This window comes from Maniola jurtina, chromosome 22, assembly GCF_905333055.1.
Source record: "Maniola jurtina chromosome 22, ilManJurt1.1, whole genome shotgun sequence".
NCBI lineage: Eukaryota > Metazoa > Arthropoda > Insecta > Lepidoptera > Nymphalidae > Maniola > Maniola jurtina.
The window spans coordinates 1918557-2206914 of record NC_060050.1 but is presented as its reverse complement, the minus strand read 5'-3'; the positions used below and the strand labels follow the sequence as shown (position 1 = coordinate 2206914).

General features: G+C 36.2%; 4 protein-coding genes, 1 long non-coding RNA gene and 2 other non-coding genes across 8 annotated transcripts; 4 read left to right on the top strand and 3 right to left on the bottom strand.

The window, feature by feature from the left end:
• Positions 1-82828: 82828 nt before the first annotated feature.
• Positions 82829-84866, bottom strand: LOC123876920. Of its 2 annotated transcripts, none has more exons than XM_045923339.1 (2): positions 84629-84866; positions 82829-84328 (listed from the first exon to the last, which is right to left on the bottom strand). In XM_045923339.1, the coding sequence occupies exon 2, from the start codon at positions 84320-84322 to the stop codon at positions 83024-83026; it is 1299 nt and encodes a 432-aa protein (XP_045779295.1). In that variant the 5' UTR covers positions 84323-84328; positions 84629-84866; the 3' UTR covers positions 82829-83023. The 2 variants fall into 2 exon arrangements, with proteins under 2 accessions (XP_045779295.1, XP_045779294.1); XM_045923338.1 differs by having other exon boundaries at positions 84643-84866.
• A 12142-nt stretch (positions 84867-97008) lies between these two features.
• On the top strand, positions 97009-101676 carry LOC123876923. Its single transcript, XM_045923349.1, has 2 exons — positions 97009-97912; positions 101505-101676. Exon 1 carries the CDS (start codon positions 97050-97052, stop codon positions 97848-97850), a length of 801 nt encoding a protein of 266 aa, XP_045779305.1. The 5' UTR covers positions 97009-97049; the 3' UTR covers positions 97851-97912; positions 101505-101676.
• LOC123876925 lies at positions 98283-99736 on the bottom strand. The gene has a single exon (XM_045923350.1). The coding sequence runs from the start codon at positions 99693-99695 to the stop codon at positions 98895-98897; it is 801 nt and encodes a 266-aa protein (XP_045779306.1). The 5' UTR covers positions 99696-99736; the 3' UTR covers positions 98283-98894.
• A 34413-nt stretch (positions 101677-136089) lies between the features above and the next one.
• LOC123877133 lies at positions 136090-136208 on the top strand. The gene has a single exon (XR_006798503.1). It is a non-coding gene; the product is annotated as a 5S ribosomal RNA (ribosomal RNA).
• Positions 136209-139791: 3583 nt separating this feature from the next.
• On the bottom strand, positions 139792-139953 carry LOC123877134. The gene has a single exon (XR_006798504.1). It is a non-coding gene; the product is annotated as a U1 spliceosomal RNA (small nuclear RNA).
• Positions 139954-143828: 3875 nt separating this feature from the next.
• On the top strand, positions 143829-287944 carry LOC123876927. Its single transcript, XM_045923352.1, has 3 exons — positions 143829-144754; positions 258608-258924; positions 285638-287944. Exons 1-3 carry the CDS (start codon positions 144604-144606, stop codon positions 285788-285790), a joined length of 621 nt encoding a protein of 206 aa, XP_045779308.1. The 5' UTR covers positions 143829-144603; the 3' UTR covers positions 285791-287944.
• LOC123876929 lies at positions 215455-220403 on the top strand. Its single transcript, XR_006798459.1, has 3 exons — positions 215455-215466; positions 216527-216540; positions 220353-220403. It is a non-coding gene; the product is annotated as an uncharacterized LOC123876929 (long non-coding RNA).
• Positions 287945-288358: the final 414 nt, after the last annotated feature.

Genomic DNA, 288358 nt, shown 5'->3' with positions numbered 1-288358 from the left:
AGGTTTCCTCACGATGTTTTCCTTCACCGTTAAAGCAGGTGATATTTAATTGCTTAAAACGCACATAACTGAAAAGTTAGTGGTGCGTGCCCGGGATCGAACCCCCGACCTCCGATTAAGAGGCGGACGTTCTAACCACTAGGCTATCACCGCAATAAATATTATATTTCTTTAATATGTAATATGTATTATGATGATCTAAATATATAAAAGGAAAAGGTAACTGACTAACTGATCTATCGACCCACAGCTCAAACTACTGTGTAAGTTCAGCCCGATCTGTAGATCTATTATGACTCGGCATCCGCTGATATAATTTTTGAAAATTCAACCCCTAAAGGGGTAAAATAAGAACTTATTTGAAATAGTCCACTCGGACAAGTTGCGGGCATAAGCAAGTTCTAATAAGACTGTACTAACAATAAAAAAACGTTCAAAAGTACCCACTACAGAATTTTAAATAAGTCCATCCTACTCAAAATTTTCAATCAGAATTTCTGATGACAGGCTTTTGTGAAACAGAAAATGTCCTCCCGGTAAAATTACGGCAAAATTAAACTCCAGTCTAGATCTGACGATTCATCAGGGAGACAATAACGCATTTCAGATTTTACAGCGGAAATTTGCATGAAATTCATCTGGGGAGGGTTTACGAGGGGGTGTAATTTGAGCTCCTCTCTGCATATGCATACATCAGTAGCTGCATGAGTGGGTATGAAAAGTGTAGTAAGTTCAACATCGTTCAAGAAGGCTTAGTAGGACACGACTTGCTGACCTATTTCCTTTTTCAGACTTAATAACGTACGTTCCTTATTTTTTAGGGTTCCGTACCTCAAAAGGAAAAACGGAACCCTTATAGGAGCACTTTATTGTCTGTCTGTCCGTCTGTCTGTATGTCTGTTCTGACAAGAAACCTATAGAGTACTTCCCGTTGACCTAGAATCATTAAATTTGGCAGGTAGGTAGGTAATATAGCACAAGTAGTAGCAGAATAAGTATGAAAACCGTGAATTCGTGGTTACATCATTAAAAAAAATTAAAATGTGTTTCAATTTTCAAAGTAAGATAACTATACCAAGTGGCGACAACATTTACTAATGACACCATGAACAAAGTAAACAATTCATAAAAGCTAATTCTTCGAAAGATTTACCTACGATAAATTGTGAACTTTCTTCCATAGTTTATTAGTTACATCAGCCTATCGAAAACTGAACCCAAAAATTATACTCATAAAGTTGAATTTCATCTAAACGCTGTAAATATAAGTAAAGAGGGTACACAGTGTGTCAAGATTGAAGGATTAAGGGAACAAAATGCATTAGGTAGTAACTTTTACGAGTATGCAAATATAGGAGCAAATTGGACGGTAAAATCATGCTTTGACGAGTTACAGACATGTTGTAAAATTAAGCTTCGGTGTCAACAGTTCTGGTTATAAAATGTGAACGTTTTATGGTAGGTTAATCTTTTGACTGCTGATATGATTTTTTGCGTACGTGTTTATGTATTCAGGAGCTTTAAGGGAGATGTGATTCAAAATGATAATTTATTCTACTTCCTTTATTATTCCTACTTTATTCTCTTATTTTATACTAACTTACTCTTTCCAATTTTGTTCAGATGGTAGGTATAACCAAAGACCCTTTTGTATTAGGTGTTTACGCTTTAGAGAATATCTTCATGCAAAATCTGAATTTTCTAATTGAGCCGTGTATCTGTGTGTGTAACTCTCATAATATAACTTAAAATTAAAAAAAAACCGCGACACAAAACCTCTATAAGAAAATTAGAAAAGAGCTGATAACTTTCAAACGGCTGACCCAATTTTCTTCTATTATAGCTAAGAACACTCTCGATCAAGCCACCTTTCAAACAAAGAAACTAAATTAAAATCGGTCCATTCGTTTAGGAGCTACGATGCCACAGACAGATACACAGATACACACGTCAAACTTATAACACCCCTCTTTTTGGGTCGGGGGTTAAAAAAATAGGCATGAACCTTTTATTTTTCTCATAGATAAGTAATTTATCATAGATAAGTAAGTATAGATAGCAACAATAGATCTGCAGCCTGCACGTGTATCCTATGTACCTACAAATTAGTCCAGTCAATAGTGACCAAACTGCCAATTACACGACCATAGGAAATCAAATAACCACTCTCCTAACACCGGGTGTAAAATCAATTGCGCATTCAAACAGACAATTAGGCTTCATGGGGTTTAAAATTACACACAAAACGGATACCACTGTCAACGGTTAATTAAAATGAATTAAAACCAAAAACGTATCATCAACAAAAACAAACCCAATGTCATAGTAACTCCTGTAACCTTATTTCTAAAAGACATAGGGTTCAAATTAAGTGATTTGAAGTTGTAAAAAAATTGTTCATTCAAATCAGAATATTCCGTCGATTACTTCGTCGTTAGTTTTTTACCTGACTGCGGCATAGCCAAAAGGAAGGGTTATGATTTTAGCAGTCTATGTATGTATGTATGTTTGTATCCAGATTTTGTGTGTTCCACCGTAGCGCCTAAACTACTGGGCCGATTTTGATTACTGAGGTGTCAATTGATTCGTTGTAAAGCTCCGGGTGACATAGGCTTCACTTTATACAAAAAAATTGACCTAACGAAATCGAAGGTATCATTACATCATTACACAATTTTTTCAACAGTAGATAATAATTAATTTGTATTACTGTATTTACACGTTATTAAACTAAACTGTTTTCTTCGGCACTGATAACCACCAACTTCACAAGAAATTGATATGGATAATAAATAATTTACCTACATTATTCGCTGAAAATAATAATCGATATTTTGAGATTCGTTATATAGGTACTGTACTAATGATAAATACCTACCTATTGTTAATAGACGGAGTGTTAGTTGTTACCTATCAAACAAAATTTACTAAACAAAACAAAAACCAGTTAAAAATTATACCTTCTAAAATATAATTGTACAAATATAAACCAATAAGGCTCTCAATAAATTGGATACAAACAACAAAAGTTTTAAAAGCTCAGGTGCGTAACAAACTAATTAATTTGAATGCCCGCATTTGATTACACGAATCAAATGGTCGCATTATAGTCGCATAGTGGGGTGAAAATGAGAAATCGCTAAGAAATTTCGTTTGTCACGTTTCGGCCATGTTTCCGGTGCCTTTTTTGTCCGTGATGGCTCATTATTGAACTGTGGGCGTGAGGCTAGGAAGTTTTAGACATGTTTTTTTTCAAACAGGTTTTTTTGTCAGAAGTGTGTGGATGATGTCAACATCCATATTCCATACCAACAAAAGACGTGGTTTTTATTATAAGGTTTCGTTTTTCCTAATAAAACTTATCTTTTTACATTTTCGTAACTTATCCCACGTTATACTAAGCTTCTTGAATTCGGGAAGACTTTCTTATCATCCGCTATAAGAAAGGCTCTAGCTGATATTTCGTGTCATTACTGAGTAGTCAATAATTGGCTTTCAGTGGGAACTGCCGACAGAAGGATAAACTTAAAACTATGAAATAGTTTTTGTAGGATTTTCAAATTATTAATTACTAGAGGATGCCCGCGGCTTCATCCGCGTAGATTTCGGTTTTTTTTACGTAGGAACTCTTCAATTTTCCGGGATTAGAAGTAGCCTATGTCCTTCCCCGTGATTTATCCCAAGTTTGTACCTTCATTACATAAAGTTTATTAAGTGGTTGGGCAACGAAAACGTAGCAGACAGACAGACAGACACACTTTCGCATTTATAATATTAAAGTATGGATGGAAAGTCAAAAAATTAAAATTTTATAATTTGTAAATTGAAACCTCTTACTTATCAACATTAGTTAATTTTTAGGCACTCCGAGCACTATTGGTGACGCGAAGTTTTTACCCATCCTGAAATCGCCCAATGCGCCTACAAAAGTTTTCCCTTCAAAATTACTCTGTTACTTACACAGCTCTATGGCGATTTCCACGATCCCCATCGACACAGTTGTCGTCGCTTCACACGCGTATCGCCGCCTTTATGACGTCTCGTTTATTATTTTTGTCCAGTAATTATTATTGTGCCCACTGGGCGGTTATGGTCATGACTGTAGATTGTGGATATTGCGCAGCTCTATAAACAAAATAAGGAAAGAAGTTTAGATGACATACAAAAATTCCACCGAAAAATCCCTGGTCAGTAGTAGCTGTGGCTTTATCCGTGGGAAGTTCTGGGTTTGATTCCTGGCTGGGGCAATTTGGAAATTTTAATTTCTAAACTGTCTCTGATTAGGTCTGGTGGATGGCTTGGCCGTAGCCTTGCTACCAGCAAAGCTTGCCGCCAAACGATTTATTGTTTCGGTACGATGCCGTGTAAAGCATGATATAAGTTAGCCCGCATCCATCTTAGACTGCATCATCGCTCACCACAGGTTTCTTGACAGACAAAACAGACGGACCAAACGGACAGACGGACAGACAGATAGACAACAAAGTGATCCTATAAGGATTTCATTTTTCCCTTTGAGGTACGGAACCCTAAAAATTGATCAATTTTCCACTGTTGACAGTTGAAAGTTGTAAAGTTCTTGGTTAATGTGACTAATATCATAGTAATTCAAGCATTTCGAGGGGTTACGAATGCTACGATCAAGTGCATGTTCCCATTTTATTACCGATAGTGAATCATCATTTTGCTATTTTATATCAATTATAATAAACATGTGAATTCATTGGTAATTGGGTGAAAAATGGTTTGCGGTTATTTTGTTATGGTGTTTTGTTATAGTTTTATCATCCTAAAAAAGGGAGTGACCACATGTGGTAAAGATCGTCTAATTTTTAAAGCGTGCAATTTAATCGTTACTTAAAATTACTATAATTACAAAAGTACTATGGGAAAAATTTGGGTTTTCACACCTGTCGTGAGATAAATAACATACATGTGGTAATGTGCAGTTGTTTTAAAATGCATCAGCAACCCAAGCACTATCAGCGCGACAATGGTTTCTTGCGATTTTTTCATTGACAAAGCTTTGCACAAGCCACGAGAGAAATGAATATGTCACAGTGGTTGCACTTGGACTGTTTAGATTTCCACAAAATAGCAGATACAAATGACATCAAGTAAATATGACAAAATGCCGTACATTTCTCGTACCAATTAAAATTTTCACAACATTAGGCAATGGCTCCGTGTAACCTGCTACACAAAATAAATGATTACATCAAAACCGGCCGCCCCATAGCGATACGGTTTAATTAAATTAATTGTAAGCAGTTGCGATATAAATGACGAGCTATGAAATGGAAAAAAAGTAGATTTCCAAAGATAAAAGCAATAATAAAACACTTCCCCCCTAAACAGGGGACGGCTTGTTGGGACGATTTTGGGCGAATGAATGTAACTTTTTGGGGTATATGTACATTATTTTATTAGTAAAGTGGTCACAACCTAGATGGGACAGTGCTAAGTCGAAGACTGTTTTACATTTTATTTTTATTTTACTCTGATTTTTTTTTTGGATCTATTAATCACTATGCGATTATGCCAGATCCATTTAATAGACTAATTAAACTTAATTTAGTTTTGTAAGTTTAGTTTGGTAGCCTAAAAAATAACACACATTCTCCACGCATCGTTATCTTTCCTTCTAAGTATAAAAGCATCCTAGGTTTCTTAAGATAATTATCTGGTGGAACCCAGATCCTTATGCAATCAACTTGATTATCTGGTGGAATCAATTATCTGGTGGAACCCAGATCCTTATGCAATCAACTTGAGTAAGCATAGTATTTTTAACCCCCGACCCAAAAAGAGGGGTGTTATAAGTTTGACGTGTGTATCTGTGTATCTGTCTGTGGCATTGTAGCACCTAAACGAATGAACCGATTTTAATATAGTTTTTTTTGTTTGAAAGGTGGCTTGATCGAGAGTGTTCTTAGCTATAATCTAAAAAAATCGGTTCAGCCGTTTAAGAGTTATCAGCTCTTTTCTAGTTTTCTTGTAGAAAAGAAGGTTAGATAACCGTTAGGTTCATAATATTATGTCAATAGACAAATGTCAAGCTGTCAAGATGGACGGCCTAAATACATAATTATTTATTTGAAAATGATGTTTTGGAAAACTCAAATACTTTGGATCGTCGGGGGTGTTATAAAATTTTAATTTACACTTGTGACTCTTTATTTGCTAGGTGACGTGCAAGAGCGCCGCAGGGGTTTAGTGGGTATTTCGGTTGCCTCTCGGCCGGCGAGTCCCACATACCCTCCCTGTACGGCTGGCAGGCTGGCTGGCTGGCTAGCTCGCTTTCGCAGGGGATACGTAAATGCATTCCCCAGTGATAAAAAGTCAACTATCAACCCGAATCTAGTTATGATAACCAAACCCGAATTTGGACTCTTTTCTTGTTTTGACCGAAAACTAAATTTCTTTTCAACTTTCAACCTGCTAATGCCTGCTATCCATCTGCTATCTTTCCTTTTTTAATGCTTAATAGTGCCTCTAGAATAAAATCGCCCCAGCAAGCCCGCACGCTACCCGCATAGACGTCGATCACTACCGGACAATGCACGTGTAGATGCCAATCATGGCTTCCCCATCATTCTTATGGGAAGGTTTAAATTAGCCGATGTTTTTACTACCGCAAACGATAGGTATTACACGGGGTTTTGATTAAGGTTTGTTTTTAGGGTTCCTTATTCGAAGGAGCCTATAACCTGTGCTATTACTAAGCCTCCGCTGAATGAAACAGTGCCGCACGTGCTCCTGGAGTGCACGGGCGTGGTAGAACAACGAGAACGCCATCTGGGATCCCCAACCTCACTTCATGAAGCCCTCGGCAACCTGGGCGGTCTACTCGGCTTTGGAGCGAGCTTGGATGGCTGGAGTGAAGCCTTCGGCGGGGAGGGGCAACGCACGCACAACAGACGAGAACATTTAAGTGCGGAAACCAGCCCAGAGAGAAGAAAGAAAAAGAAAGCAGCCTCCGCTGTTCGATATTTTCACGGTTTAAAACGCACAACTCCGCCTGCCAGAAAGTTTGAATTGCCTGAAGTACTATACCTACCTACTACTTTAATATTGTAAAGCCGAAAGTGTGTCTGTCTGTTAACAAAATACCTACCTAACTAAATTAATAGACATAACATTAAACATTAGGCAAGAAAAATATCAAAGTACCCACCCTCTGAATAAATAAAACGTCTTCTGTCAATTGAAGCACGTTAGCATTTTATATTTTGACAAACTTATTTTAATGTTACGATAAAAATATATTAACGTCTTATTTAGCTCTGAATAAGGTTGATAGTTGAATACTTTCTTGTTTTAAATTAGAAAATGAGTTTGTATTTGACAAACTTAACTATGCCTTCGCTTATAATAAACATAGGTGCTTATTTACTGGGTGATAAGGTGGAGAGCTGAACAATTTTTGGTTTTATAAGTGTAAATAGAGCTTGGTTGTCTCATACCGCGTGTGAGTAGGTGTCATTTGCATCAATCTACGTCGAATTAACGAATACTCGGCGTCTGTTGTTTCCATTATTAAACAAGGGTTAGAAAAATTGTAAGTAAAGTGATAAATATTGTTCTGAAAATAGATTCAGAATTTAAGGAGCTATGTCTTCATGCAGGAAGTCGATATAGACGTCTAGAAGAAGCAGCCCTGCAGAGTCTGAGGGTGAGACGGGGAGGAAATAATATTTATGTAAAAAATTTGTTAAGTTATAATAATAATATACGATACGAGTATAAAGAAACAAAACCAGGCGCTATAGGATTATCAACTTACCACTAAATATGTTACTAAATACTATTGAAGTATTATGTACTAAATACACAATCTTTACAAATGAGTCACCATTAAACAACAATAATCAACTCTATGACGTTACAATAAGGACTAATAAAGCTAATGATTTAATGATAAATGCATGCAATTTCTATTTCTGCGTATCACACGGCTGGGTGCCCATAAAGGTCATGTCGGGACAAAGGATGACACATTACTGCAAGTAATGCAAAATAAACGCGTTATTAACTTGTATATTTGTTCTGTCACAGGTATTTAATAATAAAGAAATAAGAAAGTAAAAAAAAAAATCCGTGCCCTACTTTTAATATTGGTAGCGCAGATTATGAGCACAACGACATTTTAGAACGTTCACATTTCTTACTATTGTAATATGAAAAGGACAGACGCAGTTTGACAGTTTTAAATTTAATTTAGAGCTGTCAAACCTTATGACTTTGTCTGCCAGTCGTGAGCCTAATGTGTAGCGTGCATTAAAATTTAGAGACTTTAAAAACGTAAAAATCATGTTCCGTCCCTTTTTATCAATATTAAAAAGAAAAAGATGCAAATACTCTAAATTTAGTTTAAAGAAAGACTACAGAATCGGTGCCAATTGTTTGCTTGATATTTAATTTAAAAAATTCAAAAATGAACACAATTTAAATTTAAACCCAGAAACTTTGCTTCCATCCCCGAAAAGGATTTAGGGGTTTTATTCCGGAAAATTATTTAATTCCACGGATTTAGTTTTCACGGGATGTAAAAAACACAATTACTTAAATAATTAAAATAACACACAAGTAATTATTGTCTGGGCAGTGGACACTTATTATACCTAAATTAAATCAAATAAATTATTAATAAATAATAAATGCGCTTTGTTTGTATTTAATTTTTATTAATGACAGAACAGCGAACACGCCTCTCGCCATATGGCGCTTACGCACTAATGACTTATTATTTATCAAATTCACTCCAAATCTTAACACTTATTAGGGTAAAGTACATCGTTCTGTTGACAGCCATCATTTGTTTAATGATTAGGGAATTTGTGTTCTATTTTTATTTTGGTTAAATTTAGAAATCAAAATTACTAGCTGTGATATTTTTTTTTCACGAAAATTATCTACTGAAAGACAAATAATATTGATGAAGAGATATCTGTCTATCTGTTAAAATACTTTTTTTAAGCTAAACCGCTAAACAGATTTGAAGAAATCTGACATAGAGAAAAAATTCTAGGCCCAGTGCAGTATGTAAGAATTCACACACTTTTAAAAACATTAAGGAGAACTCTCCGGCATGTAGGTTTCCTCACGATGTTACCCCTTCATCGTTAAAGCAAGTGATACCTATTAAATTGCTTAAAAAGTTAAAACGCACAAGCCTACCTAAAGTCGAAAAGCCAGCCTGTTTGCGAACCCATATGCTAAAGTAACCCATATCACCCATACTTACATACAATAATGTGAAAGTGTGTCTGTTTATCAGCAATTTGCACATGCTTCCGAACAGTTCGAGGTGCAGGCCGGGGATTGAACCCTGACCTCTCGAATAGGACGCCGACGTAACAAGACTATGCTTTAATTGCTCTTATAAGAGTTAATTCATTTTTTCGAAAACCAAAATCGCTGCCTGTGAGTCAAAGCACAAGTTTTATAAGCAGGTGTGGAAATAATAGGAGGGCCTCAATAACCACAAGTGTGTTTTGTGGAAAAAGAGCACTTGTTTTGCCTGTACGGATTTGCATAATGTTGAATTTATTGTATCACATTCACGTATTGGACACACGTGTTAACTCACACGACTATTGCAAACATAAGGGCGGGTATACACAGGCATTTTATGGAATTACTTTCGCGGACTGCTCAAGCAGTCATCAAATATCAATGCAAAAACCTGAGAGTTCTGCATAATGTTCTTAAAGTTGTATGAAGTCTGCCAATTCTCACTTGGATTTGGCCATAGTCTTAGAGGACTATGGCCAAATCCTTCTCATTCTGAGAAAAGACCCGTGCTCAGTAGTGAATCAGTGATTGGTTGTTGATGATACCGCCTCGCTTGAAGCGATCAGTCATAATTTTTTTAACTGCTCATATTGTGTGGCCGGTCTAACCCTTATCCTGCAACAGTGAACAAATTAGGAATATAAAAAAAAGTTTGTTCGAAAAGTCCATTAATTATTATAATTTTATGCACCTTCTGAACGTAAATTATGTATCTGTTCCATGCATCGCACACTTGTTCAAAAAGTAACAAATGTTAGGTTTCCTACCATTTAGACGAAAAAAAATCATCCGTTTACGATCAATTTGTAATTTTATGATCGCTATAAAATCGAGTGTTAGAGTTTTCACGAGGTTTAATTAAACTCAAAGTTTTATATTGTTTCAAATTTATGTTTCCTTCTTACACAATTTATATATAAAAATGTAATAAAATTACAGACATTTTACTTCATTAGAAACTACTAAATATACCATTTAAAATTGGGTTCGTTTTAATGAATAGCTACATAAATACATCCAGAATCCAATCCAGGGTGCTTGGAGGCTGGTGCCCATCACTAGCGTGGTAGACTATGGGCAATAGATACCCTTCACTAAGATGAGCAGCATACTTAGTAGAGAGCTTTTTTAATAAAAACATGTTTAAAATACTCCCAACCCTTTTTGAGAGTGATCCTTAATCAATTAATTAAACTGTCTAATTTACAATTTGAATCCAATATATACAAAAAAAAGATGTCGGTTTTTTTTAGATTTTCACCCTGTCGAAATGTAATAAAGAACGCGCTTTGCAACATTGTTGTTCAAGCTCAGTCAATATTAAAATTTACAACGCTTTTTGTTATATTTTACAACTTTATTGGTCTCATTGACCGCCAATTTTATTGCATAAATAACGTCAGTCTTTCTGACCAATTATGGCCATTGTTGACCGCTTTGACAAGTACCGATTTTTGCGTAAATTTTGTTCGGGCCGTAAATACCAATAAGGCTTGTGTGGTCGAAAAAAAGAAGCCGTAGCTAATCAAGGGTTGGACAAAATAGAGGTGTTTTAATTTCTTGCAATTTTTTTCTACGTTTTTGGGTGGTCTCCTTTGTACTTATTAAGACTGCGAAAAATCGGAAAAGACATCATGTTCACAAAATTTTGGTATTCAAAAGTCCACTCATTCAAAGCCCACAATTCAAGTATTTTGAAATTTTGTATGTTGTCTCAAATTTAAAATCATTTTTATTAGCTCTTTTGAATAAATCATTTGCTTAATAATAAACTTGGGACTAGAAGTTGCGGGTGCGATTTTTTTTATAATATTAATAGGTAAGTATAAGTACATATCTACCTCATAAGTTTTACAAATCCTAGGTTTGATAAATCATTAAGTAACTTTATATTATTCTTCAGCATTTACTTACCTTTAATTGCATCATCAATTTATCACTGACATCATAAGTCGACATTCGGCAAATCTTAGTCAAAGCTGTCGAACAAGAAAATAACATAAAAAATAAACAAAACGAGGAGTCCAGATAAATACAATCTTGTTATTTCACTTTGATCTGCCATATTTATTTAACAACCCTAAAATGGTCACGTAACACAAGTGCTAATCTTACAATAATCCGCGTAAAAAATAACAAGAATCATACAATACGTGTGCTCCATTTTACTCGCCACTTAACCCTCCCCAAAATCACAATAGGAGTTTAAAAGGAAATTTTTAAATCCGCAAATATCGGCTCAAATGACCCCCCATATTTCACCCTTCAGCGGTTTAGTGTTGAGTCGTCTGATAAAATGTTTGAACTTTCAAAATGTAGATTTATCATAATAGGAGCTAGTAAACCATGTGATGTATCAAGATCTGTTGTTTTTTTAAATTCTGTTATTTGTTTTTACCCGACTGCGGCCAATTCAAAGGGAGAAGTTATGATTTTAGCAGTCTATGTAGGTATGTATATAGGTTTGTATCCAGATTCGGTGTGTTCCACCGTAGCGCCTAAACTACTAGGCTGATTTTGATGAATGAGGTGTCAATTGATTTTTTGTGAAGGTCGTAGGCACGTCACCCGGACCATATTTTATACGAAAAAAATTAACCCAACGGATGTTAAAGGGAAAACGCGAAAAATAAACGCGTGGAACAATAAAGCATACACACACATAAATACATTATAATAAAACTTTGCTGTTTATTCAGATAGGTAGCATTTTTAGCGCTTAGTGTACCATCAAGTTAATGTATCCTCAAATCCTGGTATCTTAATGCCGATGGATGGATACCAAATGTTATGTGTGGCGTCATGGTGACTACTGATCTTCGCTAGGCTGCGGCTGGGGAAGACGCGAAAAATGAATGTAATGCACTTATGGACTTTCCTACTCATGTCGTTACGCATATTATGACGTCAAGGTAGATAAGTAGTAGATATTTATGGATGTGGTAAGCTAAATTTTTGCTTTTAGATTATAAGTTTGACGTGTGTATCTGTGTATCTGTCTGTGGCATCGTAGCTCCTAAACTAATGAACCGATTTTAATTTAGTTTTTTTTGTTTTAAAGGTAGCTTGATCGAGAGTGTTCTTAGCTATAATCCAAGAAAATCGGTTCAGCCGTTTGAAAGTTATCAGCTCTTTTCTAATTACTGTAACCTTCACTTGTCGGGGGTGTTCTAAATTTTTAATTTACACTTGTTAGATCAAAGGTTGCACGAAACGTTTTGCGTCATCATTCCTCATACGCACGGCTAAGATTTGGATTACTCTTCCGCGATCTGTTTCCTACAAATTACAATCTTGGTATCTTTAAAACAAGAGTGAATAGGCATCTTCTAGGTAAACGCGTCCCATATTAAGCCACAATATCATCACTTTGCATCAGGTTTTTTTTTAATTTATAGACGAGCGCTTTGCTGCAATCAGACCTGCTAGCAAGAAATGATCCATCCTAAGATGGAGCGCGCTTGTCTAAAAGTTGCATCACTCTTGACTTGAATGTACCCATATTAAAAGTGAAAGGGATAACTGATGCCGGAAGGTGTGATTTTGGCTTATCGTGATACTAGCGATCCGCCCCGGCTTCGCACGGGTGGACATTTATTTTTTTATTTTCCGGGATAAAATATAGCCTATACGAATTCGGAAGAATCCCTCTAAGTAATGGTAAAAGAAATTTTGAAATCGGTCCAGTAGTTTTTGAGCCTATTCAATACAAACATACAAAAATACAAAGGTTTCCTCTTTATAATATTAGTATAGATAAAAAATAACTAATATATTACAATGTCAATCAAAAATTACTGCGAGCTGCAACAGAAGTGTGTGAAACTGGTAAGCGTCGCAAGTATATGAACTTTCTTACCAAGAGTTAAATATGTGTATGTTCCATTTACCGAGGAGACTGATTTTTACAAAACCTGTCACCAGGGTTAGCTTTATGTGGTGACAGATGGGCGATCTCATCTTTTGCGCAAAGGATCAGCCTGGCTGTTCAGCATGGAATTGCAGCCAGTAATCTTGGCTATTGTCATGTTCATTTCTTCCAGAAAGAATTAGCCTTAAGTTGATCTGACATCTATTATTATCTAGGTTTAACAATAAAATCATATTGCATAACACCAAGCCATCCGTAATAAATGGGATAATTTCATTCCGTACGCAGAAATGACCGAATGAGTCATGAACGGGTGAACGATAACGAGTGAACTGATCGTAATCTCTCTCCCGACAGATGGCGTTGTATTGCAAATAAGCGTGAGTAATTCTTAATAGGCTCAACTGTTAGATTTTGATTTGACTTTGAGTAATATATCGTTGGTATCCGAGGGTTGTGTTACCAGAGCTTGGCCTAGTCGGTAAACGGTTGGGTAACCTGAATAATTAGTAGTATATAAGTATTTAATCATCACCAACCCCTCGCTAGCCTACTATTGAGCCCGGATCTCCTCTCAGAATGAGAAGGATTGGCCAAAGTACAACACGTTGGCCAAGTGCCGATTGGCAGTTTTTGCACATCTTTGAGAACGTTATGGGGAGCTCTTAGGCATGCAGGCTTTCTCACGAAGTTTTCCTTCACCGTTGAAGTTACAGATAGATAGATAGATAGAGAGATGAAATCTTTATTGCATACAATAACATGAAAAAGAACACAACACAAAAGGAAGAAAACAGAAAAACAATTGTGTGCAAAGGCGGCCTTATTGCTTAGAGCAATAAGATGTTGTACGAGTCCGGGATTGAATCCTAGACCCTCTAAATATGAGGCCAACTGTTAGACAAATGACGTTTTATAAAAGGATTTTGTTTGAGATAACCAAGAAATAGCTCTTATAGGTTCAATGCCTATAGCACCAAACAGCAAACTATCCCTATAAAAACTCACGCCTACAAAATACCCCACATCATCCAATTCATCAAAGGAAGATTTTTCTGATACTTTAATTTCCTCTCATTCGATTATGCCACTAGGCATTACTTTATCGCAAAGTCAGCGTACCAACCATTTTTCTTCCTGTTATGCGGACCCCGAAATTCACTTTCGCAGAATTAGTCTTCATAAGTCGTGGTTAATTCATCATGGGTTATTTATAGGGAGAAATGAGTTGGAAAAAAAATATTAATAAGATTTAGGTAGTTATTTATTTATTTTACTGTAGTTCAAGATGAGTCCATCTATTCCATGATTTGATCATTATCATTATCAACCAATAAACATCTGGACTTAAGTCTTTTATAGCGACTTCCACACGCCAAAGTCCATCCAAGTGGATCTCCTCATTTCTTATTAAATCAGGTTGAACTTAAAAAAGGTAGATGTGTCAAATAATGGCAGATTGTTTTACACAAGTCTAACACCCATATTCCTAGGTACTCTGTTTCTATCAGAACGATAAATTGCTTGACGACAGAGCTTCATCGATTAACTCAGAAAATGATTGAGTTGAAAATCAAATCCAGGATCTTCTACTTATAACGCCACAATATAAAACCGTGTCAGGGACGTGAAAAGGTACCAGATTGCCAATTAATACGGTCTTTAACAAGTAGTAGAGTGTTGGGAAATTTTGAAAAATTACCTAAGTTTCAAATTGATTCATCTAGGAACCAATCCCAGGACCTCTTCTATATTATGCAACAACGCACCCCTACGCTAAAACTTCTGTTCTCCAAAATAAGTACATCAAAAATCCTTACTAAACACAATCATTACAATTTCCAAACCCTATCATTTTGACACCGTGCCTTCTTTTGCCACCGACACACACTTCCGTGAAAATCACATTAAAAATAGAAAAAAGAACAAACAGAAAATTACAAACCATTTGACATCTGACACCGCGAATATTCAAATTAATGCATTACCAATATGAGCAAAGGTGCACTTGACTGGAACAAGGGAAATTTTATGACACCCAAGCACTGTACACATCTAGCCTACACTTACCCATAGCCTAAAAAAGTACATACAAAATTTCTACAAAACTATCAGTATGACCAAAGTCTGTTGGTTGTATATTTATGCTGTGGTCTTTTAAAGGGGAGGTGCGGGTAATCTGTACGCATAGGTTATGACACGTAATGTACGCGTAAATCAAATTTGACCGGTGGGTGTGTATGGTTGTCTCGCACATATGGCAACGTTTCTATACGAAAAGCGATGATTGTTCGAACTGTGAGTGCTTTCGTGTGTCCTTTGACGCTCCAGTGTTCGTGATGAATAGAAATAAAGCTTGTGTTTTAGGGCCGGCCACTTAGAGGCACGCATTCAAAACGTTTTGTTGGTTCTAGCGTGAATTTCGTCTTTAAATAACAAGTAATGGGATATGGTATCAAATGTGAAGTAATTTTTTCGAGGAGAAATTAAAATGACCTATGATGAGCATGCAATGGAGTTGCTGTTCTAAATATTAACAAGTGTAAATTAAAAATTTATAACACCCCCGACAAGTGAAGGTTACAGTAACTAGAAAAAAGCTGATAACTTTCAAACGGCTGAACCGATTTTTTTGGATGATAGCTAAGAACACTCTCGATCAAGCCACCTTTCAAACAAAAAAAGCTAAATTAAAATCGGTTCATTCGTTTAGGCGCTACGATGCCACAGACAGATACACAGATACACACGTCAAACTTATAACATCCCACTTTTTGGGTCGGGGGTTAAAAATACCTAGTAAGTATCAGAAATTAAGAGTGACTGTTATCCATACTAATATTATAAATGCGAAGTGTTCTGTCTATCTCTCTGTCTACTACCTTTTCACGGCCCAACAGTGTAACCGATTCTGACGTTTGGTACAGGGTTAACTTATATCCCGGGGACGGACATAGGCTACTTTTTATCCCGGAAAATCAAAGAGTTCCCGTGGGATTCCTAAAGACCCATCCACTTAACCGATATGTATGAAATTTGGTACCAAAGTAGCTTGCGTCCCTGTAATCGGCGCGTCTTGCCGCGCAAAAATATGCAACTTTTTATCCCGGAAAATCAAACAGTTTCCACGGGATCTATAAAAATCTAAATCCACGCGGACGAAGTCGCGGGCATCCTCTAGTAGTCCATATTTGAAATATTACTATCGGCGGAATCCCTTTCTATTTCTATAGTCTGCAACCACTATGGTAACTATGAAGTATCAGGATTGCAGACTTTTCAAAAATTTAGGAAATGGAAAGGACGAAAGGAAGCCCAAGATTACGGGCCATGGATCTTCAGCAGTTGTTCGTGACCTTATACCCGTATAGCCTTATGAACTCTAATATAATGACGCGCTGCAATAGCGTACAGCGCCATCTGTCGACGAATTTATACTTGCCACTTAGGCGATAAAAGGCGATTTAAACTACACAATAATCTCTCCACGAAAAGAAGTTAGTATATATTATGTAATCCGATACAAATGACAGAGCCAAAAATCTCATTAGGCGTTAACCAACCAATCGCAAAATAAAATAACGTTTTCGAATAGAATTTCGTGAATTTCGCATGGCTTTGAAAACGTTTTCGAATTGAATTTCGAATGTTTTTTGTGAAAACAAGTTTGTGATAGAGAAGCTAAGATAGACTAGATGTTGACCGTGACTTCGTCCGCGTGGATTTAGACTGTTAGAACACTCTAAATCCACCTGACCACCAAAGCTGATGGGATTTAGAAACTGTCGGTTACAAATTGATATTGTAGGTATCTAGACCAAGTAAACGCTTCGTCTTTGACCTCGAGGACCCAACTCCTCAATCCTGGATGCTGCAAGGAGTTGCATTCCTAAATCCTAGTGATCCCACGGGATTTTCAATGGATCATCCGTTTAAATGTTTTTACATGGTACAGAAACAAGTTGCATCCCGGGGACGGGCTATTACGGAGAGGCTACTTTTGTCCTGGGAAATCAAAAGTTCCACCCGGAATTTTAAAAACCTGAATCCACGCGGGCGAAGTCGCGGGCATCAGCTAGTTATTGATAAAGTATTAGGTAACTGTTCCACTGGCTTATTTTTAACCCCCGACCCAAAAAGAGGGGTGATAAGTTTGACGTGTGTATCTGTGTCTCTGTGTATCTGTGTCATCGTAGCGCCTAAATGAATGAACCGATTTTAATTTAGTTTTTTTTGTTTGAAAGATAGCTTGATCGAGAGTGTTCTTAGCTATAATCCAAGAAAATCGGTTCAGCCGTTTGAAAGTTATCAGCTCTTTTCTAGTTACAGTAACCTTCACTTGTCGGGGGTGTTATAAATTTTTAATTTACACTTGTAGCTATTGAAACCCGATTTTCTGATTCATGGATTTTATGTCACTTTTAACAAACATATTATGATGAAAAGACTCTTTTATTTAATATTTCGAGCCATTTACAAATTAACTTGGTAAAGAGTGTTAACAACTAACCTTAACCATCGAATCCTTTGCTTTATATTAAAACCACCTGAGCTAACCTCTATATTTTGTATAACATATTTAATGTTTATACATATATCTACTAAATCGCAAAACGATTATTATAAATTACGCAAATCTCCAACCATATGGCCTAATACCCAAATCCGAGTTAAACTGAACTCAACAATAATAATATAAACTAAACAGTCACTTATTAGCGTCAGTTCTTATTTTACGCCATCCACAAAAACTATAAGCCACCCCACCGTTAACTCGAACTGTGCTTTGAACACCTGTGCCGTTCACATTATACTTGTTTAATACGATGGGTTTGCCACTTGTTTTAAAATACGCTCGCTAGAATACGATGCATCTAAAAATAATATGAAAATTGAAACTAGCTGATTCCCTCGACGAGCGCGTTGATTTGGAGTTTTTTAAGGAATGATATTGATAAGTTTAAAAAACTAAGCAGAGAATAAGACCCTCTTGCACAAGAACTTTAGTTAATTTTTTTAATGCTATGACTTTTTGACAACTGCATTATGCTCTTTCTAAAAAGTGACAGCAAATTACAAAAAAACTAAATAATTTGTACTGTCGTTGTGGAAGTGGGCACAAGTAAGTATCCTTTGTATACCATGGGCTTTAAGTTTCTTCAAAATCGGTTTATTATACTCGTAAATAAAATATCACTTTCTTCTATATCGTATTCTTCATTGCTGAGGGTTGTAAGTTGTAACACCTTTCCAATAATAATTATAATGAAAATTCCCAAGTTGTCTTCAGATGATAATGCGTTGAACTTCCAAATCTAGACTGAGAGAATGATATTTCGACTCGCTTTTACGGTATTTATCAGAAGAGAATGAGATTTTCACTCATTTTTACGGTAATTATCAGAAAATGTCAGTGATAATAACCGCGACTCACTAAGCGTACTCTCCGAGACACGGAGGACAGGAAGAACCAGTCACTCATCCATTCACTAACCTGGGTCACCGTTGCGCGTTGTCAACCAGCGTGATCAACTGATATACGCTGTCACAACTAAGCTGCACATCCCTCAAAGTAACAAGCCTTTTAGGTAGAGATATCGCACTGTATTTGGTCGTATGGGGAACACACACCCCCTGTGGTTATAGTAACGAAGAATTATTGTTTTTAAACGTCACTCCAGTGTTTTGTGTGAGGATCTGCATAAGTCTCTGTATCCTTAACTAAACACGTTTGAACTTTTCCTCTGTTTTTGTAAAATATTGTGTAAATTTTTAGGGTCCCGTACCTCAAAAGGAAAAACGGAACCCTTATAGGATCACTTTGTTGTCTATCTGTCCGTCTGTCGTCATGGGGTATCATATAAAAGGGCGTTACTGTAGAATGTACATTCTAAAACAGATTTTTATTTATTTTTATGCATAACAGTTTTTGATTTATCGTGCAAAATGTCGGAAAAAATACCGAGTCCGGAGTTCCGTACTCTGTCTGATTCCCACTTGGCCGATTTTTTACACTAAGATTTTAAACAAAGAGCATAGTAATGTGACAATCTTTTTATTTCATCTCAAATCTCAATAAATCAAAGTACCTACTAAATCCAGCCAAGAACGAAATACAAGCCGATTTTTGGACCGCTACGATATGGAACTTTCTTCCGGCATCTTGTAGGCAATCTCTATCTTAGACTGCATTATCATTTGCCAACAGTTCTAATTGCAGCCAAGCCATAATTTTTTTTAAAATAGCGAGATTCTGAGGTTTTGGTGTAGTTTTTGAGTTAAAAAGAGTAACAAATCAGAATAGTAGAATAGTAGTAAGTTGTCTTTATGCAAGTCTTTTCAATGTTAAGTTTTAGTTTTAAGTTTTGATACAAAATAAATAATGAATAAAAAGTCGGTAGATGGTTATTTTGTATGGGAAAATTGACAACAAAAAGATGATAATATTATAGAAACTATCGAATCATTGAAAGGTTATCCGTGTAGAGTCATCCTCACAAAGGGGAGGCAGGGGCAAAATATGTTGAAGCGAAACCGTATTAAGCAATGATTTATTTGTCAGCCCACTTTACGAGGGGCAAGTATTCACTAGTCATTGAAGATAATGTTCGGACACCAGTACTTTTACTGTTTATAAGTATGGGTCTTAAACAATTTCGTTGTCATATACTTCCGCGTCAGTTATACAAGGTGTGATCGGAACGCTACCTTAAACGCTAAAAACTTAGCGTTATTACTGTACTACCTAAACACAATCCAATGCCGATTTGCCTTATTTTGTAGTTTTAGTGATTTAGTATTTTCCAAATCCGCAATGCATAGCGTGCAAATCGCAGCACCGACCTCGACTGGCTTATTTACGCAACGTTTGTTGAACTCTAGCGTCAGTCAGATGTTTTATTTCCAATAATATTGTAAATTTTTAAAAAAATACTGGATGTTTTAATTTTTTTTGCGTTTACGCAAGGAACCAAAAGCTTCTCGACGTAAATTTTGAATCTTGTGGTACTTAGTCATGCTTACCCACTACATGTACTTTAAGTCCTAAGTAAGACCCATCAGAAATACGGTTGGAGGCAAACATGGACGGAGCCTCAATCGACCGTACTGTACGATCATAAGTGCCTTGCCTATGCGGTACAGATATGCAAAAAAGTTTTATTCGAAGATGTATGAATTATTCTGTAAAAGAGTATTAGTTCCTGTTTTTATCTGACAGCCTAAAAAGAGACTGTATGTTTCAGGATTCGTATGTGTATGTATGTGACTTTTTATTCCACCATAACTTCTATTCCTGAACAGATTTAGAACAATAGTGCGGCTGTGTGGCGCTATTTTGAAATGTGGTTTTATTTACTTTTTAGTTCGTTTTTTGAGCCCCGACCCAAAAAGAGGGGTGTTATAAGTTTGACGTATGTATCTGTGTATCTGTCTGTGCCATAGTAGCTCCTAAACGAATGAACCGATTTTAATTTAATTTTTTTTGTTTGAAAGGTGGCTTGATCGAGTGTGTTCTTTGGTATAATTGAAAAAAATCGGTTCAGCCGTTTTCTCATAGAGGTTTTTGTATCGGGGGTTTTTTAAATTTAAAGTTATGTTATTGGCAGAGCAGTCATGTTGTTTTTTTTAATAAAGCGTGCATTATGCACAGATGCTGGCCGTAGCTTCTTAATCTAAAACATGTAAGACAATTTGGACGACTTTTTCCCCTTGATTGTACTGTAAGCCTGCTTAATATCCGTTTGCTTACTTTGATATTTGTACGGAAGCTTAGCATACGTGCCGTATTTGCGTGTTGGCGTTACGGCTTCTGCAGTCAAAGGGTTGATTCGAGGCGAGCGGATCAACCGGTCAATTAAGGGTTATTGTATTGACTGTACTGTATAATTGGTCCATGGTAATCCTTCGCAGTTATTGATGCCATCCGTTACAGATTCTACCTACCTTTGGGTTAAGTATCATCCAAACCCGGAGCGGGAACGTCAGCCGCGCAACGGTCACTTCCTACGATATTTATTGACGTTATGACACCATACATACCTATGGACGATACATCTGCAACTCGTTTGATGTCGACTTTTTTTATTCAGATTAGCCTTACTGCCTTAGCAAGTTAGCCCTTGACTGCAATCTCACCTGGTGGTAAGTGATGAATCAGTCTAAGATGGAAGCGGGCTAATTTAAAAGGAATATGGCAGCTTTCATTAAACCCATACTCCTTTGGTTTCTACGCGGGATCGTGCCGGAACTTTAAATCGCTTGGCGGTACGGTTTTGCCGGTAGGGTGGTAACTAGCCACGGCCGAAGCCACCAGGCACACATCTATCTCTCCTGGAAGGGTCTTCGCCTATTAGGTTGCTTTACTTTTACCACAACCATAGATATTATCATACCTAGATCACAGCCTGCCTAGATCTAAGCTTAAACCTTTGTTTACAGAGCCTGCGGCTAGATGGCGTGCATTAGTTGAATCAACAAGGACCGAGAAATTAATCCCCTCACGCCCCCATGCTTATGAAAATAAACAATTATATCGTGGCTATACGATTTGATGCTAACGTGGATCCTGACAGGTGGTCTCCTTTACAAATTCAAATTCGCTCATCCATACTAATATTATAAATGCGAAAGTGTGTCTGTCTGTCGAAATTTGGTACAGGGTTAGCTTATATCCCGGGAACGGACATAGGCTACTTTTTATCCCGGAAAATCAAAGAATTCCGACGGGATTCCTAAAATCCCATCCGCTTAACCGATATTTGTATCAAAGATACCGAGGTAGCTTGCGTCTCTGTAATTGACATAGGCAACTTTTTATCCCGGAAAATCAAACGGATCAGCCTGGCTGTCCAGCGCGGAAATGCAGCCAGTATTCTTGGCACCCTATTCGAAGGCTGTTGTTCATCTCGTGAACACCGGCCCAACACGTCTCCAACGACAGAGTTCATATTATTATAGCAAGGTGAAGAAGCATTGGACACGTCACGTCAGTTGCAGAATTATTGGCAAGTTGGAGCTGAAATTTTTTGGAATTTTGAGGAAATATTATTGATACATTAATACCAATGTTGTTCTGGAATTCAATGTTCTGAAGTGTAATTTAGAATATCGGGTACCAGCAAACGCAATGTGAGACCACGTCCAGTCCGCTATAAAATATTAAAATTCAAACTCACAATAATATGATATTAAACTCACCGTTTATTTATTTGTTCATGCGATATAGCAATCGATTTTTCTAAATTGGTTCATGGATTGGACTGGTTATGCAAAGCTTGTTGGATTTTACCACATTACCAGCAAAGGTATTCTGTTATTGCTAACGTTTTATCATAATCAGCATAGCCTGAGAGGATTTTAAAGCTATAATTTTGAAATCCGCATAGTAAATGATTGATTAATGTAAACAAGCCCATTAAAGCACCATTACAAGTGAGTGCATCGACCTCTATAGGTAATTGTATAAACGTTGCAGTTTTATTATGAAGAGACTGAGCAACTCATAAAGGTACAAAGGCAGTGTCTGTGACGAACTCTTAGGAATGCAGGTTTCCTCAATTATATTTCGTCACTTGTGCAAGTAAGCAAGTGATCTTTAATTGCTGTGAGGCTCATCGCAGTAAGAGGCTAGTAGTCATTGAAAAAAAAAAACCGATCAATTGCGAGTCAGATTCACATACAAAGGGTTCCGTACCATTTTACAAGAAACAACACTTTTTTGTGCTGTAACCAAAAATTCACGGTTTTCGGATTTTTCCTTTAAGTACGTAGGTACTGCAAGACATTGTTACCTGCCAAATTACATGATTCTAGGTCAACGGAAAGTACCCTATACAGACAGACAGGCAGAAAGACAACAAAGTGATCCTATAATGGTCCCATTTTTTCTCTGGAGATAGAAACCCTAAAATAGTTATCTATCTATCTTTTTATCTGTCTCTCTCCATCATTACACGCGAGTGCATTGACCCCTATAGGTAATTGTTTCAGTTAATGCGTGGCATAATCGATGCAGTTGTATTATGAAGAGACGTAATCTGTTGGCCGGTCGCGAAGTCACGCCTATTTTAAATACAGGGTGATTATTTTTTACTAACTCATAAAATCGACTCACAAACATCGACTAAATACGTGAGTATAGCTAGTACATCGTATAGTATAGGTTTTAAGTATAGGACCTATACTTAAAACTCATAAAAATCGATGCGACTATTTTTTTGTGTATGGGTATAATTTTCTGTCACAGTCACCTGATAAGCAAGATGTACTGGGATTGATTCAGTCTTGGAAATTCTCTAAAATTTCCGGCATAGTCTGTTTCTAGAAGACCAAAGTTCTAGAATAATGCAGGTGCCGGCCAATTATGGGTATTTAAAAACTAGCAAACATCATATTATTATTATAATGCTTCGTCATTTATAACATTAGCGTCCATTTAAAAAAAGAACTTCTTAAACCAGCGCATAGTTGTTAAGGTGAAGGAAGTAAATGAACCAATGTATGTACAGTAATTTATATTAAATATTATATAGTGGATATAGGTTTTTTAGAAATTCCGCGGAAACTCTGATTTTCCGGAACAAAATGTGGCCTATATGTTAATTCGTTAATTTAAGAGTATTTCGCGTAGATATTATGAGAATACAGAATGCTATAAGAGTATTGTCTAAAATATTACGCTAGTTGAAAGGAAAACATCCTGTACATAGCAGTAGAATCAAGAGCGTAGGACCGTCATTTATCATCACACAGATTAACTGCGCATGTGTGCACTTGTTCTATTTAAAGCTCACTTCACTTTACTTCCACATTCGCTTTGTTCACTTTTACAAGTCCTATGCTTTTTTTGAGAACTGAACTTTTGTTGATAGGTAAAAAGCAAAAAATACAATGATATCTGTCTGAGAGATTTTGGTGAAGAAATAAATAATACTAAATGCTTACTGAATGTTTATTAAATTACATCTTCGTAAAAGCTTTAAAATGCAGAAAACTGTGAGTAGTGTTTTATAATTTTAAACTTTAGGCATACCTACTATTCGTGGATTTTTTAATTAGGTATAGGCATGTATAAAGGGATATTTTTCAGACCTACAGGCATTCTCCAAGTCTATGACTTCATCCATACAAAAAATCACGGTGACCATTGCTATGCCGTGGTGTGATTGAAGGACAAACATACTTTCACATTATATGGGTAGTGATTTCTACTAAATATATGACTGGTTATGGAATAATATATAAACCACTAAGAACGTTGTAATGGTCATCTATTGAAGTTTCATTATAAACAACTATAATTTACTAAACAATAGTAAGTACCTGTCCAAATATTGTTTAATAGGTAAAAGTCATTTCCTTCTAAAACTCACAATGGATTTTGTGTAATAAACGAGACATGGTCCAATGCTTCCACGTATGAGTAACCATAGGGTTTGAGTACAACGGAAGGACATACTTGCTTGTTTTTATTGATTACTGGTCTGTGTTTAACCAGGATGCCACCTGAAGGAGAGTGACGACGCAGAGTTTTCTAGACAAGAAGGTAGTGAAAATTTTGTTGTAAATATCAAAGACAACATTATAATTTTTATGAAACTTGTAAAAATCGTGCTTCGTAGATAGTAGATATCTATACTAATAAATAAATTGAAGTGTCTGTCTGAAATTACAAAATAACTACCTCATATTAAGCTTAACAATAATATACTTATTTTGAACTGTACCATAACTGAATCACACGTTTTTATCTGTCTGTCTGTCTGTCGTGTCTGTGAAGAAAACCTATAGGGTACTACCCGTTGACCTAGAATCATGAAATTTGTACAGAACCCTAAAAAAAGAAAAAAAAATCAGTTACTGCACACCTGGATATCAAATTCCCCAGAGTAAAGGATTGTCTAAAACATCTTTTACCGTTTACTTTATAATAAACCATAAAACCGTGTAGTAAAAAAGTAAATGTCATCATTATATTCAAAAAATATTAAAAAAAAAATCATATTTCTCACGCCATCTAGTCGTCATTCCAATCAATAAAAGCATAAAATACTTTGACATGTAATGACAAACTTTACCCCTGATAGAACTTTACCCTATATTATTAAAAAATATAAAAGGGCAAACCCATATTTACGGATGTGACCCTATGCAAAAAATACGCGCTTTTAGGGGAAATGAGAAAAAAATGTGGCAACCGCGAAATTGATAATAATTGGGACTTTATTTTTTGATCCGCAATTAATTAATTAATAGCTTTCGGAAACTGGAACTTCTACTTGCCTTCTAGAGCGATCTTGGATGACTGGAGTGACGACTCCAGCAGGGAAGGGCACTGCACGCATTATAGACGGAATTGTTAGTATGGAAACCTGCCCAGAAAGAAGAAATAAGACTCCTAATCGAGTCGTATTTAATATTCGTATAATCTTTCCGTATTTATATAAATAAATAGACACCAAACATAACAGCTGTTTTCTGACTGCCATCTTTGGTCGAGGTGTTTTTAAGCACCAAGTATCTACATAAGTAAGACAACAAAGCATCAAAGTGTAGGGTTACGTTCCCAAAGGTTACCAACGAGATCGCAATACTAAGCCTCCGCTGCCCGTCCGCCCGTATGTTTGTCATTCAGCAGGCTGTATCTCATGAACCATAACAGATAGGTAGAGTGTTGAAATTTTTGTGTTTTTTTTTTAAATTAAGTAATGTTTAATTACCCAAAATGCACGTAACCCCGAAAAGTTATTCTGAATTCTTGACCTCCCGAATATAAAGCACATGCCTTACAGGCTATCGTAGCTCTATATTTTATATAAAAGTTTATTTTTTTTATTTTTTTTAAAGAATATTAGCCATGCTAATCATGACTAATACTCCCTTTCCCCTCCAATTAAGCGTGAAGCTTGTGCCAGGAGTGGGTACGACAATAGTGCAACGGCTGGGGTTTGAACCGCCGACCTTTCGGAATTCAGTCCATTCCTATAACCGTTGAGCTATTGAGGCTATAATATGTATTAAAGGACTATTGAAACTACATTTTCTATGGCTATTTCTAGTTACAATTGCGCGATTCACCTAAGGATGCGTACAGATAATGACGGGCAATTATATATGCTATCTAATGCCTGCACAAAGGAGCACAATATGCCTAATGGCAGTAGACGACGCGAACAATTACCGACTTAATAGAATAAATAGAGTAATCAGGCCACTTCAGGGCGGGAGTGAGTGGGTTACTACAACTTGCATGACGCATTATGGTGCATGCTCAGTAAATTACTTATGTTACACGTGTTACACACCTGTGTATCAAGAAATAACGGGAAGAATTGCTTAATTTATGAAAATTGAGAAAGACCACGTTTGATGATTCATTAAACGATCTAGCTACCTATACTGGCACTACAACCTGCCAATATGCAAGTTAAAAAATATAGGTGGTGCTATTCCACGATTTCGATAGATGGACGTTTCAATGCATTTGGATTATATTTTTAACCCCCGACCCAAAAAGAAGGGTGTAATAAGTTTGACATGTGTGTCTGTATATCTATGTATCTGTCTGTGGCATCGTAGCTCCTAAACTTATGAACCGATTTTAATTTTGTTTGTTTTTGTTTGAAAGGTGGCTTAATCGAGAATGTTCTTAGCTATAATCCAAGAAAATCGGTTCAGCCGTTTAAAAGTTATCAGCTCTTTTCTAGTTACTGTAACCTTCACTTGTCGGGGGTGTTATAAATTTTTAATTTACACTTGTTGCGATATGGCATATTATTGGCTCTTTGATAACTGAAAGCTATTTTGATTTTGTTATATTTTATATTATTTGTTTATTGTGTGTATTATTTGGTGTTTTAGAATCTGGAAAGACCTCAAATAGGCTGTATGAAATACCCTTAAAGTACGTAACCTATTTTATCTTAGTTTTATGTAGTCCTGCTCCTTTGCATGCACCGTATTTCTGCGAACGTATAACCCTCTCAACACACAAACATACATGCAGGGGTACAACATACACCTTTTGTTGCTGTTATTTGGATGCTAATGTGTTAATTACCGGTTTTGCATCCCAATCAGCGCTGATACAAGTGTTATGAATATTGGATTGGAGTTTAAATGGGGTTTGATTGAACTTTGTTCACCGTGGTTGTTGTGTTAGCATCGATTTGTTGTGCTAAGTGTTTGTTAATTGATTAGGTTATGGAGTTCGGCCCTGTCTATTATATTTTTGAATACATTACCAACCAATGCAGTTCAATCATCACTAAATTTTTTTTTTGGATAATTAGATTGTACCTACCTACCTAAACTTAATTTCGATTAATATCACTGGACCCGCATTGTCTACGAAAAATAAATTTGAACTTAACACGCGAAATGCAGTTTCGTCAAAATCATTTTTTTATAAAAGACCCATTTTGTTTCGAGTTACTGTGAGATTTCAATGTCTATGAATCTATGGGTAATTTGTTTACCCTTCCACTCTTAAAATTAGCATACTTCCTAGACTTCTTATTTATTTTTTCTGCAATTAACAAGCATTTTGGAATCAGTTTTTTTGTTATTTTTTAATTCCAAGGTAGGCTTGCGCTTGACGATAATCATGCCTAATGATATTGGAGCGTGGTTGCTTAGAAGATACCTATAAAAAAATAAAATAATCCATATAACACATCTGTCCATTTATTCTACACAGCTTTGCCCGCGTGGATTGATTAGATCCCCTGCAGCATCAGGATTGAGGAGTTGGACTCCAAATTTTTTATGAAACAATGTCGCAAAGTTCCTCTATCGATTAAAAAAGAAATGACGCAAATCGGTTCAGAAATCTCGGAGATTTCGGTGTACATAGGTAGAAAAACACAACTCCCTTTTTGAAAGTCGGTTAAAAAGTAGCGAGAGAGAATTTATCAGGGAGTAACACTCCCTGATAAATTCTCTACTTGTCTGTGGAAATCCCGTCAAAATCGGTTCAGCCGTTCCCAAGATTAGCCTTTTCAAACAGACAGACAGACAGACAGACAGACAGACAGACAAAAATTTTAAAAACGTGTGGTTCGGTGTTGGTATCGTTCAAATAACCATATGAGCTTAATATGAGGTAGTTATTTCGAAATTACAGACAGACACTCCAATTTTATTTATTAGTATAGATGTCATTCGAATGAATTAGTTGTTGTACTTATTTTTTTTGGATTTCAATTGTTTTTTTTTTAATTTGTGCCTTCAAAAATAATGTACAATAACCGCTCACTTCACATTAGTGACGCTTAGCATTATGACCTCAATGCACTTAGGTACAATGTAAAATTAAAAAGCCAAATCAAACAGCCACCCGTCAAAGTATGAACTTGCAAAAAATGCACCAAACATCAAGGGGTTAAAAGTGAAAAAGGGGGCCAAGTTCAAATATAGAATGACAAACTATTATTTAGCACCCCATACGTCAACCATAGATAATAAAAAAAGAAAGAACTGAATAGGCTGAAAGGTCTTCGGTCTTCGCCTATCCCGAAGAGAATTACAAAATAACAATAAAAATATATATAACAATAGCCCGTTTACAAATTTTTACGCGCCGCATTAAAATCTTTATTATTTAATACACTTGGAAGTGCATTCTTTAAACGGGGCTTTTTTCGAATTCATTAGGGGCAATAAAAAAGTAATGTCGTATTGTAATCGATTGATGAATCTTTAAGATGATTTTGCGATTTTACGATCGATTCTCGAGAGTTTTACGATTATTTTTTAGCGGTTTTCGGCGTGAGAAATACGTTATAACTTATAACCAGGTGGTTCCTGGTATGATCGTAATGTCTGCTTAATAATTTCATTGGGAATGTCTGTTTGTCTGTAACCGCCACAGCTTGCCTGGATGAGTAACCTTAAGAGCATTTACTACCAAAAAAAGTTAGGTACACAAGCTGGAAGTTGAAGAAAAAATGTTCTGAATTAAAATTGACTTTAAAGTCTATATAATAGTACCTACCTACCTACATAAAGCATCGATTAGTTACGCAATAACTAATAGAAAGCTAATAGCCAATACTACGCTCTTACTATCCAGGTGAGGCAATCCAGTAAGGGTTGGGCATTAAGGATAGTCTGCCCTGGGACTTGGGTCTAGTGGGGCCTCCAAAACTTGAGGTACCCTCAGTAGTCAATACACAATAATAAAATTAAAAAAAAAAATTTTTTTTTTCTCTTTCGTCTGGCTTTACAAAGATTAGCCAATGTCAAGTTTGTAGTTATTTGTAACAAGTTAGTTAAACTATACAAGTATGGACCCCGTCTGTGCCGGCGCCCCTTTGGAGCGCTTTCCAGTCAGTTTTAACAGAAAAAACACTGCAAAAAGGCAGAGCACACCCGCCAGCTAACACCAACACAGACGAAGTAAAAAAAAAAGATATACGATACTAAAGAATTAAAAAAAAACTCTCTGTCTATGAAACCTTCGCGTTACTTACTTCAAACAAATCTATACGTATCACTTGAACCCGCAGCCAAAAACAATTTAGGCTAATAACGAACATTATGATATGTATCTATCTTCCATAGAATCTCCATACCGGCCCGTAACCGCGCATCAAAACATTAACTTTATGTTCTACATCCCCGATTTGTTTTTTAACTAATTTATGGCGTTTAGGCACGGAAAGGAACGCCCTGTATGTCTTTTGATAGTTTACTGGATATGCCTTGTGATTAAATTCATTACGAATAGGCGCACATGTCTTTAAATGTTTTTTTTAGAGTTCTGTACCTCAAAAAAGGAACCCCTATAGGATCACTTTGTTTTCTGTCTGTCCGTCCGTCTGTCGTTGTCTGTCGAGAAAATCTATGAGGTACTTCCCGTTGACCTAGAATCATGAAATTTGACAGGTAGGTAGGTCTTATAGCAGAAATAAAGGAAAAAATCCGAAAATCATGACTTTGTGGTAACATCACAAAAAAGGGATTCACAAAAAAATATTCATTTACTAAATCACATATAGTGACACAGTCCGTCATTAATTACCTACTTGCAGTATTCTACATAGGAGTGTGAGATGTATCTTGTACGATGCTACGGAACCCATCGTGTACGAGTCCGACTCGCACTTGACTGGTTTTTCATTGAAATTACACTGCCTTTGGTGATAAGCTCAGGTGCTATAGTGTACAATGATTGTAAGACTGTATGAATCTATGTTCTGGAGTTCTGAATGTTTCTCGGCCAAAATAGTAATAAACAGCCTCGTTTAGCTGAAAACGATTTGGCTAGCGCCTCGTCCTCTTAAAATCACTTTAGAAGCACTCGGCTTCGCCTCATACTTTCAATATTACTCGGCCGTAAGTTTCTTTATTCCCGGCCTGGGCAGTAATCTATACATATAATAAAATTGTAGAAAAGTGGTGTCTGTACAATGGAAAGATATAAAAAAAAGTAGCAGGGGTTGTTATTATATCGATGCCGAACCCGAAACTGTAATTAATTTTTTTTTGTCTGTTTGTCTGTTTGTCTGTGTGTTTGTGCACGCTAATATCAGAAACGGCTTATTCGATTTAGATACGGTTTTCACTAATATATTGTAGTAAACTTCACTTAACATTTAGTGTTTATTTCATGTCAATCGGTTCATAAATAAAAAAGTTATGTCAATTTAAAGAATCACGGCGAACATTTTTAACGTACATGCTGCCCGAAAAGTCACTATTCCACGCGAACGAAGTTGCGGGCACAGCTAGTATACAATAACGTCACATCCAGTATAGCTAAGTCATGCTCACAGTAAAGGGGGTCACTTACACAACGGGCGCAAGAAATGAGATTTTAACTATGGTTATTACGAGTAAATTAATTAATAACACTCTGTTACATCGTAAAGTGTGTTTAACACAAGTTTAACTGCACATTATTGCTAGTTGATGTTGCGATGCTGGTGGAAATGGTTTTTCAGATTGAAATCAATTATCTGATAATAATAGGATCGTCCTACGTCCTAACCATAAGATTTTGGAGCCGGAAAGTGCTAGATAATGACCTTTTCCACAAAGGCCTAAGAACTCTTTGATTTTCCGGGACAAAAAGTAGCCTAAGTCCGTCCCTGGTATACAAGTTGTCTCTGTACCAAATTTCGCCCATTATCTTCAGGTTAAATTGTGTCAAAGACCTAAAAGACCTATAAGAATTATACCTAGATCTAAAATTATCTATCTAGATCTATACGAGATCTAAAATTACAGCAGAAGTAAATAAGTTGGTAGGTTGTGAGATATTTTCATAATTCGACTTTTCCTGTTCTATCTGTCTACCCAAGATCTTAAAAAATTGCACTTGGTGTTATTTATTTGTATTTTTTAGCTAAATGATGAAAAATAGACTAGCTTTTAATTATGGTCGTTACACGGTAATTGCGATCCAGTTAAGGGGAAGCCATGTCATACTACTAATAACACTTTCAACACGAATGTTTATATGTTTGTAACTCTATTACGACCTAAATGGGTAGGTATATTACGCAAAATGATTGCCCACAATAATATAAAAAAATATCTGAGTATACTTTAGAATTTTTTTATTATTTCGAAATATTATTGCTATTGAACAGATTATAAAAACGTTTTTTATATGACTGCCCAAAAAATTAGTGTAATGTTTCAGGATTCATGTGTGTATGTATGTGAGTTTCTTCATTCCACCATAGCTTCTAAATGCCTGAATAGATTTGGATGCATGCAGTATCGTCTATAGTTATAATAATAAATTATTCTTAAATATCATCCCGGGTGACACAGGCTATAAATTTTTTGAAAAAAAGAAAATTACTATGAAAATTACTATTACTTTCCGACACTATTTGCACAGTATTTTTTTAACTTTTTAGTTCATTTTTTGGCAGGGCAGTCATGTTTCCCAATTTTTCAAAATTACTCTTAATAACTAATTTTGAATTTTAACTTAAAAAAAAAAAATTTGATAGACTTTAGTAAGAACATCGTGGCTATTTAGTATCAAATGGCAATTATTTCATTAAAACATTTTGTAACTTGTTCTTATATTTATGTAATTTTCATTTTGAAGTTATGTTAGACTATATGAGCTATGTCGGACAAATATATAAAAATACCCACCCAGATCTACACAAAATGGCCTTAATAAAACTGACTATCGTCCGCTTGGTTATAGCTTCCTCTTAACAGAAATGCAATGCTTTTCATCGTGCCGTCTCATTGCGGGGTATCTTTTGTATTTTGAGGTATAATGACAGAAAATTGTTTGTAGAACGAATACTCTTTGTAGAACGAACTATTCCAATCAGTGGCACTATTACAGACCGTGATTATAATAACTTAAAGCGTTTTACCTAATTTATTTTATTAGAGTTTAGCTAATTTATTTTATTACCCGACTGCGGCAAAGCTAAAAGGAAGGGTTATGATTTTAGCAGTCTATGTATGTATGTATGTGTGTGTGTATCCAGATTCTGTGTGTTCCACCGTAGTGCCTAAAGTGCTGGGCAGATTTTGATGAATAAAGTGACAATTGATTCGTTGTAATGGTTCGGGTGACATAGGCTATATTTTATACGAAATAATTGGCCCAACGTATGTTACATCAAAAAAGTGGAGGTCTCCGTCTTTTGCTATTGTATCGAGTGGGATGTCAAATGAAAGAGGAGAAAATTCTAAGCTCATAAAAATAAATGTACAACAACATTAACATATGCCAAGCGACAGGAAATAGTATATTTCATTACAAGTGCGGAAAGGCTGTCATTGCAAAGAGTTCCGACAAATGTCTACCCGAGCCGAGGCGTAGCTGAAGGCGAGGGTTGACAGTCGGAACGAGTTGCAATGACGGTTCCGCACGTGTACTGAACGACTATTTTTAATACAGTTGCGAAAAAATGAAGCAATTTAATAAAATAATAAAAACACAATAAACTCAACTAACTTAATTTAATTTAATTTAAAAAAACTTTATTGTTAATAGATATAAAAAACTAGGGTCGAAATTACTCATTTTAGGCAACCAACAACTAAACTCGCAAAGAAAATTTCTGAAAAATGGCGCCAACCGTAGAATATAAGCAGAGTTTTTTTTTTCTTCACCCATTCTGGTAGGCAAAGGGAACTATGCCCATACAGCCAAGTCTTCAGTAGAAGTTTTTTATTGATATGAAATAAAAATGAAATTTAATGAGATGAAATGAAATGAAGCCTAACCAAACTCATTCAATCAAATCATTAAATCTGATATTGAAACAAATTAGTAGCTTCTTATTAGAAATACGTATTTGCATGAATCATAAAAACTTCTATGATTGTTTTTAGTAAAAACTTCATGGTTGGTTTTTCTTTTTAATATTTTGACAGTTGGGAAAGAAAAAGCACGAGTGCGGGAAAGGTAAAGAAAAAGCACGAGTATGTAATAGCCCACATCCCGAACGCTATACGTCCCTGCAATACGCCACTTTTTGAGCAACTGTATTAAAAACAATTTTACTTTAATATTTCAGCGTTTATTAAGACGATCACAGTCGGGTTTAAGTTTTCGACTTTATCTTGTACAAAGAATCAATCGCTGAAAATGCAAAGTATGTTACTTAATCAATTATTATAAATATAATGTTTATAATAACTGACACATTTTAGTGATATCAATCAAAATACATTGCTCTTCATTAGAAGCATTATTACAGTCCTGAACTCACAATGTAAAAATTAATAGCAATGTGCTTTTAGCAATACCAATAGCAATCACAGTCGCAATGCAATTCCGTAATAGCGCCAACAAACCCCCGATCTTATGGGAATTAAAAAGGGAAAAATATTGCATTTTTATTTCTTAGAATATACTGATAAAAGACACTAATTGCACCCTGCAGCGGTATTTATTGGCCGTAGAATTAGTAGAAACGAGTATTTCTTTCATTTAAACTACAATTGATATCAATACCAAAGATGGTGGTTGTGGTTTGCAACTTTGACCACACAATAGACAGTATTGTTTTTGTTACTTCTACGTTTAAATAGCTTTCTAAACGGACTTGTTTAGCTATATCATTTAAAGGTATATCGAGCATCAGCTAGTCTTCTATACTAATATTATAAAGAGGAAACCTTTGTATTTTTGTATGTTTGTATTGAATAGGCTCAAAAACTACTGGACCGATTTCAAAATTTCTTTTACCATTACTTAGAGGGATTCTTCCGAATCCGTATAGGCTATATTTTATCCCGGAAAATAGAAAAAATAAATGTCCACCCGTGCGAAGCCGGGGCGGGTCGCTAGTAATGTATAAAAGGAAAAGCTGACTGACTGACTGACTATAATCTATCAACGCATAGCTCAAACCACTGTACGGACCTAAGGCCTAAGTCTACTTCCACAGGCTGATGATGATAATGATGATGATAGTATAACTTATTAAACACGCTAGGTATATAACTGACTGACTGACATATCAATATCACCGTACAGCTAAAACAGCTAGATTTAACAACCTGAAATTTTGGACCTCGTCGTAGACCTTCCACTAAGAAAGGATACCCATAATTCTACCCGACTGAAGACTCGTTAAGAATTTGTAAATTGAGTAATGAGTATTCAATGAAAGTGTATGAATTTGTTAGTGATTCTCTTTGTTATAGTTTTAGATTTAACCGTAGTTTGTTTTTAGTTTAGTTAGTAATCGTTACTGGCATATTAGGTAACCTAGAAAAGCCCAATAAAAAATCGGTTACTAAAAAAACCTGTAGATTCACAACTTACAAAATCCAAAAAAAAAAAAAATATTTTTATTCAATTAGACTTTTATAAGTTCTTTTGAATTGTCAAAAGCATCTACCACTGGTTCGGAATGCCTTTCCTACCGAGAAGAACCAGCAAGAAACTCGATACTCGAAACTCGTACGAGTCAATTGGGTCTGTCTAGTTGAAAACCGTCTTCTCATGTCTTTCCGTTTCCTAATGACTTTGAGAAATAATATGAATCCTTTATCCACACAAGAAGCTAATAATGTAAATGCACCATCGCACGAATATGGCCATAACCACTGTCGGTTTATTGTTTAATTTCCTGAAAGCGCACATTTCATTTGTCAGACACATAGTTGGCAAGCGGTTATTGCTTATGGGAGTACCTTGAGTACGTAAGGAAATAGGTCTGTGTTGGCGTTTGCTGGCGCGCGTGCTCTGCCTTTTTAACCTCCGACCCAAAAAGAGGGGTGTTATAAGTTTGATGTGTGTGTATCTGTGTATCTGTCTGTGGTATCGTAGCTCCTAAACTAATGAATCGATTTTAATTTAGTTTTTATCGTTTGAAAAGTGGCTTGATCGAGAGTTTTCCTAGCTATAATCCAAGAAAATCGGTTCAGCCGTTTGAAAGTTATCAGTTCTTTTCTAGTTACTGTAACCTTCACTTGTCGGGGGTGTTATAAATTTTTAATTTACACTTGTTTATAATAATTGATACCGGAACGGGTATCAATTCCACAAATTCAGGCACTGATTAAATCGTTATTGTTTAATATTCATACAGAAAAACATATACAAAATAAAAAAAAATATAGGCGTACAATTTGGCGGCCTTATCGCCACCTAGCGATACCTTCCAGGCAATAGGTACATACCTACTGTTCATATTATAGTGATAAACTGGTGTATGCTACTTTTCCCATGTACCAGTTTTAATATGTAAGTAAAACTCATAAACTTAACACCATAACTCTTGATATATTTCGTGATATTTCCCGTACATTAGACTGCTTCGTCGCTAATAACTTTTCCGACTTCATTAATTTCCCCACACATTAAGTGCGCCATTTAAATAATGAAGAAGATTGTGTGCGGCCACAAGACACAAGTTAGGTTGATGGGTACCGTTGGTGTATTGACGTATGAAGCGTATTTATATGTCCACTAGAGGATGCCCGCGGCTTCGCCCGCCTGGATTTCGGTTTTTTAAATCCCGCAGGAACTCTTTGATTTTCCGGGATAAAAAGTAGCCTATGTCCTTCCCCGGGATGTAGCCCATGTCTGAACCAAATTTCATCAAAATCGGTTCAGCGGTTGAGCCGTGAAACGTAGCAGACAGACCGACACACTTTCGCATTTATAATATTAGTATGGATATCTGTGTATCGAAACACAAGGAAAGCGTCATCATTGAATAACTAATTAAAGATATTGGCAATAATTGTCACAGTTCACACAATACCTGAAAAGGGTATTAGAAAACTTGTAAGAAAACATCGAGGCTTCGACGTCACTGGCAGGCATCAAATGTTCCTACATTCGACGCTAGGTAGCTTACGAATCGCCTATTTTCTTCCATAGCCGTCGATTCAGGATCAAACCGAGAGTTCCCTCACCTCATTCTAGTTCACTCTGATAGCGCGAAGTGAAGTTTCCCTTATTGTTTAATTTAACAGCTCGAAAATTCGCTTATTTTATGGCCACACTCCATTGCAAGGATTAAGATAAGCAGCTTGATGGCCATTTTCATCAAACGTCCACATTTCAGACGGGGCGTGTTTTACAGAATAATATTATGTACATAGCTTTATATACGAGCCTATGTGAAAATGGTGTGTATGGAATATATTAGGAATTCAAGGCAAGAGTGAATAGGTATCTTCTAGGTAAGCGCGCTCCAACCTAGGAACCTAGACCTCATCATCCTTTTTAAGAGGGCTCTCTCCGTCACTTACTCCATACAATCGTAGCTCCAGTTTCATTTGAATATTAAGCAACCAAAGCCCATGAAATTTTGCAGATATATTCTAGAAACTAATATCTGTGTCTGTGGTGTTTTAGATTTTTCTAAAAATATGTAGCTTTAAAATTACAGGGGTTCAAAGATTTGTATGAAATTTTTTAAGACCACGTAACTTTGAAACCGAATATTTTAACAGAAATCTGGAAAACCATAGACATAGATATTAGTTCCTAGAATATGTCTGCAAAATTTCATGGACTTTGGTTGCTTAATATTCAAATGAAATTGGAACTACGTTTGTATGGAGCGAGTGACGGAGAGACCCCTCTATGCAAAAAATATACTATTATTACGTATCGTAAACGAACGACACATGTCGGCAAAAATAGTACACAAGGCATTAATTGTTTTGACAATAGAATAAAAATATTTATACTCAACTAAACTTTTACAAGTAATTACTTATGAAACTTAAAATGCATCTACCACATTGGTTTAGAATGCCATTCCTACTAAGAAAAACCAGCAAGAAACTCGGCTGCTGCTCTTACAACAATATTATGCAATAATATCTAATATTGTGTAGTAAGTAAAGCTTTTAAGGGTCATGAGCCCGGCCTGCCCGCGAAATTTAAATTTAATGTGGTTTTAAAAGGTCCAGTTTAAGAAATAAACTTTATTTCTTAAACTGGATCTTTTCAAGTAAAGATTTTTATATAAACCTGTGAGGATGATATTGCCATTGTCGCAAATAAAATAACCATAAGCCTACGTTGTCGTATTAGTTTACAAATTGCGAAAAACCAAATTAAATTTGAATTTCGCGGGCAGGCCGGGCTCATGACCCCATACTTTTTAAGATCCGTCTCTATGGCTGTGCTAGTGGCTCTTTGCTATTTTTTCTTAAAAATAAAACAGTTGTTCGAACAATTTTGTTGTACTACGGAACTGAAACTGAAAGATTATTCCTCCTTCATCAAAAATGCATTTTTATAATAGTTTGAACCATGACATTACAAGTATATTGAACAATTTCCTTTAAAGCCAGACTCTATATTGTGTGATATTTTGCGAGATTTTTACGTCACGACTACGACTATTATGCTAGTATAGAAATAGGAATAGAAAGATTTTTATTCAAAACTTTTAAATCGTCAAACGAATTTGCCACTGGTTTGGGATGCTATTCCTCGAAGAAACTTCCCCCAAAAACTCGGCGGTTGCTCTTCAAAGGTTCAATAATATATGTATTGTTGTTCTATAAGAAGTCTTATGTTGTTAATAATGCCAATTGTCTTAAAAATACCTTATATTCTATTAATACGAGCAGTTTTTACAATGAATTTCTTCTCGGGTTGGTCATCAGTTCAGTTCATCATTATTGCAGGCAAATCAAATAAGGCCAATCAGACGAAAATCCCGAGTGATATTTTTCTAATGTAATTTTTTTACCTTACTTATATTTTAGTGAGTAAATTTTTGGCAGATAAGTAATTTTTTGTTAGGACTTGTGTTCTATCGTATTGATATCGATATCGATAGAGTCATATGATAAAAAAAGCTTTTTTCAGGTATTGTTTGAATACATTGACCGTTGATAAATATGCCCACATATTTTACTCACTAATTGATGTATTATCGTGTCGATATCGTATCGTAGTAGTGTGAGGAAAAATGCCTTTTTCAGGTATTGTGTTGATACATTGACCGTTGCAACTATGAGTCAGCGTGCCCGCATTTTTTGCTCGTGTAACATGAACATCACGGTTGGCTGGCTAGTGGCTCTGTATGGCTGTGTGACGTAAAGAAATGCAATTTTCACTTTTTTTTTTATTAAATGCCGTTAGGTTCTTTACTTTGTTTATAATTTACACTCTTTGACTTGAAACATTATTTTTTACTAAGATACAAGTTAGTTCTTGACTGCAATCTCACCTGGTGGTAAGTGATGATGCAGTCCAAGATGGAAATGGGCTAATCTAGACGGGGTATAGCAGTTGTTAATAAGCCCATAACCCTCTTGTTTTACACGGCATCGTACCGGAACGCTAAAATGCTTAGCGGCACGGCTTTGACAGTAGGGTGGTAACTAGCCACGACCGAAGCCTCCCACCAGACCAGACCAGAAATTTAGAAACTATAAAGTTTCGACTCCTGCCGGGAATCGGACCCGGGACCTCCCATTAATAAGACCGTAGTGCTTACCACTGCCCCAGGGTGGTCGTTATTATATTTCCGCTCAATGTAGATTGGTAAGAAAATAAAACTTAAACCTAAAGATCATTGATTTGATGTTCAGTATAACAGTTTAGATTATATTGGTTTCAACTACTCCTTACTGGGATGAAAAAGGTTCTTTATCTGTTTCCAGAACGCAAACTATCTCTGTGCCAAATGCCAAGATCTTAGAGGTTTACAAACAAATAAACAGATCTACACTTTTGCTTCTATTTTGTGGTGTCGGAAAAGCAAGCAATATATTACATACCATAGCGGTGATGAATATATTGCTTGCTTTTCCTGCAAGCACACAAAGTAATGCCTTTTCCTTAATAATAAATAAATTGGAACATTCGCGAATAAAACGGTGTAAGTAATTACACATTTAAACAGAATAGGTAGGTACTTTTTTCTTTGATCCTGATAGTTTTGACCCATTGAATACAAATCAAAAATGGTAGTCCAAGAAGATCCAAAGGTCCAAAACTTTACAGCTAGGCTAGCTACTGAAACTAAGTCCACGGTTCACGATTTTGAATACCTACTGAAAAATTGCGTCCTTTCGTAATATTGACCAAAACGATACAAATACAGTAAAGTATCAACAGCTTTCATTGTGTTTTTTTGCTCCTCCAGAAAATTATTTCGTGTAAATACACCGTTTTTCTCGCCAGCTCCTCTAGTATGAAATAAGTCAGTAAAAATACAACTTTGCCACCTCTTTGCATTACTTACAAGAACAATAATTGCAGCGTTGCCAGAATGTTACTTTTGTAACATTTTACGTTACTTTTGACCCCCTCATGTTTCCTCCATGTTACACGACTCAAAATGTTACTTTACGTTACTTTTAGGACTTCATAAAAATATTAAAAAATTTCCCAGCAAACCAAAATTAATCGTGAAACGGAACGCATCCAAAACAGTTTTCGTTTGTCGTAATTGGCCAGTTTATTTTACTTTCTCTAAGTTATTGGTCTAAGTTCACTTTGTTTTGTAATTACTCTGTGATTAAAAAAGTATTTTGTTTGTTTTTCTCTGTGACTCAACTTTGTTTTGGATAATAAAGTTATTCGTTGCGGGCTAGTAATATTGTAGGTATCTAAGTACAAAAAAAAAATTGTATCTTTATTTCGTCAAAATTCGAAAGTGATTGGTTTGTTCGTTATCCTTATCGACTGTGTATATGTGTTGCTAACACTACTTGCTTGGTAAGTAAATGTTGTATACAATGTAGTTTTAAGTAAATAAGTAAGTAGTTAACTAATTAGGGAATCAGTAATGCAAAAACAAAGTCATAGTATTTGCAACTGAAAGCAGTTCGTTTTTGTATTGACTGTCATCTTATTATTAAGTCACATTAGTTTCCAGAAGTTCATTTAGCTATTTACTACTTAGTTATTGTTGTAGGTAACTTCGGTTTTCTTTACAGGAATGAGAGCGAGCTGAGTAGATACCGGCCGGCGTAACCTAAAATTTGAGTTTTGCTATCGAATCTATCGATCTTTTTGCTGAGACCAAGGTAAGTAGTTAGGTACCTACCTAGTATTGTTCAGTTAACAAAACGAATTTGAAATTCCCGCGTAATTTTCTTCACTGCGTACCTACCTAGTGCGTTTTTTTTTATTCTCTCGTCTGGCTTTACAAAGATTAGCCAATGTCAAGTTTGTAGACATTTTCAAGTTAGGGAAACTATATAGTTAAGTAAGGACTTCGTCTGTGCCGGCGCTCGCCGACATACGCACGGCGCCCCTTTAGAGCGCTTCCCAGTCAGTTCCAGCATGGTTCTAGCACCAAAAACGCCAGTGAAACACAAAAACCAGCCACTTTTAACAAAAAAAAAAAAAAACGCTCCAAAAAGGCACCACACGCGCGCCATCAAACACTACACAGACAAAGTCCACCTAGTGAGTAGACTCTCAAACTCAAACAGTCCTGTGTTGCCAGATCGCCCGATATAAGACGATTTTAATCTTTTTAATCCCCGATCCAAAAAGAGGGGTGTTATAAGTTTGACGTGTGTATCTGTGTATCTGTCTATGGCATCGTAGCTCTCAAACTAATGAACCAATTTTAATTTAGTTTTTTTGTTTGAAAAGTGGCTTGATGGAGAGTGTTCTTGGCTATAATCAAAAAAAATCGGTTCAGCCGTTTGAAAGTTATCCGCTCTTTTCTAGTTAATGTAACCTTCACTTGTTGGGGTGATATAAATTTTTAATTTACACTTGTATTATAAATTGATTAACAAAATAAGTTATAGCTATTCAAAGACATTTCTAAATCCGTTGGTAACTATATTATTATTTTACATATTGATTTGTTTTTCTTTTTCAGGATCAGCAGTCAATTTATTCAATCAACAATTATTATTACGATTCTTTTTAAGCTTAATTAATGGGACAAGAAAACGTTTAAATTTTTGTATAATAAAGTGCCATATTAACCTGTGTACCTTATTACTTTTATTTTCCACGAAAAATAAGGAAATGTTACTTTTCTCGTGAAAATGTTACATTTTGAGATGTCTCGTGTTACAATTGACTATCTGCCACTGGCAACACTGAATAATTGTATTAACATCTCTTATTTAACTTCCAGAGCACCTGCAGCGCAGACGTCTGCAAAAACACTTCCAGTCTATGTTCGCCTGGTAATTTGTTATTTTGAACTCGAACAATATTTCCGTTCTATGTAAAGTCAACTGTATGAATTAACCAAATAACTGCCATACCCCTTCCAGGTTAGCCCACTTCCATCTTACACTGCATCATTACTTACCACCAGGTGAGATTGCAGTCAAGGGCTACGTTGTATCTGAATAAAATAAAATTTAAAAAACACTAATTTTTTTTAGATAACCTCAATCAAAATAAACCGCATACCAAAGCGATCTAATTTTTCAGTTCTGGAATTTCATGAGGATGGTGTTTCAACTTACAACCTCATTTTATTGACCTGTTCCACCGATCTCTACCAAGGTATCCCCCTGGTGGGTGAGAGACTTGGCCGCTGGGGCAGACGTGTTCTGGAGTGGAGACCGCGTATCAGCAAGCGCAGTGTGGGACGACCTCCGACCCGTTAAACTGATGACCTTAAGAAGATAGCGGGAAGTGGGTGGATGAGGAAAGCAGAGGATCTTTCTGGTAGTACGCTCTTGGGAAGGAATGTCCAGCTGTGGACGCAAACAAGCTGATTGATTGATTGATTGATTGAACTTAAAAAGTTACAGTTGTCTCGAAATTCAAATTTTTGAATTCCATCGAATTTCGCGATGATAGTGTATTTTTAACCACCGACCAAAAAAGAGTGGTGTTATAAACTTGACGTGTGTATCTGTGTATCTGTCTGTGGCATCGTAGCTCCTAAACTAATGAATCGATTTTGATTTAGTTTTTTTCGCTTGAAAGGTGGCTTGATCGAGAGTAAATCGGTTCAGCCGTTTGAAAGTTATCAGCTCTTTTCTAGTTACTGTAACCTTCACTTGTCGGGGGTGTTATTTTACACTTGTTATAAGTTTAGTATGGTTAAAAGGAGAGGTAAATGATTGTTGTCTAAAGCATTTGGCCTCCAACTTACGGAGTCCGAGGTTTAGCCCCGAGTCAATCTCTTCTCATTCTGAAAGGAGACCCGTGCTCAGTAGTGAGCCGGCGATGGGTTGAACATGATGATACAGATATCCGCCCTGCCCTATACCACATTAACAAATAAGAGGTAATGTATTTATTAGTTGGTTCGAGGAAGTGCCGTAAACCTCAATTAGCGTAAGAGCCAAAACACAGCGACTCGCAGACGCCTCGTAATTGTTTATGTTTATTGCATGCTCATTGTTTGCTAGTACCAAATTGTTAGGATATGTTAGGGTTGCCACCTGCCACTTCTTGATTTACCGTGTTACCAGCATCAAAAATACGGGTTTTAGATTTTAATATGAGAGACAGTGTTTTACATAGATATGTTTTTAAAATAGTTATTGTTTGAAGAAACAGCTTTTAAACGCTCTTCATTTTCTGAAACAAATGGTTTAAAACTGTTGCATGTTTACTTAAAATTACATTCAACTTCTAATTCCGCCTTCAGAAGTTCATAGTATCAATATCGAGTAAAATGAGTCGGTTTCGGCTACGCGTGTACTGGTCCACGCATTGCCGTACAAAGATAACGTTCTTTCTACTGGACAAAGGGTTTAAGTTCGCCAGCCAGCTCTGGCTGAATTTGTGAAAAATACGGGTTCTTTATTTACCCCGTATTTTATTTTCACAATTACGGGTTTCTGTATTAACATACCCTGAACTACGGGGTAATCCGTAAAATATGAGGCGTCTGGTAATCCTAGGATAATTAATATTTCTAATTTTAAGATACTTTAACGGTTTTTTAATTCGAGTGTAATTTTTTTTCTCATTTTTCACAGCCCTAGAAAATTGCGGCGGGTAATTTGCTGTGAACAGTCTGATAATACTGCTGTAAGGTAGAAAGTTGTAACATAAGAGACAGTTTGATTAAATTGACATCCATTAGAAGGAGTTAAATATTTTAACAGTACCTAAACCTAAGGCTTTAATTCAATCCAAGTAATCAAGTTTTTAATATCGCAAAGCTTTACCTATTGACTTATCTTCTAATTATTTATTTTTATTCCGCAAAAATACGTTTTGTTGTTTAAGTATATAAAAAATTAATTTAAGTACCTATCACACTTCACACTAATATTATAAAGCCGAAAATTTGTATGTGTGTGTGTGTGTATGTTTGTTACTCCTTCACGCAAAAACTACCAGACGGATTTGGCTAAAATTTAGAATGGAGATAGATAATTTCCTGGATTAGCACATAGGCTACTTTTTATCCCGGAAAATCAAAGAGTTCCCACGGGATTTCGAAAAACCTAAATCCACGCGGGCGAAGCCGCGGGCATCGGCTAGTTATTACATAATTTGATAGTCAGTAAGTTCGTATGTACCTTCTTTTAGGTATATATATATATATATATATATATATATATATATATATATATATATATATATATATACATATATATATATATTTATTTTCATGTACCAAAATTGTAGTTACAAAGTTAAGATAAATTAAGCTATGTACAAAGGAAATGCTTATCTCTAAACAGAGATTTCTTCCAGCTTCCCCGTGCAGGTTGTGAGTAAGGTGCATAAATACGTGGAATAGGATATAGGTATGATAGGTACTATAATATTATTAGAATATTAGGACAGCTATCATACCTAAAAGTACTTTGGTTAACCCATTTTTTTTAAACTGTTGCAGGGCAACTAAACTAAAAAAATTAAAAAAATCATCTTCCAAAAATATATGACTTCAATTTTCTTGTTCGACTGACACCATTATTGTTTACTGATTTTTTTATTAAAACATCTAATTGGTACCGCAAACTTGATACCTGACCTGGAACACGTAGTATCAGTTTAATTACGGTGTTTAGTCGAGAACCGCAAACGATTCCGAGTATCGTTTGCTAAGGATCGATATTGAAAAACAATCGTTCGGATGACGAATCGACTCGCCACAGAGCAACAACGACACAGAGACAGTAAAACAAAATACTTGATGAATTTTTTTTGAAAATTACAACTTGAGCTATGGAATATATGAAAAAGTGTCCGGAAAAATATCAGCTCGCATACTATTGGGAATTGTATTAATAATTGTCATTTACACGACTTATACTTATCGAAAAACATTAAAAAAAAATTTTGCTATTGTATCGAGAGGGATGTCAAATGAAAGAGAAGAAAATTCTGATTTTATGGATAGAAATTTACTACGACATTTAAATATACCAAGTGACAGAAAAACAATTTTACTATAATATTTCAGCGTTTATAAAGACGATCCTAGTCGGCTTTTAGTTTTCAACTTTTTACACGCCATGCATTAGATAAAAAGCTCTGTCTACATTTTGCAAGTTAGTCTGTACAACTTGTATTTCGTACAGACCAGACGTTATTATTTTCAAATTAAGGTCGTACTGTCTGTATGTAAAACTCGATTACGGGAAACGATTAAAATGATATAAAACATGTCTCATGCGCTAAGCTTATGATTTGTATGCAATCGTGGATGCCGAAGGCTTTTCGGGTTACTCTGTCTGTACCTATTTTTTTTCAATATAGACTGTCGCTTGGCTATAATCAAACCTGCTGGCAAGATTACCTGTGAGAAACCTGCAGCATATAAGATTAAGCGCGCTTGCCTAAAAAATGCCTAAGTTCATTCAGAAGAAACTGTTGTCTTGATCTGTACCTAAAGTTTTATTGATGTTCCATAGTTCTAGTGATTTGAATTAGAAACAAGGAAGCAAATCGCTTCGCAAGTGTCCGTAGACTTTCGACTACACCCGGGTGCAGACCTTGACGATGCCTTGCAGTACGACAGTAGAAAATAAATGTGAAGCAAGGACCCCTGTCAAAAGTTCTTTAGAAATCCACACACATTGGTAAAAAACAAGTTCTGTTTCGTTTTTGACTATTGACTTATGAAACAAATGAAATAATACCATACCTCTCAAGAAGAGACATTAAATACGATCCCTAGTAGAATCAATTTAGTTAGGTACTTTAATAAAGTACCTTCAAGTTTCGAGTGAATGCTGCATCATCAATTGCTAGCAGGTCTGATTGCAGCAAAGCGCTCGTCTATAAAATAAAAAAAAAAAATAACGTAAATATGGTATAGTAGTATGGTAGCTCAACGGTTAAGGAGCGGACTGAATTCCGAAAGGTCGCTGGTTCAAACCCCACCCGTTGCACTATTATCGTACCCACTCCTGGCACAAGCTTTACGCTTAATTGGAGGGGAAAGGGGAGTGTTAGTCATGATTAGTCACGAGTGATGACTGATGACATACCATATACACTACCTCTACTGAGCACCTAACTCGTCATAATCATTCTCATTTCTACATGGCTGATGGGCGAAGATATGTATAATTATAGCATACACTACCCATAGGAACACCTAACTACTATTTCCATCTATACACCATTGATTGATGACAGTGACTCTCACATTTGCCCGGCTATCGGACGCGAGCCAACTTTTTGCCTTCACTATACGTTTTAGGATTCCGTCCCTCAAAAGGAAAAAAGAAACCCCAGCTCGATCACTTTGTTGTCTGTGTGTCTGCCCGTCTCTCTGTCATGTCAAGAAACCTATAGGGTACATCATATTTGGCTGGTAGGAAGGTCTTATGGCACAAGTAAAGGAAAAATCTGAAATCCATGAATTTGTAGTCACAAAATATGTGTTCACGAAAAAATTCATTTATTAAAACAATATATGGCGCAGTCTACATAACTTGCAGTTTTCTAAATGAAAGGTTTATGTATATCTTGTACGATGGTTCGGAACCCTTTATGTGTGTTAGAAGATTTTTGTCGGAAGATTTTTAATGATTTTAATGATTAAAGACAAAGTCAAATATCATTAAAAATCTTCCGACTTCACATATCACTTATAAGACTGATTCTCTGGCTTATTCCAGAGTAGCCACACATTTAGACGCATTCAAAAGTGTGTTATCGAAAAAGGCAAATTACTTGTGGAATCTCAATGTTGGGAATCAGTAATGAAGTATGTATTCCTAGCTTGGCTCTATGTTCGGGGAATGTATAGGATAACCAAGTTCATAACGCTCAGCGAAAACTGTGCTTCAAAGCGCTGACTTATTTTTGTATGACAGCCCTAAAAGAGGGAGAATTCACTAAAGATTTCTACATTGAGATACAAGAAAAGCTCCAGAAATTGTTTGGCATTTGAAGCAGAAAAAGCAACCAAAACATAACCCACAACACAAAATATTACACAAAATAATTTTCTAGAACACGTCCAACGTATGCCACCGACACCGGAGCATCTCCAGAAGTTGTAGGCTCCACAATGCACAACTGCAAAAGCATGCGGTTCCTTCTACCTCAGACATTTTTTTAAATTAAGATACTCTACAGAACCCAAACAATTTAAAACCGCGGTGTATCATTAAATTGCTCCGTGGACACCCCATGTTTTATTTTTTCCTCAAATCGCTATACACCGAGACGGGTATCAAACCTAAACCCTTTTGTTTGGAAGACACCTGCACCATTGAGCTTTGGGTGCTCTTAACTGGCGGACAGACTTCTAAACGTCATATATCACACTTTAACCCCAACGAAAATTGGACCATACTGAACATATATTTAAAGTTTTAATTAGTTTATTGCAAAGAGGTTTTTTTTATTGCTAGCCGTGGGTTACGCAAATTTTTTTATTTGTTAATGTAATAAGGAGCGTTTTAAATACTGGTTCGTGACTCACCATTTTGATTATTATTTATTAGTTAACTTTTCGTTTTTCAACTTTTTACTTGAGTTACGTGAGATCTATATAACTTAAGGAGTATATTATGTATCCAATATATTATGTATAAGTGTGTAATTCTGTGGGCAGTTCTTACTAACAGGTAAAATAAAATAAAACTACTTACCTTCAGAACGCACTTAGGTATTTATTATTTATGATTTTGTGGTACTTGGGCATTTTTATTGATATTTAAAAAGTTACAGAAATGAACCTGAGAACCGAAAACATAAGCGGATTCTAGTCTAGCACGGAAATTGTGATTAGGTATCATTTACAATTTCAATTGTTATGATTTCCTGAATTTAGGGTTTATTCGTTATTACAGTACCTTTTAGCTGACGGGAGAATATCCACCAATCAAGGCAATTGCGATCGTCTCATTAAACTACGATGCAAGCATCATCAGAGATTATAACTATAAAAGAACTTTTTCACTTTATATATTATGCTAGATCATCAAACTGTTTTTTGTTGGAAGAATTAACTCAAATATTTGAAAAAAAGGTTAAACGCCTCAAACTTTTTCTTCAATATTTAAAATAAAAGTAATTATTATTATCGATGGATGATACAGAAATAACCGATTTTCTTCTTGGACACAAAGTCATGTACTTATGTCAGGAATTATTTTTATTTTTTGTGAATAATGGAACCCTAAAAAGGACCTGAACTGACCCAGAACATTTTGTGCCACAAAAAGAGTTAATAAAGTCAGCGTTTTGTTTGAACCGGTTTCGCAGACGAGGATAATTTGATATGCCCCGTAATGATGTGATGATAGGCATTAAAACCAAATAAAAGATATTTAAGTAATAAAGTTATCAATATCAGACCAGACTGTTGATAATGAAAATAATAAACGCGAAAGTCTTTAAGAGGAATTCAGTTGTTAGTTTGAGTGGTGATAGAAAACATCGTGGGGAAACCTTTGTCATGTGAAGTCTGCTAGTCAGAACCTTTCTCATTCTGAGAAGAGACCTGTCCTCAATAATGGGATAGGTTGAGATGATGATGATGGTGATAAATGAAAATAATAAAAACAAAAGTCTTTATAACTCAGTAATAAGGTTGAATGGTGAAGGAACACATCTAAGCAAACCTGCATGCCTGAGAGAATTATAATTTCAAAAAATCTCAATTTGAATATTAAAAACATAAATTCAGCGAATAATGTTGAAAGAATGCGCGCCACTTCCGTTTTAACGTTGAAATGTCGATCGTGCGTTGTTTTGAGGTAACTCGTTTATTTTGCTAAAAGTTTAAAATACATCCATCATGTCTTTTTTGTTTTAAAAATAGTGTTGACGTATGAAATCGCGAGAGCTTTTGATATCAAAAATTGTGTCCAGATTTAGATCCGTCGATTACATAACTTTTGACTGATGTATTTTCACAGTCATTACTTATCAGCATTTTGATTGGAATTTGATGTTTACAGAATGTTACCTTGTTCGATTGTTTTGCTTTAACTTTCTACTGAAAAATGACGGATTTCATACAAACTTTCATTCTCTATCCACCTTTGGGTAGGAATTTCCAGAAATCTTTTTTTAGAGATTCTTATGCCATCAATATTTCAAGCTTCTTACTCGGGGTTAACGGCAAGGCTGCGCGTTGATAGACCAGTCAGTTAGTCAGTCAGTCAATTGTCAGGACCAGTATTTTCATAAGATTAAGGAACACACTTAAATAAGGGAAATAAAACTGTATTTCACTGTTTTTTTTTTTTTTCAAAGATAGTCTTCTCATTCTTGTCTTGTCAATGATATCAGCAAGATTCTTAGGGCTACGAGAAATATAAATTGTAAGTTCATATCTTAGGGCAAACTTATCTTACACGGGGTCTGTACCTTCACTGCACAAAACAGTTTTTTTTTTCAACACAAACGTAAACACACTTAAGAAAAGGACTTGTTTATAATATTCCATCTGTTTAACTTTCTCATTATTTGCATACATCAATCGTCTTATAATGATTGCATAATTTTTACATTTGCAGTTTGTCTCTTTCTAATTTTAAATCAATTTATGCTCTCTCCTTATTTTTTCAATTTCACACACCCTAGAGTTTCAATTTGAATTAAAAACCACTTGGTTTTAACGGTAGGACCATTATCGAATTGTGGTTACATCTCAAATTGACCATGAGAATTATTCAAACAAGAACTTTTTTTGTAGTGACTCATCATTTGCAACTTTTTTATAACATCGATCCCCTTTTACCCAATCTTGTTTGTCTGTTAGTTTTAAAATTATTCAGAAACCAAAAAAAATTACGGAACGTAAAAAATCAACACCCATTATAAGATTTAAATGCGAAGTGTTTTTGTTTGTTGGTTTGTTTATTTTGATTTGTCTTTCAATCACGCTGCAACAGAACAACGGATCGACATGATTTTTTGATAACTTACTTTTTATCTCTGGAAATTAAAGAGTTCTTTCAGGATTTTTAAAGTTGCGACCATCATCTAATTCTTAATTAATTTAAAAAAAGGGTTGTTTTATAGAAGACTGTACTTATAACAAAAAAATCTGAATGAGTATAGTTTAGTTTTATTTTTAAGTTACATCAGAGAAAGGAATCTTCTGTACTACTTCACATATAAAGAATATAACTTCTTTACTTCTATAAATTTTAACTTTGCTTATGAATTCAAATATTATAATATAGTGCGATAGAAGAGCTGGAAGCTCCCTGGCCAATCCTTAATGTAAGAAAACTTTTCAAAACTTTCCGTATATTACATTGCAATATACTCAACCGTTTCTTTTATGCTTTCTAATTTATTTAATTTAACTATTCCTCCAGTATTCCCACAGAATCCCACGGAAATTTCTTCGAGAGGACAAAGCGTGAAATCCCTGCACTTGCATTTTTGAATAAATTTCTCATTTAGACACTCATCAAGTGAGATTGGCGCATGCATTTGCATACTACCTTGCCACTGTATCGGCGACAATTTAAATAATTTGCTTGTGACAAAGCGTTTGTCTATTTAAATGTGATTTACCTGAGCTTGCCTAATTGACTGTGAGAGAAACTTCCGAATTTTTTATCGATACCACAGATTAAAATAATATCTAGGTACCATGTGCAAACGTTAGAAAAACTTTTTGATCATATTCTCACGTCACAACTATAGTTTCTAGAACCGAATGATTTATAGCTAGCCTAGCGTGGTTTTTTAACCCCCGACCAAAAAAAGGGGTGTTAGAAGTTTGACGTGTGTATCTGTGTATCTGTCTGTGGCATTGTAGCTTCTAAACTAATGAACCGACTTTAATTTTTTTTTTTGTTTGAAAGGTGGCTTGATCGAGAGTGTTCTTAGCTATAACCCAAGAAAATCGGTTCAGTCTTTTGAAAGTTATCAGCTCTTTTCTAGTTACTGTAACCTTCACTTGTCGAGGGTGTTATAAATTTTTAATTTACACTTGTCCACTGAAGTACCTATTTCTGACATTTTTTTTTTTAGTGCTAGTCTTGACTTGTCGTAAGAGTCGTTGAAATACTTTAGTTTTTGTAGCTCTGTGTGGAGCCAGGACGATCCACATATACGGTCTGCTTCATGATGCTTTCTTCCTTTTGGGCTTATAAGAAGAAGACTATCTAGAAGCAGGGAAATCTTGCTAGATTGAGGCTTTCGCTTTACACGCGTTTAAAGATTTCAAGTATCGAGTCCACGGCTAAAATTTTAAACGTTTAGTATTATTAATTTGTCCATTATATCAGTAGATATACATAGCCTAACATATTATAATATTATTACAACTTCAGATAACAAAAACTCGTCCTTCTCATCATTCAAATTTCGATTTTGTTTCTTTTTACTCTTTGTACCAAGATTGACGAAATCAGATTTACATACAACAGCAACAATTTAAAATAATGGGCTTCTGACAAAATAAATGTTTGATCATTAAAATGTATTTTATCCGAGCATATCTAATTGACTGTGAGAGTGACATAATTTTCTCCATTTGTATATTTTTAACCCCCGACCCAAAAAGAGGGGTGTTATAAGTTTGACGTGTGTTCTGTGTATCTGTGTGTCTGTGTATCTGTGTATCTGTCTGTGGCATCGTAGCGCCTAAACGAATGAACTGATTTTAATTTACTTTTTTTTGTTTGAAAGGTGGCTTGATCGAGAGTGTTCTTAGCTATAATCCGAAAAAATTGGTTCAGCCGTTTAAAAGTTATCAGCTATTTTCTAGTTTTCTTGTAGAAAAGAAGGTTAGATAACCCTTAGGTTCATAATATTCAAGTGTCAATTGACAAATGTCAAGCTGTCAAGATGGACGTTGCCTAGATATACATAATTATTTATTTGAAAATGATTTGTCGGGGGTGTTGAAAATTTTTAATTTACACTTGTGTTACATCAATCCACCGCGTTGTCAGCAAGGTGTTCATTCCGCGATGTGCATGCAAATCCAGTTGCATTGGAAGTTATTGATGTATTCAAATTGGCGGATTATCATAAACAATCGATGATCGGAGCCAGGCCGAGGCGAGACAAGTGTGTGAATACTGTCACTAATATTTTCCCAAAGGATTTAGTATTCCACGTATTATAAAGTCTTTTGGTACATCATTTAAGTTATTGTAAATGCAGGTGCACTTTTGTATTGGTTCCGTAAAATGTTTGATACCAAATAGTTGTTCGACTTTTAAGCGGGCGTAAAAGTTAGTAATATTTTAACTAAAATTTGTCGTCTCAGCAGTTTAATTTCCATACTCTGGACATAGCTCTATTGAAGATTCTTTTACGTAGTGGAAACAAGGTTCTACAAGCACTATGTTTTCCGGAATCTGGCCAATCCATATCCATACTTTCAGACGTTACGAATAACACAAAGGCTACTTTTTATCCTGGAAAAACAAAGAGTTCGCACAGGATTTTTACAAATCGCGGACAAAATAGCGGACATTGGTTAGTAATTAAAAAAAAAAATGAACAGTCAGTTCATTATTTTGCACTGTCGAAATTATTGAAGACAGAATTTTCAACAATGACCTTGGTTCCTAATCCTCGATCATTGAGAGCCACCCCTAAATATAGTGAAAAAGTGGAAAGTTCAAATTAAAACAGTACAAAATTAAAGAGAAAACTAGTCTTAACATTTTTTTGTAAACAAGCTGACAACATTGCAATTGCTGCCAACACAACAAAGTCAACAAAATCAGACCACAACAACTGAAAGGCGGACCCGTGGCTGTGACGTATCAATTTAATTAAACTCCGCAGTTTTCAGTTTTTCGCGGTGAAATCCGCTGAAATTACCGACTTCATAGATGCAATTAATCATTGGCTGCACGGACAGGCCTGAACAAAGGCGGCAACTGCAACCGCGCAGGGTTGGTCATGTTGGTAAACTGACACAAATTAAACATTAGGTTTCATAATAAAATCTCGAAAAACTTCTTATTCCTTCTGCATTCATTCTTCTGAGTACTATCTAGTATCTATCCTATTTAACGCATTTATATCTTATCTAACTATCATCTATCTGCGTCATACTTATCATGTTCTGTGGCGTGAATATACGAACCCACCAAAAACATTTCATGTAAAGGTTGCCAAGACTCATAACGTCATAATGTTTTCACTTTTAAAAAGTTATGAGATCTCTAGTAGAGCCAAGCCCCTAGCTGAGCTTAGATGTGCTGCCCATAGGACCTATCCCAAGTCCAAATATATAGCTCTTAAATGCTCTTAACTATATCACATTTATAACAATAAATAACAAATAACTCTACTTATAAGCTCTGATTCTACAAACCCTACATCTTGGTTAAAAAGTACGGCTTGGCCGTTTAATTTGGCACAGTTTTATGTAGTATTAAGTTTCGCCTCAATTCGTTTAGTCGTTTCGCTTGAGGCGCACACTATTAAACTTGACGGACAAATTACATTTTTTTTTTTAAGAATATTAGCCATGTTAAATGACTAACATTCCCCTTTCCTCTCCAACTAAGCGTCAGGCTTGTGCTAGGAGTAGGTACGACAATTGTGCAACGGACAGGGTTTGAACCGTCGACCTTTCGGTTTTCAGTCCACTCCTTTACCGGTTGAGCTATTGAGGCTCTATTATTGAATTAATAATGTGACAAACCATTATAATTTTGCGATTATTAAGATAAAATGCACAACCTACAAAATACCAGTATACGTAGGTGTTAGAAATTGGAATACTTATTCATTCTTTGCAATGTGTGACACATATTTGACTAATGTGTTAGATATTCAAACTCAATCCTCACCTTGACACTAACATCAGAAAATACAGTATTCATACAATATCACGGTCACTTGTGATCTGAATCGCTTTCTCTTCTTAGTCATATACCTACTCGTCGAAATGTATACACTGAAGACCAACGTTTTTGAAGGTATATTCTTTATCTTACCTAATTACATCATTATCAACCAAGAGACGTCCACAGCTGGACATAAATCTCTCGTAGGGACTTCCACATGCTACGATCTCGTGCTGACTGAATCCAGGAGCTTACTGCTTGTTTGATGTCGTCTGGTCACTGCCACTACAGCTTCGCTAAGCGTTGGTTCTCTGTTACTTAAAGAAATTCCAACATAAGTACATTTCACAAACAAAATGGCTGTCAATAAAACCAATGAAATGTAGCATTAGTCTTTATCCTGTACTTTAAAGTGTGCTAAAGAACTTTATAACCGTGTTCTTCTTTCACCGTTCTACCACAGCGAGAATTAGCATCTTTTTGTGGATCAACATGCTCTATTTTGCTCAATGTCTCTGATACACACCGCTGAGGTGTCTTCCAACGTCCATGTTTTCTTTCACTCAACGATGAAAAGAAACCAACTTAGATTTCATCATTGCTTTTTATCGTCCATGATTGACGTCAAGCGTATAAGAAAAAACGTCAACAAAGATTCAATGCAAGTATACGCATGCAACATCAACGCGTCATAACAATTATAAGATTTCACGTTGTTTCCAATAAAAATGATGTCAAGATCATATAAAATGAATCATGCGCATTATTTTTTTGCGTTTTAGATTTACGTAAAGAGAATGGAGAAAAACTCGTTTTGTATGTATGATCAACTTCGCTTATTGTGACGCAAATAATACTCATCTTTTTAATTCCATGACAAGATGTGTCTTGACTGTTATGTAATTAACTTGTAATGTAAACAAAAGGAGGGGTGTTATAAGTTTGACGGGTGTATCTGTGTATCTGTCTGTGGCATCGTAGCTCCTAAAGTAATGAACCGATTTTAATTTAGTTTTTTTAGTTTGAAAGGTGGCTTGATCGAGATTGTTCTTAGCTATAATCCAAGAAAATCAGCTCTGCCGCTTGAAAGTTATCAGCTCTTTTCTAGTTACTGTAACCTTCACTTGTCGGGGGTGTTATAAATTTTTAATTTACACTTGTACAATATGTATAATAATTGTATATTGAAAAATCTTTGGGATATTTTGGACAGCCCTACAATACAAAACATTAAACAAACCTTAGCACAATAGCTTGCATCAACTTGCATCAGGGTTGGCGCGAATTAATAGCAGCGAGTCAGCCCTAATGAATATTGCAGCCAAATGCTAGGTGACTGATAGTTAGCTGCTGGGTATTACATTGTTATACTCTGTGGTGTGTTATTAGTTACTACTAGCTGACGCCCGCGACTACGTCCGCGTGGGTTTAGGTTTATCGAAATCCCGTGGGAACTCTTTGGTTTTTCGGGATAAAAAGTAGCCTATGTGCTAATCCAGGATATTATCTATTTCCATTCCGAATTTCAGCCAAATTCGTCCAGTACTTTTTGCGTGAAGGAGTAACAAACATACACACACACACACACACACACACACACACACACACACACACACACACACACATACAAACTTTCGCCTTTATAATATTAGTGTGATGTAAGTAAATAATATTAAGCTCTATTAATATATTTTTTAAATTTAATTTTAGGGTTCCGTACCTCAAAAGGAAAAAAGGAACTCTTATAGGATCACTTTGTTGTCTGTCTGTCTGTCCGTCCGTCCGTCGTGTCTGTCAAGAAACCTATAGGGTACTTCCCATTGACCTAGAATCATAAAATTTGGCGGGTAGGTAGGTCTTATAGCACAAGTACAGGAATAAATCTGAAAACCGCGGTCAGGTTCAGTTCAGGTCTCATAAAGCTTGCATCGCGACCATCTAATCTGCTGAAAATCCATACTAATCTATCTATACTAATATTATAAATACGAAATTGTGTCTCTCGGTCTATCTATCTGTCTGAAATAAGTGAGAGAATGTCAAAGAATAAATTGAATTTAAAGATTTTTCTTTGCGTTGGTGCGCTATTGTTTAATATCATCCACTATTGTTCCTGACTCAGCAAGTTGACTTCTAGAGAAACATAATATGAAATTCTTAGTCAACTGAGACTTTAGCATAAAATCTAAATACCACGATATAATGTGAATAATTAACCAATTAATTATATCTCTAATATTTGAAATTCTCACCTGACATTTTTTTTAATTTATAGTCTAGCACTTGGCTGGAATTATTCCAGCCAAGTGCTAGTGTGGAATCAGACCTACTGGCAAGTGATGATGCAACCTAAGATGGAACTCGCTTGCCTAGAAGATGCCATGCATTATTAATAGACTTGCAACGAATATTCGGTTACTATTCGGTATTCGGCCTATTCGGCTGGTTTTATTATATTAGGCCGAATACCGAATATCTACATATTATTCGGCCGAATACCGAATACTTAAATAATATATTTTGTCATAGAGAAATAATTGGTAAAATGAAAAATTAAAATCGATTGATTACGTATATAATCATATTTTCATTTCTGTTATAATCATTTAAGTAGTCATTGGTGCATAACACAGGTACATAATCATCTTCTGAATTGGAAAAATGGAGGATTCTATGTATTTGAATAATTATTGTGGTAATCAAAATTTAGAAGGGTAAGGTTCTCATTTCTTTTATAATCATTTATTAAGTAGTCATTGGTACATAAAACAGGTACATAATTTAATCCAATTTAATAAAAAAATCCAGCCGAATACTTTTGCCGAATATTCGGCTATTCGGTCAGGGGCCTCGCCGAATATTCGGTATTCGGTATACTGCCGAATATACTATTCGTTGCAAGTCTAATTATTAACTTAACCTCTCACAAAAACACTATCACATCATCACACTAATATTATAAAGGCGAAAGTTTGTATGTGTGTGTGTGTGTGTGTGTGTGTATGTGTGTGTGTATGTTTGTTACTCTTTCACGCAAAAACTACTGAACGGACTTGGCTGAAATTTAGAATGGAGATAGATAATATCCTGGATTAGCACATAGGCTACTGTTTATCCCGGAAAATCAAAGAGTTCCCACGGGATTTCGAAAAACTTAAATCCACGCGGACGAAGTCGCGGGCATCGGCTAGTAATATATAATATTGAATCCATAAGCATCCTGCTACAAGTACGATGGGATATGACAATAGTATCATGATACAATGGTCCGAAGCTCGTACAGTTGTGGACAAAAAAGAAAAAAAAAAGCCCAATCACCCGAACACCTGCGATTGATTTCAATACACCCTTTATTGATCGATTAGTAACAACTGAATCTGATACAAAAGTTATATGAATTCATACCTTACGTTTATTTTCATAGGGTTTGAATTTGTTTGATGGTTAGTTATTTGAATATAGGAGGATTTAGCCTGTGGCGAAAGGATTATAATGCAAAAACTGACTGGCTTGATTAACTCGGTGCATTATTCAATTTGTGGTCGTCATGTTTGGATTTACTGAGTGCAGTCGCTTTTATTTGGAATGGCTTACAAAAAAAATTTCATTAAAAAGATTGCAACATAAATTTTCATATGCACACTCGTATCTATAAAAAAATTCCAACCGTAGACCATTGTACACTACCAAAAGTCGTACGACTTTTATCTATTTACGAAATTGTTTTTACGATTGGGATAGTTTTTGGGTTAAACTGGGGCAGCGTGGTTAGGCACTCCAGTAAAACGCCTCTCATATTTATGTTACAACTAGCTGTGCCCGCGACTTCGTTCGCGTTCCACGCGTATAGTGGACTTTTCGGGCAGCATATACTCTGTACGTTAAAAATGTTCGCCGTGATTCTTTAAATTGACATAACTTTTTTATTTATGAACCGATTGACATGAAATAAACACTAAATGTTGAGTGAAGCTTACTACAATAATATATTAGTGAAAACCGTATCTAAATCGAATAAGCCGTTTCTGATATTAGCGTGCACAAACACACGGACAAACAGACAAACAGACAAAAAAAAATTAATTACAATTTCGGGTTCGGCATCGATATAATAACAACCCCTGCTACTTTTTTTTTATATATTTCAAATATATATTTCCATTGTACAGACACCACTTTTCTACAATTTTATTATATGTATAGATTATATTCACAAGATAATTACAACTGCGCAAAGGATCAACCTGGCTGTCCAGCGTGGAAATGCAGCCAGTATTCTTGGCACCATTCCCCGCGGGTATGATTTGTATATATTTGCAAGAGACGTCCACAGCTGGACATAAATCTCTCGTAGGGACTTCCACATGCTACGATCTCGTGCTGACTGAATCCAGGAGCTTACTGCTTGTTTGATGTCGTCTGGTCACTGCCACTACAGCTTCGCTAAGCGTTGGTTCTCTGTTACTTAAAGAAATTCCAACATAAGTACATTTCACAAACAAAATGGCTGTCAATAAAACCAATGAAATGTAGCATTAGTCTTTATCCTGTACTTTAAAGTGTGCTAAAGAACTTTATAACCGTGTTCTTCTTTCACCGTTCTACCACAGCGAGAATTAGCATCTTTTTGTGGATCAACATGCTCTATTTTGCTCAATGTCTCTGATACACACCGCTGAGGTGTCTTCCAACGTCCATGTTTTCTTTCACTCAACGATGAAAAGAAACCAACTTAGATTTCATCATTGCTTTTTATCGTCCATGATTGACGTCAAGCGTATAAGAAAAAACGTCAACAAAGATTCAATGCAAGTATACGCATGCAACATCAACGCGTCATAACAATTATAAGATTTCACGTTGTTTCCAATAAAAATGATGTCAAGATCATATAAAATGAATCATGCGCATTATTTTTTTGCGTTTTAGATTTACGTAAAGAGAATGGAGAAAAACTCGTTTTGTATGTATGATCAACTTCGCTTATTGTGACGCAAATAATACTCATCTTTTTAATTCCATGACAAGATGTGTCTTGACTGTTATGTAATTAACTTGTAATGTAAACAAAAGGAGGGGTGTTATAAGTTTGACGGGTGTATCTGTGTATCTGTCTGTGGCATCGTAGCTCCTAAAGTAATGAACCGATTTTAATTTAGTTTTTTTAGTTTGAAAGGTGGCTTGATCGAGATTGTTCTTAGCTATAATCCAAGAAAATCAGCTCTGCCGCTTGAAAGTTATCAGCTCTTTTCTAGTTACTGTAACCTTCACTTGTCGGGGGTGTTATAAATTTTTAATTTACACTTGTACAATATGTATAATAATTGTATATTGAAAAATCTTTGGGATATTTTGGACAGCCCTACAATACAAAACATTAAACAAACCTTAGCACAATAGCTTGCATCAACTTGCATCAGGGTTGGCGCGAATTAATAGCAGCGAGTCAGCCCTAATGAATATTGCAGCCAAATGCTAGGTGACTGATAGTTAGCTGCTGGGTATTACATTGTTATACTCTGTGGTGTGTTATTAGTTACTACTAGCTGACGCCCGCGACTACGTCCGCGTGGGTTTAGGTTTATCGAAATCCCGTGGGAACTCTTTGGTTTTTCGGGATAAAAAGTAGCCTATGTGCTAATCCAGGATATTATCTATTTCCATTCCGAATTTCAGCCAAATTCGTCCAGTACTTTTTGCGTGAAGGAGTAACAAACATACACACACACACACACACACACACACACACACACACACACACACACACACATACAAACTTTCGCCTTTATAATATTAGTGTGATGTAAGTAAATAATATTAAGCTCTATTAATATATTTTTTAAATTTAATTTTAGGGTTCCGTACCTCAAAAGGAAAAAAGGAACTCTTATAGGATCACTTTGTTGTCTGTCTGTCTGTCCGTCCGTCCGTCGTGTCTGTCAAGAAACCTATAGGGTACTTCCCATTGACCTAGAATCATAAAATTTGGCGGGTAGGTAGGTCTTATAGCACAAGTACAGGAATAAATCTGAAAACCGCGGTCAGGTTCAGTTCAGGTCTCATAAAGCTTGCATCGCGACCATCTAATCTGCTGAAAATCCATACTAATCTATCTATACTAATATTATAAATACGAAATTGTGTCTCTCGGTCTATCTATCTGTCTGAAATAAGTGAGAGAATGTCAAAGAATAAATTGAATTTAAAGATTTTTCTTTGCGTTGGTGCGCTATTGTTTAATATCATCCACTATTGTTCCTGACTCAGCAAGTTGACTTCTAGAGAAACATAATATGAAATTCTTAGTCAACTGAGACTTTAGCATAAAATCTAAATACCACGATATAATGTGAATAATTAACCAATTAATTATATCTCTAATATTTGAAATTCTCACCTGACATTTTTTTTAATTTATAGTCTAGCACTTGGCTGGAATTATTCCAGCCAAGTGCTAGTGTGGAATCAGACCTACTGGCAAGTGATGATGCAACCTAAGATGGAACTCGCTTGCCTAGAAGATGCCATGCATTATTAATAGACTTGCAACGAATATTCGGTTACTATTCGGTATTCGGCCTATTCGGCTGGTTTTATTATATTAGGCCGAATACCGAATATCTACATATTATTCGGCCGAATACCGAATACTTAAATAATATATTTTGTCATAGAGAAATAATTGGTAAAATGAAAAATTAAAATCGATTGATTACGTATATAATCATATTTTCATTTCTGTTATAATCATTTAAGTAGTCATTGGTGCATAACACAGGTACATAATCATCTTCTGAATTGGAAAAATGGAGGATTCTATGTATTTGAATAATTATTGTGGTAATCAAAATTTAGAAGGGTAAGGTTCTCATTTCTTTTATAATCATTTATTAAGTAGTCATTGGTACATAAAACAGGTACATAATTTAATCCAATTTAATAAAAAAATCCAGCCGAATACTTTTGCCGAATATTCGGCTATTCGGTCAGGGGCCTCGCCGAATATTCGGTATTCGGTATACTGCCGAATATACTATTCGTTGCAAGTCTAATTATTAACTTAACCTCTCACAAAAACACTATCACATCATCACACTAATATTATAAAGGCGAAAGTTTGTATGTGTGTGTGTGTGTGTGTGTGTGTATGTGTGTGTGTATGTTTGTTACTCTTTCACGCAAAAACTACTGAACGGACTTGGCTGAAATTTAGAATGGAGATAGATAATATCCTGGATTAGCACATAGGCTACTGTTTATCCCGGAAAATCAAAGAGTTCCCACGGGATTTCGAAAAACTTAAATCCACGCGGACGAAGTCGCGGGCATCGGCTAGTAATATATAATATTGAATCCATAAGCATCCTGCTACAAGTACGATGGGATATGACAATAGTATCATGATACAATGGTCCGAAGCTCGTACAGTTGTGGACAAAAAAGAAAAAAAAAAGCCCAATCACCCGAACACCTGCGATTGATTTCAATACACCCTTTATTGATCGATTAGTAACAACTGAATCTGATACAAAAGTTATATGAATTCATACCTTACGTTTATTTTCATAGGGTTTGAATTTGTTTGATGGTTAGTTATTTGAATATAGGAGGATTTAGCCTGTGGCGAAAGGATTATAATGCAAAAACTGACTGGCTTGATTAACTCGGTGCATTATTCAATTTGTGGTCGTCATGTTTGGATTTACTGAGTGCAGTCGCTTTTATTTGGAATGGCTTACAAAAAAAATTTCATTAAAAAGATTGCAACATAAATTTTCATATGCACACTCGTATCTATAAAAAAATTCCAACCGTAGACCATTGTACACTACCAAAAGTCGTACGACTTTTATCTATTTACGAAATTGTTTTTACGATTGGGATAGTTTTTGGGTTAAACTGGGGCAGCGTGGTTAGGCACTCCAGTAAAACGCCTCTCATATTTATGTTACAACTAGCTGTGCCCGCGACTTCGTTCGCGTTCCACGCGTATAGTGGACTTTTCGGGCAGCATATACTCTGTACGTTAAAAATGTTCGCCGTGATTCTTTAAATTGACATAACTTTTTTATTTATGAACCGATTGACATGAAATAAACACTAAATGTTGAGTGAAGCTTACTACAATAATATATTAGTGAAAACCGTATCTAAATCGAATAAGCCGTTTCTGATATTAGCGTGCACAAACACACGGACAAACAGACAAACAGACAAAAAAAAATTAATTACAATTTCGGGTTCGGCATCGATATAATAACAACCCCTGCTACTTTTTTTTTATATATTTCAAATATATATTTCCATTGTACAGACACCACTTTTCTACAATTTTATTATATGTATAGATTATATTCACAAGATAATTACAACTGCGCAAAGGATCAACCTGGCTGTCCAGCGTGGAAATGCAGCCAGTATTCTTGGCACCATTCCCCGCGGGTATGATTTGTATAGGAATTATATAAGGCTAGCTTTAAGTTTTATTGTAATAATTTCAAAGGGTTGGTTGATAATTAAGATGATTTCTTATTCTAAGAATAATTTCGAAATTGAGAAAACTATTGTTAGGTAGTTTTTTTTTAAAGAATATTAGCCAAGATTAGCATTATGACTAATATTCCCCTTTCCCCTCCAATCAAGCGTAAAGCTTGTGCTAGGTGTAGGTACGACAATAGTGCAACGGGTGGGGTTTGAACCGGCGACCTTTCGAATTTAAGTCCGCTCCTTTAACAGTTGAGCTATCGAGGCTATTACCTTTATACGAGGTTTACCTTTGTTGTATTACATTAAAACTGACATATTTTGTCATATTTTTACACGATTTTCACATAATTTTGTCATAAAAAACAGAATCAAATAAAAAAATGAAATCCATGAAATGTTTTACTATTTTTCCCTGTATATCCCACATTTCCTCGAATAGAAATAAAACTGCACCCGCATGAATACCCACTCTTCACGTGGTTGGTGACCTTCTGGAAAGACTTATTCATCGATACATTATGTTCAAGGATGCAGACCTTGTAACTGTATATTCAGCAATCAGAAATAGATTTATGCAGTATTCATCGATTAACATTTAACACCACCTAGATTATAGGTTCTAGAAGATCTAGTAACCTGAATTTTATGCGTGCTCTAAATTCGAAATGTAGGACAACCAGTGTCTTTATGCAACCACAGGTACGGAAAACTAATTCTACTGAAAAGAGCCGACAAAAAGTTTTTTTCAAAATACAAAAAGTTACAATGTAATAATTTAACACACTTCCTTTTGGGCAGAAGAAAACTCAGCTGGTTGCATTCGCGCAAGTATCTTAGAATTTACCAATTTTTATTTTTTTTAATTATGTAGACCCAGACGACGGGGCAGACCTCGACAAACCTGGATGTCAGTAGTATTGAACGACCTGAAAACAGCCCAAATAGACACAATGACGACCCAAAACAGAACAACTTGGAGAAATATGGTTAGGAGAGCCGACCCCAATTAACATGGGAAAAGGCTAGGTATATATATACAGTGGACGCCCGGTAATCCGGCCCCTGTCTAATCCGGCACCCCCTGTAATCCGACATGTCTATTACATTGCGACATGTGTTATTATTGAATATTTTTGACAATCTTCTTATTTTAATGTGTACATTTGTTTGTACATTATTATTTCCTAATGTAAAGTTATTATTTTTTGTAAGGTCGTCTATAGCATTAATGACATTAATATTGTTTAATTTACTACATTTGACATACATAATGAAGTATGATTTGTACTTCAGAGTAAATACATATAACATATAGAATCTTATCATTGGATCTGTAATTTGTCGGATAACAAGGTACTCTTGTGTAAACATTTCCGGACTATACGGAGTCTTAGGCAGTACTCTATAATCCGACAAATTCGATAGTCCGACACTGCCCTGCAAAATGTTTGTCGGATTACCGGGGGTCTACTGTAATTATGTAGACTAGCGCTTGGCTGCAATCAGACCTGCTAGCAAGTGATGAAGCTTAGTTGGAGCGCGCTTGCCTAGAAATTGCCTATTTACTATTCAAAACTATCCAAAATTTGTTTGTTTGTGATGATCGATAAACGTGATTTTTTGCAAGGTTCTAGTTAAAGATCTGGGGAGCGACATAGGCTTCCTTTTATCCTGTAGTTTGATTCCGTAAAACCTGTATCAATCATTATAACAATCGCAATTGTTGTTATTGGCTTTATAGAGGTGATTGCGATCGTGACATTATAATTGTCACTATACCGCAATCGAGCTGCTGGACAACCAATGAGTTTCCACGAGATTTTGGCCATCAACTAGTAAAAAATATAATAATAAAAATACCTTTCTACATTTTCAAAGGTTCTAATTTAACACCCAAGTATCTCCAACAATTTTCCTAAGCAATAACCGTTCTTGCTACGCATACAATATACCTATTGCCTAGGTAGAATCAAACATACATACATGATCACCTCACGTGTGAACCTGGCCTTCATTTAGCTTCCAAGGATAGCGACCTCGTACTATGGCCATACTACTACAACGTATGCATTAGGTATGCAGTTATATGAATTTTAATATTTGTGCCATAAAGAGTGGGTACCTACATACGCACGTGTTGCTACCATACGACTAACAACTTATACATAAATTAATGCTATTATTGTCTATCTATATGCAGTGACATAGTACGTAGGTATATAATATTACAGTTCTTGATATTTATTATAATGTAAATATTTATTAATAACTGGTTTGTTTCTATAAACTTTTCGTTAAAATTTATATCAAACTGATTGATGGTCAACGTAGCCACGAACAACTTACAACTACATGCGTACAACGGCATTCACAATGCCGTTTGGCGTTAGACTATTTTAACCCCAAACAATTGGCATTAGACGTTAACCGTAATTTTGGCGTTGTTGGGCATTGACGTTAACCTTTATGTAGCCCGAGAATAAGAACAAGTGAAATTCAATTGTTAAAAGCGCATTAAGCCTCAATAGCTCAACGGTTAAAAATCCGGAAGGTAGGCGGTTCAAACCCCACCCGTTGCACTATAATTGTCGTACCTACTCCTAGCACAAGCTTCACGCTTAGTTGGAGGGGAAAAGGGGAATGTTAGTCATGATTAACATGGCTAAAATTCTTGTTTTCAATAAAAAAAGCTCCTAGAGTTGCAAGGTACGCAACCAGGATTGAATGTCGGATCTTCTGAGCCAATGGGGGTACGCCAGCGTTTTAACCACTAGGCACTATCACCGCTAAAGATTAGTATTGTTTTTTTTTTAATTTTGATACAAGTTAGCCTTTGACTACGATCTCACCTGGTGCTCATATGATAATGCAGTTTAAGATGCAAGCGGGCTAACTTGGAAGGGGTATTGGTAGTTTCATTAAACCCATACCTCTGATCGGGTTAATAGATAACAAATACTACGTCGTATTTATACTACAAGTTAAAACAATAACATCATAGTAGGTACAACGTAAACATAATGGTTATAGTTAGTTTCCTTTAAACCACATTATTTATGATTCATAACAGCTTTGTCTTTGGTTTTGGAGTAATTAGCATATATTATTGCACCATTAGTTGAATGAGTTCACAATGAGATAATAGTGGAAGGTGTGGCAGTAAATTATGGACGTAACTTACTTTTATGGTATTAAAATATATCTATACCTAAGCGTGGCAGAGTTTTTTAGTTAAACTAAGTGGCTGAAAGTACGTTATGACCATCATTGATCATCATGATCAACTTATCGCCGGCCCACTACTGAGAACGGGTCTTGTCTCAGAATGAGAAGGATAGAGGCCATAGTCTGCCGCGCTGTTCCAGTGCCGTTTATCAGACTTCACACACCTTTGAGAAAATTATGGCGAACTCTCAGACATGGGGCATTCCTCTCGACGATTCCTTCACCTTAAATCAAATTCGTACCCGATGGGTGCCAACAGGATCCTATTGCTATGCCTGCGCTGCCCGTCCACCCGTCCATTCGTCCGTCTGTCTGTCAGCGGGCTGAATCTCATGAACCATAATAGATACAGTTTAAATTTTCACAGAATGCGTATAATTTCTATTGCCGCTATACCAACAAATAATGAAAACTTCAAAAAGGACGAAATGAAAATTTTAAAAAGCTAAAGTGTCATTTCTTGTACCTACGATGATACGGAACCCTTCATGTGTAAGTCCGACTCGCACTTATCCGGTTTTTAAATATTGCTATGTTTCAGTCACCAGACAGTAGGTAGGTATGTTTAACGAAATGGATAACTGACAGTTATAATGGCATATTGATCCAGATTCCCTTAACAGGGCTCTCTCCGTCACTCGTTTCATACAATCGTAGTTCCAATTTCATTTGAATATTAAGCAACCAAAGTCCATGAAATTTTGCAGACATATTCTAGAAACTAATATCTGTGTCTGTGGTGTTTTAGATTTTTCTAAAAATATGTAGTTTTAAAATTACAGGGGCTCCAAGATTTGTATGAAAATTTTTAAGACCGCGTAACTTTGAAACCAAATATTTTAACAGAAATCTGGAAAACCACAGACATAGATTTAGTTTCTAGAATACGTCCGCAAAATTTCATGGACTTTGGTTGCTTAATATTCAAATGAAATTGGAACTACGATTGTATGAAACGAGTGGAAACGAGTGACGGAGAGAGCCCTCTTAAACCATCCTATCAATACCACTTATGGTGATTCAAAGCTAATTTCCAGGTACATGTCAACAAACTCCATGGAACAAAGAATGGTGGTCGCTTATCGGAATATTTCTACACGTTCCACATAATTGTATATACCTACATACATTAACGAGCTGCCGTCACCATAAAGTAATAACGGACCAATACAAAGAAGTTTTTAATAAAATTTGACGGCCCGCACTCCTTATCTATGAATAGGGGCTGGTCCAAGTTAAAAAGTTTATTTATATACATGATAGCATTTGACTGTGAGATCACCTGAATGAAGTAGGTGTGTAATCTAAGAGCAGTTATTGTATAGAAGCAGGCGTTACTTTACGGAAGTCCATGATATACCTACAAAGAATCAAAAGCCCTCCCACTGCTAAGCATGCAGGAAAAGCCAGCCACCAAGCAAGCCCCAAGCACCACTACGCAACATCACACAAATCCACCAGAACACCCTCGATGCACGTTTCGCTCTGACACCGTAGCATCCTCAAGAGATGTAGACCTTACAGTGCACAATTGCATCTTTTTAATTGGGTATTGTAAGGTATGCAGGTGAGATTACAAAAAAATATGTAGTGCACACTGACAAAAAACCTATATATGTACTATAATTTATTTATTTATTTTTTATTATATAGACTAGCGCTTGGCTGCAAATAGACCTGCTAGCAAGTGATGATGCAGCCTAAGATGGAGCGCGCTTGCCTAGAAGATGCCTATTCACTCTGGAATTGAAGGTACCCATATTATAGGTGGAAGGGAAAACTGATGCCGGAAGGGCGTTCCAAAATATAATTTCTATAATAGCTTAAATCTACGCTAACGCTCTTATTATAAGCCACACCACAAAGTTTTATCATCAGCAAACAGTTGGTATATTTCAAATCATTTGTGAACACTTCACGTCTTTCGTCATCCTTCATTACAGATAAGCTCGATCTTTTGTTTATAACAGCATGCACCTACTAGTTCAGCTCGAATTTCAAAAGCTTGTAGGTATCGTTAGAGTTCCGTACCTAAAGGGTGCTTACGGAACCCTATTACTAAGCCTCGGATGTCCATCCCTCTGTCTGTCTGTCTATCAGCGAGCTGTGTATCTCATGAATCGATAGGGAGAGAGTCTAGGATTTTCACAGAATATTCATTGCCGCTATAACAACAAATCAAAAATACTTATTATAAATGCAAAAGTTTGTCTGTCTGTCTGTCTGTCTGTGTGTCTGTCTGTGTGTCCGTCTGCTAGCTTTTCACGGCCCACCAGTTTAATATATTTTGATGTTTGGTACAAAGTTAGCTTACATCCCGGATATAGGACGGACATAGGCTACTTTCTGTTCTGGAAAATCAAAGAGTTCCCACGGGATTATTGAAAAACCAAAATCCACATGGATGAAGTCGCGGGCATCATTTAGTACCTAATAAAAAATTAAAAGGGCAGCCATTTAAATTTTTTTATTTTTAATCTTTAACAATGGTACGTAACCCTTCGTGTGCTAGTCTGACTCGCGTTTGACCGGTTTTTATGTTATGTATATTCCGTGGTATCGGTCAACATCCTTCGTTATGAGAAGGTTCATTATGTAGACGCAAATGGTGTAGGTACTTTATTTACTTTGTTAGTAGCATGTGATTAACTATCCCTAATCTGTGCTATTAACTTTGTGTAGTGTTCAGAAATGATAAAGTTTGCGAAATATTTTGAAGAAAGACAATAGTGGCTTTATTCTCTAATTTTTATAGAAAGATAGAAGATGGCCACGCACGATTTCATCCGCGTGTATTTAGATTTTTATTTAAATCCCATGAGAACTCTGATTTTCCGGGATAAAAGTAACCTATATCCGTGTCTGGTTTGCAAGCTATCTCTGTATAGAAAAGATATGATGCCGCAACTTTTATAATATGTAGTAGACTTAAGTTATTTAAATATTCCGTGTGAACTCTTTGATTTTCCGGGATAAAATTAGCCTCTATCCTTGTCTGGTTTGCAAGCTAATAAATGTACCAAATAAATGATGCCCGCAACTTGTCTATGTGGATTTAGGTAATTTAAATTTAAAATCTCGTGGAAACTCTTTGATGTTCTGGGATAAAATTTAGTTTATGTCCGTCTCCGGGATGCAAACTATGTCTAAGTATATCAAAATTTGTCAGTATTTGTTTAGCCAAGATTGGGATAGACCGGAAATCCTACGGGATTAGAAAAAACTAAATCCACGTGGATGACGTCGCGAGCATCATCTATTTGGTACAGAGATAGCTTACGTCCTATAAACGGGAACGGGATAATTTTTATCCCGGAAAATTAAAAAGTTTGAATGGGATTAAAAAACTAAATCTATGCGAACAAAGTCGCGGGCATCATCTAGTGTATATTATAACATTTTTATGTCCTTTTAACTCTTACTTTTTGCTTACAATGTAAAATAATAAACATTTACGAGTTACGATCTAATCGATCATTACACGCTTCAAAATGGCGGTTAGGAAAACGTGACGTTCAGAGTATTGCCCTATTTAACTATTTAAAGTGTCAACGCATAATAGTGTTGCCAGTTTATGGATTCGTAAATCAAAACACTCATAAATTTCCGTTTGACTCCTCTTTTATATGCGGTTGATGGGAACACGTCAGTTTTTAGGGTTCCGTACGCGCGGGGTGGCAACAGAACCCTATTATTAAGCCTCCGCTGTCGCTGTCCATCCGTCCGTCAGCGGACTGTATCTCCTGAACCGTAATGGGTGAGAAAGAGCGAAATTTTCAGTGTGTCGTATTTCTGTGACTACTATGACAACATATTATTTAAAAAAAAATATTAAAAAGTACATGGTGTTATATCTTATACCATGGTTCATGGTACGGAACCCTTCGAGTGCGAGTCGGACTCGAGCTTGATCAGTTTTTTCCTTACAAAGTATTTTAATGGTAGGTATTTTTATGGATTTTTATTAATGGGCAGAAATAGATGCCTATGACTTTTAAAAATTGTCAAAGAAATCTATTGTTAACATAACTTTACTTTGTAAATTACGTATTTTTGATAGTATAATAAATTAAAAATATAAATAACATTGTAAATTACGAATGACGTGAAGTTCTTGAAATTCACAACCTTGCTTGATGTAAGATAGGGGTAATTTTAGTTTTTTCTCATCTTTTTTGATAGGTACCTATTTAACTACGTTAAAATACCACATCAAGACAACTATATTGAAAAACAAGTTTAAATTAAATCAAAATTAATAATAAACAAAGGGGTGTATTCTGTACAAAATCAAAATGAAATATTATGTTGTAACAAAATTAATTATTTTCTCTTTGTGGGTCGAGGCCCCAAATTAGGTGGACACGGTACACGGAAAGTTTTAACCGTTTTCATGAAACCATATAATTTGGCCAATTGTCCGAAATATTTCAAATTAATTGAACGATATTACATGACTGTATGAAGTTAAATTGGTAACGTTTTTGACTGAAACGTGATATTTCGTCGAAACGTGTTATTAGTCTGTTTAAACTTTTTACGGACTTTGGTTAGCATGTATTTTGAACCTTTGAACATCTTTTTTTCATTACAAAATTTCAACTTTTGTGATAATTATTGACTATTGAAAATTATACCTAAGTAACGAAAAAAGGTTTTTCAAATACTAATTGAAAATCGATGTGTCTTTCAGAAGTTACCTACCTATTTAATTATTTACCTAGTTATTCTATTAATTACATACTTATTTATTTTTTTCACCAAGATAGACGTGCGCTTGAAGACAATTGTTATGGTCAATTGAAAGCAATAATTAATGGAAAACAACGTAAACCCATGGTCTAGGTTAGCGTGCTTCCTAAAAGATGTCTATTCACTTTAACCTTAAAGATAATTCAGTTATTTATTTTAGAATTCTTTATTGCACACTCTAACTATACATATACAGAACACACAAAATGAACTATACATGAGGGCGCAAAGGCGGCTTTATTGCTAAAGAAATCTCATACAAGCAACCTTTAGTGAAAAAATTAAATGACCAGTTATTTATGTATCAAATATGTTTTTAATTTCTTAATTAATCTACCACTGGTTGAGAGCTTTTTCTTTAATCATTATTAAAAATTTAACCATCTTTAAAAACTTCACTGTCGATTTATTGCTCTAAAAACCAAAAAATATGTAAATATAACTCATATTTAATACATTGGAATTGCGGTGGCCAAACTAATCAACATAGGTACGCCAAAGTTTGTAACGTCCGAATTAAATTTGTACACCAGCCATCGGTACTAATGGAAGTGTCTGAATTCGATATTCTAACGAGCGAGTTTAGAATACCTAGTGCTCGAACTTCGGCAGTTTGGGACGAACCAATTAGGAGCTTATACGTTTTCTCACAGTATCTGGCTTTCCAATATTTGTTACTAGTCGATGCCCGCGACTTCGCCCGCGTGGATTTAGGTTTTTCAAAATCCCGTGGGAACTCTTTGATTTTCCGGGACAAAAAGTAGCCTATGTGCTAATCCAGGATATTATCTATCTCCATTCCAATTTTCAGCCAAATCCGTCCAGTGGTTTTTGCGTGAAGGAGTAACAAACATACACACACACACACACACACACATACAAACTTTCGCCTTTATAATATTAGTGTGATTTCCAATATAGCCCCTATTCCATAAACATTCCCAGTAGGTGCAATATCACCATGATCAACCCGTTGCTGGGCCACTACTGAGCACTGGTCTCCTCTCAGAATGAGAAGGGTTTAGGTCATAGACTGCCATGTCTGGCCAAATGCAGATTTTTTTCTTAATTTACTGACTAGCGCTTGACTGCAATCAGACCCGCTAGCTAGCAAGTGATGATGCAGCCTAAGATGGAGCCTGATTGCCTAGAAGTTGCCTATTCACTCTTGTTTTGAAGGTATACTCATATTAAAAGTGGAAGGGAAAACTGATGCCGAAAGGGCGTTCCATATCCGAAACGAGGAAGCATGTCCGAGGATTTTCAACTACGTACGGATTGCCAGACTTCACACCGTTTGAGGACATTATGAAGAACTCTAAGGCATGCAGGTTTCCTCACCATGTTTTCCTTCACAGTTATTGTATCCGGCAGATGCAATATGAGAATTCGTAAAAAATCTCTAAATTGTCTCTGGACTTGTCTGGTGGGAAGTTTCGGCCGTGGCTAGTTACTATACTACTGGGAAAAACATGTCGCCAAGTGATTTAGCCGTCCTATAGGTCCGATACAGTCCGATTAGGGTCAATTAAAATGCCTCTCTCCTCCAGACCTCCTGGTAAAACCTCTTCCAGTGATGATAAAACTATATTCGACAAAACATATAAGTACCTACAACACCGTTAAATAAATCACAGGTTAACAAAAAATCGTCAACAAAATTATTCATTTAGCTCATTTAAACCATATTAACGACGCTTGACAAACGACAGACTAACAAATTTTTTTTCACAAAAATAATTTATGGTACAAAACTCACTATCTACAATTACATAAACTTTATTGCTTTCTAATAAGGTATAAATTGGTACAAAATAAAGTATGTCACATGTAAATGAGTATTCCATCCCTATATTTAAATGGTCCTAATTATAATTTGAATCGTTTAGGAGTTAAATATTTTCGGCATCGAATAGGAAAAAAATGTTTGAACGTTTCAAGACTCATCTTGTGTTTGGTCAACGGAGCGGAAGAATAGAGAATGGTGTAGAGTCGATATAACTTATTTCTTTAATAAATTAAAAACATCATTACATTTAATTTTTCGGTTAGCAATATTGTATTGAAAAATGTGCTTGAAATAAATCTTGAATTTCACTATGGAAAACAAAGTCATAGTAGGCACTTCCTACTGTTATTTTTTTTTCTTTATTTTATATCGTATAAATAATATCAGTACAGACTAGTTACGTATGCCACCAGTACTCTCATGGAAGGCCAGGCACCGTCACAGGAACTAAAATGTCTAGTATGATCATACTATACTACGCGTAGAAATTGGCTGAGACAGGACGGCTTAGCTCATCAAGGTCTGTACGTGATCTCTGTTACCAGCAGCCAACGTGATGAAGAGGGGACACTGATATAAAAACTCAAGATTTAGTTAATAAGGTCGTCAATTAATTTTAGTCTACGTAATTGTAACTTAGATAAGATAGTTTTAAGAATAAAGTTTAGTTAGTAAAAAGCCTCCATTTCCTTCAGTCCACCCTGGACGCTGCCGTAATACGTAACTTACTCATATTATTATACAAACGAAAATGTATTTGTTTGTTTGTGTTATTCTTCAATCAGGTCGCAACGGACTACGGAGCAACGGATCGACGTGATTTTTCGCATCGGTAGGTACCTATTAGTTGAGCTCTGGAGAGTGACATCATAGGCTACTTTTACCCAAATTCAAATCAGTTATTAATATTAAATTATTATCAAAGTGGGTGTCATGAGAGTTTTAAAACACTAAATCCACGCGGACAATAAGTCGCGGGAATCAGTAACAGTTAGTAAGTAATATAATGACAATATTATATTATACCTACAATAATATATTACAATTACACATATCTTCTTATAATATAATAATTATTTTTTAATAAAATAAAAAAGTCAATTTTTATGAAAATTATATTATTTTCTTGCAGAACTTGCATATCTTAGAGCTCTCAATGTTAGATATTGTTCTCAAACGAATGCTAAGTCTGCCAATCGGCAATTAGGCAGCGTGGTGCACTACTGGCTACTTCCTTCTCAGTATGAGAGGAGATCCATGCTCAGTAGTGGAGCGGCGATATGTTGAGATGATGATGACGATGTTTTCCTAACAAAAACAGTAGACTACAAACTCTACAACTTTTATATCCAATCCCTAGTTCCCAACAAGTGCATTCTATTTTTAAAACCAAGCAGACCTCCCCCAGACGGATGACATCATTCAAATAAAAAGTAAAAAGTTCTAAATTTAAAATTCTAACGCCGTCTCCACACCATCCGGTGATGAGATGAGTCACTGTGAACGGTACACAGCACGGGTAGGCACCGCTCGTGAAAAAAATAGTGTGCGCGCACCTTATCTCTTGCATCAGATTATATACAGCGGGATGCCTAGACTAGCTTCAAGTTATGAGTCATAGGTTTTGTTGCTAGGGGCCTTTTCAGAGAGGATTTCTAATGAAAAATAAACATTCGCGTCCCGACTTTTAATTTGAAAATGAGTGTTGAAGAGCCTTTTGAGAATGGGTATAGTTTTCTTGAACAATAATTATCATATGCACATTTTTGAGATTAATTTTTGAGAGAACAGAGAGACAATAGGGATTTTTATTCGCATTGACTTTTGCACATATGCAGAGGTTTTTTTTTTAATTTCCTGCTGAAATACACGAGCAAGAAACTTGAATGAGTAGCCTTTGATAGCTAAGTGGTTATAGACTTCAGCCTCCTATTCGTCGAATCCCGGGTTCAATCCTGAGCACGCACCTCTAATTTTTGGTAGTTATGACGACATTCCTGGCGCACTGGTAAGCTCTGTGATCTTATCAGTTGGTGGTCCTGGGTTTGATTCCCGGCAGGGATTTAGAATTTTATCTTTCTAAATTTCTGGATCTGGGGGGAGGCTTCGGCGGTGGCTAGTTACCACCGCCATGCCGCCAAGCGTTTTAGCGTTCCGGTACGATGCCATGTAGAAACAAAAGTGGGTTTAATAAAAACTGTCATACCCCGTCCAGGTTAGTCCGCTTCCATTTTAGGCTGCATCATCACTTACCACCAGGTGAGATTGCAGTCAAGGTCTGACTAAACTTGTACCTTAATAAATAGTTAAAATGTGCGATTTATGCAATTTTTAACTTGGTTTAATGGCAAAGGAAAACATTATGAGGAAACCTGTAGGCCTGAAACTTCTCCAAAATGTTCTCAAAAGTATGGAAGTCTGCCAGTCCGCACTTGGTCAGCGTGGAGGAAGATTAGCCTAAACCCTAAACCCTGCTCATTTTGAAAGGAGACCGATGATGCAGTAGGTAAGTCTAGGTTTTTTTTCTTTTTATTTGGTAACTAGAGGATGCCCGCGACTTCGTCCGCGTAGATTTAGGTTTTTAAAGATCCCGTGGGAACTGTTTGATTTTCCGGGATTAAATGCCTATGTCAATTACAGGGACGCAAGCTACCTCGGTACTAATCGGTTAAGTGGATGGGTTTTTGGAAATCCCGTCGGAACTCTTTGATTTTCCGGGAAAAAAGTAGCCTATGTCCGTCCCCGGGATATAAGCTAACCCTGTACCAAATTTAGTCAGAATCGGTTAAACTGTTGGGCCGTGAAAAGGTAGCAGACAGATAGACAGACAGATACTTTTGCATTTATAATATTAAGTATGGATAGAAAAAAATACAAAATTACAACTGAGTTTTCTGATCTCCAGAATTATACCTATTAGAGGAGATAAAATCTAAAACGAAGCAGACATTTACGATTCTTCTATACACACTGAGTAAAATCTTCATCTGGTACATTGTAGACCAATTATCTCTAATGTTGTACACATTGTCTAGACACGTCAGTATGTCTGTGTCAACTTGTACGGAACACATCGTAAAACCCTACATTGGAAAAACTTACTGAATTAAAAAGTGTTCCATGCATGTCGAATCTTACAAAAGTGACTAAGATTTCGAGAGCCTTGCTCTGTAGTGGTCAATCATAACAATGATGAAGTAAGACTTCAAATTGAATCCAGTATATGGTACATAATATACCGAAATTTCACATCCCTAACTTGTTTAGTTTTTGAGATACCTAGCTAAAGTTATACATACGTGGCAGGAGAAACGGACGACGAGTATTTTACACAACTATAATAAGTATAAGGAATTCATAGAAAACAATATTTCACTAATAAAATAAAACATCCTTTTCATCTTATGTAAGATACGTAACAGAATTTCATCAGCCTGTAGGCTTGCGCCGGCGCATGAATCACCGATCGTCAAACTCTCGCCCTCTTGCTACAAAGAGCTGAATTAAAAAATATATTAGTGTTGACCGATTAGTAGGTATAGTATAGACTGTGAAATGAAATCCTCCATACTAATATAATTTAAATGCAAAAGTGTGTCTGTCTGTCTGCTAGCTTTTCGCGCCCCAGTTTAAAAGATTTTGATGAAATTTGATACTGAGTTAACTTAAATCCCGGGGACAGATTTTATCCCGGAAAATCGTAGAGTTCCTCTGGGATTCTCAAAAATAAGAGGGCTCTCTCCATCACTCGTTTCATACAATCGTAGTTCCAATTTCATTTGAATATTAAGCAACCAAAGTCTATGAAATTTTGCAGATATATTCTAGAAACTAATATCTATGTCTGTGGTTTTCCAGATTTCTGTTAAAATATTCGGTTTCAAAGTTACGCGGTCTTAAAATTTTTCATACAAATCTTTGTGCCCCTGTAATTTTAAAACTACATATTTTTAGAAAAATCTAAAATACCACAGACACAAATATTAGTTTCTAGAATATGTCTGCAAAATTTCATGGACTTTGGTTGCTTAATATTCAAATGAAATTGGAACTACGATTGTATGAAACGAGTGACGGAGAGAGCCCTGTTAAACCGATTTATATCAAATTTGATACATAGGTAGCTTGCGTCCAATTGACATATGCAACTTTTTATCCCAGAAAAGCATATTTCCCACGGGATTCTTAAAAAACCCAAATCCACACGAACATTTTTTTTTTTTTTTGTGATGTACCTAACCACAAATGCACGGTTTTCGGTTTTTTCCTCTTACGTGTACTATAAGACCTACCTACCTGCCACATGATTCTAGGTCAACGAGAAGTACCCTGTAGGTTTCTTGACAGACACGACAGACATACATACAACGAAGTGATCCTATAAGGATTACCTACTTTTTTCTTTTGAGGTACGAAACACTAAAACCGACAAACCAAGTCATTATTTAACCTTACAATGTTCACCATAAATATTATACCAATAACTAAATAACTCAAAATTTAAAAACCCCTGACACAAAAACCTCTATAAGAAAACTAGAAAAGAGCTGATAACTTTCAAACGGCTGAACCGATTTTCTTGGATTAAGTATAGCTAAGAACACTCTCGTTCAAGCCACCTTTCAAACAAAAAAAACTAAATTAAAATCGGTTCATTCGTTTAGGAGCTACGATGCCACAGACAGATACACAGATACATATGTCAAACTTATAACACCCCTCTTTTTGGGTCGGGGGTTAATCAGTATCCATACTGTATTGATTCTAAACTTAAATAGGTACATAGTTTCCAGTTCCACGTCCTTTGACAGTTCAGTTTCCACCGCAAACATATCATCGCGCTACAAATGGTCTCCCCGACACGTAAATATTTGAACAAGTGTTGCCGACATATGTCCGGCACTATTAGTACTTAGTAGTTAACGTAATATAAATGAAAGTTTGTTGATAAAACTATTTATTTTATCTAGATTTCAGTTAATTATATAGTTTTTCAATTTAATTACAACAATACATCTTAAATAACGGAAAATCTGACTGATTGTTCTATCTACACACAGCTTAAACTACTGTACGGATCAGGCTGAAATTCAATGTCGTAAACATCCTCTAAGAAAGAATTTTTGGAAATTCACCTTCAAAGGGGGTAAAATAGGGGTTTGAAATTTGTCGACGCGGATGAAAATGTGAGCAAAAGCTAGTTATTATTATAATAAACAATGTTTCTTATAATAATAACTATATACATATAATAAACAATCTCTACTAAACATAAATATACTCTTCGTTTTATAAACTAAAGTTTTGCCTAGCAATTCTTCATCTTGAAGTGTCGTCTCTTGCCGGAGGTTGGCAACCATTAGGGCTATCTGCACCTTGGATGCTGATGCGCGGAAAAGAGATCGGGTACTCTTCGTACCATTGGCGTAAATTATTGAGCCACGATGTTCTTCTTCGGCCAGGCGGTCTTCTGCTGAAAATCTCAAGGAGGCCATATTTCATATTTCCCATAATGTGGTCGAAGTACAATATAATACGCGGTGAGTCAATCGTAATTTTTAACCCCCGACACAAAAAGAGGGGTGTTGTAAGTTTGACGTGTGTATCTGTGTACCTGTGGCATCGTAGCTCCTAAACTAATGAACCGATTTTAATTTAGTTGTTTTTTGTTTGAAAGGTGGCTTGATCGAGAGTGTTCTTAGCTATAATCCAAGAAAATCGGTTCAGCCGTTTGAAAGTTATCAGCTCTTTTCTAGTTACTGTAACCTTCAATTGTCGGGGGTGTTGTAAATTTTTAATTTACACTTGTTATCAAAGATCACGTACGAGACACCACCTTGTTTTCTCGATAGTGAATCATCAAACTTACACAATGATAGTAACCAATTATATTTCCATGAGTCATTGGACTAGGTGGGCACTTACCCAATTATCATTTTACAACTTATCGACATGGTAATTGAATTTAAGAAGTAAATTACATAATGATCATTGTAAATCAATCACAAGTGATATTAATGGTCTATCACTTCATTCTAATTTGCTGCCATCTTGATAACTGTGGGATACTTACTGATATAGGTACTTTACTTACAGCAACTATTGGAAAGAACCATGGTTATATGGTTAAAAGAATAATAAGGAGTTCTCCGCAAATCGTGAACCTGAAGTGGCAATGGGCAGGGCACTTAGGAAGGTCGATTTGGACCACAGTTGGACATATTATTGGAACCCAATGGTGATCTCACACCAAAAGCATTTTTAGGTTGACAGGTATTCCCAGATTTCTAAAAACAGCGAAAATCCTGTCATCTTCCTAACATCTTGTAGAAGTTCTCGCTAAGCTTTTAAAAAAATGCTTTAGTACAAAATTTATTCGGAATCAAACTGGATATCCTACCATCCTCTAGAAAGTATATACATTCTTGCTAAGCTTTCAGAAAAAAGTACTTTAATACAAAGTTATTGGGAATCAAATAAATTAAATACAGAAACCTAAAAGTATGCGAAACTGTATCATAATCTTAGTTTAGCAAAAGCTTCAATTTCAATTAGTTATTTCAACTTACATCACAACTCTGAAGGCTTTCACGCACATACATGACTATTGCTTTGAAAAATTTATCAGGCGTTTTCATTCTTCAGCTGAATACTGAATCGTGTCGTAGTAATAATTAGGAGCTTCTCAGATATTAAGGTGATCTTAAGCATTTTGCCATACCACGTTTTAAAAACAGCTACTTATTATTTAAGAAACACTTGCAGTAGAACTAAGAGACGTTTGTCGCACCAGCCAGGTAACCTCTCCGTGTGCCTGAGTATCGCGGGTAGCAGCAGCGGTTGGACCCGCGGACTCTAAGCCTCGGGAGGAGTTGTGGATGATGAACACGGGGCGGTCTATCGTTCACAGTGTGGTCCTCGGGTTGGTTGGCGTGCTGTGGTTCCGACATGCCTCTAACAGTGTTTGGGGGCACGTAGCGTCCCAAGGATGGGTGTAATGCGGGGGGCATCCGCTGGCGGAGTAACGAGGCGTTGTCGGTGCCTTGTGATCCGTCGTCAGTGGTGTGATGGAACTTCGTGAGGTTTTTAGTCGGTAGGAGTCATAACATAACCACTGCGCTTCCCTGTGGCCGGTGGTAACCATGGAGGATTTTCCTCACGAAAAAAAGGACTAAGAGACGCTTAAGTCTGATTTTTTATTATTACTCAGATACAAGTTAGCCCTTCACTGCAATTTTACCTGGTGGTAAGTGATTATGCAGTCCAAGAAGGAAGCGGGTTAAACTAGAAGAGTTATGGCAGTTAAATATTGGGTGTGAGCTTTGCCTATATTGTGGAGTTTTATATTATCTTTTCCACATACTGTGTGAACCAACTCCTTTAACGAATGATAATAGCAGGCAGTGTAGCGTCAGTGTTATCAAACGACCTTGCAATATATCATACTGATAACCATAACTACCGGTTTGTTTGCATCCATTTGAATGCATTAGGTATCTATACCAAGCGTTAGGTACTTAGTAAGAATTGCAATTAACCCTAGAATCACATAATGTTTATACATGCAAAATTAAGTTTCAAGACCCAACAGTCGATCTATGTATGTTAATATGTCAGTCAGTCAGTTTAGCTCCAAGCTCAAAGGATTTCGTAACAGAGAGTGCGTTATACTAACTTCTTTCCTTGGATAAAATAAGAGCGATTCCGCACTCATCCGATCCGAGCCCGTGAAAGTACGGGTATAAAAAACTCGGAACGAACTCGGATATTGCTTACGCACTAATCCGATCTCTGATCCAAATTCAAGCTAATTCAGTGGACCTCATTGACATATCTACGTTATATTATGTCCGATTTAAATCAAAAGCCCATCCAAGATATTCTCACGGATGACGGAGAGAACTCGGATGACGGAAGTCGGAGCTAGTCCGTAAGCTATTATACAAATACTCGTAGTTCCATGACTACTTCGGAAAGTATTTTGACGGATTCGGATCGGATGCAGTGCGTAATCGTCCTAAGTAGAGTAAGCGAGTAGGCTATTTACGAAACGTTCGTTTATCTCTAGCGTCAGTCAGATGTTTTGTTTGCAACATATTGTGAAATTTTAGAAAATATAGGATATATTTAATTTTTTCGCGTTTTTTTGTGGCACCTTAATAATAATCGTCAGTACTATCACCTGTCTTCATTTTTGTTAGCGTTCTGGTTAAACCTTTTATATGTAGATACCCGTCGAAAGCCGCCTGACCAAATTAGAATAATTTCCCACAAAACTGGTAGATAAATACCACGATATCGATATTAAATGAGCACTGGATGATGACGTCCGTTCAAGTAATCACGCTGAAGCTGCGCGCCAGTGGAACTAGCATCTAAAGACAAGCACAATCACGGTAATTGCGGCCCTTGAATGATTGCCAGTAAATGATACACCGTGATATGAATCCTACTCACATCTAATTCTATATTTCCTCCTTATTACCGCTGTCGATATTATTGCTTTGCAAAATAGGTATGAAAACCACTAACGGTCGTATTCACAATCATTACTATGAGGTCTCACAGTGCGCTCGAACGCATAGTGTAGGTTCCACCAATCAGATCATTGTAATTTGACGTGATACAGTCATCTGATTGGTGGAACCTACACTGTGCGTTCGAGCGCACTGTGAGACCTCATAGTCCATCCATCAGCCTGTAAGCGTCCACTGCTGGACATAGGCCAAGCGCGCCACCAAGCACGGTCCTCCGCCTTCCTCATCCACTCGCTCCCCGCCACCTTCTTCAGGTCATCGGTCCAGCGGGTTGCACGTCGTCCCACACTGCGCCTCATAGTAGTGATTGTGAATACGTATAAAGCCCCGGCTACACGCTACGTCTTACCTAAACCGGAATTCACATTACGAAATTACTTTCATGCATGTTGAGAATAATGTCACGCAACCAATTTCAATACGCACGAAATTAGACGTTTACACGTAAAATTGCTTGTGAAATTAATGTCATGAAACTAATTTCATGCCACTAAATTCGTAATGTAAACTCGGCTCTGCACAAGTCAATTTGCGCAGTTAAGTGCGTGCATGTAGCAAGACGGTATCCCGCGCAGTTCCAAAAGCTGCTAAGGATTGGACTGCGCAGTTCTCAGTCTTGCCTGTGCAGTTTTATCTGTGCAGGCAAGAAGTAGCGTGTAGCCAGAGCATTACAATCCATCCTTAATGATAAGTCAATCGTACAAAGCCAATTTTGGCTGTGCAAAACTGGCTTAGTCAAATGAATGGTCATTCATATCTCAACTCCAAGCATAGCTTACGAGTAGCAAGAGACAAAAGCTTAGCATAGAATATATTGGATTTCTTTGATATTTTATCTTTCAGAGGAATCAGAGGGAAAGTTTTACAAGTAGGTATTCGTCAAAGAGAAAGAGGCTGCGATCCACGCTCTGGGGCCTACCTGGTCCAAAGGTTGTCCATCGCCATTCAACGGGGCAATGCTGCCAGCTTGATGGGCACTTTTGGTCCAGGGGCAACCAGGGGTGGTCTTTTTGACGACTAGGTATAACTAGTAGTAATTTTAATTGGAATGACATATTACTATACCTATTCAATAAGTGTGTTAAGTAAAATCTGCTTGATTTCTTGCCAGTAGGTATAGTAAGTATATTTTATATGAAAGAGAAAAAGGTAGGTAAAAGTGTTTGACCGAGCATCCATTTTTTCCAGGAATATACCTAAAAGAACAATATCCATTTGAATAACGTAAGATCCTTTTAAAAGGACCTGATAACGACACTTATTCACGCTCATGGTCCGTAACGTGTAAATTACGAATGTCAAAACCGCACTAATAATTACAATGATTGTATGCAAGGACAAACTTATATTTTCAATTGTTATGATCCTTGTGAGTTATAAAATAGAGGTTATTTTAGAAAATTTAAGTGCAGACTTTGTGTACAAGTGACACGGTTTGTGGACCAAGGGAATGGAGACTGTTAATCGCATATCGCAAATGATGATCTGTTCTCGGAATCCATGTTTTCTCTGCTTGGTTGTTTTTTAGGTGTCTTATTCTGAGTAAGGTGGAGTGTTATATTTCTATTGAAAGTATTTAATCGACGAACTTAAAATCTTAAGGTTCAGAAAGAAAATGAGAATTTTTTAAACACAAAATTGACTTCAGTCTCAAAACTTTATTGTTTAATGGACCAATCTTTCAATCAAGCGAATAATGGGAGTTGGTACGACAGTGTATGGAGTGAGGATTGAACCTACGACGTTTTCGATTTAAGTCGATACCTGATTGATGAGTCATTGAGATTTCTAAAATCTGTTCATACAACCTATTCAAAAAAAAAATTCGTCTTTGTAAAGGTAGGGAGGCGAGACCACCTCCAGCCGTCTGGACTGGCGACCTAAAAAAGGTAGCGGGAAGTTGGATTTGGATATCTATGCATGGCCGTGTATGGTGGCGCGCTCTCGGAAAAACTTATGCTCAGCGTGGACGCAAACAGACAACGCTGGTTATGTCATCTAAGCAGAGGCCACATAAAAATCGAAAGATCTGATTGATTGATCGATATGGTACCGCAAAACTGCCCAAAAAATTGATAACCTTCTCAAATTTGGCAGACACAATATTCATCACAGTGATTAATGATGACAAAAAAAGTAAAATATAAACTGCTACTGTACATTGTCTTCATTAACAGGTAATAGAGACGCGATGACATTGAAACATTACTAATTTGCTGAGTAGGTAGAGTCAACAAAAGAATAAATTATACTGACCAGCCGTTGTACATCACTTGGCACTACCATCGTGAGTAAAACTCAGAATAACACCATTATGATTCATTTACTACCGAAATTATATCCAAATTAAAATGTTGACCCACTTTTGCGAGGTGACTTTAGAAAGAGAAAGTCATTATTGTTTTGTCTGGTTTTATTGTTCCTTTGATTTATATGGAAATTAATAAATCACTGTTTATTTTTATCATCAAACAAACATGCTAGTTTCTTCTTGTTAGTTTAATAGTAATCAATAGGGCACGGTTTTTTACAAGGCTTGTAGCTGCCTTCAGAACAAATGTAAGCTCGAACTTTCTTTGCTAAAGGACAATCTAGTCTTCCACAAGGACCGTGGACGTCTCGTTTGTTAACAAACTGCCCATGTTGATACTTCCCTTTGACAGTCTCTCCGGGTATAAACTGATGTTCGCTTCCTCTATAATCCATTCGTTTAGGACAGTTCGTTCCCCCACAAGGACCTTTCGGAAACCCCATAGCAAGTATAGCTAACTCACTTTTAGTAAACGGAGCTACGAATTCTTCATACACTTTATATTCTTCAACAGGTCTGATAGGCTCTTTTGAAATATCAGGAGCACCGAAAAAGTAAGCCACAGGTGGTACAGCATCTATTGTAGTACCTTCCCAATGCCTAACAACTTCAATGTCTTTTAATTTTAAGTCGTCACACAAATATTTACGTCCGGGCAATCTCTCCATTTCTGGTAACGCTACAAAATAGCTAACGATTTTATTGCCTAAGCAAGACAATCGGATGAAAAATTCTATTTCACCTGATGCTTTCAAATCCTCCTCGCATTGCAAAGGTCTTACCCATTGAACTGTATTTGTGATCATTTCTGATTTTGATGTAACTCTGTATTCGGCTTGATCCATATTGACAGGATTTAACTCACCTGCTCTTTGGAGACACTCTATGAATGATTTATGCCACTCAACAACACAGAAGCCTATACAGTTCATATCTTGATCCCTATTCCAAACAGTGATATGAATAGGGGTCTTTGTCAACATTTCTTCTAGTTTTGAAGGTCTAGATAGGAACATAACTGAATTTCCTACGCCAAAGTAGGGAGGTTGCGGTAAGGGTTCGGAAGGTAGAACAATTTTTCTAGGAGGAATACCTCCTTTTTTGCCTTTCTTAGGTTTTGGTGGTTTCCCTTTCTTTCCTTTCTTTCCTGGTGGTGGTGGAGGTTCAGGAGGTATGAAGTTGTCGTGGGCAACGTAAAAATCGAATAAAGGTAAACAAAGCATTTGCATTGTACAGGTTTGCATGAACTTCATTTCTTCCTCGGAAGGTGGTGGTGGTTCTTTTCCTTTTTTCCCTTTTTTGCCCTTTTTTGCTTTCGGTGGTTTCGCTTTTTTACCTTTTTTTGCTGCCTCTGCAGCCGCCCGAGCTTCTTCTTCTTTTCGCCTCTCTTCTGCTTCTAACATGAGCTCATATTCATCTTTCTCTGGCGGCTCTATTTTGAGCACGACTTTCTTTACGAAAACCTCGATCATAAAAATTTGCTCCATGGTTACCTGTAAATATAATATTTTCTTATGGCAAACATTGAATAATATGTGTGTTTAATTAATTAAATATTACTTGATTTAATGGTGAAAAAACATCGTGAGGAAACCTGAATCCCTGCGAGTGTTCCATAATGTTCTCATAGGTGTGTGAAGTCTGCCAATCCGCACTTGGCCAGTGCGATATATACCTACTATGTCCTACACTAAACCCTACTAACCACTCTTCATTCTGAAAGAACTGCTCAGTAGTGGACTGGTACAGAGTTTAGATGATGATAACTCAATAAATAGTCGTTGTATTAATGCAAATAAGAACTTACAACCAAATAAAAAGAATTGCGTTAAGTTATCTATAATTATTATGAAATTGATGAATTTCTAATCCAAATTGATCCAATACGAATGGGAACATATTTCTTCCGATCCGTTTATTGATACTGGAAAAATTAAAATGAATCATCTATCATTGTTGTAGAGGAAATACTACTTATTAATTTCTTTGTTGTGGAAAAAATGTTTTGATGCTAAGCCGAACTGAAATACATCTAGGTACGTCATGCTGAAATTATAATGACGTTTATGTTTTTGTCAATCATAAGTTTGAAATTGAGGTAAGGTTTTACTATAGCATGATTTCATCATCATCATGATTAACCGTTAAACATCATAATCCATACAAATATTATAAATGCAAAAGTGTGTCTGTCTGTCTGTCTGTCTGTCTGCTACGTTTTCACGGTCCAACCGCTGAACCGTTTTTAAGGTACAGACTTGGGATACATCCCGGAGAAGGACATAGGCTACTTTTTATCCCGGAAATTCAAAGAGTTCCTACGGGAAAAAAATCGAAAACCACGCGGGCGAAGCCGCGGGTATCCCCTAGTTGTAAATATTGTAGTCTCTTGTAGGGACTTCCACAGGCCGCGGTCTTGCTCCGCCGCCATCCAGTCCCTGCGAGCCGATTGATCTTGTCTGCCCACCTAGTGGGAGGTCTTCGAACGCTGCGTTTTCAGTGCGAGGTCGCCTTTCTAGCACCTTGGGACCCCCGACGTCTGTCGGTTTTCCGAACAATATGTCTTGCTCAAAACCACTTCCGCTTCGCAACCCGTTGAACTATGTCGGTTATTCTGGTTCTATCCTCCTGGACTTCTATATTCAGTGGCGTGCAGAGGGGTTCGAAGTCATGGTAGGCATTAGTTAGCTACATACCTATTTTCAGACTAGATACCTAAAACGCAACTGAGCATTGGGCTATTTCAACTAGGTTAAGCAATGCTTTTACGCCTCTATGGCCTGTATGCCACTATGGATGTTTGTTTCAATCATTATTATATAGGTATTATAGGTACTTTCACTAAAGGCCAAAGTCGATTCGCAAGATCTAAGTAACACTGTAAGCAAAATAAAAGCAAAAGAAAAATTAAAAAAAAAAAAAAGTTGCATTGACATGCGAAAGGTTTTTTATAATGCACAGACCAATCACGTACGGAATCACAATAAGACGAGCGCTAAATAAAATAAAAAGTCCCACTGCGTAGTTGGAACTTGAGTTCAAACTCGGGGTCGAGTTTACGCACGCGGGCAGCGTAGCGGGGTGGCGGGGAGGCGGGGAGGACAAGTCTGTTTGTGATGGACATAGAATTGCTGGATGGGAAATTAAAACTTTTGATATAAACAAGGAACAACAAGCTTTTTTTTCCATTCCATCAGCCTGTATGCGTCCACTGCTGGACTGCTGCTGCCTTTCCAAGAGCGCGCCACCAAACACGGTCCTCCGCCTTCCTCATCCACCCGCTCCCCGCCACCTTCTTCAGGTCATCGGTCCAGCGGGCAGGAGGTCGTCTCACACTGCGCTTACCTTACAACAAGCTTACTTCATACTAATACAAAAGTGTGTCTGTCTGGCTGTTACCTTGTCATGGTTCCTTCATTAAACCGATTTTGACGAAGCCGCGGGCATTATATAGTTGGCTATAATGCAATATGCTACTAAACATGCAGAAAAATAAAGCAAAAATGTAAACAATATCATCATTACACAACACAATACCATCATCACACTGCTGCAATTTTGTATAGTAGAGTCTGATGTCTTGAGGATTCTCCGGAGTCAAAGTGGCTTCACTCTGGTACCCGGAGACAAGTCTATTTGTTATGGACATAGAGGTGGTGGATAAGAACTAAAAATGTTGGATTTTAGAACAATAAACAAAGAATGACCAAGCAGAAGTAAAGAGATCGAAGAAAACCAGAGTAACCCACATAACTCAGCGGGTTACGAAACTGAAGTACCAATGGGCAGGGCGTATAGTTCGGAAAACCGGTAAGGTTGGGGTCTCAAGGTGCTAGATTGGCGACCTTACACTTTGGATTTTAAAACAATTATAAACAAGGAGTTATAAAATCAGAAATAAAGACCTCGACAGGAGAACCGGAGTAACCGACAGCTCAACTGGTAGCGAAGCTGAAGTGGCAATGGGCAGGGCACATAGTTCGAAAAACCGACAGATGCTAGAATCCCAAGTTGCTAGAATGGCAACCTCGGACTAGAAAGCACAGTGTTGGAAGACTTCACATTAGGTGGACAGAAGATATCACAGCAAGCAATAATCATCACTACACATCACAACTAAACATACTTCAAACACATTACTTCTAAAAGCCTGAACAGATTTGGATGCATGGCGTATCGTAAAATTTTTTACATCATCCCCGTAGCGGCTATATTTTTTTTTAAATAAAAATTAAAATGGCGACTGTACGGTGCCATCTTTAAATGCATTTTAGTTCATTTTATGGCAGGGCAGTCGTGTTTTTTTTAATTGTCACTCATTTAAAATAAAATGTCACTTTCAGTAACAACTAAATCTGTAAATGCTGCGCACGAGCACACTTTCCATCTCCCTCGCACGTTGATATTTAAATTTAGAATCGCGTGGTTCGTTATTATACGTTTTGCCGAGTAGTAGGCACTAGGTATACCTAACTAGGTACCTAGTGCTAGTAAGTACTTAGGGTATAATATTACAATATTTGCTTAGGCCACTTTGATGCGGGTAATGAATAATTCGATATTAAGAGCAAAATCTAGATTTATTGATATTGATCCAGTTTTGTCAACAAAGAGCCGTGATAGCCTAGTGGTTAAAACGTCCGCCTCCAATTCGTGAGGTCGGGGGTTCGACCCAGGCACGCATCTTTATCTTTTATTGGGTTATGTGCGTTTTAATCCATTAAAATAGGTGTCACTTGCTTTGACGGTGACGGAAAACATCGCGAGGAAACCTGCATGACTGAATTCTACATAACGTTCTCAAAGGTGTGTGAATTCTGCCAATTCGCACTTGACCAGCGCGGTGGACTGTCCTTTTCAGTCTGAGATGAGACCCATGTGGTAAGCTGGCAATGGGTTGGTCATGAATCATGATGAATAAGAAATAATTGACGTGTGATGTCCACAGCAAGATTCGGTCGCATCGGGCGTATCGAAGAAGTACAGATGAAGAAGAAATCAGCGTTGACTGTGTAATGTAGTAAAACAAGGAACCCAATAAGATAATTAGAAATTTGGAAAAAATGAATAGATACATAGTTTGAATTCATGTATCCTTTTTTTAATCAGTGACTTTGTAATAATATAGGCACCTTCAATTCTTTAGTATGAAAACATGTGCCTATACTGGTCCTATAACTAAACCAAATAAGATAAAAAAAAACCATATAACATAATAGAATTGAACCCGAAATCATTACGTCGATCGTAATAAGAAAATGTTAGCCGATCGATGCGCGGGAGTTGTTAGCCAGAACCGGTAGCCGTGCAGCTGCGTTGTAAGGCCGCGTTCATCATTGTACACTAAAATGTATTAAAAAGTTACTAATGTAATACAAAAGTTACAAAGATAGTCAAAAGAGTTACAAGTATATACACAAAATAGAAGAAAATGTTAGCCTGCGTGGGAGTTGTTATCCAAAAACGGTAGCCGGTGAAATCATTGTACACTAAAAATTATTAAAAAGTTGTAAATATAGTGAAAAACTTTAAAAAAAACTAGTCAACATGTCACCCACAAAGATGTTGCTTTAGATTTGATAAAGAACGCCATAATAAATAATATGCGTGATAATATTATAAAAGAAGAGATACGAATCCCAGGCACACGATATTAAATTGTATAAATCTATTGATATATTTAAACAAAAACTCTATAGTTATTCGAAATGAAAAGAAATAGATATAATCACTTTAACATTAAAAATTATGCAGTTTATTAATAACCAGTTTTCAAACCATGTTTCTACTACTTTTTTTTTCAACAAAAGTGGTTAGATTAGAAGCATGTTAAAGCAACATAGTTAAAATTTCAAACTGTAAAGTTTATTAAACATAACTAAAATTTAAAAAACCCACCTGACACAAAAACCTCTATAAGAAAACTAGAAAAGAGCTGATAACTTTCAAACGGCTGAACCGATTTTCTTCGATTACAGCTAAGAACACTCTCGATCAAGCCACCTTTCAAACAAAAAAAAACTGAATTTAAATCGGTTCATTCGTTTAGGAGCTACGATACCACATACAGATTCACAGATACACACGTCAAACTTATAACACCCCTCTTTTTGGGTCGGGGGTTAAAAACTATTGATTTAAGAAACGTCGCGCAAAATGGAACTATGACATGCAATCATTTAAAATTTATAAACTCTACCACTTAATACGGGTATGACACACTTTGTAGCAGACACTTGGAATATTTATTACGATGATTCACGAGAAATCGAAACTGCGTCCGAAATAATGGGTTTATTAGCACTATTTCATGAAAAAAATGCATAAAATATGACGACAGTCCTGTCCAATGAGATTCCTAGTAGTTGTAATAATGAACCATACAAAAGGCATTCACACTAGCCAGAGCATTTATGCTCCTGCCTAAGTGAACGCCTTTTTAACCCCCGACCCAAAAAGAGAGGTGTTATAAGTTTGACGTGTGTATCTGTGTATCTGTGAGTCTGTGTATCTGTCTGTGGCATCGTAGCTTCTAAACGAATTAACCGATTTTTACTTAGTTTTTTTGTTTGAAAGGTGGCTTCGATCGAGAGTGTTCTTAGCTATAATTGAAGAAAATCGGTTCAGCCATTTCAAAGTTATCAGCTCATATCTAGTTTTCTTATCCATCGCATCGCGTCCATGATAGAACTTGAGCGACGAATTGCAATAAGTTCCGAGTGAGTTCCAAAAAGTCATCACTACATCACATCCATATTATAAATGCGAAAGTATATTTGTTTATTGGTTTGTCCTTCAATCACGTCGTAACGGAGCAATGGATTGACGTGATTTTTTGCATGGCTATAGTTGAAGACCTGTAAAGTGACATAATCTACTTTTTATCCCGGAAAATCAAACAACTTCTGTAGGATTTAAAACCTAAATACCGCCGCGGGTATCAGCTGCTAGTGGTTTAAAAATCAAAAACTCAGTACTACCGAAACAACAAATAATTGGCCGATTTATCATAGTAAAATCAGAGGAGTTTTGTGTTCGACCATTATTGTATTAAAAATTTATCAAAATAGTTTATTTGGAGACAAAAAACAAGCTTATAAACTATACTTTATAAGCTTTATGAACGTGCCCTAAGGAAACCATCACAAATGTATAGTTATTATAGGCCAGTATACACAGCGCTCTTATAACATGGAATTACACTCCGCTACCGTAAGGTGTTGATTTTAAACTTTTTTTATCAGATCAATTAAATACGCAAGAGTGTTTTTTTTATTTTGTTCAGATACAAGTTAGTCCTTGACTGCAATCTCACCTGGTGGTAAGTGATGATGCAGTCTAAGATGGAAGTGGGCTAACCTGGAAGGGGTATGGCAGTTTTTTATTAAACCCATACCCCTTTGGCATCGTACCATCGTAAATTAATTGGCAGCACAGCTTTGCGGGTAGGATGATAACTAGCCACGGCCGAAGCCTCATTTGTCAAAACTGGTTAATCAGATGGGCGGAAAAGCTAGTCGACAGACAGACCTACTTTCGCATTAGCAAGGACTACCTAATAATATTATGTTTCTTATGTTAAAATATTAGCAGACCTAACATAATTTCCGTACGAAATAAGATGAATATTTTCAACAGTAAAAGCGCAAAATTGTATTGTAATAAGAAAACAATGTTGCTTTATTTGAGCTTCACTCATGAAAGCTAGTGGGTAATAACAAAGCTTTATTGTATTTTTATTTACTCTTTCAAAGGAAGTAAATATAATATTAAATTACTATTATTAAGATAGAGAGATATTTTATTTTTGCATATCGCAATAATATTATTTCTAGTAGGTTTCTCTACGTAATCAATCAGAAATGAAGAGATCCGTAGGAGAATCAGAGTAACCGAGTTGGCTCAGCGGATTGTGAGCTGAAGAAATTAATGGGCAGAGTAAACTACCAAGTTTAAAAAACCCGATCAAGTGCGAGTTGGATTCGGGCACGAAGGGTTCCGTGCCATCGTACAGCAAATAACACTTATTAATTACATTTTTTTTTTGTGCATTAACCACAAATTCACGGTTTTCAGATATTTCCCTTTACTTGTGCTAAAGAATATTGATACCTGCCCATGATTCTCGATCTGATTCTGAGATCGAAATCTATACTAATAAATAAAATTGGAGTGTCTGTCTGTAATTTCGAAATAACTACCGCATATTAAGGTCATATGGTTATTTGAACGATACTAAAACCGAATCACACGTTTTTAAAATTTTTGTCTGTCTGTCTGTCTGTCTGTCTGTCTGTCTGTCTGTCTGTTTGAAAAGGCTAATCTTACAAACGGCTGAACCGATTTTGACGGGGTTTTCACAGACAAGTAGAGAATTGACCAGGGAGTAACATAGGCTACTTTTTTAACCGACTTTCAAAAAGGGAGTTGTGTTTTTCTGCCTATGTACACCGAAATCTCCGAGATTTCTGAACCGATTTGCGTCATTTCTTTTATAATCGATAGAGGAACTTTGCGACATTGTTTCATAAAAAATTTGGAGTCCAACTCCTCAATCCTGATGCTGCAGGGGATCTGACCAATCCACGCGGGCGAAGCTGCGGGCATCAGCTAGTTTTATAATAATACCAACGACGGTGCTCTCCGAAGCACGACAGAAGTGAAAAGGCCTTTGAAGTCAGTCACCCATCCAGTTACTGCCCTGGATCAACGTTACTTAACCTGCGTGATATACTAACAATATGGACTGTCACATTAATTCCACACGTTCCTAAATATCCCTCTCTTCGATTTCTGGTCGAACACTAGGAGTAAATACCTATTAGAACTAAACCAAGAAATCGAATTTTTCAAAAAAAAAAATTAAATTCAAATTTTTTTTTTTCAATTAAACTTTTACAAGTGCTTTTGAATCGTCAAAATAAGCTACCACTGGTTCGGAATGCCATTCCTACCGAGAAGAACCAGCAAGAAACTCGGCGGTTGCTCTGTGCAAGTATTATACTAATATGCAATAATTCGGAAATGTTCGCTTCTGGTGCCAGTATATTTTATACCACTATCCCACAGACTATAGAGCCTAGAGGTTTAAGCTACCAAGTTACATACAGTGACTTAAATTGAAATTGATGACCCATCGTTGAAGTATAATAACTTGTTAAAAATAAACTTTTAAAAGAATGAGCGATCGTCTATTAAGTAACTATTAAGTGAAGTTTTAAACAAAATTTTTACTTAAAAATTTTGCTTTGGATGTATCATTTTCGTACAAAACCTGTAATTTTGTGTTTACTTTACAAAGGCAATAAATTATCTAATTTAAAAAGTTTTGATAACTGAAATTTTTTGAGGGCGCTTATTTTTGGAGTTATTTTTGGAAAGAAAACTTATGATAATTTGTAACTTTCTTTATTATATTTAATAAATAAAGTTACAAATTATAATTAAAATAACGTCAAGTTTTCACTTTTTTCACTTTAATTTTTTTTTTAATGATGTAACCACAAATTCGTGGTTGTCAGATTTATTCCTGTATTTGTGCTATAAGACCTACCTACCTACCTAATTTCATAATTCTAGGTCAACGGGAAGTACTACTCTATAGGTTTCTTGACAGACACGACGGACAGACAGACAGTTTTTCCTTTTGAGGTACGGAACCCTAAAAATTTATAAAATATGTACCTAATCCCAAAATAGATAACTAGTTGATAATAAAAAATAATTAAATTAGTATTAACTCAATCTTGTGTTCAATAATTATTGTCTGATTGTAGCTAGTTACCACCCCATACTTACAAAGCCAGCCGCCAAGTAATTTAGCGATCCAGTACGATCGTACGATGGTATGGGGGTTTTTTTAATGATACTACCGTACCCCTTCATCATCATCATCAACACATCATCACTTACCATCAGGTTAGACCGCAGTCAAGAGCTAACTTGTATCCGAAAAAATAAATCTTCACTTTTTTACTTTTATTTTCCTAAAAATAGCTTCTGCTCCTGGCCCCTAAGTCAGGATTACATACCGAAATTTATTAGATATGATTGAAAATACTGTCGCTGAGTACATTTTATGTGTTTTCATGAATCGCATTAACGTACGCTGATGGCAAATTATGTTTTCTATAAATCTTGGATATACGACTTGAGACATAAGTTTATTGGTTATAGCAGTTACAGTTCCCTAAATTGAATACCGGATTTATTGGATGTATGACTGACTTTTGACTCCTCTTCAGTTTCTCTGGCTTTATGTGAGAAGCTCCTTAGTCGGTACAGAGGCTCAGTACAGAGAGAGAGGAGTACAGAGTCAGTACAGAGGCTCAATATAGATTGTTCTGTACTCTGAGTATTAGAGGTCAGCATTGTGGTATTATAAGCAAGTAAGAAGTCTTGGATTCGATTTAGGCTATGGCTACTTTTTTAAACCAACTTTAATAGCCATACAAAAATCATGTCAATCCATTTATGACAGTAGTATTTAGGATATATACCTAACTCAAAATTTAAAAACCCCCCGACACAAGAACCTCTATTAGAAAAGAGCTGATAACTTTCAAACGGCTCAACCGATTTTCTTGGATATAGCTAAGGATACTCTCGATCAAGCCACCTTTAAAAAAAACTAAATTAAAATCGGTTCATTAGTTTAGGAGCTACGATGCCACAGATAGATACACAGATACACACGTCAAACTTATTACACCCCTCTTTTTGGGTCGGGGTTAAAAAATCATCAATCCATTTATATGACATTAGTATTTAGGACCATAAAACTGTAAACTAATATGTATTATCATGAGATACATTTCTACTAATTGATATTCTATTACAATTCCATTCAGTATTTGGTATGAAAACAATTTAGGTCGGGCATAAGCTGCGACGTTTGGTTAGGACAGCAACACGACCCTTCAGTGAAGTTGGTTAATTGACAAACGAAAGCTTATTGTACGATAGTTTTGGCGATTTGTATAAACAGAGCGGGCGATTTAAATAAACCCAGGCTTTGAGGACTGTTGCGTAGAAAAGTGGAATTAAATACTTTGTTATTTAAATTTCATTGAGTAATAAAATAACTGGAATAGTAATACAACAGTATTTTTTTTTAATACACTAAAATAGGTGTAGCAGATTTTACTAACATTACTTCTAAAATCTCAAGTTTATGTTTTTGAGTAAATAAAACATAGTAGGTGTACATAGTCGATTAAAAAAATCGATTATTTTGAAAAGTAAAATCTTCCTCTCAGACCAGGACGCGTTTAGCTTAGCCCTCTTAGTTTTAAACGTACTTGATTAATTTTTGCCATTAAGTATAATAATGTGTTTTTTGATCCAACAATTGAAAATCAAAAAGTGTAAAGTGGTACCTACTGGTACTTTGAATGAATAAATTTGACTTGGAACAATATAAAATAGAATATGTGAAGTTAAGTCTAGTTATGTTCAATAAAAATAATATATTTATTTTATTTTAGATTTTGAAACACTGCTGCCATTAATAAAAACTATATTCCACATTTCCCATTTTGAACTAACATAATATAAAACTTAGTTCACTTTACTAAAAAAATAATTGTAGTACCTAAGCTATGCTGAAACTAGAACAACGCAGAATATTCTAATTAATAAAAGCACTTATGTGAGCGACTATACCATCGTTCCACCGCTTAATCAATAGGAAAAACACTCAGGTCCCTTTTGCATATGCAAACATTATGCCACTTGCATTATCAACCATCTTTCCACATTTAATTAAGATTCGACCTTATCACTAAGGCTTCTAAGTTTATATTTGTCCATCAGTTCTCAAGGGTTGTTCATGGCATTTCAGATATGTAAATACAGAAGGCATTGTCATAATTAGAAAATTACGGAAGCTAGAATTTTCATACAAGTTACGTGTAATAGGACAAAAAAGATTGTTTCAACATAAGTTATGGGTTCTATTCTCAGCTGCATCATATCAAAAAAATCACATTCCTCAAACTGATTCTGGTTGGGGTCCCAAGGTGTTGAAACGGCGACCTCACATTGGACTCTGGACTAGACCTCACACAAACGCAGCGTTGGAAGACTCCCCGCTCGGTGAACGGACGATATCTGTGTGCCGAGTGTGAGATCCACAAAATTATTCGAATGACTTCACTAGTCACTACTGCGTTAACCGAGCTAACGTCAAAGGCATCGAGAATCGCGAGTCAGCGAGTGTGAGATACCACCGAAGCTAACCAGCCCATACGCGTGTACTCACCGTGAATGGCGTTTATTAATTTTGTAATGTTGGCGTCGTGATATAAACCAACCAAATTTAGAATGAAATTTCTATGAAGTGATTGTATGGAAGCAGCTGTCTATCAAAATTTAACTGGTTATACTTACTGTCTATGTTTATGTTTTGAAATCATCGTCTTTGTAGGTAGGTATAGTATGTACGTCATCATTATGAATTAAAAATGAGTCAAGTGTGAGTCGGACTCGCACTCTAAGGGTTTCGTAGCATCGTACAAGATATTTTAATAATTTTACGTGGAAGACTGTAAGTTAATGACAACAGCGCCATCTATATGTGATGAGTATTTATTCATCCAAGTATGTGATTTAGAAAACTGATTATGTTAAGAACACATATTCTTTTAGAGCCTAGAAAAGTAAATTAAAAGTAGTTTTGACTAAAATACCGCCCTGCCATAATTTTTAAATCGTAGTCCTTTAAATTAAACTTGAAAAATGCAAATAAATGTCTTTAAAATTATCTCCTCACTCCACTTGCACTGTAAAAATCTATGCGACAACTTAACTATCGCGTTAGCGTCGTGTTTACTCGATTTACTTCGCATTGTCAAAATTTGATACTCGCACTCGCATAGTTCTTGAATCAACCAATCACGTGCGCTCACGTTGTCACTTTCGCATGCGAGTCTGTAAACAATAGTCGGTCCCGAGGACGTAAAAAACTCGCACTCACAAATTATGTTTCCCCTTCTTGTCACTAGATGGCGCTGTTTCAATTCCATACAAAACGTAGTTAACTTTTACGCGATCGAATAGGTTTTTGGCGATATATAACGCCGCCCCTTTCGCTGTGGTGGTAGAATACTCTGTGTGAACCCAGCGAAAGGGGACTAGCTCTGTGGTCCAAGAGTAGGACCTAGGATTTGAGAGATAAACAAATTAGATACCTATTACTAGAGATTGTTTTATGTAAATCAATAAGAGTTACGAGAACCTAATAAAAGCGTGTATAAACTCTGGTGTTTTTATGTGGTGATCCCGTGCCTCGTCCCGTTGGTCCAGTGGGCTTACAATGGTGACCCCGTAACGCAAACACGCAATGCGCCGTTGTGCCTAATAATGCAATGCAGTATAACGCACTGAGATAAATGAAGTACATGAGCGCATCTCGGATCGAGAACCAAAATAAACTCTCTGGCAACCTATTTTCGAACTGAAACTGCGAATAGCGTGCGTCGTGCATGCATCCAGCTACGATCCAGCGCGTATATTTCTACAGCCTCCCATTTGCACTGCTCCAAGGACAAGAAGTGTTGAGTGACCTGTGATCAAACGTATGTAGAAACCCAAGTATTTTGGTTGTGTAAAAAACTGACAGCTACGGCACATAAATCAGACAATATCATAATTACCTACCCATATAGCCTTTAAGCATTTCTATAATGAACATTGGACATCCCTGTGACTGGTGGTATATCTTTTGTTGTGCATATACATAGTAACATTTTATCTTAACCAAACTTTACTATTGTGTTGCTAGGTACCTACAAATAGTTCATGTTAAGACTAGGTATCTGAAGAGTATCTGTGCAATGTTGTAATAAAAACATGGTCAGTTCTTGTCTGTAAACAAATAAACATAAGACGTATCTCTTTATAAAATCACTAGGAGTTGCAGGAGGTATTGAATTGTTTGCAAACAATAATAATTATTTTGTAATTAGCGCAATGATTCAGATGAATGGTTGTAAATGGTAATAATGAGTACTTAAAGCTAATTTTTCAACATACATTGTTACTACTATGTTGTACACTAAGTTGTCTTTATATGGATTTGTTTCTGTGTTAATTTGATATTGTAATCAGCACACCACCCAACGGGGAGTTTTTTTTAAGAAAAACAAAAGTTAGAATTAAAAATTTGTTTCCACATTTACACTCATCACATACAAATTATACTACTTACTCACCATGGAAGAGTCAAATGAGTGTGTCTGTAAAGTTTCTGTCAAAGTGCCACCCTTTTGGCTTTCAAAACCAGCCATGTGGTTTGCCCATATAGAGACCCAGTTTAGAGTACGTGGCATTACTGCGGATCAAACCAAATATGACCATGTAGTGTCTAACCTGGATTTAAAGGTAATGTTAGAGGTGGAGGACATAATCACCACTCCCCCACAAGAGAACAAATATGAACATTTAAAAGCAGAATTAATAAGGCGACTTTCGGTGTCTGAGGGACAACGTGTCCGTCAACTATTAACTGAAGAAGAACTGGGTGATAGAAAACCATCCCAGTTTCTACGGCACCTGCGCTCTTTAGCAGGAAATACATTGACTGATGAAGGCATTCTCCGACAGCTGTTCATGCGTCGACTTCCTCTCCACTTGCAAACCATACTAGCAGCCAGTGCCGACCCACTGGATGATATTGCTATGCGTGCAGATAAAATATTGGAGGTCGCTCCCAGCATCACAGCAGCACCTACACAGGTAAGTGTGAATGCTGCTGCTGCATCAGGCGCACCAAATGATCCTTTGGGCCTCCATGCTTTTGCAGCCCAGATGAAAGAGTTAACAGTTAACATTGCCGCCCTTACTAATAATTCACGCTCCGGGCGTAACAGGAGCCGCAGCATTTCAAACAGACGCTCTCGTTCTCCGTCTAATAGCGACGGACACTGCTGGTACCACCGAAAATTTCAGCACAAGGCCACGAAGTGCACCAGCCCATGCTCCTGGAAGCAGGAAAACGGAAACGACAGGCAGTAATGACGGCTGCTGACTGTCCATCTTCGGGCCGCCGTCTATTTATTACCGACAAAACCAGCAAGGTCCGCTATCTACTGGACACCGGATCGGACATATGTTGCTATCCTCGAAAATTTTTTCGTGGGAAGATTGCTCCCAGCGAATATCAACTAAGCGCAGCCAATGGTAGTGCCATTAAGACCTACGGTACTCATAGTCTGAGTCTCGATTTTGGGCTGCGAAGGGATTTTCGCTGGCAATTTGTGGTTGCCGATGTGAGCATCCCCATTATCGGTTCAGATTTTATGGCCCACTACCATCTTCTTCCCGATTGCCGAAATAGGCGCTTGCTTGATGGTGTAACTGGACTTGCAGTTCCCACATCTATAGCATTTGTCGATCAGGATTGTGTTGCTTTTGGCTGCGAAGAAGGAGTTTGGGGTCTTGCTGTGCCACATCTGACCATGTCCCCAAACTCCTTCTTCGCAGCCAAAAGCTTCTGGGGGCCAAGGCGACGGGGGCGACAAGATACGGGAGGCCCTTCAGTAGTTTTTATAAAATGCACCGTACTGTGCTTAATTTTCCTATGGATCCCAGGGGGTCGAGTAATGGTGGGAAATTCCGTAAGCATCTGATTGAAGGGAGACCTAGCTCCGGAGTTCACAATTACTTTAACACAATCCTGATCGACAAATGCTATAGATGTGGGAACTGCAAGTCCAGTTACACCATCAAGCAAGCGCCTATTTCGGCAATCGGGAAGAAGATGGTAGTGGGCCATAAAATCTGAACCGATAATGGGGATGCTCACATCGGCAACCACAAATTGCCAGCGAAAATCCCTTCGCAGCCCAAAATCGAGACTCAGACTATGAGTACCGTAGGTCTTAATGGCACTACCATTGGCTGCGCTTAGTTGATATTCGCTGGGAGCAATCTTCCCACGAAAAAATTTTCGAGGATAGCAACATATGTCCGATCCGGTGTCCAGTAGATAGCGGACCTTGCTGGTTTTGTCGGTAATAAATAGACGGCGGCCCGAAGATGGACAGTCAGCAGCCGTCATTACTGCCTGTCGTTTCCGTTTTCCTGCTTCCAGGAGCATGGGCTGGTGCACTTCGTGGCCTTGTGCTGAAATTTTCGGTGGTACCAGCAGTGTCCGTCGCTATTAGACGGAGAACGAGAGCGTCTGTTTGAAATGCTGCGGCTCCTGTTACGCCCGGAGCGTGAATTATTAGTAAGGGCGGCAATGTTAACTGTTAACTCTTTCATCTGGGCTGCAAAAGCATGGAGGCCCAAAGGATCATTTGGTGCGCCTGATGCAGCAGCAGCATTCACACTTACCTGTGTAGGTGCTGCTGTGATGCTGGGAGCGACCTCCAATATTTTATCTGCACGCATAGCAATATCATCCAGTGGGTCGGCACTGGCTGCTAGTATGGTTTGCAAGTGGAGAGGAAGTCGACGCATGAACAGCTGTCGGAGAATGCCTTCATCAGTCAATGTATTTCCTGCTAAAGAGCGCAGGTGCCGTAGAAACTGGGATGGTTTTCTATCACCCAGTTCTTCTTCAGTTAATAGTTGACGGACACGTTGTCCCTCAGACACCGAAAGTCGCCTTATTAATTCTGCTTTTAAATGTTCATATTTGTTCTCTTGTGGGGGAGTGGTGATTATGTCCTCCACCTCTAACATTACCTTTAAATCCAGGTTAGACACTACATGGTCATATTTGGTTTGATCCGCAGTAATGCCACGTACTCTAAACTGGGTCTCTATATGGGCAAACCACATGGCTGGTTTTGAAAGCCAAAAGGGTGGCACTTTGACAGAAACTTTACAGACACACTCATTTGACTCTTCCATGGTGAGTAAGTAGTATAATTTGTATGTGATGAGTGTAAATGTGGAAACAAATTTTTAATTCTAACTTTTGTTTTTCTTAAAAAAAACTCCCCGTTGGGTGGTGTGCTGATTACAATATCAAATTAACACAGAAACAAATCCATATAAAGACAACTTAGTGTACAACATAGTAGTAACAATGTATGTTGAAAAATTAGCTTTAAGTACTCATTATTACCATTTACAACCATTCATCTGAATCATTGCGCTAATTACAAAATAATTATTATTGTTTGCAAACAATTCAATACCTCCTGCAACTCCTAGTGATTTTATAAAGAGATACGTCTTATGTTTATTTGTTTACAGACAAGAACTGACCATGTTTTTATTACAACATTGCACAGATACTCTTCAGATACCTAGTCTTAACATGAACTATTTGTAGGTACCTAGCAACACAATAGTAAAGTTTGGTTAAGATAAAATGTTACTATGTATATGCACAACAAAAGATATACCACCAGTCACAGGGATGTCCAATGTTCATTATAGAAATGCTTAAAGGCTATATGGGTAGGTAATTATGATATTGTCTGATTTATGTGCCGTAGCTGTCAGTTTTTTACACAACCAAAATACTTGGGTTTCTACATACGTTTGATCACAGGTCACTCAACACTTCTTGTCCTTGGAGCAGTGCAAATGGGAGGCTGTAGAAATATACGCGCTGGATCGTAGCTGGATGCATGCACGACGCACGCTATTCGCAGTTTCAGTTCGAAAATAGGTTGCCAGAGAGTTTATTTTGGTTCTCGATCCGAGATGCGCTCATGTACTTCATTTATCTCAGTGCGTTATACTGCATTGCATTATTAGGCACAACGGCGCATTGCGTGTTTGCGTTACGGGGTCACCATTGTAAGCCCACTGGACCAACGGGACGAGGCACGGGATCACCACATAAAAACACCAGAGTTTATACACGCTTTTATTAGGTTCTCGTAACTCTTATTGATTTACATAAAACAATCTCTAGTAATAGGTATCTAATTTGTTTATCTCTCAAATCCTAGGTCCTACTCTTGGACCACAGAGCTAGTCCCCTTTCGCTGGGTTCACACAGAGTATTCTACCACCACAGCGAAAGGGGCGGCGTTATATATCGCCAAAAACCTATTCGATCGCGTAAAAGTTAACTACGTTTTGTATGGAATTGAAACAGCGCCATCTAGTGACAAGAAGGGGAAACATAATTTGTGAGTGCGAGTTTTTTACGTCCTCGGGACCGACTATTGTTTACAGACTCGCATGCGAAAGTGACAACGTGAGCGCACGTGATTGGTTGATTCAAGAACTATGCGAGTGCGAGTATCAAATTTTGACAATGCGAAGTAAATCGAGTAAACACGACGCTAACGCGATAGTTAAGTTGTCGCATAGATTTTTACAGTGCAAGTGGAGTGAGGAGATAATTTTAAAGACATTTATTTGCATTTTTCAAGTTTAATTTAAAGGACTACGATTTAAAAATTATGGCAGGGCGGTATTTTAGTCAAAACTACTTTTAATTTACTTTTCTAGGCTCTAAAAGAATATGTGTTCTTAACATAATCAGTTTTCTAAATCACATACTTGGATGAATAAATACTCATCACATATAGATGGCGCTGTTGTCATTAACTTACAGTCTTCCACGTAAAATTATTAAAATATCTTGTACGATGCTACGAAACCCTTAGAGTGCGAGTCCGACTCACACTTGACTCATTTTTAATTCATAATGATGACGTACATACTATACCTACCTACAAAGACAAAACCAGCAAGGTCCGCTATCTACTGGACACCGGATCGGACATATGTTGCTATCCTCGAAAATTTTTTCGTGGGAAGATTGCTCCCAGCGAATATCAACTAAGCGCAGCCAATGGTAGTGCCATTAAGACCTACGGTACTCATAGTCTGAGTCTCGATTTTGGGCTGCGAAGGGATTTTCGCTGGCAATTTGTGGTTGCCGATGTGAGCATCCCCATTATCGGTTCAGATTTTATGGCCCACTACCATCTTCTTCCCGATTGCCGAAATAGGCGCTTGCTTGATGGTGTAACTGGACTTGCAGTTCCCACATCTATAGCATTTGTCGATCAGGATTGTGTTAAAGTAATTGTGAACTCCGGAGCTAGGTCTCCCTTCAATCAGATGCTTACGGAATTTCCCACCATTACTCGACCCCCTGGGATCCATAGGAAAATTAAGCACAGTACGGTGCATTTTATAAAAACTACTGAAGGGCCTCCCGTATCTTGTCGCCCCCGTCGCCTTGGCCCCCAGAAGCTTTTGGCTGCGAAGAAGGAGTTTGGGGACATGGTCAGATGTGGCACAGCAAGACCTTCCAAGAGTCCTTGGTCCTCGCCGCTGCATCTGGCTCCTAAAAAGGACGCCACGTGGCGACCGTGCGGTGACTACCGTGCTCTTAATGCACGGACTGTGCCGGATTGCTATCCTGTGCGTCATATAGGAGACTTCAGCCATAACATCGCAGGTTCTACAATTTTCAGCACGTTGGATTTGGTGAAAGCGTACCAACAAATACCCATCAATACTGAAGATATTTGCAAAACAGCCATTACTACGCCCTTTGGGTTGTTTGAATTCCCCTATATGACGTTCGGGCTACGAAACGCGGGGCAGACATTCCAACGTTTTATGGACGAAGTCGTCGGTGATTTGGATTTTTGTTTTTCTTACATAGATGACATCCTCGTTTTTTCGCATAACTCAGTAGAACACGCACATCACCTTCGCATCATTTTCCAACGACTGGCTGACTATGGTGTGGTCATAAATCCAGCCAAATGTGTCCTGGGCGCCAGTGAGGTCAATTTTCTAGGTCACCGGGTTTCGGCAGATGGAACTTATCCCCCACCTGAACGTATCTCTGCTCTTCAGGAGTATCCGCTTCCACAAACCGTTCAGGGTCTTCGCAGGTTTCTGGGAATGATAAACTATTATCGCCGTTTTCTTCCACGTGCGGCTGAAATGCAGGCGCCGTTGGTTACTATATTGTCGGATTCAAAACTTAAAGGCACCAAACCAGTTCCTTGGACTCCCGATCTCGAACGTGCTTTTCACGCGTGCAAACAACATCTGGCTCAAGCTACGCGCCTTGCACATCCACTAGCAAACGCCCCTTTGGCTCTATTCACGGATGCCTCCAATACACAAGTCGGAGCGGTGTTGCAACAATGCGTACAAGGAGAGTGGCAACCTTTAGCATTTTTCAGTAAGAAACTACCTTCCCGTGAGTCCTCTTGGCCAGCGTATTACAGAGAATTGTTAGCAGTTTACGAGGCTGTGCAGCACTTTCGCCACATCTTGGAAGGTCAGCACTGCGTCATATTTACTGACCATAAACCACTTCTCTATGCGTTCAAACAACGGAGAGAAAAATTGCCTCCAACCCAATTAAATCAACTGTCATTTATATCCCAATTTACCACCGACATCCGGCACGTAAAAGGGGTAGACAATATCGCTGCCGACACCATGTCTCGTATTGAGGCGATTGCCTTACAAGAAGATTTTGCAGAGCTCGCCGAATCTCAATGCAACGATCACGAACTTCATGACTTGCAACATAACGGCACGGCATTAAAATTGGAAAAAATAACAGTACCCGGCACCGACATCACGATCATATGTGACACGTCCACAGGAAAGCCACGTCCATACCTAACTTTGCCTTTCAGGCGGAAGTACTTCGACAGACTCCATAACCTGAGCCATCCAGGTATTCGTGCTACATCTCGACTGTTGGCGGACAAATTTGTATGGCCATCCATTCAAAAGGATACTCGTAATTGGGCCCGATCCTGTCTGGCTTGTCAACGGAATAAGGTCACGAGGCATAACATCTCTCCCTTAGGTGATTTTGGAACGCCTTCAGGACGGTTTAGTCACATCCACGTGGATATCGTTGGCCCTCTGCCCGTTTGTGAGGGTTTCCGCTACCTACTCACGGCGGTGGATAGGTTCACCCGGTGGCCAGAAGCATGGCCCATGCGTAGCATTACGGCAGAAGAAACAGCCGATACCCTGATGCAAAACTGGGTTTCCCGTTTTGGGGTACCGATCTATATAACAACAGATCAGGGTCGGCAGTTTGAATCCGATCTGTTTCGTAAGCTTATGTCTATGCTCGGCACAAAAAAACTCCGAACGACGAGTTACCATCCCTGCGCAAATGGCATGGTCGAGCGCTTACACAGGCAGCTAAAGGCTTCTTTGATGTGCCATGAAGAATCATGGATCAAAGCCTTGCCTCTGGTGCTCCTAGGGCTGAGGTCAGCCTTAAAGGAGGATATTAAAACTTCATCAGCTGAGCTTGTCTATGGCGAAGCACTAAGAGTGCCAGGAGATATGATCGCTCCTTCATCAATCCCAAACACCTCAACTGATCCGTCAGAGTTTGTAACTCGACTGAGGGTGATAATGTCAGACCTAAGACCCGTTCCAGCGGCTCGTCATGGTTCTAAGGACACATTTGTCTTCAAAGATTTGACCACGGCTTCTCACGTTTTTCTTCGTGCGGATCACGTAAAGCCTCCTTTACAATCTCCATATTCAGGACCATTTCCAATCATTAAACGGAATGACAAGACCTTAACTATCATAGTCGGGAACAAAGAGGTAGTCGTTAGCATGGACCGGGTCAAGCCAGCTTACTTGGAATCACAAGCTCATCCCAATGAAGACATTCATATAAACAATCAGACGCCTAAAACTTCTCACACTCGCACCCGCACTAATAATCCTAATGACACACCTGATTCTCAACCCATGCAGACATGGAAGGATGCTGAGTACACCACTCGGGCGGGTCGGAAGGTGCGTTTCGCTCGCCCGTTTGATGCATAATCTTCCTTTCTCCCAGGGGGGGTGGTGTGGCGATATATAACGCCGCCCCTTTCGCTGTGGTGGTAGAATACTCTGTGTGAACCCAGCGAAAGGGGACTAGCTCTGTGGTCCAAGAGTAGGACCTAGGATTTGAGAGATAAATAAATTAGATACCTATTACTAGAGATTGTTTTATGTAAATCAATAAGAGTTACGAGAACCTAATAAAAGCGTGTATAAACTCTGGTGTTTTTATGTGGTGATCCCGTGCCTCGTCCCGTTGGTCCAGTGGGCTTACAGGTTAAATATCTCCCACTAGGCACACAGGTGAGTCGCAGGGAGCCGCTGGATTCAGGCGGCGCAAGACCGTGGCGTGTGGTAGTCCCTACAAGAGACCTATGTCCAGCTGTGGACGTCTATGGCTGATGATGATGATTCTAGCTTATTTTTGTAGTGAGTTTGTCCAAGCGACCCAATTTCTAATAATATTAGGCGTGGAATATAGATTCCTTTTTGATGCAAGGACACTCTATTCATTCCTATCATCATCTCAACCCTTTGCCGGCCCACTACTGATGAAGGTCTCCTCTCAGAGTGAGAAGGTCTTAAGCCATACCTACTTAGTCCACCACGCTGACCAAATGCAGATTGGTAGACTTGACACACTTTTGAGAACATTATGGAGAACTTCAGGTAGGCAGGTTTCCTCACGAGGTTTTCCTTCAACGCTCACATTGGGAGTAGAGAACCGTTCTCAGTAGTAGACTGGGCGATGGGCTAAGACGATGACAATTTTTTAGGTTATTCTTCGTTCATCATCAAAGTGGCGCCAATTCTATCAATCGGATTAAGTTTTTTTTTTATTTCGATTGGTTTAATTCCAGCGACTCTATTGTTTTCCTTAGTTTTAACAAAAAGAAGCCTGTTCTAGTTTGCACGGAACTAATTGGTTATGCAAAATTTGAGAACCATCCAAGTCTCCGGCAGATAGGATGAAGATCAACGCAAACATGGCGGGAAATAATTGGGTTGAGTTTTTGTCAGCGAGTGTACTTTCGACTAGGTAAAGTATCTGTTTTCAATATTTTTTTAGTATTTTTTTTCTTATTTGAAACCCTTTCCTCGAATTTTTTTCTAATGTTTGAACCATATAACTATACTTACATTGAACTATATTTGAATATTATTGTAAATTGCACAATTGAAAAGAGCAACCGCCGAGTTTCTTGCTGGTTCTTCTCGGTAGGAACGGCATTCCGAACCAGTGGTAAATTATTTGACGATTCAAAAGCACTTGTAAAAGTTTATTTGAATAAAAATCTATTCTATTCTATTCTATTCTATTCATATTAATTGTTTGGTTTATCATCCTAAATCCATTAAAAACTTAACTTCTTAATTTTCTATAAAAATACAGCACCACACTAATTAACAAGTGTAAATTAAAAATTTATAACACCCCCGACAAGTGAAGGAAAAATACATTCGAAATTCAATGCGAAAATGTTTTCAAAACCATGCGTTCTATTCGAAAACGTAGTTTTATTTTGTGATTGGTTGGTGGCTCAAAATGGTTAACGCCCACTGTCATTTTTGTCTCTGTCATTTGTATGGGATTACATAATATTATATACTAACTTCTTTCCGTGGATAGAATATATGTAGTTTAAATCGCCTTTTATCGCCTAAGTGGCAAGTATAAATTCGTCGACAGATGGCGCTGTACGCTATTGCAGCGCGTCATTATATTAGAGTTCATAAGGGTACATGGGTATAAGGACACCATCAACTGCGAAGATTGTTCGTCCTTTCTACACTTAAAAATTTTTGAAAAGTCTGCAATCCTGATACTTCATAGTTACCATAGTGGTTGCAGACTATAGAGTAGAAAGGAAATTCGCGGTTGGCTCAGTGTTCCCAACCTAGGGGTTATCCCCCAGATTTAGGGGGTAAATAAGTGAGATGGGATATTTTTAGGGGTATTTTCAGGGATTTTTTGACACTGTTCCAATTTCAAACGTGAGTGAGTTACGGAATAGACTATCTATTAAAATGTTGCAAAGCATCATGATGGTCCGATTTACATTAAGGGCCTGCCGACATTATTCCTTTGAAAGTATTGTTATTCAACACCTATCTAGTCCTACAAATGACATCACAAAATTTTCAAAAAAATATGTACAATAGTTTGGTTAATGGTCTTTAGTTATTTAGAGTTATTTATTTAAATAATCGTTTATTACGATAAATACACGAATCTGATACAATAGTAGCTTCATTTAAGATCGTGTATCAACTTCTTTACCTGTGCAACCACGAAAGTAAATCTTACATTTAATAATAGGGAATATATATATGATACACTTTCGAAACGTATTTTATTCTATTTCGACATTCTTTATGAAAAATTCACATTTGGGTCAAATAATCCTAGTCGGCCCTGCGCGGGAGACGCGACGCATACGGCAGGCGCCCTTCAGACGTGGTGGATGTGCGCAATTTTTCCCGCCAATCGCTCTCGATTTACGAAAAATATTTTTTGTGTGATCTTATTGTAGCGAAATTATTATTTATAAATTATTGAATAAGGATGATTTGTTTTAGTTTTAAGAAACTTTTATCATCCAATATTAGTGAACTCCATAGTAAATAGGTACTTAGTAGTGTTTTTTAGTTATTTCGTTGTTTTAAATTGTGTTAGGTAGGTACGAAGGTATCATAGTCAAATATCAGGATGCCGAAAATATCTCGACTAAAACGATCCCAACTACAAAAGATTGAAAGCATGAAAATCGCGTAAGTACCTACTTATCTTCCCATATAACTATTATTACATAAAAATATTGTGCGGCACACTATTTTTTGGCCCGATCCCTGGAATTGAATCCGAAACCTCGTCACCCATAGTGGAACATTGAAACTCCTGACTAACTAGGTACTACTACTTACTATAAACGGTCGCGCCCCCGGCTTCGTACCTACGGCTTTTTTGAAAATAAATAAGTACAGCCTATGTCACTCAGGAATAATGGTAGCTTTCTACTGATGAAAGAATTTTCAAAATTGGATCAGTAGTTCCAGAGATTACTTCATACAAACTTTACTTCTTTATAATATGAATGAATTCACACCATTCCTTGTTTCGTCATTCATGTAAGCAGCTGGGCAAAATACTGTAAGTAGGTAAGTACTAAGTACCTACCTACCTACCGACACAGATTACAATAATGGTCAAAACTTATTTATAAGTAGGTAGAGGTACCTATAATAGCACCCCATAGTACGCGACAAGTTGACATGGCAATCGGATAATGAGCCGCACATCACCCGCGCTATCCCGCACCGGGTTAGCGCGAGGGCTGTGCGGGTGAGTGGGACGTCCCCATCCCGATTGCCATGTCGACCTGATGCTAGTTATAATTACCTACCTCGACCTATCGCCGACTAAAGTTCGCGATAGGTCGAGATGGCAATTGGAATATGAGGCGGGGGGACGCCCCGCACACCTGCGCTCGCCCGCACCGCTCGCTAGTACGGGGACTGTGCGGGTGTGCGGGGTGTCTCCACCCCGATTGCCATCTCGATTTGTCGTGTACGATATACCTTCATAATATTGCAAATTGTACGATAGGTACATAGGTAGGTTACTAACAACAGATTCTTTGTTTACTTTTATTATTTTAGTTGTAGTTTACTCACGCCCCGAGGGTTCAGTACTCAGGTATTTTTTCGAAATTTTACACGATAAATCAAAAACTATTGTGCATAAAAATATATACGTAGTAAAGCCCTTTCACAATATTATGATACCCCACTTGTTATAAATAGTTACCTTTGAAATTTGAAAATACTAATTATTTCTTGATGGCATAAATTTTTAGGGTTACGTACCTCAAATGGAAAAACGGAACCCTTTTTTTGACCTATCTCATAGCCAGCGTTTGCAAATCTAAGCATACGTAGGGACTGACAGACGCGACTTTGTTTTATACTATGTAGTGATGACGCAGAGTTTTCGCGGCAGCTTATGAAAGTGGCAGAGGCGGCAAATAAATAAAAAAGACAGAATACCTTGAGCGTTTTTTAATGTATGTATGTATGTATGTATGTATGTATGTTTGTATCCAGATTCTGTGTGTTCCACCGTAGCGCCTAAACTATTGGGCCGATTTTGATGAATGAGGTGTCAATCGATTCGTTGTAAAGGCCCGGGTGGCATAGGCTATATTTCATACGAAAAAAATCGGCCAGATGGATGTATTGAATCTTACTCAAGACGATGCACTAAGCACCTATCTTGTTTCTTTCTTTTTAGTTTATTTTACTTGTACCAAGTCGAGTTCAAGTTGTCTCATTTTTCCGTAGTCGGGTTATAGTTTTTTCAACTTTTATTTAAAGCAAAACTTCTTTACCGGTTTCAGAAATAGTTAGTACTTAGTATATAGTACATAGTATTATGTCGAAATATATAGCCCTACTTATTAAGGCAAATTTTAGGGAAACCTGTAAATACATTACATAGTTTTGATTAATATTATCCCCGACTCGCACTTGACCGGTTTTTTTCTTATTGGATCTATCTATACATCTTTGGTGATTTTGTAATTTAATCGATATATTTATTACCTACCTACTTGCAAACAAACGAGGAGTTATTTCACGAGGCGTGAAGAAGCCAGGAAAGTTTTGTTTCAGTTTGTTAGCTTTTCAAAATTTATTTCTCAAGAATTATCTATATCTATACTAATAAATAAAATTGGAGTGTCTGTCTGTAATTTCGAAATAACTACCTCATATTAAGCTCATATGGTTATTTGAATGATACCATAACTGAATCACACTTTTTTAAAATTTTTGTCTGTCTGTCTGTCTGTCTGTTTGAAAAGGCTAATCTTTGGAACGGCTGAACCGATTTTGACGGGACTTTCACAGGCAAGTAGAGGATTGACCAGGGCGTAAAATAGGCTACTTTTTTAACCGACTTTCAAAAAGGGAGTTGTGTTTTTGTACCTATGTACACCGAAATCTCCGAGATTTCTGAACCGATTTGCGTCATTTCTTTTTTAATCGATAGAGGAACTTTGCGACATTGTTTCATAAAAAATTTGGAGTCCAACTCCTCAATCCTGATGCTGCAGGGGATCTGACCAATCCACGCGGGCGAAGCTGCGGGCATTAGCTAGTTTTAAAATAAAAGTAATGAAACAGATATTTGACCCATTCGACGTCACACGATCTCTTCCGGGCAGCCATCTTCAATCAATTTGTACAAATACGGCTGCATGACGGTTTTTAAATAAATAAATAAATAAAAATATTTTATTTCAGACAGTAATTATATGTCCATAATTAATTCTACACAAATTAAATTACGTAAATTAAAAGTAATATTAAAATGTAATAATTAAAGTTTAAATTATAAAAAAAAAAATTATAATAATTTTTAAGCCAGTCTCGTTCCGACTCGAGACTGAATGACTATTAAACGCTTTTCTGTTAGGTCGCCATTTTGATTAAGTGATTGCAAAATCAAGTGCATTCTGATCAAATTAATATTGCAGTTAGGTTATTTAAAAGATCAAAACTCTTGATAAGCTTCTACGCGAACATTTTAATAACTTATAAAATTATCTAAATTATTGTTGCCCTTAGGGCTTTCACATCTAAATTGACTTCTGAATTCTTTTAAGTGTAGGTATTTTGTAAATTTATTCATAACTCACAATCTGCACTCTCACTCGGCACTGTGGTCAAAGTTATGAGTGAAATTTAAAAATAAAATAAAAATATCTAAATCACTGATTAATTTTTTGAATCAGATTTAATTTTCAGTAACAAGTTAAATAATTTTCTGTGTTAAAATAAACTGATGAAAATCACTAATACTGCCTCACTTTTATAATACCAAACATATTCTATTTTCATATATTTTATTCATTCATAAATTTAATATAAAAAATATATACTTTTTATTACCCCTACAAAACCATTTTTATTTCTCACCAACCATCCTTGTGTATAAATTCAATTAATCCAGTTTGTTAACATGATCTTATTTATATACCTATTGCATTTAAGTGGGAGGTCCTGGGTTCGATATCAAGCCCCCGATCGAGTCAGTATTTTACAATTTCCAAATTGGCTCAGGTCTGAACTCTGAACGGGTAGGACACTGGTTTACATATTATTATCCTTTACCCTTTTTAGGGTTGCGGACCTTAAAAGGAAAAACGGAACCCTTATAGGATCTCTTTGTTGTCTGTCTGTCCATCTGTCCGTCTGTCCGTCTGTCCGTCGTGTCTGTCAAGAAACCTATAGGGTACTTCCCGTTGACCTAGAGACATGAAACTTGGCAGGTAGGTAGGTCTTATAACACAAGTACAGGAATAAATCTGAAAACCCCGAATTTGGTTACATCGTTTGAAAAAAAATTAAATGTGCTTTGATTTTCAAATTAAGGTAACTATACCAAGTGGGGTATCATATGAAAGGGCTTTACCTGTAAATTATAAAACATATTTTTATGAATAACAGTTTTTGATATATCGTGCAAAATGTTGGAATAAATACCCGAGTACGGAACCCTAAGTGCGTGAGTCTGACTCACACTTGGCCGGTTTTTTCAAATATCAATTGACGGATAAAACTTAAATGGCAAGCACTTTCTTAAATTTTATACATTATAGCACGATTCAATATTGACTCTGAATGAAGTCTTAGTAAAGTCAAAGTACGCTTCACATCGTCACTTACTACCTACTGCTATTTACCAGGTGAGATAGCAAACAAGTGCTAATTTATAATTGAATAAAAAATATTAATTCAGGTCTTTTACGATATCAACACACATTAAATTTTCTCCATTGCCGCTTCTAACACGCTTTTGCTCTATGGAAAAAAAACCAACCGAGTGCGAGTCAGACTCGCGCACCGAGGGTCCCGTACTCGGGTATTTTTTTCAATTTTGCATAATAAATCAATCACTATTATGCATAATAAAAAAAACCCCCACCAATACTAAAAAATAAAAAATAATTTAATTTTTATCGAACATATTAGAGTAAAATGTAGTTCTATAGTATCATTTTTTGGATAGTAAATTAAATTGCTTTTACTATTTAGTGTTGGTGGTTTTTAAGTTTTTTATCTATTTTTAGGGTTAAGAAAAAACGGAACCCATAAAGGATCACTTTGTTGTCTATCTGTCCGTCCGTCCGTCGTGTCTGTCAAGAAAACCTATGGGGTACTTCCTGTCGACCTAGAATCATGAAATTTGGAATTTTGAATGAATATTTTTTTTGTGATGTAACCTCAAATTCAAGGTTTTCGGATTTATTCCTTTATACTTGTACTATAAGACCTACCTACCAGCCCAATTTCATGATTTTAGATCTACGGGAAGTACCCTATGGATTTTCTTGACAGACACGACAAACGGACACACAAACAGATAGACAGACGGTCAGACAACAAAGTGTTCCCAGAAGGGTTCCGTTTTTCCTTTTGAGGCACGGAACCCTAAAAAGCTAAGCGCATCGGTGCTATGTCGTTTCTTTTTTCGCCAATGTTGAGGTTGTTAATTTGGTTGACCTGTAGCCGTAGTACAGTTTACCGCCACTAGATGGCGGTAAAAATTAAAGTAAATTAATGTCGAGGTGTAGAGGGGCGAGAGGGAACCAAATGCTCGAGGCCATTCGAAACTTGGAGCGTCTTAAATCGAAATGGTGGATCTTGTACAACATTTAAGAGGACTCTCTCCGTCACCCGTTTCATACAATCGTAGTTCCAATTTCATTTGAATATTAAGCAACCAAAGTCCATGAAATTTTGCAGACATATTTTAGAAACTAATATCTATGTCTGTGGTTTTCCAGATTTCTATTAAAATATTCGGTTTTATAGTTACACGGTCTTAAAAATTTTCATACAAATCTTTGAGCTCCTGTAATTTTAAAACTACATATTTTTAAAAAAATCTAAAACACCACAGACACAGATATTAGTTTCTAGAATATGTCTGCAAAATTTAATGGACTTTGGTTGCTTAGTATTCAAATGAAATTGGAACTACTATTTTAAATTTATTCAATGTCAACATGTATGATTTCAAAAAATCTGAATCTTCAGACGAAGACGAACTATTTTATGTATTAAATAACTTATAATAAAAAAACGTTTGAAACTTATTACAGCATATTATATTTCTAAACCATTATGACTTTATATTATATATTTTTTTAATAATTCAGGTGATTTTAGGGGTTTTGACACAAACTTTAGGATAAATATTTCTGAAAGTTGGTAACACTGGGTTGGCTCTAGAACCGCCGATAATATTTCAAATATGGCTATATTTGTAATAATATCGGTAAAAAATGATTTTTCACGCATCATTTTAACTCTATGGCTCTATAATTGTCATGTAAAAAGTACAGTTAACTTTTTAAAAAATGAAAATTAAAAATTTATAACACCCCCGGACAAGTGAAGGTTACAGTAACTAGAAAAGAGCTGATAACTTTCAAACGGCTGAACCGATTTCTTGGTTTATAGCTAAGAACAATCTCGATCAAGCCAACTTTCAAACAAAAAAAAAACTAAATTAAAATCCGTTCATTAGTTTAGGAGCTACGATGCCACGACAGATACACAGATACACACGTCAAACTTAAAACACCCCTCTTTTTGGGTTGGGAGTTAAAAACTAAAAGGTATAATCATCTTAACCCCTCTCCGACTCACTACTGAGTATGATGGGGCTCCTCTCAGAATGATACGAATTTAGGTCACAGTCCACTACGCTGGCCAAGTGCAAATTAGCAGACTTAACATACCTTTGAAAATATTATGTATAGGTAACTTTCAGGCGTACAGGTTTTCTCACGAAGTTTTCCTTCATCATTCAAACAAGTGATATTTAAAATTACTTCAAAGTTAAAACTCACATATTTACAATCAAAAAGCTAGAGATGTGTGCCCGGGATCGAACCCCAGTGCTCCTGCATTTTGACTACTAGGCTATCACCGCTTTATATCCTTTCTAATAACAAAAATAAACTTTCAAAAATAAAACAACAAAAATGGGTCACATTTGTCCCAACCCAAAAAATCACAGCAATATTTAAAAACGTCACAATTCACGAGACATCAATTCCGCCCATCGTCGCCGATGTCCGTCATTTCAATTTTTTTTTCTCTTTTTTCCGTTAAAAACCCATAGAGTTATAAAAATAAATGAGGCTTCGCGAACGTTGGGGCGAACACAATAGTTGGGTCATTATACTCGGTCATTTGGACCGCTAGGGGACGAGGGATAAACAACCTGAGCATTTGAGTGTTGGACTGTAAAAGCTTTGTGATTTATATTTTTTTTATCTGTTGCAACTTGCATTATCTATGCCGATAATATTGTGATGTTGCTTTTTAAGAGCAGAAGTAGAACTTTATTTGGGGACTACATTTTACAACTAAATATGTTTTAGTTTTAATTCATCGATTTTACATTTTTTTAACCCCTGACCCAAAAAGAGGGGTGTTATAAGTTTGACGTGCGTATCTGTGTATCTGTCCGTGGCATCGTAGCTCCTAAACTAATGAACTGATATTAATCTAGTTTTTATTGTTTGAAAGGTGGCTTGATCGAGAGTGTTTTTAGCTATAATCCAAGAAAATCGGTTCAGCCGTTTGAAAGTTATCAGCTCTTTTCTAGTTACTGTAACCTTCACTTGTCGGGGGTGTTATAAACTTTTAATTTACACCTGTTTTGTTATTTCATGGTGATGATGAATTTACTTATGTACCTATATTTTCACATCAAAATAATTTCAAATACATTATAATACGATTATTTCAGATATTTAATAGTTTTTTTTTGCAATATCCTACATTTACTGGTATCTACACTTACCTCAACACTACTCTCTACTAGGTACGTATTGGATGTTAAAGTTTAACAAGTGTAAATTAAAAATTTATAACACCCCCGACGATCCAAAGTATCTGAGTTTTCCAAGACATCATTTTCAAATAAATAATTATGTATTTAGGCAACGTCCATCTTGACAGCTTGACATTTGTCTATTGACATAATATTATGAACCTAACGGTTATCTAACCTTCTTGTCTACAAGAAAACTAGAAAAGAGCTGATAACTCTTAAACGGCTGAACCAATTTTTTTAGATTATAGCTAAGAACACTCTCGATCAAGCCACCTTTCAAACAAAAAAAAACTAAATTAAAATCGGTTCATTCGTTTAGGCGCTACGATGCCACAGACAGATACACAGATACACAGATACACAGACACACAGATACACAGATACACACGTCAAACTTATAACACCCCTCTTTTTGGGTCGGGGGTTAAAATACCAGTTTCATGACACTTCACACTTCACTATACTATACTTACTATACTAATACTAATATTATAAAGGCGAAAGTGTGTATGTGTGTGTGTATGTTTGTTACTTCTTCACGCAAAAACGGACGGATTTGGCTGAAATTTGGAATGGAGATAGATAATATCCTGGATTAGAACATAGGCTACTTTTTATCCTGGAAAATCAATGAGTTCCCACGGGATTTTGAAAAGCCTAAATCCACGCGGGCGAAGTTGCGGGCATCGGCTAGTATTTCATATTATTATAAATGATCATGTAGTTGAAAAAATAAAAGCCATCGTATTCTACCTACAATGACTTGACAAACACTCAAACATAAATATTTCAAATATTACACCGTGTATCGTTACATTAATTTTAACGATAAAGCCTTAAACATTTGCACTTTTACAGACAGGGGGATTCTAAAAAGGCCTATTCGAGTGTGGTCGCCATAAAAATGTACAAAAATTTCTCATTCGACAATAAAGGGAAACAGTAATTGTAATTCTTTCGGTGGAATTGTAATTTTGCGTACAATTTGACGTTAAGATGGCTTTCGGGAAATTTTATTTGGCGCAATATGCCCTTTTCAGTGCTAAACTGGGTCTGAAATATGGGTTTTTTTGCTTTGACTTCTTTCTCGTAAAGGCTGTGGTTATTTATGGATTTTCATGCGAAATTCGCTTGGAGATTGTATTAAAAATAAGTATAAGTAGGTGTTACCTTATGGGGATACTCAGTTCTATCAATTAGGTACGTAGAGTGATTACGGTAAAATGACAGGTCTCTACTTACAGTGTAAACTGTGACAATCGCAACCATCTTTGCTGATTGGCCACATTGGCTAACACTCTTTCGCTATTGGCCAAAAACTATTGTCTCACCAAGAACGCTCTTTCAATCACAACAATTGAGATTATACGTTGTAGCAATGATTGACTAGCTGCTACTCAGCTTACAATTTATTACAAGTCCAGTTAATCTTGCACCTTAAAATAAAATTAGATCCAATTAGTTAGAAGCGCCGTGTTCCATACATCTAATGCTAGATTACCATCAAGTAAAAAACTAAAATAAACGACACGGATGTAGCGCGTGTCATGAAATTAATTCATATTGCATCAATTAACAACATAACAACCTCAGTAACTGCAGTTAATAAAGTTAATAATGATCCCTAATGTATAAGTCATAAAGATGATAATACAACAGAAGAATATTTTAACAATGGTAATGTTAAAGTGGTATATATAAGAAACGGTGCGCGCGTAAAAGCGGTTATTATTGAAAACAATGATCGTGGGAAAATTCTTGGGTAACTGTATTAGGGAAAGCAAGAAATAGAATGTGTATGTATTGTGAATCATATACTCCGTTCGCAAATACCTATTTAAGTTACCTACGTGTAACGTGCCGCTTTCTTAGTAGAATTAATAAGGTAGAAGAACACAAGGTAGTTTTTCAAGTGAAAAAGTTGATATGAAGACGAAGAATTTAACAGAAAGTGTCTGAATAATCATGGATTTTGGAGTTTTTATTTCGGCAGTAGTTAAATCAGGCTTACAAACAAATTTAATATCTTAAAAAGAGTTCGTATGAATTATAACAATTACTAAATTAAGTAATTCAATATTTATTAAAGAGAAACTTAATAAAGTACAAGCCTAAATAATAATAATCAAACAACAAGTGTAAATTAATAATTAATAACACCCCCGACAAGTGAAGGTCACAGTAACTAGAAAAGAGCTGATAACTTTCAAACGGCTAAACCGATTTTCTTGGAGTATAGCTAAAAACACTCTCGATCAAGCCACCTTTCAAACAAGAAAAAACTAAATTAAAATCGGTTCATTAGTTTAGGAGCTACGATGCCACAGACAGATACACAGATACACTCGTCAAACTTATAACACCCCTCTTTTTGGGTCGGGGTTACAAAAGCAAACAATAAAGTACAAGACTAAATAATAATAATCAAACAATTAATATATAAACATATCAAGAAAAACTGCATGCTTGAGAATTCTCCATAATGTTCTCAGAGAAGTTTGAAGTCTTATAAAATTGCACTTGGCCAGCTAGGTGGAGTATGGCCTAAGACCTTCTCATTCTGAGAAGAGACTCGTTCCTACTAGGCCAGCGAAAGCGATGGATCCAGTACTCTTGAGTTTAATTACTTCAAGCGCACTAAATCCAAGAATTAGGGGTGCGTGCCCGGGATCGAATCCCAGACCCGCGAAATGGAGGCCGAAGTTTTAACCACTATGCCATCACTGTTCTATTGTAAAAGTATATTTGAATATAATACTAATAGGTACTCAGTATTCATAGACCATCTATAAACATCCTGGACGTAACCTTTCAGAGTAATGAGAAAGTAATTGATTTTTTATCATACACTTTACACGCGGAAGTTTATTCTATTTATCGACACACAATTTCCTTTACAAACTTAGTTCAAGATGATCTGTATCTTCATCAACAGTCTCTCAATATTTTATAACGGAAGTCCAATACTTAACTGTATATTACTGACCTACCTTATCGTCTTTTATCATTGAACCATGAGTATACCACTACTATTTTTTGTGTTGTTTGCGTATAACCACGTATAACCGTACAATATAACCTAGCACTTTTTTTGTAGAGTAAATGAAATTATTAAACAAGTGTAAATTAAAAATTTATAACACGGGGCACAAGTGAAGGTTACAGTAACTTAAAAAGAGCTGATAACTTTCAAACGGCTGAACCGATTTTCTTGGATTACAGCTAAGAACACTCTCGATCAAACCACCTTTCAAACAAAATAACTAAATTGAAATCGGTTCAGTAGTTTAGGAGCTACGATGCCACAGACAGATACACAGATACACACGTCAAACTTATAACACCCCTCTTTTTGGGGGTTAAACAAGGTGTAATGTAGTCTACTCTAGATTTTATGAACATAAGTATACCTGGACTTCCGCAAAGATTTTAAAATTCCAAAAAATAGTTATAGGTACAGTTTTTTTTAAAGGTTTATTAAAATTAATCTACTACTATGATCTCAAAAATAACTTTTAATACAAAAAAAATGTATTAGGTATAACATGAAGCTACATTTTCGCTTGATAGTCGGAAAAAAATTAGGTTCTTATTTCTATTTTTGTTAAAAAAAAATTTTTAGTTTACGCCTTGTGACGTCATTGATCGCGTTTTGTACGGCGCGCGTAACGTTAATAAATAAAACTACAGAAGTTAAAAATTCGAAAAATCCAATTTTTTTAAAATAATTCTCTTTAGTATTAATAAATTCTAGCCTCATAAAATACCGCTATTCAAATCATCACATCATTTTATTTCTACAGTCCAAGACCCTATGAAAATGATTGCAATAATAAGATATGCATATTTAATCACCACTAACGCAAATGGCTTGAACTTCACGCTTGAATTGACTACACGTTTGAACTTGACCTAGCTACCGATAAAAAATACGTGAATACAACAGCATCTATTGTATCTCATTGTCCACAAACATATTCATTCGTTTTAAATTTCTTTATGTCTATAAAAATAGGAGTTATTTTAGCTAGACCATGTGTAGTTAGAATTTTGCAAAGTATATGCTTCAAATGCTTCAAATACATTATGAATTTGCGCACGCGATTCTTAACGAAGTAGCATCGTTTGCTTTTTAGAACCAATTTCTGGTGTAAAATATTGTTTTTTTTTTTTAATTCACTATAGGTAAGCGCTTGACCACAATCACACCTGATGGAAAGTGATGATGTGGTCTAAGATGGGACGCGTTTACCTAGAAGGTGCCTATTCACTCTTGTTTTAAAGATACCCGGATAGGTAGGAAACACTGATCGCGGAAGAGTATTCCAAACCTTAGCCATGCGTATGAGGAATGAAGACGCAAAACGTTTTTGATGTAACTGTAGATAGACCTAGTGTTATTTTGTGTGGCCTAGTGTTTGTTACCTTACTCACGATGGTACACTATTTAAAAAAATATTATAAAAGAAATCACAACAGAGCTTAAAAAACTACTTTTCTGAGCTAAAATTCAAGATACCTGAATCCGACACGGACAGGTACTTTTGCAAAAAAGGTGCTATTTGAAATTATTTCTACAGCCCTTGGACTTTGAATTTTGGACTTATTAGGTGCGAATTGTGTAAATATTTTTAACAGAAAAAATCAGAACATTCTTTGTTCATCTGTTATACTAATCCAATTGGTTATGACTTTATAAATCATCAGTCCTTATAATAATATCGTCTTCTTTGAAAAGCCAACTGCCTGTTTTTTGCTAACTTTACTCACTAGGAAAGGAATTTCAATTTCCGAACCAGTGGTAGATGCATTTGACGATTCAAAATTACTTGTAAACATAGCTTGTAAGTTTACATATAATATAATAATCAAATATTTATAATCTCAACATGCATGTACTTATAAATAAATTATAGCTACTTATATTAAATCTGTGATAATATCATCTTCCGTTCATTTCGTGATTCAAATCCAATAATTGTTACACTTAATAACATTGTCAAGGTTTGTACCTGCTCCGGTCTTTGTCTTTATATAATTCTAGGTTTATTCATCCTATCGTTCTTGTTTTCCAACAGTGATCAAATTATAGCTATTGGCAGACGGATAGCGAATTGCCTTTTACACAGCTTGTACCTGATAATGAACCTGGTTCTGCTTAAATTTGTGAACCCATCTATACTTACTAATTAATACTAGTTGATCCTCTTCAGCAAAAATCCATATATAAAACCGGCCAACTGCGAGTCAAACTCGCGCACTTTTTCCAACATTTTGCACAACTATTATACATAAAAATAAAAAAATATCTGTTTTAGAATGTACAAGTAAAGCCCTTTCATATGATACCCCACTTGGTACAGTTATCTTACTTTGAAAATTGAAACACAATTTAATTTTTTTTTAATGATGTAACCATAAATTAGCGGTATTCAGATTTATTCCTGTACTTGTGCTATAAGACCTACCTACCTACCGAATTTCATGATTCTATGTCAACGGGAAGTACCCTATAGGTTTCTTGACAGACACGACGGACGGACGGACGGACAGACAGACAGACAGACAAACAACAAAGTGATCCTATAAGGGTTCCGTTTTTCCTTTTGAGGTACGGAACCCTAAAATTTGACATAATTAAAAGAAGTAACACACATACCTGACGAAATAAGGCACAAACTTTTGTGTGTAACTAAACTGGAAACAATGATTTAAAAATCAAAGCAAATAAGTTTCAACTCAACGGCCAATAAACAAAGCTATCACACAAACAAACATAAACTTGGAGGCCTAGAAGCCATAGACTATAGAGGATTAACGCCTATGGCTTCTAAATCACCAACACCATAAACAACCAAAATTAGAATTCCTTTGTTTAAACCGAAAACTACCACATAGTAAATCGAACGGGCTTTAAAATCAATCACTCGAGTCAAGCGTGAATACTAACATATTAACGTCTGATTATGACCACATTAAATCTTATGGGAACTCCCATGACATTTGAAGTCTGAACTATTCTAAGTTGACTTGGAAGTTGCTTTTGGTCTTCTAAGGACTTACGGTACTGTTCAAAAGCTGAATGTTTTGCAAGAGTACTTGAAACAATAGTCGAATCTTCACAGAGTTCATCATTGTTGAAGTATCAATAAATAACTCTTTGTATCTCTAACAAACGTTACATAGCTTAGCTGTTAGGTAGTGCATCAATTTTATATAGGTTGGGTGCGTGATTTTAAAGATATGTAGTTAATAATATAGCTTAAGATATATATAAAACTAGCTGATGCCCGCAACTTCGTTCGCGTGGATTTAGGTTTTTCGAAATCCCGTGGGAACTCTTTGATTTTCCGGGATAAAAAGTAGCCTATGTGCTAATCCAGGATATTATCTATCTCCATTCTCAGCCCAATCCGTCCAGTAGTTTTTGCGTGAAGGAGTAACAAACATACACACACACACACACACACACACACACACACACACACACACACACACACACACACACACACACACACACACACATACAAACTTTCGCCTTTATAATATTAGTGTGATCCTTCTAATGGATTCAAATTGAAGAAATTTATTAATATCATTTCCGAAATTAATTTAACGCACCAAAAAGGATTAAGGGTTAAAATAATAACGTGGAAGACGTGAGTGGAGAGTAGTGACCACGTATCATCAAGCGCAGTCTGACCCATTTAACTGACTGACTGACAGATGAGGAAGACGGCGGATGATGATAGTGTCGCGCTTTCGGAAAGGCCTATGTTGCAAACAAGCTAATAAAGTGATTCAATAAGGACGCTTTTAAAGGTATGAGCTAGAATCTAAATATAGAAAAGGAAAAAAAGGCCTGACTGGTCAACGCACAGCTCAAACTACTGGAACTGGACGAATCGGGCTGAAATTTGGCATGCAGATAGCTATTATAACGTAGAAATCCGCTAAGAAAGAATTTTTGAAGACTCAACGTCTAAGGGGGTTAAATAGAGGTTTGCAATTTGTATACTCCACGCGGACATGGGCATAAGCTGGTCGTTGTATAAGACGTAATAAGAATACACCCTGAAACTCCTCGCCGTTAAAACAAAAACCTCCAAACCAAACACCGGCCATATTGTGAAAGCAGCGTAAAATATAACAGATCCCTGTCACCCTAATGATTCCACCTATTATCCTAAACTCGGAGTCGAATAATAAACTGGCTTTAACTGCCAATAAAATATTTAATACCGTCACGTTCCTGAAGTAGCTAGATCAATGATACCCTGTGTTTTTTGATACCTCATCCACCATTTTATCTTGACCTACCACCTAACTTTGCTTACTGTACTTGTTTCCAATTTCGGAGACAGCACACACTATATTTCTTTCTCTATTTTATGAAGAACTTTCTTTTTTCATCATTTCTTTTTCAGTTTCCTAGCCCTTTTATCCTTACAAGCTTGTTCAGCTAGTATATAATATTATGCTTGATCAGCGTTAGGCCTCATTCGCACTAGAGCTTTTTTAACGCGCGTAATAGAACAAATGCATTCCCAAGTATCTGTTCACACGTCAACGTTTTTTTAACGCGCACTTTGTAATGTCAGCGCAACGCCGGGTTTTAACGCAACGCTTTTTTAACGCTTGTGCAAATTAGGGCTTACTGGTATATTTTCTCAAGGAAGAAACAGGATAAGAAAGGCTTTGGACCAGATATGGTGCTGCTGGGATGTAGTAGCTGACACTCAATTCAGTAAATCTGACATTAACGCTTTGAGACAGATGCAGTGGTCTAACTTATATCATTGGGATTTGCTAATAAATAAATCCGCTAGAATCTAGATGAATCCCTGGAAAAATAATTACGGATAATTGCGTCTTGTCACACCAAGTGGCAATTAAGCACGGAATAATTATTAACTTTAACTTAATACTTATTCTATTTCTATTGTCAACTGATCCCATAAAATAAGAGCAGCAAGTATTTCTCACGCTAAAGTTAGCTAATCATAATATCACCTGTCGAATTAGTTTCCATTGTGGATATGGTATGCGCAGATTCCGTCACAGCGGTTTTTCTTCTGTGATATTAGTTTCCATTGTACCGGAATATATTAAAGTGTGCGCAATAACTAAGACCCGTGACAGGTCAACGTTCGTGGTGGAAAAACATTGGATGTTTTTATGATACTATTTTAAATATGGCGTCTTAAACGACGGCCCGGCTTTACAATTTATGGAGACCGTAATTCTCGTTGGCTCACGTTAAGACAATGGTTTAATTATCTTGGGTGATAACTGTATTTGCTATAAAATATTTTTAATGCTTATTTTTCGGGGCATCGGATTTTTTAATAGGTAGTTATTATTTAATTAGTTTTTTAGGTGACTGCTTTAACAAGTAACTACTGTAAGAGATATTTATGTTATTTTTTGTTTGTCCTTGGGACGAAGAGGACAAGTTTAAAAAAAAAAAGTTCTTTAAAAAATTAAATATCACTTGCTTTAACGGTGAAGGCAAACATCGCGAGGAAATCTGCATGCCTGAGTTCTCCATAACGTTCTCAAAGGTAAGTGAAGTCTACCAATCCGCACTTGGCCAGCCCTTGACTTTAGGCAAATCCAATTTTCATTCTGAGGGGAGACCCGTGCTCTGTAGTGAGCCGGCAATCGGTTGATCATCACACTAATATTATAAAGGCGAAAGTTTGTATGTGTGTGTGTGTGTGTGTGTGTGTGTGTGTATGTTTGTTACTCCTTCACGCTAAAACTACTGGACGGATTGGGCTGAAATTTAGAATGGAGATAGATTATACTCTGGATTAGCACATAGGCTACTTTTTATCCCGGAAAATCAAAGAGTTCCCACGGGAAATTTAAAAAACCTACATGCACGCGAACGAAGTCGCGGGCATCAGCTAGTATTGAAATAAAAGGCTAATTGCAGAACCCTTAAACACAAATCCTAACAAGCACTGCGTGACACACAAGCTAAGCTACTTAAGCCTTAACTGCTGTTATAACACATCAAGCTAAAAATACTGAACATACGTCAAGCTATGGCAATAAACAAAGTGTAAACAACTAGAAGTTATTGTCAGATTAAGGCCTCTTAATGATGCTTGGGCTGAATTATTGTGCTTTCTTTGAGGTCGTTTCACGCTGTAAGATAGATTGTAATGAGGAAAGATAAAGAAAAAGTAAGGAAGTACTTGAATTTAAGTATATTTACGGTGAAAAGTAATCTGAATTCTTTATGGCATCATCGCGTTACGGAGGGCTCATCTGACTGAAGTTTTAAACATATCTAAAGGAATGCTTGGACGGCATCCATAGTCTCATGATTTTGACATACGACATGGCCATATTACTTGATACATTCATTTGCAAATTCCTCCCCCAAAGTTCGCACTGTTTAGCCATGTCTTTTCCCCTCTTTTAGGCTTTTCTGATCCATTTCTTCATGATGAATTGTTCCTATCTGTCCCCATATCTTGGCCCCGCTATACCATCTTTTGCCATCATTCCAATCTTCTGCTTTACCTAATTCTTTGACAACTTTTCCATGTTTCTCAAATTGTATAACCAGCAAGTTATAGCAAATCTGATGATTGAAAACTTCTTCTTAAAAGTCGTTAACTTCGTCGTTTCCAGCTTTTAATAATGACGTCATTATCGCTTTATTAAGCATGATTGTCGTCAAGCACAAGCCTATGAAGAATTAAAAAAAAAATTGCGGCGCAAGGCGATACAGTAGGTACATTAGCAAACTCAAAAGTGTATATAGTTCCAATATTGTCTAATTTATTGCAACTTTTTGAGAACTTCTTGTGCTAGAATTTTTTGTGACTTGAACGTCGAAATAAAGTTGAAATCATTCGTATTAGAAGCATTTCTGATGAATAAAAAACGTTAATAACCAATAGGGTGGTGTCTTAATGGTACCTGCATGGGAAAATCCTAAATGCTTCCATAACCAAAGCACGGGTCGTTAGATTAACGATGTCACTCTAATTGAATGCCCCATGCGATCAAATTATTAACCACGTACCTAATGGTCAAGGAATGAATACAATTTTTATTAAAACAACTAGCTGATGCCCGCAGCTTCGCCCGCGTGGATTTAGGGTCTGAAATCCCGTGGGAAAGTTGTCACAAAGTTCCTCTATCGCTTAAAAAAAAAATTACGCAAATCGGTTCAGAAATCTCGGAGATTTCGGTGTACATAGGAAGAAAAACACAATTCCCTTTTTGAAAGCCGGTTAAAAAAGTAGCCTATGTTACTCCCTGATCAATCCTCTACTTGTCTGTGAAAACCCCGTCAAAATCGGTCCAGCCGTTCCGAAGATTAGCCTTTTCAAACAGACAGACAGACAGACAGACAGACAAAAATTTTAAAAACGTGTGATTCAGTGTTGGTATCGTTCAAATAACCATATGAGCTTAATATGAGGTAGTTATTTCGAAATTACAGACAGACACTCCAATTTTATTTATTAGTATAGATACCCGTCCATGCTTGTATTACACTTCTTAGCATAATACCTCTGAATTAATAAGTAGGTATTTATAACTATAGCATCCATCTAGTTTTCGCATCTATAATTAAATCTACTAATTTAATTAAATTTTTGATAACTTTGACGTTTTTTTTAACCCCCGACCCAAAAAGAGGGGTGTTATAAGTTTGACGTGTGTATCTGTGTATCTGTGTGTCTGTGTATCTGTGTATCTGTGTATCTGTCTGTGGCATCGTAGCGCCTAAACGAATGAACCGATTTTAATTTAGTTTTTTTTGTTTGAAAGGTGGCTTGATCGAGAGTGTTCTTAGCTATAATCCAAAAAAATTGGTGCAGCCGTTTAAGAGTTATCAGCTCTTTTCTAGTTTTCTTGTAGAAAAGAAGGTTACATAACCGTTAGGTTCATAATATTATGTCAATTGACAAATGTCAAGCTGTCAAGATGGACGTTGCCTTGATACATAATTATTTATTTGAAAATGATGTTTTGGAAAACTCTGATACTTTGGATCGTAGGCGCGGAATAGTCCAAGAAAATCGGTTCAGCCGTTTGAAAGTTATCAGGTCTTTTCGGTCTTTTTTAGTTACTGTAACTTCACTTGTCGGGGGTGTTATAAATTTTTAATTTACACTTGTTAGATCTATTAACTCCACAATACATTGTTTTCATAGTTGGCAGAGAATTTATTACACAGGATAGGTAGGTATATTGGGAAAGCTCTCAATTGGTTGAATTTTTGCAGGCTTATAGGCCCTATAGCTAAATTACGCGAATTTTGGAAGCTCAAACTAAAAAAAAACAAAATATGCAAGGACCCTGAAATAATAAATATCAGAGGGTTTTCAGTAGAAAGAAAAAGAAAACTAGATTGGTACTGAGTCTCCAACATGATACCTACTATGAACTACAAAAACCAGTAAATGGTAAATAATTCTACACAACATTTAAAACAATAACGACCGGATATAATTATTAGTTTATCGATAAATAGATTTTAGTTTTCATTGTTGCGGCTGATGACTCATTAGCTAAATGCGAGCTCATATCCTGTTGAGAAAGCTAAGTGAGTTCCACTGTACAATCGATTGCGTTTGTTAATTTTATTTAAGTTGGTACCTACTTACAGGTGAATAAAAAGGTCTCTTTCCCTGCGATGAATTCCTCATTCTTGAGGGTTATGCCCCCTTTTTTTATCACATAATGGTCGGAGGTTTCTTAGGTTAATAATAGGATAGTTCCCCGATCATTCCGTAGGTAAACATGTCATGTAGGTATGGCTCAGACCAACACAAATCTTTCTTGTTGTAATTATTTAAAGTAGGTACAATCCATAGTAGGATTTTATTGAGGAAACGTAAGAACCGAATTCTGACCATGAAAGCCATCGATTTGCTTAGTCTTCGATTTCAACATCTCATATTATAATAATATGTTAAAGTTATCGCCACTAGATAAAAATCAAAATCATTAAATATTCAAAATAGGTACTATTGTACGTACACCTTTTGTTTGTCCGGTTTTTTAGATTTGAAAGGTGATAATTAATTACGCAAACTTAAGAGGGCTCTCTCCGTCACTCGTTTCATACAATCGTAGTTCCAATTTCATTTGAATATTAAGCAACCAAAGTCCATGAAATTTTGCTGACATATTCTAGAAACTAATATCTATGTCTGTGGTTTTCCAGATTTCTGTTAAAATATTCGGTTTCAAAGTTACGCGGTCTTAAAAATTTTCATACAAATCTTTGAGCCCCTGTAATTTTAAAACTTCATATTTTTAGAAAAATCTAAAACACCACAGACACAGATATTAGTCTCTAGAATATGTCTGCAAAATTTCATGGACTTTGGTTGCTTAATATTCAAATGAAATTGGAACTACGATTATATGAAACGAGTGACGGAGAGAGCCCTGTTAAAAAGCTAAAGCTACGAGGCTTCCAAACGCACCAAAGTCTGAGAAGAGCCCACAACAAACTCAGCCGGGTATTCAAAAAACACAGCAATATACCTACCTAACAAATTTTATGAATTACATTAATTTGGTGATAATCTTTTTTGTTTTTATCTATCACAGAGAGTAGTTACACATACTTGCAAATAAATAACAACTTTATACCTACCGAGGTAATAAAAATATCCTCAACTCATAAGAACTGACTTTATTCCATCGCTATACAATGCATGATAAACTTTAACTATAATTATTCTAAACTACTAACTTCTTGAAAACATATTAATAAATCCCAATCTTTTCTGCTTCGAATCAATATCAACCGCTTTTCTGGCCGCCATTTCCCATCTCCCTCCAATTGTCTTTTCTTTTTTTTAATTCAACTCTAGGCAAAGGTAAAATCGCTAACATAGGTAAACTGTAGCGACATTTTACCGAGCCGCTAAATCGAAATCGATTTGATCATTTCGAAACCTCGACTGGAAAGTGAAAATTCGAATCAATTTCAGAGATAATATTATCATGTTGTTTTAGCGTATCGTTCTGTCTGTCGTTCGGCACGCAAAACTGAGATTAGTGAACGTACAGACAGACTTTAGGACATTCACCATAGCGTTAATCGAATATGATTTTTCGACACCACCTAAATTGATATTCGGTTTCGACTTGTTTACTTTAAAGTAATTTAAAAAGATAATCATCGGACAGACTAATGATTTTGGATATCCAGGAATTCTACCACAGTTTACACATACTTCAAATCGGACAAAACAGTTCATTTTTCGGGTTCCGTACCTCAAAAGGAAAACGGAACCCTTATAGGATCACTTTAATAATCTATCCACGGAAAGAAGTTAGTATATAATATTATGTAATCCCATACAAATGACAGAGCCAAAAATCTCAGTGGGCGTTAACCATTTTGAGCCACCAACCAATCACAAAATAAAATTACTTTTTCGAATTGAATTTTGTGAATTTCGCATGGCTTTGAAAACGTTTTCGAATTGAATTTCGAATGTTTTTTGTGAAAACAAGTTTGTGAAAGAGAATATGGTATGATAGACTAGGTGATGCCCGTGACTTCGTCCGCGTGGATTTAGAGTGTGAAATAGGGGTTTTAAAAACCTAACTTCACGCGGGCAAAGTCGCGGGCATCAGCTAGTATTATTATAAACGTGTTGTTTGTTTGTTGGTTTGTTAGTTTATTGGTTTGTTGGTTTGTCCTTCAATCACGTCGCAATGGATCAATGGATTTTTTACATCATAGGCTACTTTTTATACTGGAAAATAAAGGTTACTCCCACTAGATAAAGGCTTCTCCCACTGGATTTTTAAAAAATCTAAATCCTAAAAATGAAGTCGCGGTCATCAGCTAGTTTTAATAAGCTGTTACTTAACACTAGAATGCGATCTTTTTTTCATGAGGAAAATCCGTCATGGATACCACTGGCCACGGGGGAGCACGGTGGTTATGTCGGACTAGAATGCGGCCTACCCTAAGATTGGGTCCAACAGATTCGTTCCAGCATCACGACCTTTAAATGTTTACACAGCTGCCACTGGATGGATTAGTTCGTTTTTTTTTTTGATATTTTGTTCTGACGCTTTGGAGTGAGACTTTTGACACCGACTCCATCGTTCTAAGTTTTGTTGAATGGATTTGGTCCTACATAAACAGTTGCAATAACTTGGTACCTAAGTATAGTAAGCGACAAGTCTGTGAAAATTTCAACTCTCTACCTATTACGGTTAACGAGATAGGTACAGCCCCCTGACAGACAGACGGACGGACGGACAGTGAAGTCTTAGTATGTATAGAGTCCCATTTACACGGTTCGGGTATGGATTACGGAACCCTCTAAAAACTAAAATAGTTACCTACTTATCTACCAATTGAATTTCAAATGCAAACTTTTCGTACAAAAGCACTTGCCTAAGCCAAAACACGTGTTGAGTATTCAATACAAAGGATTTTTGCAAAAAACCTGCTAGGTAGGTCAGGGAAAAAATAGAGCAAACAACCTCTTCCTTTAAAATGAGACTTTAATGTAATGGAGTAGAGTTAATTTTCGAGTAAAGTTTTAAGAGCAGAGTACAGCTACCTGTTGTGCAAAGGGTGGCTTTGATCTAACAAAACTTTGGGTGAACTTGTAAAAGTTCGTGTACCTACCTACAAAATTAGTTATTGTTGTTTTTAACCCCCGACCCAAAAAGAGGGGTGTTATAAGTTTGACGTGTGTATCTGTGTATCTGTGTGTCTGTGTATCTGTGTATCTGTCTGTGGCATCGTAGCGCCTAAACGAATGAACCGATTTTAATTTAGTTTTTTTGTTTGAAAGGTGGCTTGATCGAGAGTGTTCTTAGCTATAATCTAAAAAAATTGGTTCAGCCGTTTAAGAGTTATCAGCTCTTTTCTAGTTTTCTTGTAGAAAAGAAGGTTATATAACCGTTAGGTTCATAATATTATGTCAATAGACAAATGTCAAGCTGTCAAGATGGACGTTGCCTAAATACATAATTATTTATTTGAAAATGATGTTTTGAAAACTCAAATACTTTGGAACGTCGGGGGTGTTATAAATTTTTAATTTACACTTGTTACATTGAAAATCCGCACTTTACAAGGCTAAGATAGATAGGCTAAGGCCGAAACCCTTATCATTCTGATGCTCAGGCCACATTGCCCAATGCCCAAGAACGCCATAATTATTGCGATAATCATAGCGTTGAACTGAGTGGCCACATTTGAACGGTTAAGGTCCAATGAATTTGGGTTAAAATCGTCTAACGCCAAACGACATTGTGAATGCCGTTGTTTCTATGTTTGAAACGACAGACAGACAACGAAGTGAATACAGGTTTTTTTTCCTTGTGGATTCCTTTGGAGGTACGAAACCCTAAAAAAAACAGACTCTGTTTTCATCTGCTGAACATCAGCTCGTAATTAAGTTTAATCTGAGCCCTAAACAAACTTTATCGCCTAAATACTGTAGACGTAAACAAACTAGAATCTAGATCGAAGAGACTGTCCAATCAACCTAGATCTAGTCCTTTGAGATTCCTTTGTTTCGTCTAGCCGAAACCGGTTTATTTAACGACGAAATTGGTACTTAGTAACACATAAATCCTTTTGAAGGATATTCGAGTTGCAATCGATACAATCGTTCAATTTGTATTGATTTGTTTTGGCACGCTTTTGATGCAGCGTGATTTGAATAGATACCTATCTATCTTTGGGGCTTTGAAGTCGATTAGGCTAAGCCTAAAGGCTTTTAAAGACAAAGATTCAATTAAAAAGAATTCATAGAACAAGTGTAAATTAAAAATTTATAACACCCCCGACAAGTGAAGGCTGTAGTAACTAGAAAAGAGCTGATAACTTTCAAACGGCTGAACCGATTTTCTTGGATTATAGCTAAGAACACTCTCGATCAAGCCACCTTTCAAACAAAAAATAACTAAATTAAAATCGGTTCACTCGTTTAGGCGCTACGATGCCACAGACAGATACACAGATACACACATACACACGTCAAACTTATAACACCCCTCTTTTTGGGTCGGGGTTTAAAAAATTGGCAACCTTCAAAGAAGAGTGAATAGGCACCTTCTGGGAAAGCAAGCACCACGTTATGGTGCATAAACTTCTATTTGGTGTATAATGTTAACCGACTTCAAAAAAAGGAGGAGGTTCTCAATTCATCGGATTTTTTTTTAATATTTTTAGCCAAGCGCAACCCTACAAGTTATGTTTTTTTAACTGACGACCCGCCCCGACTTCGCACGGGTGCAATTTACTGATGAAGAATATAAGAACTGTATTGAGATTTTTTGTTCATAAATCCATACGAATTTTCGACATTCCCGGTCAATTTTCCAGACATTAATTTATTTCAATACAAACATTACTAAGAAAAAAAAATTGCCAAATATCCAGTTAAAGTATAAGGTCAAGTGGGGTAAGAGAAACATACTTTACTGGTTTGTGAACATTTTGGCCTTCAGCTATCAAAATTATACATTTATTTCGATATTAATTGAAACAAATCTTCGCTTTTGAAATATACTAACATTTTTTTTGATACAGAACTAGATTGTTCGTATAATTACGGCACAATTTAGCAACAAAGCTAGGTCATAAAAATGTTCCTCTTACCCGAGATTTGGGGTAAGAGGAACACTCGATACTTTTAAGTAATAACTCGTGTTTTTAAGTGTTTATATAGCATGTATTAAATTATTTTTTTGAGTTAAGGGAATGAAAACCTTACCTCGTTTAAAATAAGGTCTTATTTAGGCTGACAGCATACAAAAACGAAATTTGGGGTAACAGGAACATATAGGTAAGGTCAGAGGTGCTAAACTTTTTCTGGTATTAAATGAACGTATTAAAAATAGCTTTCCGCCCGCGACTTCGTCCGCGTTTTGGTTATATCGCGCTTGGCACAATTTTTCAAAACATGATAAATTGTGCCATTTAGTGTCCCGTGATCGGTTAAAATGAAGCCTATGCCCCTAGCCCCGGGTGTCAAGCTACCTACCTTCCAAATTTCTTAAGATTGGCTCAGTGGTTTAGGCGTGGAAACGCAACAGACAGACAGACAGACATACAGACAGACAGACAGACAGACAGAAAGACAGACTTTCGCATTTATAATATTGGTCGGAATAGTTAGGATAGAAATGTATTCTAAAAACAGATATGGTTTTAGTAAATTTCTTTACTTAATTACAATTTAAAAAATTAACTCGTAAGAAACAAAACAAACTTCTAACAATTTTGAACTTTTCTCACTTTGGCCTATACGCGTAATTGTAAACAACAATGTATCACAACAAAAATACTGTCACAAACAATAACATTCGTAGTGAAACTATAACATAATGTTTTGAAATATAACTATAACATAATGTTTTGAGGCTGCATAACCTGACAAAGCGCCACTTTTAACGGCCGTAACTACTTCTAATAGTTTTTCTTTCGGGTAAGAACTTCTATCGGTCTTTTTTTCGTAAGCTCGAGGCATGAACAAATCATGTCTATTTACGGAACGTGTTATTCCGGCTGACTTTTTAAGTCCTGGCCAAAATTTGTAGGATAAACCTTAACCTTTTGTATGGGACCAACTTTCGTACTCGAAAAAAAAAATCTACTAAGTATTTCATACATTTTGGTCACAACTGATCGATACTTTTGTATGGGACAGCTGACTTTTTATTTAGAAAAAGTTGTTCATATTCATAGGTAGGTTTATCCTACAAATCTTGGCCAGTACTTAAAAGTCAGCCGGTATTTTAGTGGATTTTAAAAATGTTTGTTACCCCTGAAACCGGGAAAGAGGAACATATGTTTCTCTTAACCTAGTACAGCCGTTCCTCTTTCCCAGCTTGCCATTTTGAAGGTTATGTTTTTATTGACATCGAAAAAGCACTAAAAACACACACTACAAACAATACAATACGTAGAAAATAAAGATTAAACGTAATAATTACACTTACCATAGCAATCAACCGCAAAACTGATGTTTTTAATATTTTAATAACACAAACAAGGAACGCCGCTAGGTCTTGGTTTTTAAAGTTTGACAACTGATTTTTTTTCTCTCTTTTACTCGCTTATCTGCCGTGTTGTAGCGCCATCTATCCAAGAATATATGAACTACGCCTAATACTGTTATATCAACGTAGTGACCATAGAGCTCGCCGTTATAGTTTTCTTTTTACTAGGTACAGTTTCTCTTCCCCCCGCGTCCCTCTTACCCCACCTGACCTTAATTATAAGTATGTAAATTCCTACCAACCGAACGACGAAATGGTAATAAAAAAAATGTACTTTAGTTTTTGGAGCAAGACGGGTTTGGGCCACTCGTAGGTTTGCCAATCACCATTTGGCCAGCGTGGTGCACTACAGCCTAAACCCTTCTCATTCTAAGGCCCGTCCTTAGTAATGGTGGGCCAGTGATGGGCTGATGATCATGATGATGATCAACTACCTACTTAGTAAGAGTTAGTTCTTTCTTTTTAACCACAATAATAAAGGCATTGTCTTTCTTGCTATTAGTATACAAAACCACCATATTAGGAAATCCGTATGCCACTTCTTAATAACAACAAGTTTATCTCTTCTCTAATGGGACTACTCTTATCTGTTAATGGCTTCACAAACTTACTAATATTTTTTTCACAAAACTGATCCTTGGCACATGTCGGTTTTTTGTTGTAAATCCATTGCGTTGTGGAGTTTGGAATAGGGTAAGACAATCTGTTACCGACCTGTTTTAATTTTTCAAATTTCTTGAATGTTTTAATTTAAAATCAATCGTAAAATTTGTATCGAACAGACAAAAAACACACAGATTGACAAGAAAGCAAGTTAATAAAAATGTGTTAAAAAAGAGAAGAGAAGTTGAGAAGTAGTCTCCTGTTTAGAAGCATTTTCTAATAACAACCAGAGTCTACTACTATTTAAATTTTAAAATCTTTAATTTGAGAGCCTCAGAAGTGTGTAACCTCTATCAATATGAAAAAATTCTCACAGCACTAATATTATATTTAATAAAGAGGATTTGTATTTTTGCTAAACCAAGCCACGAGCTATTGCTAGTTTTCCATAAAGTTAGGTGCTTACTTGAAAATCACACTTCACATCACACTAATATTATAAAGGGGAAAGTTTGTATGTGTGTGTGTGTGTGTGTGTGTGTGTGTATGTTTGTTACTCCTTCACGCAAAAACTACTGGACGGATTGGGCTGAAATTTAGAGTAGAGATAGATTATACCCTGGATTAGCACATAGGCTACTTTTTATCCCGGAAAATCAAAGAGTTCCCACGGGAATTTTAAAAAACCTACATCCACGCGAACGAAGTCGCGGGTATCAGCTAGTCAGAAATAAAATTAGATGGATACATAAATATTAAATAAATAAATTTTAATAAAAGTTGTACTGAGTAAAAATTCATAAAATATGAAGTAATGTCCTACTCTCAGCTACGTTTTTAATTTTTTTTCCAATAACCTCAATTCTCCAATAGTCCTGTGACTAGATCATTTACCTTACTCAACTTGCGTCCACGTCTTGTCCAAGTCAGCGCGTCAAAAAAAAGATTGTTTACATTTTTTCTTACACTCAGCTGTGTAGTATTTTTTTCTGAAACGTAAAAGGCAGGAGGAAAGATTTACTATTGGTTTGGTTTTTATACCCTACCCTAAGGGTGAGGGTGTATACCTACCGTATGAACAATAACACAGTTTTCGCGTAGGTAAGATTTTACTGAAGAAAGCTTCTATTGTAAGTATAAATTACTAGCTCATACCCGCGACTTCGTTCGCGTGGATGTAGGTTTTTAAAATTCCCGTGGGAACTCTTTGATTTTCCGGGATAAAAAGTAGCCTATGTGCTAATATTTATTTATTTATTTATTTATTCAAAGGTACACACAACAGGTTGTAACTAAAAATGGTCCAAACATAAAAACAAAAGATCCTAATCTAAGTGACAACCCCAAATAGGTGTACACAGCAATACTATACCTAAATAAAATATACATTACACAAGATATACACAGAATTTTTAACATGAAGGTTTTTAATCCAGGGTATAATCTATCTCCATTCTAAATTTCAGCCCAATCCGTCCAGTAGTTTTTGCGTGAAGGAGTAACAAACATACACAAACACACACACACACACACTCACACACACATACAAACTTTCTCCTTTATAATATTATATAGTGTGATGTGATAATAAACATACAGTTGCGCTATGAGAGTGAGGAATCAGGATATGAGAGCCCGATACGGGACGGTAATGCGACACTGCTGCCGAACAATCAGGTGCAGGATCGGTCCTGCACCTGATCTTTCACCGGCTTAGGTACTCTCCGAGGCACTATCTTAACTCCAGGCTTGTTACTTAACCCACTGAATTTTTTTTGAAAGAAAGCCCAATACCTATTGTTTCGAGACCTTGGAATCGAACCGAACAAAAACCCAACTCTAAAAATTATTTTCCTGATGGATAGCTTTACATTATCCCGGAATACTACTGTAGGAAAAAAGTTTCTGTCTATCTGCTACCTATTCCGTGAATAGAGCTCAAAATCGGTTACAACCCTTGATCTATGCACTAACGTAAAACCGATTTTGACGGATACAGAGATGCATAGTTTGCTTCCCAGGAATGGACATAGGACTTTTGTCCCGGAAATTCAAGGAATTTTTAAAAAACCTAAATCCACGAGGGCGAAGTCTTGGGCATCTTAAATATCACGCGAAAGAAGTCGGGTAGAAGCTAGTAATTTATAACTATACGTACATAGTGCTCACAACCTTCGCCAGGGAAGTCGTCAAATGATTAGTTTTCTCTTTCTAGTTCCCACAGTTTTCACTACCAAGCCCAACCTAGTGTGACTCAATTTTGACGAAAGTGCATGAGCGCTAAATAATATGCATTCGCAATAACAGGTGCTGTGTGGAACCGGCAATCTCCCGTCATAACTAACAGGGAGTGGATTAAGTTTGGATTTACTTGAGTTGCTATACCCGAATATTGTTATACAAAAAAGAAAATAAGTTTGTAAGGGCCGTTTTACTTTTATATAGCCTGCTAGAGGATGCCCGCGGCTTCGCCCGCGTGGTTTTCGGATTTTTTTTAAATCCCGTAGGAACTCTTGAGTTTTCCGGGATAAAAAGTAGCCTATGTCCTTCCCCGGGATGTGTCCCAAGTCTGCACCAAATTTTATTAAAATCGGTTTAGTGGTTGGGCCGTGAAAACGTAGCAGACAGACAGACAGACAGACAGACACACTTTCGCAAGTAAGCATTACAGCTCTGAAGCTATAATAGGCTATAGTGGGCAACAGGTTGAGATGGCAACCGTGGTGGTACGCCCCGCACACCCGCACAACCCCCGCGCTAACCCGTGCGGGTGAGCGTGGGTGACGTGAGGGTGTGCGGGGCGTTCCCTTGCCCCTGTACATACTCGTAATTTCTGTTTCAAATAAACCCCAATTTTATTCATATTCGTTTTTATAACAATTTCATACATTTGTAGTTTTTATATGTACAGACCTATACAATATTTTTGATGTGTAACTCGCCAACGTCCATACCATGTTGAATACACCGGTTCTCGTCCGATCACCGAAGATAAGCAACATCGGGCGCGGTCAGTACTTGGATGGGTGACCGCCTGGGAACACCGTGTGATGTTGGCCTTTTACCTTTATTTTAAAGATATTTTTTTTTTTTTGAAAATAAATAGTACTTTTTTAATTTTAGAAAAAAAATTGTGATGTCCTCTCTATGGATTTCTATAACCGTGCAATGAACTCGCGCTAGTCGCTAATCTTCCAGCAGATTGCAATTTATTAACTCCGTGCACCGTGGACATGTGCACGCGACTATTTGTCTATTTTTGGAAAAACTGCACCAATTTTCGTGTGAAAGCTAATAAAACATATTTTATACTAGAGGATGCCCGCGACTTCGTCCGCGTGGATTTAGATTGTTATAGACCCTGTGAGAACTGTTTGATTTACCGGGATAAAAAGGCGCCTATTTCGATTACAGGGACGCAAGCTACTTCTGTACCCATACAAATCGGTTAAGTGGATGGGTCTTCAGGAATCCCGCGGGAACTCTTTGATTTTCCGGGATAAAAAGTAGCCTATGTCCGTCCCCGGGATATAAGCTAACCCTGTACCAAATGTCGGAATCGGTTACACTGTTCGGCCGTGAAAAGGTAGCAGACAGACAGACAGATAGACAGACAGACACACTTTCGCATTTATGGGTAAAAAAAATAATATTAGTATGGATCAGGAAAAAATTGTGAAATACTGATGTATCATGTAAGTCGGATATATGTAGACTGAAATCATTTGAGCTGACGAACAAAACCAGACTAGTCTTCTTTTATCTCAAACACATACCTATTTTTAGGGTTCCGTATCTCAAAAGGAAAAAGGAACCTCTTATAAGAGGTCCTTTGTCTGTCTGTCGTGTCTGTCAATTCAGGATAATTAAAACCTACATTGTACTGCCTAGTGTAAATGAAGAATAAGGTTTTTCAGGTTTTTTTTATAATTCCACCCCACATGAATTTTCCAAAATTCCACTCGAACGTAGCCGGGGTGGGTCAGTTAGCATTCACATAAAATGATCATAAATTATCCTACCGACCCCTAGGTAGGTATATTTACATGAAGTTAATACGTAAACTAATGAAAAACTTGTCCATTTCAGGGGCGATATTGGAAAGCTTTCGAATGATTGCCTCCCCCGGTTTTACATATTGTCCGGTCCTCAGCTGGTTTTAATAGTTTTTAATCCTGCTCAACCGCATTGTGAAAAAAAAAATATTTTTTTCATTATACAGGGATGACTTAATTTGACTTTATTGTTTGTTTAAAAAAAATCTATAACGGGCGCCTACTACGCCATAAAAGAAACCTACTGTCTATGTGCGTTGATAGATCAGCCAGTCAGACAGCACAAGTTTTTTTTTCATTTGTAAAGATTTTTTAAATTTAGATACCGTGTGTTATCCCTTGACTGCAATCTCACCTGGTGGTAAGTGATGATGTAGTCTAAGATGGTAGCGGTCTGCGCCATTAATATGTGATTTAACGAGTTAAATTTTTCGTGAACACGTTGTTTTTTTGTATGATTTATCCACTAATTCACTAGTTTTCGGATTTATTCCTTTACTTGTGGTATGAGACCTACCTGCCTGTCTTTCATGATCCTGGTCAACGGGAAGTTCCGTATAGGGTTTCTTGACAGACACGACAGACGGACAGACAGACAGACAGACAGATAGACAGACAACAAAGTGAGCCTATAAGGGTTCCGTTTCTCCTTTTGAGGTACGAAACCCTAAAAAATTGTTGATGAAGGTAATAAAAACGCGTAAACGCCACATTATTTAGCTATTAATATGATAATGTGAACCCACTATGAAACTGCACTCAATCTATTAATCCGATACCGTCACGCGGAAAATCGACGATACGACGGATTTATGATTATAAAAGCATTTCGAGTTTACGCACTTATAAATATTGAAAATGTTGAGTGCGCTGTAAAAACATGAATTATGGGATTTTATAACTTGAGTGTATTAAGTAGATACTTACTGAATAAATGATAAGGTGAGTAAGTACTAATTTCAGTACTTACCTTATTATTTATTAATTAAACGGAGATAAACGGAGGATTTCCTCCGTTTATGAACATTTAATTCAAGTATTAAATAATAACTAAGTATATGATGCTCGCGACTTCATCCGCGTGAACATAGGTTTTGTAAAAATCCCGTTAACTAGGCTAGTAACGTGGAAATAGCCTAGTCTCCTTCTGCGAGGAGGTAATGTCGCAGAAGGAGTCAGCGGAGCGCATGAAGAAGATCATCTGGGCTCTCATGCCATCCGTCGTAGGAGGGTTGGGCGTAGGGGAGTCCACGACCGCCGCCTACCCCCTTGAGAAGGGCTATCGGACGATAGACACGGGGAGACTCCCCGTGTCTATCGTCCGAAAAGAAACCAGTCCTCGAATCGGAAGGCGCAACTCTGTGTTCGTGGTGTTAGGGGACTATGTTGGTTCCCTGAGGAGGGTCTTCAGCAGGCACCGCTGGCTAGGTTGCACGAACGTCTCAATTTTTAGGGTTCCGTACTTCAAAAGAAAAAACGGAACCCTTATGGGATCACTTTGTTGTCTGTCTACCTATCTGTCTATCCATCTGTCGTGTGTGTCAAGAAAACCTATAGGGTACTTCCCGTAGAATCATGAAACTTGGCAGGTAGTAGGTGTGTCTTATGGCACAAGTAAAGGAAAAAATCCGAAAACCGCGAATTTGTAGTTACATGATACATCACAAAAAAAATTAAAATGTGTTTGAATTTTCAAAGTAAGATAGCGGTGCTAAGTGGGGTATCAAATGAAAGGGCTTTACCTGTACATTCTAAAACCGATTTTTAACTATTTTTATGCATAATAGTTTTTGAATTATCGCGCAAAATGTCGGAAAAAATACTCGAGTACGGAACCCTCGGTGTACGAGTCTGACTCGCACTTGGCTGGTTTTTTTTAATGATGTTGCAAAAGCCATTTTCACTGGCGAAGCTCGCTGAAAACTGATTTAAAAATCCCATTAAAAATATCTTATTTGACGGTGTCAATGTTTATTCGCGCTAATGAATTTATGGCTCCCATTATCATAATACTCACTCGTGTTGAATTTCACATTACAAAGTGCAAACTCCGATGGATGCAAATGACGACGCACGTCGAATAATTAAAACTATGTATATGCGATGGAAAAATTGACACCTCACAGAAAATTTTTTTGATGATAAAATATTTACCTGCCGCATGTAACAGTTATTATAAGTCCATGGTTACAGTTTAGGTAATTATTTTAGGGCCAATCAAATTTTTCAATCGCCAAACAATAAATTTTTCAGTCGCCGAATAATACACGTATTTAACTAAAAAAATGAAAAACGATTGAACAGATTTTGTATTAGAAATCTATCGATATGTCTTTGTTTGACGATTAAAAAATTAGCCCTTTTTAGAAAAGATAATTAATGGTCGATTTTTTAATCGCCAAATAATGCTGAGGAGAAGATTTGAGCTTTTGATTTTTTTATTGGAAAACCGTCAAAACGTTTACGTATAAACGAGTATTATAAGTCCATGGTGTAAATTAGTATAAACCTCATGGTAATTAAAACATAATAACGTAAGTTTAGTGGCAGGCACTGATATACATCAATTTCACTATTCTATTCTATGGGGGGACGGCGCGTACGCAGTCCCCACTACCAAAAATTACGCGTCCGAGTTATCCACATTAGGGATAATCGCAGAGGTCAACCCAGCCGCAGTGCAATGGAAGGGCCTCGCTCTGGGGGAACCGCCTTCTTGATCACGGTGTCCCCGACGCCAGGTAAGTATGCTTTGAACACATTGCCGTGAGTATTTACAGTTCTGAAAATCGTCGGACTGAAGCATGTCATAAGGTACAAGTGGCGACATCTATTGGAAGCTTTTGTAAACACTAAAAGCTCGAGTAAACTTTGAACACTCGACTCAGTTAAAGTTTGTCTAATTTCTCCGTAATTTTTTCATAGCTAAATTTTTTCGCTTATCAGATTATATACATGGAGAACTTTATGGCACGTTGCACGAGTTTATCACGCGATGTTTTTCTTCACGAGCAAAGCAGTGATGTTTATATGTCGATGAGTGATACATTTTAATTTGCTTAAAACGCACATAACTAGGAAAAGTTAGAGCTGCGTGTTTTTTTTTTATTCATTATAGGCAAGCGCTTGACCACAGTCACATCTGGTGAAAAGTGATGATGTGGCCTAAGATGGGACGCGTTTACCTAGAAGATGCCTATTCACTCTTGTTTAAAAGATACCCGGATTGGTAGGAAACCCAGATCGCGAAAGAGTATTCCAAACCTTAGTCATGCGTATGAGAAATGATGACGTAAAACGTTTCGTGCGTGTACTGTAGATGGAATGTCGACGACATAAGGATGGAAACTCGCCCGACGTCATACGGTTTGATGGTGAAATGACGAAGTGGGGACAAGATCGAAAAGTTCCTATGCACACTCTCCGAAATAATATATCCTATAAAACACCGATAAGCCTGCGACCTTACGGCGGTGATCGAGACTGAAGTTTCGCCAGCAAAGGAGAGTCCGGGAAATTCAGTCTCAGTAAAGTGTATTAATACTTAACGTGTACTTTAAAAGAGGCCAAGCCGATTTGAGTTAAGCTGCCATGACCGCTAGCAGCTACCGGTCGATTTCATGCCCGCGGATTGAACTTGATTGCCCTTTGTAAACCCATCAGGGATGGTAAGATATGGGTTTCTGATTTTTATTATTTTTGTACTCACATAAACGACAGCCCGCGGCTTCCATTTCGTGGGAAGTTCGAAAAATTGTCTGCATTCAAAGGGAACCTCTGTGCAAAATTTCAGCTTTCATTGTCATTTTCATCACTTCTGTCTTTGTCTGGTGGGAGGCTTCGGCCGTGGCTAGTTATCACCCTTCTGGGAAAGCCGTGCCGCCAAGCGATTTAGCGTTCCGATACGATACCTTATAGAAAACAAAGGAGTATTGGGCTTAATGAAGACTGCCATACCCCTTCCAGATTAGCCCACTTCCATCTTAAGACTGCATCATCACTTACCATCAGGGGCTTGTATCTGAATAAAAAAATTCTTTGCCTACGCAGACGATATTTTTTTAAAATGCAACCACTTTTGCAGGTTGCATCATAAAACAAGTTGCAGGAAGGCTTCGATGGATGGATGGAGGATGGGGCGCCAGCCAGGTAACCTCCCAGTGTGCCTGGATGCTGCTGGTCCCTTTTGGATGCGTCCGAGGGGAAGAGCAGTGTTCGGGCCGGTGCGCCCCGGTAACATGGCTAATAATTTCTCTTCGGAGATATTGTTGGCTATGGCTAATGACCTGGCAGGGGGGGAGGTTTCTCAGCGTGTCCCTCTGACTAGCAGAGGGCACGGTGGACGAAGCGGAGGACGGGACGCGGGCGACGTGCGCGTCCCAGGGTCGGGGGACGCACTTCGTTGGTCCGTCCCGGAGGTGCGGTGGTGGGGACCGAGCAGGTCCCCAGTGGAGGGTCTGCCTCGGCAGACGTCGCTGGCTGGGTCGCGGTTGTTTGCTTCGGCCGTTCCCGTGACCCAGTCGCCAGGCGACGCGCAGTAGCGCCGCTGGGGTTTAGTGGGTATTCCGGTCGCCTCTCGGCCGGCGAGTCCCACATACCCTCCCTCCGGGGGGGATGCGTAAATGCATTCCCCAGCGTCAACAAAAAAAAAAAAAAGGCTTCGATAGTGGCTGATCAGGTCCGGACTTGCTTTGTTGCGAAGGAAGTGGGTCGATGAGTAATAGCTATCCAACGGTCATAATGCACCCATGCGTTGGATTAAAACGTAAAAAGTGTACTTTTACTTTCAAAGCTAGAGTAACGCTGATCGCGCCGATATTTTACTACATAAGTAGGTAGGTAGGTATAGGTTTTACTACAGGCATTATTTTCAAGCCTCATTTTTGCCTATTAAAAAACGGGCAAGTGCGAGTCAGACTCGCACAAGAAAGGTACCGCTAGCCTACCAACTTTAAATATTTTTTTGATGTCACCGAAAATCTTCAAAAATTCTATTATCGTTCTGTCAGGCATTGCCGTTCTGCATCTGTACTTAGTTGAAATTCCACAGATACGAATGAAGCGATTTGCCTCCTCATTTCTGATTCGAACCCCCCGCAGTTATAAATATATGGGTAACTATACCTTCAAGTCACAAGTGAACAGGCATCTTCTAGGCTAGCGCGTTCCATCTTAGGCTGCATCATCACTTGCCGCCAGGTCTGATTGCAGTCAAGCGCTAGTCTATAAATTAAAAAAAAAAAAGGTTTTTCCTTTACTTGTGCTATAACTGCTATGAGACATTGCTACCTGCCCTACCTGCTATAATTCTAAGTCAACGGGAAGTAGGCACTTGCCTACCCGTGTAGTGAAGGAAAAATCTAATAGCTTCAAAATTTCAGCAGAAAATATATCTTATTTCACTTTGTAAATGTTCTACAGTGTTTTAGAAATGCATTGTAAGACAGAGCACTGTAAGACGGTGCATTTATTTATTCAATTAATAGTGACTAAATTACACCTAAAAATAAAATCTTTGATAATTTGTACAGTAAGTTAATTTCAGCATTTGCTTACTACATCGTAAAAGCACAAGGTAGAGTCAATGAAGTTTGAAGGTAGAGTTGACATAGACTGAAAAACATTCATCAAAACATTTTTCACTGTTTATTTTCATTCATTGCGTGACACCGATATGACAGTAAGTAGGTAGGTAATTATTTCAAGAAATGTTAGCATGAGTTTAAATTTCCCGATTTAACGTAATTGAAATTCTAAATTTAATGACTTTGAAATTGACACTGACTTTTTGAAATTTACTGACTTATTTAAATTGAAATCCAAAAATAGCAAGCAAACATATTATTACAGATAGGATATTTCACTTTATATTCTTGCAAACAAACTTTGCAAAACACTTGAGCGACACTAACATTTAAAACGTTTGACACAATTTCGAAATCACGTCTATTTTTATTATGAAAACTTTTACGTCTAAAAGGCAGTTATCAATTTTATTACCCGTATTGAGTCAGTCTAAACAAAGGTTTCCACTCGGCCCTAAACGCCTATAAACCCAAAAACACCTTCGCACAAACCGAACGATGGCAAAACCGCGCCGTAAAACTGTTTATACGCGAACGCTCCAACTACAAACATTACCAAATTACTACGAATAAAACACACGCGTAATCTCCCGCTATCGTATCGTATCCTAAATCGCATTAAAACCAGCTTTACGTGCGAGAACAAAGAGCCGTTAAAACATTACCGGTGTCACGCAAATCGTATAGTCACAGGCACAAGCCCATAGCCGAGTGAACGCTTCTCGTTTAACAACCCCGTGGACTCGAATCCTGCAACCTTACGTCATCTCACCCCATGCCGAAACGGCCACTCCATTGGCCAGTTCACTTTGGCGCGCTTTCTCATTGCCAAAATGAAAACCCACACCCTTAGCGCCATCCCTCTCGTCAAAGAAGCCAACCCCAACAACAGACCGAGAAAGCACATTTCCACCGATGTTGTCGCCACAGTGATGTAACCAGTTTGAAATGAGACGCGTAATTTTGTGACCTGTGAGTGGAAAAGAGTCGGCGATAGCGGTGTCGCAGTTCATTGTAGTGGTAGAGTGCGAAGGGAACGTGCTACCGTGCGTTCAACTATTTATAATCAAATAGGGTGCGCCTGTGTTGAGCGTATGGTTACATTATGCACCGCGCACACAAACGCGCTCCGAGGCGAGCGAGGCAATGATGTGCACGAAGTATTATCCCTTATTACACGATCCGCTTCCGCGCCGGCCGCACGTACAATAGTTGTCACCCGACCTCTTTTGTCGAATGCAGAGCGAAGTGTTAGCTTGTTTACATCGAAATGCTGGAGCGATGCATAGAGCGCTAGTTGGCTCGATTGTGTCATCGACCGAGCGTCGATTATCTCTAAATTGCGAGTGATTCACGGACAATGTACGCGACTGTGTTTTTGCTGAAACTTTTTGTGAACTTGTGAACTTTACTATCCGTCAAGTGATCTCGTTAGCGAAATTGAACTGTGACATAATTCTACTCTTCAGACTCAGTGTGCCATTTTCGAGTGTCAAAGTGAACTCTACACGGAGAAAAACTTAGAAATTAGGCTTTTGAGATTTTTTATTGGACTTGAAAAAAAATTTGGAGAAGAGAAATTTTCACGCAGTAAATTTTCTAAATCCAGGACTTGTAATATAAAGTACTTATAAAATAGTACAGAAGAATTGAAGTTAAACAAAATTGACGGAAACGAAAAAAACTGTTGAGCTTCACAAAGATAAAAAGTTGCGGGAGACGAAACCCAAACGCGCACGAGCATTTATGCATACAAAACAAACCGCAATCTGTCCACGCTTCTTCCGTAGAAAAAGGCGTTGTGAGAGACAAAGATGGCTATAGCATTCAACTTGCCGAGCGAGAGAGAGGCAGCTGAGGAGAACTTTTCACGATTGAACCGGCTCCTCGCAGAGTTGTACGAGGTTTTATGCCACATCTTGGTATCACGACAGCCTGGCCAAGAAGCCCAGGACAGCCGGCGAGGTGAGTGCCCTCGAGAGCCTTATATACCACCTTACCACTTAAGATGCAATTCGACCTACATCGTGAATTTGGTGATGGTTGTGGCCATCCTTAAAGTGTCTCTCGCTTCGTCCCTCTTCAATACGGTCAGATAAAAAGAAGATTGTTGTAGATAAGTATTGTTAACGGTGATACTGCAAAGCAGATCTGGACTGTTGTTACGTATTTTTAAGTCCATCCCTTTTTTTGTAATCTTATTTTTTTTCTCGAGATGTTGTGTCAAACTGCACTTAAATTGTAAATGGTGGTTTCAATTGAATTAAAAATGAAGGGACACAATTCCTTCATTTTTAATTCGGTTTCGCAAATTCTTAACACTTTCCGCGCTTTTGATGAATTTTGCTTTTCCGAGATTTGAGTGAAGTTCGACAAAACTCCTCTGGTATTGTTTAATAATGGATGATGTACTAGTATTCGAATAATTAAGTTATCATAGCAATGCATTTATTGATTAATTTTAATCAATCTTGAAAAATGTGTTCAACATTTAATGACTTTGAAATCAATGTTTAATTCAACAAGGATTTATTGAAATTGAAATTTGGCAATTTCTAAGAATTGTAAATTTTTCATTAAAATAATGTTTCTACAAGAATAAAATTCAAAATTTAAATCACAACGAATATTGACATTGACCATTTAGTTCTGTTAAGTTTTGTATTTAGTTACATTTCCATTTGATCTCTTATTTTGTTTTATCAATTTTAATTAGCTTAATTACAATTAGTTTAATTTATTACAATTTAGTTAGATTTAAAAAGACAACTAGCATTTAGTTGAAAACTTTTTCTATGGAAAATGACATCAATGGATCTCAAATTTTATTTTAGTTCCAAAGTTTAGTTTCGATAGTCATATTTAGTTTTCTTTATGTGGATAATTAAAATTTCGATTTGACTAGACGCCAAATATTAGTTAAATGTACGAAAAATTTATCCAAAAATACATTCGCAAATGGCGATAAAATCAGATCGCATTAACATAAAAATTATAATTTTACCAAAATGTAAATACTTAAGTACTATGAAATGAAGTACATTATATTCTAATTTTTGTTACTTGAAATTTGTTCAATAGATTTTGTTCTGTTTCAATAATGAAAAAAAAGTAAAAAAAAATGTTTCATACATTGTATAAAATGATTTTTATGATGTAGTTTTAATAACATTTATCTTGTACATATTGCATTTAAATTTTGTGATGTTTCTTGTAAGCGATTTATTATTTACTGCCCATGTAGTTAAGCGCCGTATGTAATCAATTATGCATAAACTGGATTGTGTTAACAATGCTATGTCCCCGACAATTTTGCGGGAAATTTTGAAATAAATTTATTATTTTTAAACACAATGACATTTTTCATTGTTTCTCCATTTTTCTTCCTCGCTAACTCCATTTTTTTCAAATACATGAATATACACAAAGTTCCACACAATAATGAAAAAATCAATAAGATACAACTCAATTTTGCTATTTACCTACTCCAGAAAATAATAAAACGACAGTCAAGAGCATTGTCTGATGAAAAAAATTGCACCACCAAGAAAAAAAAGTAACTGGACTGTAAATTATATCATATCAATAATAATATGATCTAAGCAGCAGAAAAAACTACTCAATCATAAACAAAAAATAATATTTAAATAAAGGTAGTAGAGCAATTAATAAAAGAAGCATGCGATGAAGAATTAATACATAGGTAAGTTTGATAAAACAACGTTAATTTTATTGTTGATCTAACACACACAGAGAAGTTTATAATTTAACTAATATCTAGAATGTGTCATGCATAGGCAAATTATTTGAAATTTATCGAGTAAAATCATTCTTATATTTTAGAAGTATTATTGAGCAAGAAATAAAAATATATTCAATATTTCCTTGTAAGGCTTCTTAAAATGGGTAAAATGACAACATTTCCAAATTACAAATGTAAAGTAAAAACTACTAAAAACTTGAATAAGTTCAAGAAACTTAAAATTGCAACTATTGGTAATTTAGAATTAACAATAACTAATTGCGTATTAGCTAAACAAAGTGAAAAACATCAAAACTCATCACTAAAAATCAAATAGTAAGATAAAAACTAAAAAGAATAAGGTTCTTCGATAAGGCGAAATTAATATTCTTCAAAATAGATACAGTTATGATAAGGTAACCACTATTAATTTTTCTCAATTCAGTACGAAAGCTTAAATGAATAGTAAAAGGCGTAACCGAGAGAAAATCTAAAATCGAAAAACTCCAGAAATATAAAAGTCAGAAAATAAAAATTCATAAAAATTAAGATTCAATTGTAAGACAAGAGAACAGGGACAAAGTAATAATAAGGGTAGGTATATTTTAACAGCACTGCGTTTATTAGTAGCACAAGCGTACATACAGAAATGGTTGTAACTCATAAACAGTGTCAGGCGTCGGTCCGTCAATCAAGACGAAAATAGCCTCATGTTTACGTACACTAATGTCCATAAGGCTGAACTTGTTCAAACACGTTTGGTACAGAACAATAGGACGGAAAAAGAATTGGCTTGACTCGATATATTTTACGCGGCGAAACTAGTTATAAATACGAGAATAGCGTAAAAAGCGCTATGGAAATATTTCTGTACACTACAGTGGAATCTGCTTTCCTAACTTGGTGATAGAGAACTACATAAGAAATTATATGAAATATTATTAAGTGGGTTTATCGTTTGTAACAAACCAATGCATGCGAATAATATAAAATAAAATACATAAGAAGAATTAGTTAACTGTAATAATATTTTGGACACCAAACTTTCAGATTGCTCTCCTGAACAATAGCAAAAATATAATTAGGTTTTTGTTCTATAATTTGAGCGATATATCAAAAGGAGAAACAAATATAAGTCACGTAGGTATTATGTACATTACGTGGTAAAATAAAATAGGCAGCTCTAAAAAAACTACGCTAGACCCTACGTCTTTTATTTGTAAAGTCTTAATAAACCGTAGAGGTAACAGATTTTACTTTTTTCCCTTATGTCATCATTTACTTTCCAAACCAGTGGTAAAATTCGCTTGACGATTCAAAAGCACTTTGTAAAAGTTAATTTGAATAAAAAGCATTTCTATCTCAATTTCTAATTGTTTCGACAAAGGTAAAAACTAAGTAGATATACAAATAATTATGCCACTTAGTAAAACGAATGTTAACCAGACTATCGGTAAACCGGTTTTCATAAACATCAAGTTTGCACTAATGAGTTAAAGGAAACAATACAAAATGTAACTAAACAGAAAGGTTGGCGAACTAAATCGAACAAGAATAGAGCCTTAGAAAGGGACAAACGACGAAAACTAGTTCAAACTCGAAACGAGATACTAAACTTGCTCTGATTCGTGCAGTCACGAACTATGGATACTTCGGCCCAAGTTCAATACGAAAGCGATTACTACTAATATTAAACAAAACTTTATTATACATACTAATATTAAAAATAAGCGTGTCTATAATAGACATACCTAATGCATAAATTTTGAGTACTCACGCCATATTTGCTCTATGTGTTTTACTGTCATATTATAAGTGTAAATTAAAAATTTATAACACCCCAGACAAGTGAAGGTTACAGTAATTAGAAAAGTGCTGATAACTTTCAAACGGCTGAACTGATTTTCTTGGATTATAGCTAAGAACACTCTCGATCAAGCCACCTTTCAAACAAAAAAAAACTAAATTAAAATCGTTTCATTTGTTTAAGAGCTAGGACGCCACAGACAGATACACAGATACACTTATAACACCCCTCTTTTTGGGTCGGGGGTTAAAACAGACATACCTTATGCATTAATTTTGAGTATTCGCGCCATATTTGCTGCATGTGTTAACTGTCATAATAAAAGTACGGTTCAATCTTAACCGGCAAAGTAGTATCGCCAAGTGATAGCGTTTCGAGACGATGCCGTTTAGAAATCAAAGGGGTATGTGTTTTAGAAAAACTGCCATATACAGGTTAGCCCGTAGTGAATGATTAAAATGAAATGAAATGACAATATGTTTTATTCTACACCAAATATAAACTGGCAAAAACTCCAAACACCAAGCAGAAACTGTTAAATGGATAGCCTCATAACTAAGAGAAAAAAAAATTAATTATTTTATTGTAGAGCAAAAATCTTGTAACTTATAGCAATTCTTAGCATTGTCAATGGACTCAAAACGAGTCGACATTCGAAAGGAAAATCGATCGCGATCCAGTATCGTGAACGAAGAAATCGAAAACTGCAGTGAATTTCTCTCTACAATTTATTGAAATGTAAAGGTTATATCATACGATTGTAATATTTTTAGCCACAAGGTCTAAGTTCGATGTAGATTAACATTGCTAACATCGTATGAATAAAAATGTACATACCTTCCTAAAGTTAAATGATTAATACTTGTTCTTTGTTTAAAGAAATAATCGTAGATTAGTGTTAACAGAAAAAACTAAGAAGTAATACTTCTTTTTGAAATACTTATTAGATAAATATATTAATATCAAATATAATAATATTAAATTATTATTGGTATTATCGAGTAACTTTTAATTGCGTAAAGAACTTAAAATAATCTTATTAGAAAAAAGTGTTTTAAGATAAATCTTACATAACATTTATATGCGTAATAGGATTTCATCCGCATTTTCGTAATAATTAGTTAGGACTTATTGAAATTCTCATCCTAGTATCCTAGGATAACATTAATTATTGAAATTGAAATTTAGGATTATAATTGAAATTGAAATCATTTTACATGTATGTCAAGTTGAACAAACGATCAGAAATTGAGAAATGTCGAACTTCACTTTTTCCACAGAATCAAAAGCAAAGTTCATCTTTGTACTGTGTGGTCCTTTCAATTGTTGAAAGGTAACAACAGAAATCGATTAACGTTTGCTGCTTTCAAACAAAAAGGTGGAGAATTTTCCGCTTTACTGCTTTCTGAATAAGGGATGGTGTATAGATAATGAAAGGTAAGGATAATCTATACTAATAAATAAAATTGGAGTGTCTGTCTGTAATTTCGAAATAACTACCTCATATTAAGCTCATATGGTTATTTGAACGATACCATAACTGAATCACACGTTTTTAAAATTTTTGTCTGTCTGTCTGTCTGTCTGTCTGTCTGTCTGTCTGTCTGTCTGTTTGAAAAGGCTAATCTTTGGAACGGCTGAACCGATTTTGACGGGACTTTCACAGGCAAGTAGAGGATTGACCAGGGCGTAAAATAGGCTACTTTTTTAACCGACTTTTAAAAAGGGAGTTGTGTTTTTCTACCTATGTACACCGAAATCTCCGAGATTTCTGAACCGATTTGCGTCATTTCTTTTTTAATCGATAGAGGAACTTTGCGACATTGTTTCATAAAAAATTTGGAGTCCAACTCCTCAATCCTGATGCTGCAGGGGATCTGACCAATCCACGCGGGCGAAGCTGCGGGCATCAGCTAGTATTGTAATAAGTTGGAGGTAAGTCACGGTTTAGTACTGACAAAGTCAGCTTAGTCCTAGTCATAGAGTTGTAGTTACTAGAGTGAGTGATGTGAATCAAGGATCTGGATCGTGCTCAATTCAAATTCAAATCCGTACTAATATGTATCTATTATAAATGCGAAAGTGTGTCTGTCTGTCTGTCTGCTACGTTTTCACGGCCCAACTGCTGAACCGATTTTAATGAAATTTGGTACAGACTTAGGATACATCCCGGGGAAGGACATGGGCTACTTTTTATCCCGGAAAATCAAAGAGTTCCTATGGGACTAAAAATAGAACCGAAATCCACGGGGGCGAAGCCGCGGGCATCCTCTAGTTCAAAATGTTTTTATTCAATTAGACTTTTACAAGTACTTTTGAATCGTCAAAAGCATCTACCACTGGTTCGGAATGCCTTTCCTACCGAGAAAAACCAGCAAGAAACTCGGCGGTTGCTCTTTTCAAAGATTTGATATACAATCAGTTGAAATTATGCACTAGGCTAGGCCTCACGTACAACCGATAAATGACATTAAAGACTGAGTGAGTTAAATCTTATGTTGCCACTATATCACACAACATCAAGCTAAGTGAAGAACCAGAAAGAGAGGAATGTGCTTTACTACGATTTTCAATAAATTATATTATTATTGTGTAAAGTTATAATCGTAATTTTAGCGTAACTTTTTATGGTAAGTAATGTAAAATTATTTAAAAAGAAAGATAGCCATTGGTTTAGTTGAAAATATCGAATAATTTCAAGCTTACGAATATCAAGATATAATATACATTAGATGGGGGTCTTGATGCCTGATTATTTTTAATTCAATTACAGAATACAAGTTAACACTTGACTGTAATGTCGCCTTGTGAGTAAGTAACGACGCAGTAAGAAGCGCACTAACTTAGGTATTCCAATACAATTAATTAAATCCTTAATTCTAATCGGTTCCAAAGCGACAACGTAAAAAGCACAATTTTCTCAACCGTATGGCAGACCAGAGATAACAAGACATTTTGAATTCCCAAATTGCCTCAGTAAATTAAGGACACTTATAAGTCACAGCGCTTATCCCTGCCCCAGGAAGGTCATTGATTTATTGATGTTTGAGATTTGCTACTCTAAGTTCGCTAACTCAATGTTTCGTTTACAATTATTGGAGTGGAAATAGGACGCTTCGTCGGGTCCAAAGATCATAATATTTTTTGTCGAAGAATCGATTTTGAAGCACTTTTGAATAATTGTTAGTCATCGTGTGACATTTGATTCCCTTGGATTCGAAGAAGTTCATACAGAAAAACAACTTTAATTAATCAGTAAACGAGATTGACGGTAAATTAGATTTAAGATTCGATAAGAAGAGATAATTGAGGAGATTAGGTTTTTCTACTTAATTTTTAAAACCCCCGACCCAAAAAGAGGGGTGTTATAAGTTTGACGTGTGAATCTGTGTATCTGTCTGTGGCATCGTAGCTCCTAAACTAATGAACCGATTTTAAAATAGTTTTGTTTTGTTTGAAAGGTGGCTTGATCGAGAGTGTTCTAAGCTATAGTTCAAGAAAATCGGTTCAGCCGTTTGAAAGTTATCAGCTCTTTTCTAGTTACTGTAACCTTCACTTCGGGGGTGTTATGAATTTTTAATTTCCTAAAGATGTTTTCCTTGACCGTTAAAGCAAGTAATATTTAATTGCTTAAAACGCACACAAATCCTAAAAGTTAAGGGTGCGTGCCTGGAATCGAACCCTAGATCACCGAGCAGGAAAGGGCGTTTCGTCCACTAGGCTATTCTAAATAGGAAGGATACTGGGTTGTGATTTTACAATTAAACATTTTAAGTGCTAACTTACCATTCCTTATCCCATAACTATTGCCCTATAGGTAAGTTCAATTATAACCTCTGAACTAGCAATTAAATTTTCCCGCCAATTATAACATGAAAACGTACAAGGATAAACTAACAAGTGTACCCATTGACAAAGTGTTAATTTTGCTCGTAAATAACTACAGATTTCCATACTGGTTAACTTGTACTAACAAATCCAGAATTAACAAAATATTCACACTCACTCTTATTACCTAGTAAATAAGGATTAAAATTAAATAAAAATTAGTGTTTAATTCAACTGATTGTTGTTTCTTTATTGCGTGGAAAGGAAATGCATTTGGGGCTAGGTTAATTATTGTATTCTATTCTTATAATTGCGGTGAATTAAACAGGTATTTTGCTCGTTTATATTTTATTCGATAAAAAGGGGATTTGATAATGCAAGTTCTTAATATTCTCAAGGGTTGTTGTTGACTTAGTATGGTAACAGATCAGAGTAACCGACATAACTCCGCGGGTTGCGAAGCTGAAGTGGCAATAGGCAGGAGTCAGGACACAAAATATAAGAAACTGATAAATTTTGGAGTCTCAAGGTGTTGGAATGGCGACCTTGCACCGTGAAGTGCAGCATTGGAAGAGAAGACTTCAAACGAGTCGTAAGGAGCCGCTGGATTCAGGCGGCGCACGACCGTGTGGAAGTCCTTACAAGAGTATGACTAGTCCTATGTCTAGCAGTGGTTGTCTATGGTTGACAATCACGATGATGATGATGACGACGACAAGTACTGGCTAATATCACACTGTTATCGGAATAACTTTATTCAAATTAGAATTTTTCCAACGAGTTATATTAGTATAAAAAAATCAAATTGAATATTTTAACTAAGTACCTACTTACCTAATCAGAAATTCATTGTCAAATAATTTATTTAGGAACGAGAAATAATTATTATAGAACAAGTGTAAATTAAAAATTTATAACACCCCCGACAAGCAAAGGTTACAGTAACTAGAAAAGAGCTGATAACTTTCAAACGGCTGAACCGATTTTCTTGGATTAAAGCTAAGAATAAGCCACCTTTCAGACAAAAAAAACTAAATTAAAATCGGTTCATTACTTTAGGAGCTACAATGCCACAGACAGATACACAGATACACACGTAAAACTTATAACACCCCTCTTTTTGGGTCGGTGGTTATAAATAAGTAGATTGCGAAGACCAGATGGCAATCGTCCCGTTTATAAACAAGGCAAAAATGGGTTCAGAATAATGAGTAGATTCGGTCGAATAACGGGATAACGAATAGGTCCTAAAAAACTAATATTTAACATCTCTCTTTTCGTCAGAAGTGGTCTCAAGATTGATTTCTGTGACCTGCCGATACCTGAACAATACTACAGTAATTTTTAATAATTTTTTTAAACTTTATTAGATGGATAGGTATAACTCAAAATTAAAAAAAAACCCCGACACAAAAACCTCTGTAAGAAAACTAGAAAAGAGCTGATAACTTTCAAACGGCTGAACCGATTTTCTTCGATTATAGCTAAGAACACTCTCGATCAAGCCACCTTTCAAACAAAAAAAAACTAAATTAAAATCGGTTCATTCGTTTAGGAGCTACGATGCCACAGACAGACACACAGATACACACGTCGAACTTATAACACCCCTCTTTTTGGGTCGGGGCTTAAAAACCCCTATATGTATAAGTAAATATAGTAATACAAGACATCAAGCTTCACCGACCACCGTTATATGAGCTTTTTGTTCTAAATTAAAAAGGAATAAAGCATCCAAGGTCCACGATCGTATGCGAAGGGGATAAAAATAAATGCCACAGGTGGTGCTCCAAACAGGTGCTCATATTTTATATCCTCTTGTCTAGGGTTCTGGGACAAGTTGGGATAAAAAGTTGCACTTGTTTTGCTTTCAATATTGGGCTCATTGTTCTGCTTATTTTTAGTTATAGTATAAAAATATTATGATACAAGTGTAAATAACTTAAAATTTTAAAAACCCCCGACCCAAAAACCTATATAAGAAAACTAGAAAAGAGCTGATAACTTTCAAACGGCTGAACCGATTTTCTTCGATTATAGCTAAGAACACTCTCGATAAAGCCACCTTTCGAACAAAAAAAAAAACTAAATTAAAATCGGTTCATTCGTTTAGGAGCTACGATGCCACAGACAGATACACTGATACACACGTCAAACTTATAACACCCCTCTTTTTGGATCGGGGGTTAAAAATATATTATTATGACTATGAGTACTTTATGGCCTACAAGGTTACGTGATTTTTGGATCAAACCGTTTTTAAGTGAAACAAAGATCAAAGTGGGCATCAGCTAGTAAATAGATATTTTAAAATCAATATGAGGGTTTTAGACGGTTTTTGGCAAAATGATAACCGCAAAAGTTTTTAAGCAACTAGCATGCTTACGGAACCCTACTTTATGCGTTTTCTGACACTCACTTGCCCAGACCATTTTTTCCTTAATTCGATGACAAAGTTAGCCCTTCACTGCGATCTTACTGAAGATAAGTAACAATGAAGCGTGTTGACCAGTTTTAGGGTTCGTATCTCAAAAGGAAAAACGGAACCCTTATAGGATCACTTTGTTGTCTGTCTTTCTGTCTGTCTGTCTGTTTGTCCGTAAATAGGTCTTATAGCACAAGTAAACAAAAAAATTCGAAAACTGTGAATTTGTGGTTACATCACAGAAAAAAATAAAACGTGTTTCAATTTTCAAAAAAAGATAACTATACCAAGTGGGGTATCATATGAAAGAGCTTTTCTAAAACAGATTTTTATTTATTTTTTTGAATAATAATGATTGATTTATCGTGCAAAATGTCGAAAAAATACCCGAGTACGGAACCCTCAGTGCGCGAGTCTGACTCGCATTTGGCTGGTTTTCCTTAATGGGTTTCGTACCGGAACGTAAATCATTTGTGAAGGCTTCACCGGGGCAAACTTGGACAAGTCCGAACATGTTCAAAAAAGGCTTGCCCCTAACAATCTCTACATACATTCAAAATAGTTTTCGATCTGTTACAATGTTGCTTAGCAGGTTTACCAATCGATTGATTCTGGTGTCATTTGAATACAAAACCTACTTACCTACCTATTTTACATCTAGCTAACACCTGTTAGACGGACAGACAGACAGATAGACAACAAAGGGTTCCTATAAGGGTTGTTTTCCCCTTTTGAGGTATGACACCCTAAAAAAATTGTATCTAGAAAATTATAAGTACATTTCAGTTGTAACTTCTATCAAACTCGAATAAGTCGTGCCTAATGTGTCGTACCTATAATAGTTGGGACTAGGCTAAATGTTAAAGTGTCAACTGTCAAGGCCTAGCCGTGAAATAACCCTTCCATCAGCACCTTCAAACTTCGTCTGAAACAGCACTATCTTTCCTCTCTGTCATAACATATTGTTTACATATATTTATCGGTATATATTATAAGATATATTTATGACTATAAGTATATATTTATGTATTAAGGTATATATGTTTTTGTAAGTCTATTTTAATATATAAATATTTGTAAGTATATATTATAACATAATATCTACTATATTTATTTTTTATTTTTCATGATTACTGTCTATCTTTGCTGTACCTATTCTACTCCATTTACAACCTCTCGCACTGCCAAGGGTCACTGGTAGAGATCTCTTATAGAGATAAGTGCTTCCCTGTCCACTTTTTCTTTCCTTTTATTTATATTGTTACAACTTTCTGGTACAAATAAATAAATAAAATAAATAAATAACCTTTAGTGTCAGTATGTAAACTGTCAAGAGTTGAGTCCTTATCGCTTAATTTTGTTTAGGAAATATCCTATGTTTCGGAAAACTAAAATTACTTATATGTAAATTATAAGCGCACAAGTGTAAATTTAAAATTTATAACACCCCTGACAAGTGAAGGTTGCAGTAACTAGAAAAGAGCTGATAACTTTCAAACGGCTGAACCGATTTTCTTGGATTATAGCTGAGAACACTCTCGATCAAGCCACCTTTCAAACAAAAAAAACTAAATTAAATTCGGTTCATTAGTTTAGGAGCTACGATGCCACAGACAGATACACACGTCAAACTTATAACACCCCTCTTTTTGGGTCGGGGGTTAATAAAAGAGAAAGGTGACTGACTGACTGACTGATCTTTTAACGCACAGCTCAAAGTTTAAACTAGGTACTAGACAGATCGGGCGGATGGGTACTATGACGTAAACATCCGCTAAGAAAGGATTTATGAAAACTTGACCCCTAAGGGGGTAAAATAGGGGTTTGAAATTTTCAAAAGTTTATGAGATCGCGCTCACCATTGCGCCAGAGAAGTAGTCAAAAACTAAAAAGCTTTGACTTCGTTTACCTAAGTTAAACATCACATATCCAAGTAAACAAAGTAGGTAAAGGCGTGCCATATTTCACGCAACCAAATCCCAAACCAGTATTCAAGTTGAGCTCTAACTCCTTGCAAACCTGTGTTGGAACCTGTTCCTAACAAACCACGCTAACTATCCTCGGAACATATTTCGTAATCCCGTTGCTCGCTGTCGCACTTTATTATAAGGGCTTTAGGGAATACCTTTGTACCCATTACTAGATTCTTGCTACAAGATGTTTACTTTTGACTGACTTCAAAAAAAACGAAGGATTCTGTTTGTCTAAAAGTCGGTCAGCGCGCTATGTCGCTATGCAGAAGGATAAAAGCCACTGGCATAGCTCAAAGGATTAGCAATTAGCATGCTCAAGTGGAATGGGTATAATATAGGCTATGTCTGTCGCAGAACCCACGGCCGAGTGATGGTGACCTGAAGAAGGTGACGGAAAGCGGGTGAATAAGGAAGGCGGAGGACCATTTGGTGGCGCGCTCTTGAGAAGATCTATATCCAGCAGTAGACACATAATATATAGGCTGATTGAACTTTTTGATTTTCCGGGATAAAAAGTTGCTTACGTCCGGGATGCAAGCTACCTCTGTACCAAATTTCATATAAATACATCGGTTTAACGGATGGGCCTTTAAGAATCCTGCTGGAACTCTTTGATTTTCTGGGATAAAAAGTAGCCTATGTCCTCCTCCGTGATGCAAGTTAAATCTGTACCAAATTCATTAAAATCGATTCAACGTTTCCGTGAAAAGCAAGCAGACAGACAGACAGACAGATACACTTTCGCATTAATAATATTAGTATAGAGTATGGATAATGTGCACTAACACGAATTACTTATAATTTACATCTCGCCAAATGGTACAATTTTTTTTTTAATTTACGAGTACAAAGCAATTTGTTGGCGAGTTAGCGCTCAAAAAGGAATAGGTACACTACGTATTTTACAAAAGTTAAACGTAAGTCGATGACTATCTGATGAATGCAGAGCCGTTGATGTCTAATTAGGAGTATTAATTAAAATAATTATCACCTCGAGGCGTTTCAGATAATATCTGATGCGGTGATACCAGCAACTTGATGAGTCGCCTGACGTGATGAATTTGCATCTCTTTAGACATCGATCACAGCGAGATATCTTGAATTCTGAGTTTATAATGCCGCATTCACTTTTTTTTTTAACCCCCGACCCAAAAAGAGGGGTGTTATAAGTTTGACGTGTGTATCTGTGTATCTGTGTGTCTGTGTATCTGTGTATCTGTGTATCTGTCTGTGGCATCGTAGCGCCTAAACGAATGAACCGATTTTAATTTAGTTTTTTTGTTTGAAAGGTGGCTTGATCGAGAGTGTTCTTAGCTATAATCCAAAAAAATTGGTTCAGCCGTTTAAAAGTTATGAGCTATTTTCTAGTTTTCTTGTAGAAAAGAAGGTTAGATAACCCTTAGGTTCATAATATTCAAGTGTCAATTGACAAATGTCAAGCTGTCAAGATGGACGTTGCCTAGATATACATAATTATTTATTTGAAACTATTTGAAAATGATTTGTCGGGGGTGTTGAAAATTTTTAATTTACACTTGTAATTCCGTTAGCCCTTGCGATCTCACCTAGTGGTAAGTGATGATGCAGTCTTATGGAAATGGGTTAACTTGGAACGGTTATGGAAGTTTCATTAAAACCGCTCTCTTTATCGGTTTCTATTCTACGCGGCATCATACCGGGACCCTAAATCACCTGGCATCGGCAAAGCCTTTAAGCCTTTGCCGGTAGGGTGGTTACTGGCCACGGGCGAAGCCTCCCACAAATACAAACATCATCGGACAAAAAGATTGGTTAGCTTCCTTCCCAGTGCTCTCCATACAAACTTAGTTTGGTTTTAATTTGGAACTCGGTCAAAATAGTATGTTATAGACACGTTATACAAGTGTTTTTGGTCTGCCCGACTTCCGTAACAATCTTAAGACAGATTTTTATTTACCCAGAGGCATATATTATGAAAATAAATAAATTTTAAACTAAAAAAAATAGTTTATCCAAGACTACCGCAACACATTGCAAGTTAACCAAAATAAACATACCATAAATTAACGATCAGCGTTAAATAAATCGTAAAAAATAGCGAATCTGTTTGATTGATTTAGTATTTCACTATATCTTAGATCCATCTGGTAATAAAATACATTTTATATAAACAAGATACAAAAATACATTTTAAAAATGTATTTTTGTACGTTGTGTGTATCTGTTACAAAATTAAATCTAATTTTCCTATATTTTGTGTTTGACAATCAACATGATTTACTAGATGATGTCCATCTACTTTACCCGTGTAAAACTCTTGGGAACTCTTTGATTTTCCGGGATAAAAAGTAGCCTATGTCCATCCCTGACATGGAAGCTATCTCTATAGTAAATCGGTTAAACGGATGAGCCATGAAAAGCTAAAAAGTCTGCCAATTTGCACTTGGCCACCTTGGTGGCAGGCGGACTATGGCCAAGCCCTTCTCATTATGAGAGGAGACCGTGCTTAGTAGTGAGCTGGCGATGGGTTAGTGACGATGATGATCATGTATAAATGGGCTTTTGTGAGCAATAGAAATCACGAAGAATTTTAATGTCATGCACTATAATTTTGTAAACAATAGCTTAATTCTAAGCAATGGTATAACGTTTAGTAGCCATTTCACTAGTTATAACAGTGTAATACAATTATAATTATTGTTCATTTTATAACGTTAAGAGTGCTCTTCATGTTCGCTCTAACTCGAGCGTGGGAGCATGCTATTGCAATCAACACTCACGGGCGAGACGTCATACACAAGAGCGAGATGCGTGATTTGAGGACAATCAATTGGTATAATATTACCTTAATTTATTTCAAATTAATTAACGTTTTGTTAATTAACGTTAACATTTAAGAGGATACTTGTCAACAAGCCCCCGTCGATTTCCTACGTATGATATTATTGTTCTTATCTCTATCTGCCCTGGTTCGTGCATTCTCGGTTCCTAGATCGGTACATTTGTGATATCCAATTCAAATTGCTGTGATTGGCTGAATTTACCATGTTCTTGCTGCGACAGTGAGTTTGAGCCACTAGCGGAACAATGTTAGCCGGTCAGAAATGATTGCAATTAGTCAACCTGTTTGACGTCCGTGTTCTGTTTTCGATTACAAAAAAGCAAAAATTGTTGTTGCAATCATCAATTTTAGCAAATAGTGAAAGAGAGTCGGCCAATCAGAGGTCACAACTACCGCCACACTTTCTGTCAAACTTTGGCAGTAGGCCTGCCGAGTAATGAAAACAAATTTTTCATTCTGTCTAGGTGTAGGGTAGGTGTAGGGTTGCCACCTGCCTCTTTTAGATTTACAGGCTACCACCATCAAAAATACGGGGTTTAGATTTGTTTACGGGAGACATTGTTTCTTATATATTGTTGTATTATTGTATTGTTTATTATTGTATTTGAAGAAATAGGCGGTGGTTCTCTCTGAAAGCTTATTTAGATATTTCAGTTTATTTGTATGTTTTGTATTTTTTCTCTGTATGTTGCCGGGTCTTGATCGGTGAACTGTGTTTGCAATGTGGTTTTAAATAAAAGATTATTTATTTATTTCAATAGCTTTTAAAAACTCTTCATTTTGTAAAACAAAATGCATGTTAACTTAAAATTACATTTAACTTGTAATTCCACCTTCAAAGTATCAATACCATGGCCGTAGCCAGGAATTGATTTCGGGAGAGGTTTTATCAGGGCCGGAACTGAATCCTGTCATGAGGAAAAATACGTTCGCTCAACTTTATGGGCTAATTACCTGGTTAGTTGAATTTCGCCTTTCAATTTGATAGTGGAATAAAATACAACAATGAAAAAGCGCAGCGCAGTGAGCGTAAGTGTTTTTGGTTCAATACAGAAAAAAATAAGTGAAAGGGAAACGAGTTTAGCCATAGCAAGATACTTCTTTACCAAAATTTTGATACTTACTATTCAGAGGTAACTTGCACCCCAGAAACGAACATAAGCTTTTTATCCCGGAAAATCCCCCACGGAATTTTTAAAAACCTAAATTCATGCAGACGAAATTGCGGGGCATACACCAAGTAATACAAATTCAAAACGCGAGTGAAGCGAGCGCGAAATGTTTGATATATTTCCAAAAAAAATTGGTAAGCAAATGCAAGAAATAGTGTAAGTATTATTTTAGGTTTAGGTTTTTGACGGTCTCCCAGACGCAGTGGCCATTTCTAAATTTCTGGTCTGGTGGGAGGCTTGGGTCATGGCTAGTTATATGGTTAGTATGGCCCTACCGGCCAAGAAATTAGACTGCACTATTACCACTAGGAGAGATTAAAGTCAAGGGCTAACTTGTATAAAAAAAGGCTTAGATCCTAAAACCAACCTCCGCCTCTTTGGCTACGGCCATGATCAAAATCGAGTGGGTTTCGGCTACGCAGGTATTATTCTACGCATTGTCGCACAAGGAAAATATGTATTCTTTCTACTGGACATAACGTCAGCGTTTGGTTTCGCAAGCCAGCCCGGCTGAATTTGTAAAAAACCGGCCAAGTGCGAGTCAGACTCACGCACCGAGGGTTCCGTATTCGGGTATTTTTTTTCGACATTTTACACAAGAAATCAAAACTGTTATGCATTAAAAAAAATATGCATAAAAATAAATAAAAATCTGTCTTAGAATGTACTGGTAAAGTCCTTTCATATAATAACCCACTTGATTTAATATTTAGTTACTTTGAAAATTGAAAATACTAATATTTGTTCATGAACACATGACAGACGAAGAGACGGACAGACGGACAGATGGACAGACAGACAGACGGACAGACAGACAGACAGCGAATTGATCCTATTTCCTTTTTGCTTTTGAGGTACGGAACCCTAAAAATATTTAGTTTTATTTGCCTCATATTTTATTTTCATAATTACGGGTTTCTGTATCCTGAAATACCAACCAGTAACCAGTAAAATACGGGGCCTCTGGCAACCCTACTCGGAAATCACTGTCACATTCAAGTTAATGTCAAATATTTTGTTTTCGATTACAGAAAGCTGCATCAATCATTATTAAAATATTTTATTTGTTGTGATTGGCTGAATTTTTGAGTTTCAGCCAATAAACAGACTGTTTGCCAATTAAACGTCATAACAATATAAATGCCAGAAAGTTTAACCAAATAAAACAAACTTAATGAGAACTTAGTGAGAATGCAAACGGCACACAATTTATAATACATATTATGTTAGTCGTATATAATAGATATTATAGTAGTCGTTCACTTTGGTAATAGTCAGATTGTCATCAGTAAAATTGATATTGGTTGATGTATCGTAAATTAGGTATTGTTTCGGTGACAAATATTTTTATAATCTATTTATCTTTGAACAGAATGGAATAGAATGAAATGGAATGGAATACAATGATTAATTTTTATTCCTGTAAACTTTTAGGTAAACTTCAAAGTGTTTTTGAATGGTCAGAAAAATTTACCACTGGTTCGGAATGCCGTTCCTACGTTTCTAGGGTTTCGTACCTCAAAACGAAAAACAGAACTCTTATAGGATCCCTTTGTTGTCTATCTCTCTGTCTGTCGAGTGTGTCAAGAAAACCTCTAGGGTACTTCCCGTTGACTCAAAACCATGAAATTTGGCAGGTAACCTAACTGCGTAATTTTGGCTAGTTTTTTTAATCGATAAAGAAAGTTTGCGACATTGTTCAATAAAAAATTTGGATTCCAACTCCTCAATCCTGATGTTGCAGGGGACCTGACTACTAAAGCTAATGGGATTTAAAAAGTGTTGATTATTAATTGATATTGAAGGTATCTATACCAAGTAAATACTTTGTCGTTGACCTCAACCCTGATGCTGTAAGAAATTGCATTCCTAAATCCTGGTGATCCCTCGGGATTTGAAAAGGATCATCCGATCATTAAATGTTCTTACGTGATACAGAAACAAGTTGCATCCCGGGGACGGGCTATTACGGAGAGGCAACTTTTGTTCTGGGAAATGAAAGGATCGGGATTTTCAAAAACCTAAATCCACGCGAGCAAAGCTGTGGGCATTAGCTAGTTGTAAATATATTTAAAAACTACTATAAGATAATAAATAGGGTACTTATTTCCTTATATTTTTATTGTATGGCAGCGCGCGGTTTTAAATTATAAATTGCACGTCCTGTTCTGTAATACATTTTTTTCTCAATATCTATCGCTTTATCTCATAGCAAGAGTCCGTAAGACATAATACAGTGAATATAGGCAAAATATACAATTTTTGCAGTTTCCACGTCAGTACCTGTCGAATTTTTCTAACAGTGTAAGCAGCAGAGTTGAGTTTACCATCAAGTGTTGATATGTGGGTGTTCCATAGAAGCTTTGCATCTAACGTTATACCGAGAAACACGGGGTTCTCCTTTATTTTCAACATATGATTATTACTCAATGAATTTATGTCATTTAAGGTCCTGGTATTGGGCAGTGTGAATTGAACACACTTAGATTTCTTTGCATTTGGAATTGATTTGGAAGTAAATTGTTAGCAATAAATCAGAGAGTGACCTGTGATATGGCATTACATATAGTATACATTGTCAAAAATTATAATATTAAAGCTGTGCGTATTGCGTGAGGAATTGCGTATTGCGTGAGGAATAGGTGCAACTTGCAGGGTTTGATGCATGCGCTATTGCCAGCAAACATGAGACATATTTTTATCTACAGGCAACGTCTGAGTAGGTAACGCATACGTCTAACGCAAGTTGAAATGTACCAGTGTATTTAGTTAGACCTATCGACAAGTTTAGAGTCGGGTGTAGTTTAAATGTGGCCCGTGTGTTTAGACCAGTTTAGACTGTCAGTTCCGCCCCCCGTCACCGTCGGGGGTTGGTCGTCCCCCGCACCTCACCACCCCTCTTGCAGAAATCGAGACAGCACGAAATTTTCAAGATTTCTGGGTGTAATTTCTGGTTTTCGTAGTTCCAACATAATTATAATAATATAAAATATATAACGATAATTTTTTTACTGCATGATATTCATTAAATTTTCTAGGTCTGTGGTTTTTCCAAATTTCATTAAATTGCTTCGTTGTCTAGAAAAACGAGCACAAAGTTGGGCCTTTTTTTAAAGAAAAATGCAAATCTTTGAACCCCTGTAATTTTAAAACTACATATTTTTAGAAAAATCTAAAACACCACAGACACAGATATTAGTTTCTAGACTATGTCTGCAAAATTTCATGGACTTTGGTTGCTTAATATTCAAATGAAATGGGAACTACGATTGTATGGAGTAAGTGACGGAGAGAGCTCTGTTAACGAAGACATTTGAAATTATTGCTAAGTAAAGTTTGCCATAAAGTCAATATTTTTGTAATTTTGTAGTTTCTTTCAAAGTTTTGTAGTTTTGTAGTTATTTACACTTGAAGTTGCGTCAAAAACCTGAGAATAGAGATGTTTCAAGTGTCATACTTTTCAAAATAAATATGATTTCAAATACTATATTAATTGTTTCAGGGCATAGATAATCGAGAGATAATTCAATATGGTATTGGCTTAGTTGTATAATCTAGATTCTAGAACAACAAAAAATAATATAATAATAGGCGTAATAAGTGTACTCTTAAACAATGTTGCTACGAAATTGTTCCACGTGGGAAAAACAGTCGCGCCTCATTGCCTGAGAAATGTAATGAAGCATTTTAAAGACTTAAAAAATTACTCCATAATGTTCAAGCTTTGTTTTATTGACAATTAAACCAAATTTCATAATGCCAGTGTTCTTGTAAGTGGCCACTACTTAACTGTTATTATCATCACTTAAAATTAAAATAATATTATTGTTTAAAACGCTGTGGTTAAATAAGTTTCGTTCTCTCAGTAAATTCTACCGAGGAGAAGGCAATAGTTCTGACCAACTCCATGGTGCAGTGTCACTGTCGTCTTATAGGTGAAAGGTACCAGATTCTATTCCAGACAGAGGAAATTTGGAAATTTCATCGTCGTCGTCAAGTGATGGATGCCCACTGCTAGACTAAGTTTCTTTTAGGTAAAATAGGTGGTAAATTATTTTGAAGATTCAAAAGCACTTGTAAAAGTCTACTTGGATAAAAATCTAATCTATTCTCTATTCTAGGGACTTCCAAGCGGTGCGTTGGCACCACCTGTATCCATTGCCTCGTGGCGATTGATTTTGTCTATCCATTTAACAGGGCTCTCTCCGTCACTTACTCCATACAGTCGTAGTTCCAATTTCATTTGAATATTAAGCAACTAAAGTCCATGAAATTTTGCAGACGTATTCTAGAAACTAATATCTGTGCCTGTGGTGTTTTAGATTTTTCTAAAAATATGTAGTTTTAAAATTACAGGGGCTCAAAGATTTGTATGTGAATTTTTAAGAGCGCGTAACTTTGAAACCGAATATTTTAACGGAAATCTGGATATTAGTTCCCGGAACGTTGCTACGAAATTTCATTGAATATGATGGTTAGTATTCAAATGAGAGACGAGATACGTTTGTATGGAGCGAGTGACGGAGAGACCCCTCTTAAAGCAGAGTTCCAACGCTGCACCATTACCAGTAGTTCTTTATGTTTTGACTTATAAAGAATTGTATCAACCACAACATTAAAAAGGTCATCAAGAGAGCATAATGCTTTTGTTTACATTTTAAACGAATCTTCATTAAAAAGTTCATCTTTAAGTGCATCTTTTTCATTTAAAGTGAATTTAAAGCGAAAGTCGTGACATGAACGGCGTTATAAAATTTCGATGGGTTTGGATAAAGGAAGGTTAAACCACTCATCAAGTGAGCTTAAGATTTTGGGAGCAATCAAAAACCAGTTCTTTCGAGCAATAAATTCGTGTTATACCCAAAAGTTTTTGTTGTGGATGGATAATTTGGGTGTGGTTCCACTTTTTGGGGTCATTTGAGGAGTTCTAAATAAAATTTTATTATTTTGATATACTTACTTGAACAGCTTTATATTCTGTGTCCGTTGAATTCATGAATCAAGAGATACTATTTGTATAACTTAGTTTAAATTCTCAAGAACATTTTAACTCTTAGTTAGGTATGTTAGAAAAAAATACGAGGTTGACGAAATTTGTGAAGGTCAGGAATCAGGATACTAATGCGATTTTAGTGAGTTTTAACAGGGCTCTCTCCGTCACTCGCTTCGTACAATCATAGTTCCAATTTCATTTGAATATTGAGCAACTAAATTTTATTAAATTTTGCAGACTTATTCTAGAAACTAATATCTGTGTCTGTGGTGTTTTAGATTTTTCTAAAAATATGTAGTTTTAAAATTACAGGGGCTCAAAGATTTGTATGTAAATTTTTAAGACCGCGTAACTTTGAAACCGAATATTTTAACAGAAATCTGGAAAACTACAGACATAGATATTAGTTTCTAGAATATGTCTGCAAAATTTCATGGACTTCGGTTGCTTAATATTCAAATGAAATTGGAACTACGTTTGTATGAAGCGAGTGACGGAGAGACCCCTCTTAACCAAATCAAAGTTTTTTAACGGTGAAGAAAAACATCGTGAGGAAACCTGCATACCTGAGAGTTCTACATCAAAATAATTCTGAAAATAATGACCAGTATTTTAAAAAATCGTATAATTATTTTATTATTCATGATGCATAGTATTTCCTAGATGTACCTGCGTAATCAAAAAAGCCACAAACAATTTTTCCAAATTGATTTCTTAGACTTTAAGCTCGTCCCACATTGAGTTCATAATAAGCCTGATCTGAGCTATACTATTATTATTATTATTTTCTTAGAAAGAGATAAATAAGCTCGATTATTTTCCTCTCGACCTTCTTAGAAACGATGAGTATTTTCTTGGAATCCCTTGTAATTTGTGGTTCATTTCGCATCCTTAATTTCGACCGCAAATTCATTTAGAAAATTATCTCTTTTATGGCTCATAATAATATAAGTTCAGTGTTATTGAATAATTAATTGTTATTTTGAAACAAGTGTGACTGTAAACATTTGAAATGTTCCTCCAAGTTCCTCTATTAATTTTACTGAGCCATTAAGTTTTGGAATCTCTATTAGCATTATTCTTGACCATTTTTGCAATTGATGCTAAAGTGATTTAGAATTCAAATAAACGTTAGCAATTTCAAAGAAACACCAGGTTTTTAGGGTTCCGTACCTCAAAAGGAAAAACGGAACCCTTATAGGATCACTTTGTTGTCTGTCTGTCTGTCCGTCGTGTCTGTCAAGAAACCTATAGGGTACTTCCCGTTAACCCAGAATCATGAAATTTGTCAGGTAGGTAGGTCTTATAGTACAAATACAGGAATAAATCTGAAAAGCGCAAATTTGTGGTTATATCATATTATATAAAAAAAAAAATTAAAATGTGTTTCAATTTTCAAAGTAAGATAACTATACCAAGTGGGGTATCATATGAAATGACTTTACCTGTACATTCTAAAACAGATTTTAATTTATTTTTTATGCATGACAGTTTTTGATTTATCGTGCAAAATGTTGGAAAAAATACCCGAGTACGGATCCCTCAGTGCACGAGTCTGACTCGCACTTGGCCGGTTTTTTAGTGTTTATGTACCTACCGTACCTACTGTGCCCTTTTATTATTACTAATTAAGTTATAATTATTTTGATTTCAGGTAAGTGCACTTTTATATCACCAGCTATTTCCACTCAAGATAATAGAAATGGTAAGTTATATTGTTTTTATATACTTTCAAAATTATTCAATGTAATTATATTAAGATCTCTTTCATGTCTCGTAAGTATATGGATATTTTATTTTAACACACTCAAATAACTACTCCGAAACAGAATCATAAACTCGTTCCATTAAATCAAGTCAACCATAAAGTTCAATCACTTTCCTAATCCTGCATCTATTGTAACCTTATAACAAAAAAATTGACACCGTACAATACAAACTGATATACGCATCAAATAAAACCAAATTTTGAACTTGATCTCTAACACAAAGAAGATAGAGATGAAATTTGAATGATAACAGAGATTGATAAGCAAAAAGTAACGTTGTAAGATATACCGATCCATCAAAGAAAGTTTATTAAATGTCGGATTAACTTTCTTCGTGAGCAAGAGGCGTCATATGACACAAACAACGGACACATGTAACCGGTGTGGATCTTGTGGTTTATTGCGTAACTAATAATGTAATAAACCAGACCATTTCTAATGAAAAATCCGTGACCTGAGTATCGAATAAAGTGAAATTAATTTTTTTAAGTAATAAGTAGTAACAACGCTATTACCGTAATTTTATTTTAATTAGTAGCAGTTTTACATTGACTTTCAGCGTTAACTATTACAATTAATTGGAAATGCTGTGAAAAATTCTGAACGTTGTTACACAAATACTTTCTATTACAAAATATTTAAGATATTTTCACATTAAAGCAAATAAAATCAAAAGAAATCCAAAATATTAAGGCTTCGTGAAATTTATAGGTACATAAAGCCAGAATTAAGGAAAATTGACAACGGAAAGGAAACTATAATGAATGATAAACATGGCAATAAAAGTGAGATTGTAACCTAAAAATTTCGAATTTCAGTCTACTCTTGACCCTTGAAGACTTCAAACCATAGATTTACTATATTACTTGCTTCAAACATTTTAGTACTATTAACTTAGAACATTTTAGTATTATTAGCCCAAGAAATGACAGTTCTTGCTATAATCTCCTAGCAAAGGTATTAAAGTTGACCGTAACAATAAATTATAACGACCAACAACAATGTTGTCGACGACATAAATCTACAAGAAGCGTATCACAAAAGTGCCAATTTATCAGCACTGTAGCTATCAGAAGTACCATTAACTCCTGGGCCATGACCCAGCAGCATCAGCAACATCATGTACGTTATAAAAAAGTACTACAGAAATTTATATTTGTCATGCCAGAGATCTAATGCGGTTGCAAAACGCTTGTGACTTAGCACTTATAATATTTTTAAAAAGCCATGGCTCTGAGGGACTGAAATAAAGTTCTAGATCATTCCAAAGTAAAAACCTACGTGGCGGATTGTACGTAACTATATAAGATGAATTCGACATACTTTTGCTAAATGAAGCGTTGCATCCATAAGGTTTTGTGTATCAGAGCAAACGCCTTTTGCTGTTCTTATTTCTATCCATTACAAACTTTCATTTGCTGCTGGTTTTAGTAAATCTTGTGATATTGAACCTTAAAGCAAAGTAATAAAATCGATTATTGTACAAGGTGAAATCGTAATGGGTTTTGTAACTTTGTCAAATGTATTATCAGATATTGTCTACTGGCACTCTGTGTCGAAGTTTACAAATGATTTATGTTTTCGTTCCGATCCATTTTAAGTTTTATTGTGTAACTCTTAGTGCATTTACTTTGATAAGCTCCTGGATGCTAGAAGCTATAATTATAGCTATTGGAATAAGCTTTTCACTCGGAGCAAAAAGTTGTTCAGTGAAACAGTTTACTTCAGCTCAAGTTTTGCCATTTGATTAGGAATAATCTTCGAAAAACTAGTCTCTAGTTGATAGATATAAAACATTTCCATTGTAGAAAAATAATGATTAATTATTTAATTCAATTTATAACAAGCAAAGTACTTTTGAATCGTCGAATGCATCTACCACTGGCACTGGTTAGGAATGCCTTTCCTATCGAGAATTACTTACCAGCAAGAAACTCGGGGGTAGGTCTTTTAGCGGGTAGGAAAGCTCTTTTCAAATACTCAATTTCCGATAAAATTATGTACACAAATAATTGCAGTTCGCATCAGCTAGTATCAACATGAATCAGTTTAGAAGTGCAGTACGCGTGCAGCAAAATAATAATGTCAAACATGATGACTGAACATTATGGGCAGTTTTAAACATAAAATCCTTTATCAAAGCTAATGGAGGCTTTTGCAAATAGTCACGAGCCACAAAGGTTTCAGTGGCGCGGAGGTGGCCGGGTGGTGGCCATTATCTCGCTTATGGACAGTAAGAGCCCGTGAGGGACAGACCTCCGTTATTTCATAAAAGTTGAAAACTCTGCGCATTATCCCAAACACAGGGAGAAACGGTCAGTGACTATGAAGTTTGGATTATGGTAGCTTTGGCAGATAATAGGTAACAAAGACTTATAAAATCTTTCGTCAAAGTATAAAGCCATTTTTTTTTGTATTTTCTTCGTAAACCCCTGCCAAAGACACCTTTATTGTTAGATAAATTGTTAAAATTTAAAGATGTCTGGCAGGGGGTTGCCACGATACTTAGTTTCTGGCAATGCATGACGTGTTACGTGATGTCTAATACTGTTCCAAAGAAGAACTAAAAAAATTAGACTTTATACTTTGACCAAACATTTTATACGTCTTCGTTGCCTGTTATCTGCCAAAACCACCATGATCCAAACTTCATTGTCGCCGATCGTTCCTCCCTGTGTTGGTGGCAAGGCGCATAAAAACTTTCAGCTTTAATAAAATAACGAAGGTCTGGCACTCACGGACTCTTAGTCCATTATCTCGCTTATGACGGGATGCGCCCAATGTTTGACTTGTGCTTTTACGCACTAATGTTGCACTATCACGATTTCGTTTGATGTGTGGACAAACATAACCATTTCTGTTTGACATGCAGATAATTATGTGTAGTACTCAGCAGTGCCAGTTTGATTTTAATGAAATGTTAGAACAATTTTTTAACCCCCGACCCAAAAAGAGGGGTGTTATAAGTTTGACGTGTGTATCTGTGTATCTGTCTGTGGCATCGTAGCTCCTAAACTAATGAACCGATTTTAATTTAGTTTTTTTTTTTGTTTTAAAGGTGACTTAATCGAGAGTGTTCTTAGCTATAATCGAAGAAAATTGGTTCAGCCGATTGAAAGTTATCAGCTCTTTTTTAGTTACTGTAACCTACACTTGTTGGGGATGTTATTTTTTGATTTACACTTGTTATAAAAAAACGTTAACTTTAATGCTAATGCTTTGAGCTAGACGAAGGGAGTTAGGCTTGGAGTGGTCGCTAACTATGGACCTCATAAGAAAGCTCAGAGTCACTCAGTGAGCGATGGAGAGAGCTATGCTTGGAGTAACTCTACCTGGTCAAATCTATACTAATAAATAAAATTGGAGTGTCTGTCTGTAATTTCGAAATAACTACCACATATTAAGGTCATATGGTTATTTGAACGATACCATAACTGAATCACACGTTTTTAAAATTTTTGTCTGTCTGTCTGTCTGTCTGTCTGTTTGAAAAGGCTAATCTTCGGAACGGCTGAACCGATTTTAACGGGATTTTCACATACAAGTAGAGGATTGACCAGGGTGTAACATAGGCCACTTTTTTAACCGACTTTCAAGAAGGGAGTTGTGTTTTTCTACCTATGTACACCGAAATCTCCGAGATTTCTGAACCGATTTGCGTCATTTCTTTATTAATTGATAAAGGAACTTTGCGACATTGTTTCATAAAAAATTTGGATTCCAACTCCTCAATCCTGATGCTGCAGGGGATCTGACCAATCCACGCGGGCGAAGCTGCGGGCATCAGCTAGTCAGAAATAAGGAGATCCGTAGGAGAACCAGACTCCAGAGTAACCGACATACGAGTAGCTCAGCGGGTGGCGGCGGGTACAATATTATACAAGTGTAAATATAATAATAATAATATAATATAAATTTTTATTTATTATATAATAATATTATATTATATAATAATAAATAAAAATATTATATAATATTATATATATATATATATATATATATTATATAATAATAAATAAAAATTTATAACACCCCCGACAAGTGAAGGTTACAATAACTACAAAAGACCGAAAAGACCTAGATAGATAACTTTCAAACGGCTGAACTGATTTTCTTGGACTATTCCGCGCCTACGATCTATAAGTATCTGAGTTTTCCAAAACATCGTTTTCAAATAAATAATTATGTATTTAGGCAACGTCCATCTTGACAGCTTGACATTTGTCAATTGACATAATATTATGAACCTAACGGTTATCTAACCTTCTTTTCTACAAGAAAACTAGAAAATAGCTGATAACTCTTAAACGGCTGAACCAATTTTTTTGGATTATAGCTAAGAACACTCTCGATCAAGCCACCTTTCAAACAAAAAAAAGGAAATTAAAATCGGTTCATTCGTTTAGGCGCTACGATGCCACAGACAGATACACAGATACACAGATACACAGATACACAGACACACAGATACACAGATACACACGTCAAACTTATAACACCCCTCTTTTTGGGTCGGGGGTTAAAAAAGCCGACTGACTGACTGATCTATCAACGCACAGCTCAAACTATTGGTCGGATTGAGCTGAAATTTGGCATCCAGATAGCTATATGACGTACACATCCGCTAAGAAAGGGATTTTGAAAATTCAACCCCCTAAGTGGGTAAAATAGGGGTTTGAAATTTGTGTAGTCCATGCAGATAAAGTCACGGGTATATGCTAGTTCTTATACAAAACCAGAAGCAAGATAGCAAGATAACAGCTATAATAGTCCGCACTAAAAACAGAACAACACCGGGATAAACCATGGCACACCATAATGCGATGCCATTAAGCCCACCATATTATTATGGCGCTATTACCACTGACATTATGGCGTAATAAGTAACGTTCTAACGTTTGTAAATCATCCATGGTTAAAAAGCTCACTCTATCTGAATCTTATCCGTACCATAAAAATATTGACACGTGAACTTTCAAGCGATGATGTCTGTCTTCGATGTTATTATTTTACTTTCCACTTAATATTTAAGTACTAAGTATGTTATATTGATAGATATCTGTTATTTATTATTAGTCAAATACATTTATTTATTGCGTAAACCTAATATACTTAGCTAAAACAATACTTAGAAAAAAAAAGAAAAATTGTTTTTTGAAGTAAAATTTTAATGGGAACGAGTGTGATATTTAAAATATATAAGGGGAAGTTTAAAAGTAGCACCAGTGGTAGAAAAAATGAGGAGTAATAGGCTGGCATGGTATGGGCATGTAATGCGGAGGGAAGAGAGTCATATCACTAGAAGAATGTTAAATATGCATGTGGATGGAGAAAAGAGAAGAGGACGACCAAAGAAAAGGTGGATGGATTGCGTGAAAGAGGATATGCGTATAAAAGGGGTAGATGATACGGTGATGGATGACAGAAGAGAGTGGAAGAGGAAGACATGTTGTGCCGACCCCACGTAGCATGGGATAAGAGCTGGAAGAAGAAGAAGAGTGTGATATTTAAAAACAAAATTCCACAGTCAATTTATGACTTGCCTTTATAACTTTAAAAATCTATTAAAAGTTACGATAATATTATTGTCATACAATTGAAAATTATGTAAATAATAGAAAATGTGGCTTCATGGAACAATTATAGTGGGGTTACAATTACTTAGTTAAACAATATGGCATTATATTATTGAAAATTGTACATTTGAAAAGAGGAACCGCCGAGTTTCTTGGTGGTTCTTCTACATAGAAATGGCATTCCGAAACTGTGGTACATTTGTAAAAGTTTATTTGAATGAAAAATCTTATTATTCTAACTTTACAGTAACTTGGATCTTTTTATGGCTGAAAGTAGATAGAACAAGCTCTACCTTCCTACATTTTTTTCAAGCGGGCCAGCTCGTATCTATTTAGATAAGAAAACAATGTGAAATTGCCCTTTCGGTCAGTTTATGCATTGGCGAAAGTTCCTACAAAACTATGATTACAGACACTGTGAATAAAAACGTTTTTATCTATCCACCAACGGTCCCTAATAACACACGCGACGTTGCGCCTGCGCATCGTCATCGTGACATCCCATAATGGCAGCGATGGCACTTGATAGCTGATTGTAGAAGAAATAATTTTTATATCCAGTTAATGGACGACTCTATGGATGACACATTGACCGGGGATTTGTAGGATAATTAGCCACTTATATACAAAGTCGATAGTGTGGTTTATTTCTTAATGCACTTGACCTGGTTAGGTAATGTTTTATCTATACAGGGTGTAAGTTGAACGCAAAAACGAAGGATAGGTGAAAGTACTGATGATTACCGATACAACTAGAGAGTGAATAGGCAACTTCTAGGCAAGCGCGCTCCATCTTAGGCTGTATCATCACTTGTTAGCAGGTCTGATTGCAGCCAAGCGCTAGTCTATATAATTAAAAAAAAAAGAAACAAGTGTTTAAATTAAAAATTAATAACACCTCCGACAAGTGAAAGTTACAGTAACTAGAAAAGAGCTGATAACTTTCAAACGGCTGAACCGATTTTCTTGGATTATAGCTAAGAACACTCTTGATCAAGCCACCTTTCAAACAAAAAAACTAAATTAAAATTGGTTCATTAGTTTAGGAGCTACGATGCCACAGTCAGATACACAGATACACACGTCAAACTTATAACACCCCTCTTTTTGGGTCGGGGGTTAAAAATACCACATAAAACGCGACAAAAAAATAGTATTTCGTAAAAGTCCGCAATGTACCTATTGCAAATAAAACAACTAACTGGCGCTAGAGGTCAACAAAAGTTGCGTCGATAAGTGCCGCAGTATCAGTGCCACGTCGCAGGAGGGGCATTGACCCCAAATTTTGCACGCTATACATTGCAGGTTTGAAAAATACTAAATTACTAAAACTACAAGTTTAAGACAAGTGGTTATTGAGTTTAGGTATAATAATAGCACAAGTTTTCTAATTACAGTTAGTTTATATTACAATAGTTTTATAATATTTCGCGACATTCAGCCGATTTTCAGTTTGTTGCAGAGATAGTTTTCATCTCCAGAACTTTAACTGCCTATAACACCCTTCCATGTGAAAAATTACTTCGATTCGTTGCTCCGTAGGAGGGTAATTGAAGAACAAACCAATAAACAAAGGCTTATTCCCGCGACTTTGTTCGCGTGAATTTACGTTTATAAAGATCCTTGTATTGATCAGTGTTTTCCTGTGCCTATTTGATCAGGTGATTTGCCTTTACTATTGAGTATCATAATGGTAATAAAATATTGTTAATATTATGTTTTATTTTAATATCATTACGTATTATACCTCTGTCAGTGTATTGAACTTTATGACTGTGCATAGTGAGTTGGTAACTGCGTATACGCATCCTATGTTTTTCCATTGCTCGTAATAGCTCGTCAATTGACTGACAATTGTATTTTCAATCGTATTTCTTTGGAATAGGGTGTGTTTTAGTGTGCACTGTTGCTAAGTCGATCACGTCCTACGATTCCCTTTAATGATTAGTAATAATCTCGGCTTAATTCGTCCTAATAGCTGGGTTAAGTGCTAATTCTGTGCAATATTATCACTTTAGCGCAGTTGGAATACTTTGAAAACAACATTGAATATACCTACCTTCACGGCGACGACGGCCTCTTTAGCTGGCGAATTCCTGTCTGGAAACCAAGAAATCTTGGGCTCGATTCCTAGATAGGTAAAATTCTGAACATTCCAAATTGGAATCCTAGTAATATTATAAATACGAAAGTATATGTTTGATTGTCGTTTTGCCCTCTACTTACGCTGACACGCTGCCTGTAACGGAGCAAAGGATTGACGTGATATTTGTATAGAGAGATAGTTTTTTTTATTCAGATACAAGTTAGCCCTTGACTGCAATCTCACCTGGTGGTAAGTAATGATGCAGTCTAAGATGGAAGCGGGCTAACCTAGAAAGGGTATGACAATTTTTTTATTTATTAAACCCATACTCTATCCCTTGGTTTCTACATGGCATCGCACCGGAACGCTAAATCGCTTGGCGGCAAGACTTCGCCGGTATAGTGGTAACTAGCCACGGCCGAAGCCTCCCATCAGATCAGACCAGAAATTTAGAAATTTTAAAATTCCAAACCCCTGCCGGGATTCGAAACTGGGACCTCCCACTAATAAGACCACAGCGCTTACCACTGCCACACAGCGCCAGGGGGGCTGTCATGTTATCTAATCGTAATGTTACTGTAAAGTAAACAACATTAAACTTAGATCAGTTAAAGCCTAAAAGGACGTCCAAATAAATCATAAGTCTAAAGTTAGACAGGGGCTAAATCGAGGCATTACCTAGCGCAAGTAAAATGAGCTTAACTCGGATAAACTGCATCGTAAAGCCAGTGCCTACGTAGTTGTTCCAACTTGTATTTACACCGTAACGTCACAGTTCTTGTAACAAAACGTCGAGGCACGAGGCAGATGTTAAATATCCCTACATTTGAAGCTAGGTAGCCTATGAATCGCATAAGCATAGTATGGCATATTATTGTAAACTGAACACTTGAAAAGAGCAACTGCCGAGTTTCTTACTGGTTCTGCTCGATAGGAACGGCATTCCAAACCAGTGGTAAATTATTTTGATGATTTAAAAGCACTTGTAAAAGTTTACTTGAATAAAAACATATTCTATTCTACGAGTATTCATATTTTTCTTTGATTTCACGTCACTCATAACCTAATAATGGCCATATGGTCGATTCAGGAACAAACCGGCAGTTCCTTTGTTCTATTGACTTTGGTTTACTTGAAAGATGGTAAACTAGTGTAACCATAATATGAAAATATATAGTGGATGGAAATTATAATATGGAAATATATATATGGAAATAAATAATAAGTACGCTAGATAAGGCATGCCATTCAAAATGAGTTATTTTTGTACCGAATTCAAGCACCCCGCCCGCCGAACGTACAGGGTTTCAGCTTGATCCGTCCATGTTTGAGCTGTGCGTTTATAGATCAGTCAGTCAGTTAGTCAGTTAGTCAGTCTGTCAGTCAGTCAATCAGCCAGTCACCTTTTCCTTTTATATATTTGGATGTATACAAACACCATGAACGCCATGTTACACTTCGGTGTGCACGGCGGCCGCTAAATGGGCACATAGTGCACTTCATCTAACGAATAACCCGGCGTTTAAGTTTTGATTTATTAACCTATTGCGTATCTCGGACAACGGTAAACGTAGTGTCCGAGCGTCGTCAGACGGCGAGCGTTTTACACGCGTTTTTATAAACGCTCTTGAATTTCCCAAAAGTGTATTTATAATTTGTGACGGATCCATGGCCCCACCGCTTTGACCCACTGAAGGGATTATGGTACACCACCATGTACCCGTGGTTCCACTGTTGAATATAATGTCTAACTAACAGTAAAATATGTGCAAAGCTATTTTATAAAAGGAAAAGCTGACTGACTGACTAATTGATCTATCAACGTCCTGGTTTGGCATTACCCTCAAAACAAGAGAAGAAGGAGACAAATAACTAGGCTAGGGGCTAGGGCTACAATACTAATAATATAATTACAATTCAAAATATTTTAAGTAGGTCTTTAAGTTGAAGTAAAATAACCGTAATTCGTTCCGGTTCGGTGACACCTAAAACGCAAAAGATAATTATTTGGAAAATTTCTGGTAAACTCCCATAATTAAGGCGATTTTATCTTACATCATACATAATACATCATCGTCTTATTGTGTCAAGGCCAAGAGAATAAAATTTAATGATCATTTTGTGTTATAAGTACTTATCTACTGGTTTACATTCGAACAAAATTCAGTTACGATGACAAAGACTTTAATTACAAGATAAAAATTTGAAAACTAAAACCCGACTGCGGTCGTCTTAACAGGGCTCTCTCCGTCACTCATTTCACATCATTTCATACAATCGTAGTTCCAGTTTCATTTGAATATTAAGCAACTAAAGCCCATGAAATTTTGCAGACATATTCTAGAAACTAATATCTGTGTCTGTGGTGTTTTAGATTTTTCTAAAAATATGTAGTTTTAAAATTACAGGGGCTCAAAGATTTGTATGAAAATTTTAAGACCGCGTTACTTTGAAACCGAATATTTTAACAGAAATCTGGAAAACCACAGACATAGATATTAGTTTCTAGAATATGTCTGCAAAATTTCATGGACTTTGGTTGCTTAATATTCAAATGAAATTGGAACTACGATTGTATGAAATGGTATGAAACGAGTGACGGAGAGAGCCCTCTTAATAAATGAAATATTAGAGTAAAATTGTTTTTTTTCTCGCTTGGTATATTTTAATATTGATATACATTTATATTCATTAACTCAGAATTTTTTCCTCTTTCATTTGACATCCCACTCGATACAAAAAAAAAAAAATTGGAGACCCCCACTTTTTGTGATGTCACATCTGTTAGGTTGATTTTTTTCGTCTAAAATATAACCTAATTCACCCGGACTTTGACAACAAATCAATTGACACCTTATTCATCAAAATCGGCCCAGTTATTTAGGCGCTACGGTGGAATTTACGGCGCTATATACTCAGTTATGCGCTATACCAGTAATAAACGTCGTTGATGTTAAGGAACCTTTAGTCACATAGATCATTTATAAAAACAACTAATATATGGAAATATTGTGCAATACGTGATTTCAAATTGCTTTAATAACAATATTAAGTAGTAATATAGAAACATAAGTAATATAACGCGGAAGCTAACGTTAAACCACATTTAAAAGTTAATACCGACTGATGATTATGAGTATCCATATTTTATATATTTTTATATATTTTATTCATACTTAATTCTAGTGTGGATTAATGTATGGCTATGGATCCCTATGACCACAATGTTAGCATGCACCATAATGATATGAGATTTTGTTTTTCCGTAGAGTTCTGTACCTGAAATCGGAAACCTATTACGCCTCCGCTATCCGTTCGTTCGTCCGTCCTTCTGTCTGTTAGCTATATCTCGTGAACCATAATAGATAGTAGGTAGAGAGTTGAAATATTCAATGAACGTGTATTTCTATGGTCGCTATAACAATAAATAATGAAAATCTGTGAAAAAAAAGTGAAAATTAAACTGCTATTTTTTCACGATGGCATGGAATCTTTTGTGTGCGAGTCCCACAATTGTTTTTTTTTTCATGTGTATGGTTACCAAAATCATACTACGCACTAGGGGCATTCCGAACGAAACTGTTTGCGGAGTTCAACTTAATTTAGCTGAAACTTGTTGGCCAAAAATATTATTTTTGTCAAAATGATTCATCTAGTCTGTAGTATGTAAAGGTCGTTAACCTACTAGGTATACCTATTTGGTAGACTAGACAAATGCCAAGAGAAAAAGGTGAATTGTAGAGGCATAGGTACAACATCTGAGATTATTGTACTTTTCTTGTTTTTTGTTAAAAACGTATAAAAACGTGTTGATAAGATTTAAATTAAGTAATATGTTTATTTGTAACTTATAGGATAGGCAAGTAACAAGTGAATGGCAGATGTTCGCATTGAAAGTCAAACTTCCGTAGTTTTTTTGCAATGCGTGCTACCTAATACTAAATTGTTTTTTCTGTATTTTGAAAATAAATATTATCTACCAATTAGGTAGGTACGTACCTGCTGCTTATAAGCATCAAAATCTTACCTAATTTTGATGCTTATAAGTTATAAGTGAATAAGCAAAAAAACGGTGATAGTCTAGTTGTGAGATGGGTTCGATCCTTGGCCTCTAACTTTTCGGAGTTTTGTGCGTTCTAAGCCATTTTAAATATCAGTCAGAGACACTGCATGCCTCATGGTCTAAATAAAACGTTGCCATACTCCCAAAGCTTTTCTCAAGTAGGTAAGTACATGGCAACTTCATAAACTCTATTTGTTATGATCTTACACAATAAAAAATAATACCCATAATAGAAATTGGAAACCAAAGCGTAATCATCGTAATTGAAACCATTTATTGTTCGGTGTTTGGTGCCGCTACTGTTCTTGAATTACCAAAGGAATGATACGCGATAGATACAAAAATATAAGACTATTTCAATATTAGATTAACTTTCAACGCCGATCGGGTTACTACGTCTGTCTGTGACCGCATAATATTATGTTTTACGCACACCGCAAGACCGTTTGTTGGGACAACTCGAAGTTTCGTGATGTTATGCTGTCATATCGATAAAGCATTGTTTCGATAACTGAATTTTTAAACTTGGCTGTCTTTAAAAGAAATTCAAAAATTAGAAAGATTATCAAAATCTCTCGTTAATTAATCCAGTGTTTGTTAGTGAAACCGCCGTTTAAACAAGTGTAAATTAAAAATTTATAACGCCCCCCACAAGTGAAGGTTAAAGTAACTAGAAAAGAGCTGATAACTTTCAAACGGCTGAACCGATTTTCTTGGATCATAGCTAAGCACACTCTCGATAAAACTAAATTAAAACCGGCTCATTAGTTTAGGAGCTACGATGCCACAGACAGATACACAGATACACACGTCAAACTTATAACACCCCTCTTTTTGGGTCGGGGGTTAAAAAACTACACTTTATTGAAACAATTACTGGTACTCAAACGGTACGGTATTATAGCCGGTGTCACTCAGGATGATGTAAGAATTCTAACGATACCGCATACATTCAAGTCTATAAAGGCATCTTATGGATAGAATAAAGAAAACTTACATATATACATGAACCCTAAAAACAACACTCCTTTTTTTGGGCAGTCGTGCTGTAGTGAACGGTTGATTATGTTGATGATGGTGGTTTATATTATAATAATTTGATGTAATTATATTAACTGTAGGACTGTGTTAAAATTTATAGCCGGTTGAATCGTTTAAAATACTGGGTATAAATACGGGTTGCATACCGAGAATTCCAACGTAGATTATGTTAACTGTAGTTTCATTTACGATTTCCAATAAAAAACAATAGCATATAATCTAGATACAGTTTCATAGAATTACTTCACACTAATATTATAAAGGCGAAAGTTTGTGTGTGTGTGTGTGTGTGTGGTGTGCATGTTTGTTACTCCTTCACGCAAAAACTACAAGACGGATTTGGCTGAAATTTGGAATGGAGATAGATAATATCCTGGATTAGCACAAAGGCTACTTTTTATCCCGGAAAATCAAAGAGTTCCCATGGGATTTCGAAAAACCTAAACCCACGCGGGCGAAGTCGCGAGCAACGGCTAGTAATCAATATGACGCTAGATTTATTTAGCGCAGCTTTATAATCCTTGCATAGTCCTTATGGAAAGTTATCTTATTATTTTGTGTGAGTGTGAAAAAACATATCGATAACTTTTCGTCGCCCATCACTTACTATAAATAATAAGACTGTGGATTTGATCGTCGCACGCGCCAATGCGGTAACACTGGTTGTAATTCAATATTATTGTATTTATTGCCTTACCTAGCTAGATCCCGACTAGAGATTCATCTAGAATACCTATACGATATTATGTATACCTAGTGTTAGTAACTATAAAGATGGCTAGCATATTCAGCTGCCGTTCGTGAGATCCTTTGCTGGCCCACTACTGAGTACGGGTCTCCTCTGGGAATGAGAAGAGTTTAGTTAGGCCATAGTCCACCACACTGGCCAAGTGCGGATTCGCAGACTTCACATACCGTTGAAAACTATGCAGAATTCTCAGGCCTCCAGGTTTCCTCACAATGTTTGCCATCCCCATAAAAGCAAGACATATTTAATTGCTTCAAATCCACATAACTTGGGCAAGTTAGAGGTGCGTATCCGGAATCGAAACTTGGGCCCAGATCGAATTGGAAGCGGAAGTCTTAACCACTAGGCGATCACCGCTTCTATGAGATACCTATGTAGAAATTTTAGTCATCCAGTTACTAACTTGTAGGTACAGTTAGTTCTTACTAGTGCCTTGGACTGTAATAATAAAACAACGAACACCATTTTTAACCTCCGACCCAAAAAGAGGGGTGTTATAAGTTTGACGTGTGTATCTGTGTATCTGTGTGTCTGTGTATCTGTGTATCTGTGTATCTGTGTATCTGTCTGTGGCATCGTAGCGCCTAAACGAATGAACCGATTTTAATTTAGTTTTTTTTGTTTGAAAGGTGGCTTGATCGAGAGTGTTCTTAGCTATAATCTAAAAAAATTTGTTCAGCCGTTTAATAGTTATCAGCTCTTTTCTAGTTTTCTTGTAGAAAAGAAGGTTAGATAACCGTTAGGTTCACAATATTATGTCAATAGACAAATGTCAAGCTGTCAAGATGGACGTTGCCTAAATACATAATTACCTATTTATTTGAAAATGATGTTTTGGAAAACTCAAATACTTTGGATCGTCGGGGGTGTTATAAATTTTTAATTTACACTTGTATTACTAAAGTCCAAGACCCTATTGAGCGCGATCCAGGGTCTTATACCACTTATGTCAACCCTTTCAATAAATTATTTTATTAAAATCAAAGTTTGCAATTATTTTACTATGGGAAAACTTGATTATATTTCCGATGGCAACACTTGAAACACTAATAAATTGCCCTATCTCTGTCCAATGCCCTCGTATAGAATGTCTATGGTGCTATCGGGTACGCCTTTGTTTGGTTTCCTCTGATAACGCGTGTTCAATTTACATTTTGTTTGTATTTAATTTTAAATTTAAGGCTCTGCAATAACCTAAATTAAATCCTCTTCATGATTGCAAACTTTGATTTGCCGAGATAAAAAGTAGCTTATAATATCACTTCTAAGTCTTTAGCCTATAAAGCTGACTGACTGATCTACCAAAACACTGGACAAATCTGGCTGTTTGGCATGCAGATAGCTACTAGTATCCGCTAAGAAAAGATTTTTGAAAATTCGGTCTACGCAGAATAAGCTAGTAGGTATATATAACTTAAAATTTTAAAACCCCCGACACAAAAGACTCTATAAGAAAACTAGAAAAAAGCTGATAACTTTCAAACGGCTGAACCGATTTTCTTCGATTATATCTAAGAACACTCTCGATCAAGCCACCTTTCAAACAAAAAAACTTAATTAAAATCGGTTCATTCGCTTAGGAGCTGCGATGCCACAGACAGATGCACAGATATACAGATACACACGTCAAACTTATTACACCCCTCTTTTTGGGTCGGGGGTTAAAAGCCTTATTACATAAAGAAAATTTATTAAGTACTAGCTGACGCCCGCGACTTCGTCCGCGTGGATTTTGTTTTTTTAAATCCCGTGGGAACTCTTTGATTTTCCGGGATAAAAAGTAGCCTATGTCCTTCCCCGGGATGTATCCCATGTCTGTACCAAATTTCATTCAAATCGGTTCAGAGGTTGGGCCGTGAAAACGTAGCAGACAGACAGACAGACAGACACACTTTCGCATTTATAATATTAGTATGGATTATGATTCTGAAAATATTAAACGCGCCATAGGTAGGGGCATGGCCTTAACACAACGCAATAAAACGCAATACTATACACTTATCAGAGAATACTACGTACCCACTCGGTTGTAAAATTATCTCTCTGAATATTGTATTTATTTTCAATGTTCACGTTTACGTACTTTATAGTTATCAATTTTAATATAATGTTGCAATAAGACTTATTATTAACTATAATAGTCTATAATGTATTATTATGTTCTATTATGTGAGATGACTAAATATCTATACCTACTTATTTTACATGAAAATAGTATGCTTGTTTGGTAATCTATACTAATAAATAAAATTGGAGTGTCTGTCTGTAATTTCGAAATAACTACCTCATATTAAGCTCATATGGTTATTTGAACGATACCATAACTGAATCACACGTTTTTAAAATTTTTGTCTGTCTGTCTGTCTGTCTGTCTGTCTGTCTGTCTGTTTGAAAAGGCTAATCTTTGGAACGGCTGAACCGATTTTGACGGGACTTTCACAGGCAAGTAGAGGATTGACCAGGGCGTAAAATAGGCTACTTTTTTAACCGACTTTTAAAAAGGGAGTTGTGTTTTTCTACCTATGTACACCGAAATCTCCGAGATTTCTGAACCGATTTGCGTCATTTCTTTTTTAATCGATAGAGGAACTTTGCGACATTGTTTCATAAAAAATTTGGAGTCCAACTCCTCAATCCTGATGCTGCAGGGGATCTGACCAATCCACGCGGGCGAAGCTGCGGGCATCAGCTAGTTATTATTTAAGCGGCAACTCCAGCTGTCGTTTGTCGTCTGACAGGTGACAGTGTCACTGTCAAATTTGATTCACCTGTTTTTCGGTTGGAGCGGCCGCGACTCGCCGCCTTCTCTCGGCATAATTGTTAATTTAATTTCGGTTAGAGTTCAATACCACATTCCACCACACCCACTAAACACACTAAAGTGCATCAAGCAAGAAGCAAGAAGAATCGGGCCCGATATTCGCCGGCAACGAAGAGCACTGCACGAGGTACCTGCATGCCCTACTCACTATACACCGATTCCGATTGATTAGGAATTTTGGGGTTACTGGGGAGCTCCGCGAACCGCGGACGAAACAATGCTATTGCAATAATTGAAACTAATGCCCGCGTCTTTGTCCGCGTGGATTTAGGTAAGGCAAGCCGTTGTTCCGTTACAGACCAAAAAACGAACACATTTTAATTTTATTATTATAATTGCGAATGTATTTGTTATTTTTTCGTACTTTAATTTATAACCCCCGACCCAAAAAGAGGGTTGTTATAAGTTTGATTTGTGTATGTGTGTATCTGTCTGTGGCATCGTAGCTTCTAAACTAATGAACCGATTTTAATTTAGTTTTTTTGTTTGAAAGGTGGCTTGATCGAGAGTGTTCTTAGCTATAATCCAAGAAAATTGGTCCAGCCGTTTGAAAGTTATTAGCTCTTTTCTAGTTACTGTAACCTTCACTTGTCGGGGGTGTTATAAACTTTTAATAATTGACACTTGTATTTTACACAAACAGCTTTTTGAGTTCATTTAGGTATATAACAAAAAAAATTATGCTTATTGACTCTTGACATGTTATTAAAAAGACGACAGATTAAGGCGTCTATATAATATAATTAATAAAGTAGGTAATTGTGATGAATAATTATAAATTAAATCGCAATTAACTTATTTTGCGAAGTTGAGATTTATTTGTTTTGTTTTCCTGTTCAAGATTATTGAATTATAATTGACTGTTATATTTCTTTTGTGCCACTATATTATGCACGTTATTTGCACGCTATACGCTATCTATACTAAGTTCCTACTACATGAACCAACTATGTACAATATTGATTTTATTTAAACTTCTTCCGCGTGGATTTAGGCTTTTTTAAAATCCTGTGGGAACACTGATTTTTTACGACAAAATATAGCCTATGTTCTTCTCCGGGATGTAAGGTAGGTTGGTACTTCTATACCGAATTTTGCGAAAATCGGTTAAACGGATCATTGAACGGATTTTAAGGGTCCCGTTGGCACCCTTCGGATACGTCCGAAAAAAAAACCGGCCAAGTGCGAGTCAGACTCGCGCTCCGAGGGTTCCGTGCTCGGGTATTTTTTCCGACATTTTGCACGATAAATTAAAAACTATTATCCATAAAAATTTCTTGACAGACACGACGGACGGATGGACGGACGGATAGACAGACAGACAGACACACAACAAAGTGACCCTATAAGGGATCCGTTTTTCCTTTTGAGGCACGGAACCCTAAAAATATAGCATAATCCAGGGCATAGAGAATTTTATCGAGTGAATACTATGTCAAGTATAATATTTGCGATTTAATATTTGCAACACAAATAACACTTGATTCTTCTATCAGAATCAACAGTGGGTGAGGACGGGTGTTTATTTAGGAAATATTCTCATATAATGTTAACAATTGATGTAGGTACTTACTATAAATTGGATGGTAGGTAGGTATTTTGTTACCATAATACCCCATAAACGTTCAATACCGATGGTAATTAACCTCTTACCTAATATATTGGGCTGTACCCAAAATTTTCAAGTCAGAATAAAAAAAAATTTTGTTTGCGTAAAATTTATTAAATAAGATTTCAGCAAGAGCTAAGGAAAACTAAAGTATATCTACCTATATAAGTATAACATCAGTATACAACGACTGCAGTTCACTTTTACGACTAGCTAGGTACTACATTTTTACAGTCATCCCCTATTGTGGCTAAAATATACAAGTGGCTGTACTTTTATTCGTAAAAAGGATTCCGAATAGAATGATACTCGTATATTGCGCCTCTAAAAACCTGAGTTACGTGAACTTAACAGAAATAAACATAATACCGAGCCACCAGGAAACTTAAGAAATGTCTAGCTTCAGGGGAACAGCTACTGTCCTTTGAGATACCACAATTCATAAGCTTACGCGATTTACTAATAAGCGTCGCACATCGGAGCCACACGCAACATATACGCAACATACAGGATGTAACCAGAACGCTAGCAAAAATCAAGACAGGTGATAAAACGCAATTTTTTTTTTCTTCAAAAATCCTTTATTTATAAAGTTCACAATAGGTATATTGCAAATTAAACATCTGACTGACGCTAGAAGTGAAGGTGATAAGTGTAAAAAGTTTATGTGAGGATGGCGAGTTCACTAATACTAACCTATAGGTTGCCTGGTAGAGATTGCTCTAAGCAATAAGGCCGCATTTGCACAGAATTGTTTTTTCTGTTTTCTTCCTGCCGTGTTGTGAGCCTTTACATGTTTTTGTGAGCAATAAAGACCTCTTTCTACACATCTATACTATATGTTTACGCGAATAAGATCGTTTTTGTACGCGTTTACGCAAAATGTAGTGCATGTGTAAACACGTATGCTCTAAAGAGCGCAGAAACGATAGTTTGAATCCGCCTTTAGACTCGAATAGTGTTATATCGAACCGCTCCTTTCTCATAGCTTACACCACATCTAAACTATAGTATTACACTGCAATATACCATGGCCCATAGTATAATCATATGAACTTTTGCAGAGAAGAGCAGGAGCGAACCTAAACCGGTTTGAATCGCTCTCTTAAAGCACCTACAGACATGCCAACTTGCCACTCCAACTTAGGTCAGCAACGGACTTTTTACAAGCTCTAGACTTACTAGTTAACCCAACTGTATAGTAAATTATAGTAAAGTTGTTTTGTTTGCAGCAGATTACAAAAAAAAGTTTTGGTATTTTACTCTATATAAAAAAAGCTGTGATAGTTTAATGGTTAGAACGTCCGCCTCCTAATCGAAGGTCAGGGGTTCGATCCCGGGCACGCACCACTAAGTCTTCAGTTATGTGCGTTTTAAGCAATTAAATATCACTTGCTTTAACGGTGAAGGAAAACATCGTGAGGAAACCTGCATGCTTGAGAGTTCTCCATGTTCTCAAAGGTGTGTGAAGTCTGCCAATCCGCATTGGGCCAGCGTGGCAGACTATGGCCTAAATCCTTCTCATTCTGAGAGGAGACCTGTACTAAGTAGTGGGGCGGAAATGGGTCAATTATCACACTAATATTATAAAGGCGAAAGTTTGTGTGTGTGTGTGTGTGTGTGTGTGTGTGTGTGTGTGTGTGTATGTGTGTGTGTGTGTGTATGTTTGTTACTCCTTCACGCAAAAACCACTGGACGGATTGGGCTGAAATTCGGAATGGAGGTAGATAATATCCTGGATTAGCTTCGTCCGTGTGGATTCAGATTTACACTGTGGGATCTGTTAGATTTTCCGGGATAAAAATTAGCTTATATCACTGGCGAGATCTTTTCAATTATATCCCTGCAACATAATCACGTCGATCCACTACTCTGTTGCGATGCGATTGAAAGACAAACCAATAATTCCAACACACTTTCGCATTCATGATATGAACATTAAAAAAAAAATCACTGATTTGATGCACTTATAATGAACTAGGTAATGGCCGCGACTTCGTTCAATATATATCAATTCGATCGTATATCAATTTCCGGGATGCAAGCTTCCTCTGTATCAAACTTCATATAAACCGGTTAAACAGATGGGCCGTGAAAAGCTAGCAGACAAACAGACAAACAGACTCACTTTCGCATTTATAATATTACAGTATGGAAGTATGGATTATTTTGCACGTTTATAGTTTGGTTGTCTAGTTGGCCCGACTCAGCATATTATAACTCAAATTCAAATTCAAAATATTTTTATTCAATTAGGCTTTTACAAGTACTTTTGAATCGTCAAGAGCATCTACCACTGGTTCGGAATGCCTTTCCTACCGAGAAGAACTAGCAAGAAACTCGGCGGTTGCTCTTTTCAAAGATTTGATATACAATATTATGCCATGTATACAAGTAATTTAAGTTCCGCGCATTGCTGGAGCGAGCTGCAGGTCAAATCCACGCTTTTTATCTCTATGTTGGAAGGTCTCCGCAGCTGACAGTCGGCACATCTGTTTTACCTGTGTCTGGAACAAAGTTGCCTCCGCAGATAGTTATTGGTCATTTAGTATTCAATGTAGGCAAATTATAGTTTTAAAGATAGCATTGAAAAGTTATTGTGTGACTGTTATGGGTTTTTGCTTTTGTATAGGGCTTTTAAGTTTGCCATAAGATAGGGTTGGGTTGAGATAATAATTTCCGTCTTTGAAACTTAGCTGTGTTCACGTTAAGTTAGTTTTGCATTGTAAGCAAGGTTTTCACATGATTCTTTGCATCCAGTAGTCTTTACAGTAGGTGGGTAGAGTCAGCGACAAAGGTTTGCTTGCACTCGTCCATAGTTGTTTACAGTGGCGAGTGCGAACCTAGTTTTGTCGCCATTTGTACATACCTATCTATTAGATGTACCTAACATGCTTCAGTATATTTCGAATGCAGAGACCATTGGCATACTTGAAATATATAAGTAATACCTATTTGTCTTTATTGTTTGTTTATTTTTAACCCCCGACCCAAAAAGAGGGGTGTTATAAGTTTGACGTGTGTATCTGTGTATCTGTCTGTGGCATCGTAGCTCCTAAACTAATGAACCGATTTTAATTTAGTTTTTTTGTTTGAAAGGTGGCTTGATCGAGAGTGTTCGTAGCTAGAATCCAAGAAAATCGGTTAAGCCGTTTGAAAGTTATCAGCTCTTTTCTAGTTACTGTAACCTTCACTTGTCAGGGGTGTTATAAATTTTTAATTTACGCTTGTGTAGATAGCGGTAGGTACGTAGGTACGCAGAGAAACTTATTCTATTAGGTGCGTTCGGTGGATTTGGGATGGGCCTTCAAGGTCGCATCACCGACATGCTAACGTTATTGTACTCAGAGGTACCGATAGATGTAAAAAATAAACTAATGTTGAAGGAATCTTCATCAGTAAATAAATAAAATGATTGTTCTAAAGTTCTTGTAATAAAAGGAAACATAGGATTATTTAAATGCGTAGTTGTCTTTTGATGATACGTCATCGCTCCATGGTTTTCTTGTTTTCTTGTACTAAAGTCTAGAATCTATGAAGCGTCTTTATTACCCCTCGTACAGATTCTATCGCTAGAACCACACCGTACACCAAGCAACATCCTGTTAACTTAACATTCTAGCTCTTATATCTATCAGCATAGAGTTTGAATTGATATGATTCAAGAATTTAATACCTTTTGTGCCCCTCCGTACAATCGCTTACTACGGTATTTTATATCTACTTTGTTCCCTAGTTTAAGTAAAATCCAGTTCTTTATCGGTCAAATTACGTTTTGCATTTCATTTTCAAGGATCTGCTTTCAAGACCTTTTATGCATTTGTCTTGTGAATGCAGTATATTTTATAGTAGCTTCTACCCACGACTTCGTTCGTGTGGATTAAAGGGCTTTTGGCACGGTCAAGCGGCGTCAAGCACGTAGATTTGTTTTGCTTGATCAAGCAAACGGTACCTAGGTACTTTCTTACCAAATCTTCGGAACGAGCAGCCGCCGAATTTCTTGCTAGTTCTTTTCAGTAGACAAGGCATTCCGAACCAGTGATAGATATGCATTTGACGATTCAAAAGTACCTACTTGTAAAAGTTTAATTGAATAAGTAAAACTATTTTGAATTTCGAATTTTTTTGAATCCATTTAAGCATTGATGTATGGAAATCAGCATCCTAGGGGTAGGAATTTTTGAGGATATACTCACCTACTTCTAAGAGCACAAAGAACACAAATCCAAATAAACAAAAATACCAAAAATCAAAACTGCGTTACTGAACTCGAGGTTACATGGTCTCCGCTAAACTCCGACCGCATGAATTCCTTAATTTTGAATTTCGAGAAATCACCTGGGAATATGGCTAAACCACAGATCAGGGCTAAACCCTTCTCGTACTAAGAAGAGACCCGTGCTCTGTAGTGAGCCGACAGCGATGGGTTGATCAAGAAATTCACGCGGACAAAATTGCGGACAACATCTTCTAGTCTATACTAATATTATAAAGAGGAAACCTTTGTATTTTTGTATGTTTGTATTGAATAGGCTCAAAAACTACTGGACCGATTTCAAAATTTCTTTTACCATTACTTAGAGGGATTCTTCCGAATCCGTATAGGCTATATTTTATCCCGGAAAATAGAAAAAAAAAATTAAAAAAAATGTCCACCCGTGCGAAGCCGGGGCGCGTCGCTAGTATAATCATAAATTGATAACATAATCTCAATCACAAGCACAAAGACAACCATGTAACTCTCGTCGTAAACTCCGCAAGCACGTGTGACGTGACACAGCTCACCACGCCCTCCCTTGTCTCACAATAGGCCATTAAAGGCCATTGGTTCATTCTACTGGTATTGTTTTATCACTATTATTTCGAGCCATTTGTTTACAGCGATCTGTTCTAAGTACTACACTATAGACTGGTGTTTGTATCGCCTTTCTATAGTATTTCTTAGTTTTTAAGGACTACTTCAGAAGAAGCAGATATAAACCGCGCGGTTTAAACGTTGTTTAGGGCGCCGTACCCGAAGGATGCCAACGGGACGTTATTGCTAGGCCTTCACTGTCCGTCCATCTGTCCGTCCGTCTGTTTATCAGCGGGCTATATCTCATAAACCTGTACAGGTAGAGAGTACAATAGTAGTTTGCCGTGAGAGTGCCTAGCTGAAATGCTCTTTGTCACTGTCAATTATAGCAAACTACTTTAAGTATATGACTTATAAAATAATGTACGCGGTCTAAAGATATTTTAAAAATATATTAGCATTTTTAAAATGTCTATATTAATAATAATGTTTAGAGAAGCGGCAAAGATATTTTAAAATTCTAATGTATTTTTAAAATTTCTTTATCGCTTCTCTAAAATTACGTATATGCATTATTTTGACATAATAATATTCCTATAAATTTATATCAGCTCCTAATAATTTCAATAAAATTGATATTTCTAAAAGCCTACGCAAGAAATCCGTGCGTTTGTAAACACCACGTCTGAAGTAGTCCTTATTACAAAAACGACAGCAATGATGAATCAGTATTACAGAATTCCATCTCGGGAACATCGATGAGAAATATAGAACCATTTAAAAGTGAGTAATCGAAGCCCCAGGCTGTACCAGGAGATATAGAAACTAATCCTTCAATGACTATATTGATTGCAATCATTTTGCAAAATATATCGAAATGATAAATAAGTAGGAGGCAAATAGGTTATTATGAGTTTCGCAATCGGTTAAAAGTAGATACGCTACACTGTGATTAGACAGTACTCTTGAAATATGTATGGTAGTTTTTTATGAATCCGTAGAATAGAATAGAATATACCTAAATATATTTTATTCAATCTAACTTTTACAAATAGATACATACTTTTGTAACGTCAAATGCATCTACCACTGGTTCGTAATGCCTTAGGTAGTAGGAAAACAAAGAACACATACATAGTTTCATGCACTCCGTCTGTCATCTATCCGTCCGTCTGTCCTTCTGTCCGTCAATCCGTCTTTGTGTCACAACTTTGTACTTTGACTCCCAAGACCACCATGATCCAAACTTCATAGTCGCTGATCGTTCCTTCCTGTGTTGGGGATATTACGCAGAGAAACTTTCAGCTTTTATAAAATAACGAAGGTCTGGTACGCGCTGGCTCTTTCTCTACAAGTAACATAATAACACTTATTATAACTTGTAACGGGTGGCACAATCTGAAAAAAGGTAAACCTGATAAATATTTATGTTATATGGTTACTCAAGATGCATTAAGATAATAATTATCATAGATTTTCTATAGGTGTAACTGCTAAACTCAAATTAACTGCAGTTTACTAACCAAAGGCGATAGATTGTATCGATAAATAAATAATTTGTGTATCGCAACGATTTTATTTTATTAATGGCTCTTTTACAGCTATAATTTATAGGCTGGCGTTATTATGTCAGTTGAGTATTAGCCATTGATATACTAAACTTAATACAGCAAAATCAAAAGTCTTCAAAGTCTCGATCACCGCCGTAAGGTACTGGCTTATCGGTGTATTACCACAACTAATATTATAAAGGCGAAAGTTTGTGTGGATGTGTGTATGTGTGTGTGTTTGTGTGTGTATGTTTCTTACTCCTTCACGCAAAAACTACTAGACGGATTTAGCTGTTTGCAATGGAGATAGATATAATATCCTGGATTAGCGCATAGGCTATTTTTTATCCCGGATAATCAAAGAGTTGCCACGGGATTTCAAAAACCTAAATCCACGCGGGCAAAGTCGCGAGCATCGGCTAGTAAGATATATTTCGGATAGTGCATAGGAACTTTTCAATCTTGTACCCCTTTATCATTTTACCACCGAACCGCAAGAACAGTTGCTACGCGAAGATGGCACTCTATTACCTCTACCTCCTATCCCTTACCTCTTATCCTTGAACACCTCATCGGGGCATTGGAAGAACATGGGATTGTGATATTTTAGGTAGGTAAACGAGCCTCATCTTAGACCACATCATCACTTTCCATCAAGTGGGATTGTGGGCGCTTGCCTATGATGATTAAAAAAATCTTCAACCGAAAAAACCTACTGCTGGACATACGTCTCTTAATTATAGGGACTCCCACGCTGCCAATGCTGTATTTTCAGGTACAAGATTGCTATTATATCCTATGGGACCCCAACGAATTTCAGTTTTTCGAACTATGTGCCCCGCCAATTGTCACTTCAGCATCCCAACCTATTGACCTACGTCGGTTGCTCTGGTTCTCATTCGGATCTCCTCATTTCTGATTAGAGCATATAGAGAATCTCTTTCCCTTTCCTCTTTCCATCTCTCGTTGAGTGAATCTGAGCGTTCTCATGGGACTCATAGTTAGTGACCATGTCTCGAATCCATATATTATCACACGCACTACTTATTCGAAGACTTTGATCTTCAAGCACTAAGATATTTTAGACGAGAAGACACCTTGAAGCTTCTTGAATAGTTTAAAATCTATTCTTACACCCATATTCGACTATTTCTATCTTGTGTATCGTTTTTTTTATATCAATGTTTTACTGTCAGCATCAAAACTGACAAACTCGATTACGATCACCGTATCTCGATCTTAAATACACATGAAACCAGTAAGTAATCAGTGAAAACCAACTATCTTTCGACACAACGTTCAAACATTATAGTTTTAATCCCTCACCCATAAATTATAGGCAAGTCGTTAAATATCAGCTCCGGAGCCATTGCATTGACACAAAGCTGGTCTGAGCTTACCAATTTACTGACACCTTTAATTATTTTAAGCACACCTTTAGGGGCATGTAAATAAGTGTCATTTTAGTTGTAAACGACTGTAATGTTAAGTTTGTCACGTTTGTCTCTGGCTTGCGCAATGGCAGCACGAGCCGTTTGATGTACTATTTTGTATTTTGCGTCTAGCGTTTTGTTGTTATTGAAATACAGTATACCTACTATTAAGTGAGCTATGGCTGTTGCATTTGCATCGAGATCATGTTTAAATTATCTAGAAAAGACATAAAGACGTGAATAGTGGTACCTTTGCAATATTAATGTGTACTAGAAGATGCAAGCGACTTCATCCGCGTGGATTTAGGTTTTTAAAGATCCCGTGGAAACTGTTTGATTTTCCGGAATAAAAAGTTGCCTATATCAATAACAGGGACGCCAAGCTATCTCAGTACCAAACATACAAATCGGTCAAGCGGATGAGTCTATAGGAATCCCGCGGGAACTGTTTGATTTTCCGGGATAAAAAGTAGCCTATGTCCGTCCCCGGGATATAAGCTAACTCTGTACCTTTCGTCAGAATCGGTTAAACAGTTGGGCCGTGAAAAGGTAACAGACATACAGACAGTCAGACAGACTTCCGCATTTAGAATATTAGTATGGATGTAAAGTCAACATCGCTCCAGTGCAGTGTCATGGTGAAACTTACTGAGGGTGTTTGAGGGTTTTTTAATTTGACATAGGCTTGCACTTGACGACAATCCTACTAATAATAAAAAGCAATGATGGAGCTAGCTTGGAGTGTGCTTGCCTAGAAGATGCCTATTCTCTTTTGCCTTGAAGGTTTTTAACTTATACTGCTTAGCCTGAAAAGACATCAACGCGTGAAGACACACCATGGCAGAACCTAGGTGCTAAAAAATGATTGCTATAATGATAAATCAATTATTCTGAACTGCATGTAAGTATGATAAAATTAGTATCACTTTATGATCTACATCGCAATACAAATTTAAATCACGCGTTCTTAACCAGCCGAAAAAGGCATTGCTATGATTTATGCTCGAATTATGCGATCATTGTAATAAATGCTAAATCCATGCTAAATCAAATCAGTCCTACGCATGCGCGTTGTGATTATAATTTGCGAAATAGCAACACCTGTTGACTTTTAGTAGTCCTAGCCGTGACCTGGTTGAAAAGTAGGTGACACTTTTCATTCATTTTTTTTTTTAAGGGTTCCGTAGTCCGTATCTCAAGAGGAAAAAAGGGACCCTTATAGGATCACTTCGTTGTCTGTCTGTCGTGTCAGTCAAGAAACCTACAGGGTAGTTCCCGATGCCCTAGAATCGTGAAATTTGGCAGGTAGGTAGGTCTTATACCACACGTAAAGGGGAAAAATATGTGTTCATGAACAAATAAATAATTAACTGTCAGCTGTTTGTACTGTGCTGTCAGCCTCCCCGTTCGGTAGGTAGGGTTTCGATCCCGGGAAGAGTAAAAGATAAATATCACTTGCTTTAACGGTGAAGAAAATCATCGTGAGGAAACCTGCAGGCTGCATGCCTGAGGATACTCCATAATGTTCTCGAAGGTGTGTGAATTCTGCCAATCCGCATTCTGCACTGGGTCAGCGTGGTTGACAATGGCCTAAACTGTTCTCATTCTGGAAGGAAACCCATGCTCAGTAGTGGGCTGGCATTGGGTCGATCACGATGATGATGAAGAAGAATTTAGGCCATAGTCCACCTCGCTATCCATTTACGAATTGGCAGAGTTCACACATCTCTGAGAGCATTACAAGTTTAAATTAAAAATTTATAACACCCCCGACAAGTGAAGGTTACAGTAACTAGAAAAGAGCTGATAACTTTAAAACGGCTGAACCGATTTTCTTGGATCATACCTAAGAACACTCTCGATCAAGCCACCTTTCAAACAAAAAAAACTAAGTTCATTAGTTTAGGAGCTATGATGCCACAAACAGATACACACATCAAACTTATAACACCCCTCTTTTTGGGTCGGGGGTTAAATCCAATATCACCAAGCAGCTGGCTAATAACAGCAACACCCACAGTGACAAGTGGGTGGACACGAACAGGTTGCAGGTTCGGTGCTCGGGCGATGAATAATAAATTTACGAGTAATTACTATCACTGAATGTTAAGTGAGCTGTTGTTTACATTCGTACGAATTTCGACATGCTATATTAATAAATATTTGGTTTAGGTCACAGAATTATAAATGAAGTGATAGAAATGGGAAAACATCGTGAGAAAACCTGTACCTATGCTGAAAGTTCTCATAATGTGCTTGCTCTTTGTGTTAAATCTGCAAATCCGCACTGGGCCAAGGTGGCAGACTTTGGCCTAAAGTTATGATGATGATGAAACTAAGACGGACATCTCATTTTTAGGGTTCCGTACCCGACGCCCCACTACGACTCTGCTATCCGTCCGTCCGTCCTTCCGTTTATCTGTCAGTGGGTTATATCTTATTAATTATAATAGGTTTAAACCTGAAAATTTCACAGAATGTGTCTATCGTCAACAACTTAATAAGAATTTCTTATAGACAAAACGACCACCACAAAAATTAAAATGCGTTATTTTTGATAGTACGGAACCCTTAGTGAGCAAGTCCCGCTCGCACTTAACTGATTCTTTCAATCTACATAATGCCTATAAATTGAACATAAACACATATATTAAGTTAAGCATACATTACTTCCTTGCGTAAAAATAATAGGTAGTGAACATTGCAGAAAATTATTCATAAACGGTTCGTACTTGACCCAAATGTGGGATTGCACGCAAAAAATGTAGACCAAGTGTTTGGATGGACTTTATTCCTTGAGAATAAAGTTTAAATTGCAATGAAAATTTTTCCTTTAGTGTTGTACGGGGGTTGCCAAGTCACGAGGAAAATTTTCTGGAATAAAACTTAGCTTGAAATAGTCGTTTTTATTCAATATAAAAAATTTATGCCACAAAATTGGGTCGGTTTTTTATGTTTATTAATTGATTGATGGAGCATAATATTGGAAACTAGATGATACCTACTCGAGACTTCTTTCACTCACGACTAAAAAATAACGACAATTTTCCGGGATAAAAAGTAGCATATTGTCTTCCCGGGGTGTAAAACATCCCTGCTCCAAACGTGAAAATCAGTCGAAAGGATAGTTCATGAAAAGATAGACAGACTGACAGACAGGCAGACATATAGGCAGATAGACAGACAGACAGCGCACGTTCTCATTTATAATATTAGTAAGTTAATAGTAAATATAATATAGATATGGATTGTGCATAATAGTATCAAATTAAGTAAGTACCTATTCAAAATCCGGATAAATCCGGGATTCCCAAATGTTATGGTCATCGTACCGCACTTAGTCCGGTTTTACCCGTTTTCAGTCGAATCTCAGTCGTTGCTTCCTATATGGAAACGGCGAGGCAATTATTACCCCAGGTCTTGGTTTCAGGGCCTTGCATAAGTTTCGTTTGTTGAATATTAACCTGCAAGCAATTGTCAGCCATATTCCATTGGATTAAGTTTTAAATCAAGAGTTAAGGCTTTTATAAAACCTGTTCCTTTTGATAGGGAAAATGAAATTTTTCGAATTCGTAGTATCTTTTTGAGTGTATCTTGAATCTTGCTGCAGGAAAAGGAAAGCTACTTGTTTTTTTTTTTTTTGTAAAAATGTTTTCAGATTCTCTTCGAATTATTGGCTGAGGTTAGTTTTGTGAATCGTCGTCTTCAACCGATAGACTGTCCACAGTTGGATATAGGTCTCTTACGTTAACGCGTAAGCCCGACACTTTAGACTTTCTGGTGATAGGTTTTCACTCGTATAATGAACTAAATTCAAACTCAGTTTCAGTTCACCCTTGAAACGATGCCTCATTTTAAAATCATTATTCGGTTTTTGTGAACAATTTTTGGAAATTTTAAGGTTCCGTACCTAAAAAGGAAAAACGGAACCCTTATAAGTAGGATCACTTTGTTGTCTGTCTGTCTGTCCGTCGTGGCTGTCAAGAAACCTATAGGGTACTTCCCGTTGACCTAGAATCATGAAAGGCAGGTAAATAGATCTTATAGCACAAGTACAGGAATAAATCTGAAAACCGCGAATTAGTGGTCACATCATTTAAAAAAAATTAAAATATTGATATAAATTTTCAAAGTAAGATAACTATACCAAGTGGGGTATCATAATATAAAAATGACTTTACCTATACATTCTAAAACAGATTTTTATTTATTTTTATAGTTAACAGTTTTTGATTTATCGTGCAAAATGTCGGAAAAAATGCCTCAGTACGGAACCCTCGGTGCGCGAGTCTGACATGACCGATTTTTTACTCCACGCCATGTCCTCAGCTATAAGTTATCGCAACTTACTAGGCAGTCATCAGACAACACTACCAGTATTAACTAGTTCAGTATAAATTACCATTTTAATAGGCACATTATTATAGCCCCAATATAGGCCAGCTAATTCCCACAGCTCGTGACTTAATCAGCGATTCCTGTAATACGTACCCCAGACACGTCTGTGCCTAGGCCGTGTTTTAGGGCTAGGATCTAGGCAGAACATTGAATAGCAATGCGTACCGTTACGCGTCGTGACGTTGTGATCGCGATGTTTAACTGTTCATTTGTTTGTACCTACCTACCTCTTTAAGTACTTGTGTTGTTTACTACAGACTTACTTACCTATTTTATTTTTATAGAGATTTTTAAAAAGTGTGGTGTGTGTGTGGTTTAGTTGCAACGGCGTACATATCCCTCGATAGCCTAGTGGCAAGAGGTCGATCTTCTCTATTCCAATGATAACCACATTACGTTTGTATGTAGAGCGCTAAGGAAACTTCTTTTAGTGTTGCTTACCCAGCGCAATCGACTGATACCATCATCATTCATCAACTCTTCGCCGGCCCACTACTGAGAACGGGTATCTTCTCAGAATGAGATTAGTTTGGATGTAGTCCGCCACGCTGCGCGCTGGCCAAGTTCGGATAGGCAGACAGACACACAGAGATGTGTGAAGTCTGCCAATCCGCATTTGGGTTGACTGTGGCCTAAGCCCTTCTTTATCATCTTCATTATCATCCCAATGCTAGAGCAATACAAAGCATTAGTCTCCTCTCAGAATGGGAACGGCTCTGGCCATTTCTGATTTGATTAAGAAGAAAAAGTCACTGAGTGACCCTGAACTTTTTATGTCTATCAGCATTTTTATTCAGTTCAAATAAATAATTCACTGTTAAATTACCAACAGTTCCAAGACAATATTATCTTGACCACGTGTTCCGTAGAACAATATTACATTAAAGTGTACTATGATTTTAAAAACCGGCCAAGTGCGAGTCAGACTCGCGCACTGAGGGTTCCGTACTCGGGTATTTTTTCAACATTTTGCACGATAAATCAAAATTTACTATACATAAAAAATCTGCTTTAGGATGTACAGGTAAAGCCCTTTCATATGATACCCCACTTGGTATAGTTATCTTATTTTGAAAATTGATACACATTTTAATTTTTTTAATAATGTAACCACAAATTCGCTGTTTTCAGATTTATTCCTGTACTTGTGCTATAAGATCTACCTTCCTACCTTTCATGATTCTAGATCAACGGGAAGTACCCTATAGGTTTCTTGACAGACAGACAGACAACAAAGTGATCCTATAAGGGTTCCGTTTTTCCTTTTGAGGTACGGAACCCTAAAAACTATAATAATTGCAGTGATTACTCGGGGCAGCGGTAAGTGGTACCATCATTATCGGAATTGATAAATAATTGTGCATGTACGGACGAATATTATGGGAGTCACGATAGAGTTGCATACTGAGACGGATTATTGTAATAGGTAAATAATATATTGAGTTAGCATTCAATATGTGATTTGGATACAAAATAATATTGTTGCGTTATGGTTTTAGGCATCGCTAACGCTAAATTATCCATTCATACTATCTATAAGTACTAATATTTAAATGCGATAAGTATATAAATGCGAAAGTGTATCTGTCTGTCTGTCTGCCTGCCTGTCTGTCTGTCTGCTAGGTTTTCACGGCTCTACAGTTTAACCGATTTTGGTGAAATTTTGTACAGACGTAGCGGATATAGTAATAGATAAAAGTAGTCACTTTTTATCCCGAAAAATCAAAGAGCTCCCACGGGATCCTTGAAGGTCCATCCATTTAACCGATTTTAGTATGTGAAATTTAGTTTAAAGGTAGCTTGCGTCCCAAAAATTTGACAGGCAACTTTTTATCCCGGAAGATCAAAGAGTACCCACGGGATTTTTAAAAAACCTAAATCCAGGCGGACGAAATCACAGGCATCATCTAATCTTTATATAAAAGCCTACAGTTATAAGAAACTAGATAGCTGTTTTTTTTTTGTTTCCCCAAGTTTACTAAAATTAAGGTAATATTATCTCGCAGTGAAAAGTAGCCGTAGTAAAGACCTACCTACAGGTTTCTTGTAAGGGTCTCCACAACCCACTGCCTTGTACTAGCGTACCTGTGTACCTTGTTTGGTGTGGTCTGTCCACCTATTGATGGTTGCTAACGCACATTTCCGTAACGCACTTTACAAAACCAACTAATTCATAATATTAGGTTGGTTTTGCTTACTAACAGTAACTCGTTTATTTTTAATGCACTTATAGCACTTCTTTTTACCATCGTAGTCTATCGGTATCTTGCCCGTTTTTTTTTTTTTTTTTTGTTGTCGCTGGGGAATGCATTTACGCATCCCCCCGGAGGGAGGGTATGTGGGACTCGCCGGCCGAGAGGCGACCGGAATACCCACTAAACCCCAGCGGCGCTACTGCGCGTCGCCTGGCGACTGGGTCACGGGAAGGGCCGAAGCAAACAACCGCAACCCAGCCAGCGACGTCTGCCGAGGCAGACCCTCCACTGGGGACCTGCTCGGTCCCCACCACCGCACCTCCGGGACGCACCAACGAAGTGCGTCCCCCGACCCTGGGACGCGCACGTCGCCCGTGTCCCGTCCTACGCTTCGTCCACTGTGCCCTCTGCTAGTCAGAGGGACACGCGGAGAAACCTCCCCCCCCCTGCCATTTCCGTATTAGCACTTTACAAAACCAACTAGTTCATAATATTAGGTTGGTTTTGCTTACTAACAGTAACTCGTTTATTTTAAATGCACTTATAGCACTTCTTTTTAGTATCGTAGTCTATCGGTATCTTGCCCGTGACTTATAGGCATGCTTCACAAAACTCCCTTTTCTTTGGTTTTTATCTTTTTAAGACCCATTGTCCGTTACTTGTTTAAAAAATCGAGAAGCCGTGATTAGATAATGATGCCTTTGTCATTAGACATCGGAGGCAAAAAGTGTTAGATGCGGGTGTTAGGGTTGACAATGACGAAATAATATTCAAATCACCAATAATCCTATCTTACTAATACACCTATTCAAATTATAAATGCTTGGTTTGTCCTTCAATCACGCTACGGCGCAGCAACTTAACTCAGTGATTTTTCCATGCATTACAGTTAAAAACTCTAACAGAGAGGTAAACTGCTTTTATTTTGAAAAATTAAAGAGTCCACATGAGATTTAAAAAAAATTAACCCACGCGGACTCGGTTATTAAGTTTAATTTGTAAAAACTTTTAAACGAGAAAGGATTTTTTTTAAAGGTAAGCCGATATCCGCTTGTATAGCTAATAAAACTTACATACGTGCTTTTTTTCTTTATTCATTTCAAAAATTGCCCTTGGTGAATTACCTACACATTTTTCTATTATTGTTTCGTCATTATTAAAAATATGTTCACGTACCTACATGAAAAACCAAGAAATGGCCGGAATTCAAAAATAAAACAAACAATTCACACTCAATACGTATATTGTTCTCTAGCTACCTACCTATGTTTAATACATATAAATAAATATAATTTAATAATGAATACTGATAGTGGCAACCCTAATTGGCAGCTACCGTGCGGTTGTAAAGCAAGTCACGATTGAAGATATAGTTGATAGTGAACGTGTAGCTTAAATTATTGCTATGCATCGCCTCCGGCTTGCCTTCGAGTCGGTTTCCTAAGGGCGGCCGCACACGGGCAGTTTGAGCAGTTACGCGCTGTCCAGACATTTACTCTTCTTATTCTTCATTCCTGGGTTTCTTGGAATCTAAGCAAGCCACCTAGGTCGCGAGAACTTCAGGAGGTGTTACTGGGGAGCCAATGTAAGCTTCACAATGGGTGAAATGCCACTGCATTTGCGTTTCGGTGTCTTGTCACTCTGCATGCTCTACGTAGAGGACTGTCGGTGATATGTACCTAGAATGGAGAGATGTTTAATTTAAAAAAAAAAGTGTCTTGTTATCGTATATTTCCAGTCCTGTCTAGATGCATCCGGGACAACCTGTCTATCCGGGACAGGTTTCCAACAGAGACGGAAGAAGAAATTGTTTGGATACATTTTATACATGGACTTGTTCACACAGTATAAGGCACATCCAGCATTGGCATGTTCCTGAGCCCGGTAAGCCTGGAGCTCAGAAGGCCCAGATATATAAATGTGGATAGCGCTTTAATCGAGGCATCACTTACACGCACCGCTAGAGCATGTTTTCTTTCTTCATACTGCTGACCGTTCAATGTGGTCGCGACAATTGAAGTAGAATTGTTTATCACAACCAAAGGAAGTTTTCTATGCGCTATGCAGTTACAGCTTGAAGCGATCAGTCATGACTGCATCGTGTGCGGCCGCTCTATTTGATTTTAAATTGGATTCGACCATAAATTATTTCGTGGAGCTAAATCACTGAAATATGGATAAGTGTCACTCACTTTATTCAAAGTTTACTAAGCAATATCAGTAACTGTCTGAATCGATCATAATTCGAATAATTGAGCTTAGTATTTTTGAACATAATGCATAGCTTATTGCCTAGATAATACACATATACATTGTTTTTTTGGAAAAACTCAAGGTACTTTGGCCTATTGCCTATAACTACCTCTGGCAATAGCCCCATATTCTTCCTACCGGACCTATGACCTAAGGTCATTATCCGACATTTGGTTTGGGTCAATCTGTGCGGTTATCATATCTTTATCTTGAAATTAATGTTCTCAAAATTAATATTAAATTTATTCCACAAAGTGTGGTGTAGGTTCCACTGTTTTATTACTCAAAGCCTGAGCTTATTGAACTTTTCAAATTTTATAGAAAATAATTTAACGCTACCAAAGTAATATAGCTTTTCGAGAACCTATGCTTTTTGAATAGCTACTAATTTAGTAGCGTCAGGTGGATAGGTAGGTACTAGGTACCAGGTAGGTAGGTAAAGTATAATATTTTTGATTTTCAGTTTTTCAGTGAGATGAACATTTGCGATTCAGCTAACAAGTGTAAATTAAAAATTTATAACACCCCCGACAAGTGAAGGTTACAGTAACTAGAAAAGAGCTGATAACTTTCAAACGGCTGAACCGATTTTCTCGGATTATAGCTAACAACACTCTCGATCAAGCCACCTTTGGAACAAAAAGAACTAAATTAAAATCGGTTCATTAGTTTAGGAGCTACAATGCCACAGACAGATACACATATACACAGATACACACGTCAAACTTACAACACCCCTCTTTTTGGGTCGGGGGTTAAAAATCAACATTAAAAAGTATTCGTTGAGACTGAAATAACAATACATGTGTAGCTGTGTATTACAGAGTACAGACAGACAATTATAAAACAAATTCTATTTCAATACGCCAGTTATACGTATCGTGTTACAGATAACATCAACAGAGAACAACCTGGGGTTTCTTCGTCGGGTAATTAGGGACAAATTGAACGTTTACAGCCAACTCTGTTAGGGGTGTGATTTAAGCCATAAACTTTCTACCACTCTGAATTAGAATTAATCATAAATATACCCGACTTCATATTCATAAGTTTAAAATTTAAAAGTGAAAGCCAACAAGATCTTAATAAATAAATCAATCAATCAATCAATCATTTATTTATTTTATTAAAGTTTCTTTAACTGTGTTTATTTGCTCAAATGCAGGTTAGCATAGAAATTACAATTCATTTTAGTATCACTACACTTGTCATGTAATGGTAAAGATATTCTACCGATCTTAAAGCTCTCGAGATTTGAAGTATTTCTTCTCAAGTCCTTCCCAATCTACATCAAGCGTAAAGGTATTTTTTATTTAGATACAAGTTAGTTCTTGACTGCAATATCACCTGGTGGTAAGTGATGATGCAGTCTAAGATTGAAACGAGCTAACCTGGAAGGGGTGTGGCAGTTTTCATTAAACCCATAGGTGCCCCTTTAATCTCGTTACGACATCATACTGGAACGCTAAATTGCTTGGTGGCTTTGCCAGTAGGGTGGTAACTAGCCACGGCCGAAGCCTCCCACCAGACCAGACCAGAGATTTAGAAATTATAAAATTCCAAACCCTGCCGAGAATGGAACCCGGGACCTCCCAATAATAAGACCAGAGGGTTTTTGATTAAAATAAAAAATGAATCTGCAAAATTTGAGATTCATATTGCTTGCTTTTACAACTTGTACCAAACAAATGTTGCTGTTAAAACAGACGGCCTCTTTGATACAACCCCTGGAATTTGACACCGCTTAGCGAACGCCTGGACTTGTGAAGTGAAATGATAACGCACGATAATTATGTAATGAAACGGTATTAGGCATATTTCCAGTAGCGATCCAAAATGATTTTGAAAATAGTTTTACTCTATCCACGGAAAGAAGTTAGATTAGCGCTCTCAGTTTTCGCATCCCATACGAATGAGAAAGCCGAAAATCTCGTTACCGTTAACGGGCGTTAGCCGTTAACCATTTTGAAAACATGTTTTGTTTATAATTGGTTAGTGACTCAAATTGGTTAACACTTAACAGTAACTAAGATTTTTGACTGTCATAATATTTTGTATCCATAACTCAAAATTTAAAAAACCCCCGACACAAAAACTTCTATAAGAAAACTAGAAAAGAGCTGATAACTTTCAAACGGCTGAATCGATTTTCTTCGATTATATTAGATATTTACTAAGAACACTCTCGATCAAGCCACCTTTCAAACAAAAAAATAAATTAAAATCGATTCATTCGTTTAGGAGCTACGATGCCACAGACAGATACACAGATATACACGTCAAACTTATAACACCCCTCTTTTTGGGTCGGGGATTAAAAAATCAATTACGGTAAATGTGTATGAAGCTAAATCCACACGGGCGGAGTCATGGGCCACAATGTTTCCGAATTGAGTTTCAAATGTTTTTTAGAAAACATTTTCGAATTGAATTTCGAATGTTGTTTGAAAACATGTTTGTGATTGGTCGGTGACTCAAAATGGTTAACAGTAACACCTACTGAAATTTTTGGCAGCCATTTGTATCCAAAAATCAATTGTAAATGTATGTATCTAAATCCACACATCGCATCGTCTAGTACTTCTTAAACATAATAAAGTTCCTAGGTTCGATTCCCTGTTAAGTCAATTGAGGATTTTTTGTCGGTAAGGAAATTCGAAAATAATAAACAAATGAACATCAAAAGATTACCCCACACGAAGCAACTGCCATACCTATAGGTATATATTATATCTGTATGTATATTTTTTACAGTATACCAAACCCCAAGTTAAGGGTGTGTTTACACTAGCGCGAGCGACTCGTGTAAAACGCCATAATTATTTATTTACGTTGAGAAATAACGCACGTTCGGGGGCACGTGTTCGAGTGTCATAAAAATGTTGGAATTTGTACGCATCTGGTACGGTGGGCGCTAAGCTTTATATAGCTTATATTTATTTTTAGTGTAAATAAACTACATATTAGCATATTAGATACCTACATTAAAATCGGTATTCGACAGGATATATTTCTACCTCTTGATACGCAAACTTGATAGCCACCGAACCATCGATGTATAAGGATAAGACATTCCCATATAAATCCGTTTACAAAAATGAGCCTATAAAAAAATAAATATTACGTCATTGAACTCGTCAGTGAATTTGACGCGAGCGTCAACTCTCTATTATTAAAAAGAACAAGGATGGAATGGAGCTGTTTTGTGCAATATTTCGTCAATTTTTTTGCGTTAAAAATATTATTAGTGCAGATATGAGCATGTAATGAATCTAACAAAGAATTTTCACAAATAATATGTAATAATATAAACCATAACCAAAAAAACTTCTGTAGTACGGAACCCTCTATCAGTGCGGCAGCTTCGCCGTTGCGGATGCCCGCAAAATCGCTAAAATATAGCTACGTCATACGTACGACGTATACATACAAAATACACACATCGTTAAATAGTTAAACACATACATAAACATACATAGTTAAATACATAAAAAATACATATAAGCATGTATACACTCAAACATACATATATAGTTTTCGCGACTTGCAACATCCGCATCCGCGTGACTATCCGCATTGATTATTATTATTGTAGATGCAGATGTGGATGCCCAAATCAATGCGTAAGCTTCACAATTGCGGGTGAGGATGCGAATATCGGAAACATCGCTAGTCTACTAATACAAATATACATACATAGTAAAACAGTTAATTATATACAAACATACATAGTTAAATACTTACAAACATACAATCATAGTTAAATATATTCATGATCATAAGTAGTCTGTCATACGCGAATAAAAAGCTTTACTTCAAAAAAAATAACACGACTCCATTCTTTCTGTATTCCAATTGTACGATATTTTTGCGGCAAATATTTAATCATAGCAAAATTAAAAATATACCCAGCTTATACGTTAAATTAAATGAGAAAACGATATACTTACGAGTGAAATGTTATTCCATCTTTTTTTTGATGGATTTTCGTACGGTTTTTGCAAGATTTGACTGCACATGACGGCATTTTCGACAGTCAAAAACACGTGCGATACGATAAAGCGTGTGCGGCCGACTGATGCGTGATGCAGAGACTTTTGCCAATTCTCTTTAACTTGTGAGCGCATTTTTTTTCTTCGAAGGGCCCATCCATATACATCGATGCACCGAACTCATTTGACATTTACTTTCAATCCATGAAGGTTTTTTAAGAAATATATATTATTTTAATATCACTCAGTGAAGCAGCAATGTGGAACCAACCAATGTCATGTAAATAGCCCGCCACCATCTTAGACTGCATCATCACTTACCTCCAGGTGAGATAGTAGTCAAGGGCTAACTTGACTTGTATCTGAATAAATAAAAAAACCAGCCAAGTGCGAGTTGGACTCGCATACCGAGGGTTCCATACTTGGGTATTTTTTACATTTTGCTCGATAAATCAAAAACTATTTTTAATGATGTAACCACAAATTCACGGTTTTCGGATTTATTCCTGTAATTTCATGATTCTAGGCAACGGGAAATACCCTATAGGTTTTCTTGACAGACACGACGGACGGACGGGCAGACAGACAGACAGACAGACAGACAACAAAGTGATCCTATAAGGGTTCCGTTTTTCCTTTTGAGGTACGAAACCCTAAAAACAATGTATAAAATACATATATAGAATGATTTTGGAATTGGACTAGGTACTAATGCGCGAGATCCTTTACTTTCAACTCGCTACAAAGTAACATAGCCTGCAGGCTCTAAGGCTGCATTACAAATTGACCAGGAAAACATAACAATAGGTGTATTAGACTCAGCAAACAGCTAAGCCTGGCTACGTAGCGTCATTACCGAAGTCGGTCGCAGGTGTGCAGTCAATTATTGTCTGTACACCGAGCTGGACATGTCAAGGGCTAAGCTCTTGTCCACACTAACGATTTTTAACGCGCGTTAAAAAGCTCCCAACTTTGAATAAAAGCCAAATTCGATTCATTCAACGCGGAAAGCTTTTAATAACATAAACAAGTGTAAATTAAAAATTTATAACACCCCCGACAAGTGAAGGTTACAGTAACTAGAAAAGAGCTGATAACTATCAAACGGCTGAACCGATTTTCTTGGATTATAGCTAAGAACACTCTCGATTAAGCCACCTTTCAAACAAAAAAAACTAAATTAAAATCGGTTCGTTCGTTTAGGAGCTACGATGCCAGAGACAGATACACAGATACACACGTCAAACTTATAACACCCCTCTTTTTGGGTAGAGCGTTAAAAAAAGGACAGAAAGCGGATATTTCATTAACTCACAATTTTAGCGATTCCCTACATGCTTAAATACCACGCTCAAGACTGGAAGATTTAACAGTTCTGAAGGAACTAGGAAAGAGAGGAAGTTTGTCTGTCCTTTTCTCATTATACATTAGTAAGAAAAAGATGCAATAGTGCTCACTACTGTTAGATAAAAAGCGTCGCGTTAAAAAATCGTCGAAGTTGTTTGTAAAGTTATGTGGTTCTATCCAACGCTCGTTAAAAAAACGTCCGTGTGAACAAAAGCTAACTGGTAAATGTAAACTTTGTACTAGAAGATTATACAATAATACAAGAGTGTTGGCTCTATAAGGTACGTGGATGGAGACAATCAATCAAAATGTAGTTATTGAAATAGATTTTATTAGAGTTTTCAAAATTACAGAAGGTACTCGTACGATAGCGTTCTCTATTATCTATTCATTAGAAAATATTTGGTAAATACCTATGACTTTATGAAAATGTTCATGGGCAGCGGTAATCACTTAAAAACTGCCATACCCCTTCCAGGTTAGCCCGCCTGCATCTTAGACTGCATTATCAGTCATCACTTACCAGTAGGTGAGATTGCAGTCAAGGGCTAACTTGTGCCTGAATAAAAATAAAAATTAACCGTTTACTCGCTATTTTCCTCTAAAAAAACGAATCAACGTAATTTTTTGCAGGGCTATACTTAACTAAAAATTTTCAACACCCCCGACAAGTGAAGGTTTCAGTAACTAGAAAAGAGCTGATAACTTTCAAACGGCTGAACCGATTTTCTTGGACTATTCCGCGCCTACGATCCAAAGTATCTGAGTTTTCCAAAACATCATTTTCAAATAAATAATTATGTATATCTAGGCAACGTCCATCTTGACAGCTTGACATTTGTCAATTGACACTTGAATATTATGAACCTAAGGGTTATCTAACCTTCTTTTCTACAAGAAAACTAGAAAAGAGCTGATAACTTTTAAACGGCTGAACCAATTTTTTTGGATTATAGCTAAGAACACTCTCGATCAAGCCACCTTTCAAACAAAAAAAAGTAAATTAAAATCGGTTCATTCGTTTAGGCGCTACGATGCCACAGACAGATACACAGATACACAGACACACAGATACACAGATATACACGTCAAACTTATAACACCCCTCTTTTTGGGTCGGGGGTTAAAAACCTGGAGCATGGCACTGGTTTTTTTTTATCCCCGAAAACAAAGAGAGATGAAGTGGCAAACATCAGCTAGTTATGTATCTTAGACCTCTTTTGAGTTTGAAATGGACAAGTGTACCTAAATTAAAAATTTATAATACCCCCGACAAGTGAAGGTTACAGTAAGAACTAGAAAAGAGCTGATAACTTTCGAACGGCTGAACCGATTTTCTTGGATTATAATAGCTAAGAACACTCTCGATCATGCTACCTTTCAAACAAAAAAAAACTAAATTAAAATCAGTACATTAGTTTAGGAGCTACGATGGCACAGACAGATACACAGATACACACGTCATACTTATAACACCCCTCTTTTTGGGTCGGGGGTTAAAAAATAATAAATCTAATGTCGTTATAGTCACAATACTAATCACAGCAAACTCTTTGTTAAATCGTGACATAGATTGAATAACAACGCAGCGATAATGGTTCTCAAAGTTTTATAATTACTTAACATTAAAAAGAAATATTGAAGATATTGTTCTATGAACATTGAATTTTCAATTTCGCGTTGAAAATTCAGTCTAGCGTTTTTACAACTGCCAAAATAAATAATAATATTATTGGTTTTTAAAATAACTTATTCAAAGTTACATTATCATTAGCATGAAGTGACCCGACTGCTCGTTTGCTTGCAATTTGTTTTTTTTTTTAAGTAGTCACTGATATTGATTTAATACTGAAATAATCAACTATTGAGAAACTTTATTGTATAATTACTTATATTTCAGAATTTGTATTTTTATTTACCATAAGTAGGTAGGTATTTACGTGAAGTATGCACTGCCCTGTACACTTTTTGACTGTCAATTGTTGAACTTAACAACTAATTATTGCAGCTAACACATTTTTCTATAAAAAATTTTCAAAAGAAAAATAAAACCGACTTCAAAAACCAAAAACACTAAAAAGTAGAAAATATTTTTTGTTTAGCTACACATGTAATGTACCTAGGTATGAAGTCGAGCGAGCATATTAAAACAAAATTAGAAATCCAAGAGTGAAGCTCGCCCGACTTCATACCTAGGTACATTACATGTGTAGCTAAACAAAAATTATTTTCTACTTTTTAGTGTTTTTGGTTTTTGAAGTCGGTTTTATTTTTCTTTTGAAAATTTTTTATTTCACAATTTTTAGTGGCCCCACTGTACTATAATATGCTATGCCCAGTTAAAACCCTACTGTTTACTAAGCTATTACAGTGATCGCGAGCAATTTGCTCTTATCCATTGAGGAGTTCTGTTCTCCATCTCCGAAGATATTCATCGGATCTTCACCAAATTTATATGGGACCACCTGCACAGTATACCCTTTCAAACAAAAAAAAAATTTCCAAATCGGTCCAGGGGTCTTTGAGTGATCGGGGAACATACATAAAAAATATAAAAAAAAAAAAAAAAAGATCCCGACGAATTGAGAACCTCCTCCTTTTTTGGAAGTCGGTTAAAAATAGTAACAAAATAACCATGTATTTGGCATAAAAACTGCAGTAAACTTTAAAGTTTTGAGGACTCTATGAGTATTCTTACAACTTTCTAGAATACATTAATCAAGTAAAGTTAATAATGTCAACACTTTGACAAGCACTGATAAGCGCATTGTCCGCTAATCGGCTTATAATTCACAGTAACCTTGGAAATTGTGACGACTGTCGATTGCATTCAAAGCTATTAGGTACCTACTGTACAATATAAACTGAATATAAACCGTGTTTTGACACAGTCTGATTGATTTTCAATGTGAGGTATTGTTTTGATCTAAAGTCTCGATTTAAATACTGATTTCTGTACCAACAGTCGAATATGAATCATTTTTTAGTGCTTAAGAGCTTTTTAAACTTTTTCGTTAAAAAGTTCTTTCGTCACTTTCCTGTATGCCCAAAATGCTCAACAGACCAAATAAAATGTAAGACTCGTAAGTTTTTAAAATTTTCAGATGCTTCAAGGTACCTTTTGTTTTTTTAATAATATAAATATTAGGTAATTATTTTTTCTTTCGAACGGATCTCTTTACCAAACGTAAAAATCAGCTACACAGATAGATCGTGAAAACTTAACAGACACACTTTTGCAGTCGTAATATTATTTATTAAAATAAAAAATAAAAATAAAAAACATAGATTTATTATATCTGTTTGAGCCTCTCTACAAGGTCAGTAGAAGTTTGACTCTACAAGAGTTTAAAAGTTGTATGATGCGAAAAAATATGGGAAACTTTATGTACCTAATTTTTTTTTTGGACTAAAATTACTTACCTTGTTATGTCTGCAAGATGATATCATAATAAACCCTGTTTGACAAGACTCAGATATTTTAGACAAATTGATTCCAGTTCCGTCTATTGTTTCGGTATATTAATTGAGCTGTCCGGAACTAAATTTATGCGATCTGATTTAGTACTGAGCAGTTTAGGTATAAGAAACATTGTACTAAATCCTAGGGCTCCTAAAAAGGGGTCCGTAATTTTGATTGTTATTATAATTTACTGGGCATTTATGTTGCAAAGGTCTTAAATTCGATGTATGAATAGGCTATTAATTGTTAACTATTATGAAATTATCAGATTTCTATTGATATACAAGGAATTTAACGGGCTGCAAAACTGACAGACGTTGAGGCCTTAGGGTGGTAAAATAGCGACCTCGCACAGAAAAGTGCATCGTATGTAGGTATGTACCTACAGAAGTGGATGTCAATGATAATATAATAAACAATGATATTTATTACTAATATTACAAATGCGAAAGTATGTCTGCCTGCCTGTCTGTCTGTCTGTCTATAGGTTTGTTTGTCTGTCTGTCTGTGTCCTAGCTTTTCACGGCCCAACAGTTTTACCGATTTTGTCAAAATTTGGTACAAATTTAACTTACATCCCGGGGACGGCGACTTTTTATCCCGGAAAATTGAAAAGTTCCTACGGGATTCTCATAGGCCCATCCGTTAAACCGATTCATATCAAATTTGGTGCAGAGGTAGTTCGCATCTCGGAAATAGACATGGGAAACTTTTTATCCCGGAAAATCAAGAGTTCCCACAGGATTTTCAGAAACCCAAAATCCACACGACTTTTTATCCCGGAAAATCAAGAGCTCCAACAGGATTTTTAGAAACCCAAAATCCACACGAAAGTCTACTAGCATACAATATTAGTAGGATCTATATTACTATGACGTAGGTAGGTATAAGTTATCTTATTATCATATCAAACTCTATATACCTACCTACTAACTGTTAAATTGTCGTAAAGGCATATTTACGTACAAAGTTAATGACATTCGAGGCCAGTGCAATTAAAATAATTATCTTGTTAATTATACAGGAGCATTCGCGTAAATAGTTACTTGTATGTTATGTAATGTCAAATACATAGCTTGATACATAGTTATTAATTAATAGTGTTCTATCTACGAAACGGTAAATTTTAAGCTTATGGAAACTTTATAAAAGTTTATATCACTATTTTTCAATCTGTTTTTCGTCTGCGTGGATTCTAATTTTAAGATTCCTTAGAACAAGGAACCCTAGTTTCATTCAGTGCGTCTGTTTGTCTGTCACAGTCATTTTATTCAGAAATTATTAAAGCTGCTAAGTTTTTACATAGTGAAAGAAACTTCTTATATAGACGTTAGTATATACCTACCTATATTAAAAAAAAATAGAGTACTTAGTCGTGAATTCTAACAAGCTGAAAAGCGTGAGTCGAAAAAAACCAGTTTACTTCTTCGAGTAATATCTTCTTAAGTAGGTAGGCATCTATTAAAAATTATTATGAGGTCACTTACTTATAAGCTACTTAATATCAGTAAGTTTTTGAAAAAAGTACTTACCTACTTAACTTATAAAATGACCACAAAAGTTTCGATCTTGGTTTCGTTTCTCGCTAGGTTCAAAGTCAAAGTCATTTATTCAAATTGGATAAGTACTATTGAACACTTTCTGACTGTCAAACTATGATATAGTGGTGATATAATTAATTAAGGTAACTTAAAAATAAAGCAACGAGGTAAAGGTACCTACCTACATGGATTTTTTTTAAAGATCTCATTAGAACCTCTTCTCGAACTATGTTCTCGACCAAAGGTAAGCTAAGTTTATTAAAAACGTTAATAATATCAGAACTGGCTACTATAATTAGGCTTTAAAACAAATATGATTTACTATCAAGAACTTTCCCATGTAAAAATAAATCGGCTTAACTTATAATTACACTACCGAAATTAATATACAATCGATAACTCAAGTTCAATCACTATTCACAAATCTCTTTACTGTAAAACCAACCTTATTACCCAAGTATATAGTATAGAATCCTTTGAACAACTTGGATGGTTTAATACAATGTGTTGTTACGTTCTAATAATAAGATTGGAGGGCCGTCGTTACGCATTAAGTAGTCAAAACGTTATTTTCTACAATTAGATTTAGAAGTGCTCGATACGATATTAAAATTCGAGTGCATAGAAATTTCCCATGCCGACTGAAATAGACTGGTATTGGTCGGTGTAATATTTGGTAGGGATGTACCAAATAGTGTTTTTATCGAAAACGTTATGTTTGCTTGACTACAATCTCTCCAATTCAAGTGATATCACACTAATATTATATAGGCGAAAGTTTGTGTGTATGTATGTGTGTGTGTTTGTTACTCGTTCACGCAATAACTACTGGACGGATTTGGCTAAAATTTGGAATGGACATAGATAATATCCTGGATTAGCACATAGGCTACTTTTTATCCCAGGAAATCAAAGAGTTCCCACGGGATTTCGAAAAACCAAAATCCACGCGGGCAAAGTCGCGGGCATCGGCTAGTACTTTATAGTCTTGAGGATCGTACAAATGGACGACCCACAAAAGGCACATCTGACTGACTTTCAATCTCAAGCGAAATTAGTCAACGTATTGAGGAGATATTACATTCAAAGTGCACAAACTACACTATTCAGTCACGCTCATAGTCTGACGGGACGGCAATCCGACACAACCAGAGAAAGATCAAGCGTAAGGCCAATAGCTGCTTTTCGTAAAACTAAACTAAGTACGTAAATAATGTAAAGTGAAGATGCAAATGCAATGAAATGAGACTGCAAAGTAAAGATTATCACTATGAAAATAAAATAAAAGACGTCATAATCTTCGTAAGCAATTTTATTATTTGACACTGAATCATAAAAATGTCTACTAAAATCTTGTCCGTGCATAAAAGTGTCGATAAATAAATGTTAGCGCTTAACCACTGTCCATTGCCCATAACGACCTCGGGATAAACAAAGTAAGTCATAACTTAAGAAATATTGAGCTATTCACCTTAAGCTGGGTACACAATCACGACGTAGACGCGGCGGTTATGACTACTAAGTTATAAATTCATAATAGTAAGCTCTATGCAAAATACGTATTAAAGGCATAAATATTTACTTTCAAATTTATAAAATACATGTCATTTATTTTAAAAACAACTGGTATTGATCAGTGTTGGGTATTTTAATCCAGGAAGTTAAATTTAGTCAAAAAAATATACTAAACTAACTACAAATAAAACATATTTACATAATATAGGGATATTGTTTTAATAAAAACTGTTACATCCCTTCCAGGTTGGCTCCTTCCGTCTTAGACTGCATCATCACTTACCACCAGGTGAGATTGCAGGCAAGGGCTAACTTATATCTGGATTTAAAAAAAAGCTATTATAGATACGGACGAAGGAAATCTTACATAATTATTACAAAACTATACCGGGACTGACTGACAGAAAACGCAAGGCCTTAATTTATGGATCTAGAAATTTTGCATCTACGTTCTCTCTATTCTTACTTATACGAGTATAACTTCGAAAAGTTTTTGAGAAATTCCAACGAAATTCTTAAAAGTCCTAAATTTTTGCAAACAAAGTTGCAGGAAAATCCGTTATCCCGATCTGGACAAGATTGGCAAAAAAGCCTAGTAATTACAAATCAGAAAGTTTTTGAAACAATACATTTATCTATTTTTAAATAAAGTATTAAGTCATCAAGATAAGAGTAAAGACTAAAACCAGTAGTAAATTTTTATTAAAAATCAAATACAGCGTCATTTCCCTAGCATCTGCACGTAGCCTAACTGCAATCATTACTTTTTATGTAACGATGGCCATTCAAGTAAATTGACATCTATATGAGTGAAGTTTGCTCAACAGTAGCTCAGTAAAGCCACCGAAGCTCCGATAGACTCCAAACTTCTTTTTAAACACCATTAATTCCTAAAATCGCCTTTTGGTTTGAACGGTTAATGCCGCTGCATGGCGGTTACGACCTTTTAGAGGAGCGAGTTGAATTTTTAATGTAATTAATTCTTCCCGATGTGGTAATTTTGACTGTTAAAACCACGCTGCTATTGGAAATTATATTTGGGTCGTATCGGAAGCTTGGGATTTCGAACACAAAACAAGTGAATCTATTTTAAACCCCCGACCCAAAAAGAGGGGTGTTTAAGTATGACGTGTGTTTGTATCTGTCTGTGGCATCGTAGCTCCTAAACGAATGAACTGATTTTAATTTAGTTTTTTTTGTTTGAAAGGTGGCTTGATCGAGACTGTTCTTAGCTATAATTGAAGAAAATCGGTGCAGCCGTTTGACAGTTATTATCAGCTCTTTTCTAGTTTTCTTATAGAAGTTTTTATGTCGAGAAGTTTTTAAATTTTGAGTTATTGGATATTCTTCTAAAATCCTGTGTAAAAATTTTTTGTACTTAAAAGTAACTTGAAATATCTCGTTTTGAATTATGTTAGCCCTAAATAAAACACTAAATATTCATCATAAAATAAAATTAGTATACGTAATATGAAATAGTTATGGTTCATAAGTTTTCAATTTAGGAAAGATTTATTTTATCACAAAAAATCGTCTGCACTTGACAACATTCATGCCTAATTGAAAGCAATGATAAGATCTAGATTGGAAACGTTGCCTAGAATATGCCGATTCACTGTTGCCTTGAAGATAGGTATTTAGGTTATACGTGGCAGGAAACACTTCTTTTCAAAGGGCTACGTATTAGAAACAGGAATTATATAAAATTAGCCAAAATAAATGTAAGAATATCAAAAGCTTTTGACATTGCTTGATCATGATTTATATAAAAGAACCTCAACTTTTCAGTATTCAAATCGTAGAACCTAGTAAAAAAAATCAAGTCAGTAAATTTGTCCACCCAATAGATCATCAATAATCCTAATTACTAAAACAGATCATTAGCAGCTGATTGTTTTTCAAATAAATCCTCACCGCTTGTACCGTCTTAACTCAAATTACCTTTCAACAAATTCCCTTTAAGTATAATTACACCCAAATTTATTGACTGTCTCTGTAGCTTCCCAAAAAACTCAAGTCAAAAAAAGACCTATTAATCCTGACGCGTCGACTTCAGCAGTAGCATTTTGTCTTGTGACTTAGAACGCTTACACACTGGGACGCCATGGCGACGTCACCGGCTACGTATCCAAACAATTCGTATTGAAATGTATGACAGTTAACACAATTGGCCACGGTCTGGCGATGTCGCCAATTGGAAGCTTAGCCATGATCGACCGACCTCTACGTGGAGACTAGATACTCTGGTGACCTAGCGACGTGTAGCCTAGTCACCAGTATTTTGTTTGAATTGTCCCTCACTCAGTGGCCAACTAATCGCCAGGACTTACGCCCTCGTGTTAGTGCTTGCTACTATTGTGTTGCTGTGCTACTTATTTGACTAAGGTAGCCAGAAATTAGCCCCTACGTAGAGACTGGATACTCTGGTGAAATAGCGATGCGTAGCCAAGTTGACAGTATTTTGTATACAAGTAAGTTATGCCTCCCTCACCCAGTGACCAACTGATTACCAGGACGCCCGCGTGTTGGTGTTTGCTGCTTTTGTGTTTTTAGGCTATTTATTTGGCTACGGTAGGACTTAACCAGAGGTGGCCGTGGCTATGTTACCAGCAACGTCGTCATGGCGTCTCAGTGTGTGTGGTCTCATATTCAACTACCCCAAGTTGGGGTTCTTTTTGTCCCCACTTTATTAATATTCATTTAAGTTCAGAAGATTTTTAGTTGAGATTAAGTTGAGCCATTGTACTATTTTTGGGGACACTCGAAAGCCATTCGTCATAGAAACGTTTTGTTTTGTTGAGTGTGTTTGAAATATTGTTGTTATTAATTACTGTTGCATAATGGAGTCCGTCTAAATTATTTTGATCACTCGACAGCTTTTCATTTTTTTGATGTTAACAAGCTCTCCTATTGTCACAAGGGTAATATTTATTTTCTATTCTTGTTCTGTGTTGTTTTTGTTTATTTTATTGCAGCTCCTTGAGAAAATTGTTTTTTTAAGTCCTTTCCAAATTTCTTATTCAGTGCTTAGTTTTACTCAAGGAATATTTGTTCCAAATTTCAAATCGCTTGGTCCTCTGGTTTAGGTCGTGTGTTGTCTATCAATATTCAGTTGCAGTCATTATCATCATTATCAACCGACAGACTTCCACTACTAGAAATCGGTTTATTTTAGGGACGTGGTCTATCCACCTAGTAGCCTTCCAACGCTGCACTAGAATCTTTTTGCTTTTAGCATTTTGGGAAATCGTCTACCCCATCGTGCATCGGTTTTTTAAACTATGTGCCATTTCAATTGCTACTTCGTTGAGCTATATCGTCAGTTATTGTACCTACTGTTTCATAACAGTCACAAAATTTTATCAAATGAGGAAAAATAAACTCATAAAAAACAGCGAATCAATGAACAGAAAAATTAATCACTTTGCTTTACAAAATATACAGCAGATTACCAATTAATTAACTTCTTGCACGGATAAAGCTATAATTTCTGCAATACACCTGTGTGCATTAATCCTAGATATATTGTTGACGGGCTCCGAGTCACGTAGACCTAAGTTCAATAGCATCATTATAAACTACATCTAGGCAAGCTGCAATTAATTATAGATACTTCACAAAATAATTTTATTTTGTGTTGAACTCAAGGCAACGAATTGAGTTAATTTTTTTAAGTTGTGCTAGATACATCCATAAACCTATTATTATTACCTAGTTGATACCGTTGACTTCTGCGGGATTAACTTTTTTTAACAATTCTATGGGAACTCTTTGAATTTTCGTCCTTTCTTTTCTGGTTCGCAGTGTTGCCATTCTTACCATGACTCATATTAAATTCATGTCCAGAGCTCTGGCACTCGAGGATCTCGTCCTCTAAACTTAGAGGAATAGTTTTCTTTTTCCCTCGACTGATTCAATTTCTCATATTGATTTATTTTGGTTCCGTTCGAAACCCAGCGTTTAATGCCCTTGAAGAACGGCCACGCCAAGAAAAACGCTCTTGGAGAGACGCCCATTTTGAGCTATATACATATAAAAAAACTTACTTCTCTTGCCACACATTCCCATAGCTCCTCATTTTCATTGATTTTGCCTTTAGGGAAGCTCCAAGCCTTGGCCTAAGGACTGCACCAGGAATAGGAGTCATATCTTTTAAGCCATTTGGTAAGTATACTAAAGGGAACCACTCGCAGGCTTTTATTTCGTTTTTATTTTTGGGCGTAAACATTGTATCGTGCGGTATGTTGCCGATTATGTAAAGGCCAACGATTTGTTCATTAATTTTTCTTTGAATAAAATTATGCTTGTTGATCAAACCGCGGATATTGAAGCCAGTTTCTTCAAGTACCGTCAAAACAAACCATTGAATTTAAATGTATGGAACGAACAACAATATAAAATACTTTTTGTCTTGGAAAGTCAGTTCCCTCAGGACTTTTATAAAACCTGAATCCACATGATGGTCTCAGGCATTGGCGTTGAGTCTGATGTTTTTCTCTAAACTAGAATATCTGCATCTTCGACTACTGTTTTTAATAAGTGTGCAGTTAGCGAGAGATCAAGCCAAAGCCCTTAACAAGGTACTTGACATTTTCAACAAGTTCTAGTTGATAATAATTATTAACCTCAAGGTGTTGTCTTCTACCTTTTGAGAATAAGCAAATTTTACTTTTAACTGTAGAAATGTCAAGACCTAAATTATTGATTAACTTATTAAATAATTGTAATGCTATTTGTAATTAGTTTTGAGCACGAGTGAGATTCTTGTCTGAATGGTAAATTACATAATAATCAGCAAATTGCGATATCTTGACACTCCGCAAAGACTGCATCTATTGACATATCTGTATACTTGCCACATTAAACAATAGTGGAGATAAGGAATCTCCCTGTGCTAATCCTAAACAAGTAGTTCTGCTTATTTCATCGTCATGAATACGATTTTAAGTCGTCCAACCAACCAGTAAATAAACCAAAATTAGATACCAATTCAACTACAAGCACGCAAAGAGCTGTCAATATCCAACTATTTAGGGAAACGGGGAATCGGAAAATTCCCCCAAAATGTCAAGAACGAAAAAATGTTCAATGCCAACATGATGCATAGCTACTTCCTCCTAACAAAGTGACAGGGACATTGATTTTCGACATCTTAATTTCAGGTCAAACGTCCCCCTAAACTAAAAGCCAAGTAAAAGCACAAAAGTATTTCTGTTTTTGGGAATTCCGAAATTGCTCTTGTCGTGTTACATTGAAATGCGAGGAATTTGTCAGGAGATAAACTGTCAGTGGAGGAAATTTTAATTTGGTCGTAGGTTAATGGATTCTTACATTCAGAGTTTACGGTTTTAAATGCAGCTATTTTTGGTATGTCGCTTTTTTATGTCTATGGTAAAATTCATTTTTACCACAGCCATGGATTTTTTACTTTCGAAAAAACCGGTCAAGTTCGAGTCGGAATCCTACACGAAGGTTTCCGTACCATCGTACAAGATAACTCCGCATAATCCATACTAATATTATAAAAGAGGTAAAGTTTGTAAGTTTGTTTGTAGGAAGTAATCTCTGGAACTACTAAACCGATTTAGAACATTCTTCACCAGTAGAAAGCTACATTATTTCTGAGTAACATAGGCTATATTTTTTTTTTAATTAGAGATCCCTGCGAAAATTGTAATAAACTACCCTTGCGAAGCCGGGGCGGGTCGTTAGTAATATATAATATTGGTAGGGATCATTTTTCTTTTTCTCGACACATTTGTGAGTAATTGTAAACAATAGTTCTATGACTGTGAATAGTCGTAGTCTTGTCGTAGTCTTTTTGTTGTCTCATCATAGTCTTGCTGTTGTCTTATCATAGCTTGTCGTTGTTTCACCATAATCTTGTCGTTGTCGTAGTCTTTTCATACACTTACCGTAGTCTTGTTGTTGTCTGGTCGTAGTCTTGTCGTTGTCTTGTCGCAGTCATGTCTCACGCTCAACTTTAACCGACCAAGAAGAACACTCAATATTTGCAATACGGCTTTCAAGTTTCAGCTGCGTGAAATAAACACAAACGAATGGAGGTCATTGACAAAAGGTCGTTAACCGCGTTTTATCTTGTCACAGTAACCTTTCCCGTTCGCAACTACCTACCTACTGTTCGCTCGATTGCTAATATTTAATTAGCGAGGCAAAAACTGTACTTATCAGCTAATATCTGTACAGTTAGCAGCTACTTGTCAAGCGTATTTATTACGCGAGTAAAACTTACGAAATAAACTTGTGACTTGAGGAAAATTACGGCTAATCTCTTTGATCATATTATTGTTTACTAGCTTCTGCCCGCGACTTCGTCCGCGTGTTCAAACCCCTCTTCTTCTTCTCTCTGGGCTGGTTTCCGCACTTAAACGTTTCCGTCTGTTGTGCGTGACCCCTATTCCAAACCCCTTAGGGGTTGAATTTTCAAAAATGATTTCTTCAAGGTCATGTCTACGGCAAAGCTGCGCTTTCCGTTGCCATTTCAGCTTGTCTTTAATATGTTATAGCTGAAAGCTTAAATGTTTGCACCTAGTTTTAGCCGGTTGCAACTAGCTGCAGCCAGTAGCTGTTTGTTAAATTTATTAAGATTACGCCAGAAGACTCGATTCGTCATCCCTTCATTCAGCTTCACCTACTTGACTTTAGTTTCGCTACGGATATTGACGGCTCTATTCCTTTATATAAAGGACACTAGAAAAAACCCGTTCAAGTGCGAATTGGACTCATACACTTGAAGGGTTCCTTACACAGAAATCCATTAAATCTATGGTTCCGTACTATCGTACAAGAAATAATGCTTTTTTTGAGATGTACCTAACCACAAAACGGTTTTCGGATTTTCTACACTACCTTTGCCGTATACAAGACAATGCTTTCAATGCCTTTCATGATTCTAGGTTAACCGGGAGTACCCTATACGTTTTGGTTCCCTTGACTGGTCTGGATCGACTGAAACACTATGAAGTGATCCCTTAAGGGTTCCTTTTTTCTCTGAAGATACTTCTCCTTATTGAAGAGCCATCTCCTACCGGAGGTTGGCAACCATTAGGGCTATCTGCACCTTTGACGCTGCTACGCGGAAAAGAGATCGGGTACTCTTCCCGTACCATTGACGTAAATTATTGAACCACGATGTTATTTTGTGTTTGTTCTGAAGATACAGAACCCTAAAAATCAAGATTCAAAGTACTTATTTTAGTCTGATATATATCTACTACTAGCCGATGCCCACGACTTCGCCCGCGTGGATTTAGGTTTTTTTAAATCCCGTGGGAACTCTTTGATTTTCTGGGATAAAAAGTAACCTATGTGCTTATCCAGGATATTATCTATCTCCATTCCATATTTCAGCTAAATCCGTCTAGTAGTTTTTGCGTGAAGGAGTAACAAACATACACACACATACACACAAACTTTTGCCTTTATAATAACTAGTGTGATTAAGTAATTCTATGCTAATACGTTTGAATGACCAGTTACGAACCAAAACGAAACACTTAAAACGGCTACTTTCTTACATAACGCAGACTGCCTGGTGCCTGTGACCAGACCCTTTGTTTGGTATAAAAGCACGCACAGACGGACAAAGCTTTGTCCTCAAGGACTAAGCTTGGCCTTTGCAAATATTGCATTGGGTACCGGCGTGAAATATGCGTCCTTTCTTTTGTAATGTTAAATTGATGTATAAGACTTTTGTTGCGCTTTTTTTCTGGGGTTTCTCAAAAAAAAAGCGGACCTAACCTTTTTTTTTGCAAATAGAGGTAGGTAATTTAAAATTCTCCACTGCCAAAAACAGGACACAGTGAAAAATTATAAAGAACATCGTAGGTGGCATTGAAGTTATTATAATATCGGATGGAATTTCCTCTGCTGGTGCAAATGGTGGGCAGTGGTAATTCTGCTCGCTATTTTTCTTATACATATAGGAAGATAAACTAACTGACTGATATATTAACGTATTGGCTTCAGTTACAAGATCCTCAAAACCTAATATAAACCTATAACAAGCGCTACTCAAAGGGCGACAAAACAAATGCCGAAAACGCAATAGTTATCTCTGTAAGTCTGTACTGTCTGTGCATCTTTGAGTCTCTGGTGCTGCATATTATGTTCAAATAAACCATATAACATAGACCACTAATGAAATGAAATTGGAACTACGTTTGTATGAAGCGAATGACGGAGAGACCTCTCTTAAGGTGGCCTTTTTATGCGCTTATCCATAGTATTATGCCTATTATTCTATTATTTGAAGTAATAGATCTAAAACTAAGCAAGAAATCGATTTATCTCTCCATTTCTATGCCGTAAAATAATAAATTTAGTAAAATTATATTTGTTTTGAAAGTTATGACTCTTGGAAAATCTCTATTTTAGGGAAAATTTTGAGGCAACTTTTCCTTTTGAAGTACGGAACCCCAATAAGAGTAACTTCTTTTGGTAGGCTCTGTACTATTTCATATTTAGGTTGCAGACAGCGTGGTGCCAGAGGCTGGTGTAACCAGACTCCTTGTTTGGGCCACGAGCACGTATAAGTGCTAACGTACAAACATTTCGTCCTCAAGGACTTACGCTGGCCTTTGCAAATACTGTAGAAAAAAAACAAGGTTTTTCTGTCAAGTGTAAGTTTATTCTGAGTAGGTACAGTTTAAACAAGTGTAAATTAAAAATTTATAACATCCCCGACAAGTGAAGGTTACAGTAACTAGAAAAGAGCTGATAACTTTCAAACGGCTGAACTGATTTTCTTGGATTATAGCTAAGAACACTCTCGATCAAGCCACTTTTCAAACAAAAGAAACTAAATTAAAATCGGTTTATTAGTTTAGGAGCTACGATGCCACAGACAGATACACAGATAAATAGATACACAGATACACACATCAAACTTATAACACCCCTCTTTTTTTTTTAAAAAAAAACAAGGTTTTTCTGTCAAGTGTAAGTTTATTGTGAGTAGCTACAGTTTTAAAAAAAAATGACTTAGAATTTTGACCTGAACGATTTCCTGTTGATTAAAACTAAATCTATTCCTTACTATGTAAATAAATACAAAATCAACTGTTTCATAGCCCATGAACTGATCCTGAGAAAAAACATACACTCGAATTGAGAACCTCCTCCTTTTATTGAAGTCGGTTAAAAAGGCACACAGATAAATAGCTGTTACGAGTAACATCCTGGAGACGGAAAAAACAAAGTCGGAAATAGAAAGATTCCTTTGAAATACAGGTGGGTAACTATCGCTGAAAAGTTTTTTTTTTTTTTTAAATTATATTAGCCATTTTAATCATGACTAACATTCCCCTTTCCCCTCCAACTAAGCGTAAAGCTTGTGCTAGGAATGGGTACGACAATAGTTCAACGGGTGGGGATTGAACCGCCAACTTTTCGGATTTCAGACCGCTCCTATAACCGCTGAGCTATTGAGGCTTAAGAGGGCTCTCTCCGTCACTCGTTTCATACAATCGCAGTTCCAATTTCATTTGAATATCAAGCAACCAAACTCCATGAAATTTTGCAGACATATTCTAGAAACTAATATCAATGTCTGTGGTTTTCCAGATTTCTGTTAAAATATTCGGTTTCAAAGTTACACGGTCTTAAAAATTTTCATACAAATCTTTGAGCCCCTGTAATTTTAAAACTACATATTTTTAGAAAAATCTAAAACACCACAGACACAGACATTAGTTTCTAGAATATGTCTACAAAATTTCATGGACTTAGTATGGTTGCTTACACTAGCGGCACGCTATGATGGCCGGTTTGACACATTACAATAGTGATGTGGAATGTCAATTTATTCTCGAACAAAAAACAATTAAGTTTTGTTTTTGTACCTGATTAAATAGGTTTAATAAAACAAAAATGTATATGTTTATTTAATTTATTTGAACGAACTGAATATTTGAACGAAAATGAATATACATACTTTATATGCACACAAGAAACATATGAATACAAAAGATACCAAAAAAGGTGCCACAAAAGGCCATAATTAATCAGATTCGTCCATACTACTATTTTCACTGTCGTCACTGCTATCATCACATACATTAATAATTATATGTTCGTTTTCTATAATATTATCTATTTTCACATCTCTTTCATAATCTTCCCTTATTAATTTAACAGTTCTATTCACAACCTTTTCCCAGTCTCCTTTAGTCACATGTTCACAAGCTTCTTCTAATAATTTTAGCATTTTTTTTGTGGTAAATGGGGGTTCTGTATTGTGTCTTGCAGCATATCCCTTAATTTGAGCCCACACCAACTCAATCGCATTATACTCACAATGGTAAGGCGGTAACCGTATAACTCTGTGCCCATGTTCTAATGCTATTTCGTCAATGACGTATCGGATCTTGGTTGGTTTGTTTTCTTTTAAAAGACGTACTAATTCCGCTTTTAACATATTCATGTTTGCATCTACGCCATTTTTACGAAGCCATGCGACGATATCAGCTTTCTTTTGGGATTGGGCAGGTGGCTTGTCAATTTGCATCGAGTGGTATGGGGCGTTGTCCATAATTATAATAGATGGTTCAGGGAGGCTACACAACATTGAGCCATTCAGTAAACTTTTCTCCATTCATGTCTTCATGATAGTCTCCAGTGGTTTTTGACGCAAAAGCCATGAGAGAACCTTCGACAAACCCGTTGTGGTTCCGGCGTGACAAATTATAAGTCGCGATCCTTTTCCTACAGGAACTTTGGAAGTAGATGCTGCTGTGTCATCGTTCCAAGAACGGCCTACAGTATGGTTAGCATTAAGCCATGTTTCATCCAAGAACACAACATTTTGCCAATTTTTGATTTCTTTCACTTGCCGTAAAAAAGTATACCTTGCCATCGCTATATCAAATCTTTCCATCAATATTTTGCGTTTGTTACATTTTTTGTATCGAAATCCAATGGTCTTCAAAATCTTCGTTAAAGAACTTTCCCCACCGAAGAATAATCCAGCTTCCTTCAGTGAATGCACCAACTTTTTTCTTGTTGGATACTCCTTCTGTAAATAGTAGCCGTAAACATGTCTTCGGATAGCATCGGCATCAAAGCTATCGATGCCTACGACTGGTTTTGCTCGTTTTCTCTTTTTTGGTGTGTGAAGTTTATTTTCTTCTGTGCCAGTCTCGCCATATTTTTTTTTAGTTATCCGTCTAACAGTTCGTTGTCCAATATTAAGCGCATCAGCTACGCGTTCAACCACTGACGTTATAGGTAAAATTGGCCCTCCATTTTGAGCTTCACGATCGAAATAGTTACGAAGGCGTATTACGAACTCACGTGTCTGACTATTTAGAACAGTTCTCTGCGTACGTTCGGTCATATCGACGAAATCCACAACAAAGGGCTTGAACAGAGTCCAAATTAACGAGCAAGGGTCAACAGTAATGCAGTATCAATATTTGAAATCCAAAGCCAGGTCAAAACTATATCACAATCGCATTGCACTGACAGTTTATACTTTTCGAAGCAACGTCAATTCGAAACTGCTTTGTTTTGCATTGAGCATTGACGCGAGTTTGCCGGAGGTAGTAGTTGTGCTAGCCAGCGATCCTATGTGACGATCGTATTAGATTCCATTTTTAAAAATTTATTGATATTTTTTTGCGATTTCAGAGGTTTGTCCACATAGTGAAAATTGTTCATATTCACAAGTACATTCACCCCTTAAATGGTGCAAACTGATTTTTCTACACTTGTATACATTTAAGAAATCAATTTAATAAATAAATTTTGAGTCCTAAACCTAAAACTACATTCGATAAAATTTATGAATCTCTGCACATCACTATCGTCAATAAAGTAATACAATTATTTCCTTCAAAGTCGTTATCAATTAATACGGAACTTCATGAGCGGACAAACGTCAAACCGGCCATCATAGCGTGCCGCTAGTTTAGTATTCAAATGAAATTGGAACTACGATTGTATGAAACGAGTGACGGAGAGAGCCCTGTTAAAATTGGTCAATATGTGCTTTATCATTTGATACTTTACCAAAATAAAATCATGACCTGTACCTAATAAGCAAATTAGACATCACATCAAAATCGGTGCAGTAGAATTTTAGTTATAAGCGGTCAAAAAGACAATGTAGAGTGATATTGTATTTCATAAGTATCTAACTTAATTAAGTATACTTCAACGAGACCTTTAACTAAAACGCAGTTGCATGTTAAAGGTACCAAATTATGAGATAAATTGAAAAACAAAAAGTTTAATGACCAATAATGCATTATTGATGATATTTTTTATAGAAATGTAAACAAAACGTTGACATTCAACTCGGAGACTTGAAGACCTTGATTACTATAGTCCTACGTCTGATGATTCGACTCCAAACGTCATACGCAACCGTGCTAATAATATTAAACTTGACCTTATTTTCTGAGTACTAAAGTTCATTATACTTCAACGTGCATAAAACAGTTAATACTATACATAGTAGTGGAATTACAAAAGTCCTACGCATGACAGTTTATCTTAGCACCATATTTCCACGGGTCTTTTTACCCTAAATATGACTTTAAGATCTTTAACGCAAAGATCAGTTTCCAATGGAAGGTGAATGAGTTATAAGACCTTATGGATTAGTAAAGACAGGTCCACATGTGGTGCTTGCGCGTATCAAAACGTGTTTTTGCTGAAAATGGAAACTGGAAAATCGCTTAGCCCAATGTCCTTGGCATTACTTGATACAAGTTATATGCATCGAGAAATTAATATACGTTTGTAAGTACACCTTGTGCTATGTAGTTTGTTATTGTTTGTTTTTTATTTTTTTCCTCCACTAATTTACTGACTAACATTTTGACATTTATTTCAGTGACCACTTTTAGTTTCATTTGAACATAATCGTTCACATGTTCTATTTCTTGTACTTGTTTCATTTTAGTTTTGTTATTCTCCTTGCACCTATGCTATTTAAAAAATAATTTTGTCTTAGGTTGTTCTACATTTAAGCTATTTAAGTTGAAAAAAATGCTTAGATTTTAGTTTCGTGTTACTGTTGCTCGTATCGCAAGGATCATAATATTTCTGCTTGGTAGTACGTTTAAACGATTTCACGCTAAATCAAAAGATTTCACAATATTGCGTCATTATTTAAAAAACCAAAAGCTGCCTCCAAACTCAAAAACTTATTAAGATATTTTAAGAATATTTCTACTGACATGATACTTATTTCATTTTTATTGTTTACTCCGACTACCCTATTAATATTTTAACTGTGAAAGTGTTGATGTTTGGATGTGTGTTACTCAATCACGCAAAAACGGCTGAACGGATTTGGCTGAAATTTGAAATGGAGATAGACAATATCCTGGATTAGCACATAGGCTACTTTTTATCCCGGGAAATCAAAGAGTTCCCACGGGATTTTGAAAAATATAAATAGAAAATATCGCGATCATCAGCTAGTATAAAGTTAAATGTAATCATCAAGACTAAGGGCTAGACCTATGTTTGCACAATTGCAACCTGTAATACCTAGAATTACCCACAGCACGGCCTTTACTTATAACATTTACATTATATTACACTCCATAACCAATATCATGTACAGTATCACCTTTAACTTCACATACAAAGAGCTTTGTGCAATACACGAACACATTGTATCAGGATTCATTCCCTGTAATTGCTAACTAACATTTGATATTGCGAGTACATTCGATGACTCCATTTACGGAGCCATCGAATTGACTGACCCGAGTTGAATCGTAATGTTGATACTAAAATTAACGGGACCTCCGACGGACTGCGCAGGCGATGGACTTGGTCTAAGTAATGAGAAAATGGCAATTAAGACTCAGTGAAAACGTTCGCTGGTACTTTTTACGCTTTACGATGCCTAATGATGATGACGAATACCTAGAATATGCCTTAAATACGATATACTTACACAGTTTCACAAATATCCACAAAAAGAGTATTCAAAGTTACTACGTTAATTTACAAGTCATCCTTCTAACAAAATCTTGTATAATATCACACTAATATTATAAAGGCGAAAGTTTGTATGTGTGTGTGTGTGTGTGTGTGTGTGTGTGTGTGTGTGTGTGTGTGTGTGTGTGTGTGTGTGTGTGTGTATGTTTGTTACTCCTTCACGCAAAAACTACTGGATGGATTTGGCTGAAATTCAGAATGGAGATAGATAATATCTTGGATTAGCACATAGGCTACTTTTTATCCCGGAAAACCAAAGAGTTCCCACGGGATTACAAAAAACCTAAATCCACGCGGGCGTCAGCTAGTGTAATCATAAAAGATAAGTACATACGACTCGAAGAATGATCAACGCCAGCCCAAACTTCACTAAGAAAGCTGAAATTTTGCATAAAAGTTTCCTTTATAATGTAGATAAGGAATAAGGCTGGGTTGATTGATATTCCTGAGGCAACCTGGGACGCGGTTGTCTAGTAGGTATATTATGTCAAAATTTTATTTTGTAGTTTGACTATTATTACCTTTTACAAACTTGTGATATTATCAGTACACAAAATCAAATAAAACATTCAATGAAATTCAACATATAGTTTTGATTAAAATCTAGTAAAGCTCCCTATTAATTTGGTTCTTATTTTGGAAAATAAAATGATTAAGTAAAAGCACAGTATTCATAAATACTTAAATATAAAAATTACAAAACAAAAATGGTTCTTATTGTATTTTGGGTGCCTCAGTTGTTGCTGTTTTAATTTTCTGGAATGCATTATCATAATAATCTACATAATCTCATATCGCCATACTAAATCTAAACATAATAATTGTCTCACAATCATACAAAACTACCAGTTTATCCAACTAGACTCCATGAAAAATAAATTTACCATTTTAGGCACTATTTCAAAAGTACGATGTGATATATAAATTATGGTCAAAAGACACTGTCGCTTTTAACTTAACGCCTTAGGTATATCAAACAGGCTTTCGATGCTTGCAGGCTTTACGATTTGTTTACGTTTTATTTTAAGCATAATTTTACTGAATTATTGTTTTAGTAACCATTATAATGCTTACTATTTATAATAACTGAGAGCTTTCCATAAATATTATAAGTAAGTATTTATTACATTTTGTGGTCGTACTCGTTCAGCTGGATAGCTATTAGGTATTGATCATTATGTAGAGGTACTAAAAGATATCTAGATAAATTTTATTCGATAATTACGCCATAAAACTTTATAGTTAACGTCTAATTTTAATTAAATTCTTGGTTATGCTTATCGTTATTTTAATCGTTACTATATAATAAACATCATTATCGCCATCAACATGATCATCAAAATCACGTTTATTTAATTTTTATTACGATTTAATCTTTTTGGAATCATGTTTTAGATTTCTGAAGGAAAACCTCAAAAGGGAAAACGGAACCCATAAAGGATCACTTTGTTGTCTGTCTGTCTGTCTTCTGTCTGTCTGTCTGTCTGTCTGCCCGTCGTGTCTGTCAAGAAACCTATAGGGTACTTCCCGTTGTCCTAGAATCATGAAATTTGGCAGGTAGGTAGGTCTTATAGCACAGATACAGGAATACATCTGAAAACCGCGAATTTGTGGTTACATCATTTAAAAAAAAAGAATATGTTTCAATTTTCAAATTAAGATAACTATACCAAGTGGGGTATTATATGAAAGGGATTTACCTGTATATTCTAAAACAGAATGTATCAACGTTTCGTTCAAAGTTATTCCAAAGTTTTTTCAACTCAGTCAACCCACCTTTTATTACCCGACTGCGGCAAAACCATAGGAAGGGTTATGATTTTAGCAGTCTATGTACGTATGTAGGTTTGTATTTATGTTTGTTCCACCAAAACTACTGAGATGATTTCTATTAATGAGGTGTCGACCGATTTGTTATTATGGTCCGGGTGTACGAAAATCTGTTCAGGCATTTGGAAAGTATCACTTTACTACCCATATTATAAATGCGAAAGTGTGTTTATTGGTTTGTTGGTTTGTCATTCAATCACGTGATTTTTCGCATGGGTATTATATAGTTGAAGACCTGGATAGGATACGACCTGGATTGGATAGGAGTACTTTTTATCCCGGAAAATCAAACATTTCCCACGGGATTTTCAAAAGCCTTAACCCACGCGAGCCATCAGCGAAGTCGCTCGCTCACTGAAAATATTACTTCTTTTTTTGAGTAGTCGTTTAATAAGTCTTCCATACACTTGTACATAAGTCAGAGGTTCATACATAGAGTTATAGATTTCGTTCACGTATATCAATCGGTCGATCGCCCTGCCCATAGATGGCAGAGCGGGCCCCCGCATACAAAAGAGCGGCTATGAGAAACAGTGTGTTTGTTTCGATCAAAATATCAAAATGCTAAGTGTGGTAATGTCCGTGCTAATACATTTTTAATATATCTACCAATTAATAAAAATAATAACTCAAAATTTAAAAAACTCCTGACAAAAACCTCTATAAGAAAACTAGAAAAGAGCTGATAACTTTCAAACGGCTGAACCGATTTTCTTGGATTATAGCTAAGAACACTCTCGATTAAGCCACCTTTCAAACAAAAAAAACTAAATTAAAATCGGTTCATCCGTTTAGGAGCTATGATGCCACAGCAGATACACAGATACACACGTCAAACTTATCACACCCCTCTTTTTGGGTCGGGGTTTAAAAAAGCATGACACATAAGTGCACAATGCAAATCTGACCTCATTCAAGATTTCGAGTCAATATCAAAATGTTAAACGGACATGTGAAGTAGGTCTTCAGTATCACGAATACACATTAACACATTTAACATCAATGAGTTTTTTGGTCAAAATGAACTTTTTTTGCCTTTCCTGGCTGCTTTGTTAATCATCCTTGTTATAGAGTGTAGGTAGTGTTGATAATGTAGTATAATCAGGCGTTATTTTGCGGAAGTCCATGATATATGGTGGTGGTGCGTATGGCTGGCTTTTCCTGCATGTTTATCAGTGGGAGGGCAGGCGGTGCATGTCGCATGCTGCACCATACAGATTTGTTTGGTTTAGCGGATTGTAGCAAAGTAAGCTTGTGGTTAATCACACTAATATTATAAAGGAGAAAGTTTGTATGTGTGTGTGTGTGTGTGTGTGTGTGTGTGTGTGTGTATGTTTGTTACTCCTTCACGCTAAAACTACTGGACGGATTGGGCTGAAATTTAGAATGGAGATAGATTATACCCTGGATTAGCACATAGGCTACTTTTTATCCCGGAAAATCAAAGAGTTCCCACGGGAATTTTAAAAAACCTACATCACGCGAACGAAGTCGCGGGTATCAGCTAGTAGATAATAATATGTACTGTACGCGGTCGAAATTCCACAGAGACGTACAAAGCGGGTAGCCTCCTCGTTTCTAACTCAAACCGCTAGGATATGGAACGCCCTTCCGGCTTCAGCATTTCCCTTCAATTTTAATATTACCTTTTCCTATTATTAGCCCGCTTCCATCTTAGGCTGCATCATCACTGCCAGCAGGTCTGATTGCAGCTAAGCGCTAGTCATTAAATTTAAAAAAATACAAGAAATGTGTCCTGCCAAACTTTAACAGTACCTATGAGTATTCCATTTACTATTTTACTCATCTGTGACTATTTATAACATGTTACAGCTCTCATCATCAATCTGGAGATGATTTGGACCTTACCTACTTACCTATACAGTATTTTACAGTATTTTACAGTATTTAACAGTATTTTACATGGATATTTTTTATGTGAAATTTCATAGATGGCAAAGTTCAGTAGAAGAACAGGCGTTGAAAACATTCGCTACAAAAAATGAACTCTCGTACAAAAACAGGCGCGCGCCAGATGTACCTGACCTGCACTACGCCGATATTGAGTGTTGTGGTAAAGGTGGGCACACATTTGCTAGTTTTATTGAACGCTTGTTTTTTTAACATGACTGCTAAAAACGGAGTATGATGTTTTTAGGGTTAATGTATGTGAATTTCTTTATTCCACCATAACTACTAAACACCTGGACCCATTTTTTTATGTTATGGGTAATAGTTAAATCCTTACATGGTTACGAGCAACACTGGCTACTTTGTTTTTTTTTAAATTAATATGTTATGGCGACATTTTTAAAGATACATTTTATTTTTTTCGTCGAGTTTTTTGGCAGGGCATTCGTGTTTTTCAGTTTTTTTAATTACGACTTGTTGAACACTTGTTTTTTTTCTCCTTTTTTAATATTATACTTACATGAAATTTTTTTCAAGGCTTGTCAATCTATCACGCTGCAGCGGGACAACAGATCGACGTGATTTTTGCATGGATATGAATGACTACTTTTGAGCTATTTTTTTCCAGGTTTAAAATCTACTTTCTCCATAATTCTAATATGTACCAAACCTTTAAGTAAACAATTTAGCGCCATTCAAATCGTCTATTTATACTGGAAATAACAGAAATAGTAACCATTTTCTATTTACTATTCAACATTATTATTTTGCTCGTGTAAAAAAAAGTTCTATATCAAGAAAGTGATAGAGTGTACCTAAGCTTCGCCGATAAAAGCATTGACATAATATGTAGATGGGGGTTTTTTTTTTTTGGTGGGGGTTTAGTCTGAGATGACTATGTCACCCCCGTAGGTTCAACAATTACAAATGTTGAACCTACGGGGGTGACAAAGTCATTCCTACAAGAATGTACAAACTTTGATTGCTTTAATTTTTTATGTTATTGAGTAAATTGAAAAGTTGCACTACTTCTTCACCACTGTAATGTGCGCCAACGTTTGAATAAACAATTTAGCGCCGTTCAAATCGTCTATTTATACTGGAAATAACAGAAATAGTAAACATTTTCTGTTTACTATTCAACATTATTGTTTTGTTCTGCTACCCCGGCTTTGTGCTCGCCGCAAATTGAAACTTCTGTTTGTTATTTCACAGTTATTAAAGAAAGTTTGACGGCGCGAAGTCTGTTCGCTTAGATACGATCTTACCTAACTTGTGTTCAATATTTATATTCGTATTTTATAGCAATAGCAATAGTCATAAGAATAAAATAATAGCCTATTTTATTCTAAGTATAGAAAAACATTTATCTATACTTAATATTATAAATGCGAAACCTAAACCTAAATGCTACCTTTTCACGGCCCAACAGTTTAACCGGTTCTTACGAAATTTGGTACAGGGTTAGCTTATATCCCGGGGACGACTATAGGCTACTTTTTATTCCAGAAAATCCAAGAGTTCCCACGGGATCTTTAAAAACCTAAATCCACGCGGACGAAGTCGCGGGCATCCTCTAGTTTTACCTAATATTAAAAGCAGTCATATCACCTTGATCCAAATCGCAAGCATGATATTATTGATTCAAGATGGATTCTTGGTTAGTTAGGTATCTATAAGGTATGTCAGTTTAGAAAAGAGTGCGTTTTTGTTTATCACAACCCATATAAATGTGGAAGTGTGTCTGTCTGTCTGCTTTTCACAGTCCTTCCGTTGTTTGATTGGGGCATATTATAGACTCATATAATAAACTCATTATACTAGTGCCTAGTTAACTATAGATTTATCTCATTCCCGCATAAGAGAGGAGAAAGTTATAGAGAGCTTCCGATTCAAAAGGTCAACGGCATCAAATTTTGAGTCCTCATGACACCTGGTACCTACCTATGTACCTACTTAGTTCTATGTTAAATGTAATTATAATGCGTACAAAATGAGATCTCGCCCGCTATTTTGAATCCCACATCGCCGGCTCACTACTGAGCACAGGTCTCCTCTCAGAATGAGAAAGGTTTCCATTCCACCACGCTGGTGAAGTGCGGGTTGGCAGACTTCACACACCTTTAAGAAAATTATGGAGAAATCTCAGGCATGCAGATTTCCTCATTTCATTCACCGTTAAAGCAAGTGATATTTAATAGATTAATAAAACGCACATAGGTACATATCCTTCCTGTAATGCTAGATGTAAGTTTTGAAAAAAACAAATAAAATTAAAAAAAATTAAAAAAATATATTTCCAAAAAGTTAAAGGTAGAGGCCCGGGATCGAACTTCCGAATAGGAGGCGGACCTTTTAACCACCAGACTATCACGGCGTATCACTTATACATATACATATACATTATACAATGTACCTATATATACCTATGTGTGTATACCTATAGTACAGAATTGAACCCACTAACCGCAGCGTGGACAAACACTACACAATAACATAGATCCTTTACGGTGCTACCGGACAAAGTTGATTGACCTCGGTCTCGCTGCGAGCGGCGCGGGCGCATCTTACTCGCTTTTTTGTATCACTGTGTAGTGAGGTACTGTACCTCTACCCCGTTTTAGGTAGGTGCCTATATTGTTTAGTAAAAGGTTTTTATTAGTAAAATTTCTCCATAAATGTTCTCAAAGGTTTGTGAAGTCTGCGATTCCACAATTGGTCAGCGTGGTGGATTATGGCCTAACTAAACAAACACATTTACATCCAAATTTTCACATTTACGATATTATTTGGATTAGGATACACTGAGAAGCTGCATGTCTACGTTAACTAGGTCTAGTTGCATCACAATTGGTTAAAGTTACGTAACTACGGTTTTGGTCTTTAACTGCCGATTAAAGCAAAAGTTCTTTTTTCTTCTATTACAAGTTAGTCCTTGACTGTAATCACACCTGGTGGTAAGTGACGATGCAGTCTAAGATGGAAGCGGGCAAACTTGGAAAGGGCAAAGTATAAAGAGAAACACAATAGTCCAACGGCTTTGATCTCGTGGTAAATGACTACCACGACGGCTCTTCAACATAGGGCCCTAACTACGCAGTCAGTTCGGGTCACTCTTCGTCCTGCAGTTACTGCACCACTGCTCTCTAAATGGTTACTTTGAACCTCTGTATAATAAAATAATCTAAATAATAATCATATCCTTACTCTGTGGACGGGGTATGCTATTATGATTTGTTAATTTTAAACCAAAATTTTAGCTTAAACCTTAATCACGGACGTGAAGTGATTTGTGTAACCCACTTTGCTTTTTATTCGTAGTCAAAGTTTAACGTTAACCATACTCCATGACGTAACTTTAATCTCCTGTCATGCAACTTGGCATTAATATATACATGCTATATAGGTAGAAATATAGTACGTCTTGTTATTTATTTGGCTACTACCACTACTACACAGTTAAATGTAACACGAAACCGCTCGTAAAATGTAAGTAGCGATCGAATATGACACTGTTCGTTCGTAGTATAATAAAATTATAATCTGTAACTCATACTGCTTTATATCTATTATGACCTTATAATATTAGGTGGAAAACTTAAGGGTATCAAATCATTACATTTTATATTATCAAGACCTCAGAATCACTCAGAGATGGAGAGAGCTATTAGTGAGAGGTTGTATTGAAGAAGGCGTTACTTTGCGGAAGTTCATGATATCCAATGACTAAAAATCCTTAATTTGCTATAATCCGTAGAATAAGGCAAATCTGTATGATACAACATACAGCATGCACCGCCCGCCCTTCCACTGCTAAGCGTGCAGGAAAAGTCAGCCACCAAGCAAGCCCCAAGTACCACCACACAAATCCACCAGAACACACTCGACGCATGTTTCGCTCCGACACCGGAGCATCCTTAGTAGACCTTGCAATGCACAATGGCAAAGTATTTTTTTTAAATATGCATTGTTAGGTCAAGTATAGTAAATGTATAGCAAGCCAAATCAAGTAAGTACAGCAAATAATGCAAGTTAAACCTAAAGCCAACAAAGTAAAGCTAATCTCTGCTGGAGAGCTCGCTAATGCGTGGATTTGACACGCAACTGAAATTGATTTATTGTTCGGGGACAGTTTGCTCGTTTTTGCTACAGCCACGAGCAATATGAGCGATGTGCTTCTCGGAATGCTCAAAATAGAGTAATTTGCGACTAACGAGGTAAACGCGCGCTAATGTAACTCTCCTGTACCGAGGTGGGGAGCATTTTGCTTTCGTTTTAGACGTTTATAACCATATTAGAGATACATTTATTTAAGTAGTTTGGATTTTTTTTAAGTTAAGATTTTTTTGCCTGGTCGGAGGCTTCGGCCGTGCCTAGTCGGTACTCACCGCCCTTAGGGATTGAATTTTCAAAAATCCTTAGCGGATGTCTACGTCATAATAGCCATGCATAACCTGCCCGATCCATCATGTAGCTTTAGCTGTATATCAATAAATCAGTAAATAGTCACCTTTTCTATATAGGTATATGTATAAAACAAAAAGCTGACTTATTGACTGACTGACTGACCTATCAACGCACAACTCAAACTACCTATTGAACGGCAAATGAAATTTTGCAGGCAGATAGATCTGTTATGATGTAAACATCCGCTAAGAAAGGGTTTTTTAAAAATCGGGATAGATTTTTAAAAAACCCTTTTTAAGGGGTAAAATATGGGTTTTTTTTGTGTAATCCATGCGACTGACGTTGCGGGCATAAGCTAGTCCTTTTATACATATATTTAGACTATAGTCTATAAAGGTCTGTGTCCAGACTTCAGAAGACAACAGATCTTCAATTTGAGTATGTGACTAGCATCTGAACAAGATAGCTAGATGTTGTACAGCTGATGTTAGGTACTTTCTTTGCTTTTCTTTACTGTGAGTTGTCAGAGTAGAGTCAGCGTCAAGTCTGTATAATGTGCGAAGACCTTTGTCGAAGATTTCACCTCCTATCCAATCCTAACTATTCATATTCAAAACAGGAGCCAGGGAAGTGTGAAATTCGAAATCGTTTTACAAAATAATCAATTAGACTTAAACTCGCTGTCAACGATCTCCCAAAGTGATCAAAGGAATAAATCATCGATCATCCACGCTGTAATCATGATACTTTTGGCGTAATAATATTCAAAAAAGTTCGAAAAAACTTCATTTTGTATTCGGTAGCCGGGGGTGAGTTTTTGGTTTTCGGTTCCCATAAGTAACAGGTTACTAAATTATGCAGGTTTTTTTTCTGACTGTTGAATAATTTAACACGTCTTATCTAGCTACTGGTAACCTCGACTCCATAAAATTATTTTTGTGGTGTACGTCCAATAAAACTAACAATGTTATACAAATAATCAAAAGCTTAATTTTAAAGCAAAGGCACAACAGGCAGCATGCGACATACACCACCCGCCCCCCCACTGCTAAGCATGCAGGAAAAGCCAGCCACCAAGCAAGCCCCAAGTAACAACATGCAACACCACACATTCTTCATTTTTTTTCAATATACTTATTTATATTTTCTTGAAGAGTGACATTATATGTTTTTTATGGTAGGTATTTATCCTTTTAACACCTTCTGAGAGGCAAACTTATCAGATAATTATAATTTATGTAGGTTACCTGCTCTTGAATTATCGAGCAAAAAAAAACTTAGGTAAGTATACTATGTAGGTTTAATATTCTATGAACCCCAAACATCATACCTAAAAAATAACTAAAGTAGGTACCTACCTGGATCAAACAAAAAACTACACCATAATATAATTGGCACCGTATCCAATGATGCATAACCTTACTTTTATAAGAAAAAAAAAAAGAAAAAAAAAATAACAATTTTGCAACCAAGTGAATCGCAGGTCCTAATTTTACCTCACATTTTACTCCAACAATAGGATTAGTACAGGAACAGGTGGCCCATTTTCATTATTATTACGAGACATTAGTTTACGCATAAAACCAAAAAAAAACTATGCTTTTGGAATCAAATCGGGACACGACAATGATTGCTTTACGTCGAAAAATAACGCATCTATAATTATTACTGCCACAAATAAAATTGCACTCACGCTGCACAAAAATAAGACAAAAAATCAAATGTAATCCCTTAATCACATACGACGTTTTTCTCATGAGAATAATAGAGGTCGTTGGTACTTGGGGAAGCTAAAGCACAGGTGTCCAGCGATCGGCCGGAGTGAAAAGGACAGCTATAATAAAGCTCGTAGTGAAAGAGCGAGACGCAACCAAAATAAACGTTAAACTTGTTTACAGCAGTGGTTCCCAAAGTTGACTGGGCTACGACTCATCTGATTTAAGTTTACAAACTCGGGACCCACCTCTAGGAAATTTAACCGTTAGCAATATTAATAAAGGACTTTTGAAATAACAAACTGTTTTAATACAATCTTTTATTACTTAATTATATAAATTTAATGGGAAGGATGAAATTGTTTCCTATGTTTCGCCATTACAGTTTTGACATCAACTTCAACTTTAGTTACTTTTAATCGCAGTGAGTTTGATAAGTCCAATTTATTTCGGTATTTAGTTTTAATTCGGACGGTTGGTACTATAGGCAGGGCCCACTCAATATTCGCTCGCGACCCACCAGTGGGTCGCGACCCATAGTTTGGGAAACCCTGGTTTACAGGTTTTTTTCTTTTTTCTCTCCCTAGCCTATGTTCGTGACTTTTTTTTCTTTCATTTTGTTACCTCGCCTTTTTGGATTAATCTGTTGCATTTAAACTATATTCGAGAATATTTTTTCAAATCAATTACCCACTTTTGTTAAAGTTTTAGAATTGACATCAAATTATAGGTCAGGAACCTCTACCTAAATTTTTTTAATCATCTCTCTTGAAATCACGGAAGCTGGGACATTTTTAACGCCTTAAAAAAAAGCGAAGGTACTCATTTCAAATCGGATAGGTAAGTACTTATTTTAAAATACATATAATAAACAAGTGTAAATTAAAAATTTATAACACCCCCGACGATCCAAAGTATTTGAGTTTTCCAAAACATCATTTTCAAATAAATAATTATGTATTTAGGCAACGTCCATCTTGACAGCTTGACATTTGTCTATTGACATAATATTATGAACCTAACGGTTATCTAACCTTCTTTTCTACAAAAAAACTAGAAAAGAGCTGATAACTCTTAAACGGCTGAACCAATTTTTTTAGATTATAGCTAAGAACACTCTCGATCAAGCCACCTTTCAAACAAAAAAAACTAAATTAAAATTGGTTCATTCGTTTAGGCGCTACGATGCCACAGACAGATACACAGATACACAGATACACAGACACACAGATACACAGACACACAGATACACACGTCAAACTTATAACACCCCTCTTTTTGGGTCGGGGGTTAAAAAAGAAAACCTTGGCAAAAGAAAAATTAAAATTTTGAATTAGGACGTCGGTATTTTATTTTTACCCAACTTTAGTTTTCAGGGTTCCGTATCCAAAGGGTAAAAACGGAGCCCTATTAATGTCACTCTGCTGTCTTCCTGTCTGTCTGTCTGTCCTTCCGCGTGTCACAGATCTCTAGCCCGTGTACAAAATGAGTTGCGAACGTGACATTTTGGTATTTGGTGTAAAACGTTGACCCAAAACATAGTCTTGATTAGAAATGCAATTACCTAAATTATTTTTCAGGGGGGCTCCGATACATGACAAAGGAGCCGGATTTTTTTTTCTTTCGCACCCTAGCCTGTGGGGTATCATTGTTAAGAGATCATTGAGTAGGAAGAATAGGTATTATAATATTTATTCTTTTTATCTTAAAAATAAGGAAATGGAGCCATCAAAGTTGAAAGTTTTGGACCTTTTTTGTGACGAGAGATATCTATAAAACTAATCTAGGAATATGAAAAAGCGAATATATCATCATATTTTGGGAATATTTCATATGCCCAAAATATGATGTTCATAATTATGTACGGAACCCTAAAATAGCGGGACCTGACTCGCATCTGACTGGTTTTTTTTTGATCCCTTCAATTTATTTTTGGCATTAGGATTAAACAAAACTTTAATTAAATTATTTTGTACCTAGATTATAACCTTTTTTATTTAAATAAGTAGGTACAAAACTATGTAAGGGATCTGAGAAACTTTTGCGCTAATTTGCGGTAATTATTTTAAGTAGATTTTTTACAGGACTTGAGGTAGGTATCTCATTATTGGCTTACGTATACAACAACGTAGGTATCAAATAATCAAATGAGGCCGCGGGTACATCTGTAAGTTTCACTCACGTAAGCTTACATGATTAACTTATGACAAATTTTCTAATGTAAACACATTTACATTAGTAGATTTGCTGTCAATTAGTTACGTAAGTTACTTACGTAAGTAAAACTTACAGGTGTAATCGCAGCCTCAGGATCAATCTTAGTGTAATAAAGCTCGCACCAATTTGACAGGACAAAAAGGGAATTATTTGTCACCCTAATGATATATTTTCAGGATAAATAGTATTATTGCAGATTATTCTGTTTTTGCTACGTGTTCATTTAGCATCTCGAGATAATACGAAATAATAAGTAATTATTGGTGAAGCTTTGCCTGTCTGGAGGTTCTTGTCCTTGGTATTGATAATGATTGATATAAGGGTACTGAAAAACTTAAAAAAGAACAATAACTCGCCATGTATCCTTACATTGTATACAGTAGTCGTAAAAAAACTGATTATTTATGCACCACGTCCATATCTCCTAGTGTGGTCACAGCATGAGGTCCGTGTTCGCTTACATTCGTACTACGCTCATTTCAAACTCGTTCTCACTGCACTATTTATCGGTCTACCATTTTGTGATGACTGTTATTTAAATATTAATACCTTCGATCACAATCGCTTTCGAAATGTTGATTTTAATTTTATTACTTATCTAACTCTAACTCTACCCAACTAAATAATGCTAACTCTAATGCTAGTGTAAGCTAAACTCTGTACCCATCAGAATCGGTTAAACTGTTGGGCCGTGAAAAGGTAGCAGACAGGCAGACAGACAGACACCCTTTCGCATTTATAATATTAGTATGGATTAGCTGATAAGCCATTTTGGCTGAATTTTCTAAAATCCTTGAATAGCCATCCATCTATTTGCCTTTCAGCCCGATCCAGTAGTTAGAGTTGTGCGTTGATATAATAGATCAGTCAGTTAGTCAGTCACCTTTTCCTTTTGTATATTTTAGACTTGATTATGCACGCGACTGCATCTTCGTTAGTTTCGGTTTTTAAAAATCCCGTGGCAATTTTTTGATTTTGCAGGACAAAAAGATTGTCTGAGTTTTTATATTCGTATTTTCACGGTCTCATATCGGATGAGTGCGTAACTGCTCTAAAATTCGCAGTTTTTAGGGTTCCGTACCTCAAAAGGAAAAACGGAATCCTTATAGGATCACTTTGTTATCTGTCTGTCTGTCTTTCCGTCCGTCCGTCCGTTCATCCATCGTGTCTGTCAAAAAAACCTATAGGGTACCTCCCGTTGACCTAGAATCATGAAATTTGGCAGGTAGGTCGGTCTTATAGCACAAGTAAAGGAATAAATCCGAAAACCAAGAATTTGTGATTACATCATTAAGAAAAATTAAAATGTGTTTCAATTTTTAAAGTAAGATAACTGTACCAAGTGGGGTATCATATGAAAGGGCTTTATCTGTATATTCTAAAGAAGATTTTTATTTATTTTTATACATAATAGTTTTTGATTTATCGTGCAAAATGTTGGAAAAAATTTCCGAGTACGGAACCCTCGGTGCGAGTCTGACTCGCACTTGGCCGGTTTTAGAAAATGACCTACACGGTTTCTATGTGCTATGGCCATGACAAAACACACACACAGACACATTGTGGTGTATGTACGTGCCTGTCTACACACACAGAGGCAGCGCGTAAGACCAGCAGTCGACCAGTTTATACGTAACCGAACGGTAATAATCGTGGCATTGTTGTGTACAGACAACAAAAAGTGTGTATCGTCAAAACACACTAATAAGTATTGAAAACTCAAAACTCAAAATCATTTAGTCAAAGTAGTATTGGCGTCACTCAGAAAAGCAGGTTTTATTTAATTATTTTTATCGAATTATTGAAATGTTCTCTCCAAAACCAACACAAAAAACACAAGTTTAATGTGTAAGGTTATCCGAGAGTTTTAATCTAAACAAACTAATGCCAAAATAAATAATTTAATTAGAGCGTGATTGCTATCACAACATCTAATTATTCAGTTCACAATCCAAATACCGAAAATATGCGATATCGCTCCGAATCTCAGAAGGAGACTGAACTAAAACCTTCGAAACACCCGTATTTATGCAAGTTCAATCTTGTTGGCCTCCTAGCAACAGATTGTATGACATCGAATGAGCCAAATATCGATTTTATCAAACTACCTGCATTAGGTAAATTAATTATTTTATATTATTTTTGACAACTCAAATCAATTTTTAAAAATAACCTTACAGTTCGGCCGTCCTGAATTTAACACGTCCTCGTGTTTCTAATCAATCATGTCATGTCAGTCGCGGGCGTTCCTTGCCCTAAGTCAAATCCAAATCATGGGCTATCCTGCCCTCCGTCAAATCATTTAAACCTACCCTTGAACTGCCGAACTCTCAGTTTTAATATCAAATCAACAATAAATCCAAACGACTAACTTCTCATTCGATGTATACAAAATCTGAACCTTTTATTGCAAATTACTTTCCACTTCAAAAAAGACTAAATTCTTTAAAAAAAACTAAAAATTTTAATCACCAAATCAAACTCAATAAAAATTTTAATCAAATGTGGGTTGTTTACAAAAAGATACCAAAGCGAAATTAAGGCACCGTGAGACACGTCCCGCTTCTGAATTATTGGCGTCACTCAGAAAAGCAGGTTTTATTTAATTATTTTTATCGAATTATTGAAATGTTCTCTCCAAAACCAACACAAAAAACACAAGTTTAATGTGTAAGGTTATCCGAGAGTTTTAATCTAAACAAACTAATGCCAAAATAAATAATTTAATTAGAGCGTGATTGCTATCACAACATCTAATTATTCAGTTCACAATCCAAATACCGAAAATATGCGATATCGCTCCGAATCTCAGAAGGAGACTGAACTAAAACCTTCGAAACACCCGTATTTATGCAAGTTCAATCTTGTTGGCCTCCTAGCAACAGATTGTATGACATCGAATGAGCCAAATATCGATTTTATCAAACTACCTGCATTAGGTAAATTAATTATTTTATATTATTTTTGACAACTCAAATCAATTTTTAAAAATAACCTTACAGTAGGTACTAGTACCTACATCTTTTGATGGTTAGAATCGTTAGATTTGATAGATAACACAATGATAATTTTTTTTAAAGAATATTAGTCATTTTTATTCATGACTAACCCTTTCCCCTCCAACTAAGGTTAAGCTTGTGCTAGGAATGGGTACGACAATAGTGCAACGGGTGGGGTTTGAACCGCCGACCTTTCGGATTTCAGTCCGCTCCAAACGCCTGACCTGGGCGCGTGTGGAACCCTCGTAGCTATAGTGTTAAGTTTGGAAGAGCCCACAACAAACTCAGCCGGGTATTCTTTTTATTATCACTTTATTATTACACAAAAATTAATGTGGGATTGGTTTTTTTTGTCTAAACAGTTAATCAAACTTCGGCCATCCGTTTTATCGGTACTGTCTGCACTCGACCAGCATGGTGGACTATGGTGTCCATCACGCTGACATTTTGAGAGGAAACCCACGCTCAGTAATACCTACTTTGATAATTATTATTATTCTCAGCGCAAAGTAATTTTGCTGACGCTAAGAAATATGATCCTCTTGGATACTGAAAGCTAAAAAATTAGTGAGCAATTTATATCGAAGGTTATATTATATACTTTACCTGACAAAAAATCCTTGACTTTTTGTCTGACCCTACCGTCTCGCCAAGTCGCGCTTGCGTCTCAAACACGTGGTACAAGAAAGAGAGAAAATATAAACCCTTTAATTTATGCCACGATAGTACTTGTATCTCGAAAATAAAATATCATCTTATTCTTTTTCGGGTCACTGGCCGTGAGTGATGGCCGTTTGATACGTTGTCGATGGTTTTTTATGTACTATTTTTAATTGAATTCGACTTGTTTGGATTGACAGACTTTATTCGTACTGAAGACATTTTATTCAATACTAGCTGATGCCCGCAGCTTCGCCCGCGTGGATTTAGGATATTAGAAAGCCCATGGGAAATCTTTGATTTTCTGGGATAAAAAGTAGCCTATGTGCTAATCCAGGATATTATCTATCTCAGTATGAGGAAGTAACAAACATAAACACTGTTAGGAAGTGGTAAACTATATTATTTATTTGTTGACTTCATAACTTTAGTTTTATGTTTGCGTAATTAATTACCATTACATCATCTTACAAATCCAAGAATTGACAATCAAAAAGTGTATAGTAAATAGTACTCTCTACTTCGAATAAATTATTTGACTTTGACTTAAAAAATTAAAGAACTGATATAGTTAAAAACCTAGAAAGTGACATAAGCAACTTTTTATCCCGTAAAATTAAAGACTCCCGGGGAATTGGGATGATGCCTATGTCAAAAATAAATTATTTCTTGCTAATTATTAAATAGAGGGTCTTCCAAAATTCCTAAAATCCACATCAACTGTTAGTTTTAAGTTTGCTTACCATTTTAAATTATCGATTTAACTTAAAAAATACGTCAAATTACGTCACATGTATATGACGTAACATCTGTGAATTTCATACAACCTCCCTTACTTAGCGACCGTTTTGACGTTTAATAAAAATTCACTGATTTGATTAGTAATCATCATCCCTATGGAACTCCCCGTTGATCTATGCAACTAAACCTATAACAATAAATGACCCAACAATCTATCGATATTTTTGACCGAAATTGATTCTCATTTTATCGATATCGATAGAATACACACCTATCGCACGGTAGCCGCTCCGCCCACGATCTGACACACGTCACAAATCACAACACAGAGTAGAGCCTCGCTTTTGTGTTTTATACTCGAAGTGAGCCTGGACCGGACCGCAACCGCTCCAATGACTATTAATATTATCTGTTTGAAAATCTGTAAAACTATCTTCAACGTTATTTTCTTTTTGATTGTGATATTGTGAAGCTGTTTTGAAATATTTACTACGCAGTAAACTCCTTTGATACTGATCCGAGGCATGGAACTGTAGGCCTCATAAGTAGGCCCATTAATACGTGTTTTTTTAAAATTCAGATACAAGTTAGCCCCTTGATTGCAATCATACCTGGTGGTAAGTGATGGTGCAGTCTAAGATGGAAGCGGGCTAACCTGGTAGGTATGTACGTGATTAAATCAGAAATGAGGAGATCTAGAGTAACCAGAGTAACTTACGGGTTATGAAAGTGAAGTGGCAATGGGTGGGGCACACAGATTCAAAGAACCGATAGATTTTGGGATCCCATGATGCTGGAATGGCAACCACCGCCACTGGATATAAGCGGTTCCACGCTACTAGTGGAAGCCCCTACAAGAGACCTAATATGTCCAAGGAACCCTTGGCTACGTGAAGGGTACCGACTGGACCCTATTACTAAGCCTCCGTTGTCCGTCCGTCCGTCCCTCCATATTGTATTTGTCATCGGGTTCTATCTCGTGAACCGTGATAAGTAGACAGTTGCAATTTTCACAGTAAATGTGTTTCTATTGCTGTTATAACATTATGTGTATAATAAAATGTCGCCATGAAAATTTAAAAAAATTGTTATTTCTTGTACAATGATACGGAACTTGTCGTGTGCGAGTCCAACTCGCACTTGGCCGATTTTTCTTTTCATCCATACTAATATTATAAATGTGAAAGTGTGTCTGTCTGTCTGTCTGTCTGTCTGTCTGCTACGTTTTCACGGCCCAACCGCTGAACCGATTTTGATGAAATTTGGTACAGACATGGGCTACATCCCGGGAAAGGATATAGTCTACTTTTTATCCCGGAAAATCAAAGAGTTCCTGCAGGATTTGAAAAACCGATATCCAGGCGGGCGAAGCCGCGGGCATCCTCTAGTGATTCTATAAAACCATGCAAGCAGATGCAAATCACCGCAATGACATACTTCATCCGTTTTTAAGACTTCGATAAAGTGGATGCTAAATATCTGCGGTCGAAAACCACGGCTACCGGAATTGAGGTTCCCGATGTTCCCATACGGGCCGAAAATATTTTAGTGCCAATAAAATGGTGGAATTTCGAGTGCTGACTTTGTGGCACTCAATAAATATTCTTTGGAGATACGGGCTTTGAGAATTTTTCAAATTGCACATGCATTTTTTCGTTTAATATTTTTTTTTTGCGAATATAGAGGGATTAAGAGCAAATAAAATGACCTAACTACACAGAGTCCAGGCTAAAAAGAAGTCTCTAGCCAAAAACAAGACCGGCCAAGTGCGAGTCAGACTCGCGCACCGAGGGTTCCGTACTCGAGTATTTTTTTCCGACATTTTGTGCGATAAATCAAAAAGTATTATGCATTTAAAAAAAATCTGTTTTAGAATGTACAGGTAAAGCCATTTCATATGATACCCCACTTGGTAGAGTTATCTTACTTTGAAAATTGAACACATTTTAATTTTTTTTTAATAATGCAACCATAAAATTACGGTTTTCAGATTTATTTGTGCTACAAGATCTACCTACCTACCAAATTTTATGATTCTAGGTCAACGGCAAGTACCCTATAGGTTTTCTTAACAGACACGACGGACGGACGGACGGACAGACACAACAAAGTGATCCTATAAGGGTCCCGTTTTTCCTTTTGAGGTACGGAACCCAAATAATATTAAGGGACTGTAATTTAAATAAAATAGCTGTAATATAAAGATGTCGATAGAAGACTGATCTCTAGCATCATCACCATCAACCTATAGACGTCCACGGCTGGACATAGGTCTTGTAGGGGCTTCCATACACCACGGTCTTGCGCCGCCTGAATCCAGCGGCTCTCTGCGACTCGTTTGATGTCGTCTATCTACGCAATGGAAAGGAATGCCTTTATATGATTATTGACCCCCGACCCAAAAAGAGGGGTGTTATAAGTTCGACGTTTGTATCTGTGTATCTATGTGTATCTGTCTGTGGCATCGTAGCTCCTAAACTAATGAGCCGATTTTAATTTAGTTTTTTTGTTTGAAAGGTGGCTTGATCAAGAGTGTTCTTAGCTATAATCCAAGAAAATCGGTTCAGCCGTTTGAAAGTTATCAGCTCTTTTCTAGTTACTGTTACCTTCACTTGTCGGGGGTGTTATAAATTTTTAATTTACACTTGTTGATTAAAAAAATTATCCGTAGAAAATAATTTGATTGTGAATGAGTAATCTCAACGGCTTAAAGTTAAATTTAAGTTAGAAAAAGAAAAAACACTTCCACATAACCCCTTCCTTAGCGAATGCAGGTCACCAGGATGGAAACAAAATATAAAACAATCAAGAAAAAGAAACTAAACTTATCGCTTTGGCAAACAAAAACCCTTTATAATAGAAACACGTGGTGATCGTCCACAAAAAAGTGAAAAACATCTCCTTTAGAAACAAACCAAAAGATTAGAACGAAATGATAGACCGCAAGTGAGAACTTGGTATAATTTATGAAGCCAATATGTAGAAGCCGGTTGAAAAATTGACAGTGGCGCTTATTTCATTTGTGTAGTTGTGCCACCTTTGAATAAAATAAACTCTTATTTTTCCGATGACAAGATGCTATTATGACAAACCGTTCTGTAATGAAATATAGCCTGTGTTACTTAGGAATAACGCAGCTTTCTACTGATGAAAGAATTTTCAAAATCGGTTCAGCAGTTCCAGAGATTACCCCCTACAAACAAACTTACAAACTTTTTAATATTAGCATAGATTATGGTCAGCTAGCGATGTTATGTAGGCTGCTGGTTTTACTTTTATGAATGCCAATTATTCTGGAAGACTCCATCTATCTTTTTCATGAAATCTGTGCCAAGAGTAAAGAAACTCATGCAGACAATGAGCCGAGTGTTGCTGTCACGTCAGCCATAATGGTTTTTGAGGCAATTATCATTTAAAAGGGTACGAGCGTAGTACGGTAGCTGAACGACTCTTGTTTTGATTTACCGTTAACCCTATGTCCAAGTAATAAGTAATGTCCTATCAACCTTGGAACTGTATTGTCATAGTTATTTATCTTATTCATAACCACAATAACATGGGTTTTGCTGGCTTATTTTCAGTTATTTTCTCTTGTCATAGTCATTACTTTTACATTAGATGAATTTATTCGGCGTTAGTTATTAAACAGTTGCGTGGTGGTGGTGCATATTGCTTGCTTGGTGGCTAGGTTTTCTGCATGTTTAGTAGAGGGAGGGCGGGCGGTGCATATCACATGCTGCATGTTTTTTTTTTTTTATAAAAGAATATTAGCCATGTTAAATGACTAATATTCCCCTTTTCTCTCTAAGCGTCAGGCTTGTGCTAGGAGTAGGTACGACAATAGTGCAACGGGCGGGGTTTGAACCGTCGACCTTTCGGTTTTCAGTCCACTCCTTTACCGGTTGAGCTATTGAGGCTCATGTTGCACCATACAGGTTCGGTTTCAGCGGATTATAATAAATTAAGCTTTCGGTTCCTTGTATTAAATAATTAATCATAACGTGCTCTTTATGTGCTTTGACGGTGAAGAAAAACATTGTGAGGAAACCTGCATGCCTGACAGTTCTCCATAATGTTTTAAAAGATATGTGAAATCTGCCAATTCACACTTCCAACGATACTTTTTTGTCCCGGAAAATTGTAGAGCTCACACATGGCTCACACAGGAGTTTTAAAAATAAAGTAGCGGGTCATTTACCTAGAATTCATATAGGTTTCATGTTTCTATAAGTATATTATATATTATCTAGTAATAAAATTAAAAATATTTCATTTCTGTACAAATTCTTGGGTTGTTTATTTGTTTGTGGCTTTAATCTTGATAATGTGTAGTGATTTACCAAAGCAATTACAGCCAAGTCATAGTCATTATGAGCTTTACAATAATATCTATATTACAATTCCAAATACATTTCATTTTCAACACTTGCATTGTTCGTAGCCTGGCGTCTAGCAAATCATTATTCACTGTAGTGTGCAACTACAATAATTAATAAGTTTGGTCTGAGTATTTGCATACAATGCAGCGGCCGCACGCGACTCGCTTTCGAAATGAACTTAGAAATCACTAACAATAATTACTTATGTCATTCAGAAAGCCACTGAATGATTGAAGATGTTTTGATCTATCTCCTGTCCCTTCATGCCTTTTATGGGATTCTCTTCGGCTTAATCTTTATCTTAACCCAAAGGCAACGCCAAACAAGAATATGGGATTTTGTTATCTACTACTAATGCATACCTACTAACAATATATGCAAAATTATAATTAATGCAATAGTGTATCCGTCTGCCTGTCTGTTACCTTTTCATGGTCCATCCGTTTAACCAATTTTGACAATACAGATATATTATTATCATCCTAAAGAAGGATTTTTTTTTTAATTTCGGAAAATGAAATGAGATTTTCAAAAACCTAAATCTACGTGGACAAAGTCGCGGGCATCATCTAACTTTGAAATTATTGAAAGAATTTGAACATAATTTCTTGAAAATATTTAATAGTTTAGAACTACTTTTAAAGGTTTATTGACGACAACAAAAAAAAAAACAGTAAGTAGAAAGTAATGTTTATTTAAATTTTTAATATAATTTATTATCTTAATAACTATCCTTATTAAATCACTGGGAATCATGACGCAAACAATAACTTATCCAGAAATCGACTGCAGAACTGAAGACCTTTTTAACCCCCGACCCAAAAAGAGGGGTGTTATAAGTTTGACGTGTGTATCTGTGTATCTGTCTGTGGCATCGTAGCGCCTAAACGAATGAACCGATTTTAATTTACTTTTTTTTTGTTTGAAAGGTGGCTTGATCGAGAGTGTTCTTAGCTATAATCCAAAAAAATTGGTTCAGCCGTTTAAAAGTTATCAGCTATTTTCTAGTTTTCTTGTAGAAAGAAGGTTAGATAACCCTTAGGTTCATAATATTCAAGTGTCAATTGACAAATGTCAAGCTGTCAAGATGGACGTTGCCTAGATATACATATTTATTTATTTGAAAATGATTTGTCGGGGGTGTTGAAAATTTTTAATTTACACTTGTATTTCATAAGTTCAATGGAAACTATGCAAAATGTAAACAATAAAAATTGACGCTTTGATCTCCATAGTTTACATTTTACTTCCTATTTCAATACGGCTACCAGCTACCTATTGTTTGGAAAAATTGGTTGGTTTTAGATAACCAAAAATATTTATTTACTCCTGTGTCTTGTCCCTCGGTACCTTCATCTCCAGTTTTATCATTATCTTTTACATTATGATCGATCTTTTAAGATAACATGAAACTGGAGTGTATCGTCATTTTTCTGTCTTATTTGTTTTCTTTAGCTTTAGTGACAACAAAAAAGGAACGTTTTTTCTTCAATTTCTAAAGCTATCAATATCAAGAAGGGGTTTCCATTTATGCTGATTTTTGAATAAATGTGTCCCAATAATTAAATTGAAACTGCTTTTGTTTTAACTCGAAAAGGATATTATACAGACACCCCACAGAATTTATAAAGATTAAGTATACTGTTCGATGTTTAACACTTAAACTTTGAGCTTGGTGAGGCGCGTGCAAAGGCTACTTTTTTAACTTGTTCTTTTAAATCGATTAGACTTTCAAAGCTTACAATCGGCGCTCGTGCGTTGAATTTATCTCCAATCACTATGATCCCTATTACTTAAGGCTTAAGGTCTGTTGCAGGTCTATTAGTGATCTTCGAATGAGCTACTATATTTCTATTTATAAGACCAATCGAGACCAGTTGCCGGTCGTCAAGTTAATTGTTGTTAAATACTTAATCTCATCTTGTCCGCCCGTATAACTGTTCAAACCAGTTCTGGTTGCACAAATAATTATTGTGATTTAAAAACCCTTGCTTGCCCCTTCGCTTTGATGTTGAAATTTGCGCTTTAAATTAGTTAATCATAAATTTTATTGAATACTTAAAGTAAAGTTTGTAAGAGCTGTTGCTATGTGGGTAGTTAGGTATAGTGTTATTATTAGGTATGTGTAAATACTCAATCATTTTGATCAAAACTTTGAAATACTTAAATTTTTCAAAGGATTTTTTTTTTTGGAACAAACTCAACCAGAATACCTATCATTTATTCATCTAATTTAAGATTTTCAGTTTGGGATCATTCTATAAAGGTATATATTAAAAATGATATTTAGAGAGACCTGAGAGAGATGAATCAATTTTGATATTAAAAATTTTAGGATTTAACTAAACTGGGTCATAAAAAAAAAATTACCACTTTAATTAAATCTGTCGACCAAAACATCTTTACTTTACAAATGATTTATGAAGTAGCAATTTAATTTATTCACTCCTAGATACAAGTAATCGAAACAGGATTCAAAATTCAAAAATCATCCATTCTACCTACTATTCCTCAGAAACTAAACTCGTTGGTACTTATTTCAATTATCCACTTCAAGTATTTTTTGTAGACTCATCGAGTTGCTCTCTCGGAATGAGTTTAAGGGATTGACGAAATTATTGAATTGACAAATCATTCTATGATTAATTCTATTCAGATTCAGTCAAGTTTGTTAGAACGTGATCTGTGGGAATTTCTGTTGTTTTTTCTGGACTGTCCAGTTTTGAGTCTTATTCAGTTTTAATGTTTTTGAACTTATTATTTTCTGTTGCTTAGACAATTTCTACCCATGAATTTTTGTATGTACGATTTAAATTTGTAGTAGTAGGTACCACTATAATTCATTTCAATTATTATCTTTGTCAAGAATTCTATTTACAGACTTATATTTTCTACTTTTTACATATTAGGCTGCGTCCGCTTCTAGACTTTTTTGAGAGCAGAATAGAATATATGTATTTTTATTCAAGAAACTTTTACAAGTGCTTTTGAATCGTAACTATAATTTACCACTGGTTTGGAATGCCGTTCCTACCGAGAAGAATCAGCAAGAAACTCGGTAGCACTTCATCACAGACCTACTTGAAAAAGCCTAACAAAACTATTCACTCAAGTAATTATAAAAAAGACCTGCCCTAATACTAATTGCCACATTAAACTTTAAAGCGCCCTATCTAAAACCACTGATAATACCTACTTATACTCTAGAGCTGGACTATTTTACAGATAGTAGGTGTAAAATCATACGAAAAGCCTTTTCATATATAGCACTAATTACTAAAACTGATCTGTGAAAAATCATCAAGCAAAATTTCAGGATATTTGAAAATTATTACACTTTATCCTACTTTATTTTTTAAATGCGCACGCATTGTCATTGGCCTGAACTAAGAGGGTGAAGATTGTCTAGGTAAAAATATTCGATTCGTTTCAGATAACGTTTTCGCACTTGCAATAAGTGAAAAAGTTCACTTACTGTGAAAAACCATTGATGAAATTTTAGAATCATCTGTGAAATTACTATGAATAAAAAAAATACCAAATGAAAATGATTTAAAGGTAGCAATAATCTCCATCTCTAGACTATACCGTATACAGTGTAGTATACACCATAGTTGACGTAGCTTATCTCCCATCGATGCTTGATTTATGGGGGTCATAAACTGACCGTTTTATAGTGGCCAAGTGTTTAATGACATAGCCTTGTTTATATTGAAACCAAGTGTCTATTGAAGTTTAGAGCTTTTATTTTATTGGATTCTTTTACTAAAGTTAGTGTTGAAAGTTTGTTTATGTAACGTCGGATTGATCTTAGCGATTTGCGATTTCTTTATTGTTTATTTATTTCAGAGAATTTTATTGCCATTATAATAAAGCTCAAATAAAAGGGGCTAATGCGGACTGGCAGACTTCACACACGCTTGAAAATATTAAATACTAGCTGATACCCGCGAGTTCGTTCGCGTGGATTTAGGTTTTTAAAATCTCCATGGGAACTCTGTGATTTTCCGGGATTATTTTTATTTTTCAGGTAAGTAAAATTGTAGTCACAAAGTAATAACAAATCAAGTCACATTGGAAATGCTATGTCAGTCAGTCTTATATTAGTTTACGGGATGTAAGCTACCTCTGTAGATAAATCGGTTAAACGGATGGGCCTTTAAGAATCCCGTGGGAACTCTTAGATCATCCGGTATAAAAAGTAGCCTATGGCCTTCCCCGGAATGTAAGCTAACTCTGTATCTTTCATCAAAATCGGTTAAGCTGTTGAGCCGTGAAAAGCTAGCAAACAGACAGACGGACAGACACTTTTTCGCATTTATAATAATGGAGAATTCTCAGCTATGCAGGTTTCCTCACGATCTTTCATCATTAAAGTAAGTTATGTATTAATCAATTGCTTTAAACGATGAAATTATGAAAAGTTAGCGATCGAACTTCGGATCTCCGTAACATTAAACCGAACGAAGCTTTAACCACTAAACTATCACCAGTTTTTTCACGGTTTGATCAGTCTACAGAAATGCGCCTTTTTTGCAGAAAAGTCGTTCGAAATCATTTCCCTATTAATTTTTTGTAACCAATCACATAAGTACAGCTGTAGTACACTCCTCTCGCAATGAAACGCTAAGAAATTACACACACAGGTCCTTTAGACCCCTCATTATCTTATCCTAAGCCCTAACCCGTTCATTATTAGAATTACATACGTATTAGCAAATCAAAGTACCGCAACCCATGTCAGGTGGTGAAATAGGGTTGGTTATTTTCCGTGATCCTTAATTAGTATTTATCAGATACTACAAAGTAGGTATACCTAAGCGGTATTAGCCTAGTACATAGTTAGGAGGTTGGTCTTCTATTCGATTGATCGAGGGGCCGGGGTACGATCCCAGACCTCTAACTTTACAGAGTTACCTACATTATGTGCATTTTAAGCTATTCCCTATAAAGAGAAAATTTCAATTTGATAACTTCACGCGCTCCTAAGAAAAAGGATCTTGACAGACAGACGGACACCGAAGAGATCCTAAAAGGGTTTTCTTTTTTCAGCGTTTAAACTATCGTAAGTGATATCACACTAATATTATAAAGGTGAAAGTTTGTATGTGTGTGTGTGTGTGTGTGTGTGTGTGTGTGTGTGTGTGTATGTTTGTTACTCCTTCACGCAAAAACTACTGGACGGATTTGGCTGAAATTCGGAATGGAGATAGATAATGTCCTGGATTAGCACATAGGCTACTTTTTATCCCGGAAAACCAAAGAGTTCCCACGGGATTTCGAAAAAACTAAATCCACGCGAACGAAGTCGCGGGTATCAGCTAGTTCCCTATAAAGAGAAAATTTCAATTTGATAACTTCACGCGCTCCTAAGAAAAAGGATCTTGACAGACATACGGACAACGAAGAGTCCTATAAGGGTTTCTTTTTTCAGCGTTTAAACTATCGTAAGTGATCTCTGTGATAAAATTCTGAAAGTTACTGAAAATATACGAAATAAAGGATACGGAACCAACAGCGGATAACAATGAAATCATAATTAGACCGCAAGCAGTAGAATATATAAAACCATAAGGTTGCAAGCATTAATAAATAGTTAATCACTAAGTTACAAGTTATACTAATTAATAACACCTTTAATATACCCTAGTACCCATAGCACCTATAGTAGGTACGTAATATAGTATAGTATGGTATCACACTTGACACTAATATTATAAAGGCGAAAGTTTGTGTGTGTGTGTGTGTGTGTGTGTGTGTGTGTGTGTGTATGTTTGTTACTCCTTCACGCAAAAACTACTGGACGGATTTGGCTGAAATTTGGAATGGAGATAGATAATATCCTGGATTAGCACATAGGCTACTTTTTATCCCGGAAAATCAAAGAATTCCCACGGGATTTCAAAAAACCTAAATCCACGCGGGCGAAGTCGCGGGCATCGGCTAGTAGTATATAATATAATATATAGAATAGTATAGTAAGTACCTACCAGCTAGGTAGATACATAGCACAATAAAACCAGTAGGTATACTGTACTGTCAACAAGTAACCACGCAAAGAAAATCCATACCACAATAAAAACTACAAATGATAGTTGAATATATAAATAATAATAATAGTATAGTGGATATAACGTAGGATCTAGAAACACCTGTGTTACGCATCGAATGAAAAAAACCTTCTGGGCTGAGATAGAATTGTATGGACCTACTTTTTAACTGATTTAATAAAGTTGAAAACTAAAACCCGACTGCGATCATCTTAATAAACACTGAAATATTATTGTAAAATTGTTTTTCTGTTGCTCGGTATATTTTAATGTTGTAGTACATTTACATTTATGAACTCAGAATTTTTTCCTCTTTCATTTGATATTCCACTCGATACAATAGCAAAAAAAAATTTTTTGGAGACCCCCACTTTTTTTCATGTAACATCCGTTAAATCAATTTTTTCGTCACCCGGACCTTTACGACCCATCGATTGACACCTCATTCATCAAAACCGGCCTAGTGGTTTAGGCGCTACGGTGGAACACACCGAATCTGGATACAAACATACATACTTACATGCATACATGCCTACATACATACATACATACATAGACTGCTAAAATCATAACCCTTCCTTTTGGCTTTGCCGTAGTCGGGTTAAAAAGGTGGTATTATTTATCTTCAAAAAGGCGTAGGTAAAAACCTGTAGCACATCCTGTAGAACTAATCTAAATCTACATAATTAAAAATGAAATATGAAATAAAAATAATTTTTATTCACTTAAATTTTACAAGTACTTTTGAACCATAAAATGCATCTACCACTAGTAGTATTGGTATATACCTACTTACTATATACTATATTATAAATGTGAGTGTGTCTGTCTGTCAATCTGTCTGCTAACTTTTTACGAACCAACAGTTTAACCGATTTTGATGTTTGGTACAGAGAGCTTACATCCCAAGGACGGAAAAAAATATCCCGGAAAATCAAAGAGTTCCAACGAGATTCTTAAAGGCCTATCCGTTTAACCGATTTATATGTTTAATACGGATGTAGCTTGAATCCCGGAGAAAATGAAACAGTTCCCACGGGATTTTAAAAAACCTAAACACGCGGACGAAGTCGCAGACAGCATCTAGTTAATTATAAATCACACGAGATGATCTAATAATAGCAATATGTATCACGTGTGATAACAATAGTAAACAATACTTATGTAACGCGAAACGCAAGTGTGCGGTTACTCATCCAACCGTATCCACTATAGGATAGTCATTGCACTTCAGAGCGGGACAGCTGGTCTCCTGTCTCGCTCGCACCGCGGCCGGTCCTGCACGTGTGTCGAGACTAGGGTTGCCATTCTTCTGGGCTTCCCTGGATTTCTCCTATACAGATAGAAAACTATAATGCACACAAAACAAGAAAAAACACAAAGAAACTATAAGCTACTCTCTTCGGCGGTGCTCCCATTAGATTACAACATGGGGTTAGTCAAAGTCAAAGTCATTTATTCAAATTGGTACTATTTTACACTTTCTGAGTGCCAAACAATGATGTAGTGGTGATAATTAATAACGTTAAGTTAAAACTTAAGCTAGAAGTGTTCCAAACGCGCCCAAGTCTGAGAAGAGCCCACAACAAACGCAGCCGGGAATTTTTTACTATCACCACTAATTTACAAAATCACCTATACTTATTAGAACTATCAGAGCTTTTTGGCAAGTCATTTCCAAGCTTTCTTATCATTTAAATAAATCATTACGATAAATAAGTAACTAGGTATTTTCGGCTTCTACGCTTGAAAATCCAAGGTTTTCTAGTTACTCGTCCTAGTGTCAAGACTAAAATCTTGAAAGATGGCAACCCTAGTCAAGACTCATGACAAAACGGGTTTCGCTTGAGGACGGCACAAGATTTTATTAATTTGTGTTTCTTATTCTGGCTAGCTTTTGCCCGAAGCTTTGGCCCAAGCTTTGGCCTAAATACCTACTATGTCTAACTCTATGCTGTGCCATCTTTCTACAGCCTGAACTACTCTTAACTGCCTTGTTGATCTGGTGGGATAGAATAGAATAGAACAGAATAGATTTTTATTCAAATAAACTTTTACAAGTGCTTTTGAATCGTCAAAATAATTTATCACTGGTTTGGAATACCGTGTGCTTGTTATTTGTGGCTTGTTTATTAGGCTGCAAATCACGAGAATCCAGGATCTGGGTTCAAATCCCAAGTCAGGCTAAAAAAAGTATTTACTGGGTAAATTCTCAATAGAAACTCGAAGTAGAGAAGTTTGCGATGTTCACCCAAAGCCCAAAGCTGACATGATCCAAACTTCATAGTTGCTGATTGTCCTTCCCTGTGTTGGGAACAATACGCAGAGAAACTTTCAGCATTTATAAATAATCGGCTAAGTGCGAGTCAGACTCGCGCACCGAGGGTTCCGTACTTGGGTATTTATTCTGACATCCTGTACGATAAATCAAAACTACCATACATAAAAGTAAATAGAAATCTGTTTTTAGTTATCTTACTTTGAAAATTGAAATACATTTTAATTTTTTTTTTAATGATGTAACCACAAATTCACGGTTTTCTGATTTATCCATGTGCTATAAGACCTACCTACCTGCCAAATTCCATGATTCTAGGGCAATACAGACACACCTGTTTTATGTAGTACCTATGTAAAGATTTCACCTTCATAAGTTTCCTGGTACGCTGGTAGTTGTGTCATCGATCTCCCTGATAACAAATTGCTCCCCTTTGTTCTGTCGAATGTTAATTTTTTTATTTTTTATGCATTTGTTATGTAGGCATGTCTCCTCGTTTTCTAAAAACCTGGTTTTCCTTGAACTACAATAAAAAAATCCGATTTTTATATAAGAGTACTTAATTTTTTAAAAAGATAAATTTTGGAAAAATGGCTATTCTGACCTTTAAATATAAAACAAAAACATCGCTCGGTCGAATAAGCAATATTATATTGATTGATTGAATAGCCCGAGACTGACTTTCTCTACAAAATATAATAAAAATAGTAAAAGAATTCTTGGACCATAAAATTTCATATCGTATTCACTATTTTTTCAAATTCTCAAATGGATGGCTATCAATAAATCTAATTTTTTTCCTAACTTATTTTCCTCCAAATCTACCCAGAAACTATCGAGAATATCATTTCCTTTTACTCAAATATGACCTCTACTACTATTGTTTTAAAACCTAATTTCCTTCCACACTATTATCCTTTCGCCAACCGTACAATCGCCAGAAGCCAAATGCTACTGTAGACCATTTTTAATCAACATAATCGATTCTTGGATAGCTATTAAACATTTTGCTTTTATTTACTGCTAGTATTTAGTTAAGGGAACAGGTTTTGGAATTGCTCCGAGCTTAGTTTTTAAACTGTTTTGATATTGTGAATACTATGTTGCCCATTATGTTATTTCTTTCCTGTTCTCTTTCTTAACTAAGTTGTAGTTTATTAACATGTTGGAAGAACTATGTTAAAACGTTATTGAATTTCCGCTTGATCCATTATTTATGAACTAATGTGGAACTAGTCTATTCCCGCGACTTCATCCGCGTGGACTACACAAATTTCAAACTCCTATTTTACCCTTTAGGGGTTGAATTTTCAAAATTCCTTTCTTACCAGATGTCTACGTCATAAAACTATCTGCGTGCCTTTCAGTCCGATCCGTGCAGTAGTTTGAGCTGTACGTTGATAGATCAGTTAGTCAGTCAGTCAGTCAGTCATTAGTCAGTCAGCTTATGGTTTTATTTATACTTATAGAAGACTAACTTCTAGAAGATTTTGAGATGTGATGAAGATCAATTTTACAACAATTCAAAATTTTGTATGAAAGTCTGTAATTTTTCAAGTAGGTAGGTCATATCTCTGAATTTAGAATATGATGATGATGATTTTTTTTTGTTATTACTATTGTAATCCAATTTTTAATCCATTTTCCAATACAGAGCATTGAACAACCAATTTACTTTAAAAATTTTGTTCACAGATCGTCCCTACTCCGAATCCGACATAGAAAGAGCACCACCACCACTCCAGCAATGTCGTCGTTCAGCATCATCACCCCCCTTGACCTTGACCTTCGACAGTGACCTGGAGGACGACGTCTTCCTCCCAAGATCAGACCCTGGAAACGACAGGTTCTCGACAACTAACCTGGAGATATTTCGATATGGGAGGACACCAGCTGGAGTATTATTAAGTCCAAGGAGGGAACGGTCGTTTAACTTTTCGGTGACCAGTGAGAAGCATTGGAGAGATAAGGGGGGGACGGATGTGGCAGATGGGATTATAGATGCTGATGTTGTAAGTACTGATTTAGTTATTTTTTTATTCTTGATAGCCCACTGGACATCCACTGTTGGATGTCCACTGTTTGACGTCCACTGTTTGACGTCCACTGTTGGACATAAGCCTTACCTATAGAGCGCCACCACACCCGGTCCTCCGCCTTCCTCATCCAGCCACTTCCCACCAGCCGCTTTATATCGTCGGTCCATCGTGCTGGACGGCGTCCTACACTGCGCTTGCTTATACGCGGTCTCCACTCAAGGACTTTCCAGCTCCAACGGCCATCGCCTCCATCGGCTCCATCGGCAAGTTTTAAATAGGCCAGGTCAACGTAAATTCAAAAAACCGGCCAAGTGCGAGTCGGACTTACATACGATGGGTTCCGTACCATCGTACTTTACGTAGATTTTCATGGCTTATCCGTTAAGCCGATTTTGACGAAAGGTACAGAATTAGCTTGCATAAGGGGAAGGGCTTAATCACAGAATATTAAAGAGTTTCCACCAAATTTTTAAAAACCTAGATCCACGTAGACGAAAGTCGAGAGCGTTATCTAGTTCTAATTGGATATTTAAGTCAATAAAAATCCCATTTCCGGATTATAAACTAAAAACTTTATAAATGTATTAAATAAATTAGCAAAACAATATTATCTGACCGCATTAGTTACGCAATACGTGCGAAAAGTTAATATTTCTAACGAGGCTTTTCTAAAAACTCGCACGTGTTTATCCTTTGTTCGCGAGAATATGAATCATTGTTGAGTCGATGAACCGTGTATCATGCGTTGAGATACTATTATACCTACTAGTACAACATTACAACTGTATAGTACGCGACAGCTCGAGATGACAATCGGGGTATGAGGCGGGGTGACACCCAGCACATCCATGGAACCAAAAGCTTAATTTGCTATAATCCACCAAACCAAAGAAATTTGTATGATGCAACATGCAGCATGCGACATGCACCGCCCGCCCTCCCACTGATAAACATGCAGGAAAAGCCAGCCACCAAGCAAGCCACACGCACCACTCGACGCACGTTTCGCCCCGACACCGGAGCATCCTCAGGAGATATAGACCTTACAATGCCTAATTGCAAAGTGGATTTTGCAAATTAAGCTTTTGGTTCCTTGTATGTCATGGACTTCCGCAAAATAACGCCTGCTTCTATACTACCCAGCACATCACCCGCGCTATTCCGCACCGGGTTAGTGCGGGAGCCGTGCAGGTGTGCGGGGTGTCCCCACCGCAATTGCCATCCATCTGTCGCATACTATAGTAGTTCAGTATTTTATACAAATCTAGAATTAAGGTGTCGTTTACTATAGAGGTTTTCGTCATCACGATAAGGGTAAGAAAGGATCACGGTTGTTTTTTTAGGGTTCCGTAGGTACCTCAAAAGGAAAAAAGGTGCCCTTGTAGGATCACTTCGTTGTCTGTCTGTCTGTCGTGTCTGTTAATTTGGGGGAACCAAAACTATAGGTAGGTAATTTCCATTGATAGCGGCCATTTCAAATTTTTTAAAATTAATAATTGTTGATATAGCGGCAAAAAATAGATTTATTTCAACTCACTACCTATTATGGTTCACAAGATGCAGCCCGCTGTCAGACAGACGGACGGACGGAGTGTGAAGGCTTGCTATTAGTATTTTTAACTAGAGGATGCCCGCGACTTCGTCCGTGTGGATTTAGATTTTTATAGATCCCGAGGGAACTGTTTGATTTTCCGGGATAAAAAGTAGCCTATGTCCGTCCCCGGGATATAAGCTAACCCTGTACCAAATTTCGTTAGAATCCGTTACATTGTTGGGCCGTGAAAAGGTAGCAGACAGACAGACAGACAGACAGACAGATAGACAGACAGACAGACAGACAGACAGACACACTTTCGCATTTATAATATTAGTATGGATAAAACTTTATAAATTATACTACCAATTTGCAAAAGCAATATTTCTTCAACAAACAATTGCTATTCGGAATGATCAGGCGTTAAGACATTAATCCTCGTACATTGATGGGATGAGGCACTGCAATAATATAATTCCTTTAATGCCGTAATAAAATAAAAAGTGCTGACTGAAGCGGAAATTAAATCTTTCCAATACTCACCGGTTTACGTTCGAATAAAGTTTAGTGTGAGTGTTTTTGTTGTTATTATTGCAAATATAGAGAAGGCTCTTTTTTAACCCCATGGCACAAAAAGAGGGGTGTTATAAGTTTGACGTGGTGTATCAGCTGTGTATCTGTCTGTGGCATCGTAGCTCCTAAACGAATGAACCGATTTTAATTTAGTTTTTTTGTTTGAAAGGTGGCTTGATCGAGAGTGTTCTTAGCTATAATCGAAGAAAATCGGTTCAGCCGTTTGAAAGTTATCAGCTCTTTTCTGGTTTTCTTAGGAGGTCTTTGTGTCGGGGCTTTTTTTTAATTTTGATTTTTAAGCAATTGAATATCACTTGATTTAACAGTGAAGGAAATCATGGTAAGGAAATCTATATGCCTGGGAGTTCTCCATTATGTACCTACTCAAAGGTGCTTGACATCTGATAATCCACACTTGGCCAGCGTGGTAGACTATGGCCAAAACCCTTCTCACTCTGAGAGGAGACCCGTACTCTGTAGTGACCCGGCGATGGGTTGATATTAAGTATTATTATTGAAAGAAACTCTTTCTTGATTTGCATACTAAAATATCTATTCAACGCGGAAGTGTATTTCAATTGTCACCGTTCCACTTATCATTCTCGCATCGTGTAATACTGAAATTTATTTGCCCACAGATGCGCGTACGCATCTTGGCACGACGCCATAGAAGTGTTTATTTCTGATCGCAATCCAACTAGGACTCTGTGTCAGTGATGAAAACTCCTCTGATATTCACAATTTAATGTACTTTCAAATGGTTTTTAATACCTACCTCCGTTTTATATTAATTTACTAACTTATGCCCGCTACTTCGTCCGCCTGGACTATTTAAAAGGAGAAAACATTCCTTGGAATAGACTGAAAAAGGATTTTGAAATTCACCACGCGAATAAAATCTTATTATGAAATCAAATTTTATTGAAGGTATGTCTTCTTTAAGAAATACCAGTCATACAAAATTATTAACATAAAATATTACGCAATTCGTAAGTCGTAGACGTGCTATTTCACCGTTGAAGAGGATTAATTGGTTTTGTTTTGATGCAATTAGGTCATGGTGATTATGAACTATGCCAGTTACATACCATTTAGCGTAATTGGTGTTTGATATGAAAGAAAATCATTATTTAAATTAAGCTCGAGTATTAATGCGTAATGATTCAATCATATCATCAAAAAATTCTATTACAAAAATAATTTTGAATAAACTAACAAAATATGTAGAATTTAAAAATCTTTTCATTTGCTGTCAGTTAAACATAACAAGTGTAAATCAAAAATTTATTACACCCCGGACAAGTGAAGGTTACAGTAACTAGAAAAGAGCTAATAACTTTCAAACGGCTGAACCGATTTTCTTGGATTATAGCTAAGAACACTCTCGATCAAGCCACCTTTCAAACAAAAAAAACTAAATTAAAATCGGTTCATTAGTTTAGGAGCTACGATGCCACAAACAGATACACAGATACACACGTCAAACTTATAACACCCCTCTTTTTGCGTCGGGGGTTAAAACACGATTTATTGAAGCCATCTCCACACTTACCAACCGTCTTTGAAAGATGACTTTCACTCTCACTTTACGTTTAGAGTGAAATAAACTTATTTTAGTATTTAGTGCGGAATTAATTGCCCCACAAAACATCGGCCGTGGGGGATTTACGTATTTTACGTATTATTGGACGGATTTGATGGAAGCCGGGTAATAGTGACTCATTTCGTTGTAATGCTCAATAAAATGTTACAGTATAATGAATTGCATTGCTTTTTTATATTTTATAATGAACTAGCCGATGCCCGCGACTTCGTCCGCGTGGATTTAGGTTTTTCGAAATCCCGTGGAAACTCTTTGATTTTCCGGGATAAAAAGTAGCCTATGTGCTAATCCAGGATATAATCTATCTCCATTCTAAATTTCAGCCAAATCCGTTCAGTAGTTTTTGCGTGAAGGAGTAACAAACATACACACACACACACACACACATACAAACTTTCGCCTTTATAATATTAGTGTGATGAAATAGGTAATAGATCATAACTTTATTATTACTGTGCATTTTGAATGTCGAGTAAATATGTAGTTTTACGATTTTAGATAAATCATAGTAAGTAAGTACATGTTTTTTCTGTGCCAAAGGTCTATAAGTGTCCAAATGGACAAACTAACTTAAAATTACTATCTTACCAGTTACCACCATTTTCTAAACTTACTAATTTATAAAGAATTAAAATTTGTAAGTTTGTACGTAGGAAATAATCTATGGAAATACTGAAACAATTTTGAAAGTTCTTTGACCAAGCTACATTCTTCCTGAGTGACATAGTCTAAGTACCCATGCGGAATTCTACCCACCTGCCCGGCTAGCATGGGCAGTAGATAAAAATTATATCCCCCGATTATATCCACCGATGTCATAGAAATCAGTGGATATAATCGGGGATATAATTTTTATCTACTGCCCATGCTAGCCGGGCTGGTGGACCCTGGTGGACTAGGTACCCTAACTAGGCAAAACCGTGGCGCGTAGAAGTCTCTATTTAAGAGACCTATAGCCCTATTTTTCATTGATTTTGCGTCACCATAGCCTAGTATTTGACATATTATTGTCGATTCAGGATCAAACCGAGAGTTGACAAAAATTTGAGCATCGTCAGTTCACATTTCAGTATTGACATTTCAGCGTGCTGTGGCTATATTGTATGTTTGTATGTTTGTGCAGCTATAAAATCGTAAGGCCCAATACATATCCAGCTGTCATAACACCATTACTGCCAACGTTAATGACCGGGGCATAGCCAGACTGATGAGACATGGCCGTTTAAGGGTGGATTTATATTAGGATAGGGCATAGGTCACAGAGTTATACCATGACTAGAGATACCGCAAATACCCAGTTCTTATGGCGATTAATCAGTTAGCGATGATTCGGAATTCCTTATAGCGAATAGTCGAATATCGCCAAAGTTAATCGACTTTAAAAGACTTACCCATAGTACCTATGGGTAAGTAGGTACCAAACCCACACTAAGTATTAACATTATTAACAGTTTTACTATGCATATTATGCTATGACTTTATTGTATCTTTGTATGTTTTTGCAGCATTAAAATCGTAAGGCCCATGGCCATAATACATGGCCAGAACTGATGAGACATGGCCGCTTAAGTATGCATTTATATTAGAACAGGGCATAGCTTTATTGAATTCTAGCATAGCATAGGCACACAATAAAACATGATGGTTTATGAACTATGAAATGAAAATGGCACCCGTTCACGACAATTATTCAGTTTGGGACTTAACAGGGCACTCCCCGTCACTTACTCCATACAATCGAAGTTCCAATTTCATTTGAATATTAAGCAACCAAAGTCCATGAAATTTTGCAGACATATTCTAGAAACTAATATCTGTGCCTATGGTGTTTTAGATTTTTCTAAAAATATGAAATTTTAAAATTACAGGGGCTCAAAGATGTATGTGAATTTTTAAGACCGCGTAACTTTGAAACCAAATATTTTAACAGAAATCTGGTAAATCACAGGCATAGATATTAGTTTCTAGAATATGTCTGCAATATTTCATGGACTGTGGATGGTGTGTGTGTGTGTGTGTATGGAGCGAGTGACGGAGAGACCCCTCTTAAAAAACAAGCCAGGCTTCACCTACACTGGATGCGTCAAAATTGGGCTATGAAATGGCATGCTGATATTGTCCCTCACTGGCAATGACGAATTTACTGAATTGTAGCACAGCATACCTAAATAATAATAATATGAGAGCTTAAGAACTAAGTATGGAGAAAAATGGTGCTCATGCCACAGTTGACGACAGCTAACCGGCTTGGGACTTAAAAACGCACACAAACTAGGCTTCATCTACACTGGCAAGCGTCAAAATTAGGCTGTAAACGGCATGATAGCGTTATACATTGAATGTCCTTCACTGGAGACGACGATGATGATAACAGCGCCTACTTTCTACTTAGAAACACAAAATTCAGAAAAAAGCAACACAATGCTATTCATTTTAATAATTTCACAAAAAATCCTCACCGATTTTTATCTTTGTTCCCGAGAACTCAATATTCAAATTCAATGCAATATTTTGCAATTTACACAAATTAATATGCGTCGTCCATACAAGTGCATTTTGTATTGTCTCCTCCAGTCATCCAAGGTTACAATGTCTCGAAGACCAAGACTCGTCGGTCCGACTTTAATGTATAAATACACCTTATTATTGTTACACACGCACAAAGACTAACGATCCTAAACGACAAGACAGTGCTTGGAAAGAGCCGCAAAATAGGCATTTAAAAAAAACCAAATTTCAAAATACATATTGTGTATTGTGCCCTCCAGCACGATGGACCGACGATATAAAGCGGCTGACGGGAAGTGGCTGGATGAGGAAGGCTGAGGACCGGGTGTGGTGGCGCTCTATAGGGAAGGCCTATGTCCAACAGTGGACATCCACAGGCTGATGATGATGATGATGATTATGATATTGTGTAACTGAAATTATATGTGTACTGATATTTTGGGATGTCAGTCTTCTTTTCGGAAGATCCGGGTGTTTGACCTCGAGCATACACCTCTAAATTTTCGGAAAAGATGCCAAAGAAGAAAAAATCTATTCACACTATCCTACTAATATTATAAACGCGAAAGTTTGTAAGTAGGTATGTATGGATGGATGTTTGTTACTCTTTCACGTAAAAACTACTGGACGGATTTGGCTAGAATGGAGGTACGAGTAGATTATATCATGGATTAACATAACACATAGGATACTTTTTATCCCAGAAAATCAAAGAGTTCCCGCGAGATTTTTGTAAACCTATATCCACGCGAATGAAGTCGCGGGCATCAGCTAGTTTCCTAATAACTTTTAAATCAGTACACCAATATTGTAAAGGGGTAAATGTGTCTATCTGTGTGTTACAATCTTTCATCCGATCCTTCATCCGATTTTGACGAAATTCGTTACACAAATAGCTTCCATTTTATACCGGAAAATCAAAAAGAGCACAGAGTCACTGGTAGAGCTCTCTTATAGAGATAAGAGATAAGTGCTTCCCTGTTCACTTTTGCTTTCTCTTTATTGTTACCACTTTCTGGCATAAATCAATAAAATAACCCTCGGGATTTTTAATACACTTAAATTCGGACGACGTTACACCATCTTGCTATGTGCACACTTTTTTAAATAGGTTCGCTTGGCTCCGTCTATATTTTCCTCTAGTCCGTGCACACGCACTATTCTTGTCTCTACTGATTCACAGTGGGAGTCCATACAAATACAAACAAACATAATTTCTGCACTGAAACGCAATTGCTATTTGCAACCTTGTCTAATTGAAACCCTCCTCCTCCTTCTTGAAGTTCACGTAATGTGATCTCTGAGCGTTTGCAGCGATAAAGTTCTAGGTACGTTTCATTAGTAAATTTATTGTATGCATTTAAAGTTTAGAGTTGTGTTGTTGTGATACGTTTGAGTTTATTGCAAACTATCTACCTGTTATGGAGGATTGCTATTAACTGTTGTTGTGTTTAGATAATAACTTCAGTTACTGGATACTGGCGTAGTTGTATGTATGTATGTATGTATATTTACTAACTGAAAAAAAATATATACAGAGGGTTTATCTTACATTCAGCACCATAAAAACCACAGTTGGTTTAACTGGGCACTGAGTTAACTATAAAAATAAAGCTATACATAAAAATAAAGCTATACAATAAAAATTAAAGTATAAAAACCAACATGATGACAAATTGGTAAGGCGGTTGAGCTTTTTCATTGGTTATCCGACTACCTTTATTAGACGATAGATATTGCTTTGTCTCTATACTTCGCCAGTGTGGAGCCTTGCACACCATCCTTCGAGATGGTAGGGAACTCCGTTCGGGGCGGTTTTGCTCATGCGGGTGGTTTTCGTTCAGCGACCATAGAGACAGCATGGTCCTCGAGTTTGCCTATTTGGGGTTGTTGTGTTTTCTTTCACGGTAGAAGAAGAGAAGGGTGGGGGGGTTTGGTCCTATCCCTGCCAGGTGAGCCCCGCTTGTTGGATCAGACCTGCTAGCAAGCGATGATGCGGCCTTGGATTGTTGTTGTTGGCCTGATCGAGTGTTTTTAGCTATAATCCAAGAAAATCGGTTCAGCCGTTTGAAAGTTATCTGCTCTTTTCTAGTTACTGTTACCTTCACTTGTCGGGGGTGTTATAAATTTTTGATTTACACTTGTTAGTGTTGCGTCGAAACTCTACGTCGAAAACGATGTAACGAAAGTTTGAAATCATACATATTATTACTTACATTAGATTAATTATGTACTTAGATTCAATAGGTAGGTAGTTAAGAGATAGATTAAGACGTAACAACCATTGTAACAATAGAAGTTAAAGATTTGAGCATTGTTTTTTTCTTTGCATTCGTAAAAGAAACTTTGGTTTTTAAAGACACTTTGAAGAGACATTTTACATCAAATTCGTCAAAATCATGGACATTTTCGGACAAAAGGTATACATTAAAATTATACATCCCAAGGACACTGTCAGATATTAAAAGCGAATCGTGCAAGAGTTTTTCCACTTTTGTGTTTTGTCATCCGCCAAAATGTATTTCCCGTTTCAAGGATCGCTGAAGGGTCTTTTTGTTAACCGTGTCCTCCAAGCCCCCGTATCCGTTTCTTGCTTTAATATTCATAAGTAAATTGGTGGGATGATCCGCCATGGGTCCTTGGGGATCTCTTTTTATTTTTAATACTGATTTTAATACCTTTGGATACGTATTCGTGATTTTTTGACGACGTTTTGTCCGCCGTCGCCTTTCGTTGCGCCTTTTGAATCTCGTTTTCAAAAATGAACTCTGATATTATCATCATAATTATTGTTAATACCGTGTTTATTTACCGTTCTACGAATAATAATTTGATTCCGTATCGAGGACCTATTTTTAATCGCAAAATAATTCTGTATATCTGAAGAATAATTAACTACTTAAACGTTTTGTATTCTTCTATACTCTATAGGAACAATTTATTCCTCGATTCCAAACTCCGATGTAGCGTTTAAAATCACATGGCTTATGGTATTTTATTTGTACAAATAAAAAAATACCACTTGTAGTAATATTGTTTTACGATTGGGTTCAAATTTTTATCCTTTTGCAGACTTTACAAGTTTAAAAATTTTAAGGTCTCATGCTTTTTTGGATACTGGATTTGGATTTCACTCTGCTCCTTTGCAATACATACATACGACCTCTCATTTGATAGGTAGGTACTACAATAAACTAGTAGTTTTTTGTGGTTCTTCAGTCACAACATTTTTTTCTTCCCTTTCTTAAGATTTGATAGGTATCAACTCTTGAGAACACCAGCGGTCTAGTCAGCAGGAAACAATGAAACAAATGAATACGTAACAGAATTCAAGATTTTGATAAAACCGTCTCAAGACAGGTAAGCTGACTCATTTAAATATCGCCCTCGCCACCTCCGAGATAAGGGATTAAAAAGAGCACAGCATCCAACGAGACGACCACTTGAACGCGACGGAGCAATCATCCGAGACGCTCGCAAAAAATGAAAACAAGTCGCGAAAGGAAAAATATAAAAAAGCACGCTCAAGAAGGGTGGAAAAGCAAATGGAGAATGATCTTGTAAAATATTAGATGGCTGAAGAGCTTGGGTTTGGGTGTACTGAAAGGTATTGTGGTGTGGGAGGTTTCGTGCTGTGCAATGAGAGTTGTACATTATGTACAGATTGGGATGATATTTTAGCGGTTTATACAGTATATACAACTAGCTTATTTATGCCTGCGAGTTCGCCTAGACAAATTTTAAACCCCTATTTTACCTGTTTATGGGTTGAATTTTCAAAAATCTTTTCTCAGCGGATGGCTACGTCATAATAGCTATCTGCATTCCAAATTTTAGACCGATCCGTCCAGTAGTTTGAGCTGTGCGTTGATAGATCAGTCAGTCAGTCAATCAGTCAGCCTTTCCTATTATGTATAGACTAGACTAGATAGACGATATTCGTGACTTCATCCGTTCAAAATTTTGGTAGGTCTTTGATTTACTGGGGTAAAAATGTAGCCTATATCTATGTCTGGGATGCAATTTACGAGTAGACATCTATGTACAAAATACTTAGATGATGCCACGATTTCGTCCACATGGATTTAGGTTTTTCAAAAACCCCGTATGGAATTGACTTTCCGGGACAAAAAGTATGAAGAAACCGTCTTGCAGAAACCTGTACCTATGTTTGAGAGTTCTCCATAATGTTTTCTAAGGTGTGTGAAGTCTGCTAATCCGCACTGGGCCAGCGCCGTACAGTGGCCTAAATCCTATTCATTTTGAGAAAACACCTGTTCTCAGTAGTGAGCTGGCAATGGGTCACATAATATTATACAACATGATGATAGAAAAGTTCGTCGTGCCCAAGATTCCTAGCTTCAGTCATTATTTAGTCAGTTTTTTTTTAAATTCAAGCCAAGAAAATGCATTTAAGCACTGAATCTTAACACACCTAAACCGTGGCCTAAGAGAAAATAAACACTTCAACTATAGTACTATAAATTAAAAAGGATTTTTCATTTTATTCAGAGGGGATAATTTTGTCCAATTAATTAATATAACAACTCTTACAATCTACAATTACTTCACCATACGTCTCGATCCCTATCTTATTTATAACAACGTCAGTCTGTCCGTCCGCTTGTAACTTGAGAACTGCCCAGTGTAGTTCTCATACATTTAGGTACTGTTATATGAAATGAATGTGCACTCCACCTCAGTTTATTTATACTAACAGTGTGATGAGCATTTCTACATAATTCTCTTTGCTGTAGAGATGGGTGTGATTGCTACTTTTAAATCATTTTCATTTCATGATTTTTTTTGATCACAGTGATTTCACAGGTGACATGAATATGCTCTCCACCGCAGTTTATTGATACTGTCAGAATGATGAACATTTCCACATAGGCAAAATTACTACTTTTAAATCATTTTCCTTTGAGGGTTTTGTTTCTTCACAGTAAATTTACGAAAAGTGATATTTCAATTTTCGCACTTACAATCATTTGCTATTAAACAAACTACAGAATAGATGTTTTTCTTCTTCAAACATGCAGCGATGTCAGTGTTCTCGCTCGCATATTCTTTCGCGTCTAAAGTAAAGCATGTTATAAAGAGATTTTGCTTCTTGATATTTCACTGTATTACTTTAAGCAAGGTAGTGGGTGTTACATATTATGAAAAGGCTTTTCATGTGATTTTTCACATGCTATCTCATGAAATTGTCCATCCCTTCTTTAGTGTTATGCAATTTTACTTTGCTTACGCGTTGACATAATATTTCCTTCGTCAACTAGTTTTAGATTGCGAAATCTAGAATTAAGTTTTGTGTTAAATAAATATCAAGATTCATGTAAGTTACTAGCTTATGTCCGCGATTTCGTCCGCTTGGAATATATAGGTTTCAAACCTCTATTTTACCCCCTTAGGGTTGATCAAAAGTCCTCTCTTAACGGACGTCTACATCATAATAGCTATCTATCCGCATGCGGAATTTCAACCCCATCCGTCCAGTTTGAGCTGTGCTTTGAGTTATCAACTAAAATTATCAGTCGTTCAGTTATTCAGTCAGTTAGTCATCTTTTCTCTTTATATATTTAGACTAATTTGTCTTTGATTTACAGTTACAAAGCTTATTGTTGTACTAAGGATCGCAACGTATTATAAACAAGAAGATGCCCGCGAATTCACCCGCATAAGTTTCGATTTTGTGAAGAATCCCGTGGGAATTTTCAGTGGGGACTTTTCTAAAATGAAAAAACTAAGTGCTTCCCTGGGATAAAATTCCTGTACCAAAATTCTTCAAAATTGATTTTATTTTGAAAAATTCATGGTCTTCATTCTTCAGTCATTGGTCTAAGGTGGCATCTACTGAATACCTCCGAACTTTTTCACCGTTTACTCAGGTTTTCTCACAATGATTTTATTTGCCGAAAAAATCCTGACGAATCATCAAAAATGCTTACTGGTTTTGTATGCAAATCTGTCTCTCATTACATCTAAACTATATCTCCATAAAATCCCCACATAAGTAGGAGTAATGAGCGTCTCATGCAGCATCGAAAACAATGCTTTGCACATAGCTTCTATATCTACGTTTGTGGATTTCGCGAGCTTTGTGTTTGACTTTAAAAACCTCTTATGAAGAAGGCTAAAAAACAAATAACGGTACAAAGTCCTTAGAGTCGATAGCAAGACCATAAGAATCAGGCTAGACGGCTGACGGTTTTAGCTAGAGGAAAAACGGATCGAAAATAAAGTAAAAATCGAGACATCCAAGAAGAGGTCTCAAGCGAACCTTGAAGTTTTCGGTGGGATCGTGTTACACTGAAGCGAACTTTTCATTTGTTTCTTGTTATTTGCTGGAAATGAAAGTATGATTATTAGCTTTTATGTTTACTAAAAGGATTTTGCTATTTTCATGTCTCTACCATAACTTATTATAATTTTAATGGATAGATAAATTTTAGATTAGTGAACTTAGTTTTTGTAATGTAATTCGTAATGATCTTGTACTGACGTTTCATGCAAAGTATGCAATTAAGATTATTATTCTTGTCTTACCTTTGAAACTTTTTTTTCCCAATAGACACCCATAATCATAGATATAATTAGCTTGACTCGTCAACCACTTTGTGATTTTTGTAACTATCGCAATTGATAAACACATTTGCTTTTCTATATTTACCATCTTTCGCAGATCTTAAAAAGTTAAAAAATTGTGCTACTAAAAAATTGCACATCCTTTAAAAAACAGAATAGTCGAGCTTTTTTCAACATATACATACCTTTTTAAACAACACATGGCTTTATTATCAATCATAGAAATTCTATTATTTTGATCTTATTCACCCTGGCATACCACATCTGCTCACCACCTATGCTCGCCTACTTTGCTCAAGCTAAACTTTCAATAAGGAAAGGAAAAATCTCACAGGTGAGTTTGCTACTACCAGTTGTAAAATAGTCGCAGCCGTTCGACACGGTGTAACAGACGGCCGAACCTTTGTTTTACGTCTCTCGCCATACCGTATCATTAACTCGAAGTGGATGGAGTTTTTTCGACTTTTTAACGTTAATCCTTTTTTTTATTTATGGAAAAGCCGGTGTCACTGCATCTTTGAGTTTTGGAGGGTTCGCGCGAACGCTTAATATACGCTGATTGCGGATGGCATTAATTAGAATTTTGAGAACATTTCTGTAAAGGCATTTTCGAGTATGTTTTGACGCCATGATTTTTTTGGTAAAATTTTTATTTGATTTGTGATCTTTTATAAAGGTTCCTGAATGTATGTGAAACTTCAAATTCAATTTAGGGTATCTTTTCTCAATGAATTTAAATAAGTATTTAATGTAGCAACCCTGTTATTTCTATGTGACAGTATGTATGTATGTAAGTTTTTGTATGAGGTGTGTTCAATTGAATTGACTTACAATTACAATTTTTTTTAATTGTAACTTATAATACCATAGATATACGACTTTTGTCCTAGAATAGGATCCTTGATATTGCGGTTAAGCTACGGTTAAGTAATCCCATAGATCTAACCCTTCATCGCTATTGTGTTTGCGCACTCCCATGACTACAGGTGGCAACAAAAGACTGGATACGCACTTTAAGAATTAATCGACTTCAGTTTCAATGAGGTTATTGTTTATTAATGACTAGCTGATGCCCGCAGCTTCGCCCGCGTGGATTGGTCAGATCCCCTGCAGCATCAGGATTGAGGAGTTGGACTCCAATTTTTTTATGAAACAATGTCGCGAAGTTCCTCTATCGATTAAAAAAGAAATGACGCAAATCGGTTCATCTTAGACTGCATCATCACTTAGGTGAGATTGTAGTCAAGGGCTAACATATTATTGTATCTGAATAAAAAAAATCTATTCAAATACGATAACAATATTAAATTCTGTAGAGCTTTCCTTATTTTAACTAATGAGAATTCGCTTCTTCCCTTCTTTTAACTAATGAGAATTCGCTTTGTAAGTAATCAAAAGTAAAGAATCTATTTTGAACAGAACTAAATATGTAATTTAAGTCTGACTTTGTTTGAACCATCTTATTATACTCGAATAAAATATCATTAACGCATTCATTCATCTCAGCATTTTCATTCGCGAAGATCGCATTACCGAAATCTGATTTTTAATATCAAACGCAAGACGCCAGACTCTCATAAAAACCGGAATGAATGACAAAAACTCTAATTTTTCCTTCCGATTTCATTACGATATGTTTAAAATATTGCTGAGGGTTTGAAAGTACATCTTCACAGATACAAACCCGTCAAGTACGAATCGAACTCGCACACCAACGGTTCCGTACTAAACCCTAACTACTACTAACGGTACTAACGGTACCGGAAGATATACTAAGTAGATACACAAATCAAATCGAATCAAATCAATAATTTTTTTGCTCTAAATGCAGGTAAGAAGATACTACAATTATTACACAGAATACTATGTATCTATTATTTTTTATTTGCATTTCCATTTTGAAATTCGCTATCTAGGTCTTTAATTATATTATTATTTATTTGTTGTTATAGCGACAATTAAAAATACACACTCAGTGAAAAATTCAACCATGTAGCTTAAATTACGGTTCATGAGATACATCCCCTTGACAGATAGATCCACGGACAGTGGAGGCTTAGTAGTTGACAGGGTCCCGTTGGCATACTTTGTGGACGGAACCCTAAAAAGCAAGGTATATTTGTGGATACAAACACTCTTTGTGGGATCTACATTTTTTATTAAAACTGTGATTTGCTTTGATGATATTTGATTTGAGATATGAAGCGAGTGATGTCTTTATTAAATTTTTATAAGGGGTACACGCAGCCCTAGATAGACAAGTACTTTTCATTTTCATAATTCAATCGAAGTTAATATATTTAAAAAAACCGGCCAAGTGTGAGTCGGACTCGCTCACTGAGGGTTCCGTACTCGGGTATTTTTTTCGACATTTTGTACGAAACTAAACTAAATCAAAAACTATTATGCATAAAAATAAATAAAAATCTGTTTTAGAATTTACAGGTAAAGCCCTTTCATATGAAATCCCACTTGGTATCACCACCACAAATTCATCGAAAGTGATTCAGAACGAAATCTAAGTACCAAAATCTAAATTTAGGTTAGGTTAGATTAAAACATAAATATTCACGTGCCCGGCCACAGTCAGGGCGTTAGCCATATCCCTAAGGGAGTTGGCTAAATCCCGGTTTATGCCATTTCACTGTGACATATATAATATACATAATATGTATGTTATGCAAATCTTTATCAGATAAGTAAAATTCGCGTACCTAATCCTGAGATGTGAATTTGGTGAGATGTCATAATTCGTAAGAAAAAGGAAAGATAAACCGTCACCGGTGTATTTCCCTCGCGGATACGATTTTTTTATTTACATTTTGCGTTTCCCATCAGATAAGAGCGGGGTGGCAAATTGTATGGTTTCGAATTACATGTAATTACTAGCTGATACCCATGATTTCGTCCGCGTGGATTTAGGTTTTTGAAAATCCTGCAACTTTTTTTGCTGCGCACAACACGTCCACGCTTGCTCGTCGCGAGCTACAAACTTATTTGCATTGTTTTGAAGAATCTTACGCGTAGTAATTTTTTTAATTTCTCTGCGTATTGTTGTTGTATTATGTTCGAGTAACATAGACAGATATTTTTTGAAAAAGTGTTGGAATAATTCTATTTTTAAGCATTATATAACAGTAGTAGGTTAGGTGGACGCTAACAGGAGACCGTCCGGTAATAGGTTCCACGGCCCTGTCTATTTTTTTTTTAATTTGAGATTATTCCTATTTAAAAAAATAAAAGTGTAGGTACCTACCCACCTCTAAATCCGAACGGAATTCAATGAATAAGTTTTGTTTTTGTTATTTAAAGGGGGAGGGGATGAGAAAAAAACTTTTTTCTCGTCGGGCCAAAGAGGTTTTGAATGTGCTTCGTGCTTTTCAATATGGCACAGGGATAGGTAGGTAGCTTATCTCTGCTGTATGATTCCATCAAAGTCGGTTCAATCTTACGTGCATTATAACAGTAGATATGTAACATAATGTAACACATACGCAACAAATTGCTACATTTAACAGCACAAGTGTTAAAAACCTCGTTTTACGATTCAACGCGTGCTGATAACCAACGCGCCGCATGCGAGTTATTGTTAATAACAACTTTATGTGCTCAACATTTGTTATGGAAATCTATGGAGTCGCTGCCTTAAACGTTTTATATGGAAATAAAAAGTTACATGTTACTTTTTTGATGGTGACATGTTGGCATTTCACATTATAGTGCGAAACAGGTTAAGAGGGGTCTCTCCGTCACTCGCTCCATACAAACGTAGTTCTAATTTCATTTGAATATTAAGCAGCCAAAGTCCATGAAATTTTGCAGACCCCCACGCTAACCCGCTGCGGGTGACGTGCGGTTGTGCGGGGCGTCCCCCCGCCTCATACCCCAATTGCCATCTCGACCTGTCGCGTACTAAACGTGCATTAAAAAAAAATGCATGAAATACTGCGAGTTCTGAGTGTAGTTACAACTTTACATACTACCTACTCAAATCCTGCATAACGTTTTTTTTTTATTATTTTCCGCTGTTTATCTAATAAAATGTATTTTATATCCGGGAACCTGCTTATTTTTAAAGTCCCCACACACGTAAAAATAAAGCTCCCCACACACTCCCCGGTTATTTTAATCCTAGCAATAAAAGAGATATTAAATTTAAGACTTTTCTTTTTATAACGGGTGGAAAATGCGTTTCATATCAGTTAAAGTAAACGATGGATTTTGGAGTTTGGTGAAATAATGGGTGTTTTAACCGATTTGAAAAAAGAGATATCCTATCTAGCATATCATAATAATAAATTAGAGCTGAGGTTAAAGTATTTTTACATAGATAAAGTAAAAAAAAACATAATGAAAAAGGCAGTCAAGCGCGAGTCGGACTCGCATAGGAAGGGTTCCATACCATTTCACAAGAAATAACTCTTTTCAATTTTCATGGTGCCACTTTTGAATTCTTAGCGGCAATATAAATAAACATTCTGTGAATATGTCAGGTCTCTAACTATTTATGGTTCACGAGATACAGCCCGCTGATAGACAGACGCACGGACGGACAGCGGAGTCTTAGTAATAGAGTTCCGTTGGCACCCTTCGGGTCCTACGGAACCCCAAAAATAGAATCACACTCGTAAAACGCCAAATATATTCTAATAAAACAATTACATAATTCTTCCCCATATTCGATAAGTAGACTAAGTAAATAATAATATTCGCTCCATTTTATAATATATTAGATATCTAGTTAACCTGTCAGGTTAAAAAATCTGGTTAAAAATATTGCGGGACATTGCACACTCTAGATCTAATATTATAACATCTCTCTAATTTCACCCCATCTATTGTTACAATTTTATATTTTTTTCAGGCACAAACATAATAAGAAGAGATAAAAGATTTGCTATTAAAATTAGAATCATAAGAAAATTCCTCTTATCTGCGCGAAACAAAAGTATAGACGCATAATTTTTATTATTGTTTTAGAGAGGCTCGTGAATCCGCCATTTTGTTTTAGCGTTCGAATTTTAAAAAGCACGAAATAAAACGCGCGTAAAAACGTTTGAAAGTTTTTTTTATTGTCAAAAAGACGAGGAATCGGGATTGTCTGCCTCACAATAAATTTTAGATAGCAAATGCCGTTTTTATTATGAAATGTCATTAATTTTTTTATGAGAGGTAATCGCTGTATCTTAGAGCTGCTAATAAAAAATTAATAAGTTTTTTTTTTATTTGCGCCTCTTTTGTTTTTTTTTCTTTTGTTCTGTGAACGATTTATTTATCTATCATAAATATTTGTTTCAAACTGCTGCTGAGCCGATTTTATGGAACATCCTACATGATTTCCCAGTTTTCCCCTCCAATTTTAATATGGGTATACTAGGCAAGTAAGGAGTTAGGCTGCATTATCACTTGCCAGCAAGTCGAATTAAAGCCAAGCTCTAGAATAAATTAAAAAAAAAACAGAGTAAAAATTTATGCAACAATAAAATAAACTTATTCTTATTCTCACAATAATACAATTCCTCCCAACTCAACAACATAAACGCATCACAAGTACCGGAACAAATCCCAAATTTATGAACACCAATAAAAGTAACTCGTTAACGAAATTATTATTCGACCTCATCAAGGCACATTACTAACTTTAATTGTCAATAAACACTTTAAATGAGATGAGACGATTTTAAATGGAACCCTTGATCGGTTATTTTGCCCTTTATTTTTTGATTCCTTAAGTTTTATTGAAGAGCCTGTAACATCCATCAATACTTTTTTCTCTTTGTAGACTAAATCTCGATACAAGGAGACCTTTAGACTAGTGTGTTTTTAACCCCCGACCCAAAAAGAGGGGGTTATAAGTTTGACGTGTGTATCTGTGAATCTGTGTATCCGTCTGTGGCATCGTAGCTCCTAAACTAATGAACTGATTTTAAGGATTTTAATTTAGTCCTAAGGAACCCTAAAATTGGGTGATATTGTCATAAAAATCCCTACACCACCGCCGTCACTGTGGAAAATCAGAGTTTATATCGCTTTTACTTTCGAGACGCGTGCGCATGTTAGTGACGTCATATTTTATGGAAAGTACCTATTAAGATATTATACCCATTTTATGATGGTCATAAAGGATGCTGGAGCTATAATGATATTACAGGGGTATTTAGTGCTAATTAGTTCTTTATATTGGCACTAAATGTTGCCCGCGACTTTATCCGCGTGGATTTGGGTTTTTAAAATGTATCCCTTACATACCTAATATTATAATAAATTAATAAAAATAAATAATAAATTAAAAACTCCGAAAGAGCTATTTGATTTTTTGGGATAAAAGTTGAAGCTAAGTATGCCGGGATGAAACCTATCTCTGTAATAAATTCTGTCAAAATCGGTAAAACGGATGGGCCTTAAAAAAGTGTTAGGTACCTACTTTCTGACTTTTCGGGATAAAAGGTAACCTGAGTCCGTTTCGCGAATCCCGGTATCCAAGCAAAAGAAGAACCAGTAAGAAACTCGACAGTTGCTCTTTTCAAAGATTTAATATACAAAATTATGCTATGTATAAAAGTAATTGAAGTCCCGCGTATTGCTGGAGTAAGTTGATTATGTTGTAGCATGGATGTTTACTAAACTTGGTCCATATTGTCTTGTAGATAGATAATAATAATAGAGTTTGGTGAAATGAAGTTCAACTAAAAAAGCAACTGTTACAGCAAGGTTACAGCCAAAGATAGCGTTGCACGTTGCATTCTCATAATAAAATTGATCATAACACGGAATATATTCCGATCTATAAACAGTTTATGACAACGCCACGATGCATTTACGATGAACGGGATCACAGTTTATTACGAGCAAGCGATTAGCCAAAATACGACTAGACCATAAATAATCTGTGTAAAAAAAGTATAATAAAACGTGTGTGTATGCGCAAAAAAAACTGACCTCTAATACACGCTGGACCTACGAAAGCTGATCTGTTTTTGAAGCTTGACTTACCATTTTGACGCCTGATAGCTACAGTGAGCGTTATGTAAACGTAGCTGTGCGTACCTACTCAGAACTAAATGTTAGGTGAGGCATCTCTCAACACGAGGATCATTTTATTTATTTATTTATTTACTATAGTACCGCCCACAGAGTTACACATTTTAATTATACATTTTGTTCCTTACTTTCTATTGCTCTTATGCAACTCCACTTACGGGCAGTCACAGCGTGCATAGAAGAATATAATAAGATGAAATTTAAGTTAAAGTAAATTTAAGTTAAACTAAGCTAAATTATCTAAATCATCTAAAATACAATATACTTACGGCTAGGGATTGACACTAATTATCGTTATCCTATTGAGATCCTATCATTTGATAATATTAAAGGAAAAGGTGACTAACTGACTAACTATCTATCGATGGATCGAGCTGAAAGGCATGCAGATCTAATAATGACGTAGACATCCGCTAAGAAAAGATTTTTAAAAATTCAACCCCCAAGGGGGTAAAATAGGGGTTTACGTACGTACGTACGGGGGTTACGTAGTCCACGCGGACAAAGTCGCGAGCATAAGCTAGTATGTCCAAATTTTTAGTGGCAAAAAATATCAAAAAAAAAAGAATAACTCAACTTTTTATTGTGACGCGTTTATGCGTCCGACATTTTTATTCATTTTTATTTATAGTGATGCGACACGCGTCGATACGGCTCGATATTTTTTACGATCGTATTTAATTTATTTGTGCGCTCGTAAACGTCAATGTAGAGCATCAATGCTCGTTGGCTTTTGAGATTATTATTTGTTACCCACGCGGTTTTTAACGACGTTGTTACAAGATTGCTGGTCTGCCATTCCTTGTGATGACGGCACTTTACAGTTAAAGTCATAGGTTATTGCTGGCCCTCGTACTGAACATACTCGTATGTGTTTGTTCAGATAACGCTGACAAAACATTGGTTTGTTGATTTACAATTTCATCCATTATTTTGCTTTTCATACCTATTTCTGCTGTTCACAATCTATCGTGACGTGATTTTTCGCATTGACATAGTTAAAGACCTGGAGACTAACATGGACTGCTTTTTATGGGATGTAACTAAATGTGGGATTTCGGTAACAGTTCAACGTAACTGTTTAATACCGCAAACTTCCCAAAATATTTCATTTCACGACTTGGCCAATCAACCAAATGTTTTAGATCTTCAGTATAACATACCATTGATATGACAGCCAGTTTACTAAGTTAGCCATAAAGCTATCTATGAAACGTATTTCCCGTTTCACCGATTCATATAGAATTCATAGTTTAACGGTAAAACTTCAGAACGGTTCAGATAAAATCTTCAAGTCGTCAGATCTTTTATTGTGAAATCAAACATCAATGTAGCGCTCAACCGGGAAGAAAACAGAGACTTTGTTGTCTTGTGAATCTGAAAAAAAAAATCACATAGCCGCTTTTAAGGCAACTGAAACTATCAACATTGTTCAATATGTGAAAATTAAAAATAAAAGATTATATACTTAGATAAATTTTATTTTGGCTCAACAACAAATATAACATATACCTAAACGTATTGACTTAAATATTAGTTATAACAACAAAACATTACAGTGCACCTGTTTTCCGAACTAGTAAAACTTAAAAGCTGTGTCTCTGAGATTATCAGAATTCGAATGATTTGAGATTTCCACTTTTTTTTACCGTTACTAATATTAAGTAATTTATCAAAGTATATTTTGTAGATCGATAAAAAACGGTGAGGGTTGTGATCCTTTTCCAATAACCACATAATGGTAGGAGTTGTCTTTGGATAGTAATGCGGTGGGACTCCAGATTCTTCCACATATTAGGTACCTATAACTTGAATAGAGAATAACTTTTTGACTCTTGCTTTCTAATAGTTATTATGAAATGTTAGTGATAATAACCGGAACTGATGGCTTTAAGTGTTCTTCGAGGTACGGAGGAAACGAAAACGCCAAATTCGGACCTCAAAAAACGTTCACCCATCCAGTTACCGACTTAGGTCAATGTTGCTTAGCAATCAAATGATATGTGTTGTCACATGGGCCACACATCTCTCTCTCTCTCGTCTGGCTTTACAAAGATTAGCCAATGTCAAGTTTGTAGTTATTTGTAACAAGTTAGGGAAACTATATAAGTATGGACTTCGTCTGTGCCGGCGCCCGCCGACACAAGCACTGCACATCCTTAGAGCGCTTTCCAGTTAGTTTTAACAAAAAAAAAAAAACACTCCAAAAAGGCAGAGCACGCCCGCCAGCTAACACCAACACAGACGAAGTCCCCACGTCTCCTACACTTCGATCATAGATCTTAGTCTGTGCTCCTACATAAGTTGTGATAAAAAAAAAAGAAAAAAAAAACATTCTTTAAACATTTTTTACATATCCTATACCTACCTTCTAAAATACAAAAGGTAGCTAGGCCAAACTAATCCAAACCTTTGATTCTGACATAAATTAATAACCTTTTGCCAATTTCACATCCAAACGCAAACATCAGCCTTTTGCGAAGCGCTAAGAAGTATTGCGAAATTAAATATAACTCATTTCGCGACTCCTTTCATAAAACCTCTTTTCTTATAACGTACACTGTAAATAACCTAACAGATTGCTTAGACGTTTGCTATGCTAAAATACACCTTAATAAAAGGTATAGGATTTATATTCGGTTGTATGGAATAGGTTTTTTCAAGTAGCCAGATCGGTATCGAGTGAAAATTATCCGTCGCCCCCAATCTCTTTTGAACCGATTTGTCGCGAGTCCCTTTGTTCCACTTCAAAGGTATTTTTGCGTGCGCTTTATTATTACGCTTGCTTGCCTCGGATTTGCGATGCGATTGTTGTTTACCTGTTCGAAATTAGAATATCGGGAAAGAGAAAAAAATTCGAATTACGAATATTTATTTATACTTTATACTTACACATAAATCTTTAAAAAGAGTAATCTTAAATCTTTGAAAAGAGCAACCGCCGAGTTTCTTGCTGGTTCTTCTCGGTAGGAAAGGCATTCCGAACCAGTGGTGGATGCTCTTTACGATTCAAAAGTATGTACATACTAGTAAAGTCTAATTTAATAAAAATATTTCGAATTTGAATTTGACGTAATTTATATAGGTATTAGAAATATTAATTTAAGTTTTTTTTATTCAGTTTACTTATAGCCAACGATTTTTTAATAATAGCTGAACAAATCTGTACTTTACAGCAATTTCAGAATCTTTTTAATTTGTGTAAAATTCTGTCTTAAACAATGATTTTCATTTTTTAAATAAAAACAAAATGTATTCTGATTATGACAGGCATAAATCTTGTGACAGGCATAATAAAATCATTTACAAGCTCATATTTTGGTGTTACTTAGGATTACGTGAAATGATAGCAAAACAGTTTAATTTTCTATAAAAAAAATTGCTTTTGAAATGTATCTCAACCTATTTTGTTTATGCAAACATAGGTATGACATAGTTTTGCAAATCAAATCTTTCTTTTGTATAAATTTCTCTTTCTTATTTACCTCAACGTGTTCTTATCGAAGAAAAACAAATTACAATCTTATTTATATGGTACAGTACTAGCCAATTCCAAGCGATAGTGAAACATCATCCCTTAAAATTATCTCTCGTTGAAATTTGCATTTTATCGCCATTGAAATTGGTTTTAAAATTGCTCGCGAGAGTTCTTCTTTCCCGAATTCTAATTTAGCTTTTTTATTTACTTCCTAAAATGTATGCAAATCATTGCGATTGATGCTAGATGATCAAACACAACTGTGCTCTTCTTACCTTGCTACTTTTATACGTTTCTGTCCCTTTCTCCCTATCGCGAAAAGTAATTTATTGTGTGTATTCAATTTGGTTAAAGAAATTAGGTATAATAAAATTATACAGATCACCGTATCGCAAAGAATGATATTGTGTAAGAGGATTTTATTTTTTCTAATTTTCGTCAACTTGGAGGGTGTGCTTTGTACCTGCGGTTTGTAATCCCCTTAAATTGGGTGCTCTGGTAAACCTTTGAGTTAGATTTTACTAACATCTGTCGTTATAACAATATTATTGGACACAGGGATATTATAATTGGATAGACTTCATGAAATATTATTTAATATGAATTTTTATGTAAGAAGGTTTCTAATTTTGATTTGTTTTTTTCTTAATGACCACTTTCCATTTAGTAAAGAAATTATGTTTGTTTCAATACCGAATACACAATCAAATATTTGTTTTAACGGTCGCAAGGAGCCTAGGAGCCTAATCGCCTAGGAGTTCTCCATGATGTCGACAAGTAGTTAGAAGTCTGTCAATCCGCACTTGGCTAGCGTGGTGGGTCTTAAACTCTTCTCAATAGAGAAGATTGCTCAGTAGTTGGCTGGCTATGGATTGTGATGATTATGATGATGAAGCAAGCAAGGATACCTAGGTACAATATGGAGCTCCAGAGAGGAGATAATCTTATTCGTACCTGCAAAATCCATTCACTTTGTTATCATACCAAATTAGATTGCTTGAATTTTACTATCTAAAGACTATATACTTTACTTTATGTATTACTTTTATTAAGGGCTCGTAAAATCCGACTATTCACTGACTAAGTTTATTCTAAATTCAAACCGGAATTCTATTTGTTTTTACACAACCTAGTGTAAACAGTATAAATTACAGAAGCATTACCATCCTCAAAGTGCTTTTACAGCAGGATAAAGCAATGGATAGTGAATAACACCTTTTATTAAAGGACCCGATAGTTTATGGTGATTTTACAGTCGGTTTAACAATCGCGATTTAGATCGGGGTCTTAGAATGTATTTGCTTGCCAACGCATACAGGTTGGTTGTAGAAATTGCACTGCGTACTACGGACGTATTATCCTGAATTATACGGTTATGAGTGGCTATTGCAAAATCTTATACTCATATAGCAAAAGTCTATCAAAGTATATTACTTACTAGCTGATTCCCGCGACTTCGTCCGCGTGGATTTAGGTTTTTCAATATCCCGTGGGAACTCTTTGATTTTCCGGGATAAAAAGTAGCCTATGTGCTAATCCAGGATATTATCTATCTCCATTTCAAATTTCAGCTAAATCCGTTCAGTAGTTTTTGCTTGAAAGAGTAACAAACATACACACACACACACACATACATACACACAAACTTTCGCCTTTATAATATTAGTGTGACAAGCTGATGTCCGCGACTTTATCTACATGGATTTACGGTTTTACAAAATCCGTGGGATCTCTTTTCTTTTTCAGGATAAATAGTAACTTATCTACGAGTAAATCCATGAAGAAAATACCATTAATCACGATTGCAGAACAAACCTACAAACAAACAAAGTTTCATATATTTTTTAAGTGGGTAGTGATGCGAAAGTGTTTCTGTTTGTTGGTTGGGATAAAATTGGTACCTATTATACAAAAGCGTATAAAGAAAGCAATAAAGTATCGACTAGAAATCGAATCTGGCTCCAAATACGATCGTAACACATGCGTCGTTTCCACCCCTGCATAATAAAAATGCAATTCAAATTATCTTTACAATAAAACAGTCAAGTGTATCACTCACTTGAATTACCTCTCAAATCTTAGCGCAACGATTTTACCCTATGCGATTACGATAAATCGTATCACATTAAGCTTAGTCACTACCCAACACTACCCATACTATAAATGCAAAAGTGTGTTTGTTTCTTGGTTTGTGCTTCAATCACCCCGCGATATAGATAGATAGATAGATAAGATAGATAGATAGATAAATTTATTTGGCTCAGAAACAAATGTAACATAAACGTAACAAAACACAATTAGTTATAATAATAAACATTACTGCATGTGCACCTGTTTCCTGAACTAGTAAAAACTGTGTCTCGGAAAACAGGGCTTCCAAAACGGAGAATACAAAACAAAGTAAAGCACAAAGTAAAATAAAGATTTTTTGTGAGTGCTTTGGCACCCGTACTAGGAAAACCTGTGTTACGGGCACCGCAGCCTTCCCTCGGATACATCGATTAGAACTTAACTATACAAATTTGTATTTTAAAAATAATAATTATGTAGAATAGTAATGTAAAACAGAAGTGTGCAAGTGCAAGCAAGATATAGGAAGTGATGTGATTTATTTGCATGGCTGAAGTTAAAGACCAGGAAAATGACATAGGCTACTTCTTATGCTGGAAAACCAGAGTTCTCGCGGGATTTTTTAAGATTTTTTAAGAAGATTCATGAGGATCTCTAGAATTTATAGATAGAGAGTAGATCACGGGCATCATCAAGAATCTAAAAAATATGATTCAAGACAATATTAATTTTTCTTCGTTTTTCTTGCTAAATTCGTGACAAAATCGTAGTCGTACCGTCAGCAATAAAAGTCATCCCCTGAAACTCACGTACTAAACTTTATGAGGGCATTGTTTTATTAATATCTATAAAAAGTGCTTCCAAGTAAAGCGTTTTAGCTAGAATTTCTCTTATAGCTTTCAGTGTTTACAGTCTTTATGGACTTGCTAAGTTTATTATTCTTATAACTAGTTGGAGTTTACTCTATGCAATTCAATTGGATTATGGTTTTGTTTATTTGTTTAAGAGTTAATTATATTATTGAAGAATTTATTTCATTTTGATTACAATTCATTTATTTTCTATTAGAACTCCATTGCACAATTTTGCTTAAAACTGATAATAATATTAAAAGTATCAGTTTATTGTATACCATACTTCTATGAAATTGTCTTAAAACTTAATTTTTATAATGAAAAAATTATATTTACTACAATTACAAAATTAGGTGTAAAGATGTAAAAAATATATTAGAACTATTTTTATACGATAATTGAGATTTTGAAGATTTAAATGTATTTTTTTTTTTCAGACGGATGCGGCTTCTCCAGAATTGGTGCTTGATGAAAAAGATTCATCAGAAAGCTCCATCTTTTCGTCAATTCTACCGGATAAGCTATCTGGTTCGATTTGCACTGCAGTTCTTTGCCTGGTCGGTTGGAAGCTTCTTTGCAATAAACGGTGAACTAAATTATATAAGTATTTGCTTGGTTATTCTGACCGTTACAATGCGTGGAAGGATATAAATCGACGTATTTTATTGTACGTTTTTTGTAAATTTTATAAACGTTATAATCAAATGCCCATCTTAAACTTAGACAAGTCTTAGTACGATGTATTGTACTTTTAGAATTTGTCCCACACGAAGATTTTCTCATGAAATATTGTTTTTGCTAAATTGTTTGTATAATAAATACTTACTTTTGTAGAATTTTTATACAAAATTATATAGTTACTAATACTACCCTGCATTTTAAATTTTGGATGTGAAAATTTATTTTAAGCAAAACTGCAATAATTTGATTTAATAATGTGAAATGAAGAAAAAACATTTACTGGGTTGATAATTAGGGTAAAGTGTAAATGTTGGTAACTATCTAAGGAGATGAGTATTGTCTCGATGAAGAATTGTACGAATTTGAAAAATATGTAAATAGTACCTATTTTGTGTAGATATATTTTTACAATTATTACACGGCCATCAAAAGCAGCAATAATAAATCAGCGAATTATAAAAAATGCAGTAAGTATTTCAACTGTTAAATAACTTTAGCGAATACTATACTACATATTAATATTGAATTAACTTATAAAAATACATGAGATGAACACATGATAAGAAATGAAGTGTTTCACTATAAAGGAACTTTATCTTTAAAATTAAATAGGCGTGTTTTTAAGAAGTAGTGTTTTTCTATGAAACATCAATTTAAATGACGCACAAAATTGTATTCATTAAAAATTAGTAGGACACCTTATTGGTATTGTAACCATGATATTTTTAATATCTTGAAAATTTACATTCCGCTTTCGATGTTTAATAAAATTACAGCCAAGAAAAATAAACAAAATCGCTTGTATCTTGTTAAAAGTTTGTAGTAGTAAAAAAATGTTTACACGTTTATTATACAGAGGTTGATAAAGCTTATACTTATTGTAATATAATTATTCTTTAGAATGGACCAGGTAAAGACGTTTATATAGTAACAAAAATAGACTTTTAAATAAATCAGAATAACGTCTTTCACCCCATAAATTGTTCCAAAGAGCAGCCTAAAATTTTGTCATTGTTTGATCTCATTATATTATTTTTGTAATAAAAAATATTTTATTTTGTAATATCTTAGTGTAAGAGATAGACCGTTTTTGATAAGGGTTAGTGCCAAGTTTTCTAATGTCGAAAATGGTCTCATATACCTAAATTTAAAATAAAGTTTGTAGTAAATAAAGACGGTTGGAAGTGATATGATTTATTTGTCAATTTTGTTAAATAAAATTTATTATATTTATTACACAGAGCATTTTTACAATAAAAAAGAAATTAATTTTCATAAATTTCGTCGAATAAATCAAATAACGCTATCGTCAGTTTATAAAACAATTATATATTTAATGTTTATTAATAACAAAAGAATGAGCAGACGTGTATATTGCTCGTTACCGGTAAGTAAATAGCTTTTTTTTAGTTTAAATTATTGTAAAAAATTAATAAGTGCTAGTTTACAGTTTTTAAGTTGTACGAGGCTTTGTGTCTTTGAAATATTATAAAGAAACAAGATTATTATTGTTTTCTTTATTTGAGTTGTAATATTTTAATCCGCTAATACGAATTATATTTAGAACGATTTATCCATCCATTTTTTATATACAGAAAATGCCTAACTTATGTATGCCTGTCGAGGAAATGGAGGGGTAATGTGGAGCTTGCATCCACTAAAACCCGTGTCTGGATATCACTTAGTAGTATTCACTACACTCCCGCCAGGCCTTGAGATTAATTATCCATCCATAAATAATTAAAACATAATTTGTATTTTGGTTTTATTTTAAAAATAATAAATCGAAAATAAAAAAGTATAATTATTATTTTACCACTTAATGGGAACAAAATATTTCGGGAGCAAAAATGTTAAGTTGTCATATTATAGTAGTTTTATTTTTAGATTTTATGTTAAGGTGAAACAAAATATACAGAAGGATGTGTTCAAATGTGATATGTATTTATTTAAGGAGTCGATTAAAATAGAAAAAGAAAGAAGTTTTCCTAATGATCTCTTGGAAACTCTTGTGTGCTACACGTATTTGTTAACCATGTACAAGTGAATAAAATCAAACATCTTTGCAACAAAAAATAAATTAATTTACTTTTAATTGCCATAATTTTTATGACTTTTACAGAACATTAACAAAATATTCTTATTATTACAGAAAAAGTTTTCTCAGTTCATAAGAAATATTTATTATATTCACCCGTATATGGTAACATAACTGTAAGACAAGCACAGTAAGAGTTTTGTATATAAATTAAAATTGGTATGCTTACGCTCTTTTATAGGAATTGTAGAAACAAAATCTAAATTTCCATAATAACGCTTTTTAAAATGTGCTTTTGGGAGAATATGCAAAAATACAAACGAAAACTTCAGTTTGAAAACTTAAACTTATACTTTGTAAAATCTATAAAATATGTTCTTATTCATATTTTATTTACAAAATCGTTATACCTTTCTTATAAGATTAAAAATATAATACT

Coding starts and splice junctions, on each gene's coding strand:
- LOC123876920 (XM_045923339.1), bottom strand. CDS start 84,322: ATGGAGCAAATTTTTATGATCGAGGTTTTCGTAAAGAAAGTCGTGCTC.
- LOC123876923 (XM_045923349.1), top strand. CDS start 97,050: ATGGAAGAGTCAAATGAGTGTGTCTGTAAAGTTTCTGTCAAAGTGCCA.
- LOC123876925 (XM_045923350.1), bottom strand. CDS start 99,695: ATGGAAGAGTCAAATGAGTGTGTCTGTAAAGTTTCTGTCAAAGTGCCA.
- LOC123876927 (XM_045923352.1), top strand. CDS start 144,604: ATGGCTATAGCATTCAACTTGCCGAGCGAGAGAGAGGCAGCTGAGGAG. Junction 144,755..258,607: donor AGCCCAGGACAGCCGGCGAG/GTGAGTGCCCTC, acceptor TTTTGTTCACAG/ATCGTCCCTACTCCGAATCC. Junction 258,925..285,637: donor GGATTATAGATGCTGATGTT/GTAAGTACTGAT, acceptor TTTTTTTTTCAG/ACGGATGCGGCTTCTCCAGA.